This window comes from Conger conger, chromosome 9, assembly GCF_963514075.1.
Source record: "Conger conger chromosome 9, fConCon1.1, whole genome shotgun sequence".
NCBI lineage: Eukaryota > Metazoa > Chordata > Actinopteri > Anguilliformes > Congridae > Conger > Conger conger.
The window spans coordinates 59,815,727-60,104,084 of NC_083768.1; the positions used below are offsets into that span (position 1 = coordinate 59,815,727).

General features: G+C 44.9%; 5 protein-coding genes and 2 long non-coding RNA genes across 10 annotated transcripts; 6 read left to right on the forward strand and 1 right to left on the reverse strand.

Annotated features, from left to right (window-relative positions):
- Nucleotides 1-6,559: 6,559 nt before the first annotated feature.
- Nucleotides 6,560-13,256, reverse strand: LOC133136848 (nuclear receptor subfamily 1 group D member 2-like). The gene is made up of 8 exons (XM_061254641.1): nt 12,827-13,256; nt 10,808-11,008; nt 10,471-10,559; nt 9,818-9,962; nt 8,843-9,558; nt 8,388-8,573; nt 7,244-7,454; nt 6,560-6,946 (listed from the first exon to the last, which is right to left on the reverse strand). The coding sequence occupies exons 1-8, from the start codon at nt 12,843-12,845 to the stop codon at nt 6,750-6,752; spliced, it is 1,764 nt and encodes a 587-aa protein (XP_061110625.1). The 5' UTR covers nt 12,846-13,256; the 3' UTR covers nt 6,560-6,749.
- Nucleotides 12,438-37,381, forward strand: LOC133136846 (deleted in malignant brain tumors 1 protein-like). 4 transcript variants are annotated; one of them, XM_061254637.1, is made up of 12 exons: nt 12,438-12,585; nt 20,892-21,209; nt 21,726-22,046; nt 22,569-22,883; nt 24,581-24,901; nt 25,017-25,331; nt 25,507-25,806; nt 26,454-26,525; nt 27,092-27,400; nt 35,572-35,652; nt 36,075-36,152; nt 36,326-37,381. In XM_061254637.1, exons 2-11 carry the CDS (start codon nt 20,999-21,001, stop codon nt 36,128-36,130), a joined length of 2,301 nt encoding a protein of 766 aa, XP_061110621.1. In that variant the 5' UTR covers nt 12,438-12,585; nt 20,892-20,998; the 3' UTR covers nt 36,131-36,152; nt 36,326-37,381. The 4 variants fall into 4 exon arrangements, with proteins under 4 accessions (XP_061110621.1, XP_061110618.1, XP_061110619.1 ...); XM_061254634.1 differs by lacking the exon at nt 12,438-12,585 and adding an exon at nt 17,176-17,303; XM_061254635.1 differs by lacking the exon at nt 12,438-12,585 and adding an exon at nt 17,176-17,303 and having other exon boundaries at nt 21,732-22,046.
- A 27,449-nt stretch (nt 37,382-64,830) lies between these two features.
- On the forward strand, nt 64,831-70,552 carry LOC133136860 (scavenger receptor cysteine-rich type 1 protein M130-like). The gene is made up of 5 exons (XM_061254662.1): nt 64,831-64,877; nt 65,548-65,856; nt 68,926-69,006; nt 69,424-69,501; nt 69,676-70,552. The coding sequence occupies exons 2-5, from the start codon at nt 65,652-65,654 to the stop codon at nt 69,732-69,734; spliced, it is 423 nt and encodes a 140-aa protein (XP_061110646.1). The 5' UTR covers nt 64,831-64,877; nt 65,548-65,651; the 3' UTR covers nt 69,735-70,552.
- Nucleotides 70,553-92,209: 21,657 nt separating this feature from the next.
- On the forward strand, nt 92,210-149,143 carry LOC133137741 (scavenger receptor cysteine-rich type 1 protein M130-like). Its single transcript, XM_061256070.1, has 18 exons — nt 92,210-92,273; nt 94,863-95,204; nt 95,730-96,029; nt 100,519-100,833; nt 101,329-101,649; nt 110,949-110,955; nt 133,972-134,270; nt 135,037-135,105; nt 136,248-136,592; nt 136,682-136,996; nt 137,181-137,480; nt 137,836-137,907; nt 138,941-139,249; nt 140,504-140,653; nt 140,967-141,065; nt 141,157-141,228; nt 148,740-148,792; nt 148,904-149,143. Exons 1-18 carry the CDS (start codon nt 92,210-92,212, stop codon nt 149,141-149,143), a joined length of 3,672 nt encoding a protein of 1,223 aa, XP_061112054.1.
- Nucleotides 111,679-113,459, forward strand: LOC133136862 (uncharacterized). Its single transcript, XR_009709560.1, has 3 exons — nt 111,679-111,780; nt 112,190-112,267; nt 112,439-113,459. It is a non-coding gene; the product is annotated as an uncharacterized LOC133136862 (long non-coding RNA).
- Nucleotides 149,144-159,284: 10,141 nt separating the features above from the next.
- Nucleotides 159,285-233,842, forward strand: LOC133137742 (deleted in malignant brain tumors 1 protein-like). Its single transcript, XM_061256071.1, has 27 exons — nt 159,285-159,402; nt 160,028-160,333; nt 164,592-164,906; nt 165,427-165,747; nt 169,165-169,479; nt 195,926-196,231; nt 199,203-199,517; nt 202,370-202,690; nt 202,806-203,120; nt 203,788-204,087; nt 204,525-204,596; nt 206,137-206,445; nt 207,444-207,662; nt 207,975-208,073; nt 208,165-208,236; nt 210,092-210,172; nt 210,594-210,757; nt 226,729-227,026; nt 227,558-227,872; nt 228,695-229,009; nt 229,480-229,800; nt 229,916-230,230; nt 230,528-230,827; nt 231,277-231,348; nt 231,920-232,228; nt 233,194-233,406; nt 233,722-233,842. The coding sequence occupies exons 1-27, from the start codon at nt 159,291-159,293 to the stop codon at nt 233,826-233,828; spliced, it is 6,507 nt and encodes a 2,168-aa protein (XP_061112055.1). The 5' UTR covers nt 159,285-159,290; the 3' UTR covers nt 233,829-233,842.
- A 47-nt stretch (nt 233,843-233,889) lies between these two features.
- Nucleotides 233,890-234,791, forward strand: LOC133136863 (uncharacterized). The gene is made up of 3 exons (XR_009709561.1): nt 233,890-233,983; nt 234,243-234,323; nt 234,742-234,791. It is a non-coding gene; the product is annotated as an uncharacterized LOC133136863 (long non-coding RNA).
- Nucleotides 234,792-288,358: the final 53,567 nt, after the last annotated feature.

Genomic DNA, 288,358 nt, shown 5'->3' on the forward strand with positions numbered 1-288,358 from the left:
GCCCTCCGGTGGTAGCATACTACGCTAAGGGTTTCGCTTTTAAAGATGACGCCATTGACGTCAAACCGGGTCAATCGGGGATACAATGATATCAGATGAACCAGTTCGCTGTTTCACGTACATGATGTCCTGTATGTACCACTAGCAGTTTAGAGGGGGGATTATCTGACAATGTGACAAGACGTATTAACGACTGACGTTTTAAGTAGTGGTTACTTAAACGGCCGAAACGGCCATGTAATCTATATAAACATAACCCGCGAAATTTAGAGTGCAAGACAATGCTCAAAACGACATATTCTTTTTTAAATACCTATCGAAGGTATGAGTAACACAGCATATATACACAAACCTCTTTGATCGTTACCTCGGGCACATATACTGACGCGGACAGACGTCCCGTTCGTGAATCAGGCATCTTGCAGTCGGTACCAAGAACTCCACGGCGTTTCCATGGAGACTGCTAGGCGACTGGCACACCATCTTGAATGGTCTCTCTGCCAGCGAGGGTTTATTTCGAGATTTGCTTAGCTCGCGAATCGGTCTACTTTACTAGACTTGGCATTACGCAAAAATGATCATTATTCTGTTGGTGTAAGTACCCGAAATACGGACTCGACAAAGTAATGCTTACGTTCTGTTTTGGCAGTTTTAAAAATAACGAATAAATATTCAATTTAGATATTGTTTCCAATCTGCAGTTTAAAAATAACTTTACTCTCTCTATTAATTTATGAATATTGCAGAGATATGCAGGGGAATAATGTTTGCTCCTTTGTAACAATTCATTCAACCAACCAAAAAAATAGTCTTTCAGGTTTACTACTGTGAAATTAGCACCTTTGCCAATTGTTTAATAACATGAGGTTGGCATTGATTTGACACACATTCGAATGAACAGTACCGTACATAAGGATATTGGCATTTTACATGCTATATACACATGACTGAAACATTACTTGCCTGAATATTCTGACTTTGGATGGAAACCACTAACAGCAGATTCCATTTGATGGCAGGGCCTGGAAGTCAGGATGCAGATTGTGGGTCCCTGGGCCAGACCAGGGAGAGACAGGCACTCAAAAGGGCTGAGATCACTCACCCATCCGTCCAGTAAATATTCATAGAAAATGCAACCAATAGAAGCTACTGGGGAGTCAGCGTGTTGCCACAGATAGGCTGTGTAATCAACAGGGCATGTCCTGGGCTGTGTGTAATCAACAGGGCATGTTCTGGGCTGTGTGTAATCAACAGGGCATGTTCTGGGCTGTGTGTAATCAGCAGGGCATGTTCTGGGCTGTGTGTAATCAACAGGGCATGTTCTGGGCTGTGTGTAATCAGCAGGGCATGTTCTGGGCTGTGTGTAATCAGCAGGGCATGTTCTGGGCTGTGTGTAATCAACAGGGCATGTCCTGGGCTGTGTGTAATCAACAGGGCATGTTCTGGGCTGTGTGTAATCAGCAGGGCATGTTCTGGGCTGTGTAATCAACAGGGCATGTCCTGGGCTGTGTGTAATCAACAGGGCATGTCCTGGGCTGTGTGTAATCAGCAGGGCATGTTCTGGGCTGTGTGTAATCAGCAGGGCATGTTCTGGGCTGTGTGTAATCAACAGGGCATGTTCTGGGCTGTGTGTAATCAGCAGGGCATGTTCTGGGCTGTGTAATCAACAGGACATGTCCTGGGCTGTGTGTAATCAACAGGGCATGTCCTGGGCTGTGTGTAATCAACAGGGCATGTCCTGGGCTGTGTGTAATCAACAGGGCATGTCCTGGGCTGTGTGTAATCAACAGGGCATGTCCTGGGCTGTGTGTAATCAACAGGGCATGTTCTGGGCTGTGTGTAATCAACAGGGCATGTTCTGGGCTGTGTGTAATCAACAGGGCATGTCCTGGGCTGTGTGTAATCAACAGGGCATGTTCTGGGCTGTGTGTAATCAACAGGGCATGTTCTGGGCTGTGTGTAATCAACAGGGCATGTCCTGGGCTGTGTGTAATCAACAGGGCATGTTCTGGGCTGTGTGTAATCAACAGGGCATGTCCTGGGCTGTGTGTAATCAAGAGGGCATGTCCTGGGCTGTGTGTAATCAACAGGGCATGTTCTGGGCTGTGTGTAATCAGCAGGGCATGTTCTGGGCTGTGTGTAATCAGCAGGGCATGTCCTGGGCTGTGTGTAATCAGCAGGGCATGTTCTGGGCTGTGTGTAATCAACAGGGCATGTTCTGGGCTGTGTGTAATCAACAGGGCATGTTCTGGGCTGTGTGTAATCAGCAGGGCATGTCCTGGGCTGTGTGTAATCAACAGGGCATGTTCTGGGCTGTGTGTAATCAACAGGGCATGTTCTGGGCTGTGTGTAATCAGCAGGGCATGTTCTGGGCTGTGTGTAATCAGCAGGGCATGTTCTGGGCTGTGTGTAATCAACAGGGCATGTCCTAGGCTGTGTGTAATCAACAGGGCATGTTCTGGGCTGTGTGTAATCAACAGGGCATGTCCTGGGCTGTGTGTAATCAACAGGGCATGTCCTGGGCTGTGTGTAATCAACAGGGCATGTTCTGGGCTGCGTGTAATCAGCAGGGCATGTTCTGGGCTGCGTGTAATCAGCAGGGCATGTTCTGGGCTGTGTGTAATCAACAGGGCATGTTCTGGGCTGTGTGTAATCAACAGGGCATGTTCTGCGCTGTGTGTAATCAACAGGGCATGTTCTGGGCTGTGTGTAATCAGCAGGGCATGTTCTGGGCTGTGTGTAATCAACAGGGCATGTCCTGGGCTGTGTGTAATCAACAGGGCATGTTCTGGGCTGTGTGTAATCAACAGGGCATGTTCTGGGCTGTGTGTAATCAACAGGGCATGTTCTGGGCTGTGTGTAATCAGCAGGGCATGTTCTGGGCTGTGTGTAATCAGCAGGGCATGTTCTGGGCTGTGTGTAATCAACAGGGCATGTTCTGGGCTGTGTGTAATCAACAGGGCATGTTCTGGGCTGTGTGTAATCAACAGGGCATGTTCTGGGCTGTGTGTAATCAACAGGGCATGTTCTGGGCTGTGTGTAATCAACAGGGTATGTCCTGGGCTGTGTGTAATCAACAGGGCATGTTCTGGGCTGTGTGTAATCAACAGGGCATGTTCTGGGCTGTGTGTAATCAACAGGGCATGTCCTGGGCTGTGTGTAATCAACAGGGCATGTCCTGGGCTGTGTGTAATCAACAGGGCATGTCCTGGGCTGTGTGTAATCAACAGGGCATGTTCTGGGCTGTGTGTAATCAGCAGGGCATGTTCTGGGCTGTGTGTCAGGGGGCACCCAAACCCAAAACGGGCCAGTGTAGGTGCAGGGTTTTGTTTAAGCGCAGCACTAATACACTTGTTCCTATTTAGCAGGGTCTTGATTGATTGCCTAAAACAAAACTGCGCCCACATTGGCCCGTTTTGGATAAGATTGGACCGCCCTGAGCTCCTGTACATTTAGTTGAAATGCAACTTTGTTTAGGGCTAACAAGGACACATCTTATGTTCCAAGTTATCTGTTTTCACACATTCATGAATATAGGGGATAGTCTGTCAATAGATGTGAGCTTGGATCTAAGTCATTATGAGGCGCTGTATTCCCTACATGTGTAAAAGCTGGCTATAAACAATCGCTTCTCGGAATCAAATAAGGCCAAGTTAAACTGAAACTGGATTTTCTAGTTGAAGTACGACCCCTGACCAGCAGATGGTGCTGTTTGTGGTTGTTTTGAAGGAGAGCAAGGAGTTTGGTGTGGTTAGTTAGTCAGTGTGATTAGCTAGTGTTGCTAGGAAATGGCAAATGGAGATACTTTAATTCAAGTTTAAAATTAATCCAGCTTTTAAAACACCATCGTCTCATAAAAAGTGCATTCAAAAAGAAATAAAATGACACACCTTTATGTTTATACTCACTGCAGAGTCCTCTGAAACAGTCTTTGTTAATGAAGAAAATTACATCCTCATACAAAGTTCTGCATATACACATTTATTAATATTGGTGTATTTTTATGTATGTATATATTTATATGCCGTTTTTTAATGTAAATCTAAATCATGTTACGCGGCGTTCACAGGAAAAAAACGGGACATACCATAGCAAGAGAGCGCTGACCCAGGATCAGCTGTGCCCGGTTCTGAGCCTGGATCAGCTGTGCCCGGTTCTGAGCCTGGATCAGCTGTGCCCGGTTCTGACCCGGGATCAGCTGTGCCCGGTTCTGAGCCTGGATCAGCTGTGCCCGGTTCTGAGCCTGGATCAGCTGTGCCCGGTTCTGACCCGGGATCAGCTGTGCCCGGTTCTGAGCCTGGATCAGCTGTGCCCGGTTCTGAGCCTGGATCAGCTGTGCCCGGTTCTGACCAAGAGATCAGCTGTGCCCGGTTCTGACCCGGGATCAGCGGTGCCCGGTTCTGACCCGGGATCAGCTGTGCCCGGTTCTGAGCCTGGATCAGCTGTTCCCGGTTCTGACCCGGGATCAGCTGTGCCCGGTTCTGACCCTGGATCGGCTGCTCCCCGGTTCTGACCCTGGATTGGCTGCTCCCCGGTTCTGACAGACAACCATACCACCCTGCTCACCGCTTCTGGCAACAGGAACGCAACAAGAACGCAACAAAAACGCAACAAAAACGCAGTCACACTTCACTGGTGGGCCTACACAGGCGACAGAGCCCAAACTAGATTAGTTTGCGATTAAAATGCTCATTTCTGAAGTTATATACCTGACCACATCATATAATACATTGGACCAGCTTCCCACGCCTTCCAATAAAGACCTGGGTGTTATATTTATATTCATAAAATACAGTACTTGAGATTTGTTTTGTATATCGTCAGGTACACATTGAAAGGTGGTCCATGTGTTCAACTATAGGTTGCGCAACACAACAGTTTTCCACCAAGACATTACAATAGTCACAAAAGCGTGAACACTTATGATCTGGCTCGCCCTAGTTCTCGTAACACGCCCAGGAGCCAGTGAACTGAGACAGGGTGGGTGGTATGGACATTCCAAAATATAGATCCTTGCTCCCCCATTCCCACCTCAGATCAACAGCCTTATACCAGACACCCCCACAATCCCACAATCCCACAATCCCCATCACTTCGGTGACACCCCTTTCCCAAGCTCCAAATCTGCAACCTTACAATCATGCTGAGAAAAAAAGTACAATCATGTCAATTGAATTAAGAAACTACAATCTGTTCAGGTTAAAGTAGTACAGCAATAACATAACAATTGGAGGGGGGTTATGGGTAATGTAGTTTACACAAGGTAGGTTGGAGGTGCCCAGTCAATATATCCGTTTCTCAGTTTGAGTGTTTTGTGTGAGCGAGATGGGTCTCACACAACACAAACCTACATTTCACTCATTTTGAGGTTGATCACAAATTAAGTAAAATTCTACCAGGAATGAAGAAAAAGTAATAAAATAAAATAAATGTTACAATCTCAGGACCTTAAACCAGCAGAGACAATGCCTGAGTACGGAGACCACCTTTCTGTGACCCCTGACCCCCCACCCTTTCCCTGTCCGCTGTGCGCTGGTGTGGCGTGTGCGTGTTCACACAGACAGGAAGTAGCCTACAGCAGCCCCTTATAGGGGAATCACACCTGGCTGTAGTTTTAGTGCAGTCCCAGCAGGTGGCAGTACAGAGTGCCGTCCTCTGTTCAAACAACTCTGTACTCCCAGTTAAGAAAAAAAACTAAAAACACGCCACAATATTTTCTCACTACTTCCAAAAAAACCTAAAACAAAGTAAATTGTAGAGCAACAAAAACATTCAAAGGATCACTGACAAGAATAATGTTTTTAACAGAGATGTACAAACGGAGTCTTTTTTTCACCGGCCCAAAATCCAGCAAATATTTACATTCCTGTGAAGTCGCACAGGTGTGCCAGACAGGAAGGGGAGGAGCTACATTGCCACACTCCATTCTCATTTTTGGTTGGGAATTTATGTATTTTGGGGGGGGGGGTTAGTCGCCCCGCCCAACTCCACAGGAAACCCGAATCTGTTGTGAAACAGCTCCACCCACTGTAACTGACAGCTTTTAAAACTCGAGACCCAACAGGAAACAAACAACAAAATATTTCCATTTCAGAACAAACAACAAAATGTGAAAAATAAGGACAGAACGGGTCACATGTTGCTCTCACTACGCAATGACACCACGCTCACACCACACCTCAGCGCAATGACACCACGCTCACACCACACCTCAGCGCACCTCACCTAACGCTGAGGCTTTTACACTGTAAAAAAGGTGTGTATGCAGACCTCAGCGCATTCCATGTGGGTTTTTAAGGGTTTTGTGCGTGTGCATACCCACAATCAACAGGCCTTCACAAAAACTTTTTTTTTTTTTTTTTATACAGTACAATGATTTAACTGCCTTCCTGTTTATGTAAAGTTTTTTTTTTTTTTTTTTGCCCACTAAACTAGACATACAAGTGTAGGACACAGTCGAGTGTAGGACACGCAGTCGAGTGTAGGACACAGTCGAGTGTAGGACGCAGTCGAGTGTAGGACACGCAGTCGAGTGTAGGACACGCAGTCGAGTGTAGGACACGCAGTCGAGTGTAGGACACAGTCGAGTGTAGGCCACGCAGTCGAGTGTAGGACACACAGTCCAGTGTAGGACACGCAGTCCAGTGTAGGACACGCAGTCGAGTGAATGTTTATGAGAGGGGGCGGTGGGCGTGGTCCACAGGAAGCACCCGGCCCTGACCCGGGGGTCAGGGGTCAGGGTTCAGGGTTCAGGGGTGCACCTTGAAGGCCAGCAGCTGTTCGGAGTGCATGTTGTTGAGGGAGCGCAGGTCGGGCAGCTTCAGCAGCAGCTTGGTGAAGATGCCCGCCTCGTTGGGGTGGTTCTTCATGATCAGGCTCCTGAGAGCACGGATCAGCGTCTCCTGAAGGGCCTCCACGGAGTTCACGTTCTCAATCCCTGAGCGATCTGCAGGCACACACGCACGCACGCACGCACGCACGCACGCACGTACACACACACACACGCACACACACGCACACACACGCACACACACACACACACGCACGCACGCACGCACGCACGTACACACACGCATGCGCACACACACACACACGCACACACACACGCACACACACGCACACACGCACACACACAGATAACATCCGTTAATATCAGCACCCAAGTTACTCATCAAGCTACTTCACAGGAAGTGGACTATCTGCGCACAGGAAGTGGGGTGTGTGAGCAGGAAGCGGGTCTCACCGGCAGAGACGAGCACGACGGCAGTGAAGAGGCTCATCTCCTCCTCGCTCAGCCCGAGGGCGGTGAGCTTCTGGCCAAAGTCCAACATGGAGGTGAGCAGGTCTCCGGCGCCCATGGAGCGCAGAGCCTCCACGCTGTGCTTCTGACCGCTGAGGAAGGTGACCGTGCGGTCGGACGCATCGAACAGCGAGGAGAACCGCACCACCAGCACCTGCGCCGAGAGAGGAGAGGGCCGGGGCGTTAGGGCGTTAGGGCAGAGGGCCGGGGCGTTAGGGCGTTAGGGCGTTAGGGCAGAGGGCCGGGGCGTTAAGGCGTTAGGGCGTTAGGGCAGAGGGCCGGGGCGTTAAGGCGTTAGGGCGTTAGGGCAGAGGGCCGGGGCGTTAAGGCGTTAGGGCATTAGGGCAGAGGGCCGGGGCGTTAAGGCGTTAGGGCAGAGGGCCGGGGCGTTAAGGCGTTAGGGCATTAGGGCAGAGGGCCGGGGCGTTAAGGCGTTAGGGCATTAGGGCAGAGGGCCGGGGCGTTAAGGCGTTAGGGCAGAGGGCCGGGGCGTTAAGGCGTTAGGGCAGAGGGCCGGGGCGTTAAGGCGTTAGGGCAGAGGGCCGGGGCGTTAAGGCGTTAAGGCGTTAGGGCAGAGGGCCGGGGCGTTAGGGCGTTAGGGCAGAGGGCCGGGGCGTTAGGGCGTTAGGGCAGAGGGCCGGGGCGTTAGGGCGTTAGGGCAGAGGGCCGGGGCGTTAGGGCAGAGGGCCGGGGCGTTAGGGCGTTAGGGCAGAGGGCCGGGGCGTTAGGGCGTTAGGGCAGAGGGCCGGGGCGTTAGGGCAGAGGGCCGGGGCGTTAGGGCATTAGGGCAGAGGGCCGGGGCGTTAGGGCGTTAGGGCAGAGGGCCGGGGCGTTAAGGCGTTAGGGCATTAGGGCAGAGGGCCGGGGCGTTAAGGCGTTAGGGCAGAGGGCCGGGGCGTTAGGGCGTTAGGGCAGAGGGCCGGGGCGTTAGGGCGTTAAGGCGTTAGGGCAGAGGCCCGGGGCGTTAAGGCGTTAGGGCGTTAGGGCAGAGGGCCGGGGCGTTAGGAGTCAGGAGGAACGTGAGCAGATGGTCCCTGGGACAGGGTGTAAGAGGTCAGGGTGGAGCCTTTCTGGCGGGGTTTCCTACCTCGAACGTTCCCGCCTTCAGCAGGCTGACCTGGTCGGACTGGGACAGGTCTCGGAAGCCCGGGACACGCTTGGCGAACTCCACGACCTCGCGCACGGCCGGAGTGAAGCTGCGGGAGAACTGGGCCCACACGCCCTGGCCCGACGCGCACGGGTCCACCAACGGAGAGGTGTTCATGGGGCACACCTGCAGGGCACCAAACCTTACCTTCAGAAACGGCTTCAACAACATGCTTTACTGCATGTCTGTTTGCGTAAATACACTCTCACACACACACACTGACACACACACACATACACACACATTCACACACACACACACACACACACATTCACACACACACACACTGATACACACGTTCACACTCACTCACACACACACAGACACTCTCACACACACACACACACACACACACACACACTCACACACACACACACACACACACACACACTCACCAGGTGCATCCTGTTTCCTCCACTCCACACAGGCCCTCTGAAGGCACGGGTGTCAGCCATGTTGTGGTGGGGATTGTGGGAGTTGTAGTCTTTATACAGGCTGTGCACGAACGTGGGGCAGTGTCCAGAGGGGGCGCTGTAGGGCAGCCGGGCTGGGCAGTAGCTGTGGTTAGGGTCTTCATAGAGGTAGTGCCTGTTGGTGGCTGGGAACTGGCGGTGCCCTGTTTCCATGGTGACGAGGTTGTTCCTCTGGTTCCAGGCCTCCTGATTGGCCAGGCCTGGCGTGCGCATGGCTTGTGAGGGCGGGGTCTCCTCCTCCTCTTCCTGGTTGTACATGAAGGTCTCCTGGTGGGCCCTGGTTACCGTGCCTACGACCTCTTCCTCCCCGCTCTCCGACCCGCTGGAGGAGGTGGAGCTTGAGGTGGTGTCCATGGCGACAGGGGGCTCGGGGTGTGGGAGGGGCTCCCGGGGGCCACGGCCAGGCGAAGGGGCAGGCGAGCGGAGGGTGTGGGCGGGGCTGGAGCCACCAGGGGCGGGGTCTGAGGCAGACAGCGGGGTGTGGCCTCCAAGGGGCGGGGTCTGGCGTCCCAGGGGCGGGGCCTGTTCACCGAGGGGCAGGGCCTGGTTGGCGTTGTTCATCATGTGGTTCATGGCGCTCTGCATCTCCAGGAGCATGCGCTGCTTCTCCCGCTTGGGAATGCGCCCGAAACGCACGGCTGGAACACAGAGGACAGCCGTTAACACAAACACTAACCCGCAAACACGTGCTAACTTGCTAGCCCACACACGCTAACCCACAAACACGTGGTAACCTGCTAACCCACGCACGCTATCCCACAAACAAGTGCAAACCTTCTAACCCACGCACGCTACCCCGCAAACACGTGCTAACCTGCTAACCTGCACACGCTAACCCGCAAACACATGCTAACCTGCTAGCACCAACAAGAGGGCAGGTAAAGGGGCAGGGCTTACCGTCGCGGGACATGCCCACCAGCATACACTTCTTGAAGCGGCACTGCTGGCAGCGGTTGCGGTTCACCCTCATGATGGGGCAGCTCTCACTCTTAAGGCACTTCTTATACTGGATGTTCTGCTGGATGCTCCTCCGGAAGAATCCCTGCCCAGGGGGAAAGGTCAGGGGTCAAAGGCCGAGTCACACAGCTTGGCCTGGGTCACACATGGATTTTCAGCTCCTCAGAAGCATAATATCTTGCTACTGCGTTCTAAGAAATGTAGTCATATGGACAGATGATGGGCATTTTCCTGCTTGCGGTCATGCTCTTCATTCAGGCTGGCCTGAATGAAGTGCTAGGCTACAGGCTTAATGAGGCGCTAGGCTATAGACTGAATGAAGCGCTAGGCTACAGGCTTAATGAGGCGCTAGGCTATAGACTGAATGAAGCGCTAGGCTACAGGCTTAATGAGGCGCTAGGCTATAGACTGAATGAAGTGCTAGGCTACAGGCCGAATGAAGCGCAAGGCTACAGGCTGAATGAAGCGCTAGGCTACAGGCTGAATGAAGCGCTAGGCTACAGGCCGAATGAAGCGCAAGGCTACAGGCTGAATGAAGCGCTAGGCTACAGGCTGAATGAAGCGCTAGGCTACAGGCTGAATGAAGCTCTCACCTTGCAGCCCTCACAGGCGTGGACGCCGTAGTGGAACCCAGACGCCACGTCACCACACACCTTACACAGCAGCACCAGGCCACTGATCTCTGCAACACAAAACACAGTTACACACACAGTAACACACACGATAACAGTTACACACACAGTAACACACGATAACACAGTTACACACTCAGTAACACACGATAACACCGTTACACACTCAGTAACACACGATAACACAGTTACACACACAGTAACGCACACGATAACACATGACAACACACGATAACAGTAACACACAGTTACAAACGATAACACACACCGTGAAACAGCACACTGTAACAGGACTCACTCGTAATGCCGCGCTGGGCAGGAGAGGCGGGGTGTCCGGCCTTCGCCCGCGGCAGGTCGAGCGGCCGGGCGGAGTCAGCCAGCCGGCCACGCCCGCTGTGGGTCGGGGAGGATGATTGGCAGCTGCTGTTGGAGCAGTCGCTGTGGCAGGACTCTGGGCTGGGGGCGGAGCCGGAGGAGCTTATGTATGCTATTACACCTCCTGACAGATAGGGGGCGACAGAGAGACAACATCAGGGTAACCCAGCGGGCAGCAGCAGGCGTGTCTGCGCTTATCCAAAAAGGGCAGGTATATAGGGTTAGCAGGTGCAGGCTTTCGTTCTAGCCCAGCAATATGACACCATTCAACTAATTAACTAATTAACTAATCGTGGCCCTTAATTAAGAGCTTGATAAGTAGCATGAGGTGCTCGTTTTCCTTTTTTTTTTTTTTTTACACCTAGAAACGATAAGAAACGATAGAGGAAGTGGACCCCCCCCCCCCTCCCCCCCTCCCCCCCTCCGGACCGGCTGACCTGCTCTGGGTTCTCCTCAGTTAGATAACACAGTTACATAATGCCGGCTTTAAATGTATGTAGGCGGTCTTATACGTACACCGCTCCACAGCCAGAAAGTCTATTATTTATCAAATTACGTAAACAGGCTGACTAGGTTGAGGTTGGGTTGGCTACTTCAAAAGAATAAAATTTCAACTTCAACTAGGAACATTTGCTAACTCGTATCTTCCTTTGAATGAGGGGGGAAATATAATGACCTTAACTTTTACAGATATTGGTACCGTGAAAATGAGGGTCGATAAGGCACCATGAATATAAAAAGATTTGTTTTGTAAAAAGAGACGGGATCTACTTGAGTCCCTGAAAGTTCAGTGAAAGTTCATTCATTCATTTATAGTTTGCTCAGGAGTTGAATGCAAAAACCGAAATAATATAAATGGCTCCTCTCATTTAGGAGTAGGTGTCTTATATAATCTGCAAAGGGTGTGATTCAATGAAAACACACGTTAAATGCAATGGGGATCGCGTGGCATGTGTCCACGCACGCGACTCTGTGGACGCAAGAGTAAATTCTCATAGCTTGCTAGCGAACAAGCATCTATGATTAGTTTTGAAGTTCGTTTCCCATTAATGGCAGATAACTAGACATACGTCTTCTGACTATATAACATGCTTTTATATAAAACTTGCGTTTTTACCAATCGTTCAGATATGACAGTAGATGGATCTAGGACAACTAATAGGGTTATTAAATTCTGTGTAAATTGTTTCTAAGTAGTTCACAGACCATTGGAAGGGAAATCGAGCCATAGGCTACGCAACAGTATTTAATTAAAAAAAAAAAAAAACTTGTTGAAAAAACTGGCAAATGCGGATGGGCAAGCAAAACTGGTGATGATCCTTAAAACACGCCCCCACGTGTACCCGACATGTTTTCTTCGGGACGGGAGACGCAGAAAGTGGGTCACCTCACCTCACCGCACCGCACCGCAGTTCTCACGTGTATCCGCAACTCATCGCTGCACCGGCGAGCCGTGCACAATTATGCAACGGCTGCGTCACAGCCCCGCCGACCAATCAGAGGGGACGCAGGGGGAGCGTAAACACAGTCGCACATGGCTACGCTGACCGGTCCATGTGAGCCGGGGAGCCGCAGCGCTACTGCCGTGAAAACAACACACCGGCACTCCTAACCTAGATCTTTTTGGAGGTTCAGCCCGACCGGGTAAAAACAATGAACACTTTGTGAAGAATTGTTATACGCACACACGCCTTTCAAATGGTAAGATTAAACATTTTGACAGTTCTATTAAAACGATTTCATTTCATTTAAAACGAAATTAGCAGCCTAGCTCTTTGTGTCATATCCTCAATGTATCAATATAGGTGCCCATCGGATAACAGATTAACCATCTCCGACTGCGCTACGGATCGAATAAACATTCAATATCGACAGTTTTCTTGGCAAATTGGCAATCGGAGCTGACAATCACCCAAATGAGAACAAGTGACAGGTTTCTTACCTGCTTTCGTCGACTCCATGCTCCTCGACTTTCGCAGACGCTATCGACCTTAAACTTGAAGCCGTTTTATTTGCGTTCTTAGCAACTTTAGAAAAGTCGCCGTCAGACTGGAGGCTAGGCTGTTTGCCCCGGTAAATGCTAGCTATTAACGTTAGATACCGGCCACTTAACACTAGCAGGAGCTGGTGCCGTGTGGTAGGCTTCTGAATGAACGGATAAATCCAGATTTACTTCTTTCTAACAGCAACAGAAACGTAAAAGATAGCTTGGTAGCTAGTTGGCGCAGTGAATTACCTTTGATGTACGCCCTAGACCTATTTATTTAGCAGTCTCTGTCGTTCTTATCTCTCTGGAATGACTTGTTATAACTAAACTGGGTGGTGAGACTGAGGAAAGCGTTGCCGTTATAACTCCGCCCCGCTCTGTGCTCTGAGCTCCCGGTCTGTTGCGTTCGCCAGTCACGACCCACATCGCGATATCTCCCCCCGGATCCGCTAGCCAATGTAACCCACTGACACCGTTTCACAGGGCAGTTCAAAGGACTTTTTTTTTGGTGGGGGGACATAGGTCACTCCCCCAAAACCGCCCCCTAAAGAAATAAAATATGGGGGTGATTGGGAGCATGCTCAAAACTCACAGATTGAGACAGCCTTTAAACCAGTGCTGGTCATATAGTCTCAGATTGAGACCGCGTTTAAACCAGTGCTGGTCATATAGTCTCAGATTGAGACAGTGTTTAAACCAGAGCTGGTCATATAGTCGCAGATTGAGACAGTGTTTAAACCAGTGCTGGTCATATAGTCTCAGATTGAGACAGCGTTTAAACCAGTGCTGGTCATATAGTCTCACATTGAGACAGCGTTTAAACCAGTGCTGGTCATATAGTCTCAGATTGAGACAGTGTTTAAACCAGTGCTGGTCATATAGTCTCAGATTGAGACAGTGTTTAAACCAGTGCTGGTCATATAGTCTCAGATTGAGACAGCGTTTAAACCAGTGGCATTGTGAAAAATTGCAGTAGAAGATTTGTGCTGGGAGTTAAACAAGGCCCATTGCCCATTTCACCCTTTATTAGCCTGATCTTCCTGAACTGGTCCAAGAGTTGATGTGTGTGTACGTGTGTGTGTGTGTCTGTGCGTGTATGTGTGTGTGAGTATGTGTGGGTGTGTATGTGTATGTGTGTGCATTTGGGTTTGTGTGTGTGTATGAGTGTATGCGTGTGTACGTGTGTGTGAGTGTGTCTGTGCGTGTATGTGTGTGTGTGAGTATGTGTGGGTGTGTGTGTGTGTATGTGTGTGCATTTGGGTTTGTGTGTGTGTTTGTGTGTGTGAGTGTATGCGTGTGAGTTTGTGTGTACATGTGTGTGTGCTTGCGTGTACATGCGTGTCTGAGTGTCTGTGTCTGTATGTGTGTGTGTGTGCGTGCGTATGTGTGTGCATGTGGGTTTGTGTGTGTGTGTTTTGTGCATGTGTGTATGTACGTGTGTGTATGTGTGTCTGTATATACGTGTGTGTGTGTGTGTGTGTTATAAAGTTGTCAGCAGCACCTGTTCCAAGGGTCCTGACTGACAGGGGCCATATATTCAGGTGGTGGGGCCCAATCTGGGATCTACTCATGGGGGCCAAAATCCCTTGTGTGGCCCCTAAGGGTCGTTCAGTATGTAACACAGAAGGAAATGTTTACTCAAATTTCAATTTTTTTTTTTTTTTATATCCACATTGACAAATACAATGGCTACAGTTTTTGATTTGTGATACATTTGCAAAACCTTTCTAAAAACATGTTTTCACTTTGTCATTGTGGGTTAATGAGTGTAGATTGTTTGGAAAAAAATGGCAATTTTATCCATTTAAAATAAAATCTATGAAACAATAAAGTGTGCATATCGTGAAGGGGTCTGAATACGTTCTGAAGCCACTGTCTGGGAATATGCTACATAGGGCTTCAGACTGCTTTCATTGGCTCATTGGCTCAGGTGGTCAGAGCAGTTGTCTCATTGGCTCAGGTGGTCAGAGCAATTGTCTCATTGGCTCAGGCGGTCAGAGCAGTTGTCTCATTGGCTCAGGTGGTCAGAGCAGTTGTCTCATTGGCTCAGGTGGTCAGAGCAGTTGTCTCATTGGCTCAGGTGGTCAGAGCAGTTGTCTCATTGCCTCAGGTGGTCAGAGCAGTTGTCTCATTGGCTCAGGCGGTCAGAGCAGTTGTCTCATTGGCTCAGGTGGTCAGAGCAGTTGTCTCATTGGCTCAGGTGGTCAGAGCAGTTCTCTTATTGGCTCAGGTGGTCAGAGCAGTTGTCTCATTGGCTCAGGTGGTCAGAGCAGTTGTCTCATTGGCTCAGGTGGTCAGAGCAGTTCTCTTATTGGCTCAGGTGGTCAGAGCAGTTGTCTCATTGGCTCAGGTGGTCAGAGCAGTTGTCTCATTGGCTCAGGTGATCAGAGCAGTTGTCTCATTGGCTCAGGTGGTCAGAGCAGTTGTCTCATTGGCTCAGGTGGTCAGAGCAGTTGTCTCATTGGCTCAGGTGATCAGAGCAGTTGTCTCATTGGCTCAGGTGGTCAGAGCAGTTATCTCATTGGCTCAGGCGGTCAGAGCAGTTGTCTGGCAGTCGGAGGGTTGCCGCTTCGATCCCGTCCTGGGTGTGTCGAAGTGTCCCTGAGCAGGACACCTCAAATTGCTCCTGACGAGCTGGTTGGTGCCTTGCATGGCAGCCAATCGTCATGTGTATGACTGGGTGAATGAGAAGCATCAGTTGTACAGCGCTTTGGATAAAGGCGCTATGTAAATGCCAAATGTTTACCGTTTAACTACCTCAACTTGACGAGCTGCGGAGTGAAGCGTTTTACTGTGAGAAGCTCTCAAACCCACTTCCAGCCCCTGATCACAAGCCCAGCTCCAGCTGCTTCTCATGTGTCATATCAGCTTTATTCATCTACATTTTTCCACTAGAGCTAATCAGATGACATTTTATAGCGGTTTGTTTTTTCCTGTGCTTGGCACAGGGGTGTGAGTGTGAGTATGGGGTGCCAGTCGTTCAAAAGGGGCACACATTGTAACCCTGCTCAGTGTTCTCACATGTAGCATCACCAAGTGTTAAAAAAGAGAATAAATGCAGCACAATTCTCAAATGTCCTTGGTCACTCGTGGCTCTGGATTCTGGCCTTCCTGTCTCTAAAGGCATGACCGTGATCCTGACCGTTGTGGACCGTTTCTCCAAGTCTGTCCACCTCATGGCCCTTCCCACGCTTCCGTCATCCAGGGAAAGGGAGCTCCTGTTCCTGCATGTTTCTGCCTTTACACTCTCGTCTGGAAGCCATGTCCCACAGGGGACCTCGCTTTTCCTGCCCGGCATTCTGTGCCCTGATGGGAGCCAAGGCCCGATCATCCTCCGGCTTTCATCCCCAAACCAACGGTCAGACCGAACAGATGAATCAGGGGTTGGATAAAAGCCTGCATTGTCTCGTTGAGAAGTCTCCAGTAGGTGTCTGTCAGTCGGTTCTCTCTATGCATTCCTCTTATGGCGCCATGTTGATGGTGTGTTTGGCCAAAAAGTTGACCATAGCAATCTCTTCCAGTCATCATTCCAATCTAATCTCTAAACCATGATCTTTAAACTGTTAAACCATGATCTCTAAGCGTTTAAACCATGATCTTTATACGTTTAAGCCATGATCTTTAAGCATTTAAACCATGGTCTTTGAACTGATAAACCATGATCTTTAAACTGTTAAACCATGATCTTTATACGTTTAAGCCATGATCTTTAAACTGTTAAACCATGATCTTTAAACTGTTAAACCATGGTCTTTAAACTGATATACCATGATCTTTAAGCTGATAAACCAGGATCTTTAAACATTTAATCCAGGATCTTAGGGTTCTTTATGGCCGCCCACCATCTTCCCCCCGTCTGTGGGGACAACATACACTTTTATCATTTTTATTGTTTATCATTATCATTTATTAAAAAAATTTTGTGCCCATTACCAGACTTGTGAAGGTCAGTTGCCATCTATCGATATTGAATTTCACAGCTCTTAGGAAGCGATGGATTGACACTACCATAGGGCTTCAGACGGTACGAAAACTTTTATGAAATGAGCCGCTTTCTTCTTCCGTGTCTGACCGTGCAGTGAGTCACGGGGGCGGGGCCTCCTGCTGGTGGGAGGAGTCCTGGCTGACTGCAGTGACGCAGAGTTGGTATATATGGAGAAAATGTAAATGGCGGGTGCTGATTTGTCATTACGTGTGTTTGTGGTGCTGGTGCCGTGTTCTAATAAGGCAGTGGTGAATGTGATTGGTGGAGGAGAGAGTGTGCTGTCTCTGGGGGGCAGGGTCCATATGCACAGAGCTCAGTCTCACTCAGAGCTCAGAGGTGCAGGTGTGAGCACTCTGCTCTGTGGAAGGGTACGCTTGTCTGCGCTGAAGATGGAGAGATGTCTGCTGTTCCTCTCTCTCTCCTCCCTCCTCCTGCTCTCCACAGCCAGTGAGTACCAGCTTCATCCTCCTCTCCTGCTTCTCCACACCCAGTCAGGGTCAGAGACTGGGGGCCAGGGCCAAGGGGTCAGAGGGTCTACTGGTCAAAGGGCTCTCCAGTAAGAGCAGGGTTACAGGCAGCCTCTAAACACTACAGATTACTGGAGGGACATTTCTCTGCATGCTTCATTAAGATTTCATTAAACTAATGTTATTATGAAATTTTGATTATTTATTATGTTATAAATATATATTAGAAAATGTTTCTGTATTTTATTCACTGGTTGTAAAATAATTTGTTTGGTATTGTGTTCGTGTTTTAGTGTACGTATATAAAATCAAAATGGTGTTTCTGTCATTTTTCAGTTCTACATAAGTTGGCATCTGATTTTCCCTTAAAGTCTTGGGCCAGCTTGCTCTGCCAAACTGCTCAACCTGCAGTTTAGTGTAAGAATTGTAATAAGATGGTATTATGTTTCTTACTGTGTGTAGTTGCAAGCTGCTGTTTAGTGTTTTAAGTTTGTGAAAGTCTGAAGCCTCTGGCATGTTTGAACTGAACGGAAATGTGACGCACTCTCTTCACAGCGATACATTTGATTACACATTAATTATATTTATTAATGAATACACTTTATGTTTTATTTTATTTTATACAGTTATTGAAATGTAATCATCTCCTGCGTGCAGCGACTAATAAAAAAAAAGTCAGATTATTTGGCACATCAGTGGTAACACCTGTGGAAACGTGAACTTCAAAAGCACTGAAGCAGCGTTCACCCAAAGTCAGACTTCCTGTCTAATCTCATAAAATGACAGACTCGTATTAAAATTTAACATGGGAGTTGTGTGTCCCACACATCACGGCTGTATGCAGAAGATGCCTCTTCTATGGAAATCATTTTCACTTTTCCAGTCTTTACCCTGCTACATGTCATTAGGGCGTCTTCCACTTTACTGCCATTTGCAATAATTGCTGTAGTAATACTGTAGTGATGGTAGACTAATATACTGATTGAGGTCCAAGTTTTTGTCAACTACCCAACCCCCAACAAGTCAAACACATCCCACCATTTCACATGCCATTGACCTTACTGCCATTGACTTTAGTGCCATTGACTTTAGTGCCATTTGCAATAATTGCAGTAATAATACTGTAGTAATGGTAGACTAATATATCGATTGAAGTTTTTGTCAACTACCAAACCCCCAACAAGTTATTATTTATTATTCAAGGGCAGACCTGCTCCTTATTTATAAGCGTACAGAATAATAATCAGAGAGAGCGAAAGAGACAGAGGGGGAGAGGGGGAGTGAGGGAGAGAGAGAGACACGGAGAGAGAGAGGGGGGAGTGAGGGAGAGAGAGATAGAGAGAGGAGGGAGTGAGGGAGAGAGAGGGAGAGTGAGGGAGAGAGACAGAGAGAGAGGGAGGAGTGGGGGGAGAGAGAGGGAGAGAGAGAGAGGGGGGAGTAAGGGAGAACGAGGGGGTGAGAGAGAGAGTGCGTGTTTTTATCTTGGTTATGTTTATCAATTAGGGTGTGTTGGTGTGAATTTATCTCCACCTATAAAGATTGGGGTTGAGTCCTTGGCCCTCATTTATCAAACGTGAGCCAAACGCAGTTCACTGTGAATCCACAGAAATGCATTTCCATAAATAATTCATTAAACTTTTCAGTTTTTTCATTGGGCACTGAAATGAAAGAGTGCGGTTCTAAAGCATTTTACATTTTAGTCATTTGGCGCTATTAATCCAAAGCGACTTACAAGTGCATAGGTTCTTCCATAAGTTAAAGCAACACATCCATAACTAGTAAAATACACTTGAAGTGCTCTTCTAAACATACATTTTACCAAAAACATATATATGTCAGGGTTGGGAGGTAGTACTGGTTGTGGCCACCAGGGGCTTATTATTTTCACCTGGTCCTCATTAGTGCCAGGGGAGCCTACCTCCTGCGGGTATTTAAAGCACTCACTGGCAATCGGTCGGCGCTTTGGTGTCAACTGTTTGCTCTTGCACCAAGCTGGTAAGCACGCGGTAGACTCGGTGTGTATTTGAGTCAGGTATCATGCTGGTTTGGTTTTCTGTCACGTTCTTAAGAAAAGGTAAGGAAGGTGTTCAGTTTGCTCGTGCTGTGTGCACTGCTGACGCCTTCCTAAGGGTTCTTTGTTTTGTTTTGATTTTATTTCTAGCTTCTGTGAGCTTGTGGGTGAGGGACGTTGTCCCCCGTATTTGTATTTTGGTTTGTTTTTTCCTGAGCTGCATCTCAAGGTTCTTTATTTTATTGCCTAGTGTTTTTACTAGGGCGCAGTGCTCGCCTTTAGCACTCATTTTGGTTGGGTTGTTTGCCCTGGTTTTTAAGGGTTGCTTTATTTTTCTATAGCCGTTTTTGGCTGTTTCTCTTGGTCTTTGGTCGGAGTTGTCTCCAAGTTATTTTCTGTTTCCTTTACCTCCCAGGATTTTGTGGCGAACAGGTTTGCGTGTTCTCTTATAAGGGATTACCCTTAGTCGCTCCTGGCTCTCCGCCAGTCCCCGACACTACAATATATATATTTCTTGGGTAAGACAAAAGGGATAGGGATATGGGAAAGCACGGGGGAGGTAAATCAGGAGAGAGGACTAAGGTACAGTTTGAAGAGGTGTTTTTGTAGTCTGCGTCAAAATAGGGGGAGGGATTCTGCTGTCCTGACAGTGGTAGGCAAGTCACTCCACCACTGAGGAACCAGAACGGAAAACAGGCGTGAACGTGCAGCTCGACCGCCAGGTGCTCGTAGAGAGGGAACCATAAGGTGACCAGAGCTGGCAGACCGGAGTGGTCTAGCTGGGGAGTAGGGAGTGATCAAGGATTGTATGCAAGGCGGGGCAGTCCCCTTAGCAGCCTGAAATGCCAACACTAGAGCCTTGAAGTGGATGCGTGTGGCAATAGGAAGCCAGTGGAGGCCAATGAGGAGTGGGGTGACATGAGCCGACCTGGGCTGACTAGTGATCAGGTGGGCTGCAGCATTCTAGACCAGCTGGAGGGGCTTGGACTAGGGAGCGCCTGGACTAGGAGCTGGGTGGCTTGCTCCGTCAGGAGATGACGGAGACGGCGTATATTGCAGAGGAAGAACCTGCAGGTTCTGGCAGTGGAGGATACTTGTGGAGCCAGGGTGAGGCAGTTATCAAGAGTCACCCCAAGATTCTTGGCCGTATGGGAGGAGGAAACTACAAAGTCCTCAACAGTCAGTGAGAGGTCGATTGTCGGAGCGTGTTTTGTTGTTTTATAATTCCAGTCATTTATATTTTATTTCAAAATAAAAATTCTACAGATCCTGGAGCACTTGTTAAAATAAAAAAACTATCTCTTTAAAAAGCTGAAATTCCATGTTTTGTTATTTTGGGGCATCAGTTTATGATTCGTCACAAAAATTTTGTGCATGTGCCTTTGATTTACAATTACTTGGTATTTATTGACATACACACATGGATATGAAGAAAAGCTGTGTCAAGGCGTGTTTCATTAAGTGTATTAAAAGTTGTTTGTTTTCCGATCACATATATATTTGCACACAGATTTCCGAAAATCTCTCTCCCCCCTCCCCTCTCTCTCTCTCTCTCAGGCAGGGAGGATGTGAGGCTGGTGAATGGTAGCAGCCCCTGTGCTGGGAGAGTGGAGGTTTACCATGATGGAGAGTGGGGGACAGTGTGTGATCGTGGTTGGTGGGACATGAGTGATGCTGGGGTGGTGTGCAGACAGCTGGGCTGTGGAGATGCTGTAGATGCACTAGGAGGCGCTCACTTTGGACCAGGGTCTGGGAGAATATGGATGGCTTATGTGTACTGTAGAGGATCAGAATCCTCACTGAAGCAGTGTCTGTCACCAGGATGGGGTATACATAACTGTAATCATGGATTGGATGCTGGAGTGATCTGCTCAGGTAGGGCTCAGTGTTATTCAGCTCTTACCAATGTTCTTAACCCAACTCAGCCCTCTGTATTTACATGAGGATATATTGCTTTTTATGAATGCAGTCATAATAATACATAGACATGCTGCTCATGTTTGTTCAGAAAGGTAACTGAATGCTGTGCTGGTAAGTGTGTGCATTGTTACACTTCCTAAACCAATCCAGAATTTACAGTTACAGAATCTCATATTTATGTTTCTCATGATCTTTTTCCATAACTATTAGAATGTTTTTTAAAATCTGTAATTTACAGGTGATTGGCTCATCTCACATTGCAGTAAACATGTGATTGGCTCATCTCACATTGCAGTATACATGTGATTGGCTCATCTCACATTGCAGTATACATGTGATTGGCTCATCTCACACTGCTGTACTCCATGTTTAATAGCTGTGCAGGCCTGTGTTCAGACAGCTGTGCTGAATGTTGTCTCTGGAATAAGGTGCCGGTCATTGCTGATGATTCTCTCTTAATTCCTTCTTTAGCTCCAGCTCCTCAAATTGTCAGGCTGGTGGGCGGGACTGACCTGTGCTCTGGGAGAGTAGAGGTGCATCATGGGAGCTCCTGGGGCACGGTGTGTTATGCTGACTTTGACCAGCAGGACGCAGAGGTTGTGTGCAGGGAGCTGGGCTGTGGGGCTCCTAAAGAGCTGCGTGGGGCAGCTGCATTCGGCCAGGGCGAGGGCCAGGTGTGGGCAGAGGAGATTCAGTGTGGAGGCAACGAATCTCAGATTTACTTCTGCCCCACAGCACCCTCACAGAATCAACCCTGCTCCCATGGAAACGATGTGGGCCTGGTGTGTTCTGGTAAGAGTCCTCTCTGCAGTGCATTGTGATAGTTTCAGAGATCATTTTATTATTATTGACCTTTATTTATACAGGGTAGGTTGACTGAGAACACATGCTCTTTTGCAGCAACGCCCTGTTAATGCCCCCCAAGTAGCCTAACCTGCATGTCTTTGTGTGGGGGGAGGAACCCAGATACCCAGAGGAAACCCACACAGACACGAGGAGAACATGGACACTCATGGAAAAGGCTAACAGTGGGGTTAGCATCTGACCAACATATTAAATAAACTTCCCACAGATTGTATACACTTATATTTCATGAAATCTTTATCTTGATCTCTTAGAGTCTTCATGAGTTCAATCTGTGGGACATTTACTTCAAACATTGGTCAGATGCTAACCCCACTGTTAGCCTCTTCCATAAGTTTCCTTTAGTATCTCAGTGCTGGGCAGATGCTAATCCCACTGTTAGCCTCTTCCATCAGTTTCCTTTAGTATCTCAGTGCTGGGCAGATGCTAACCCCACTGTGCTGTGTGTAGGGTACACAGAGTCCAGGCTGGCTGGCGGCCATGACATCTGCTCTGGTCGAGTGGAGCTGAAGTACCAGGATACCTGGTGGACAGTGTGTGATGCATGCTGGGATAGCAGGGCCTCCAATGTCCTCTGCCGGCAGCTGGGGTGTGGGACTGCAGTGGCAGTGCCAGGACAGACCTGGTTTGGAAATGGGAGTGGGCCAATCAGCCACGATGTGTTTGATTGCCGTGGTAACGAGACACGGCTCTCACAGTGTGCGGTTTCCTCTTGGAGCCGAGCTGCGTGCTCACGTGAACAAGAGGCTGGAGTCATCTGCAATGGTGAGTCATGTTCTCTGTGCTGTGTGCATGTGCACTGCCCACTGCATACTGCATACCGCCCACTGCATACTGCCCACTGCATACTGCCCACTGCATACTGCTCACTGCATACTGCTCACTGCATACTGCAAACACAATGTACCACACATTTACACCTGACCCAGTTCACACTGTTTCTCTCTCAGTGCTCTCTCTCTCTGTTATGTTTCTGTATTTGCCCTGTATGTATTCATGTTTATTCTTGTTCATTATTCATTTTTCATAGATCATTGGTTAGTGTTTTCCATCACAGTTCACATTTGTCTTCCCCTGTTATGTCTGCGTCTGAATGTTTACCAGCCGAGTCACTCCCCTGTCTGCGTGTCCCACTATTCGGGTGTTTACGGTATTTTCGGGTTTTCAAGAAATTCCTTCCCAACTCGCGATTCTTACTTCCTGCTTTTTCTTGGTAGATAATGTTGTAAAGCACGATTCTTACTAACTACTAGTAATCTAGGTTTTGTACAGTACTAATCCAATGAATACACTAACTGTGTCTAACTAACAATCACTTTTATAGGGTAGTTTAGAAATATTCACGTAACTAACTCACGAATGCAATCTCTTAGTATTTCTGCACTGTTCTGTAACTCCGCCTCCCTATGCTATCCCCGATTACTCCACCTGTCTCTAACTATCACTACGTCTTCAAGCTATGCAAATGTCTACTCCCTAACCCGGAGCCGTTTGTTTTACATGTTGGTTACATGCATCCAGTCCGCGTTTTCGTCTCCCCTCTATGATTATGTTACTACCCCATTACGTTTCCCCACCTGTTGTCTATTTGTTTAGCCCACCTTTTCCCCAGCCCCGCCTAGATTGTTACCTTCCCTCATGTATTTAAACCTCAGTCTCTGCATTGTTCCTTGTCAGAACGTTGATCAGTCTAGGTGCCGAATACTTTGTAAGCCTACTTCTTGAGATTCTTGATAGACACCCCTTTGCCTTTTGATTTCCGAGCCTGCCTTGCCCTTTTGTTTTGTTTGCCTTTCTGCTTTTTTGACATTCTGTTTTGTTTTCTGATTTCGATTTTTGCCTTCGCCCTTCTGTACTTTAGCCTGTGCTCTCACTCAGTGCTCTCTCTCAGTGATCTCTCAGTGCTCAGTGCTCTCTCTGTGCTCTCTCTCAGAGATAATTGTGATGTAATACTGTACAGATGAATGTGAGTTACACACAGAGGTGCAGTCTGTAATCCTGTGCACATTAATGTAACACACAGAGGTGCAGTCTGTAATCCTGTGCACATTAGTGTAACACAAAGAGGTGCAGTCTGTAATCCTGTGCACATTAATGTAACACACAGAGGTGCAGTCTGTAATCCTGTGCACATTAATGTAACACACAGAGGTGCAGTCTGTAATCCTGTGCACATTAGTGTGAGTTACACACAGAGGTGCAGTCTGTAATCCTGTGCACATTAATGTAACACACAGAGGTGCAGTCTGTAATCCTGTGCACATTAGTGTAACACACAGAGGTGCAGTCTGTAATCCTGTGCACATTAGTGTAACACACAGAGGTGCAGTCTGTAATCCTGTGCACATTAGTGTAACACACAGAGGTGCAGTCTGTAATCCTGTGCACATTAGTGTAACACACAGAGGTGCAGTCTGTAATCTTGTGTACATTAGTGTGAGTAACACACTTGGGATCCTCAGGCTCTGTTCTCTCCACTCTGGACGGGACGGTTCGGCTGGCTGGAGAGAGTGAGTGTGGGGGCCCAGTGGAGGTGTACTACCAGGAGACCTGGAGCAGAGTGGGGGGGTCCTGGAGCTCCAGGGAGGCGTCGGTGGCCTGCAGACAGTTGGGCTGCGGCTCTGCGGTGCAGGTATACAGCTCCTCTCCGTCTGGGACGGGGGCCAGTGACGTGTGTCTGACGGGGTTTGAGTGCTCCGGGAGAGAGTCTCACCTGGTGAACTGCAGCACTCCACACAATCTCACCTGCAGCTCCAGGGAACGGGTGTCCATCGTCTGCTCCAGTGAGTACAGCTTGCTGATCAACTGTCTCTGCAGTTTAGAGTTTTCATCAGATAGGTTCAAACAAGCCTGCATTTCAATGAAATATCTCCCTCCCTCTCCAACCCCCTCTCTCAGACCGCCGGTCCCTCAGGCTGGTAGGGGGAGGGGGGCGCTGTGCGGGGCGGGTGGAGGTGCTCCACGACGGTTCTTGGGGGACGGTTTGCGATGACTCCTGGGACCTGGAGGATGCTCAGGTGGTGTGCAGGCAGCTCCAGTGTGGGACGGCCCTCAGTGCCCCGCTACCCTCCTTCTTTGGGCCAGGAAATGGACCCGTCTGGCTGGATGAGGTGGGCTGTGTGGGGAACGAGACGTCCCTGTGGGACTGTCCCACAGCCAGATGGGGACAGACTGACTGTGGACACAAGGAGGACGTGGGGGTCGTGTGTTCAGGTGTGTAACTCACCAGAGACTCTACATACTTTGCTCTTACACTGACACTAGATGTGTGTGAATACATGAAACCTGGTGGGAGAGGAAATTCAGGGGTTTCGACAAAAACTATTTCAAAGTCGTGTTTTTATTAAACCATTTAATCCCTAATTTATTTCTAATATTGTCCTTGTAGAATTCAAGGAGATGAGACTGAGTGAAGGCTGTTCTGGGAATTTGGAGGTTTTCTACAATGGCACCTGGGGCAATGTGTGCTGGAATGGGATGGAGGAAGACACAGCTACTCTCATATGTCAGGAGCTGAACTGTGGGAACACGAGTAAAGTGTCTAGAACAGGACCTAGAGAGGAATCTGCTCCAAACTGGCTGGATCATGTCCAATGTCGCCCACATGACTCCACTCTGTGGCAGTGCCCATCAGCCCCTTGGGGTGAAAATAAGTGTGATAAAACAGTGGCTGTGCTCAACTGTACAGGTAAACCCTCTCTCCACTGAAGACAGTATTACTCCCAGAGGGAACAGGAGAATAAACCTTTATCCTGCAAACACAGTATTACTCCCAGTGGGAACAGGAGAATAAACCTTAATCCTGCAAACACAGTATTACTCCCAGTGGGAACAGGAGAATAAACCTTAATCCTGCAAACACAGTATTACTCCCAGTGGGAACAGGAGAATAAATCTTAATCCTGCAAACACATTATTACTCCCAGTGGGAACAGGAGAATAAACCTTAATCCTGCAAACACATTATTACTCCCAGTGGGAACAGGAGAATAAACCTTAATCCTGCAAACAGTCTCACTCCCAGTGGGAACAGGAGAATAAACCTTAATCCTGCAAACACAGTATTACTCCCAGTGGGAACAGGAGAATTAAACTCTCCAGCATAACTGGCTCATTTTCAGATGTAGATGATGAAGAGGATTTTATTAATCACATCTTTTTACCTTAAACTGGTGTACTTGTAAGGTAGATTATTAGTCTGTAACATTTGTTTTTGCATAACCCCATGGATGAAATTGGATCTGGAGCTTTCAGGTGGCTGTTTGTTTATGGCATGGGCCTGTCTTTTTTAAATTTGTAGTTGATTTATATTAAATTATTGTCCCCACATCAAAGCGGAAGAGGATGAGAATGAGCCACGGAGCAAGTTGTCATGTTCCTCAGCGAAAAATCAGAGATCTTGCACAAGTAAGTTTTTATTGGCTGAATCCCATGATTTGTCAACATGCGATGAGGTATCAACAGGCCAGCATGAAACTGAGTAACCTGAGTCCCAAATCTACTCCTGTGGGAACTGTCATGCATGCATGATGGTCATTGACTGTGTTGACGGTATTTCATTAGAAATAATGTCATTGTCATTTAGGAGAACGGTCATCTACAATGAAGGAGGGGAGATTTGTATTCAATCACAAATGAAATATAAAAGTAAACTGAATAATTTGCTAATTTGAATGTATAAAATTGCACAATGAACATAAAGCCTGTGAAAATCAGAATGAATGCACTTTGATGTAATGACATCAGCCACAATATCAGTGGAGATGTGTCTGTAGATGTTAAACCTAATGAGATCAGCCATATTGTCAGTGGAGATGTGTCTGTACATGTTAAACCTAATGAGATCAGCCATAATGTCAGTGAAGATGTGTCTGCAGATGTTAAACCTAATGAGATCAGCCATAATGTCAGTGGAGATGTGTGTGGGAGATGTTAAGTGTATTGAGGCTGTTCATCTGTGGCTCCTGCTCTAGATCACTGGCCCCTCCGGGTGGTGGGGGGGGCAGGCGGGTGCTCTGGGAGGCTGGAGGTGTTCCATGGGGGCTCCTGGCGGTCGGTGTGTGGAGACTCCTGGGACATGATGGATGCCCGTGTGGTGTGCAGACAGCTGGGCTGTGTGTTAGGACAGGGGGCTCATGGTAATGCTACTTTTGGGACGGGGAATGGCACCCTCTGGCTGACTGAGGTGAACTGCAGGGGCACTGAGCTGCACCTGTGGGACTGCCCACACTCTGTGCACAGCAGCTGCCGATCGCAGAACCAGGCTGGGGTCACCTGCACAGGTGAGCCTGCACCTCCACATCGCACCTGGTCCAGTGGCAGCTTCTGTGAAGATGAATCACTGTGGCCCTGACAGAAACACACATCCACACGCCTAGGAGCGGCTTAAAGATCCACCCCGCATCACACCTCTACGATGACTTCACTTCCACAATCACTCAGAATGCAAGCAGAAATAATGCCTTGGAGCTACATTTAACTTCTTCACAAGCCCTTTATCAGGGGAGCTTACAGACGTGTTTGCGTACATGAAGGCAGAGAGAACACCATCAGGGTCACAACCCATACCAGTGCGCAGGAACAGTGGAATGAATAAATCATAAATCTGCTAATTTTCATTTGGCAGGTCTGGCCCACTGCAGGTAGACTCCTTTGGACGGTGTAGGAGAGATTTTTGGAGGGAGGAGGCAGAGACCTGTCCCAGGACTTATTCATCCAGTAAAAGATGGATCTAGTATCTTACTAACTAATTTCAGCGATTAAGATATTTTCCATTCATTTTTTGTGTTGCAATTCCACGACAGAAAGGCGATCGTAAGCTGCAGAAGACTAGTCTTTAGTGCCAACTACCACTCCATATCTGAGTGTTCACTCTCAATGGTTATTCCTCTGTATTAGGACAGAAACCTAGAGGATTACATTGTCTGGTGTGGCTGTCTAAAGTCTCTGAATACTCACATGAAGCTAGCAGTTTGCTCAAATGAAATAGGCAGTTTTTTGTACTGTAAAAAAACATCAACACCCATGAGCCAGCGCATTATGACCACATACATGAAGGGGAATTCGCACGGGGCGCCAAATAACGTAGGGATTTTACTCTCTATGAAACCGGGGTGCCAATTTATGTTATGAAGCAATATAACTGCAAAAAGTAATCAGTCTCTCAGTCACACACACCATTCACTCACACACTCATACCAATTTAGACTCTCCAATCAGCCTAACCTGCATGTCTTTGGACTGTGGGAGGAAACCGGAGTACCCGGAGGAAACCCACACAGACACGGGGAGAACATGCAAACTCCACACAGAGAGGCCCCGGCCGACGGGGATTCTAACCCAGGACCTCCTTGCTGTGAGGCGGCAGTGCTACCCACTGCACCATCCGTGCCGCCCTATCAGAAATATCTAACCTCAAATTTAGTATTTTAATTAATAATTAAAACCAATATTAATGAGTAAACATACCTATAACCTGAAGGTTGGAAGTTCTTCGAAAGACTGCTTTAACTCGGCTCTCATGTCTATGTGATTCCAAAACAGACACTGGGGTTTCATAAAATATATTTATTAAACAAACGTACAAACACGGAACAGATAAACTAACGGGAGGTTAGTAAGGTAAGTTAGTAGGGTGTGTGAGTGTGTGCGTGCACGCGGAAGCACGCATGTCCCTTGTCCAAAGTACAGGTAAATTGGGTGTGTCAGTGTTAGTGTTAGGGTTACCTGTGAGAAGAGACTACTTGCGTAGTTTACTCTATATATGCGCAAAAGACGGCAAATCAATTCACGTACATACAGTGGTGTGAAAAAGTGTTTGCCCCCTTCCTGATTTCTTTTTTTTTGCCTGTTTCTCACACTTAAATGTTTCAGATCAAACAAATTTTAATATTAGTCAAAGACAACACAAGTAAACACAAAATGCAGTTTTTAAATGAAGGTTTTCATTATTAAGGGAGAAAACAAATCCAAACCTACACGGCCCTGTGTGAAAAAGTGATTGCCCCCTAAACCTAATCACTGGTTGGGCCACCCTTAGCAGCAACAACTGCAATCAAGCGTTTGCGATAACTTGCAATGAGTCTCTTACAGCGCTGTGGAGGAATTTTGGCCCACTCATCTTTGTAGAATTGTTGTAATTCAGCCACATTGGAGGGTTTTCGAGCATGAACCGCCTTTTTAAGGTCATGCCACAGCATCTCAATAGGATTCAGGTCAGGACTTTGACTAGGCCACTCCAAAGTCTTCATTTTGTTTTTCTTCAGCCATTCAGAGGTGGACTTGCTGGTGTGTTTTGGATCATTGTCCTGCTGCAGAACCCAAGTTCGTTTCAGCTTGAGGTCACGAACAGATGGCCGGACATTCTCCTTCAGGATGTTTTGGTAGACAGCAGAATTCATGGTTCTATTTATCACAGCAAGTCTTCCAGGTCCATCCATCCATCCATCCATTATCCTAACCCGCTTATCCTGAACAGGGTCGCAGGGGGGCTGGAGCCTATCCCAGCATACATTGGGCGAAAGGCAGGAATACACCCTGGACAGGTCGCCAGTCCATCGCAGGGCACACACACCATTCACTCACACACTCATACCTATGGGCAATTTAGACTCTCCAATCAGCCTATCCTGCATGTCTTTGGACTGTGGGAGGAAACCGGAGTACCCGGAGGAAACCCACGCAGACACGGGGAGAACATGCAAACTCCGCACAGAGAGGCCCCGGCCGACGGGGATTCAAACCCAGGACCTCCTTGCTGTGAGGCGGCAGTGCTACCCACTGCACCTCTTCCAGGTCCTGAAGCAGCAAAACAGCCCCAGACCATCACACTACCACCACCATATTTTACTGTTGGTATGATGTTCTTTTTCTGAAATGCGGTGTTACTTTTACGCCAGATGTAATGGGACACACACCTTCCAAAAAGTTCAACTTTTGTCTCGTCAGACCACAGAGTATTTTCCCAAAAGTCTTGGGGAACATCAAGATGTTTTCTGGCAAAATTGAGACGAGCCTTAATGTTCTTTTTGCTCAGCAGTGGTTTTTGTCTTGGAACTCTGCCATGCAGGCCATTTTTGCCCAGTCTCTTTCTTATGGTGGAGTCATGAACACTGACCTTAACTGAGGCAAGTGAGGCCTGCAGTTCTTTGGATGTTGTTGTGGGGACTTTTGTGACCTCTTGGATGAGTCGTCGCTGCGCTCTTGGGGTAATTTTGATCGGCCAGCCACTCCTGGGAAGGTTCACCACTGTTCCATGTTTTCGCCATTTGTGGATAATGGCTCTCACTGTGGTTCGCTGGAGTCCCAAAGCTTTAGAAATGGCTTCATAACCTTTTCCAGACTGAGAGATCTCAATTACTTTCTTTCTCATTTGTTCCTGAATTTCTTTAGATCTCGGCATGATGTCTTGCTTTTGAGGATCATTTGGTCTACTTCACTTTGTCAGGCAGGTCCTATAAGTGATTTCTTGATTGAGAACAGGTGTGGTAGTAATCAGGCCTGGGTGTGGCTAGAGAAATTGAACTCAGGTTTGATAAACCACAGTTATGTTTTAACAGGGGGGGGCAATCACTTTTTCACACAGGGCCATGTAAGTTTGGATTTTTTTTCTCCCTTAATAATAAAAACCTTCATTTAAAAAACTGCATTTTGTGTTTACTTGTGTTGTCTTTGACAAAAAATTTAACATGAAACATTTAAGTGTGACAAACATGCAAAAAAACCAAAAAAAAAAAACATTTAAAACTAATTCTGGAAGGGGGCAAACACCTTTTTCACACCACTGTATATATATATAGCTAACAAAATACATTCCAATGATAAGACGGCAAATATAGAACACAGATTCACAATATCAGTCAAGACTAAACTAAACACTGGCTATGCCTGAATGTTTGTTAGTCTTACTGAGTCCATACGCATTGGATCCAAAAGACGTGCTGTCCTTGTAGGAGCCGCGATGGTGCTGTGAATGTGTGTCCTGGAGAGATGCGCAGGCTGGGGCGCGTTGTCGTCTGGTCCGCTCGGTTGCTGGAAGGATGTTCGTTGGTCCCTTTTCCGGGTGGAAAAGTTTGTTGCTGTTGTTCGATGGTGAGCTTTGCAGGAGTAAATTGATGTAGCGTTCCGCGTACACCAGTTTCCACTCGCTATAGGCCACTAAGTTACCGCGAGGTAACTAGGTGTGACCGTAGGCCTGGTAGTGTGCTGTGCTGCATTCAGCCTCCGTCGGAGTCTCAGAGCAGATGAGCTGAAGCGAATGGCCAAAAAGGGTGCATCGAAAATAAGTGGGAAGAAGAGAAGAGGAGGGGGATCCCGAGAACATGTCTTGCTCTTATGCGGGAAAGTTTATTGCTCCCGCCATTACGGGATTGGCTGAACTGAGCTAGACGTCATGCGAGGTGGATGTCGCGGAATTGTCCTGTGGGATTGTGGATCCTACACACAGATTAACCGAATAACATTGATTATCTCTGAACAATGGCGCATGTCATGGTCTGGGATACATCAGACAGTAAGTGAACAGTTGGTTCTCGTAGTCGACATGTTGGATGTGGGAGAAATAGGCAGGCGTAAGGACCTGAGCGACCGTGACAAGGGCCAAGTTGTCAAGGCCAGACGACTGGGTTGGAGCATCTCCGAAACGGCAAAGCTTTTAGACTGCTCCCGGTCAACAGTGGTCCAAGGAGGGTCAGACCATGAACCGACAACAGGGTGTTTGTGAGAGGGCAACGAAGGCTATCCCATCGGGTCCCAACCAACAGAAGCGCACAAGCACATCAAATTTTAATGATGGTTAAGGGAGGAATGTGTCACAACACAGGGCATCACACCCTGATGTGTATGGGGCTGTGTAGCTGCAGACCGTCAGAGTACCCGTGCTAACCCCTGTCCTCCATCGAAAGCTCCTACAATGGGCACGCAAGCATCAGAACTGGACCCTGAAGCCATGGAAGAAGGTCGCCTGGACGATGAGCCCCATTTTCTGTTACATCGTGTGGACGGTCAGGTACGTGTTCACTGTTTACCTGGGGGAGAGATGGCACCAGGATGCACTGTGGGAAGAAGCCGGTGGAGGGAGTGTGATGCTCTGGGCAATGTTCTGCTGGGAAACCCTGGGTCTGGGCGTTCATGAGGACATCAATTTGACACGTGCCGCCTGCCTACATCTTTGCGGACCAGGTACACTCCTTCATGGCAACGGTATTGCCCGATACCAGTGGCCTCTTTCAGCAGGATAATGCACCCTGCCCTACTGCACATATTGTTCGGGAAAGGTTTAAGGGTGTTGCCCTGGCCTCCAAGTTCCCCAGATCTCCGATCGAGCATCTGTGGGATGTGCTGGAACAACAAGTCCGATCCAGGGCAGCTACATCTTGCAACTTACTGACTACAAGGATCTGCTGCTAACGTCTTGGTGACAGATACCACAGGCCACCTTCAGAGGGCTCATAATGTTTTGGCTCATCGGTACAGTCTTGCATTACATTTGACATTTTAGTCATTTGGCAGACGCTTTTAATCCAAAGCGATTTACAAGTGCATAGGTTCTTCCACAAGTCAAAACATCACATCCATAACAAGGGAAAATACACACGAAGTGTTCTAAACATATAGTCATCATAAGTGCAGCCTGAAATGCCAACACTAGGGCCTTGACTCAGATGCGTGCGGCAATAGGAAGCCAGTGGAGGCCAATATGAAGCGGGGTGACATGAGCCGACCTGGGCTGACTGGTGATCAGGCAGGCTGCAGCATTCTGGACCAGCTGGAGGGGCTTGATGGCACACGCTGGGAGACCGGCTAGGAGGGAGTTGCAGTAATCCAGGCGGGAAATGACGAGCGCCTGGACTAGGAGCTGGGTGGCTTTCTCTGTTAGGAGATGACGGATACGACGTATATTGTAGAGGAAGAACCTGCAGGTTCTGGCAACGGAGGATACATGTGGGGCCAGGGTGAGGCTGTTATCAAGAGTCACCCCAAGATTCTTTGCCGTACGGGAGGAGGAAACTACAAAGTCCTCAACAGTCAGAGGTCGATTGACGGAGAGGACTTAGCAGGGATGTAGAGAAGCTCAGTTTTGGCAAGGTTAAGCTTCAGGTGGTGGGAAGTCATCCACGCAGAGATATCAGCCAAGCAGGCAGAGATCTGTGTGGTGACCTGGGTATCGGGGGGGAATGAAATAAAGAGTTGGGTGTCAGAGTGGTAACAGAAGCGATAACAGAACCAAGAGACATGGTGTATAGCGAGAAGTGGACCAAGAACTGAGCCCTGCGGGACTCCAGTTTGTAGGGGGTGAGGGACTGAGCCCCTCCAAGTCACCTGGTAGGAGTGACCAGAGAGGTAGGAGGAAAACCAAGCAAGTGCAGATCCTGTGACACCCATCCCAGACAGCGATGAGAGAAGAATCTCATGTTTGACTGTATCGAAGGCAGCCGACAGGTTGAGGAAGATGAGGACAGAGGAGAGGGATTTGGCTTTAGCAGAGTGGAGTGCCTCAGTGACCGCGAGCTGGGCGGTCTCAGTGGAGTGGCCAGTTGGGAGCAGACTGCCCGTTCCAGAGTCTTGGCAAGAAAGGGAAGAAGAGAGACAGGCCGGTAGTTGCTCAGAGCAGAGGGGTCAAGAGTAGGTTTTTTGAGCAGGGGAGTGACTCTGGCCCTCTTCAGGGAAGAGGGCATGGTGCCGGAAGAGAGGGAGGTGTTGATTAGAGAGGAGAGAAAAGGGGGAATGTCATTAGATATACAGTGGGACCAATAATTATTTGATCCCTTGCTGATTTTGTAAGTTTGTCCACTTGCAAAGAATGGAACTGTGTAGAATTTTAATCATAGATACACTTTAACATTGAGAGACAGAATATCATAAAATAATCCACAATAACATAATTTCATTTTAAAAATGTATTATCATATTTTTGCTTGAAATAACTATTTGATCCCCTGCCAATCAGCAATAATTCTGGCTCCCACAGACCAGTTAGTTTTCCATTAAGAAGCACTCCTAATCTCAACTCATAACCCAAAACACCTGTGTCAACTCCTTCCATTGTTATGTAGCCGTATAAAAGACACCTGTCCAAACAATCAATCAGATTCCAACGTTTCCACCATGGCCAAGACAAAGGAGCTGTCTAAGGACATCAGGGACAGAATTGTAGACCTGCACAAGGCTGGGATGGGTTACAAGAAAATAGGCAAGCAGCTTGGTGAGAAGTTAACAACTGTTGGAGCAATTATTAGAAAATGGAAGAAACACAAAGTCACCGTCAATCTCCCTCGGTCTGGGGCTCCACGCAAGATCTCACCTCGTGGGATATCAATGATCATTTGGATAGTTAATTTTGGTCACTTTTGCTTTGTTGTTTATTTGTTGAAAAAAAAAAAAAAATTGAAATTGTACCTCCCTCTAGGGTCTTTCAGCGCACTTACCCCTGGTTATAGGTATGCACTTTGTTGTACGTCGCTCTGGATAAGAGCATCTGCCAAATGCCAATAATGTAATCATGAGAAAGGTCAGGGATCACAGTCACGAAGAGAACCATCAGTAACACTCTACACCGTGAAGGATTAAAATCCTGCTGTGCACACAAGGTTCCTCTGCTGAAGAAGGCACATGTACAGGCCCGTCTGAAGTTTGCCAAAGAACACCTGGATGATCCAGAGGAGGCTTGGGAGAAGGTGATGTGGTCAGATGAGACCAAAATAGAGCTATTTGGCATCAACTTGACTCGCCGAGTTTGGAGGAAGAGAAATGCTGAGTACAATCCCAGGAACACCATCCCCACTGTGAAGCATGGAGGTGGAAACCTTATGCTTTGGGGGGGGTGTCTCAGCTAAGGGGAAAGGACGACTTCACCGAATCGAGGGGAGGATGAATGGGGCCCCCTTCCCTCAGTGAGAGCACTGAAAATGGGTCGTGGATGGGTCTTCCAACATGACAATGACCCAAAACATACGGCCAAGGCAACAAAGGAGTGGCTCAAAAAGAAGCATATTAAGGTCCTGGAGTGGCCTAGCCTAGCTAAGGAATTGCGAATGGCGTCAACCTTCCTTTCAAAGGAGACAAAGTCATCAGGTGGCAGCGAGGCTGCATCAGTACAGTAAATGACAGGGAGTGCTCAGCTGGTGGAAGCACAGCTAGGCGGTCCTTGTGTGTCCTGGCGTGCCCATTGTAGGTGTCTGCTGATGCCCAGCACCTCGTCTTCCTCCTTTACAGCTGTGACCACGCCCACGCCACCCGTGTCCAAGCATCACGTGTTTACATGATTTGAGACAACTTGCCCCACTCTGACGTGTGTGATAATTATTCTGCTGTGTGAGGGTCCTGAGATTACACCACAAGTCCCCACAAGTGCCCACAAGTGCCCACAAGTCCCCACAAGTCCCCACAAGTCCCCACAAGTCTCCACAAGTCTCCACAAGTCTCCACAAGTCTCCACAAGTCTCCTTGCTTTCAGGGGACCTGGTGATGGAGGACGCCGCAGAGAGCTACGATGATGTCATCACTGCTGTGGATGTGCACCCAGACAGTGTGGCAGGTGAGTGTTTTCATTGGCCGGGGCGATCATTCACCACTTTCTCCTCCTGAATACATCTGTTTGCATTCAGTGTTCTGTATCGTCCTAATGAGTGGCTTGTGTTCAGCCCGTGGAAATCTCTCAATCAAGTTTTTCACATTAATGAACGAGAACAGGCCTTTCAGCCCGGCAATGATTACCTTTTCCTACCACGAAAGTGTACCTAATGCTTTGTTTACCTACAAACTAGTCTGTTTTGATTTGATCACATAAAACATTCTTGAGTGTGGTGTAGTCCAGCCATAGACTTGGAAATAACTTTTAAAGTTGTTCCCCCAATGATTAATGTCACCACTACAACCAGCGAAGCCCATATGACCATTATAAGGGCTCTACAGTGTTCCCAGTTTAACCAGCTCGGCTGCTGCTTCTGTCTGTTTAAGGGGAGCTGGCCGAGGGAGACGCACCAGAGTACTATGATGACGTCATCACCACCTAGCAGAGCCCGGAGGCTTTTTCAGGTTGAGTTTCTCTGGTTGCAGATGAATGTCGGAGCGAAACACAACCTGTCACCAAACTCACCGCCTTCTGCTCAGGGGGTTGTGTGTCTGACTGCGGCCGTGTGATTTTCATTATTAATGTGACGTTTACATTCCATGTTTTGATGCTAAGTTCATTATTCCATTTCCTCCAGCTGCCAGTGAGATGGACTATGATGATGTGGGGGAGGAGCCACCTGAAACAGCATTCTGAGATTTTGTGGGAGGAAGTGCCTGCCCAGCAGTTTGGATCGCACAGCATACAGCATACACACAGCTAAAGGAAAATGTTTTAATATAAAACCGCATCCTCCTAGATCAGCCATTCATCAATGAGTAATTCACCTGAAATGATTGACAGCAGGTTCCTTAGCTTGCTCATGAATCCGGACATTGAAAGTGTTGGTACTTTTACACATTGGATATAGCAGCTTGCCAGATGATCATGTGATTAAATATGAGACAATGGATTGCATTTTTAGGTATGCAAGAATGAAAACAATTATCTTTAGCCTGTGTAGGCCTTTGCTTTAGATGTGTGTGTATTTCCATCAAACCCTTTCAGTTGAGGCTGCTGTGTGCATCATGTGTGGGTCAGAGCTGTCCGTGTTGGCTCTCTGATCGACACATGGATGTGTTATCAGCCAGACAGCAGTGATCCAGCATCCCAACTCTCCTTGCTCCTCTGCAAGATCACATTTTTAAACTCTCCTTGCTCCTCTGCAAGATCACATTTTAAAAGATGATTTTATTGTATATAGCTGGTGAGTTCCTTGCACTGGCTGCCTTGTTACTATTCAAAACTATTTCATACTACTGTCATTACTATTATTTCATACGACGTTAGAACAGAACTTCTTTTCCCAATGATACAAATATTTTCAATAGTTTTAGTTTCTATATTTCTTGAAGACTTACTACTATTTCGTTATAACAGAACTTTCTCCTGTGTGAATTTACAAATCTTTTCCCAGTGATAAAAATATTTTCAATAATAGAAATATATATTTTTACTACCTTTTTATAAAATAGTTTTAGACATTTAGATTCTATATTTCTTGAAGACTTATACAGCTTTTGATTGACAGCATTCCATGAAAATTCAATAGTTTCACTAAAATGCTCAATGTATTTCTGTGCCTTAAGCAATACCAGTCTTTTAACAGCTGCACCTCAATATGATATGTTCAAATAAAGGCTTATAGAACGATTGATCTTTTTCTCCTGTGCATTTATTATAGCTCACTATATGACACTTACATTCAAAAGAGCAAATTCTGACCCTCAATATCTCACACGTTTCAAAACCAATCTCAATGCCACCTGGGGCATTAGGACTCTTCTTGTCCTGGAGCTCTGCCATCCTGAAGGTTTTCCATGAGATATGTCTTAAATTGGAGACATAGTTACACAAAAAACTATCAGTGCTTACAGCCACACTTTTGACATGATCTCATCAAGTTGCCATGGCGACCCTGCCCTGCTGGACTGCATGCCTTCAGCCCTGCTTGCAGGTTTAATTAACTTAACCAACTCTGTCTTTATATTTTAGAGTTAGGCATTGTATGTAAAGAAGGAATGAGCTAACTAGATGAGATTTCATATTGAAGTGATCTGTATATTTGAAATCTAATTCCCAAGTTCATTTTTCTGGCAGCTTGATCTAAAATAAGAGAAGTTGCCCTGCTACTAATTTGCACTGTGTCGTCACAGTGGACTCTTCAGGGGGAACGAAGCTACAAACACTAGGCAGCACTAAATGTTCTCCAGCAATTTGCAGTGAATGTAGACATGCCACCATATATCATGTACAATCTTCACAAGATAACCATTCACTTTTTTTTTTGCTAAACGTGAGGTGGTGGTTTGACTGCGTCTGTTGTCATGGATACTCACTTCTGATTGACAGCCCACAGGTCAGACACACTGCCGATTGGCAAGAATGTAAAATGACCATGATGCGGTTTAAACATCTGGGTTTATACAATACCCCATATTCCTGCTGTGATCAGTGTTAACAGCTTCAATGATGAGCAGAATTATACTAACAGGCAAAATATATAGGTTGGGGTCTTTTCCATTCATTAAATTGTGATTTTGTGACCTTTTTTTATAACCAAAATAAATGTATTTGAAACAGCAGGGCAGTGCAGTGCAGAGGTTGGACATCATAATTCAACATCTTATAAATACACTGGATTCATGCCACAACGCAGTTTAATTGGTGTATTAACAGTAGACTACTTTTTCCACTTCCTCTGCGCTTGTGAGCCGTCTGAATGCATGTGGCTTTGTAAGTGACTCTGGGTGAGTGTCGGAGTGGGAAGGGGATGTGGTTTAACAGCGCCCTGCGGGCAAACAGCCACGTTTCGCTCGATATTACGAGCAAACTCCACGTTGCAGCTGCTGCAGAGGGCATATTTCAGATTAAGACTGCCGTTCCCCAACCCCCCAGGACTGAGCTGAAAAATATCAGTGTATGTTTTTATTTATTTTTTCATGGTTTAAACTGACAGCTAGCTCAACAAGGCAGTGTTCACTTGATCAGTTGCAGCGTGAAAAATTGCAGGAGAAGATTTGTGCTGGGAGTTAAACAAGGACTTGCACATTTCACCCTTTGTTAGCCTGATCTTCCTGAACTGGTCCAAGAGTTGGTGTGTGTGTGTGAGAGTGTGAGTGTGAGTGTGAGTGTGAGTGTGAGTGTGAGTGTGAGTGTGAGTGTGAGTGTGAGTGTGAGTGTGAGTGTGAGTGTGTGAGTGTGTGAGTGTGTGAGTGTGTGAGCGTGTGAGTGAGTGAGTGAGTGAGTGAGTGAGTGTGTGTGCGTGTGTGTGTGTGTGTGTGTGTGCGCGCGCTCTGGTTATCATATGTTTGTGGGGACAAAAATCTGTATACAGTCACGTCATGGGGACCAGTTGCGGTATGGGGACAAAAAAGCAGGTCCCCATGAGGGAAACAGTTAAAAAGCAATGCAGGAGCTGCTCAAAATGTGCTTGTGAAGTTTTTAGCATTGGCCCATAAGACACGTTTTTTGATCATTGTGTGTGTGTAAAATGGTGGTTTTAGCTGGTATTGCACTCCACACACACATTTCCTATTTGAATGCCCCACCCACATCCGGGTCCCCATAAGGAAGGATTTTCACACCAAGAGAGTGTAACAGGTGCCAAACCTGTTAAGGAAGACTCATCCGAAATTGCCAGCAAGACCTAGCAAAGATGCCTGCAAAAGTAGCAGATAGAACCAAAGTAAAACACAAGGTAAGCCAATTTGTATGAATGAACAATTAATTTAGCTTTAGTTAATAAGATAGCTCATTAGCACTAATTTGGCTGAGTGCTAAGTGCTAAGGGCTAAGTGTAGCCTTGTATTTTGCTGGGTTTTCACAATATAGTTGCATGTAACTCAGTATAAGGGGGTTTATTAGCTCTGATTGAGCAGGATAGCTAGTTAGCTAAAAAATGAATTGAGACTACATGTCAACAATATTTTTCTTTCATATATTTTATTATAACCGTATTTGAATTTATTTCAGATGAAAGACATCATTTTTGAAAATTCAGATGAACTTTTTGATTCTACGCCATCGGGTGGAGATGAATTCATCCTCGATTCCACCTCCAAAAGTGATACTGACAGTGAGGATCTCCTCAACCTCAACCCAACCTCAATGACAAAACATCCTTATTTTGATGATAAATCTGCCATGTGTTCCCCTATCTGTGACTCTACAACACCAGACAACATGGGATTTGACAGGAAGAGCCATACATCTAAAGTCAGAGCAGAAGAGGAACCCTGCTCTAGTGAAGCAGAAGAACCAGACATGGGATTTGACAGGCAGAGCCATACATCTACATACAACTGTCCCAGTGAAGCAGAAGAACCCTGTTCCAGTAGAGCAGATGAAGAACCCTGTTCAAGTCAAAGCAAAGGCGCCGTAGTTGTTGGTCCACGCAGAATAAAGGGTGGGAAAAGAGTGTATGATTAGACATTATTGCCTGTATTGTTCTAAGCCTTATGCAAAGATGGCAAGGCATTTAGAACATGCACATAATGGTAAATCTGCTGTGGCTCACGCTCTAAGCTTTACAAAGGGCTCGAAGGAAAGAAAAAGACAGTTAGATTATATTCGGAACAAAGGAAACTATGCTCACAATGCTTCTGTTATGCGGTCAGGAAAGGGAGAATTAGTGCCATTTAAACGTCCTCCTAAAGAGGCACAGGGAGATGACTTTATGCACTGTGCATACTGTCAAGGACTTTACTTACGCAAAGTCCTGTGGCGACACTTGCGGAACTGTCGACTCAAACCTGGATCAGTCACCCCCAAGCCAGGAAAGAACCGTGTTCAGTCCATGTGTTCATACACAGGGCCCGTGCCAACAAACACGAGCAAACAATTGTGGGGAGTAATTACTTCCATGAATCTCACACATAATAAAAAATGACCAAGTTATTATTGATTTCGGGCAACACTTGTGAAATAAAAGAGGGACATCAGCAAAGAATAAACAGCAAGTGCGAGAGAAGATGTGAGAATTGGGAAGATTGATTCAAGGTGCCAGGAGAGTGACCACCTTGAAAAATATGGAAGATCTCATTAATCCAAAAAAGAACATGGAGACTATTAAAGCTGTCAAGTTTACATGTGGGTATGAGATTGAATCAAACAGGTTCTTGATTCCATCACTAGCAAACAAACTTGGGAATTCCTTAGTTAAAATAAGCAAACTCTTAAAAGCTATGGGTTTAATCTCAAACAATGAAAAGCTTGTTAAGAATGCGAGCAACTTTGAAGTGGTCCATCAGGAAAAGTGGCATGAGTTGATCTCAGCTACAGCATTGAGGAACATCAGGGAAGCAAAGTGGAATATGCCCAGTGTCATGCCCTTCAGCAAAAATGTCCAAAAACTGCATGCATATCTCACTCAAGAGCAAGCTAAATGGTACAAATTCCTCTCTGAAAGTCCCTCTGCAAAAGTCTGGAAGGAGCTGACAAAGGTGTGTCTCATCCAGCTCATCCTCTTTAACCGGCGCAGGGAGGGAGAGGTGGCAAGCATGCCCCTATCTGCATTTCTATCAAGAGACACTTCTGATCCACACGATGATCTGGACTGGGCACTCTCCGAAGTGGAGAAAAAACTCTGCAGACACTTCACTAGGATTGTTGTCAGAGGAAAGCGTAATCGCCCAGTCCCAATTCTTCTCACTCCTAAAATGCTGAATGCCACTGAACTCCTTGTGTCACAGAGAGAAGCTTGTGGGGTTCTGAAAGACAACGGACACATGTTTGCAAGGCCAGGGGCCATGACGCACTTCCGAGGGTCAGACTGCTTCCGTGCCTTTGCAAAGCAATGTGGTGCTAAGCGTCCCAGGGCACTGACATCGACCAAGCTGCGAAAGCATGCAGCAACCTTGTCAACTGTGCTAAACATGACAAACACAGAGATGGACCAGTTGGCCAACTTTCTCGGCCATGACATTACAGTCCACAGAGTTTTACCGGCTGCCTGAGAAGACCTTGCTGCAAACTCCTGATGACTCTCGAGCAGGGAAGAGTCGCTGAGTTTCATGGGAAAACTTTGGATGAAGTAGAGATAGACCCAGATGGTATGTCATTTTGTTTTTCTGTATTTGCCATCTATTCCTTTTTGTTTGATTAAAAGGGTAAACTGCACTTTGTATGACTTCTACAGAAAAACTTCTGGACAGTGACGAAGATGACGAGAACATGCACGAGGGAAACTCTCCAGCTACTGATGAAGGTATGTACCGTGTTGTCAGAAGGTTACATACTTTTCTTCTTATATTTTAATAAACTCGCTATGTGGCTTGTGTTGAAGTCCCAGCGTGTAAAAGTACATAAATGAGTTTCAGCACTGGGAATTTAGCTGGAAAATATCTGTTTTTGTTTGTTTTTTTCACATACAGTAATGGGTGGGGGGTTGTTGTTAGTGCAGTGTGTTTTCTTCAAATGTGCTATCAATAAATGATGTAAAAGAAACCCACATAACTGTAATTCAATGTGTTCTGAAATCAAACATACTGTAACTCCTGGGTTTTTTCTTGTCAAGAAGAGATCTAACGATATTAAAATGTCATATCACCATTATTGTGACCAAAATGATCACGTGAATATTGATATATTGTTGCAATGTGCTCAAAATGTTCATGAGGCATTATACACACACTGATATGATTTTGCCAATCCCGTACTTCTGTTGGCATAAACATTTATATGATAACATACATGATGAAATGGCATTCAAAGATATGATTCATAAATGCACAGGACAAGATGTTACTATCCCTTGTGCCAAAATCCAAGGTAAAACGCATTAGAAGCCAATCCAGATTAAAAGAAACACGTGATATAACCACCATCAGATGCAACACCATAGGAGACATCAGGCTACACTGTCATAGATCTAGAGTCATTCCTCAGATGGACAAATCACCAGTTATCTACACTAGCCAACAGCAGTATGCAGCATGTCATTGGGGTTCTCAAATCGGTGTTGATGAAAATCAAGACCATTACAGAATTGCAACAATTAGATTTACTAAACAGCTGAATACTTTTATGTTTCTCTATTACATAGGGTTATTGTAAAATGTAAAAACATGTTACAATCGTTTACTGTCAAGATGCTATGAGACTCTGAAAAGGTTACTTTCCCAATGACCACCAACAGAAGAGACACTTCCCCCTCCTGAGAGGAATGAAACGGCACTAGTACCACAAGAGGGACGCACACCTCCTTCATCAGATGATGATACCATCAAGAGTCAGAGCTAAGAACTCATTCATCCAAAGGTTGGTTGTTTTTACCCACTTCACAAGCCACAGCTACCTGTTCTTCTCTGCTACGCCCGGGTCAGTTTGTTCTGGGTTTACCGTTCATATCACTGCTTCCCTCTGAAATAAATACTTTATACTTTACATCTCTCTATCCGAATGCATTTTTCTGCACTTTATTTTGATGATACAAGTCTGATATTCACACAGGAGCTGCTCAAAACGTGCAGCATAACATTGCAATTAAAAAGCGCCTAAGACGAGTTCACGTCTTTGGCAGCCTGCGTAAGTTTTTTTTATAACGCGTGTTTTCACGTCCTTGGCAGTGAAAGGGTTAATAATTAAATGTAAGACTGTAAAATTCACTTTATTTGACTGGAACACAGAAATGCATTTAGAAATGTATTATAATTATGTATTATATCATGTGCATGAACTTAACACTTTCCACAAATTGGTATAAAAAAAAAAGAGAGCCTGAGATAAAAATGATAATAAAGCTTCAGTTCTCTTTGAGTGTAACCACAATTTTTAAAAATCATTTTCCATAGGAGCACACCTGGAAGAAACAGAGAGGGATGACATGCCCCCATTACCACACAAGAGACGCAAACCACCATCATCAGATGAGATGCCATGAGGAGTCGGTGCTAAGAAGCCTTCCTCCAAAGGTTGGTTGTTTTTAAAATGCACGTTGTGTTTGAATTTGGACTTAAATCAATAACTATTCTGATGATATAAACATTAGGAATAATTGGCTCCTATACCAACCACCTGTCCCTTGTTCATAAAGGCTGGGGCAGTTTAACAGTTAAATCCATAGCAGAATTTTGTAGTGAAACGCATTTGGCAGAAGCTATTCAACTACATGTAGCTTTAATATCAATTGAAATAAAAAGCTGAATTGGCTAAAACCATCACTCTTGCCGTGCTTAATAGTGATTACAATAAATATAGTGAAATTATATGGGTGGGCCGAGACACCCAGCTAACGAGATGAGACATGATTTGGGTGATTGGGTTTGATTGGGTTCACGAGATCCAGACGAGATTTTAACATTACTTTTAATAAAACTTTAATAATGAAATGTAAGACTGTAAAAATCACTTTAATTGATTGGAACGCAGAAATGCATTTAGAAATGTATTATAACTGTGCATGAGCTTCGAACTTTTTAACACTTTCCACAAATTGATTGAAAAATAAAAAGGCCTAAAATAAAAATGATAATAAAGCTTCAGTTCTCTTTGAGTGAAAACACAATTTTTAAAAAATAATTTGGAAGAAACAGAGGGATGACATGCCCCTATTACCACACAAGAGACGCAAACCACCATCATCAGATGATGAGATGCCATCAGGAGTCGGTGCTAAGAGGTCCTCCTCAAAAGGTAAACTCTTAAAAATTGTAGGTTCCGAAGGGTAATATCGTATTTAGTAATCAGTCTCATTTAATTATTAAATTTAGCTACGTTATTAATAACGAACTCAATGGTAATGATTTAATAAATCATTCAACAGTCATACCGTTGAATTAATACTATGAATTCAACAACCACTTATATGAGTTCGAATTTTATAAGTAGCCTTATAAGTAGTTCTTAAATAGCTAGTTGGCTTGATTTAGTGTTGGAAAAACATTGACGGACAACCGGTTACAATAAAGGGGTATTTATTGAACACAAGAAACATATAAACACAGCTAAATAAGAAGGGCGTGACGGAAAAGTAACGCATTGAAGTGGGAAGAAAGATGGATGACAAAGGAATGCGCGTACACGTATGCCCGCGTCGAGAAAGCGAGGGAAGGAGACAAAGGAAGAGGGAAAGAGCGCGTGCACGTGAGTACACGTAGCGGGCGAAGAGGATGGGGGAAGGAATTGGTGGAGAATGTAGGTAGGGCCTTATAATGGTGGACCTATGGTTCTAGCGCGTAATGGCGCGTACACCTAGCTAAAATTTGGGTGGTCAGGAGACAAATTAATGAAATCACCGCAACAAGAGTACTTGCGCTTTGGGAAGCGTTTCCGCGAGTTTGCGGTGCTTGATTAAATTCATTTATAAACTTACAATCCACTGACTATAAGCCCGGAGGGTACGGAGGGGAGAGAGAGAGAGAGAGAGAGAGAGAGAGAGAGAGAGAGAGAGAGAGAGAGAGAGAGAGAGAGAGAGAGAGAGAGAGAGAGAGAGAGAGAGAGAGAGAGAGAGAGAGAGAGAGAGAGAGAGAGAGAGAGAGAGAGAGAGAGAGAGAGAGAGAGAGAGAGAGAGAGAGAGAGAGAGAGAGAGAGCAATGTAATTGGATGATCATGCGGAAGTTGTAAACGAGAAAAACAATTTAACAAAGTTACATAAAGTTAATCTAACGATACAATGTATATAACATTAACAAAACTAATGCCCAGATGCGCAGCCTTACTTGGGGGCGAATATCTGATGATATTCGACCAGTCTTAAACAGCTGACCGTCGTCAGCAGGCCAAGTTTCTTGCTTGGAGAATCTGTGATGCTCCAGGGAATTAACGCTGTCCAGGTACCGTTGTCCCGGGGGAAGGGCGTCTCTGGCGGGACCAGGGAAATCCGTCTCTGGCCTGACCAGGGGAAGGCGTCGTCGTCTCACGCGTGGTTGGAGGAGGAAGAGAAGCCGGTCGTCTTCTAGCTCCAAAGTTGATTAAAACCGCACAATGTATGTGCGATCTCCGATAAAATATCGGGTCCTTGCAAGTATTCGGATGTGTATAATTTCAGAACTAGCAGGCCCAATGAATAGAACCGTGATCAAGGGTTCAGACACAAAGGGAGTGTTCTTAAAATTATTTAGATGGGAGTCTCTTTTGGAACGAACAGCATGGGATAGCCGTAGGTTAGAAAGAGGCCGTGAAATTCGCGCCTGAGGATTTTGTGAGGTCCAGCAGTTGCGTATTTCCGGCTGTTACTGTATTGGCTAAATTTCCATTAAATTACAGTGGGAGGCGGCGTTGATTGCGTCAATGGCGTGGACAAAGGCGTTTCCCCGTTTCAAAAAGTTCTTACGTTGGCCCCAACAAAATCATGCTGCTTTTTAGAGAATGTATTGTCACTGTACAAGTTAAAATATAGATTATAATCAAAGTATTGTAATAGTGGGCATTAATAACACAATTCATTTATTTTTTCTTAACTTTATATGCCATTTATTTCTTTCAATGTTTCTGCCAACAAAAAGTACATAGTACTGCCAATTGTATTCATGTTTTTGAGATAAGACTTAGCAAAGTTATATTTTAACAATATTGTGTTAATACTGATAACTGTCACAATAGTGATGTGAACTTTTCATATTGTTGTTTTTTTAAACACATTATGTATCTTATTGGAAAAAAAAAATAATTCAAAACATCTGCTGCTTTTCCCTTGTGATTATGTTAGTGCAGATTGATGTTCGACTGACAATGTAAGTCAATATAAAGGGCAAATATTTTCACTGGTCCATTACTGAAAGGGTTAAGACATTTTAGATTGGAATTCAATCACATACGCTCCTTTACTGTTTCAATCACAAAACTCCTTTTTTTCCCACCACTTCAAGGCAAAGCCACACTGAGGAAGAAAAGGCCCTGGCAGAAGATGGAAGTGCAGGCGGTGGAAAAACACATGAAAAAGTTCATAACATCCTTTCAGTTTAAGGGCTGAACCGGAAGCCCTTAAAAACCGGGACTGGCAGACCCTCAAATTTTTCATTTACAACCGCATTTCAGCTTCCAAAAAGAAATTGCAGTGTAACTAACTCCCTGGTAAGGCAGTTATTTTTTTTTGGAAAAATGTTTTTTGAGATAAGGTTACAGTTTTTTTTGATAAATTACGTTACATACAATCTTCAGCCGATCCCAGCTGCTGGGCGATCTGAAGCCATATACTGTCCTTGATTTTGGTGTTGATCGTCTTGGTGTTTGTCATACAAAATTGCATGTTGAGAAACCAAATTGATCAGCCGGGGTTCCCATAGCAGCTACCTGGCAAGGCTAGAGGGATGACATCAGATGTCAAGTCCCGCCCGGAAAAATAAAACGCTGCACGAATGTTCCCCCGCGGTGTGCATGCTTAAGTTCCAAGCATAGACTGAATGAAAATGTTTTTTTGCAACTCTCCGTGCCGATTATTTGCACAGAAATCCGCACCAGTGTGAAACGGCCTGATGTCATCACTGTGGGAAGATTTCTTTGTCAATTTGTTCAGTTGCACTGAATAAAAATTGTTGTCATACAATTTATGCGAGTGTGCAATATCTGTGTTTACACTCCATTTAGCAAACAAAAAAATATGTAAAATTAGATAGTTTCATCTACATTTATATTACATTTCGACATTTGGCAGACGCTTTTATCCAAAGCGACTTACAATATCAGTTTTTGTCACAACAAAAGAAGTCAACTATGCAACACAATCTTTGACAACTACAACTTTTGAAGGAATAAAGTAGCATTAGTAGATTTTTTTTTTGAGAGAGATTTAGTTAGAGAGAGAGATGCTATTCAAGAAGGGCCCAGGTGGAGCCTGAAAAGGTGTTTTTAGTCGTTGTCGAAAGATGGGCAATGTTTCTGCCTTCATGACTGAAGGGGGGAGTGGTGCCAGGGATGAGAAGAGTCGCGACCTGGAGGAGCGACTTTTGAGCCCACGTAGCGGTGGAGGAGCGAGGCGAGGCATCTATCAATATTCACATTCATTGACGGTTTAATTTATACAGATGCTTGCCATTTCTCATTAGTAATACATTTAATTACAAAACCTTTCTAAAAACATGTTTTCACTTTGTCATTGTGGATTGTTGGGCAAAAATGGCAATTTTATCCATTTAAAATTAAATCTATCAAACAATGAAGTGTGCATATCGTGAAGGGGTCTGAATACTTTCTGAAGCCACTGTCTGGGAATATGCTGCTGTCTTGCTGAGTAAAAATGTATTAAAACGTATTGTGTCCTTGTCACAGGCTCTTCACAAGCTTTCCTTCAGGAGTTTGGGCGTTGGATCTGATGGGATAGAGTACAGCAGGGTGATGATGACTTACTAACGTACAGGGCAAGAGGAGGGCGAAAGCAAATTCAACGCAAAAAAAGATAGAATTCTGCACTGTGGGCAACAAAAACGATGGGTCACAGGATTATTTTATGGATGGTGCTGAATTTGAGTGCATTAAATAAGGTATAATCATTGACCCAGATCTCTCTGTCTGGGAATTGTGCCAAAACAGCTGCTTGTGTGTATAGGGGCTGGGTGTGTGTGTATAGGCGCTGGGTGTGTGTATAGGGGCTGGGTGTGTGTGTACAGGCGCTGGGTGTGTGTATAGGGGCTGGGTGTGTGTGTATAGGAGGGGCAGGGAAACTATATGCTGAACCAAAGGTTATACGTCATTCATACGAAACCTGTCATACATTATATTCTCTGTGTCATTATTCTCTGTGTTACTGTGTACAAACAGCACTGTGTCATTCTCTGTGTTACTGTGTACAAACAGCACGGTGTCATTCTCTGTGTTACGGTGTACAAACAGCACCGTGTCATTAGTCTGTGTTACTGTACAAAAAGAAGTACTATAGAAGATGTATAAGAAGATACAGCTCTCATATAAGATAAGTTTGAACTTCCGGCTAATTTATATATATAACAGTTAGTAGTAGACATACGCAAAAATTGGTACCAAATCACAAATTTCATGCACACACAGATTTCTGCATGGAAATCACTTGAAACTATCCAACATAAAACCAAAGTTTATGTTATGAGCATTTCTCCCAATGTCACCTCACTTGAGTTAAACCTGTTTGGTTCAAGCGGAAATCTTAGATTCCTTTACATTGTTATTTGCTTCTCATTTCTCTTTGAGCTGACTCAGACTCTAGTTCCCGCTTTATCTCAGTTAGGCCCGTTTTAGACCTTAGTTCTACTTTCTCATTTGTTTACTTAACCAGTACATAAGCTAAGTTTAGAATGTACAGAAACACAACCCCTTTTTTGCATTACCAATCCGGCACAAAATAAATGGGAAAATGAAATACAAACTCCACGGATCTAATATGTAGGTTCAATAAACTCAATTTTCAAACCGCGTGTAATCAGTCCTTTTGTTGAATCCTTTACAAGATTAAATTCCACTGCGGTTTGATACAAAATACGGAAGGTTCCGTCCTACCACGATCCAGGTGCATGAGTCAATGTCCTTATCTTCGGAGTGTAGTTCGGTCTAAACAGACGTCTATCCAACGCAATTCCTCCTATGGGTGGCTCGCCATCTTGTTTTTCCAGCTTCGGTGTGCAAACACCAAGCAATCCTCAGCACTGGCCAAACCTGGCCTGTTGTACAACAGTCAAATATACATACAAACATTTTAGTCTTACATATTTCGTAACAGAACTGAAGTACTCGAGGAAGACAAGCAACTAAATACAGGTTAATTGTTAAATTAATCGAAACCGCACTTTAAAATAGCGGCGCCATTCACGTCACTTTACTTACCATGCCGGTTAAGTTAGCAAAATAACTTGCAAAATAAAAATAGCATGCTGATTTACACGGGGAGAAATAGTTTTAATTCACCAAATCGTTGTTCAAACTCAAATAAAAATAACATAAACCAGCAAGGTAGATAGAAGGTGAACACCAAATTGGGAAAATAAGGGTATATATTCTACTTGCTTCTTTTTCTCACTCGCTGTAACTTGCCTGCTGCTCGTCTTATCAGCTACTAATCAATCTTTCTAGAAAACGGTGCTATAGTTACGCTGATTGGCTATTACCGCTGCACTTTTTAAAGGAACAGTACACAAAGTAACATGGCACTTTTATTACTTGCTTAAGGTGATATTAACCTAGGTTACATATGTCTACCTGGACGATATCTCTCAGTCCCACGAGGAACATGTTCACCACGTCCGTCAGGTCCTACACTGGCTCCTGGAGAACAGATTATTGGTGAAGGCAGAGAAAAGTGAATTTCACCGGTCAGGCGTCCAGTTCTTAGGTCTGCTGATCTCCGAAGGGGAGCCGGAGGTGAAAGTGGTATGGAGTGGCTGGAACCTGACTGCCGTAAACGGCTGAAGCCAGCTTTTATTGAAGATTGATAAGAAGCTACAGCTCTGTGACCGTACCCCTCCCCTCACTTACCTCCAGGAAGAGTCCCTTCCTCTGGAGCTCTACGGCCAGTTCTGCATTCCGTGCCTCAAAGACCGATTCCCTGCTGCTCGCCGCCTCGCCAGGCCCCAACAAACGCTCCCTTGTGAGGGTGGATGCCTCTGTCAGAGCGGATGGCAGGACCCCCCCGTGTGCCTGGCGGTGGCTGAGAGGAGCTGCAGCATCGGGGGGGGGGAGCTGCCCGCCGTCAGGCCGCCGTTTGAGAGGTGGAGCCACTGAAATACTGCTGACTGAAATATTTACTCAGAACTGAGTATGTTACCTGAGGTGTAGTCTCTGACGTCATTTATACCACACGTGTCAAACTCCAGTCCTGGAGGGCCGCAGTGTCTGCGGGTTTAACTCCAGTCCTGGAGGGCCGCAGTGTCTACGGGTTTAACTCCAGTCCTGGAGGGCCGCAGTGTCTGCGGGTTTAACTCCGGGCCTGGAGGGCCGCAGTGTCTACGGGTTTAACTCCAGTCCTGGAGGGCCGCAGTGTCTGCGGGTTTAACTCCAGTCCTGGAGGGCCGCAGTGTCTGCGGGTTTAACTCCAGTCCTGGAGGACCGCAGTGCCTGCAGGTTTAACTCCAGTCCTGGAGGGCCGCAGTGTCTGCAGGTTTAACTCCAGTCCTGGAGGGCCGCAGTGTCTGCGGGTTTAACTCCAGTCCTGGAGGGCCGCAGTGTCTGCGGGTTTAACTCCAGTCCTGGAGGGCCGCAGTGTCTGCGGGTTTAACTCCAGTCCTGGAGGACCGCAGTGCCTGCAGGTTTAACTCCAGTCCTGGAGGGCCGCAGTGTCTGCGGGTTTAACTCCAGTCCTGGAGGGCCGCAGTGTCTGCGGGTTTAACTCCAGTCCTGGAGGGCCGCAGTGTCTGCGGGTTTAACTCCAGTCCTGGAGGGCCGCAGTGTCTGCGGGTTTAACTCCAGTCCTGGAGGGCCGCAGTGTCTGCGGGTTTAACTCCAGTCCTGGAGGGCCGCAGGGTGCTGGTTTTGGGCTTGTTCTATAATTCAGCTTTTAGATGAACTACGGAGCAACTTGAAACATGACTAAATGTACTGAAATAAAAGTATATCGTTTTCCCATTTTTATATATACAGTATTAAAGTATACATATACAGTATAACAGAATAAAGATCATCTGTGCTCATTATAATAGTCTTCATATAATATAATAGTCTTTTTCTTCATTTAAATTCTCATTACTGCATTGCTGACTATTTCATCTCCTATTATATGTAAGCTGAAATTAGTTTTTTTCTAATCATGAAAAAATGACCGTTTTGTCTGAAATAAACAATAAGTTAATGTTTTTGTTATTGAAGATTTTAGTTTTATATTAGATATCAAGATTTTGCTGCATAGGCCTTCAGACTGCTTTCATTGGCTCATTGGCTCAGGTGGTCAGAGCAGTTGTCTCATTGGCTCAGGTAGTCAGAGCAGTTGTCTCAACAGCTCAGGTGGTCAGAGCAGTTGTCTCATTGGCTCAGGTGGTCAGAGCAGTTGTCTCATTGGCTCAGGTGGTCAGAGCAGTTGTCTCCTTGGCTCAGGTGATCAGAGCAGTTGTCTCATTGGCTCAGGTGGTCAGAGCAGTTGTCTCCTTGGCTCAGGTGGTCAAAGCAGTTGTCTCATTGGCTCAGGTGATCAGAGCAGTTGTCTCATTGGCTCAGGTGGTCAGAGCAGTTGTCTCATTGGCTCAGGTGGTAAGAGCAGTTGTCTGGCAGTCGGAGGGTTGCCACTTCGATCCCGTCCTGGGTGTGTCAAATTGTCCCTGAGCTAGACACCTAACCCTCAAATTGCTCCTGACGAGCTGGTTGGTGCCTTGCATGGCAGCCAATCATCATGTGTATGACTGGGTGAATGAGAAGCATCAGTTGTACAGCGCTTTGGATAAAGGCGCCATGTGAATGCCAAATGTTTACCGTTTAACTACCTCAACTTGAAGAGCTTCAGAGTGAAGCGTTTTACTGTGAGAAGCTCTCAAACCCACTTCCAGCCCCTGATCACAAGCCCAGCTGCAGGGCAGGAAGCTGCTTCTCATGTGTCATATCAGCTTTATTCATCTACATTTTTCCACTAGAGCTAATCAGATGACATTTTATAGCGGTTTGTTTTTTCCTGTGCCTGGCACAGGGGTGTGAGTGTGAGTATGGGGTGCCAGTCGTTCAAAAGGGGCACACATTGTACACATTGCTCAATGTTCTCGCATGTAGCATCACCAAGTGTTAAAAAAGAGAATAAATGCAGCACAATTCTCAAATGTCCTTGGTCACTCGTGGCTCTGGATTCCGGCCTTCCTGTCTCTAAAGGCATGACCGTGATCCTGACCGTTGTGGACCGTTTCTCCAAGTCCTCCACCTCATGGCCCTTCCCACGCTTCCGTCATCCAGGGAAAGGGAGCTCCTGTTCCTGCATGTTTCTGCCTCCACGGCCTCCATCTGGAAGCCATGTCTCACAGGGGACCTCGCTTTTCCTGCCCGGCATTCTGTGCCCTGATGGGAGCCAAGGCCCGGTCATCCTCCGGCTTTCATCCCCAAACCAACGGTCAGACCGAACAGATGAATCAGGGGTTGGATAAAATAATAATAATAATAATACATTTTATTTAAAGCGCCTTTCACGTCACCCAAGGACACTGTACAGTAGTGGCAAGTGGCAGTCATAAAACAACATATAGGGACAGACACTGTACACTTATTAAAAGACACTATACAAAAATGTAGACAAACAACAATAGGATGGTACATGGCGAGAGTGAGATGGAGGGGTCAGTTAGGAGTAGGGAGGAAAAGCAAGAGTGGAAAGGTGAGTTTTGAGCTTGGATTTGAAGGTGGACAGTGAGGTGATTTTCCGTAGTGCAAGTGGGAGGGAGCCTCCATTGTCTCGTTGAGAAGTCTCCAGTAGGTATCTGACAGTCGGTTCTCTCTATGCATTCCTCTTATGGCGCCATGTTGATGGTGTGTTTGGCCAAAAAGTTGACCATAGCACTCTCTTCCAGTCATCATTCCAATCCAATCTCTGCAACTGTTAAACCATGATCTTTAAACTGTTAAACCCTGATCTTTAAGCATTTAAACCATGATCTTTAAGCGTTTAAGCCATGATCTTTAAGCGTTTAATCCATGATCTTTAAACATTTAATCCATGATCCTAGGGTTCTTTATGGCCGCCCACCATCTTCCCCCCCGTCTGTGGGGACAACATGCACTTGCATCCTGTTCCTGGCAAATCTGTAATAAAACCGTTTATCATGTTTATTGTTTCTCATTGTCATTTATTTACATTTTTTTGTGCCCATTACCAGACTTGTGAAGGTCAGTTGCCATCTATCGATACTGAATTTCACAGCTCTTAGGAAGCGATGGATTGACACTACCATAGGGCTTCAGACGGTACGAAAACTTTTAGGAAATGATCCGCTTTCTTCTTCCGTGTCTGACCGTGCAGTGAGTCACGGGGGCGGGGCCTCCTGCTGGTGGGAGGAGTCCTGGCTGACTGCAGTGACGCAGAGTTGGTATATATGGAGAAAATGTAAATGACGGGTGCTGATTTGTCATTACGTGTGTTTGTGGTGCTGGTGCCGTGTTCTAATAAGGCAGTGGTGAATGTGATTGGTGGAGGAGAGAGTGTGCTGTCTCTGGGGGGCAGGGTCCATATGCACAGAGCTCAGTCTCACTCAGAGCTCAGAGGTGCAGGTGTGAGCACTCTGCTCTGTGGAAGGGTACGCTTGTCTGCGCTGAAGATGGAGAGATGTCTGCTGTTCCTCTCTCTCTCCTCCCTCCTCCTGCTCTCCACAGCCAGTGAGTACCAGCTTCATCCTCCTCTCCTGCTTCTCCACACCCAGTCAGGGTCAGAGACTGGGGGCCAGGGCCAAGGGGTCAGAGGGTCTCCTGGTCAAAGGGCTCTCCAGTAAGAGCAGGGTTACAGGCAGCCTCTAAACACCACAGATTACTGGAGGGACATTTCTCTGCATGCTTCATTAAGATTTCATTATTATTCATAAATATTATGTTATAAATATATATTCTAAACTGTTTTTGTATTTTATTCACCGGTTATAAATGTATAAATTGAAAAAATTGTGCCAGGAGAAAGCAATTTGTTTGGTATTGGTATTGTGTTTGTGTTTTAGTGTACGTATATAAAGTCAAAATGGTGTTTCTATAATTTTTCAGGTCTACATAAGTTGGTATCTGATTTTCCCTTAAAGTCTAGGGCCAGCTTGCTCTCTGAAAAATACAACCTGCAGTTTAGTGTAAGAATTGTCATGAGATGCTTTTATTTTTCTTACTGTGTGTAGTTGCAAGCTGCTGTTTAGTGTTTTAAGTTTGTGAAAGTCTGAAGCCTCTGACATGTTTGATCTGAACGGAAATGTGACGCACTCTCTTCACAGCGATACATTTGATTACACATTAATTATATTTATTCATGAATACACTTTATTTAATTTCATAAACTTATTGAAATGTACTCATCTCCTGCGTACAGCGACTAATAAAAAAAAAAAGTCTGATTATTTGGCACATCAGTGGTAACACCTGTGGAAACATGAACTTCAAAAGCACTGAAGCAACGTTCACCCAAAGTCAGACTTCCTGTCTGATCTCATAAAATGACAGACTCGTATTAAAATTTAACATTTGTGTGACACAGTTGTGTGTCTTTAGAGGAACTGTCCTTCCCCATCTGCTGGGGATCACGGCTGTATGCAGAAGATGCCTCTTCTCTGGAAATCATTTTCACTTTTCCAGTCTTTACCCTGCTACATGTCATTAGGGCATCTTCCACTGCCATTTGCAATAATTGCAGTAGTAATACTGTAGGGATGGTAGACTAATATATTGATTGCGGTCCATTGATTGAAGTTTTTGCACACAGGGAGTTCCCCACAGCCTGAGAATCAGAAAAAAAATATTCCAGATTGACATTCCAATCAGAATCTGGTAAAAAATATTTGACAGTGTAATCCTGCCAATTGCTTTGTATGGAAGTGAAGTATGGGGTCCACTCAGTCAACATGACTACATTAGATGGGAGAAGCATGCAATTGAAGACCTACATCCAGAATTCTGCAGAACAATTCTGAACATGCAACAAAAAACACCAAACAATGCAGGCAGGGCTGAATTAGCACGATTCCCATTGGTTATACACATACAAAAAAGGTCACTCAAATTTTGGATGCATCTGAAATCAAGTCCCAAAACAACATTGCAGTTCCATGCATTTCAAACCCGAGAGCCAAACCCTGAAAAGAGTCCACTAATTCAGCTGGTACTGAGACTAACTAATCATCTCATCTAACAAGAACATCCCTCAGACCAGCACTGCTTCACAAACACAAATCGGAATGAACCAAATTGCTAAACAAAATAAAACTATTTATCTGGAACATTGGAACAACCAAACCAAAACACAAGACAAGCTTACTTGCTACCTGGCCCTAAAACGAGAATACAAATTGGGTGAATATCTTCTGACTGTCTGAAGCAGACATGACTCCTTACCAAGTACAGACTCAGTGACCACAACCTAGCCATTGAAAAAGGTCGGCATAAAAAGTCCTGGCTACCAAAAGAACAGAGGATATGTGGTCAGTGTAAGACAGGTGAGGTTGAAACGGAGGTGCGCTTCCCTTGAAATCGCCAAAAATATAATAAAATTAGGGAAAAATATTTTAAGAAATTTAAAAAAACATATCCCCAACTTTCTCCATCTAGAAGAGAGAAACCAACTGCCGATAGTCTTGGGGGAGGGAACAACTGCACATATTGCAGTAAAATATGTGTCTGAATGTCACATACTCAGAGACAGTGAGTGACAAAACAAACATCAGACAATACTACAATTCACATACACACACACACACACACACACACACACACACACACACAGACACATATAATTCATACACTCACACATGCCTGTTATGTAAGCTGTTATTTTTCGATTATTACCTTGTTATTAGTATGTTAGAAGAATTTGTATGTAATATGTGTGTATGTGCATGTGCACATACAGTACTGTGCAGAAGTCTTAGGCACCTTAGACTTTATGTTTATTTTGTTGTGTTTGTTAGTGTAACCCTGTTGAAATTTATTCACAAGAATATAAAGGAATAAATGAGTTCATAGTTTAATAAATAGCATTTAAGGTTAAAAATGTTAAGATTCATTGATTCAATGTTAAAACCAGCAATTAAGTTATGATTTTGCTCATTGAGAACAATGAATACCGTGTAATGTTCATGGTTTACTGAATACAGCATTTAAAAGGTTCATTATTTGTTGTGTTAAAAATATGGGGAAATGCTTATGCCTGTAAGAATAAGGAATAAAGGAGTTTTGTGGATCTGTTTTATTTCTGGAACTTTTGTGAATGAGCCAATCATATTCGAGGTCAGAGCACAAGGAAGCGAGTGGAATGGAAAAACGTGAGGAAAAACGGCGGAGTTGGAGAGAGCGACGAACAAGGAAGACGTGTGAAGCGTGTTGTCTGCTGTAAAGTGAAACACGAACTGTTAAGTTAATGTCAACACCATTTTTAGTGAAAGAGTTCGACCAGGACTCTTACAGAAACTTTAATGGTGATATCTCTGTCCGTTTTGAGTGAACTGCTCAGCACAAGAAGACAAGGAAATTTAGTCTAGCCGCTGACTTAGTGGCTAGTGCATTTGTATGGACTTTGCTAACAAACTAGCGACCAGCGAACTCGACTAGTAAAGCCTGTGTGGAACAACGACGACGACGAACACAAAGACCCGACGGAGCCGGATAGCGTTGCCGAATGGTGGACTTTGCCGAGATCGTCAGCTGTGTGCGTTTTCTCTTCGGCCCTGTGAATATTCTCCTCATCCACGTGCTTCTTCTCGTCATCTCTCCTCCTACTCCTGCCGCCTTGCAACCTGCGCGTGAGCCCACATTCCATTGAGTAAAGGTACCGTTCTTTTGTTTTTGCCCGCGTGGTGAAGCAGCCAGTTTGTTTTAGGCTACAACGTACACGAGCTACATTCAGGCCTGCATCATGTGAACTGGGTATTATGTATTTCAAGCTAGGTTCTTTTATTGCCGGCTATTTTATTTCTTTGGGCCCGTAGGTTTTGCTGTTCATTTGAATGCATTTGACGTGACATTTGATATTTGAAAAGCGTTAAACACTGAGTTCTATTTTCTAAGTAAATATTTTATACTTTTTTATAAAACAGTTGTGGTTAATGACCACTCTTGATGTTTTAAGTTAATTAAGACAAGTAGTAATTTTGTTTAAGCTAATAAGAGTGTTTAAAGGCTAAAAGTGTTTATTTAGAAGGAAAGTAATTCTAAAGACATTTTAGTTAATAGTAACATGTAAGAAGTCATGCTTAAACACTGATTTAAAGGGAAAAGAGCATTAAATTTAAAAAGTGAGTAGTCATACACACATTAGGTTAATACTAATAAGTTAATAAGTGAAACCCCAAGCTATATATATTTTAAAGAACACAGGTTAGCCACCTCCCACATTAGTCAAACGCGCTAGAGAGGCGCTACATTAGTATAAAAGAACACATTTGAGATTTCCAAATATTCATTTTCCAAAAGAAGACTTTTGCACAGTACGGTGTATATATATATATATATATATATATATATATATATATATATATATATATATATATATAAATATATATATATATAAATATATATATATATAAATCATTATTATCCTGTGTTTATTACTGTGTTATTTTGTTTAAGATGTTACAAATGCAAATTTTGTCATGCCTATGAAGGAACTTGAATTTCAGAGAGAGTGAGCGGGAGAGAGAGGGAGAAGAAAGTGAAAGAGAGAGGGGGAGAGAAAGAGAGACAGGGAGAGAGAGGGGGGGAGAGAGACAGAGCGAAAGAGACAGAGAGAGTGAGGGACAGAGGGAGAGGGAGAGAGGAGAGAGAGGGGGAGAGAGACAGAGGGAGAGAGAGACAGAGAGAGACGGGGAGAGAGGGAGAGAGGGAGAGAGAGAAAGTTGTTCGTTTGTTTCTGATCACATAAATATTTGCACACGAATTTCCGAAAATCTCTCCCTCTCCCTCCCCTCTTTCTCTCCCTCTCTCTCTCTCACTCTCCCCCCCCTCTCTCTCTCTCTCTCAGGCAGGGAGGATGTGAGGCTGGTGAATGGTGGCAGCCTCTGTGCTGGGAGAGTGGAGGTTTACCATCAGGGAGAGTGGGGGACAGTGTGTCATGATTACTGGGACATGAGGGATGCTGGGGTGGTGTGCAGACAGCTGCTCTGTGGAGATGCTGCAGCTGCACGAGGACGTGCTCACTTTGGACGAGGGTCTGGGAGAATATGGATGGATAATGTGTCCTGCAGAGGATCAGAATCCTCACTGAAGCAGTGTGGGTCACGAGGATGGGGTACACATGACTGTAATCATGGACATGATGCTGGAGTGATCTGCTCAGGTAGGACTCAGTGTTATTCAGCTCTTACCAATGTTCTTAACCCAACTCAGCCCTCTGTATTTACATGAGGATATAATGTTTTTTATGAATGCACAGTCATAATAATACATAGACATGCTGCTCAGAATGGTGGGCTGGTAAGTGTGTGCATTGTTACACTTACTGAACCAATCCAGATTTTACACAGTTACAGAATCTCATATTTATGTTTCTCATGGTCTTTTTCCATAACTATGAGGATGTTTTTTTAAGTCTGTCTGTAATTTACATGTGATTGGCTCATCTCACATTGCAGTATACATGTGATTGGCTCATCTCACACTGCTGTACTCCATGTATAATAGCTGTGCAGGCCTGTGTTCAGACAGCTGTGCTGAATGTTGTCTCTGAAATAAGGTGCCGGTCATTTCTGATGATTCTCTATTTATTCCTTCTTTAGCTCCAGCTCCTCAAATTGTCAGGCTGGTGGGCGGGACTGACCTGTGCTCTGGGAGAGTAGAGGTGCATCATGGGAGCTCCTGGGGCACGGTGTGTGATGCTGACTTTGACCAGCAGGACGCAGAGGTTGTGTGCAGGGAGCTGGGCTGTGGGGCTCTTAAAGAGCTGCGTGGGGCAGCTGCATTCGGCCAGGGCGAGGGCCAGGTGTGGGCAGAGGAGATTCAGTGTAGAGGCAACGAATCTCTGATTTACTTCTGCCCCACTGCACCCTCACAGAATCAACCCTGCTCCCATGGAAACGATGTGGGCCTGGTGTGTTCTGGTAAGAGGCCTCTCTGCAGTGCATTGTGATAGTTTCAGAGATCATTTTATTATTATTGACCTTTATTTATACAGGGTAGGTTGACTGAGAACACATGCTCTTTTGCAGCAACGCCCTGTTAATGCCCCCCAAGTAGCCTAACCTGCATGTCTTTGTATGGGGGGAGGAACCCAGATACCCAGAGGAAACCCACACAGACACGAGGAGAACATGGACACTTATGGAAGAGGCTAACAGTGGGGTTAGCATCTGACCAACATATGAAATATACTTCCCACAGGTTGTATACACTTATATTTAAGGAAATCTTTATCTTGATCTCTCATAGTCTTTATGAGTTCAATCTGTGGGACATTTATTTCAAACATTGATCAGATGCTAACCCCACTGTTAGCCTCTTCCATAAGTTTCCTTTAGTATCTCAGTGCTGGGCAGATGCTAACCCCACTGTTAGCCTCTTCCATAATTTTCCTTTAGTATCTCAGTGCTGGGCAGATGCTAACCCCACTGTTAGCCTCTTCCATAATTTTCCTTTAGTATCTCAGTGCTGGGCAGATGCTAACCCCACTGTTAGCCTCTTCCATAAGTTTCCTTTATTATCTCAGTGCTGGGCAGATGCTAACCCCACTGTTAGCCTCTTCCATAAGTTTCCTTTAGTATCTCAGTGCTGGGCAGATGCTAACCCCACTGTTAGCCTCTTCCATAAGTTTCCTTTAGTATCTCAGTGCTGGGCAGATGCTAACCCCACTGTTAGCCTCTTCCATAAGTTTCCTTTATTATCTCAGTGCTGGGCAGATGCTAACCCCACTGTTAGCCTCTTCCATAAGTTTCCTTTAGTATCTCAGTGCTGGGCAGATGCTAACCACACTGTTAGCCTCTTCCATAAGTTTCCTTTAGTATCTCAGTGCTGGGCAGATGCTAACCCCACTGTTAGCCTCTTCCATAAGTTTCCTTTAGTATCTCAGTGCTGGGCAGATGCTAACCCCACTGTTAGCCTCTTCCATAAGTTCCTTTTTGTATCTCAGTGCTGGTCAGATGCTAACCCCACTGTTAGCCTCTTCCATAAGTTTCCTTTAGTATCTGAGTGCTGGGCAGATGCTAACCCCCCTGTTAGCCTCTTCCCTAAGTTTTCTTTAGTATCTCAGTGCTGGGCAGATGCTAACCCCACTGTTAGCCTCTTCCATAAGTGTCCTTTAGTATCTCAGTGCTGAGCAGATGCTAACCCCACTGTGCTGTGTGTAGGGTACACAGAGTCCAGGCTGGCTGGCGGCCCTGACATCTGCTCTGGTCGAGTGGAGCTGAAGTACCAGGGTACCTGGGGGACAGTGTGTGATGCATGCTGGGATAGCAGGGCCTCCAATGTCCTCTGCCGGCAGCTGGGGTGTGGGACTGCAGTGGCAGTGCCAGGACAGACCTGGTTTGGAAATGGGAGTGGGCCAATCAGCCACGATGTGTTTGATTGCCGTGGTAACGAGACACGGCTCTCACAGTGTGCGGTTTCCTCTTGGAGCCGAGCTGCGTGCTCACGTGAACAAGAGGCTGGAGTCATCTGCAATGGTGAGTCATGTTCTCTGTGCTGTGTGCATGTGCACTGCCCACTGCATACTGCTCACTGCCCACTGCATACTGCCTACTGCATACTGCTCACTGCATACTGCCCACTGCATACTGCATACTGCCCACTGCATACTGCTCACTGCATACTGCTCACTGCATACTGCCCACTGCATACTGCCCACTGCATACTGCATATTGCCCACTGCATACTGCATACACAATTTACCACACATTTACACCAGACCAAGTTCACACTGTTTCTCAGTGGTCAGTGCTCTCTCTCAGTGCTCAGTGCTCTCTCTCAGAGATAATTTGTTATGTTCCTGTGTTCTGTGTGTTAGTGTATCATTGTTTAGTATTATTTATTCTTGTAATTTATTATTTTTCATATTTCATGTCTGGTTCTGTTTATATTCATTAGTCTTTGCACTCGTCTTCCCCTGTGATGTCTGAGTCTGAATGTTTACGAGCCCAGTCACTCCCTTGTCTGCGTGCCCCACTATTCGGGTGTTTACGGTAGTTCCAGGGTTCAGTCTTCCTTCCAATCTTACATTACTTACTTCCTGCTTTCTCTCCATTTCTTGTTTGTACATAGCACTAATATACTAATCCCAACTAACATAGAATTTGTACAGTACTAATTATACTAACACACTCATATGTTTGTTAAACTAACAAACTAACATTCACTAGTTTTGGGTATTTCTAATTTAAATCACTTAACTAACTTACTAACGCATCTCCAGTTTCAATTCTGTTCTGTAACTCCGCCTCCCTATTCTATCACTGAATCAGCGAAGTATTCGCACCTGTCTCTCTCTATCTCTGCATCTCCTGATTCTCTGCAATTCTCTACTCTCTAGTCCGGAGCCGTTTGTATTACATGTGTGTCATTGTGAATCCAGTCCGCGTTTTCGTTTCCCCCTCGTTATTGTCCTATTACCCTTTCATGTGTCTCACCTGATGTTCATTTGTTAGACCGCCCTCACTCCCACGCCCCGCCTAGTTTGTCTCATTCCCCTGTGTATTTATACCTGTCCTTTTCAGTTGCACGCTGCGTCTTGTCCTGTTTCTGTTCCCGAGCCCTTGTTTTCGTCCCCCAGTTCTAGCCTCCTTGTTTTCCTTGCCCTTGCCCTTGCCCTTGCCCTTGCCCTTGCCCTTGCCCTTGCCCTTGCCCTTGCCCTTGCCCTTGTTCCGGAGTCCTTGCCCTTGCCCTTGCCCTTGCCCTTGCCCTTGGTTTTCTGGTTTTCTGGTTTTCTGTTGAACTTGGTTTTCTGGTTTGGACCCCTGCCTGCTTCCCCGGACTCTTCTTCGTTTGTTGGATTTTGTACTTCTGCATTTTTGGACGGACCTCCTGGTTTTGACCCTGGCATGTTTTTCGACTCTGCTCTGTCTGCCCCATGCTGCATTTTTCTGCACCCCCGTCTGCTTCTGGTTCCTCTGTTCCACCCAGCATAACATAATTGCGATGTAATCCTGTGCAGATTAATGTGAGTTACACACAGAGGTGCAGTCTGTAATCCTGTGCACATTAGTGTAACACACAGAGGTGCAGTCTGTAATCCTGTGCACATTAGTGTAACACACAGAGGTGCAGTCTGTAACCCTGTGCACATTAGTGTAACACACAAAGGTGCAGTCTGTAATCCTGTGCACATTAGTGTGAGTAACACACAGAGGTGCAGTCTGTAACCCTGTGCACATTAGTGTGAGTAACACACAGAGGTGCGGTCTGTAATCCTGTGCACATTAGTGTAACACACAGAGGTGCCGTCTGTAATCCTGTGCACATTAGTGTGAGTAACACACAGAGGTGCAGTCTGTAATCCTGTGCACATTAGTGTCACTAACACACAGAGGTGCACTCTGTAGTCCTGTGCACATTAGTGTAACACACAGAGGTGCAGTCTGTAACCCTGTGCACATTAGTGTAACACACAGAGGTGCAGTCTGTAACCCTGTGCACATTAGTGTGAGTAACACACAGAGGTGCAGTCTGTAACCCTGTGCACATTAGTGTCAGTAACACACTTGGGATCCTCAGGCTCTGTTCTCTCCACTCTGGACGGGACGGTTCGGCTGGCTGGAGAGAGTGAGTGTGGGGGCCCAGTGGAGGTGTACTACCAGGAGACCTGGAGCAGAGTGGGGGGGTCCTGGAGCTCCAGGGAGGCGTCGGTGGCCTGCAGGCAGTTGGGCTGCGGCTCTGCGGTGCAGGTCTACAGCTCCTCTCCGTCTGGGACGGGGGCCAGTGACGTGTGTCTGACGGGGTTTGAGTGCTCCGGGAGAGAGTCTCACCTAGGGAACTGCAGCACTCCACACAATCTCACCTGCAGCTCCAGGGAACGGGTGTCCATCGTCTGCTCCAGTGAGTACAGCTTGCTGATCAACTGTCTCTGCAGTTTAGAGTTTTCATCAGATAGGTTCAAACAAGCCTGCATTTCAATGAAATATCTCCCTCCCTCTCCAACCCCCTCTCTCAGACCGCCGGTCCCTCAGGCTGGTAGGGGGAGGGGGGCGCTGTGCGGGGCGGGTGGAGGTGCTCCACGGCGGTTCTTGGGGGACGGTTTGCGATGACTCCTGGGACCTGGAGGATGCTCAGGTGGTGTGCAGGCAGCTCCAGTGTGGGACGGCCCTCAGTGCCCCGCTACCCTCCTTCTTTGGGCCAGGAAATGGACCCGTCTGGCTGGATGAGGTGGGCTGTGTGGGGAACGAGACGTCCCTGTGGGACTGTCCCACAGCCGGATGGGGACAGACTGACTGTGGACACAAGGAGGACGTGGGGGTAGTGTGTTCAGGTGTGTAACTCACCAGAGACTCTCAATACTTTGCTCTTACACTGACACTAGATGTGTGTGAATACATGAAATCTTAGTCAAGTGATGAGACCCATCGCTGGAGGGCAGTGACGAATGGAACACACAGCTTTTCATCCTGACGTATTCCTGCATTTGACTCTTTTAAGTTTGTATCCTCTGTCATTTATGCCAAGCTATTTCAAAGTCGTGTTTTTATTAAACCATTTCATCCCTAATTTATTTCTAATATTGTCCTTGTAGAATTCAAGGAGATGAGACTGAGTGAAGGCTGTTCTGGGAATTTGGAGGTTTTCTACAATGGCACCTGGGGCAATGTGTGCTGGAATGGGATGGAGGAAGACACAGCTACTCTCATATGTCAGGAGCTGAACTGTGGGAACACGAGTAAAGTGTCTCAAACAGGACCGAGAGTGGAATCTGCTCCAAACTGGCTGGATCATGTCCAATGTCGCCCACATGACTCCACTCTGTGGCAGTGCCCATCAGCCCCTTGGGGTGAAAATAAGTGTGATAAAACAGTGGCTGTGCTCAACTGTGCAGGTAAACCCTCTCTCCACTGAAGACAGTATTACTCCCAGTGGGAACAGGAGAATAAACCTTAATCCTGCAAACACAGTATTACTCCCAGTGGGAACAGGAGAACAAACCTTAATCCTGCAAGAACAGTATTACTCCCACTGGGAACAGGAGAATAAACCTTAATCCTGCAAACACAGTATTACTCCCAGTGGGAACAGGAGAATAAACCTTAATCCTGCACAGTATTACTCCCAGTGGGAACAGGAGAATAAACCTTAATCCTGCAACCACATTATTACTCCCAGTGGGAACAGGAGAATAAATCTTAATCCTGCAAACACAGTATTACTCCCAGTGGGAACAGTAGAATTAAACTCTCAAGCAGAACTGGCTCATTTTCAGATGACGAACAGGATATCATTTTTATTGATCACATCGTTTTAGCTTAAACTGGTGTATATGTAAGGCAGATTATTAGTCAGGAACATTTGTTTTTGCATAACCCCATGGATGAAATTGGATCTGAAGCTTTCAGGGGACTCTTTATGATATCCTTTTTTAATTTATAGTTGATTTATATTAAATTATTTTCCCCACATCAAAGCGGAAGAGGATGAGAATAAGCCACGGAGCAAGTTGTCATGTTCCTCAGTGAAAAATCAGAGATCTTGCACAAGTAAGTTTTTATAGACTGAATCCCATGATCTATCAACATGCGATGAGGTATCAACAGGCCAGCATGCAACTGAGTATCCTGAGTCCCAAATCTACTCCTGTGGGAACTGTCATGCATGCATGATGGTCATTGACTGTGTTGACGGTATTTCATTAAAAATAATGTCATTGTCATTGAGAACATTCTTCTACAATGAAGGAGGGGAGATTTGTATTCCATCAAAAATGAAATATCAAAGTAAACTGAATCATTTGCTAATTTGAATGTATAAAATTGCACAATGAACATAATGCATGTGAAACTCTGAATATATTCACTTCGGTGTCATGAGATCAGCCGTAATGTCAGTGGAGATGTGTCTGTGGATGACAAACCTAATGAGATCAGCCATAATGTCAGTGGAGATGTGTCTGTAGATGTGAAACCTCATGAGATCAGCCATAATGTCAGTGGAGATGTGTCTGTACATATTAAACCTAATGAGATCAGCCGTAATGTCAGTGGAGATGTGTCTGTAGATGTTAAACCGAATGAGATCAGCCATAATGTCAGTGGAGATGTGTCTGTAGATGTTAAACCTAATGAGATCAGCCATAATGTCAGTGGAGATGTGTGTAGGAGATGTTAAGCGTATTGAGGCTGCGCAGTTCATCTGTGGATCCTGCTCTAGATCACTGGCCCCTCCGGGTGGTGGGGGGGGCAGGCGGGTGCTCTGGGAGGCTGGAGGTGTTCCATGGGGGCTCCTGGCGGTCGGTGTGTGGAGACTCCTGGGACATGATGGATGCCCGTGTGGTGTGCAGACAGCTGGGCTGTGTGTTAGCACAGGGGGCTCATGGTAATGCTACTTTTGGGACGGGGAATGGCGCCCTCTGGCTGACTGAGGTGAACTGCAGGGGCACTGAGCTGCACCTGTGGGACTGCCCACACTCTGTGCACAGCAGCTGCCGATCGCAGAACCAGGCTGTGGTCACCTGCACAGGTGAGCCTGCACCTCCACATCGCACCTGGTCCAGTGGCAGCTTCTGTGAAGATGAATCACTGTGGCCCTGACAGAAACACACATCCACACGCCTAGGAGCGGCTTAAAGATCCACCGCATCACACCTCTACGATGACTTCACTTCCACAATCACGCAGAATGCAAGCAGAAATAATGCCTTGGAGCTTCTTCAGAAGCCCTTTATCAGGGGAGCTTACAGACGTGTTTGCGTACATAAAGGCAGAGAGAACACCATCGGGGTCACAACCCATACCAGTGCGCAGGAACAGTCTTTAGTGCTAACTACCACTCCATATCTGAGTGTTCACTCTCAATGGTTATTCCTCTGTATTAGGACAGACACCTAGAGGATTACATTCTGTCTGGTGTGGCTGTCTGAAGTCTCTTAATACTCACATAAAGCTAGCAGTTTGCTAAAATGAAATAGGCAGTTTTTTGTACGGTAAAAAAAACATCCACACCGATGAGCCAACGCATTATGACCACATAAGGACCTGAGCGACCGTGACAAGGGCCAAGTTGTCAAGGCCAGATGACTGGGTTGGAGCATCTCTGAAACGGCAAAGCTTTTAGTCCGATCCAGGGCAGCTACACCTTGCACCTTACTGACTGCAAGGATCTGCTGCTAACATCTTGGTGACAGACACCACAGCCCACCTTCAGAGGGCTCAATGTTTTGGCTCATCGGTACAGTCCTGTACAGAAAGCACAACTTCAGCCAACATATGTATCTACGTTAGGCGCTAAACTTAGTCTTGCATCTGTTTTCTGTTATTGCACTGGGTATCTTGGGGAATGACTAATGGCAGATCGGGGCTTTGCTTTGAGGGGCAGCGAGGCTGCATCAGTAAAGTAAATGACAGGGAGTGCTCAGCTGGTGGAAGCACAGCTAGGTGGTCCTTGTGTGTCCTGGCGTGCCCATTGTAGGTGCCTGCTGATGCCCAGCACCTCGTCTTCCTCCTTTACAGCTGTGACCGTGCATACGCCACCCACGCCCATGCTGCCCGTGTCCAAGAGTCCCGTGTCCAAGAGTCCCGTGTCTAAGCGTAACGTGCCCAAACCTCCCCCGCCCCCTCCTTCCGGCCTGTCTATCCCAGCAGTGGCCTTCCTGGTGATGGGGGCGCTGTCCTTCCTGCTGCTGGTGCTGCTGGGGGTTCTGCTGCTCCAGAACAGAGATCTGAGGAGAGGTAGGGGCTGGACGGACCCTGGGCGAGCCGGCTTAATTATCCCACCATGGGGACATTAATTTGTCTCAAAGACGCAACACAGAACAAAACCGAACACATCAACATACAGTACACACAGGGGAAATGTAGGACTGAGTTGTGCTTCATAACTCAGCTTTCAGTCGCTCACCAGACAGCCAGTCGCTCCCCAGTCTGGCCGGATAAGCTGTGCATGATGTGACCTCAGATGAGCGGTCCTACAGGGCCCTGGTTGATCCCACAGAGCTCCCTGAGAGGACACCCTGACTCTGTGCTTCTCTGTCTCTGTTCACACAGCCCTGTCTCAGTGGGACCACGCCCGTCTCCTCGAGCCCATCTACGAGGAGATCAAGTACAACCTGGAGAGCGGGGGAACGGACAGCGCCCCCCGGTGGGGTGAGTGACCCTAACCTGTCCTCAGGCTTAAACTCACTGTGGAACGTGCGTGGTGTGGGCGGGGCCAGGACTCACCCTGTCCTGTTCACAGGGAGGAGCCTATCTGAGGACCCGCCCTCCGGGTATGAAGACGTGGGGGACGGCAAGGGACACTCCCTCTCAGGTAGGAGGTGGTACTGCAGCTGTGTAGGAGGTGCTGCTGTGGTCCAGGGAGAGTAGTGGAGGTCTGTGTAGGAGGTGCTGCTGTGGTCCAGGTAAAGTAGTGGAGGTCTGTATAGGAGGTGCTGCTGTGGTCCAGGGAAAGTAGTGGAGGTCTGTGTAGGAGGTGCTGCTGTGTTCCAGGTAAAGTAGTGGAGGTCTGTGTAGGAGGTGCTGCTGTGGTCCAGGTAAAGTAGTGGAGGTCTGTGTAGGAGGTGCTGCTGTGGTCCAGGGAAAGTACTGGAGGTCTGTGTAGGAGGTGCTGCTGTGGTCCAGGTAAAGTAGTGGAGGTCTGTGTAGGAGGTGCTGCTGTGGTCCAGGGAAAGTACTGGAGGTCTGTGTAGGAGGTGCTGCTGTGGTCCAGGTAAAGTAGTGGAGGTCTGTGTAGGAGGTGCTGCTGTGGTCCAGGGAAAGTAGTGGAGGTCTGTGTAGGAGGTGCTGCTGTGTGATTTTGGGAGGGGTGGAACTCCTGAGTGCTGCTCGGAGCTTCACTGGGTTACGTAGCAAAGGTTATGGGCCACTCTGATGTGTGTGATAACTTGGGTGACTTGAGACAACTTGCCCCACATGGATGTGTTATCAGCCAGACAGCAGTGATTCAGCATCCCAACTCTCCTTGCTCCTCTGCAAGATCACATTTTTAAACTCTCACATGAGCGATAACTTGGGTGATTTGAGACAACTTGTCCCACTCTCACGAGTGACAACGAGGGTGATTTGAGACAACTTTCCCCACTCTGATGTGTGTGATCATGAGGGCAATTTGAGACTACTTGCCCCACTCTCACGAGTGATAACGAGGGTGATTTGAGACAACTTTCCCCACTCTGATGTGTGTGATCATGAGGGCAATTTGAGACTACTTGCCCCACTCTGACGTGTGTGATAATTAGGGTGATTTGAGACAACTTTCCCCACTCTCACGAGTGATAACAAGGGTGATTTGGGCCAACTTGCCTCACTCTGATGTGTGTGATTATTAGGGAGATTTGAGACAACTTGCCCCACTCTGTCATGAGAAATAACTAGGGTGATTTGAGACAACTTGCCCCACTCTGACGTGTGTGATAATTAATTGTCCTGCTGTGTGAGGGTCCCCACAAGTCTCTGCAGGTCCCCACAAGTCTCCACAAATCCCCACAGGTCCCCACAAGTCCCCACAAGTCCCCACAAGTCCCCACAAGTCCCCACAAGTCCCCACAAGTCCCCACAAGTCCCCACAAGTCCCCACAAGTCTCCTTGCTTTCAGGGGACCTGGTGATGGAGGACGCCGCAGAGAGCTACGATGATGTCATCACTGCTGTGGATGCGCACCCAGACAGTGTGGCAGGTGAGTGTTTTCATTGGCCGGGGCGATCATTCACCACTTTCTCCTCCTGAATACATCTGTTTGCATTCAGTCTTCTGTATCGTCCTAATGAGTGGCTTGTGTTCAGCCCGTGGAAATCTCTCAATAAAGTTTTTCACATTAATTAACGAGAACAGGCCTTTCAGCCCGGCAATGATCGCCTTTTCCTACCACTAAAGTGCACCTAATGCTTTGTCTACCTACAAACTAGTCTGTTTTGATTTGATCACATAAAACAGTTCTTGATTGTAGTCCAGCCATAGACTTGGAAATAACTTTTAAAGTTGTTCCCCCAATGATTAATGTCACCACTACAACCAGCGAAGCCCATATGACCATTATAAGGCTCTACAGTGTTCCCAGTTTAACCAGCTCGGCTGCTGCTTCTGTCTGGTTAAGGGGAGCTGGCCGAGGGAGACGCACCAGAGTACTATGATGATGTCATCACCACCCAGCAGAGCCCGGAGGCTTTTTCAGGTTTAGTTTCTCTGGTTGCAGATGAATGTCGGAGCGAAACACAACCTGTCACCAAACTCACCGTCTTCTGCTCAGGGGGGTTGTGTGTCTGACTGCGGCCGTGTGATTTTCATTATTAATGTTACGTTTACATTCCGCGTTTTGATGCTAAGTTCATTATTCCATTTCCTCCAGCTGCCAGTGAGATGGACTATGATGATGTGGGGGAGGAGCCACCTGAAACAGCATTCTGAGATTTTGTGGGAGGAAGTGCCCGCCCAGCAGTTTGGATCGCACAGCTTACAGCATACACACAGCTAATGGAAAATGTTTTAATATAAGACCACATCCTCCTAGATCAGCCATTCATCAATGAGTAATTCACCTGAAATGATTGACAGCAGGTTCCTTAGCTTGCTCATGAATCAGGACATTGAAAGTGTTGGTACTTTTACACATTGGATATAGCAGCTGGCCAGATGATCATGTGATTACATATGGGACAATGGATTGCATTTTTAGGTATGTAAGAATGAAAACAATTATCTTTAGCCTGTGTAGGCCTTTGCTTTAGATGTGTGTGTATCTCCATCAAACCCTTTCAGTTGTGGGTACTGTGTGCATCATGTGTGGGTCAGAGCTGTCCGTGTTGGCTCTCTGATCGACACATGGATGTGTTATCAGCCAGACAGCAGTGATCCAGCATCCCAACTCTCCTTGCTCCTCTGCAAGATCACATTTTTAAACTCTCCTTGCTCCTCTGCAAGATCACATTTTAAAAGATGATTTTATTGTACATAGCTGGTGAGTTCCTTGCACTGGCTGCCTTGTTACTATTCAAAACTATTTCATACTACTGTCATTACTATTATTTCATACGACGTTAGAACAGAACTTCAATAATAGAAATATATATTTTTACTACCTTTTTATAAAATAGTTTTAGACATTTAGATTCTATATTTCTTGAAGACTTATACAGCTTTTGATTGACAGCATTCCATGAAAATTCAATAGTTTCACTAAAACGCTCAATGTATTTCTGTGCCTTAAGCAATACCAGTCTTTTAACAGCAGCACCTCAATATCATATGTTCAAATAAAGGCTTATAGAACGATTGATCTTTTTCTCCTGTGTATTTATTATAGCTCACTATATGACACTTACATTCAAAAGAGCAAATTCTGACCCTCAATATCTCACACGTTTCAAAAGCAATCTCAATGCCACCTGGGGCATTAGGACTCTTGTCCTGGAGCTCTGCCATCCTGAAGGTTTTCCATGAGATATGTCTTAAATTGGAGACATAGTTACACAAAAAACTATCAGTGCTTACAGCCACACTTTTGACATGATCTCATCAAGTTGCCATGGCGACCCTGCCCTGCTGGACTGCATGCCTTCAGCCGTGCTTGCAGGTTTAATTAACTTAACCAACTCTGTCTTTATATTTTAGAGTTAGGCATTGTATGTAAAGAAGGAATGAGCTAACTAGATGAGATTTCATATTGAAGTGATCTGTATATTTGAAATCTAATTCCCAAGTTCATTTTTCTGGCAGCTTGATCTAAAATAAGAGAAGTTACCCTGCTACTAATTTGCACTGTGTCGTCACAGTGGATTCTGTTCAGGGGAAACGAAGCTACAAACACTAGGCAGCACTAAATGTTCTCCAGCAATCTGCAGTGAACGTAGACATGCCACCATATATCATGTACAATCTTCACAAGATAACCATTCACTTTTTTTTTGCTAAACGTGAGGTGGTGGTTTGACTGCGTCTGTTGTCATGGATACTCACTTCTGATTGACAGCCCACAGGTCAGACACACTGCCGATTGGCAAGAATGTAAATGACCATGATGCGGTTTAAACATCTGGGTTTATACAATACCCCATATTCCTGCTGTGATCAGTGTTAACAGCTTCAATGATGAGCAGAATTATGAATACAACAGGCAAAATATATGTTTGGGTTCTTTTCAATTCATTAAATTGTGATTTTGTGACCTTTTTTTATAACCAAAATAAATGTATTTGAAACAGCAGGGATAGCAGTGCAGAGGTTGGACATCACAATTCAACATCTTATAAATACACTGGATTCATGCCACAACGCAGTTTAATAGGTGTATTAACAGTAGACTACTTTTTCCACTTCCTCTGCGCTTGTGAGCCGTCTGAATGCATGTGGCTTTGTAAGTAACTCTGGGTGAGTGTCGGAGTGGGAAGGGCATGTGGTTTAACAGCGCCCTGCGGGCAAACAGCCATGTTTCGCTCGATATTACGAGCGACTCAGCATTGCACCTGCTCCAGAGGGCATGTTCCAGATTAAGACTGCCGTTCCCCAACCCCCCTGGACTGAGCTGAAAAATATCAGTGTATGCTTTTATTTATTTTTTCATGGTTTAAACTGAGAGCTAGCTCAACAAGGCAGTGTTCACTTGATCAGTTGCAGCGTGAAAAATTGCAGGAGAAGATTTGTGCTGGGAGTTAAACAAGGACTTGCACATTTCACCCTTTGTTAGCCTGATCTTCCTGAACTGGTCCAAGAGTTGATGTGTGTGTGTGTGTGTGTGTGTGTGTGTGTGCGCGCTCTGGTTAGCATATGTTTGTGGGGACAAAATCTGTACACAGTCACGTCATGGGGACCAGTATGGGGATAAAAAAGCAGGTCCCCATGAGGGAAACCGTTAAAAAGCAATGCAGGAGCTGCTCAGAATGTGCCTGTGAAGTTTTTAGCATTGGCCCATAAGACACGTTTTTTGATCAGTGTGTGTGTGTAAAATGGTGGTTTTAACTGGTATTGCACTCCACACACACATTTCCTATTTGAATGCCCCACCCACATCCGGGTCCCCATAAGGAAGGATTTTCACACCAAGAGAGTGTAACAGGTGCCAAAGGAAGACTCATCTGAAATTGCCAACAAGACCTAGCAAAGATGCCTGCAAAAGTAGCAGATAGAACCAAAGTAAAACACAAGGTAAGCCAATTTGTATGAACGAACAATTAATTTAGCTTTAGTTAATAAGATAGCTCATTAGCACTAATTGGGCTGAGTCCTAAGTGCTAAGGGCTAAGTGTAGCCTTGTATTTTGCTGGGTTTTCACAATATAGTTGCATGTAACTCAGTATAAGGGGGTTTATTAGCTCTGATTGAGCAGGATAGCTAGTTAGCTCAATTTGCTCACATTTCTTCTCACAATTTGCAGGGCATGGATACTGTGTTTGTAAAACAGTGATATTTCTAATAGTGTTAAAGACTAAGAATTCTGACTGAATATAATGCACTCTTTTTTTTCTCTCTAAGTTTGAAATGCCACGAAGAATCAGCCCCCTTCAGGATGCCAATAGACATGTCATTTCAAGTACATAAATGCAGTGAAAGGTGTCTGATGTGATTTGTTGGGTAATAATTACATGATACACAATATACTGTGCATAAAACAGGTACAATTATTACCAGATGAGCATCAAATGCAAAACCTGAGGTTACATTAGATACTAGTAGGGCTGCAATGATTATTCAACATTATTGAAGTCAACAACAATTTGTTGACACAGAATTTAATGCTTGATGTGTTATTTAAAGACCTAAAATCAAAGAGCCAGCAATGCAATTAAAACCACAGGAGATAATTTGTTGTAGCAATACACTACAGGAAGTAAGGGGTGCAGTATTGCTCCCATTGTCTACCATGACTGTATTCTGCACTGCAAACATGGGGAGAAAGGAGAGAAAATTTCTATGGGAGAGAGTAAGAGCAATTTTCAAACAAGCCAAATTAGTTAGTGAAGTGTAGCATGTAAAGCGGACTTGGCTCTCTAAAGCAGCACTGCAGCAATGTAGGAGTGTTTACTGCTCAGTTACTTTGAATCGGGTGTGTTTTTGAGGAGTAGAGTATTAACTACATTGGTTAAGCTAAGATAGCTTAGTTAGCCTGGCCCAGCCAGCGACTCCTAGGAACAGACTACGTGACAACCAGGAATAGTTTGGTGACCATTGGAGAGACAATTGACAGCCGGAATGAAGACGGCACCCGGGAGCAGTATGGGTTAGCGCTCCAGCCTGTGTCTTCCGTGAGGAAGAAGCCCAACAAACCCACGAGAGGCCTTTAGGAGGAGCCGAAGGTGGAGCAGCGGATTGAGTGGCCCTGTCTTTCACTAAGGGCTGACCGTGGGTAGCTACTGGGACGTAAGTTGTGGCTTGATCAACCCCGGCTGAGTCACCTTGGCGAGGGTGTATCATGTAGACCCAAAACATCCTATGACCTCAGGGTACATCACTGATGATACGTCCCAGTTGCATCCTTGTGATGTTTTTTCATTACAGTAGATCTAATGCTACTGTTCACTGTATATCTGGTGCCCATGGACTCTTGGCCTTTTCCAGCTGAAAAAGTTGACTATGGCTTAAGTGCAAGGAAGACTACAGAGACGGAACGTCAGCACTAATCACCTTTAAGCAGCTGTTTTTGTATAGAACATTTTAGATGGTGAGCCTCATGAAATAACAGTTAAGGTGTAACATCAATGCAAAGGTGATGAAAGGATGGAAATGGGGGGAAACGTTTAGATAAGGTTGAAAATAGAATGAGATACAAAACACCACATACAAACAAAAATCTTGAGTCTGACACAACACTGCGTTAATGTTGGAACATAATAATAATAATAATAATAATAATAATAATAATAATAATGATGATGATGATGATGATGGCGGCACGGATGGTGCAGTGGGTAGCGACCTGTCCAGGGTGTATTCCTGCCTTTCACCCAATGTATGCTGGGATAGGCTCCAGCCCCCCTGCGACCCTGTTCAGGATAAGCGGGTTAAGATAATGGATGGATGGATAATAATGATTGGAGGGTGTGACAGAAATAACGTTATCATTAAAAAATGATCTGCTCAACACCAGATTGAAGCCTCTAAGTCAGATAAAAAATATTTTTCGTAATTGTCATCTTTATTCTGCAAGTTGTGTTTTAAACATTACCATGGACCTAACGATAATGGTAGAATGGATGGCTTTACCTGTTTTGTTGAAAATATTGTTGCTTTCTTTTACAGGACGTGGTGTATTTGCAAAGGGTACAATCAGCAGAGGACAATTTGTTGCCGAGTATAGGGGGGACATGAAAAATGATGCAGAATGAGCGCAGAAGAAGAGTTTACCACGCATCATGTGCTGCGTTTATGTTTGTATTGAGGCGGAGAGGGAAAACATGGTGGTAAGACTTCATTTTCCACCTATTCTACACCACACTATACCATATTCGAATATTGTGAATGGGACTCTGATCTGGTGTTTTTCTTTTTGTCATGTTCCCATCTTGTTTAAGCATTGATGCCTCAAGAGAAGATGGGTCATTGGCCAAATTGTAAGATGAAAAGGATTGATGTGAATGGAAAGCCACACCTCTCCTCCACACCCTGTTTGTTTGCCTTGAATGATATTCAAGAAGAAGAAATTACGTATGATTATGGAAGCGAAGACTGCCCATGGAGAACACAAGTATGTGATACAGTACACATTTTACAGAATGGCTCTGTATCATATTGGAAATATATTATAAATCTAATTTATCACCAAATCTTTCTTCATTATTGCATATTATTGAAAAAAATGCTATGACATTTGATGTTTTGAGTATGTTGGTATGCATCTCATTTAATTGATTTTTGTCTAAAACTTGAACCCTGAGCAAGTGTTAATTTTCTAAAAAGTTAGTGCAGATTGATCAATGGTTTATCGTCATCTCTCATTCTAAAATAGTCATGTTCAATGTGTTCATAGATGACCAGCATTACAGCTAAAGACGTGGCTTCAGATGACTCGCATCCCTCTTCCCCGTCTCTGAGTCAGATGGATGATGCTGCTGGTCCAAGCAACACTCAACAGGGATATTCATATCCATCACTTTTTCCAAGTTATTTTTTTCTCTATATATCTGAGCATTTATGATGATGGACAATAATTTTCATGATAATGTATTGTGCATAAGCACAGCAGGCAATTTCACATAATGCATTCAGAATGTTGGTGTTAGAGTATTTCAGGCAGATTTAATTTATCACAGGGATTATTCTCTTGTTTAGTTATCACTCTATTCTGGACACTCACGATGTCCCCACACCACACTTTAACCAAGTACCTGAGCAAAAACTGTGTAAAATGGTTTAATATGGTCCCCATAAGGAACTGAAATTTTGTTTACAGAAATGTCCCCACAAAGCCTGTTTGATTCAAGATGCGTGAAAGCACTAAGTATGAGTAAAAACAGTTTGAAAAATGTTTTAATACGGTCCCCATAAGGAAATGAAATTCTGTTTACAGAAATGTCCCCACAAAGCCCGTTTTATTCAAGATGTGTGAAAGCATCCAGAGCTTGGCTGGGTAGGAAGGAATGTGTACTATGATATTTGAAGTTCTCTCTCTGAAATCAATGTCATGCGTTTCATTCGAGAGAGATTCTGTCCGGACAATTGATCACTTCTTTTTTCCTTATTGTGTTGTACAGAGCTTACATCAGATTCACCATTGGTCTCTTGATAGATCATATTCTGAAACTGTATCATTATTCAATGTGTTTATAGATGACCAGCATTACAGCTAAAGACGTGGCTTCAGATGACTCTCATCCCTCTTCCCCGTCTCTGAGTCAGATGGATGATGCCGCTGGTCCAAGCAACACTCAACAGGTATATTCATATCCATCACTTTTTCCAAGTTATTTTTGTTCTCTATATATGTGAGCATTTGTGTTGTGCATAAGCACAGTAGGCAAACTTTTTTGAGATTACACTGCCTCCCGATGCCGCATATGGCTCAAATTTGGTGCCCATGATCAGAATGCACACGCGATCCACTGTGCCGAATTTGGGCCCTGTCTGAAAGCAGCCAGAGCTTGGCTGGGGAGGGGATTTCTAACTCCTTTTACATTACCTTTTAAATATCGTTTGATGGTAAATATTTATATTTTCACTTTTTATTTGCAGGCTATGACAGTGACACACAGTGACAGTGACACATTTGAGGATTTCGTACCAAGACTGAGACGGACTAAAAGTGTCAATGTAAGTTTATCCATCATGGGGGGAAAAACAAAATGGATTAAAAAGGAGTTTGTTTTTTACTTACTGGAAATGTATTTGGACCCTCAATCATCTATTATTATGGATGGATTATATCACCAAATGAATTCCCTAAATCATTTTTTTTCTTAAAACAGTCAAAATTAAAATTTGAGCAATTGTTACCAGCGAGAGGACCTAATTCCCAAACTTTGCAAAATTTTCAAAAGGAAAAAAAACCTTTTTTCAATGATTGTCAGCTTACCATTAAAGGGAGTCCATGATGAAATAGCATACAAAAGAAGCTACTGTTGCACTCAAAATCTAAACAAAAACACTTTCGACTGTCAGTCTTTTTCATGATAGTATGTGGATTGCCAATTGGTGTGTCGTTTAAGGTGTGAGGTTTCATGTTGTAGTCATAGCTCAAATGATCACATGACAAATACATGTTAACCCGTATATGTTTTAGACAACTCACACCTTAAATGACACACCTGTTAGCAATCCACAGAATATACACGAGGAAGGCTGGCTGACAGTTGAAATGTGTTTGCGCTGCATCCCTGCTACAAACTGAGTCATTAAGATCTATCTTTTGCAATGACATTTGCTGATGAGCACTTAAATTGTTGACATGAGTTTTTTCACTTTGATCTATGCAGCACTTCGATTTTTTTCTTCATTAAAAAAAATGAATTGAGACTACATGTCAACAATATTTTTCTTTCATATATTTTATTATAACCGTATTTGAATTTATTTCAGATGAGACATCATTTTTGAAAATTCAGATGAACTTTTTGATTCTACGCCATCGGGTGGAGATGAATTCATCCCCGATTCCACCTCCAAAAGTGATACTGACAGTGAGGATCTCCTCAACCCAACCTCAATGACAAAACATCCTTATTTTGATGATAAATCTGCCATGTGTTCCCCTATCTGTGACTCTACAACACCAGACAACATGGGATTTGACAGGAAGAGCCATACATCTAAAGTCAGAGCAGAAGAGGAACCCTGCTCTAGTGAAGCAGAAGAACCAGACATGGGATTTGACAGGCAGAGCCATACATCTACATACAACTGTCCCAGTGAAGCAAAAGAACCCTGTTCCAGTAGAGCAGATGAAGAACCCTGTTCAAGTCAAAGCAAAGGTATAGTTGTTGGTCCACGCAGAATAAAGGGTGGGAAAAGAGTGTATGATTAGACATTATTGCCTGTATTGTTCTAAGCCTTATGCAAAGATGGCAAGGCATTTAGAACATGCACATAATGGTAAATCTGCTGTGGCTCACGCTCTAAGCTTTACAAAGGGCTCGAAGGAAAGAAAAAGACAGTTAGATTATATTCGGAACAAAGGAAACTATGCTCACAATGCTTCTGTTATGCGGTCAGGAAAGGGAGAATTAGTGCCATTTAAACGTCCTCCTAAAGAGGCACAGGGAGATGACTTTATGCACTGTGCATACTGTCAAGGACTTTACTTACGCAAAGTCCTGTGGCGACACTTGCGGAACTGTCGACTCAAACCTGGATCAGTCGCCCCCAAGCCAGGAAAGAACCGTGTTCAGTCCATGTGTTCATACACAGGGCCCGTGCCGACAAACACGAGCGAACAATTGTGGGGAGTAATTACTTCCATGAATCCTGACCCGATCTCACACACAATACAAAATGACCAAGTCATTATTGATTTCGGGCAACACTTGTTAAATAAAAGAGGGACATCAGCAAAGAATAAACAGCAAGTGCGAGAGAAGATGTGAGAATTGGGAAGATTGATTCAAGGTGCCAGGAGAGTGACCACCTTGAAAAATATGGAAGATCTCATTAATCCAAAAAGTACATGGAGACTGTTAAAGCTGTTAAGTTTACATGTGGGTATGAGATTGAATCAAACAGGTTCTTGATTCCATCACTAGCAAACAAACTTGGGAATTCCTTAGTTAAAATAAGCAAACTCTTAAAAGCTCAGGGTTTAATCTCAAACAATGAAAAGCTTGTTAAGAATGCCAGCAACTTTGAAGTGGTCCATCAGGAAAAGTGGCATGAGTTGATCTCAGCTACAGCATTGAGGAACATCAGGGAAGCAAAGTGGAATATGCCCAGTGTCATGCCCTTCAGCAAAAATGTCCAAAAACTGCATGCATATCTCACTCAAGAGCAAGATAAATGGTACAAATTCCTCTCTGAAAGTCCCTCTGCAAAAGTCTGGAAGGAGCTGACAAAGGTGTCTCATCCAGCTCATCCTCTTTAACCGGCGCAGGGAGGGAGAGGTGGCAAGCATGCCCCTATCTGCATTTCTATCAAGAGACACTTCTGATCCACACGATGATCTGGACTGGGCACTCTCCGAAGTGGAGAAAAAACTCTGCAGACACTTCACTAGGATTGTTGTCAGAGGAAAGCGTAATCGCCCAGTCCCAATTCTTCTCACTCCTAAAATGCTGAATGCCATTGAACTCCTTGTGTCACAGAGAGAAGCTTGTGGGGTTCTGAAAGACAACGGACACATGTTTGCAAGGCCAGGGGCCATGACGCACTTCTGAGGGTCAGACTGCTTCCGTGCCTTAGCAAAGCAATGTGGCGCTAAGTGTCCCAGGGCACTGACATCGACCAAGCTGCGAAAGCATGCAGCAACCTTGTCAACTGTGCTAAACATGACAAACACAGAGATGGACCAGTTGGCCAACTTTCTCAGCCATGACATTACAGTCCACAGAGAGTTTTACCGGCTGCCTGAGAAGACCTTGCAGCAAACTCCTGATGGCTCTCGAGCAGGGAAGAGTCGCTGACTTTCATGGGAAAACTTTGGATGAAGTAGAGATAGACCCAGATGGTATGTCATTTTGTTTTTCTGTATTTGCCATCTATTCCTTTTTGTTTGATTAAAAGGGTAAACTGCACTTTGTGTGACTTCTACAGAAAAACTTCTGGACAGTGACGAAGATGACGAGAACATGCACGAGGGAAACTCTCCAGCTACTGATGAAGGTATGTACCGTGTTGTCAGAAGGTTACATACTTTTCTTCTTATATTTTAATAAACTCGCTATGTGGCTTGTGTTGAAGTCCCAGCGTGTAAAAGTACATAAATGAGTTTCAGCACTGGGAATTTAGCTGGAAAATATCTGTTTTTGTTTGTTTTTTTCACATACAGTAATGGGTGGGGGGGTTGTTGTTAGTGCAGTGTGTTTTCTTCAAATGTGCTATCAATAAATGATGTAAAAGAAACCCACATAACTGTAATTCAATGTGTTCTGAAATCAAACATACTGTAACTCCTGGGTTTTTTCTTGTCAAGAAGAGATCTAACGATATTAAAATGTCATATCACCATTATTGTGACCAAAATGATCACGTTATCAGTATTATTGATATATTGTTGCAATGTGCTCAAAATGTTCATGAGGCATTATACACACACTGATATGATTTTGCCAATCCCGTACTTCTGTTGGCATAAACATTTATATGATAACATACATGATGAAATGGCATTCAAAGATATGATTCATAAATACACAGGACAAGATGTTACTATCCCTTGTGCCAAATTCCAAGGTAAAACACATTAGAAGCCAATCCAGATTAAAAGAAACACGTGATATAACCACCATCAGATGCAACACCATAGGAGACATCAGGCTACACTGTCATAGATCTAGAGTCATTCCTCAGATGGACAAATCACCAGTTATCTACACTAGCCAACAGCAGTATGCAGCATGTCATTGGGGTTCTCAAATCGGTGTTGATGAAAATCAAGACCATTACAGAATTGCAACAATTAGATTTACTAAACAGCGGAATACTTTTATGTTTCTCTATTACATAGGGTTATTGTAAAATGTAAAAACATGTTACAATCGTTTACTGTCAAGATGCTATGAGACTCTGAAAAGGTTACTTTCCCAATGACCACCAACAGAAGAGACACTTCCCCCTCCTGAGAGGAATGAAACGGCACTAGTACCACAAGAGGGACGCACACCTCCTTCATCAGATGATGATACCATCAAGAGTCAGAGCTAAGAACTCATTCATCCAAAGGTTGGTTGTTTTTACCCACTTCACAAGCCACAGCTACCTGTTCTTCTCTGCTACGCCCGGGTCAGTTTGTTCTGGGTTTACCGTTCATATCACTGCTTCCCTCTGAAATAAATACTTTATACTTTACATCTCTCTATCCGAATGCATTTTTCTGCACTTTATTTTGATGATACAAGTCTGATATTCACACAGGAGCTGCTCAAAACGTGCAGCATAACATTGCAATTAAAAAGCGCCTAAGACGAGTTCACGTCTTTGGCAGCCTGCGTAAGTTTTTTTTATAACGCGTGTTTTCACGTCCTTGGCAGTGAAAGGGTTAATAATTAAATGTAAGACTGTAAAATTCACTTTATTTGACTGGAACACAGAAATGCATTTAGAAATGTATTATAATTATGTATTATATCATGTGCATGAACTTAACACTTTCCACTAATTGGTATAAAAAAAAAAGAGAGCCTGAGATAAAAATGATAATAAAGCTTCAGTTCTCTTTGAGTGTAAACACAATTTTTAAAAATCATTTGCCATAGGAGCACACCTGGAAGAAACAGAGAGGGATGACATGCCCCTATTACCACACAAGAGACGCAAACCACCATCATCAGATGATGAGATGCCATCAGGAGTCGGTGCTAAGAAGCCTTCCTCCAAAGGTTGGTTGTTTTTAAAATGCACGTTGTGTTTGAATTTGGACTGAAATCAATAACTATTCTGATGATATAAACATTAGGAATAATTGGCTCCTATACCAACCACCTGTCCCTTGTTCATAAAGGCTGGGGCAGTTTAACAGTTAAATCCATAGCAGAATTTTGTAGTGAAATGCATTTGGCAGAAGCTATTCAACTACATGTAGCTTTAATATCAATTGAAATAAAAAGCTGAATTGGCTAAAACCATCACTCTTGCCGTGCTTATATAGTGGTTACAATAAATATAGTGAAATTATATGGGTGGGCCGAGACACCCAGCTAACGAGATGAGACATGATTTGGGTGATTGGGTTTGATTGGGTTCACGAGATCCAGACGAGATTTTAACATTACTTTTAATAAAACTTTAATAATGAAATGGACACGGATATGACTGTCCAGCTGATTTCTCCAGGACTCTCGATGTTTTATGCCAGGAGTGTATCTATTTGACCTAGAACATTAATTATAGCTGAGCTTATGAAAACGCAAGAAACCACAGTGAAAACTGTTGAAATGAGAGCAAAGAATGCTACGTACATTTATTCCCTTAGAAGAGAATAATTAATCAAATGTTTAGTATGTCTGTATATTAGAAAAGTATATTAGAAGTGAATATTAATGAAATGTTTAGTTTGTCTGTATATTTTCAATGATTACTGCTGCTTAGTTTGTCTTATAAAAGCGAAAGATACAGAGTGACGTGTATGGATGACGTGTTAGAGGGAGGGCATCCAGAACTTTATGAGGTCTGGTAGTTTGCCAAGAGCAGGTGCGGGGTGAAGTGAGGACACGTAGTTGGCAGAATGCCCTGAACTTTGTACAGAGTTGGCAGAGCATAAGGACCATTGGCAATTTGCCACAATGACGTTGTGGGAGGAGCGTTGGGAGGAGTTACGATAAGAAAAGTGTGGGTGATTTGCCAGAATGCGGTTTGAGGAGGAGTTGTAGGTGGAGTAACTGTGTATAAAATGGGTGTACAAATGCCAGTCGGGGTTCAGTTCTGGAGAGCTGATCCGGCTTTATGCACGTGTGCTAATAAAGTCTGATTTTCCTGAAGATCTTGCTGCCTGGTGTCGTCTTTTCCCTCGCGAAAATGTTTTTCGACAAATTGAAGATTTGGACTCTGTTGTTTCCTAGACACGACACTACGACCAGTTCTGCATTCCATGCCTCAAAGACCGATTCCCTGCTGCTCGCCGCCTCGCCAGGCCCCAACAAACGCTCCCTTGTGAGGGTGGATGCCTCTGTCAGAGCGGATGGCAGGACCCCCCCGTGTGCCTGGCGGTGGCTGAGAGGAGCTGCAGCATCGGGAGGGGGGGGGGGGGGGGAGCTGCCCGCTGTCAGGCCGCCGTTTGAGAGGTGGAGCCACTGAAATACTGCTGACTGAAATATTTACTCAGAACTGAGTATGTTACCTGAGGTGTAGTCTCTGATGTCATTTATAGCACACATGTCAAACTTCAGTCCTGGAGGGCCGCAGTGTCTGCAGGTTTAACTCCAGTCCTGGAGGGCCGCAGTGTCTGCGGGTTTAACTCCAGTCCTGGAGGGCCGCAGTGTCTGCGGGTTTAACTCCAGTCCTGGAGGGCCGCAGTGTCTGCGGGTTTAACTCCAGTCCTGGAGGGCCGCAGTGTCTGCGGGTTTAACTCCAGTCCTGGAGGGCCGCAGTGTCTGCAGGTTTAACTCCAGTCCTGGAGGGCCGCAGTGCCTGCAGGTTTAACTCCAGTCCTGGAGGGCCACAGTGTCTGCAGGTTTAACTCCAGTCCTGGAGGGCCGCAGTGTCTGCAGGTTTAACTCCAGTCCTGGAGGGCCACAGTGTCTGCAGGTTTAGCTCCAGTCCTGGAGGTCCGCAGTGTCTGCAGGTTTAACTCCAGTCCTGGAGGGCCGCAGTGCCTGCAGGTTTAACTCCAGTCCTGGAGGGCCACAGTGTCTGCAGGTTTAACTCCAGTCCTGGAGGGCCGCAGTGTCTGCAGGTTTAACTCCAGTCCTGGAGGGCCACAGTGTCTGCGGGTTTAACTCCAGTCCTGGAGGGCCGCAGTGTCTGCGGGTTTAACTCCAGTCCTGGAGGGCCGCAGTGTCTGTGGGTTTAACTCCAGTCCAGGAGGGCCGCAGTGTGCTGTTTTTGGGCTTGTTCTCGGCACCTGTGGTTTATTCAAGTTAAAGTTCATAATTCAGTTTGACACCCCTCATTTAGATGAACTACGGAGCAACTTGAAACATGACTAAATGTACTGAAATAAAAGTATATAGTTTTCCCATTTTTATATATACAGTATTAAAGTATACATATACAGTATAACAGAATAAAGATCATCTGTGCTCATTATAATAGTCTTTTTTCTTCATTTAAATTCTCATTACTGCTTTGCTGACTATTTCATCTCCTTTTATATGTAAGCTGAAATGGGTTTTTTTTTTTATCATGAAAAAATGACCATTTTGTCTGAAATAAACAATAAGTTAATGTTTTTGTTATTGAAGATTTTAGTTTTATATTAGATATCAAGATTTTGCTGCATTCAGACTGCTTTCATTGGCTCATTAGCTCAGGTGGTCAGAGCAGTTGTCTCATTGGTTCAGGTGGTCAGAGCTGTTGTCTCATTGGCTCAGGTGATCAGAGCAGTTGTCTCCTTGGCTCAGGTGGTCAGAGCAGTTGTCTCATTGGCTCAGGTGGTCAGAGCAGTTGTCTCATTGGCTCAGGTGGTCAGAGCAGTTGTCTCATTGGCTCAGGTGGTCAGAGCAGTTGTCTCATTGGCTCAGGTGGTCAGAGCAGTTGTCTCATTGGCTCAGGTGGTAAGAGCAGTTGTCTGGCAGTCGGAGGGTTGCTGCTTTGATCCCGTCCTGGGTGTGTCAATGTGTCCCTGAGCTAGACACCTAACCCCCAAATTGCTCCTGACGAGCTGGTTGGTGCCTTGCATGGCAGCCAATCGTCATGTGTATGACTGGGTGAATGAGAAGCATCAGTTGTACAGCGCTTTGGATAAATGCCAAATGTTTACCGTTTAACTACCCCAACTTGAAGAGCTGTGGAGTGAAGCGTTTTACTATGAGAAGCTCTCGAACCCACTTCCAGCCCCTGATCACAAACCCAGCTGCAGGGCAGGAAGCTGCTTCTCATGTGTCATATCAGCTTTATTCATCTACATTTTTCCACTAGAGCTAATCAGATGACATTTTATAGCGGTTTGTTTTTTCCTGTGCTTGGCACAGGGGTGTGAGTGTGAGTATGGGGTGCCAGTCGTTCAAAGGGGGCACACATTATAACCCTGCTCAATGTTCTCACATGTAGCATCACCAAGTGTTAAAAAAGAGAATAAATGCAGCACAATTCTCAAATGTCCTTGGTCACTCGTGGCTCTGGATTCCAGCCTTCCTGTCTCTAAAGGCATGACCGTGATCCTGACCGTTGTGGACCGTTTCTCCAAGTCCTCCACCTCATGGCCCTTCCCACGCTTCTGTCATCCAGGGAAAGGGAGCTCCTGTTCCTGCATGTTTCTGCCTCCACTGCCTCCCTCTGGAAGCCATGTCCCACAGGGGACCTCGCTTTTCCTGCCCGGCATTCTGTGCCCTGATGGGAGCCAAGGCCCGGTCATCCTCCGGCTTTCATCCCCAAACTAACGGTCAGACCGAACAGATGAATCAGGGGTTGGATAAAAGCCTCCATTGTCTCGTTGAGAAGTCTCCAGTAGGTATCTGACAGTCGGTTCTCTCTATGCATTCCTCTAATGGCGCCATGTTGATGGTGTGTTTGGCCAAAAAGTTGACCATAGCACTCTCTTCCAGTCATCATTCCAATCCAATCTCTGCAACTGTTAAACCATGATCTTTAAGCTGTTAAACCATGATCTTTAAGCGTTTAAGCCATGATCTTTAAGCGTTTAATCCATGATCTTTAAGCGTTTAAGCCATGATCTTTAAACTGTTAAACCATGATCTTTAAGCGTTTAATCCATGATCTTTAAGCGTTTAAGCCATGATCTTTAAACATTTAATCCATGATCTTTAAACGTTTAATCCATGATCTTTAAGCGTTTAATCCATGATCTTTAAGCGTTTAATCCATGATCTTTAAGCGTTTAATCCATGATCTTTAAGCGTTTAATCCATGATCTTTAAGCGTTTAATCCATGATCTTTAAGTGTTTAATCCATGATCTTTAAGCGTTTAATCCATGATCTTTAAGTGTTTAATCCATGATCTTTAAGTGTTTAATCCATGATCTTTAAGCGTTTAATCCATGATCTTTAAGCTGTTAATCCATGATCTTTAAGCGTTTAAGCCATGATCTTTAAACATTTAATCCATGATCCTAGGGTTCTTTATGGCCGCCCACCATCTTCCCCCCCCCGTCTGTGGGGACAACATGCACTTGCATCCTGTTCCTGGCAAATCTGTAATAAAACCGTTAATCATTTTTATTGTTTGTTATAATAATTTATTTTTATATTTTTCTGGCCATTACCAGACTTGTGAAGGTCAGTTGCCTTCTATCGATATTGAATTTCACAGCTCTTAGGAAGCGATGGATTGACACTACCAGAGGGCTTCAGACGGTACGAAAACTTTTAGGAAATGATCCGCTTTCTTCTTCCGTGTCTGACCGTGCAGTGAGTCACGGGGGCGGGGCCTCCTGCTGGTGGGAGGAGTCCTGGCTGACTGCAGTGACGCAGAGTTGGTATATATGGAGAAAATGTAAATGGCGGGTGCTGATTTGTCATTACGTGTGTTTGTGGTGCTGGTGCCGTGTTCTAATAAGGCAGTGGTGAATGTGATTGGTGGAGGAGAGAGTGTGCTGTCTCTGGGGGGCAGGGTCCATATGCACAGAGCTCAGTCTCACTCAGAGCTCAGAGGTGCAGGTGTGAGCACTCTGCTCTGTGGAAGGGTACGCTTGTCTGCGCTGAAGATGGAGAGATGTCTGCTGTTCCTCTCTCTCTCCTCCCTCCTCCTGCTCTCCACAGCCAGTGAGTACCAGCTTCATCCTCCTCTCCTGCTTCTCCACACCCAGTCAGGGTCAGAGACTGGGGGCCAGGGCCAAGGGGTCAGAGGGTCTACTGGTCAAAGGGCTTTCCAGTAAGAGCAGGGTTACAGGCAGCCTCTAAACACTACAGATTACTGGAGGGACATTTCTCTGAATGCTTCATTAAGATTTCATTATTATTTATAAATATTATGTTATAAATATATATTCTAAACTGTTTCTGTATTTTATTCACTGGTTGTAAATGTATAAATTGAAAAAATTGAGGCAGGAGAAAGCAATTTGTTTGGTATTGGTATTGTGTTCGTGTTTTAGTCTACGTATATAAAGTCAAAATGGTGTTTCTATAATTTTTCAGGTCTACATAAGTTGGCATCTGATTTTCCCTTAAAGTATAGGGCCAGCTTGCTTTCTGAAAAATACAACCTGCAGTTTAGTGTAAGAATTGTACTGAGATTATTATTTTTCTTACTGTGTGTAGTTGCAAGCTGCTGTTTAGTGTTTTAAGTTTGTGAAAGTCTGAAGCCTCTGGCATGTTTGAACTGAACGGAAATGTGACGCACTCTCTTCACAGCGATACATTTGATTACACATTAATTACATTTATTAATTAATACACTTTATTTAATTTTATACAGTTATTGAAATGTACTCATCTCCTGCGGACAGCGACTCATTAAAAAATTGATTATTTTATTAAATTTATTAATCTTATGAAAAGATTATTTGGCACATCAGTGGTAACACCTGTGGAAACGTTAACTTCAAAAGCACTGAAGCAACGTTCACCCAAAGTCAGACTTCCTGTCTAATCTCATAAAATGACAGACTCTTATTAAAATTTAACATGGGAGTTGTGTGTCTTTAGAGGAACTGTCCTTCCCCATCTGCTGGGGATCACGGCTGTATGCAGAAGATGCCTCTTCTGTGGAAATCATTTTCACTTTTCCAGTCTTTACCCTGCTACATGTCATTAGGGCATCTTCCACTTTACTGCCATTTGCAATAATTGCAGTAGTAATACTGTAGTGAGCTTGTGTTTTTATCTTGGTTATGTTTATCAATTAAGGTATGTAGATACCTGAAATGAAAATGAAAAAGCGCCATTCTAAAGTGTGTTTTGTTATTTTATTATTCCAGTAATTAATATTTTATTACAAAATATAAATTCCCATTTTATTTTATTTTACGTGGGTTTACTCTGATTGTATACCTGGTGTTATGTTTGCACACAAAGTGTTGCCATGGCTAGTCCATTTTGTGCAGCCAATTCTACTTTGTTTCTTTGAGATTTTTTAATTCAGTTTGTGTTTATGGACTCCTCTATTAATGTCAGTTGCTTGTGTGTGTGTTGTGAATTTATGGTTCTGAGCATATGTTTATAGTATTTGAGAGTCTCACAGGAATCAAGGCGTAAATCAATATTTTTTGTGTCTCTATGTTTTTGATTTGATAATTTCCCCAGTTCTTTCCTTATTGTGGTATATTAAGGGTTAAAACTGAATATGTTTAAATGATCTTCTTACAATGTCATTGGTTTCCGCCATGACCTTTATGTGCAATGGTCAAATAAATATCAGGTGAGACTGTCCTCATGAAGAGGGCATGTGCATCCAGAGAAGTGCCTGTTAAACTTGCACTTGCACTTGCGTTTAACTCAAACTATTTAAATCCTCCATGATTAATCTAGTGACTAATGAAATGGCCATACATTTTTGAATTCTGAGTGAAGTTCTCCATTATTTATACTTTCTCTGTTGGGTATACAAAAGAACTGACAACGAGGATGGGATTTCTTAAATAATGCGAGCACAAGATGGCTGGCTAACTTAGTGAGTAAAATGGCGACTTCCGGAAAGTCTGACGATTTTCACTTTGAGGAAAGGAAATAAACCTTTGGAGCTGATGAGGACAGGCTGGAACAGTGTTTTCAGGCAAATGGTCTGACGCAAGACGATGAAAAGAAATGGGTTTTTCTGACTGTTGTGGGGCAGTTCTCATGGACTTGTGTGCACCTGATAAGCCAAGCGGGAAAACTGTAAAGAAGTAATGGGTTTTTATGTTCCCAAAACAAATTTTATTGTGAAACGGTGCAAATTTCATACTGAAAACCAAATGGAAGGTGAGAGTACCAGTGAATACATGGCCCATTTTAAAAAGTGGAAAGACTGTTAAATGCAGCACCGCCCCCCCTCAGGACCCCAGCCCGACAGAGCTACACCCAGCACCTACCCCCCCTGCTCACAGCCTACTGCAGGGAACCAGCCCCCACCACTGCCCCCAAAAACCGCCATACTCATTGGGTCTCATTCATGAAACGGGAGCAGAACAAATTTATGTGTAAAATGTGAGTAGAGGGAAATTTACGGGTTTTTGGCATTCATCAATATTTTAGTAGCTCCGATCTTTTCGTAGCTACTAACAAAATCTACACCTGCTTTAACCACGCGTAGTGCTTGTGCAAATTGAAGAATGCACATAAATAATGCTTGTCACTAATGGAAATGGAAATTTACATTTTACTTCATATTGCGCTCTGTTATGTAAACAATATGCAGATGCCTTTGAAACACGTGATATGAACATGACAAACAATTAAAAATATAACACATTTAGTTAAATTAGTTGGCAATTAGCAGGTTTAAGATCCAGATTAGGTTCATGATTGTGAATTATCTATGTAAATCGACTCAATAGATTACACAATCTTTCTACATGTTGAATGATAATTAAAAATTAAAAATAAAAATATATATATATTTTTTATTATCATTCAACATGTAGAAATCTGTGCTTGTATCTGTGCTTGGTTTTCTAGCCACAGGGACCTTCCAGCGCGAGATAGGTGACAGGTCCGGCATTTCGCAACCAACTATGAGCCGCATCCTCCCTGCTGTGCTCAATGGTATTTTAAAACTAGTGCCAGAGTACATCAAATTTCCCTATGACGCACAACGGCAGGTAGAAGTGATGCAGGGATTCAGTGCAATTGCAAACATGCCAGGTGTCATCGGTGCCATAGACTGCACACACGTACGCATCAAGGCTCCATCTGGTGATGCATTTGCTTACATAAACCGGAAAAACTTTCATTCCGTTAATGTGCAACTGATCTGTGCTGCAAAGTGTGTGCTGTTAAACGTTGTGGCACGGTGGCCTGGTGGGACGCATGATGCATTTATCCTGCATAACAGCGCAGTTGGCACGCGTTTGGAGGATGGAGCTGTGAGGAACGGCTGGCTCATTGGTAAGAATATAGCCTGCCTATACAATTGCACTCGCCAGCTAGAAATATGAAACAACGTTTTTTTTTTTCGTTTTATGTGTGGCTCTTTTTTCATTTGAAAGAAACCTTTAATAAATTACATTTACATTTTAGTCATTTGGCAGACGCTTTTAATCCAAAGCGACTTACAAGTGCATAGGTTCTACCACAAGTCAAAGCATCACATCCAGAACTAGAAAAATACACCTGGACTGCTGTTCTAAACATATAGTCGTCATCATAAGTGCAATTTTTTTAAAAATCTTATTTGAAAAATGTTTGATTTACGTTGGCTGCAGACTGACTTATTTGGAACTGTACAGTATAAAACAGAGCTTTAGGCTATTAAGATTCAAATAATTTGAAGACGATGCATACAAAACTGCAGTGGGATATATGTTATCCATATTCTTTCTTGAAATGAATGTTAAATAGCTCTACATTCCGACACTGATATCCATTACGCACCATTACGCACAATATAACATTACTGGTTTCCCGTTTCCACTTCATTCAATCCGAAGAGAAACCCCCACAAATGTTCTGTTTGTTTGGTGGGACTGTACGACCTAGGTTAAACTATACTAACCACTAAGCTATCAGTGATGGTTTTCAGAATGTATTATGATACAACAATTATCACCTTACCATCTGGGTTTGATGTTGTCTCCAGTGGAGGCATGTCGGTGTCTCCGTCAGGTATAATTCCTGACAGAGAGGTCTCCCCAATAATGCCAGCGATGCGCTCGTCAGCAGGTGGTATTTGTGCCTGTGAGCCTCCTCCTCCTGTGGCTGATGCATGTTTTTTGTGTGCGCTTATACGTTTATTTGCCTCCAGTTTCATGTCAAACCATTTACGTTTCACCTCGGATATGGCTCTATTGTCTACAGAGGCAACATTAACAGCATCTGTCACTTCCTTCCAGGCCTTCGCTTTGCCTGTCCCTGTCACAACACCACTACTGATAGAAGAAAAGAAACGATTTTTTCTTGACTCCACTTCACCCAAAATGATTTCGATCTCCGCTTCGGAAAAGTTTTTTTTCTTTCTCTTTCTTTGTTTGCGCCATGATGACTGACAGGTCGACTGGATGCGTCTTCACCTCCTTATATGGTAATCATTGTCTATTCATGGGCGGGGATTTATGCTAATTGCTGATTACCGGGAGCGCGCTTTCACTTTACGATGGATTGGCATTCATGATCATACGCACGAGTTTACGATGAGATCTGAGTTTCCCGCGGCGTTCATGAATCCGGAGTAGGTTTTTAGTAGCGTGGACATTTATGTGCAAATCTGAACATAGATTTACTAACGTTTCATGAATGAGACCCATTGACTCTAATGGCAAGTTCCTGCAGCACAGACAGATGTTCCCCACACACAGGGTAGGACAATTCTGGTGTCCCACTACTGACACGGCACACAAACTCCTTTGTCGTTCCGAACTAGGCGAACCAGATAACATTATCACACACACAGGTACAAATAACCTGTGTTCTCAGGGAGAAAGGGTTCCACAGGCAGTGACAAAGGTGGCCCAAAAAGCACGCAGGGAGTTCCCCACAGCCAAAATCACCATCTCCACTTTACTGCCTCGAAAGGATGTCCCTTCTGAAATAATCAATAACATAAACCAAGCCATCACCACAGACTGCGCTACACTGACGGGAGTTAAAGTCACACATCACCCCACTCTGACCCCGGAGCACCTATATGACCATGTGCACCTGGACCGGAGCAGCGTCTGGATGTTTGCAGAGGACCTGAGAGGAGCAGCACCCAGCCCTCACGCCATCAGAGGACCACCACGCCACCACCAGGGAACAGGACGCCGCAGTACTTCCACAACTGGGCCCTGACAGTAAACCACAAAAAATCTAAAATACTGATATTCCAAATAAGCCAAGATCTCAGGAAAGCAGACACATGTTCAGTCTAGGAAACACTGCCTTAGAACAAACCCTGTTCTATAATTACCTGGGGCTGAAAATTAGTGCCTCAGGAAACTTTGGTCTGGCAGGGAATTCACTGAATGAAAAGGAGCCTTCTATGCAATCAGAAACAAATTCTTCCAGATTGACATTCCAATCAGAATCTGGTCAAACATATTTCACAGTGTCATCCTGCCAATTACTTTGTCTGGAAGTGAAGTATGGGGTCCACTCAGCCAACATGACTACATTAGATGGGAGAAGCATCCAATTGAAGCCCTACATGCAGAATTCTGCAGAACAATTTTGAACATCCAGCCAAAAACACCAAACAATACATGCAGCGCTGAATTAGGATGATTCCCATTCATTATTAATACACAAAAAAGGTCACTCAAATTCAGGATGCACCTGAAATCAAGTCCCAAAACAACACAACAGTTCCATGCATTTCAAATCCAAGAGCTGAACCCTGAAAAGAGTCCACTAAGTCAGCTGGTACTGAGACAAACTAATCATCTCATCTAACAAGAACATCTCTCAGACCAGCACTGCTTCACAAACACAAATCAGAATAAACCAAATTGCTAAACAAAATAAAACCATTTATCGGGAGCATTGGAACAAGCAAACCAAAACACAAAACAAGCTTACTTGCTACCTGGCCCTAAAACGAGAATACAAATTGGCTGAATATCTTGTGATTGTCTGAGATATGAAGCAGAGACGACTCCTTACCAAGTACAGACTCAGTGACCACAACCAAGCCATAGACAAAGGTAGGCATAAAAAATATGTGGTCAGTGTCAGACAGGTGAGGTTGAAACGGAGATGAACTTCCTTCTAAAATGTCAAAAATATTATAATATTAGAGAAAAATATTTTTATACATTTAAAAACATATCCCCAACTTTCTCCATCTAAAAGAGAGAAACCAGCTGCCGATAGTCTCAAATTTTGTGCACACGCCTTTGATTTACGATTACTTGGCATTTATCGACATACACATGTGGATACAAACAAAAGCTGTGTCTAGCCATGTTTCATGAAGTGTATTGAAAATTGTTAGTTTGTTTCCGATCACGTATATATTTGCACACGGATTTCTGAAAATCTCTCTCTCTCTCTCTCTTTCTCTCTCTCTGTCTCTCTCTCACTCCCCCTCCCCTCTATATCTCTCTCTCTCTCTCAGGCAGGGAGGATGTGAGGCTGGTGAATGGTGGCAGCCCCTGTGCTGGGAGAGTGGAGGTTTACCATGAAGGAGAGTGGGGGACAGTGTGTCATGCTTACTGGGGTATGAGTGATGCTGGGGTGGTGTGCAGACAGCTGGGCTGTGGAGATGCTGCAGCTGCACTAGGAGATGCTCACTTTGGACCAGGGTCTGGGAGAATATGGATGGATGCTGTGTCCTGCAGTGGATCAGAATCCTCACTGAAGCAGTGTGGGTCACGAGGATGGGGTGAACATAACTGTAATCATGGAGAGGACGCTGGAGTGATCTGCTCAGGTAGGACTCAGTGTTATTCAGCTCTTAACAATGTTCTTAACCCAACTCAGCCCTCTGTATTTACATGAGGATATACTGCTTTTTATGAATGCACAATCATAATACATAGACATGCTGCTCATGTTTGTTCAGAATGGTAACTGAATGCTGGGCTGGTAAGTGTGTGCATTGTTACACTAACTGAACCAATCCAGAATTTACACAGTTACAGAATCTCATATTTATGTTTCTCATGGTCTTTTTCCATAACTATTAGAATGTTTTTTTATCTCACACTGCAGTATATATGTGATTGGCTCATCTCACACTGCAGTATACATGAGATTGGCTCATCTTACATTGCAGTGTACATGTGATTGGCTCATCTCACACTGCAGTATACATGTGATTGGCTCATCTCACATTGCAGTATACATGTGATTGGCTCATCTCACACTGCAGTATACATGAGATTGGCTCATCTTACATTGCAGTGTACATGTGATTGGCTCATCTCACACTGCAGTATACATGTGATTGGCTCATCTCACATGGCAGTATACATATGATTGGTTCATCTCACACTGCTGTACTCCATGTATAATAGCTGTGCAGGCCTGTGTTAAGACAGCTGTGCTGAATGTTGTCTCTGGAATAAGGTGCCAGTCATTGCTGATGATTCTCTCTTTATTCTCTGTTCAACTGCAGAGGTCAGGCTGGTGGGCGGGACTGACCTGTGCTCTGGGAGAGTAGAGGTGCATCATGGGAGCTCCTGGGGCACAGTGTGTGATGCTGACTTTGACCAGCAGGACGCAGAGGTTGTGTGCAGGGAGCTGGGCTGTGGGGCTCCTAAAGAGCTGCGTGGGGCAGCTGCATTCGGCCAGGGCGAGGGCCAGGTGTGGGCAGAGGAGATTCAGTGTAGAGGCAACGAATCTCTGATTTACTTCTGCCCCACAGCACCCTCACAGAATCAATCCTGCTCCCATGGAAACGATGTGGGCCTGGTGTGTTCTGGTAAGAGTCCTCTCTGCAGTGCATTGTGATAGTTTCAGAGATCATTTTATCATTATTGACCTTTATTTATACAGGGTAGGTTGACTGAGAAATCATGCTCTTTTGCAGCAACGCCCTGTTAATGCCCCCCAAGTAGCCTAACCTGCATGTCTTTGTATGGGGGGAAGAACCCAGATACCCAGAGGAAACCCACACAGATTCAAAAGTTTCATTGGAAGTCTTGTAAGCTCATTGGGAGAGAGAGAGAGGGGGGTTCATTGTTTAGTTAGTTTAATATCTTGGTACGTACTGGTGTTCACAATGACATCTATCTTAACAGAGGCTCCAGGACCTGTAGAATTTTTCATATTTAACAAGAAATAAAGATGACCCGCCATATTTAAAAATGAGTTCAGACAAACTGTCAAACTGTCTTCTGACTCTCTGAGATATGAAGCAGAGATGACTCCTTACCAAGTACAGACTTAGTGACCACAACCTAGCCATAGAAAAGGGTAGGCATAAAACGTCCTGGCTACCAAATAATCAGAGAATATGTGGTCAGTGTAATACAGATGAGGTTGAAACGGAGATGCACTTCCTTCTAAAATGTCAAAAATATCATAATATTAGAGAAAAATATTTTAATACATTTCAAAAACATATCCTCAACTTTCTCCGTCTAGAAGAGAGAAACCAACTGTCGATAGTCTGAGGGGTGTCAATTTATGCTAATCACAAATTTTGTGCACACGCCTTTGATTTACGATTACTTGGTATTTATCGACATACATATGTGGATACGAACAAAAGCTGTGTCTAGCCGTGTTTCATGAAGTGTATTGAAAATTGTTCGTTTGTTTCCGATCACATATATATTTGCACACAGATTTCCGAAAGTCTCTCTCTCTCTCTCTCTCAGACAGTGTGAGGCTGGTGAATGGTGGCAGCCCCTGTGCTGGGAGAGTGGAGGTTGGCCATGATGGAGAGTGGGGGACAGTGTGTGATGAATGGTGGGACATGAGTGATGCTGGGGTGGTGTGCAGACAGCTGGGCTGTGGAGATGCTGTAGATGCACTAGGAGAGGCTCACTTTGGACCAGGGTCTGGAAGAATATGGATGGATGATGTGTCCTGCAGTGGATCAGAATCCTCACTGAAGCAGTGTAGGTCACGAGGATGGGGTGAACATAACTGTGATCATGGAATGGATGCTGGAGTGATCTGCTCAGGTAGGACTCAGTGTTATTCAGCTCTTACCAATGTTCTTAATCCAACTCAGCCCTCTGTATTTACATGAGGATATACTGCTTTTTATGAATGCACAGTCATAATAATACAGAGACATGCTGCTCATGGTTCAGAATGGTAACTGAATGCTGGGCTGTTAAGTGTGTGCATTGTTACACTTACTGAACCAATCCAGAATTTACGCAGTTACAGAATCTCATATTTATGTTTCTCAGGGTCTTTTTGCATAACTATTAGAATGTTTATTTAAGTCTGTCTTTAATTTACAGGTGATTGGCTCATCTCACATTGCAGTATACATGTGATTGGCTCATCTCACATTGCAGTATACATGTGATTGGCTCATCTCACATTGCAGTATACATGTGATTGGCTCATCTCACACTGCTGTACTCCATGTATAATAGCTGTGAAGGCCTGTGTTCATACAGCTGTGCTGAATATTGTCTCTCGAATAAGGTGCCGGTCATTGCTGATGATTCTCTTTATTCTCTGTTCAACTGCAGAGGTCAGGCTGGTGGGCGGGACTGACCCGTGCTCTGGGAGAGTAGAGGTGCATCATGGGAGCTCCTGGGGCACGGTGTGTGATGCTGACTTTGACCAGCAGGACGCAGAGGTTGTGTGCAGGGAGCTGGGCTGTGGGGCTCCTAAAGAGCTGCGTGGGGCAGCTGCATTCGGCCAGGGCGAGGGCCAGGTGTGGGCAGAGGAGATTCAATGTAGAGGCAACGAATCTCAGATTTACTTCTGCCCAAGAAAACCCTCACAGAATCAATCCTGCTCCCATGGAAACAATGTGGGCCTTGAGTGTTCTGGTAAGAGTCCTCTCTGCAGTGCATTGTGATAGTTTCAGAGATCATTTTATTATTATTGACCTTCATTTATACAGGGTAGGTTGACTGAGAACACATGCTCTTTTGCAGCAACACCCTGTCAATGCCCCCCAAGTAGCCTAACCCGCATGTCTTTGTATGGGGGGAGGAAACCCACACAGATTAAAAAGTTTTAATGGAAGTCTTGTAAGCTCATTGGGAGAGAGAGGGGGGGGGGGGGTTCATTGTTTAGTTATTTTAATATCTTGGAGCGTACTGGTGTTCACAATGCCATCTATCTTAACAGAGGCTCCAGGACCTGCAGAATTTTTCTTGTGTAACAAGAAGTAAAGATGACCCGCCATATTTAAAAATGAGTTCAGACAAAATGCAAAACAAGCTTAATAAGTTTGATAATCTGAAAAAAGAGAGAAAGAGGGAGATAGAGCGAGGGAGAGAGAGAGCCAGAGAGAGAGAGAGAGAGAGAGAGAGAGAGTACATGTTTTTATCTTGGTTATGTTTATCAATTAAGATTTCAACTCTAAATTAGCCGTCCATGGGGTATCTATCAGAGAGTTGTTTTGCTGTATTGCTTTAACAGCCATTGTGTAAAGCACCTTCCCTTGATCCCCCTCTAGGACCACCCTATCCCTCCTATTTCTCTATTAAAGGACCTGAAAATCAGGCCCTGTGAGCTTGGGAGAAACCAATAGTCCAGGGAATGGATCCTCTATGATGTGAAGGACTGTGTTTGCAGGAGAGTTTCTTCAAAGTAGTTTTTCTTCTTCAGCCAATGCTTTCCTCCATCCCTTCAGGACTGTGGTGGCATACCTTGCTGACCTGATTCTCAGGCATGCTCCAATGCTCTCTACTTTGTCCAATTCTAGTCCGGCTCAATCTCTTACCTGTCGCAACTTGGTGGTCTTTGATGCGCAGAGTAACTCTATCAGCCGTGGGACAGCCGCACAGCTCACGTCTAGTCGGGATCCAAACACCACCGGTTGTTCTAGGAGCCAGAAAGCGGATGTAACTGGCCCCATCCTTTGGTGCATCAGAAGTCCCCATGCACGCGATAATCCATTGTAAAATTTGGGTAGTCCATTCAGCTTAAGCCCATTGCAGTTCATGAGGAAGACCATGCCCAACCCCCATGCCTTCCTCAGTATGGTACAGGCTTAGGGTCTCCAGACTATGTTGTCCGGGCCATAGAGTCTCTGGATGAACTGTACCCTGAAAGCAGCCCCCCTGCTGCCCAGGTGCACTAGGCCTTGCCCCCCCTCCTCCTTTGGCAGGTACAGGACACTCTGGGGGATCCAGTGTAACTTGTCCCAAAATAATTCCAGGATCACTGCCCGTACCTTGCTAGGAACCCAGGAGGAGGGTCCAAGCAAGCCAGCCGGTGCCCTAGTGCTGCCGCCACCAGGTTGTTGATTATCAGCGTCCGTCCTGTGGCATCTGTGGCAGCGACCATCTCCACTTCTTAAGACGGGCCTCTACCGTTTCCAGCACACCTTCCCAGTTCTGTTTAGTGAAGGCATCATCGCCCAAGAAGGTGCCCAGGTATTTCAGCCCAGCACGTTCCACTGGAGGCCCCCTGGCACAGTAGGCGGCCCTCCTCTCCATTCCCCCACTAGCACCGCTTCACTCTTTCCACAATTTATTTTGGCAAATGAGATTACCTTGAAGCTGTTAACAGTTCTGTCCAGCACATCAACATCTCTCTGATTTGTTACAATGACAGCCACATCATCTGCATATGGGCTGTGCAAAGTGGAATATTAAAACCTTTAACCTGCGGCCTTATCTTGTTCAGCAGGGGTTCAATCACCCAAACTCAATGTTCTGATACAGCACCTTAATCTTGTCAATAAAATCATGATTAAAACCAAAGGCTTTAAGGGTGCTCCATGAATAGGTTTAACTCTATCAAATGCCTTCTCCTGGTCTAAAGAAATAAGACCACTGTCAATTTTTGACTGTCCACAGGTTGTAAAAAAATCTCTAATTAAAATGACATTATCTGTAATTGTCCTGCCAGGCACGCAATATGTCTGGTCTGCCCCAAAACCTGCCCCAATAACTTCTCTCAACCTGTTAGCTAAGGTCTTAGAGAGGAGGTTGTAATCTGTGCAGAGTAATGCCACAGGTTTTTACTTCTTTTGGGTTTCCTTTTTTGGGAAGTAGTGTTATAACTGCTCTCCTACAACTCAGTGGTAGCAGTCCCTTATTTAGGCTGTCATTAAGCACAACTTCCAAATCCTGCTTGTACGCTTATGCTTCCGTTTCATGGCGGTACTTTAAAACTGACATTATCGATTATAGCCCCGCCATCATCCACTTGATTTATAACAGTATTATCTGTCAACAAGCCCCCAGTATGTGCCTGTTCATTCACCGCCTCTTCCTCCATCTCGTCTTCTTAGACGCATTATTGTTAGACTGTTTGCTACCCCCCTTCCCAATTTCCAATACTTGTCCAATTTCCCCCACTATTCCCCGCAGTGCCTGATGTCGAGGCTTCTAAGTCTGTGGGCCCAGGCGTTTCCGTAGTCGATTCTATATTACTTGTTTGTTCCTTATTCGGACAGGCCGGCCTATTTGACCTTCCTCTTTACAGATAAAACACTTTAAACTGTCAGAGGTGGCATACACAGTATAATCGCAATTGTCTATTCTAAAATTAAAATACATGGCCAAATGATCTGTGTCATTGTTTAGAATCATGTACACCTGTCTTCTCAAAGACATGACATGTCTTAAGAGAGGGGATTGAAACCCACCAAACAATGTTTTAATCGGCGTAACTATTTTTCCATGCCGCAACAAAGCTTGTGTTAACATTTCCTTTGTTACCATAGGCGGCATGTTCGATAATGTGACCCTTCTCGCTGGGTTAACGAGAGGGAGTACCACAGTGAAAGTTTATTGAATTACTATTCCATGTTCTAGCACGGCATTTACTTTATCAATGCTGTTAGATAACAGCACAATGCCTTTATGCATCTTTGATGAGGATTTGATGCAATCATGTCCAACCACCTCCGCCACAGCCAGCACACACTCTTCCACTGAGCAAGGTACGGTCGGGCGGCTGTAAGGCCATGCAGCAGCGTAAACTGCCCACCCCCCAGCGCCACTGCCTGTCAGCCAGCTAAACTGGCCCACGGCCTTGTTAAAACATCCCTATTGCTTTTAAGAGTGATTGAACAGCAGTACAGCAGAGAAATATAAGAGTGCAATGGTTTTATTGTTTTTAAATTCCACAAGTGCAGAATATAGGAAAAGGTTTAGCAAAGTCGTGGTCAGGCCACTCACTCAGGCATACACTCTCCACACCCAACTCCCAGCATGCACCACACCCAACTCCCAGCATGCAGCACACCCAACTCCCAGCAGGCAGCACACCCAACTCCCAGCATGCAGCACACCCAACTCCCAGCATGCAGCACACCCAACTCCCAGCATGCAGAGAGACAAAGAGAGAGAGAGAGGGAGGGGGAGAGAGGGAGGGAGAGAGGGGGAGAGAGAGAGGGAGAGAGAGAGAGACAGAGAGAGAGGGGGGGGGAGAGGGAGATAGTAAATGGCAGGCATTTATATAGCGCCTTTATCCAAAGCGCTGTACAATTGATTGTACGTGTTGATGAGTGATGAGTACGTGTTTTTATCTTGGTTATGTTTATCAATTAGGGTGTTTCGGTGTGAATTTATCTCAACCTTTAAGGATTGAGGTTATGAGTCTTGGGCCTCATTTGTCAGACGTGAGCCGAACGAAATTCACCGTAAATCCATCAGAAATGCATTTCCACAAATCATTGATCAAAGTTTTCAGATGTCAGTTTTTTCATAGGAGTCGAAAACTTTGAGTCTCAACTGTTCGTATTGGGAAATGAAATGAAAGTGTGAAAACTGTGTTTTGTTATTTTATTATTCCAGTAATTAATATTTTATTACAAAATAAAAATTCTACAGATCCTGGAGCACTTGTTAAGATAGACGGGATCATGAACACCAGTACCTACCAAGATCTTTAAATAACAAAAACAAATGCACAATTAAGTGTTTACAGACAAGTTTATACAGTTTAAAGCATTTTTAATTGTGATTTAATAAAAGCAGGTGACTTTAATGTCCGGTGATTAGTGTATGTTTTTGGCTTGTTGTACTTCCATTAACAGAACTTCAATCTCTGCTACAGAGAAGCTTTTTTCGTTTTTCAACTATCTCTTTAAAAAGCCAAAATTCCATATATGGTGTTTTAGGGGTGTCAATTTATGCTAATTTTGAGCATGCGCCATTGATTTACGATAACTTGGTATTTATCGTCATACACAGGTGGATACAAACAAAAGGTGTGTCTAGGCGTGTTTCAAGAAGTGTATTGAAAGTTAGTTCGTTTCCGATCACATATATATTTGCACACGGATTTCTGAAAATCTCTTCCCCCTCTCTTTCTCTCTCCCCGCCCCCCCCTCTCTCTCTCTCTCAGGCAGGGAGGATGTGAGGCTGGTGAATGGTGGCAGCCCCTGTGCTGGGAGAGTGGAGGTTTACCATCGGGGAGAGTGGGGGACAGTGTGTGATTATGACTGGGACATGAGTGATGCTGGGGTGGTGTGCAGACAGCTGGGCTGTGGAGATGCTGTAGATGCACTAGGACGTGCTCACTTTGGACCAGGGTCTGGGAGAATATGGATGGATGATGTGTCCTGCAGTGGATCAGAATCCTCACTAAAGCAGTGTGGGTCACTAGGATGGGGTAAACATAACTGTAATCATAGAAAGGATGCTGGAGTGATCTGCTCAGGTAGGACTCAGTGTTATTCAGCTCTTACCAATGTTCTTAACCCAACTCAGACCTCTGTATTTACATGAGGATATATTGCTTTTTATGAATGCACAGTCATAATAATACATAGACATGCTGCTCATGTTTTTTCAGAATGGTAACTGAATGCTGGGCTGGTAAGTGTGTGCATTGTTACACATACTGAACCAATCCAGAATTTACAGTTACAGAATCTCATATTTATATTTCTCATGGACTTTTTCCATAACTATTAGAATGTTTTTTTTTTAAGTCTGTAATTTACAGGTGATTGGCTCATCTCACATAGCAGTATACATGTGATTGGCTCATCTCATATTGCAGTATACATGTGATTGGCTCATCTCACACTGCTGTACTCCATGTATAATAGCTGTGCAGGCCTGTGTTCAGACAGCTGTGCTGGATGTTGTCTCTGGAATAAGGTGCCAGTCACTGCTGATGATTCTCTCTTTATTCCTTCTTTAGCTTCAGCTCCTCAAATTGTCAGGCTGGTGGGCGGGACTGACCTGTGCTCTGGGAGAGTAGAGGTGCATCATGGGAGCTCCTGGGGCACGGTGTGTGATGCTGACTTTGACCAGCGGGACGCAGAGGTTGTGTGCAGGGAGCTGGGCTGTGGGGCTCTTAAAGAGCTGCGTGGGGCAGCTGCATTCGGCCAGGGCGAGGGCCAGGTGTGGGCAGAGGAGATTCAGTGTAGAGGCAACGAATCTCAGATTAACTTCTGCCCGAGAAAACCCTCACAGAATCAATCCTGCTCCCATGGAAACGATGTGGGCCTGGTGTGTTCTGGTAAGAGTCCTCTTTGCAGTGCATTTTGATAGTTTCAGAGATCATTTTTATTACTTTTGATCTTTATTTATACAGGGTAGGTTGACTGAGAACACATGCTCTTTTGCAGCAACACCCTGTTAATGCCCCCCAAGTAGCCTAACCTGCATGTCTTTGTGTGGGGGGAGGAACCCAGATACCCAGAGGAAACCCACACAGACACAAGGAGAACATGGACACTTAAGGAAGAGGCTAACAGTGGGGTTAGCATCTGACCAACATGTGAAATAAACTTCCCACAGACTGTATACACTTATATTTAATGAAATCTTTATCTTGAACTCTTAGAGTCTTTATGAGTTCAATCTGTGGGACATTTATTTCAAATGTTGGTCAGATGCTAACCCCACTGTTAGCCTCTTCCATAAGTTTCCTTTAGTATCTCAGTGCTGGGCAGATGCTAACCCCACTGGTAGCCTCTTCCATAAGTTTCCTTTAGTATCTCAGTGCTGGGCAGATGCTAACCCCACCGTTAGCCTCTTCCATAGGTTTCCTTTAGTATCTCAGTGCTGGGCAGATGCTAACCACACTGTTAGCCTCTTCCATAAGTTTCCTTTAGTATCTCAGTGCTGGGCAGATGCTAATCCCACTGTTAGCCTCTTCCATAAGTTTCCTTGAGTATCTCAGTGCTGGGCAGATGCTAACCCCACTGTTAGCCTCTTCCATAAGTTTCCTTTATTATCTCAGTGCTGGGCAGATGCTAACCCCACTGTTAGCCTCTTCCATAAGTTTCCTTTAGTATGTCAGTGCTGGGCAGATGCTAACCCCACTGTGCTGTGTGTAGGGTACACAGAGTTCAGGCTGGCTGGCGGCCATGACATCTGCTCTGGTCGAGTGGAGCTGAAGTACCAGGGTACCTGGGGGACAGTGTGTGATGCATGCTGGGATAGCAGGGCCTCCAATGTCCTCTGCCAGCAGCTGGGGTGTGGGACTGCAGTGGCAGTGCCAGGACAGACCTGGTTTGGAAATGGGAGTGGGCCAATCAGCCACGATGTGTTTGATTGCCGTGGGAACGAGACACGGCTCTCACAGTGTGCGGTTTCCTCTTGGAGCCGAGCTGCGTGCTCACGTGAACAAGAGGCTGGAGTCATCTGCAGTGGTGAGTCATGTTCTCTGTGCTGTGTGCATGTGCACTGCCCACTGCGTACTGCATACTGCTCACTGCATACTGCATACTGCATACTGCCCACTGCATACTGCCTACTGCATACTGCACACTGCATACTGCCCACTGCATACTGCCTACTGCATACTGCACACTGCCCACTGCATACTGCACACTGCCCACTGCACACTGCATACTGCCCACTGCATACTGCCTACTGCATACACAATTTACCACACATTTACACCATACCCAGTTCACACTGTTTCTCTCTCAGTGCTGTCTCTCAGTGCTCAGTGCTCTCGCGTTCTGTCTCTGGCAAACTAGAAAGAAAAACATTATAGTTGTTCAAAAAATGTTTTCAGTTGAATGCCCTTTGAGTGAACAAATCCTGCAGAGGTGCAGTCTGTAACCCTGTGCACATTAGTGTGAGTAACACACAGAGGTGCAGTCTGTAATCCTGTGCACATTAGTGTGAGTAACAGAGGTGCAGTCTGTAACCCTGTGCACATTAGTGTAACACACAGAGGTGCAGTCTGTAACCCTGTGCACATTAGTGTAACACACAGAGGTGCAGTCTGTAACCCTGTTCACATTAGTGTGAGTAACACACAGAGGTGCAGTCTGTAATCCTGTGCATATTAGTGTGAGTAACAGAGGTGCAGTCTGTAATCCTGTGCACATTAGTGTAACACACAGAGGTGCAGTCTGTAATCCTGTGCACATTAATGTAACACACAGAGGTGCAGTCTGTAATCCTGTGCACATTATTGTGAGTAACAGAGGTGCAGTCTGTAATCCTGTGCACATTAGTGTGAGTAACAGAGGTGCAGTCTGTAATCCTGTGCACATTAGTGTGAGTAACAGAGGTGCAGTCTGTAATCCTGTGCACATTAATGTAACACACAGAGGTGCAGTCTGTAACCCTGTGCACAATAGTGTGAGTAACACACAGAGGTGCAGTCTGTAATCCTGTGCACATTAGTGTGAGTAACAGAGGTGCAGTCTGTAATCCTGTGCACATTAGTGTGAGTAACACACAGAGGTGCAGTCTGTAACCCTGTGCACATTAGTGTGAGTAACACACAGAGGTGCAGTCTGTAATCCTGTGCACATTAGTGTGAGTAACAGAGGTGCAGTCTGTAATCCTGTGCACATTAGTGTGAGTAACACACAGAGGTGCAGTCTGTAACCCTGTGCACATTGGTGTAACACACAGGTGCAGTCTGTAATCCTGTGCACATTAGTGTAACACACAGAGGTGTAGTCTGTAATCCTGTGCACATTAGTGTGAGTAACACACAGAGGTGCAGTCTGTAATCCTGTGCACATTAGTGTGAGTAACACACAGAGGTGCAGTCTGTAATCCTGTGCACATTAGTGTAACACACAGAGGTGCAGTCTGTAATCCTGTGCACATTAGTGTGAGTAACACACAGAGGTGCAGTCTGTAATCCTGTGCACATTAGTGTGAGTAACACACAGAGGGGCAGTCTGTAATCCTGTGCACATTAGTGTGAGTAACACACAGAGGTGCAGTCTGTAATCCTGTGCACATTAGTGTGAGTAACACACAGAGGTGCAGTCTAGTCCTGTGCACATTAGTGTGAGTAACACACAGAGGTGCAGTCTGTAACCCTGTGCACATTAGTGTGAGTAACACACAGAGGTGCAGTCTGTAATCCTGTGCATATTAGTGTGAGTAACAGAGGTGCAGTCTGTAATCCTGTGCACATTAGTGTAACACACAGAGGTGCAGTCTGTAATCCTGTGCACATTAATGTAACACACAGAGGTGCAGTCTGTAATCCTGTGCACATTATTGTGAGTAACAGAGGTGCAGTCTGTAATCCTGTGCACATTAGTGTGAGTAACAGAGGTGCAGTCTGTAATCCTGTGCACATTAGTGTGAGTAACAGAGGTGCAGTCTGTAATCCTGTGCACATTAATGTAACACACAGAGGTGCAGTCTGTAACCCTGTGCACAATAGTGTGAGTAACACACAGAGGTGCAGTCTGTAATCCTGTGCACATTAGTGTGAGTAACAGAGGTGCAGTCTGTAATCCTGTGCACATTAGTGTGAGTAACACACAGAGGTGCAGTCTGTAACCCTGTGCACATTAGTGTGAGTAACACACAGAGGTGCAGTCTGTAATCCTGTGCACATTAGTGTGAGTAACAGAGGTGCAGTCTGTAATCCTGTGCACATTAGTGTGAGTAACACACAGAGGTGCAGTCTGTAACCCTGTGCACATTGGTGTAACACACAGGTGCAGTCTGTAATCCTGTGCACATTAGTGTAACACACAGAGGTGTAGTCTGTAATCCTGTGCACATTAGTGTGAGTAACACACAGAGGTGCAGTCTGTAATCCTGTGCACATTAGTGTGAGTAACACACAGAGGTGCAGTCTGTAATCCTGTGCACATTAGTGTAACACACAGAGGTGCAGTCTGTAATCCTGTGCACATTAGTGTGAGTAACACACAGAGGTGCAGTCTGTAATCCTGTGCACATTAGTGTGAGTAACACACAGAGGGGCAGTCTGTAATCCTGTGCACATTAGTGTGAGTAACACACAGAGGTGCAGTCTGTAATCCTGTGCACATTAGTGTGAGTAACACACAGAGGTGCAGTCTAATCCTGTGCACATTAGTGTGAGTAACACACAGAGGTGCAGTCTGTAATCCTGTGCACATTAGTGTGAGTAACACACAGAGGGGCAGTCTGTAATCCTGTGCACATTGGTGTGAGTAACACACAGAGGTGCAGTCTGTAATCCTGTGCACATTGGTGTGAGTAACACACAGAGGTGCAGTCTGTAATCCTGTGCACATTAGTGTAACACACAGAGGTGCAGTCTGTAATCCTGTGCACATTAGTGTAACACACAGAGGTGCAGTCTGTAATCCTGTGCACATTAGTGTGAGTAACACACAGAGGTGCAGTCTGTAATCCTGTGCACATTAGTGTGAGTAACAGAGGTGCAGTCTGTAATCCTGTGCACATTAGTGTGAGTAACACACAGAGGTGCAGTCTGTAATCCTGTGCACATTAGTGTAACACACAGAGGTGCAGTCTGTAACCCTGTGCACATTAGTGTGAGTAACACACTTGGGATCCTCAGGCTCTGTTCTCTCCACTCTGGACGGGACGGTTCGGCTGCCTGGAGAGAGTGAGTGTGGGGGCCCAGTGGAGGTGTACTACCAGGAGACCTGGAGCAGAGTGGGGGGGTCCTGGAGCTCCAGGGAGGCGTCGGTGGCCTGCAGGCAGTTGGGCTGCGGCTCTGCGGTGCAGGTCTACAGCTCCTCTCCGTCTGGGACGGGGGCCAGCGACGTGTGTCTGACGGGGTTTGAGTGCTCCGGGAGAGAGTCTCACCTGGGGAACTGCAGCACTCCACACAATCTCACCTGCAGCTCCAGGGAACGGGTGTCCATCGTCTGCTCCAGTGAGTACAGCTTGCTGATCAACTGTCTCTGCAGTTTAGAGTTTTCATCAGATAGGTTCCCACAAGCCTGCATTTCAATGAAATATCTCCCTCCCTCTCCAACCCCCTCTCTCAGACCGCCGGTCCCTCAGGCTGGTAGGGGGAGGGGGGCGCTGTGCGGGGCGGGTGGAGGTGCTCCACGACGGTTCTTGGGGGACGGTTTGCGATGACTCCTGGGACCTGGAGGATGCTCAGGTGGTGTGCAGGCAGCTCCAGTGTGGGACGGCCCTCAGTGCCCCGCTACCCTCCTTCTTTGGGCCAGGAAATGGACGCGTCTGGCTGGATGAGGTGGGCTGTGTGGGGAACGAGACGTCCCTGTGGGACTGTCCCACAGCCGGATGGGGACAGACTGACTGTGGACACAAGGAGGACGTGGGGGTTGTGTGTTCAGGTGTGTAACTCACCAGAGACTCTACATACTTTGCTCTTACACTGACACTAGATGTGTGTGTTTACATGAAACCTGGTTTGAGAGGAAATTCAGGGGTTTCGACAAAGTCTTAGAAAAGTGATGAGACCCATCGCAGGAGGGCAGTGACGAATGTAACACACAGCTTTTCATCCTGATGTATTCCTGCATTTCACTCTTTTAAGTATTTATCCTCTGTCGTTTATGCCAAGCTATTTCAAAGTCATGTTTTTATGAAACCATTTCATCCCTAATTTATTTCTAATATTGTCCTTGTAGAATTCAAGGAGATGAGACTGAGTGAAGGCTGTTCTGGGAATTTGGAAGTTTTCTACAATGGCACCTGGGGCAATGTGTGCTGGAATGGGATGGAGGAAGACACAGCTACTCTCATATGTCAGGAGCTGAACTGTGGGAACACAAGTAAAGTGTCTCAAACAGGACCGAGAGTGGAATCTGCTCCAAACTGGCTGGATCATGTCCAATGTCGCCCACATGACTCCACTCTGAGGCAGTGCCCATCAGCCCCTTGGGGTGAAAATAAGTGTGATAAAACAGTGGCTCTGCTCAACTGTAAAGGTAAACTCTCTCTCCACTGAAGACAGTCTTACTCCCAGTGGGAACAGGAGAATAAACCTGAATCCTGCAAAAACAGTATTACTCCCAGTGGGAACAGGAGAACAAACCTTAATCCTGCAACCACATTATTACTCCCAGTGCGAACAGGAGAATAAACCTTAATCCTGCAAACACAGTATTACTCCCAGTGGGAAGGAGAATAAACCTTAATCCTGCAAACACAGTATTACTCCCAGTGGGAAGGAGAATAAACCTGAATCCTGCAAACACAGTATTACTCCCAGTGGGAACAGGAGAATAAACCTTAATCCTGCAAACACAGTATTACTCCCAGTGGGAACAGTAGAATTCAACTCTCCAGCATAACTGGCTCATTTTCTGTTGTAGATGATGAAGAGGATATGATTTTATTAATCACATATTTTTAGCTTAATTAAACTGGTGTATATGTAAGGCAGATTATAAGTCTAACATTTGTTTTTGCATCACCCCATGGATGAAATTGGATCTGAAGCATTCAGGTGGCTGTTTGTTTATGATGTGGCATGTCTTTTTTAAATTTATAGTTGATTTATATTAAATTATTTTCCCCACATCAAAGCGGAAGTGGATGAGAATGTGCCAAGGAGCAAGTTGTCATGTTCCTCAACAAAAAATCAGAGACCTTGTACAAGTAAGTTTATATAGACTGTAACCCATGAACTGTCAACATGCGATGAGGTATCAGCAGGCCAGCATGCAACTGAGCATCCTGAGTCCCAAATCTACTCCTGTGGGAACTGTCATGCATGCATGATGGTCATTGACTGTGTTGACGGTATTTCATTAAAAATAATGTCATTGTCATTTAGGAGAACGGTCTTCTTCAATGAAGGAGGGGAGATTTGCATTCGATCACAAATTAAATATCAAAGTAAACTGAATTATTTGCTCATTTGAATGTATAAAATTGCATAAAGAACATAATGCATGTGAAAATCAGAATGAATTCACTTTGATGTAATGACATCAGCCACAATGTCAGTGGAGATGTGTCTGTAGATGTTAAACCTAATGAGATCAGCCATAATATCAGTGGAGATGTGTCTGTAGATGTTAAACCTAATGAGATCAGCCCTAATGTCAGTGGAGATGTGTCTGTGGATGTTAAACCTAATGTGATAAGCCCTAATGTCAGAGATGTGTCTGTACATGTTAAACCGAATGAGATCAGCCCTAATGTCAGTGGAGATGTGTCTGTGGATGTTAAATCAAATGTGATAAGCCATGTCAGAGATGTATCTGTAGATGTTAAACCTAATGAGATCAGCCATAATGTCAGTGGAGATGTGTCTGTACATGTTAAGCCTAATGAGATCACCATAATGTCAGTGGAGATGTGTGTCTGTAGATGTTAAACCTAATGAGATCAGCCATAATGTCAGTGGAGATGTGTCTGTAGATGTTAAACCTAATGAGATCAGCCATAATGTCAGTGGAGATGTGTCTGTAGATGTTAAACCTAATGAGATCAGCCATAATGTCAGTGGAGATGTGTGTGGGAGATGTTCAGCGTATTGAGGCTGCTCATCTGTGGCTCCTGCTCTAGATCACTGGCCCCTCCGGGTGGTGGGGGGGGCAGGCGGGTGCTCTGGGAGGCTGGAGGTGTTCCATGGGGGCTCCTGGCGGTCGGTGTGTGGAGACTCCTGGGACATGATGGATGCCCGTGTGGTGTGCAGACAGCTGGGCTGTGTGTTAGCACAGGGGGCTCATGGTAATGCTACTTTTGGGACGGGGAATGGCACCCTCTGGCTGACTGAGGTGAACTGCAGGGGCACTGAGCTGCAGCTGTGGGACTGCCCACACTCTGTGCACAGCAGCTGCCGATCGCAGAACCAGGCTGGGGTCACCTGCACAGGTGAGCCTGCACCTCCACATCGCACCTGGTCCAGTGGCAGCTTCTGTGAAGATGAATCACTGTGGCCCTGACAGAAACACACATCCACACGCCTGGGAGCGGCTTAAAGATCCACCCCGCATCACACCTCTACGATTACTTTACTTCCACAATCACTCAGAATGCCAGCAGAAATAATGCCTTGGAGCTACATTTAACTTCTTCACAAGCCCTTTATCAGGGGAGCTTACAGACGTGTTTGCGTACATAAAGGCAGAGAGAACACCATCGGGGTCACAACCCGTACCAGTGTGCAGGAACAGTCTTTAGTGCTAACTACCACTCCATATCTGAGTGTTCACTCTCAATGGTTATTCCTCTGTATTAGGACAGACACCTAGAGGATTACATTCTTTCTGGTGTGGCTGTCTGAAGTCTCTGAATACTCACATCAAGCTAGCAGTTTGTTAAAATGAAATAGGCAGTTTTTTGTACGGTAAAAAAACATCCACACCGATGAGCCAACGCATTATGACCACATAAGGACCTGAACAACCGTGACAAGGGCCAAGTTGTCAAGGCCAGATGACTGGGTTGGAGCATCTCTGAAACGGCAAAGCTTTTAGTCCGATCCAGGGCAGCTACACCTTGCACCTTACTGACTGCAAGGATCTGCTGCTAACATCTTGGTGACAGACACCACAGCCCACCTTCAGAGGGCTCATAATGTTTTGGCTCATCGGTAGTCTTGTACAGAAAGCACAACTTCAGCTAACATTTGTGTCTACGTTAACGCTAAAATTAGTCTTGCATCTGTTTTCTGTGATTGCACTGGGTATCTTGGGGAATGACTAATGGCAGATCGGGGCTTTGCTTTGAGGGGCAGCGAGGCTGCATCAGTAAAGTAAATGACAGGGAGTGCTCAGCTGGTGGAAGCACAGCTAGGCGGTCCTTGTGTGTCCTGGCGTGCCCATTGTAGGTGCCTGCTGATGCCCAGCACCTCGTCTTCCTCCTTTACAGCTGTGACCACGCCCACGCCGCCCACGCCCACACCGCCCGTGCCCAAGAGTCCCATGTCCACGCCGCCCAAACCTCACATGCCCAGGCCTCCCCCGACCCTTCCTTCCGGCCTGTCTATCCCAACAGTGGCCTTCCTGGTGATGGGGGCGCTGTCCTTCCTGCTGCTGGTGCTGCTGGGGGTTCTGCTGCTCCAGAACAGAGATCTGAGGAGAGGTAGGGGCTGGACGGACCCTGGGCGAGCCGGCTTAATTATCCCACCATGGGGACATTCATTTGTCTCAGAGACACCAACACAGAACAAAACTGAACACATCAACATACAGTACACACAGGGGAAATGTAGGACTGAGTTGTGCTTCATAACTCAGCTTTCAGTCGCTCACCAGACAGCCAGTCGCTCCCCAGTCTGGCCGGATAAGCTGTGCATGATGTGACCTCAGATGAGCGGTCCTACAGGGCCCTGGTTGATCCCACAGAGCTCCCTGAGAGGACACCCTGACTCTGTGCTTCTGTCTCTGTTCACACAGCCCTGTCTCAGTGGGACCACGCCCGTCTCCTCGAGCCCATCTACGAGGAGATCAAGTACAACCTGGAGAGTGAGGGAATGGACAGCGCCCCCCGGTGGGGTGAGTGACCCTCACCTGTCCTCAGGCTTAAACACACTGTGGAACGTGTGTGGTGTGGGCGGGGCCAGGACTCACCCTGTCCTGTTCACAGGGAGGAGCCGATCTGAGGACCCGCCCTCCGGGTATGAAGACGTGGGGGGCGGCAAGGGGCACTCCCTCTCAGGAAGGAGGTGGTACTGCAGCTGTGTAGGAGGTGCTGCTGTGGTCCAGGTAAAGTAGTGGAGGTCTGTGTAGGAGGTGCTGCTGTGGTCCAGGGAGAGTAGTTGAGGTCTGTGTAGGAGGTGCTGCTGTGGTCCAGGTAAAGTAGTGGAGGTCTGTGTAGGAGGTGCTGCTGTGGTCCAGGGAAAGTAGTGGAGGTCTGTAGGAGGTGCTGCTGTGGTCCAGCTAAAGTAGTGGAGGTCTGTGTAGGAGGTGCTGCTGTGGTCCAGGTAAAGTAGTGGAGGTCTGTGTAGGAGGTGCTGCTGTGGTCCAGGTAAAGTAGTGGAGGTCTGTGTAGGAGGTGCTGCTGTGGTCCAGGTAAAGTAGTGGAGGTCTGTGTAGGAGGTGCTGCTGTGGTCCAGGTAAAGTAGTGGAGGTCTGTGTAGGAGGTGCTGCTGTGGTCCAGGTAAAGTAGTGGAGGTCTGTGTAGGAGGTGCTGCTGTGTGATTTTGGGAGGGGTGGAACTCCTGAGTGCTGCTCGGAGCTTCACTGGGTTACACAGCAAAGGTTATGGGCCACTCTGACGTGTGTGATAATTAGGGTGATTTGGGACAACTTGAACCCACTCTGCCATTTGTGATCATTAGGGAAATTTGAGACTACTTGCCCCACTCTCACATGAGTGATAACTTGGGAGATTTGAGACAACTTGCCCCACTCTGACGTGTGTGATACCACAAGTCCCCACAAGTCCCCACAAGTCTCCTTGCTTTCAGGGGACCTGGTGATGGAGGACGCCGCAGAGAGCTACGATGATGTCATCACTGCTGTGGATGCGCACCCAGACAGTGTGGCAGGTGAGTGTTTTCATTGGCCGGGGCGATCATTCACCACTTTCTCCTCCTGAATACATCTGTTTGCATTCAGTGTTCTGTATCGTCCTAATGAGTGGCTTGTGTTTAGCCAATCAAGTTTTTCACATTAATTAACGAGAACAGGCCTTTCAGCCTGGCAATGATTGCCTTTTCCTCCCACTAAAGTGCACCTAATGCTTTGTCTACCTACAAACTAGTCTGTTTTGATTTGATCACATAACACAGTTCTTGAGTGTGGTGTAGTCCAGCCATGGACTTGGAAATAACTTTTAAAGTTGTTCCCCCAATGATTAATGTCACCACCACAACCAGCGAAGCCCATATGACCATTATAAGGGCTCTACAGTGTTCCCAGTTTAACCAGCTCGGCTGCTGCTTCTGTCTGTTTAAGGGGAGCTGGCCGAGGGAGACGCACCAGAGTACTATGATGATGTCATCACCACCCAGCAGAGCCCGGAGGCTTTTTCAGGTGGAGTTTCTCTGGTTGCAGATGAATGTCGGAGCGAAACACAACCTGTCACCAAACTCACCTTCTGCTCAGGGGGGTTGTGTGTCTGACTGCGGCCGTGTGATTTTCATTATTAATGTGACGTTTACATTCCACGTTTTGATGCTAAGTTCATTGTTCCATTTCCTCCAGCTGCCAGTGGGATGGACTATGATGATGTGGGGGAGGAGCCACCTGAAACAGCATTCTGAGACTTTGTGGGAGGAAGTGCCTGCCCAGCAGTTCGGATCGCACAGCATACAGCAAACACACAGCTAAAGGAAAATGTTTTAATATAAAACCACATCCTCCTAGATCAGCCATTCATCAATGAGTAATTCACCTGAAATGATTGACAGCAGGTCCCTTAGCTTGCTCATGAATCAGGACATTGAAAGTGTTGGTACTTTTACACATTGGATATAGCAGCTTGCCAGATGATCATGTGATTAAATATGGGACAATGGATTGCATTTTTAGGTATGCAAGAATGAAAACAATTATCTTTAGCCTGTGTAGGCCTTTGTTTTAGATGTGTGTGTATTTCCATCAAACCCTTTCAGTTGTGGGTACTGTGTGCATCATGTGTGGGTCAGAGCTGTCCGTGTTGGCTCTCTGATCGACACATGGATGTGTTATCAGCCAGACAGCAGTGATCCAGCATCCCAACTCTCCTTGCTCCTCTGCAAGATCACATTTTTAAACTCTCCTTGCTCCTCTGCAAGATCACATTTTTAAAGATGATTTTATTGTACATAGCTGGTGAGTTCCTTGCACTGGCTGCCTTGTTACTATACAAAACTATTTCATACTACGTTAGAACAGACTTTTACTTCCTTTTTATAAAATTGTTTTTGTTTCGATATTTCTTGAAGACTTACTACTATTTTGTTAGAACAGAACTTTCTCCTGTGTGAATTTACAAATCTTTTCCCAGTGATGAAAATATTTTCAATAACAGAAATATATATTTTTACTACCTTTTTATGAAATAGTTTTAGATATTTTGATTCTATATTTCTTGAAGACTTATACAGCTTTTTATTGACAGCATTTCATGAAAATTAAATATTGTTTTACTAAAATGCTCAATGTATTTCTTTGCCTTAAGCAATACCAGTCTTTTAACAGCAGCACCTCAATATATTTTCAAATAAAGGCTTATAGAACGATTGATCTTTTTCTCCTGTGTATTTATTATAGCTCACTATATGACACTAAATAGCGAATTCTGACCCTCAATATCTCACGCGTTTCAAAAACAATCTTCAAAACCGATTGGCAAGAATGTAAATCACCACATCTGGGTTTAACATATTCCTGCTGTGATCAGTGTTAACAACTTCCATGATGAGCAGAAATATGAATATAACAGGCAAAATATATATGTTTGGGTTCTTTTCCATTTCATAAAATTGACTACTGGGATTTTTTTTACATTTTTTATAACTAAAAAAAATGTATTTGAAACAGCAGGGATAGCAGTGCAGAGGTTGGACATCACAATTCAACATCTTATAAATACACTGGATTCATGCCACAACGCAGTTTAATAGGTGTATTAACAGTCGACTACTTTTTCCACTTCCTCTGCGCTTGTGAGCCGTCTGAATGCATGTGGCTTTGTAAGTGACTCTGGGTGAGTGTCGGAGTGGGAAGGGGAAGTGGTTTAACAGCGCCCTGCGGGTAAACAGCCATGTTTCGCTCGATATTACGAGCGACTCAGCATTGCACCTGCTCCAGTGGGCATGTTCCAGATTAAGATTGCCATTCCCCAACCCCCCTGGACTGAGCAGAAAAACAAATAAGAACATACACTCATATTTATTTCATTTTTCCTTTTTTCTCCCAATTTGGGAGCCAATTTCTACCCCATCTAATCCAATCAGAGCGAGTGTTAGATACACCGGCCACACCCCGTCCCTCAGCGGCCCGAAGGAGAGCGACACGCCTTCTTCAAGCCGTCTCATCTCATGCTCCTGACCGTGATTCCGAGGCGCCCGGGGTGCTGTTGTGTGGCAATCAGCTGACCCTGCCAAGCCCCTCCCTCTGGAGCAGCGAGCCAATCATGCCGCTCCACGAGAGCCAGCCAGACTTGGCAATTGTTTTTTGTTTTGTTTTTTTGAAAGTGAGTAAAACGGCTAAAATAAAAGGAACAGAACAGCCTTGGACCCTGGCCTCCTGCATGAGACAATCACACCAAACACAAGAGCAAATCTGCTGGGAGCCAGAGCTGCCTTTTCAGCATGAACCTGCTTTCCAAATGCCTTCCCTGACCCATTAACGAACACGCAGGCGCGGGATTACCCTGACACAACCGTCCCCAGGGTACTGCTGAGGGCACGTTGTTCAAATGTCCCACGAGTGGACCAGGGATGGGCTTCCCTGCTTACCCTCGATCAGCCAGATGCACCATGAACAATGAACCTGCTAATTACACCCTAATACAGCACCATGACCAATTAACCTGCTAATTACACCCTAATACAGCACCATGACCAATTAACCTGCTAATTACACCCTAATACAGCACCATGACCAATTTACCTGCTAATTACATCCTAATACAATGATACAAGACAAGAATATTTAACAGCAGCCGTTTACATCAGGGACTGCGGCTGTAAATGACAGGTCATGTAAATGATTGGGCTAATTCATTCATTAAGGGCAGAAGTTGGTCTGAAATCCAGAAACCAATGTGGCCCGCCTCACCCATCCCTGTGGGGGAGAAACCCCAGCAGTACCACCTGTGAGCTGCTGATTCCCACAAACACCCCCCCCTGAACTCTGAGCTGCTGATTCCCACAAACACCCCCCCTGAACTCTGAGCTGCTGATTCCCACAAACACCCCCCCTGAACTCTGAGCTGCTGATTCCCACAAACACCCCCCCCTGAACTCTGAGCTGCTGATTCCCACAAACACCCCCCCCTGAACTCTGAGCTGCGGATTGCCACAAACACCCCCCCTGAACTCTGAGCTGCTGATTCCCACAAACACCCTCCCTGAACTCTGAGCTGCTGATTCCCACAAACACCCCCCCCTGAACTCTGAGCTGCTGATTCCCACAAACACCCCCCCCTGAACTCTGAGCTGCGGATTCCCACAAACACCCCCCCTGAACTCTGAGCTGCTGATTCCCACAAACACCCCCCCTGAACTCTGAGCTGCTGATTCCCACAAACACCCCCCCTGAACTCTGAGCTGCTGATTCCCACAAACACCCCCCCCTGAACTCTGAGCTGCGGATTCCCACAAACACCCCCCCTGAACTCTGAGCTGCTGATTCCCACAAACACCCCCCCCTGAACTCTGAGCTGCTGATTCCCACAAACACCCCCCCTGAACTCTGAGCTGCTGATTCCCACAAACACCTCCCCTGAACTCTGAGCTGCTGATTCCCACAAACACCCCCCCTGAACTCTGAGCTGCTGATTCCCACAAACACCCCCCCTGAACTCTGAGCTGCTGATTCCCACAAACACCCCCCCTCCCTCCCTGAACTCTATGAGCTGCTGATTCCCACAATATGTAACAGTGCTGCGTGTTTATATATCACAGTGCTGTGTGTTTATATATAACAGTGCTGTGTGTTTATATATAACAGTGGTTATTTAGGTCCGTTTACTTTTATCAACCTTATCAATAATAATGAAGAATGAGTACCTGCAATGAATTGTTAATTTTTTCAATAAGTTGAAGATGAAACAAAAGCAAAGAAAATAAATGATTTTCATATATTAATTCATATTTTATATTTATTGTAAAAAAAGGCATTCAGTGGATTAGGCATAAGAGCACAGTGAACAATACATTCAGTGAATTTATTGAGTTGTGATTTTCCTCTGATACTGACACAAGAGTAGCATAGACCTAAGCTTTAGTTATGTAAACATCCAAACTATCGTTCGTTTATTTGTTGACTCGTTGATTTGATTCTGTGACCATCCATGTTGGTCCATGGTTCTGACTTGATTAATACAAATGTTCTAAAGTATCGCAAAACGATGTAGCCTGTGTCCCACTAACCAAAGTTACTCATGAGCCAAATAAAATCCAAAGTATTATCTGTAAAATATCTGTCTAATGTTGCTGTGTGTGTGTGTGTGTGTGTGTGTGTGTGAGAGTGTGTGTGTGTGTGTGTGTGTGTGTGTGAGTGTGAGAGTGTATGTGTGTGATGGTGTGTGTGTGTGTGAGTGCATGTGCGTGTGCGTGTGTGAGTGTGTGTGTGTGCGTGTGCGTGTGTGTGTGGGGGAAGGTTATATGCATTTGCGAGCGTGTGCCTGATCCCTAAAATCACAGGATTTTATGGATGTTGCTCAATTTGAGTGGATTAAATAAGGTATAATCATTGACCCAGATCTCTCTGTCTGGGTGTGTGTGTGTGTATAGGGGCTGGGTGTGTATATAGGGGCTGGGTGTGTGTGTGTGTATAGGGGCTGGGTGTGTGTGTGTATAGGGGCTGGGTGTGTGTGTGTACAGGGGCTGGGTGTGTGTGTGTATAGGGGCTGGGTGTGTGTGTGTATAGGGGCTGGGTGTGTGTGTGTATAGGTGCTGGGTGTGTGTGTGTATAGGGGCTGGGTGTGCGTAACAGGGCTGGGTGTGTGTGTATAGGGGCTGGGTGTGTGTATAGGAGGGGCAGGGACATTATGTGCTGAACCAAACATTACATTTCATTCATACGAAACCTGTCACAGTTCCAGCATACAGTACAGTACTGTGTCCAGTTCTGGGTGGTACACAGCTATGAGAAAATGTATTTGCCCCCTTCCTGATCAAAAACTTTCCATCATTTGACCACTGGTGGGCACTGCAATAAGCAAAAATATGATGATCTTCGGACCATTATATTCTCTGTGTTACTGTGTACAAACAGCACTGTGTCATTATTCTGTGATACTGTGTACAAAGAGCACTGTGTCATTAGTCTCTGTGTTACTGTGTACAAACAGCACTGTGTCATTCTCTCTGTGTTACTGTGTACAAACAGCACTGTGTCATTCTCTTGTGTTACTGTGTACAAACAGCACTGTGTCATTCTCTCTGTGTTACTGTGTACAAACAGCACCAATCATCCAATTTCACTATCACTGGTAAACAATCTGTAATTTTAACTTAAGCTAGGAATGTTTTCTGTTCCTTTGTTCTCTTAACCAAAACTAAACTATTTCCTTTTCCAAAAGAAAACGCATTTCACTGTTAAACTCGATGACAAATAACGTTACATTGCCACCGTGCACATACGCCTTCACAAAATAACATATACACGCGGTCCAGCTACGGGTAGAAACCTTTCTAGCAAAGCGGGAGTTTTACTCACATAAAAAATGTCACTTTAACGTTACCGTTGTTCTAGCAGCACGCTCTAGTCGTTGCTTGGCTAGATGGGTTACTGCAGATTCTTTTACCAAAAAAGTTAAAGCTATATAATAAAAACGGAAACATTCGGAAACGTTACCTAAAACCCTGTATTTTCCATGTACTGAACAGTCTGTGAAATAAGTCAACCTAGCCAGCATGTGTAGGCAATTAAACATTACAACGATATAAACCCAGCTAATTTCAGTGGGCATCTTGTTTAGCTAACAAGCTAAATTAGCTAGCGAAGCTAGACACTCGTTACCATACTTTGCCAAACTTTCCTTTACTTACTGAATTCGTACATAAACACTCAAAAACATTCTCAACGCGTTAGAATAATTATCATGACACAGTTAACAGTGAAATATCATCAACACACCTGAATAAGGGGAGAAATAAGAGTGGTGTTTCCTTCAGTAATGTTTTACTGCAATGAAGAAAATACCGCGAATCCCCTAGTATATAGGTGGAGGCTAGAGTAATCCCGTCTCAAACTAACGGATCAAGACCACATTGTCGATCACTGATAATACGGTTACATCTTAACTTTTTAACCATGAAGAATGAAATAAACAATGGATTAAATAAAAAATGTTTTAACCCATTTTAAAACATATCTTGTGAATTGTTTCCCATAACCATATGACCTTTTCTTAAACCTCGTAACACCATTCTAATCTTAGTACAGACCATGACATTACAATCTTTTCACACTTGTCTGACCATAAGTATATCATCATTTTAACCTGTCACATAATCAGTCCCTTTGTTGAATCCTTTACAAGTCCGATTAAATTCCACTGCGGTTTGCAACAAAATACGGAAGGTTCTGTCCTACCACGATCGAGGTGCATGAGTCAATGTCCTTATCTTTGGAGTGTACCGTAATTTCCGGACTATTGAGCGCACCTGAATATAAGCCGCACCAACTAAATTTAGAAAAAATGCTTACATATATAGGCCGCACTTGTCTATAAGCCGCAGGTGTCCACGTTGTAACATGAGATATTTACCGGTACACAGAAAGATGAAACACAGAATTTTTAATTACCGTAAATAAATGCACTTTTCCAAAAAGTGCCTGTAACACGGCAGTAACACAGCAGTAACACGGCGGTAAAACGACAATGAAACTGCAATAACACGGCTGGTTAAAAAAATAACCAGCCTACCAGAAAAGTCATTGATCGCTATCTTCATCTAAGATACTAAAACCACTGAAGTCGTCTTCTTCAGTGTCGGAATTGAACAGCCCCAGAATGACTTCGTCAGACACTTTCACAGTCTCTCTTTCATTGTCGCTCTCAATGTCACTTTCGTCTCGAGGCAAATTTGTGCTTGTGCCGTTCTCTTCATCACGCAGCAGTCCAGCCTTTCGAAACCCGTTGGTGATCGTGGATTTTTTCACACTGCTCCACGCTGTCAGGATCCACTGGCAGACTTGAGCAAAAGTTGCTCTTCGCATGCGGCCAGCTTTGGTGAATGATTTCTCACCGCTGGTCATCCAAGCCTCCCTCTCAACTCGGAGTGCCACTTTAAATGCACGATTCACACTGATGTCGAGTGGCTGCAAATACTTCGTTGTGCCCCCAGGAATCACAGCTGGAATTGAATTTGTCCTCTTGATGGCTGCTTTCACAGAATCTGTTATATGGGCCCTCATGCTGTCCAAAACGAGCAATGCTTTCTTTCTATGAATAAATCCTCCTGGTCGCTTGCCGTAGCACTCCGTCAGCCATTCCTTCATTAGGCTTTCTATCATCCACCCTTTCGTGTTGACTTTCACGACGATGTCTTTCGGGAGGTTTTCTTTTGGCATAGTCATCCGCTTAAAAATCACCATTGGTGGAAGCTTTTGTCCGGATGCTGTGCAGCTCAGAACACGAGTGAAATGCGTTCTCTCATGGCCAGTTGTTTTCAGCGTGACGGACGATTCACCTTTCTTGTTAACAGTCCTAGTGAGAGGCAGGTCAAACGTCAAAGGTACTTCATCCATATTTATGATCTCGTCTGGTCCGATGGAATTCTCGGCTATCTTTGTTTGTGTGAATTTGCGGAAGTTTGTAACTCTTTCCTCGTTGTCGGGAGGGAGTTGCTGACACAGAGTCGTCCATGCCCTGATGGACAGGCCTTTTCGTCTCATAAATCTGAGACACCACGATGGTCCACCTCTAAAATCTTCAATCATCCTTTCGGTGGCGATTGCTTTGGCTTTCAGTCGGATCTGCACGGTGGAAACACCTCGGCCGTCTGCTCTCTGTGTGTTCACCCAGTCTTCAAAAAGTTTTCAAGTTCGGGCCATCTGCTTTTATTACCTCTGAAAGCTTTTGCCGTTTTTTTGCATTGAGTCAGCTCTTCACGCTGCCGTCTCCAACGTCTCACCATTGATGCCAAGCTTACGTGCAGCAGCTCTATTTCCTTCTTCGACAGCCAGATTGATTGCCTTTAACTTAAAAGCTGCATCATATGCATTTCTTCGTGTGTTTTCCATGATGAGGGTGTGTGCATGATGCGCAAAATGGCTGTTCAAAATACAATCAAACTAGCGTCTTCCTCTGCGCATTATCTCTTCCACCTGTCCATCTCGCTCTTGCGCTTGCTGCTAGAGCGCCCCCTGGAGGCCGTTAGCCCGTAAAAATCTATAGATTAGTCGCATCGTTGTTTAGGCCGCAGGGTTCAAAGCGTGTGAAAAAAGTAGCGGCTTATAGTCCGGAAATTACGGTAGTTCGGTCTTGCAGAAACAGACGTCCATCCAACGCAATTCCTCCTATGGGTGGCTCGCCATCTTGTTTTTCTAGCTTCGGTGTGCAAACACCAAGCGATCCTCAGCACTGGCCAAACCTGGCCTGTTGTACAACAGTCAAATATACGTACAAACATTTTAGTCTGACATATTTCGTAACAGAACTGAAGTACTCGAGGAAGACTAGCAACTAAATACAGGTTAATTGTTAAATTAATCGAAACCGCACTTTAAAATGGCGGCGCCATTCACGTCACTTTACTAACAAGGCTAACTCAACCATGCCGGTTAAAATAACTTACAAAATAAAGATAGCATGCTAATTTACGCTAATTTAATAGTTTTAATTCACCAAATCCTTGTTCAAATTCAAATAAAAATAACATAAACCAGCAAGGTAGATAGAAGCTGAACACCAAATTGGGAAAATAAGGGTATATATTCTACTTGCTTATTTTTCTCACTCGCTGCAACTTTCCGGCTGCTGGTCTTATCAGCTACTAATCAATCTTTCTAGAAAACGGTGCTATAGTTACGCTGATTGGCTATTACCGCTCCACTTTTTAAAGGAACAGTACACAAAGTAAAATGGCACTTTTATTACTTGCTTAAGGTGCTATTAACCTAGGTTACATATGTCTACCTGGACGATGTCCTGGTGTGTCTACCTGGACGATATCTCTCAGTCCCACTAGGAACATGTTCACCACGTCCGCCAGGTCCTACACTGGCCCCTGGAGAACAGATTATTGGTGAAGGCAGAGAAAAGTGAATTTCACCGGTCAAGCGTCCAGTTCTTAGGTCTGCTGATCTCCGAAGGGGAGCCGGAGGTGAAAGTGGTATGGAGTGGCTGGAACCTGCCTGCCGTAAACGGCTGAAGCCAGCTTTTATTGAAGATTGATAAGAAGCTACAGCTCTGTGACCGTACCCCTCCCCTCAATTACCTCCAGCAAGAGTCCCTTCCTCTGGAGCTCTACGGCCAGTTCTGCATTCCGTGCCTCAAAGACCGATTCCCTGCTGCTCGCCGCCTCGCCAGGCCCCAACAAACGCTCCCTTGTGAGGGTGGATGCCTCTGTCAGAGCGGATGGCAGGACCCCCCCCGTGTGCCTGGCGGTGGCTGAGAGGAGCTGCAGCATCGGGGGGGGGGGGGGGAGCTGCCCGCCGTCAGGCCGCCGTTTGAGAGGTGGAGCCACTGACATACTGCTGACTGAAATATTTACTCAGAACTGAATATGTTACCTGAGGTGTAGTCTCTGATGTCATTTATAGCACACATGTCAAACTCCAGTCCTGGAGGGCCACAGTGTCTGCAGGTTTAACTCCAGTCCTGGAGGGCCTCAGTGTCTGCAGGTTTAACTCTGGTCCTGGAGGGCCGCAGTGTCTGCGGGTTTAACTCCAGTCCTGGAGGGCCTCAGTGTCTGTAGGTTTAACTCCAGTCCTGGAGGGCCGCAGTGTCTGCAGGTTTAACTCCAGTCCTGGAGGGCCGCAGTGTCTGCGGGTTTAACTCCAGTCCTGGAGGGCCGCAGTGTGCTACTTGAAACATGACTACTGAAATAAAAGTATATAGTTTTCCCATTTTTATATATACAGTATTAAAGTATACATATACAGTATAACAGAATAAAGATCATCTGTGCTCATTATAATAGTCTTTTTTCTTCATTTAAATTACTATTTCATCTCCTATTATATGTAAGCTGAAATGGGTTTTTTTTAAATCATGAACAAATGACCATTTTGTCTGAAATAAACAATAAGTTAATGTTTTTGTTATTGAAGATTTTAGTTTTATATTAGATATCAAGATTTTGCTGCATTCAGACTGCTTTCATTGGCTCATTAGCTCAGGTGGTCAGAGCAGTTGTCTCATTGGCTCAGGTGGTCAGAGCAGTTGTCTCATTGGCTCAGGTGGTCAGAGCAGTTGTCTTATTGACTCAGGTGGTCAGAGCAGTTGTCTCATTGGCTCAGGTGGTCAGAGCAGTTGTCTCCTTGGCTCAGGTGGTCAGAGCAGTTGTCTCATTGGTTCAGGTGGTCAGAGCTGTTGTCTCATTGGCTCAGGTGGTCAGAGCAGTTGTCTCCTTGGCTCAGGTGGTCAGAGCAGTTGTCTCATTGGTTCAGGTGGTCAGAGCTGTTGTCTCATTGGCTCAGGTGGTCAGAGCAGTTGTCTCCTTGGCTCAGGTGGTCAGAGCAGTTGTCTCATTGGCTCAGGTGGTCAGAGCAGTTGTCTCATTGGCTCAGGTGGTCAGAGCAGTTGTCTCCTTGGCTCAGGTGGTTAGAGCAGTTGTCTCATTGGTTCAGGTGGTCAGAGCTGTTGTCTCATTGGCTCAGGTGGTCAGAGCAGTTGTCTCCTTGGCTCAGGTGGTCAGAGCAGTTGTCTCATTGGCTCAGGTGGTCAGAGCAGTTGTCTCATTGGCTCAGGTGGTCAGAGCAGTTGTCTCCTTGGCTCAGGTGGTTAGAGCAGTTGTCTCATTGACTCAGGTGGTCAGAGCAGTTGTCTCGCAGTCAGAGGGTTGCTGCTTTGATCCCGTCCTGGGTGTGTCAAAGTGTCCCTGAGCTAGACACCTAACCCCCAAATTGCTCCTGACGAGCTGGTTGGTGCCTTGCATGGCAGCCAATCGTCATGTTTATGACTGGGTGAATGAGAAGCATCAGTTGTACAGCGCTTTGGATAAATGCCAAATGTTTACCGTTTAACTACCCCAACTTGAAGAGCTGCGGAGTGAAGCGTTTTACTGTGAGAAGCTCTCAAACCCACTTCCAGCCCCTGATCACAAGCCCAGCTGCAGGGCAGGAAGCTGCTTCTCATGTGTCATATCAGCTTTATTCATCTACATTTTTCCACTAGAGCTAATCAGATGACATTTTATAGCGGTTTGTTTTTTCCTGTGCTTGGCACAGGGGTGTGAGCGTGAGTATGGGGTGCCAGTCGTTCAAAAGGGGCACACATTGTAACCCTGCTCAGTGTTCTCACATGTAGCATCACCAAGTGTAAAAAAGAGAATAAATTCAGCACAATTCTCAAATGTCCTTGGTCACTCGTGGCTCTGGATTCTGGCCTTCCTGTCTCTAAAGGCATGACCGTGATCCTGACCGTTGTGGACCGTTTCTCCAAGTCCGTCCACCTCATGGCCCTTCCCACGCTTCCGTCATCCAGGGAAAGGGAGCTCCTGTTCCTGCATGTTTCTGCCTCCACTGCCTCCCTCTGGAAGCCATGTCCCACAGGGGACCTCGCTTTTCCTGCCCGGCATTCTGTGACCTGATGGCAGCCAATGCCCGATCATCCTCCGGCTTTCATCCCCAAACCAACGGTCAGACCGAACAGATGAATCAGGGGTTGAATAAAAGCCTCCATTGTCTCGTTGAGAAGTCTCCAGTAGGTGTCTGACAGTCGGTTCTCTCTATGCATTCCTCTTATGGCGCCATGTTGATGGTGTGTTTGGCCAAAAAGTTGACCATAGCACTCTCTTCCAGTCATCATTCCAATCCAATCTCTGCAATTGTTAAACCATGATCTTTAAACTGTTAAACCATAATCTTTAAACTGTTAAACCATGATCTTTAAGCGTTTAAGCCATGATCTTTAAGCGTTTAAACCATGATCTTTAAACGTTTAATCCATGATCTTTAAGTGTTTAAACCATGATCTTTAAACGTTTAATCCATGATCTTTAAGCGTTTAAACCATGATCCTCGGGTTCTTTATGGCCGCCCACCATCTTCCCCCCCGTCTGTGGGGACAACCTGCACTTGTATCCTGTTCCTGGCAAATCTGTAATAAAACCGTTTATCATGTTCATTGTTTATCATTGTCACTTATTTACATTTTTTTGTGCCCATTACCAGACTTGTGAAGGTCAGTTGCCATCTATTTTGTATTTCACAGCTCTTAGGAAGCGATGGATTGACACTACCATAGGGCTTCAGACGGTACGAAAACTTTTAGGAAATGATCCGCTTTCTTCTTCCGTGTCTGACCGTGCAGTGAGTCACGGGGGCGGGGCCTCCTGCTGGTGGGAGGAGTCCTGGCTGACTGCAGTGACGCAGAGTTGGTATATATGGAGAAAATGTAAATGGCGGGTGCTGATTTGTCATTACGTGTGTTTGTGGTGCTGGTGCCGTGTTCTAATAAGGCAGTGGTGAATGTGATTGGTGGAGGAGAGAGTGTGCTGTCTCTGGGGGGCAGGGTCCATATGCACAGAGCTCAGTCTCACTCAGAGCTCAGAGGTGCAGGTGTGAGCACTCTGCTCTGTGGAAGGGTACGCTTGTCTGCGCTGAAGATGGAGAGATGTCTGCTGTTCCTCTCTCTCTCCTCCCTCCTCCTGCTCTCCACAGCCAGTGAGTACCAGCTTCATCCTCCTCTCCTGCTTCTCCACACCCAGTCAGGGTCAGAGACTGGGGGTCAGGGCCAAGGGGTCAGAGGGTCTCCTGGTCAAAGGGCTCTCCAGTAAGAGCAGGGTTACAGGCAGCCTCTAAACACCACAGATTACTGGAGGGACATTTCTCTGCATGCTTCATTAAGATTTCATTATTATTTATAAATATATATTCTAAACTGTTTCTGTATTTTCTTCACTGGTTGTAAATGTATAAATTGAAAAATTTGTGCCAGGAGAAAGCAATTTGTTTGGTATTGGTATTGTGTTCGTGTTTTAGTGTACGTATATAAAGTCAAAATGGTGTTTCTATAATTTTTCAGGTCTACATAAGTTGGCATCTGATTTTCCCTTAAAGTCTAGGGCCAGCTTACTCTCTGAAAAATACAACCTGCAGTTTAGTGTGAGAATTGTAATAAGATGGTATTATTTTTCTTACTGGCTACTGTTTAGTGTTTTAAGTTCGTGAAAGTCTGAAGCCTCTGACATGTTTGAACTGAACGGAAATGTGACGCACTCTCTTCACAGCGATACATTTGATTCCATATTAATTATATTTATTAATGAATACACTTTATTTAATTTAATACACTTATTGAAATGTACTCATCTCCTGCGTACAGGGACTAATAAAAAAAATTCAAAGATTATTTGGCACATCAGTGGTAACACCTGTGGAAACATGAACTTCAAAAGCACTGAAGCAACGTTCACCCAAAGTCAGACTTCCTGTCTTATCTCATAAAATGACAGACTTTTATTAAAATGTAACATTTGTGTGACACAGTTGTGTGTCTTTAGAGGAACTGTCCTTCCCCATCTGCTGGGGATCACGGCTGTATGCAGAAGATGCCTCTTCTGTGGAAATCATTTTTACTTTTCCAGTCTTTACCCTGCTACATGTCATTAGGGCATCTTCCACTTTACTGCCATTTGCAATAATTGCAGTAGTAATACTGTAGTGATGGTAGACTAATATATTGATTGAGGTCCATTGATTGAAGTTTTTGTCAACTACCCAACCCCCAACAAGTCAAACACATCCCACCATTTCACATGCCATTGATCAAGTTATTATTATTTATTATTCAAGAGCAGACCTGCTCCTTATTTATAAGAGTACGGAATAGTAATATGAGAGAGAGAGAGAAAGAGACAGAGGGGGAGAGAGAGAGAGAGAGAGAGAGAGAGAGGGGGGAGTGAGGGAGAGAGCCAAACGAAATGAACCGTAAATCCATCAGAAATGCACTTCCACAAATAATTCAAGTTTTCAGATGTCAGTTTTTTCATAGGAGCCGAACAAACTTCACGAGTCTCAGCTGTTTGTATGTGTTGAAAATGAAAGAGTGTGTGTTTTGTTATTTTATTTTTCCAGTAATTCATATTTTATTTTAAAATTCTACAGATCCTTGAGCACTTGTGAAGATAGACGTGATCATGCACACCATTACCTACCAAGATATTTAAATAACAAAAACAAATGCACTATTAAGTGTTTATATACAAGTTTATGCAGTTTAAAGCGTTTATAATTGTGAAAAAAACTGCTTTAAGCAGGTGGTTTTAACGTTCGGTGATCTGTGTATGTTTTTGGCTTGTTGTACTTCCTTTAACAAAACTTCAATCTCCGCTTCAGACAAGCTTTTTTTTTTTTATCTCTTCAAAAAGCCAAAATTCTACATATGGAGCGTCCATAGCGCAATGCAAATCACAAATTTTGTCCTGTGTCTAGGTGTGTTTAATGAATCTGCTGAAAGTTGTTAGTTTGTTTCTGATCACACATTTCCGAAAATATTGATAAATGAGGCCCACTGACTCCAGATGTCAGGGAAGAAAGCTACCCTCAGAACCAAATTAAATAATTTAAGAACGGCCAAATGAAATTTTGTGCCTCTGTATTTCAGCATCTCATTTAAAATACCATCAGGACCACTTCCTATGTGTTTCAGCATCTCATTTAAAACACCATCAGGACCACTTCCTCTGTGTTTCAGCATCTCATTTAAAACACCATCAGGACCACTTCCTCTGTGTTTCAGCATCTCATTTAAAAAACCATCAGGACCACTTCCTCTGTGTTTCAGCATCTCATTTAAAACACCATCAGGACCACTTCCTCTGTGTTTCAGCATCTCATTTAAAACACCATCAGGACCACATCCTCTGTGTTTCAGCATCTCATTTAAAATACAATCAGGACCACTTCCTATGTGTTTCAGCATCTCATTTAAAACACCATCAGGACCACTTCCTCTGTGTTTCAGCATCTCATTTAAAACACTATCAGGACCACTTCCTCTGTGTTTCAGCATCTCATTTAAAACACCATCAGGACCACTTCCTCTGTGTTTCAGCATCTCATTTAAAACACCATCAGGACCACTTCCTCTGTGTTTCAGCATCTCATTTAAAACACCATCAGGACCACTTCCTCTGTGTTTCAGCCTCTCATTTAAAACACCATCAGGCCCACTTCCTATGTGTTTCAGCCTCTCATTTAAAACACCATCAGGACCACTTCCTCTGTGTTTCAGCATCTCATTTAAAACACCATCAGGACCACTTCCTATGTGTTTCAGCATCTCATTTAAAACACGATCAGGACCACTTCCTCTGTTTCAACATCTCATTTAAAACACCATCAGGGCCACTTCTTCTGTGTTTCAGCATCTCATTTAAAACACCATCAGGCCCACTTCCTCTGTGTTTCAGCATCTCATTTAAAACACCATCAGGACCACTTCCTCTGTGTTTCAGCATCTCATTTAAAACACTATCAGGACCACTTCCTCTGTGTTTCAGCCTCTCATTTAAAATACCATCAGGACCACTTCCTCTGTGTTTCAGCCTCTCATTTAAAACACCATCAGGACCACTTCCTCTGTGTTTCAGCATCTCATTTAAAACACCATCAGGCCCACTTCCTCTGTGTTTCAGCATCTCATTTAAAACACCATCAGGACCACTTCCTCTGTGTTTCAGCATCTCATTTAAAACACCATCAGGACCACTTCCTCTGTGTTTCAGCATCTCATTTAAAACACTATCAGGACCACTTCCTCTGTGTTTCAGCATCTCATTTAAAATACCATCAGGACCACTTCCTCTGTGTTTCAGCATCTCATTTAAAACACCATCAGGACCACTTCCTCTGTGTTTCAGCATCTCATTTAAAACACCATCAGGCCCACTTCCTATGTGTTTCAGCCTCTCATTTAAAACACCATCAGGACCACTTCCTCTGTGTTTCAGCATCTCATTTAAAACACCATCAGGCCCACTTCCTCTGTGTTTCAGCATCTCATTTAAAACACCATCAGGACCACTTCCTCTGTGTTTCAGCATCTCATTTAAAACACCATCAGGACCACTTCCTCTGTGTTTCAGCATCTCATTTAAAACACCATCAGGACCACTTCCTATGTGTTTCAGCATCTCATTTAAAACACCATCAGGACCACTTCCTCTGTGTTTCAGCATCTCATTTAAAACACCATCAGGACCACTTCCTCTGTGTTTCAGCATCTAATTTAAAACACCATCAGGACCACTTCCTCTGTGTTTCAGCATCTCATTTAAAACACCATCAGGACCACTTCCTATGTGTTTCAGCATCTCATTTAAAACACCATCAGGACCACTTCCTCTGTGTCTCAGCATCTCATTTAAAACACTATCAGGACCACTTGCTGTTTTAGATTTCAGGACCTGAAGTTTCTCTCTGAGCTCATGCTCAGTAATGGGGGTTCTGCTTGTCTTATGGAATTGCAAATTCCAATTTAATTTTCTCTGATTGTATGCCTGGTGTTATGTTTGCATACAAAGTGTTGCCATGGCTAGTCCATTTTGTATAGCCAATTCTACTTTGTTTCTTTGAGATTCTTAAATTCAGTTTGTGTTCATGGACTCCTCAATTCTCAGTTGCTTGTGAGTGTGTTGTGAATTTTTGGTTCTGAGCGTATGTTTATAGTATTTGAGAGTCTCATAGGAATCAGAGAATAAATCAATAGTTTTTGTGTCTCTGTTTTGATTTGAAAATTTCCCCAGTTCTTTCCTTATTGTGGTATATTAAGGGTTAAAACTGAATATGTTTAAATCATCTTCTTACAATGTCATTGGTTTCCGCCATGACCTTTATGTTCAATGGTCAAATAAATATCAATGAGATTCTCCTTATGTGCATCCAGAGAACTACCTGTTAAACTTGCACTATCAAACTCAAACTATTTAAATCCTCCATGATTAATCTAGTGATTAATGAAATGGCCATACGTTTTTGAATTATGAGTGAAGCCTCTGTTCTCCATTATTTATACTTTCTCTGTTGGATATACAACAGAACTGACAACGAGGATGGGATTTCTTAAATCATGCGAGAACAAGATGGCTGGCTATCTTAGTGAGTAAAAAGAAAGACAAAATGGCGACTTTCGGAAAGTCTGACGATTTTCACTTTGAGGAAGGGGAAGAAACCTTTGGAGCTGATGAGGACAGGCTGGAACAGTGTTTTCAGCCAAATGGTCTGACGGAAGATGACAAAAAGAAGTGTTTTTTTCTCTTGTGGAGCGGTTCTCATGGACTTGTGTGCACCTGATAAGCCAAGTGGGAAAACTGCAAATAAGTAATGGGGTTTTATGTTCCCGAAACAAATTTTATTGCGGAACGGTGCAAATTTCATACTGAAAACCAAATGGAAGATGAGAGTATCAGTGAAGACATGGCCCATTTAAAAAAGTGGAAAGACTGTTAAATGCAGATTTAACACTCGCGTTTGCGTTTGAAATGAGAGAGAATAAACTGTCAGAGACAGAGAACAGCATTCAGAGACTCACAACTGACTCAAAAAGCATGCAGGGAGTTCCCCACAGCCTGAGAATCAGAAAAAAATTATTCCAGATTGACATTCCAATCAGAATCTGGTAAAAAATATTTGACAGTGTAATCCTGCCAATTGCTTTGTATGGAAGTGAAGTATGGGGTCCACTCAGTCAACATGACTACATTAGATGGGAGAAGCATCCAACTGAAGACCTACATCAAGAATTCTGCAGAACAATTCTGAACATGCAACAAAAAACACCAAACAATGCAGGCAGGGCTGAATTAGGACGATTCCCATTGGTTCTCAAATTCTGGATGCATCTGAAATCAAGTCCCAAAACAACACTGCAGTTCCACGCATTTCAAACCCGAGAGCCGAACCCTGAAAAGAGTCCACTAAGTCAGCTGGTACTGAGACTAACTAATCATCTCACACCTAACAAGAACATCCCTCAGACCAGCACTGCTTCACAAACACAAATCGGAATAAACCAAATTGCTAAACAAAATAAAACTATTTATCTGGAACATTGGAACAACCAAACCAAAACACAAGACAAGCTTACTTGCTACCTGGCCCTAAAACGAGAATACAAATTGGCTGAATATCTTCTGACTGTCTGAAGCAGACATGACTCCTTACCAAGTATAGACTCAGTGACCACAACCTAGCCATTGAAAAAGGTAGGCCTGGTTGTCCTGGCTACCAAAAGAACAGAGGATATGTGGTCAGTGTAAGACAGGTGAGGTTGAAACGGAGGTGCGCTTCCTTCGAAATCGCCAAAAATATAATAAAATTCGGGAAAAATATTTTAAGAAATTAAAAAAAACATATCCCCAACTTTCTCCATCTAGAAGAGAGAAACCAACTGCCGATAGTCTTGGGGGAGGGAACAACTGCACATATTGCAGTAAAATATGTGTCTGAATGTCACATACTCAGAGACAGTGAGTGAGAAAACAAACATCATACAATACTACAATTCACAAACACACACAAACACAAACACACATATTGACATAGAATTCATACACTCACACATGCCTGTTATGTAAGCTGTTATTTTTCGATTATTACCTATATACCTTAGTATGTTAGAACAATTTGTATGTAATATGTGTGTGTATGTGCATGTGCACATACAGTACTGTGCAGAAGTCTTAGGCACCCTAGACTTTATGTTTATTTTGTTGTGTTTGTTAGTGTAACCCTGTTGAAATGTATTCATAAGAATATAAAGGAATAAATGAGTTCATAGTTTAATAAATAGCATTTAAGGTTAAAAATGTTAAGATTAATTGATTCAATGTTAAAACCAGCAATGAAGTTATGATTTTGCTCATTGAGAACAATGAATATCGTGTAATGTTCATGGTTTACTGAATATAGCATTTAAAAGGTTCATTATTTGTTGTGTTAAAAATATGTGAAAATGCTTTAAATATGCCTGTAAGAATAAGGAAGAGTTTTGTGGATCTGTTTTATTTCTGGAACTTTTGTGAATGAGCCAATCATATTCGAGGTCAGAGCACAAGGAAGCGAGTGGAATGGAAAAACGTGAGGAAAAACGGCGGAGTTGGAGAGAGCGACGAACAAGGAAGACGTGTGAAGCGTGTTGTCTGCTGTAAAGTGAAACACGAACTGTTAAGTTAATGTCAACACCATTTTTAGTGAAAGAGTTCGACCAGGACTCTTACAGAAACTTTAATGGTGATATCTCTGTCCGTTTTGAGTGAACTGCTCAGCACAAGAAGACAAGGAAATTTAGTCTAGCCGCTGACTTAGTGGCTAGTGCATTTGTATGGACTTTGCTAACAAGCTAGCGACCAGCGAACTCGACTAGTAAAGCCTGTGTGGAACAACGACGACGACGAACACAAAGACCCGACGGAGCCGGATAGCGTTGCCGAATGGTGGACTTTGCCGAGATCGTCAGCTGTGTGCGTTTTCTCTTCGGCCCTGTGAATATTCTCCTCATCCACGTGCTTCTTCTCGTCATCTCTCCTCCTACTCCTGCCGCCTTGCAACCTGCGCGTGAGCCCACATTCCATTGAGTAAAGGTACCGTTCTTTTGTTTTTGCCCGCGTGGTGAAGCAGCCAGTTTGTTTTAGGCTACAACGTACACGAGCTACATTCAGGCCTGCATCACGTGAACTGGGTATTATGTATTTCAAGCTAGGTTCTTTTATTGCCGGCTATTTTATTTCTTTGGGCCCGTAGGTTTTGCTGTTCATTTGAATGCATTTGACGTGACATTTGATATTTGAAAAGCGTTAAACACTGAGTTCTATTTTCTAAGTAAATATTTTATACTTTTTTATAAAACAGTTGTGGTTAATGACCACTCTTGATGTTTTAAGTTAATTAAGACAAGTAGTAATTTTGTTTAAGCTAATAAGAGTGTTTAAAGGCTAAAAGTGTTTATTTAGAAGGAAAGTAATTCTAAAGACATTTTAGTTAATAGTAACATGTAAGAAGTCATGCTTAAACACTGATTTAAAGGGAAAAGAGCATTAAATTTAAAAAGTGAGTAGTCATACACACATTAGGTTAATACTAATAAGTTAATAAGTGAAACCCCAAGCTATATATATTTTAAAGAACACAGGTTAGCCACCTCTCACATTAGTCAAACGCGCTAGAGAGGCGCTACATTAGTATAAAAGAACACATTTGAGATTTCCAAATATTCATTTTCCAAAAGAAGACTTTTGCACAGTACGGTGTATGTATATATATATATATATATATATATATATATATAAATATATATATATAAATATATATATATATATATATATATAAAAATAATTATTATCCTGTGTTTATTACTGTGTTATTTTGTTTAAGATGTTACAAATGCAAATTTTGTCATGCCTATGAAGGAACTTGAATTTCAGAGAGAGTGAGCGGGAGAGAGAGGGAGAAGAAAGTGAAAGAGAGAGGGGGAAAGAGAGGGGGAGAGAAAGAGAGACAGGGAGAGAGAGGGGGGGAGAGAGACAGAGCGAAAGAGACAGAGAGGGTGGAGAGAGAGGGGGAGTAAGGGACAGAGGGAGAGAGAAAGAGACAGAGAGGGAGGGAGAGAGGAGAGAGAGAGAGACAGAGAGGGGGAGAGAGACAGAGAGAGATGGGGAGAGAGGGAGAGAGAGAAAGTTGTTTGTTTGTTTCTGATCACATAAATATTTGCACACGAATTTCCGAAAATCTCTCCCTCTCCCTCCCCTCTTTCTCTCCCTCTCTCTCTCTCACTCTCCCCCCCTCTCTCTCTCTCTCTCTCTCTCAGACATTGTGAGGCTGGTGAATGGTAGCAGCCCCTGTGCTGGGAGAGTGGAGGTTTACCATCGGGGAGAGTGGGGGACAGTGTGTCATGCTGGCTGGGGTATGAGTGATGCTGGGGTGGTGTGCAGACAGCTGCTCTGTGGAGATGCTGCAGCTGCACTAGGAGAGGCTCACTTTGGACCAGGGTCTGGGAGAATATGGATGGGTTATGTGGCCTGCAGAGGATCAGAATCCTCACTGAAGCAGTGTTGGTCACCAGGATGGGGTAAACATAACTGTGATCATGAAAAGGACGCTGGAGTGATCTGCTCAGGTAGGACTCAGTGTTATTCAGCTCTTACCAATGTTCTTAACCCAACTCAGCCCTCTGTATTTACATGAGGATATAATGCTTTTTATGTCATAATAATACAGAGACATGCTGCTCATGTTTGTTCAGAATGGTAACTGAATGCTGGGCTGGTAAGTGTGTGCATTGTTACACTTACTGAACCAATCCAGAATTTACACAGTTACAGAATCTCATATTTATGTTTCTCATGGTCTTTTTCCATAACTATTAGAATGTTTTTTTAAGTCTGTCTGTAATTTACAGGTGATTGGCTCATCTCACATTGCAGTGTACATGTGATTGGCTCATCTCACATTGCAGAATACATGTGATTGGCTCATCTCACATTGCAGTATACATGTGACTGGCTCATCTCACATTGCAGAATACATGTGATTGGCTCATCTCACATTGCAGAATACATGTGATTGGCTCATCTCACACTGCTGGATACATGTGATTGGCTCATCTCACATTGCAGTATACATGTGATTGGCTCATCTCACACTGCTGGATACATGTGATTGGCTCATCTCACATTGCAGTATACATGTGATTGGCTCATCTCACATTGCACGATACATGTGATTGGTTCATCTCACATTGCAGTATACATGTGATTGGCTCATCTCACACTGCTGTACTCCATGTATAATACCTGTGCAGGCCTGTGTTCAGACAGCTGTGCTGAATGTTGTCTCTGGAATAAGGTGCCGGTCATTGCTGATGATTCTCTCTTTATTCTTTCTTTAGCTCCAGCTCCTCAAATTGTCAGGCTGGTGGGCGGCACTGACCTGTGCTCTGGGAGAGTAGAGGTGCATCATGGGAGCTCCTGGGGCACGGTGTGTCATGCTGACTTTGACCAGCAGGACGCAGAGGTTGTGTGCAGGGAGCTGGGCTGTGGGGCTCCTAAAGAGCTGCGCGGGGCAGCTGCATTCGGCCAGGGCGAGGGCCAGGTGTGGGCAGAGGAGATTCAGTGTAGAGGCAGCGAATCTCACATTTACTTCTGCCCCACAGCACCCTCACAGAATCAACCCTGCTCCCATGGAAACGATGTGGGCCTGGTGTGTTCTGGTAAGAGTGCTCTCTGCAGTGCATTGTGATAGTTTCAGAGATCATTTTATTATAATTGACCTTTATTTATACAGGGTAGGTTGACTGAGAACACATGCTCTTTTGCAGCAACACCCTGTTAATGCCCCCCAAGTAGCCTAAACTGCATGTCTTTGTATGGGGGGAGGAACCCAGATACCCAGAGGAAACCCACACAGACACGAGGAGAACATGGACACTTATGGAAGAGGCTAACAGTGGGGTTAGCTTCTGACCAACATATGAAATAAACTTCCCACAGACTGTATACACTTATATTTAATGAAATCTTTATCTTGAACTCTTAGAGTCAACTCTTATGAGTTCAATCTGTGGGACATTTATTTCAAATGTTGGTCAGATGCTAACCCCACTGTTAGCCTCTAACATAAGTTTCCTTTATTATCTCAGCGCTGGGCAGATGCTAACCCCACTGTTAGCCTCTTCCATAAGTTTCCTTTATTATCTCAGTGCTGGGCAGATGCTAACCCCACTGCTAGCCTCTTCCATAAGTTTCCTTTATTATCTCAGTGCTGGGCCGATGCAAACCCCACTGTTAGCCTCTTCCATAAGTTTCCTTTATTATCTCAGTGCTGGGCCGATGCTAACCCCACTGTTAGCCTCTTCCATAAGTTTCCTTTAGTATCTCAGTGCTGGGCAGATGCTAACCCCACTGTTAGCCTCTTCCATAAGTTTCCTTTAGTATCTCAGTGCTGGGCAGATGCTAACCCCACTGTTCTGTGTGTAGGGTACACAGAGTCCAGGCTGGCTGGCGGCCATGACATCTGCTCTGGTCGAGTGGAGCTGAAGTACCAGGGTACCTGGTGGACAGTGTGTGATGCATGCTGGGATAGCAGGGCCTCCAATGTCCTCTGCCGGCAGCTGGGGTGTGGGACTGCAGTGGCAGTGCCAGGACAGACCTGGTTTGGAATTGGGAGTGGGCCAATCAGCCACGATGTGTTTGATTGCCGTGGTAACGAGACACGGCTCTCACAGTGTGCGGTTTCCTCTTGGAGCCGAGCTGCGTGCTCACGTGAACAAGAGGCTGGAGTCATCTGCAATGGTGAGTCATGTTCTCTGTGCTGTGTGCATGTGCACTGCCCACTGCATACTGCCTACTGCATACTGCATACTGCCCACTGCATACTGCCTACTGCATACTGCTCACTGCATACTGCCCACTGCATACACAATTTACCACACATTTACACCATACCCAGTTCACACTGTTTCTCTCTCAGTGCTCTCTCTCAGTGCTCAGTGCTCTCGCGTTCCGTCTCTGGCAAACTAGAAAGAAAAACTTTAAAGTTGTTAGAAAAATGTTTTCAGTTGAATGCCCTTTGAGTGAACAAATCCTGCAGAGGTGCATTAGTGTGAGTAACAGAGGTGCAGTCTGTAATCCTGTGCACATTAGTGTAACACACAGAGGTGCAGTCTGTAATCCTGTGCACATTAGTGTAACACACAGAGGTGCAGTCTGTAATCCTGTGCACATTAATGTAACACACAGAGGTGCAGTCTGTAATCCTGTCTACATTAGTGTAACACACAGAGGTGCAGTCTGTAATCCTGTGCACATTAGTGTGAGTAACACACAGAGGTGCAGTCTGTAATCCTGTGCACATTAATGTAACACACAGAGGTGCAGTCTGTAACCCTGTGCACATTAGTGGGAGTAACACACAGAGGTGCAGTCTGTAACCCTGTGCACATTAGTGTGAGTAACACACAGAGGTGCAGTCTGTAATCCTGTGCACATTAGTGGGAGTAACACACAGAGGTGCAGTCTGTAATCCTGTCCACATTAGTGTAACACAGAGGTGCAGTCTGTAATCCTGTGCACATTAGTGTAACACACAGAGGTGCAGTCTGTAATCCTGTGCACATTAGTGTAACACACAGAGGTGCAGTCTGTAATCCTGTGCACATTAGTGTCAGTAACACACTTGGGATCCTCAGGCTCTGTTCTCTCCACTCTGGACGGGACGGTTCGGCTGGCTGGAGAGAGTGAATGTGGGGGCCCAGTGGAGGTGTACGACCAGGAGACCTGGAGCAGAGTGGGGGGGTCCTGGAGCTCCAGGGAGGCGTCGGTGGCCTGCAGGCAGTTGGGCTGCGGCTCTGCGGTGCAGGTCTACAGCTCCTCTCCGTCTGGGACGGGGGCCAGTGACGTGTGTCTGACGGGGTTTGAGTGCTCCGGGAGAGAGTCTCACCTGAGGAACTGCAGAACTCCACACAATCTCACCTGCAGCTCCAGGGAACGGGTGTCCATCGTCTGCTCCAGTGAGTACAGCTTGCTGATCAACTGTCTCTGCAGTTGAGTTTTCATCAGATAGGTTCACACAAGCCTGCATTTCAATGAAATATCTCCCTCCCTCTCCAACCCCCTCTCTCAGACCGCCGGTCCCTCAGGCTGGTAGGGGGAGGGGGGCGCTGTGCGGGGCGGGTGGAGGTGCTCCACGACGGTTCTTGGGGGACGGTTTGCGATGACTCCTGGGACCTGGAGGATGCTCAGGTGGTGTGCAGGCAGCTCCAGTGTGGGACGGCCCTCAGTGCCCCGCTACCCTCCTTCTTTGGGCCAGGAAATGGACCCGTCTGGCTGGATGAGGTGGGCTGTGTGGGGAACGAGACGTCCCTTTGGGACTGTCCCACATCCGGATGGGGACAGACTGACTGCGGACATGAGGAGGACGTGGGGGTCGTGTGTTCAGGTGTGTAACTCACCAGAGACTCTACATACTTGGACAAATGGAACACACAGCTTTTCATCCTGACGTATTCCTGCATTTGACTCTTTTAAGTTTGTATCCTCTCTCATTTATGCCAAGCTATTTTAAAGTCATGTTTTTATGAAACCATTTCATCCCTAATTTATTTCTAATATTGTCCTTGTAGAATTCAAGGAGATGAGGCTGAGTGAAGGCTGTTCTGGGAATTTGGAGGTTTTCTACAATGGCACCTGGGGCAATGTGTGCTGGAATGGGATGGAGGAAGACACAGCTACTCTCATATGTCAGGAGCTGAACTGTGGGAACACGGGTAAAGTGTCTCAAACAGGACCGAGAGTGGAATCTGCTCCAAACTGGCTGGATCATGTCCAATGTCGCCCACATGACTCCACTCTGTGGCAGTGCCCATCAGCCCCTTGGGGTGAAAATAAGTGTGATAAAACAGTGGCTGTGCTCAACTGTGCAGGTAAACCCTCTCTCCACTGAAGACAGTATTACTCCCAGTGGGAACAGGAGAATAAACCTTAATCCTGCAAACACAGTAGTACTCCCAGTGGGAACAGGATAATTAAACTCTCCAGCATAACTGGCTCATTTTCAGATGTAGATGAAGAGGATATGATTTTATTAATCACATTGTTTTATCTTAAAGTGGTGTATATGTAAAGCAGATTATGTCTGTAACATTTGTTTTTGCATCACCCCATGGATGAAATTGGATCTGAAGCTTTCAGGGGGCTTGTTAATGATGTGGCATGGGCCTGTCTGTCTTTTTAAAATTTATAGTTGATTTATATTAAATTATTTTCCCCACATCAAAGCGGAAGAGGATGAGAATGTCCCACGGAGCAAGTTGTCATGTTGCTCAGTGAAAAATCAGAGACCTTGTACAAGTAAGTTTTTATAGACTGAATCCCATGATCTATCAACATGCGATGAGGTATCAGCAGGCCAGCATGCAACTGAGTATCCTTTCAAAATCTACTCCTGTGTGGGAACTGCCATGTATGTATGGCGGTCATTGACTGTTGACGGTATTTCATGAAAAATAATGTCATTGTCATTTAGGAGAACGGTCTTCTTCAATGAAGGAGGGGAGATTTGTTTTCGATCACAAATGAAATATCAAAGTAAACTGAATAATTTGCTAATTTGAATGTATAAAATTGCACAATGAACATAAAGCATGTGAAACTCTGAATATATTCACTTCGGTGTAATGAGATCAGCCATAATGTCAGTGGAGATGTGTCTGTACATGTTAAAACTAATGAGATCAGTCATAATGTCAGTGGAGATGTGTCTGTAGATGTTAAGCCTAATGAGATCAGCCATAATGTCAGTGGAGATGTGTCTGTAGATGTTAAGCCTAATGAGATCAGCCATAATGTCAGTGGAGATGTGTCTGTAGATGTTAAGCCTAATGAGATCAGCCATAATGTCAGTGGAGATGTGTCTGTAGATGTTAAACCTAATGAGATAAACCATAATGTCAGTGGAGATGTCTGTAGATGTTAAACCTAATGAGATCAGCCATAATGTCAGTGGAGATGTGTCTGTAGATGTTAAGCCTAATGAGATCAGCCATAATGTCAGTGGAGATGTGTCTGTAGATGTTAAACCTAATGAGATCAACCATAATGTCAGTGGAGATGTGTGTAGGAGATGTTAAACCTAATGAGATCAGCCATGATGTCAGTGGAGATGTGTCTGTACATGTTAAACCTAATGAGATCAGCCATAATGTCAGTGGAGAGTGGAGATGTGTCTGTAGATGTTAAGCCTAATGAGATCAGCCATAATGTCAGTGGAGATGTGTCTGTAGATGTTAAACCTAATGAGATCAGCCATAATGTCAGTGGAGATGTGTGTAGGAGATGTTAAGCGTATTGAGGCTGCTCAGTTCATCTGTGGCTCCTGCTCTAGATCACTGGCCCCTCCGGGTGGTGGGGGGGGCAGGCGGGTGCTCTGGGAGGCTGGAGGTGTTCCTTGGGGGCTCCTGGCGGTCGGTGTGTGGAGACTCCTGGGACACGATGGATGCCTGTGTGGTGTGCAGACAGCTGGGCTGTGTGTTAGCACAGGGGGCTCATGGTAATGCTACTTGTGGGACGGGGAATGGCACCCTCTGGCTGACTGAGGTGAACTGCAGGGGCACTGAGCTGCACCTGTGGGACTGCCCACACTCTGTGCACAGCAGCTGCCGATCGCAGAACCAGGCTCTGGTCACCTGCACAGGTGAGCCTGCACCTCCACATCGCACCTGGTCCAGTGGCAGCTTCTGTGAAGATGAATCACTGTGGCCCTGACAGAAACACACATCCACAAGCCTAGGAGCGGCTTAAAGATCCACCCCGCATCACACCTCTACGATTACTTTACTTCCACAGTCACTCAGAATGCAAGCAGAAATAATGCCTTGGAGCTACATTTAACTTCTTCAGAAGCCCTTTATCAGGGGAGCTTACAGATGTGTTTGCGTACATAAAGGCAGAGAGAACACCATCGGGGTCACAACCCGTACCAGTGCCCAGGAACAGTGGAGTGAATAAATAATAAATCATTTTCATTTGGCAGGTCTGTCATCTCGCTCCTGGCCCACTGCAGGTACAGACTCTTTTGGACAGTGTAGGAGAGATTTTGGGAGGGTGGAGCTCAGAGCCCTGTCCCAGGACTTATTCATCCAGTAAAAGATGGACCTAGAATCTCACAAACTAATTTCAGCCATTAAGATATTTTCCATTCATTTTTTGTGTTGCAATTCCACGACAGAAATGCGATCGTAAGTCTTTAGTGCCAACTACCACTCCATATCTGAGTGTTCACTCTCAATGGTTATTCCTCTGTATTAGGACAGAAACCTAGAGGATTACATTCTGTCTGGTGTGGCTGTCTGAAGTCTCTTAATACTCACATCAAGCTAGCAGTTTGCTAAAATGAAATAGGCAGTTTTTTGTACAGTAATAAAATATCTACACCGATGAGCCAACGCATTATGACCACATAAGGACCTGAGCGACCGTGACAAGGGCCAAGTTGTCAAGGCCAGATGACTGGGTTGGAGCATCTCTGAAACGGCAAAGCTTTTAGTCTGATCCAGGGCAGCTACACCTTGCACCTTACTGACTACAAGGATCTGCTGCTGACGTCTCGGTGACAGATACCACAGGCCACCTTCAGAGGGCTCAGGTGGTCATAATGTTTTGGCGCCTCGGTAGTCTTGTACAGAAAGCACAACTTCAGCTAACATATGTATCTACGTTAACGCTAAACTTACTCTTGCATCTGTTTTCTGTTATTGCACTGGGTATCTTGGGGAATGACTAATGGCAGATCGGGGTTTTGCTTTGAGGGGCAGCGAGGCTGCATCAGTGAAGTAAATGACAGGGAGTGCTCAGCTGGTGGAAGCACAGCTAGGCGGTCCTTGTGTGTCCTGGCGTGCCCATTGTAGGTGCCTGCTGATGCCTAGCACCTCGTCTTCCTCCTTTACAGCTGTGACCACGCCCACGTCCAAACCTCCCCCGGCCTCTCCTTCCGGCCTGTCTATCCCAGCAGTGGCCTTCCTGGTGATGGGGGTGCTGATCTTCCTGCTGCTGGTGCTGCTGGGGGTTCTGCTGCTCCAGAACAGAGATCTGAGGAGAGGTAGGGGCCGGACGGACCCTGGGCGAGCCGGCTTAATTATCCCACCATGGGGACATTCATTTGTCTCAAAGACGCAACACAGAACAAAACTGAACACATCAACATACAGTACAGACAGGGGAAATGTAGGACTGAGTTGTGCTTCATAACTCAGCTTTCAGTCGCTCACCAGACAGCCAGTCGCTCCCCAGTCTGGCCGGATAAGCTGTGCATGATGTGACCTCAGATGAGCGGTCCTACAGGGCCCTGGTTGATCCCACAGAGCTCCCTGAGAGGACACCCTGACTCTGTGCTTCTGTCTCTGTTCACACAGCCCTGTCTCAGTGGGACCACGCCCGTCTCCTCGAGCCCATCTACGAGGAGATCAAGTACAACCTGGAGAGCGGGGAAACGGACAGCGCCCCCCGGTGGGGTGAGTGACCCTCACCTGTCCTCAGGCTTAAACACACTGTGGAACGTGCGTGGTGTGGGCGGGGCCAGGACTCACCCTGTCCTGTTCACAGGGAGGAGCCTATCTGAGGACCCGCCCTCCGGGTATGAAGACGTGGGGGACAGCAAGGGACACTCCCTCTCAGGTAGGAGGTGGTACTGCAGCTGTGTAGGAGGTGCTGCTGTGGTCCAGGTAAAGTAGTGGAGGTCTGTGTAGGAGGTGCTGCTGTGGTCCAGGTAAAGTAGTGGAGGTCTGTGTAGGAGGTGCTGCTGTGGTCCAGGTAAAGTAGTGGAGGTCTGTGTAGGAGGTGCTGCTGTGTGATTTTGGGAGGGGTGGAACTCCTGAGTGCTGCTCGGAGCTTCGTTGGGTTACGTAGCAAAGGTTATGGGCCACTCTGACGTGTGTGATAATTGGGGTGATTTGAGACAACTTGCCCCACTCTGCCATGTGTGATCATTAGGGCGATTTGAGACAACTTGCCCCACTCTGACATGTGTGATAATTAATTGTCATAATTAAAAAGTCCCCACAAGTCACCACAAGTCTCCTTGCTTTCAGGGGACCTGGTGACCACCTGTCACCAAACTCACCGTCTTCTGCTCAGGGGGGTTGTGTGTCTGACTGTGGCCGTGTGATTTTCATTATTAATGTGACGTTTACATTCCGCGTTTTGATGCTAAGTTCATTATTCCATTTCCTCCAGCTGCCAGTGGGATGGACTATGATGATGTGGGGGAGGAGCCACCTGAAACAACATTTTGAGATTTTGTGGGAGGAAGTGCCCGCCCAGCAGTTTGGATCGCACAGCTTACAGCATACACACAGCTAAAGGAAAATGTTTTAATATAAAACCTCATCCTCCTAGATCAGCCATTCATCAATGAGTAATTCACCTGAAATGATTGACAGCAGGTTCCTTAGCTTGCTCATGAATCCGGACATTGAAAGTGTTGGTACTTTTACACATTGGATATAGCAGCTTGCCAGATGATCATGTGATTAAATATGGGACAATGGATTGCATTTTTAGGTATGTAAGAATGAAAACAATTATCTTTAGCCTGTGTAGGCCTTTGCTTTAGATGTGTGTGTATTTCCATCAAACCCTTTCAGTTGTGGCTGCTGTGTGCATCATGTGTGGGTCAGAGCTGTCCGTGTTGGCTCTCTGATCGACACAGGGATGTGTTATCAGCCAGACAGCAGTGATCCAGCATCCCAACTCTCCTTGCTCCTCTGCAAGATCACATTTTTAAACTCTCCTTGCTCCTCTGCAAGATCACATTTTTAAAGATGATTTTATTGTACATAGCTGGTGAGTTCCTTGCACTGGCTGCCTTGTTACTTTTCAAAACTATTTCATACTACTGTCATTACTATTATGTTAGAACAGAACTTCTTTTCCCAATGATAAAAATATTTTCAATAACATATTTTTACTGCCTTTTTATAAAAGTTTTAGTTTCTATATTTCTTGAAGACTTACTACTATTTTGTTAGAACAGAACTTTCTCCTGTGTGAATTTACAAATCTTTTTCCAATGATAAAAATATTTTCAAAAACAGAAATATATATTTTTACTACCTTTTTATAAAATAGTTTTAGATATATTAGATAGATTCTATATTTCTTGAAGACTTGTACAGCTTTTGATTGACAGCATTTCATGAAAATTAAATATTGTTTTACTAAAATGCTCAATGTATTTCTTTGCCTTAAGCAATACCAGTCTTTTAACAGCTGCACCTCAATGTGATATGTTCAAATAAAGGCTTATAGAACGATTGATCAATTTCTCCTGTGTATTTATTATAGCTCACGATATGACACTTACATTCAAAATAACAAATTCTGACCCTCAATATCTCACGCGTTTCAAAACCAATCTCAATGCCACCTGGGGCATTAGGACTCTTCTTGTCCTGGAGCTCTGCCATCCTGAAGGTTTTCCATGAGATATGTCTTAAATTGGAGACACGGCTACACCCAATCTTTGGTCAATTGACAAAAAACTATCAGTGCTTACAGCCACACTTTTAACATGATCTGATCAAGTTGCCATGGCGACCCTGCCCTGCTGGACTGCTTGGCCGCCTTCAGCCCTGCTTGCAGGTTTAATTAACTTAATTAACTCTGTCTTTATATTTCAGAGTTAGGCATTGTAGGCAAGAAGGAATGCGCTAACTAGATGAGATTTCATATTGAAATGATCTGTATGTTTGAAATATAAGTCCCAAGTTCATTTTCCTGCCCTCTTGATGTAAAATAAGAGAAGTTACCCTGCTACTCATTTCCAGTGGATTCTGTTCAGGGGGAATGAAGCTGCAAACACTAGGCAACACTAAATGTTCTCCAGCAATCTGCAGAGAACATAGACATGCCACCATATATCATGTACAATCTTCACAAGATAACCATTCACTTTTTTTCCAGAATCTAAGCGGCATTGCTAAACCTGAGGTGGTGGTTTGACTGCGTCTGTTGTCATGGATACTCACTTCTGATTGACAGCCCGCAGGTCAGACACACTGCTGATTGGCAAGAATGTAAATGACCACAACGCTGTTTAAACATCTGGGTTTATACAATACCCCATATTCCTGCTGTGATCAGTGTTAACAGCTTCCATGATGAGCAGAATTATGAATACAACAGGCAAAATATATGTTTGGGGCCTTTCCATGAATTAAAATTGTGATTTTGACTGTACTGGGATTTTGTGACCTTTTTTTATAACCAAAATAAATGTATTTGAAACAGCAGGGATAGCAGTGCAGAGGTTGGACATCACAATTCAACATCTTATAAATACACTGGATTCATGCCACAACGCAGTTTAATAGGTGTATTAACAGTCGACTACTTTTTCCACTTCCTCTGCGCTTGTGAGCCGTCTGAATGCATGTGGCTTTGTAAGCGACTCTGGGTGAGTGTCGGAGTGGGAAGGGGATGTGGTTTAACAGCACCCTGCGGGCAAACAGCCACGTTTCGCTCGATATTACGGGCGACTCAGCGTTGCACCTGCTCCAGAGGGCCTGTTCCAGATTAAGATTGCCGTTCCCCAACCCCCCTGGACTGAGCAGAAAAATTAATAAAAACATACACTCATATTTATTTCATTTTTCCTTTTTTCTCCCAATTTGGGAGCCAATTTGTACCCCATCTAATCCAATCAGAGCGAGTGTTAGATACACCGGCCACACCCCGTCCCTCAGCGGCCCGAAGGAGAGCGACACGCCTTCTTCAAGCCGTCTCGTCTCATGCTCCTGACCGTGATTCCGAGGTGCCCGGGGTGCTGTTGTGTGGCGATCAGCTGACCCTGCCAAGCCCCTCCCTCTGGAGCAGCGAGCCAATCATGCCGCTCCACGAGAGCCAGCCAGACTTGGCATTTGTTTTTTGTTTTGTTTTTTTGAAAGTGAGTAAAACGGCTAAAATAAAAGGAACAGAACAGCCTTGGACCCTGGCCTCCTGCATGAGACAATCACACCAAACACAAGAGCAAATCTGCTGGGAGCCAGAGCTGCCTTTTCAGCATGAGCCTGCTTTCCAAATGCCTTCCCTGACCGATTAACGAACACGCAGGCGCGGGATTACCCTGACACAACCGTCCCCAGGGTGCTGCTGAGGGCACGTTGTTCAAATGTCCCACGCGTGGACCAGGGATGGGCTGCCCTGCTTACCCTCGATCAGCCAGATGCACCATGACCAATTAACCTGCTAATTACAACCTAATACAGCACCATGACCAATTAACCTGCTAATTACACCCTAATACAGCACCATGACCAATTAACCTGCTAATTACACCCTAATACAATGATACAAGACAAGAATATTTAACAGCAGCCGTTTACATCAGGGACTGCGGCTGTAAATGACAGGTCATGTAAATGATTGGGCTAATTCATTCATTCAGGGCAGAAGTTGGTCTGAAATCCAGAAACCAATGTGGCCCGCCTCACCCATCCCTGTGGGGGAGAAATCCCAGCAGTACCACCTGTGAGCTGCTGATTCCCAAACACCCCCCCTGAACTCTGAGCTGCTGATTCCCACAAACACCCCCCCTGAACTCTGAGCTGCTGATTCCCACAAACACCCCCCCTGAACTCTGAGCTGCCGATTCCCACAAACACCCCCCCTGAACTCTGAGCTGCTGATTCCCACAAACACCCCCCCTGAACTCTGAGCTGCTGATTCCCACAAACACCCCCCCTGAACTCTGAGCTGCTGATTCCCACAAACACCCCCCCTGAACTCTGAGCTGCTGATTCCCACAAACACCCCCCCTGAACTCTGAGCTGCTGATTCCCACAAACACCCCCCCTGAACTCTGAGCTGCTGATTCCCACAAACACCCCCCCCTGAACTCTGAGCTGCTGATTCCCACAAACACCCCCCCTGAACTCTGAGCTGCTGATTCCCACAAACACCCCCCCTGAACTCTGAGCTGCTGATTCCCACAAACACCCCCCCCTGAACTCTGAGCTGCTGATTCCCACAAACACCCCCCCCTGAACTCTGAGCTGCTGATTCCCACAAACACCCCCCCTGAACTCTGAGCTGCTGATTCCCACAAACACCCCCCCCCCCCCAAACTCTGAGCTGCTGATTCCCACAAACACCCCCCCCCCGAACTCTGAGCTGCTGATTCCCACAAACACCCCCCCCTGAACTCTGAGATGCTGATTCCCACAAACACCCCCCCTGAACTCTGAGCTGCTGATTCCCACAAACACCCCCCCCCCCAAACTCTGAGCTGCTGATTCCCACAAACACCCCCCCCTGAACTCTGAGATGCTGATTCCCACAAACACCCCCCCCCCCCCCCCCCCCCAAACTCTGTGAGCTGCTCCCCCCCCCCCCCCTGAACTTTGAGCTGCGAGTGTGAGTGTGTGTCTGTGTGTGTAAGTTTGTGTGTACATGTGGGTGTGCGAGTGTGTGTGTGTGTGTGTGGCTGCATGCGTGTGTGCATGTGGGTTTGTGTGTGTGAGTATGTGTGTGTACATGTGGGTGTGCGAGTGTGTGCGAGTATGTGTGTGTGTGCGGCTGTATGTGTGTGTGCGTTTGTGTGTGGTGGCACAATCCGGGATCTGGGATCGGTGCACCACTGGAGTGGAACGGACAGTAATTTTCTCAGATTTTTCAGAAAACACAAAGAACTTTGAATATATGATATTAATTCATAATTTAAACTGGGGAAAATCACATGATCTGTTCAATTGAGGATGTAGGCGATTTTACCAGAGGTGTCCAGCATCATAAGCAGAAGATTTAGGCAAAAAAAAATCTTCTACTTTCTCATTTGTTCACTTAACCAGTACATAAGCTAAGTTAAGAATGTACAGAGACACAACCCCTTTTTTTACATTACCAATTTGGTACAAAATAAATGGGAAAATAAATTACACAAACTCAAAATTCCATATATATTTATACATGTTCAATAAACTCAATTTTCAAACCGAGTGTAATTGTTACGCCCCTGAATAAGGGGATAAATAATCACGAGTGATAACAGTGGTGTTTCCTTCAGTAATGTTTTACTGTAATCACAGACATGTATACATTCAATTACAAAATAACATTTACATTTCAATTCAGATGCGGTTGCATACAATACATATTCTCTTAATCACAACAAAAATATATTTCTTAGAGACATAACTCATCCAATTTCACTATCACTGGTAAACAATCTGTCATTTGAACTCAAGCTAGGAATGTTTTCTGTTCCGTTGTTCTTTTAACCAAAAATAAACATTTCCTTTTCCAAAAGAAAACGCATTTCACTGTTAAACTCGATTACAAATAACGTTACATTGCTACCGTGCACATACGTGTTCACAAAATAACATATACATGCGGTCCAGCTACGGGTTGAAACTTTTCTAACAAAGTGGGAGTTTTACTCACATAAAAAAGGTCACTTTAACGTTACTGTTGTTATAGCAGCACGCGCTAGTCGTTGCTTGGCTAGATGGGTTACTGCAGATTCTTTTACCAAACAGCTTGCTCGACTGGCATAAAAGCGGAAACATTCGGAAATGTTACCTAAAACCCTGTATTTTCCATGTACTGAACAGTCTGTGAAATAAGTCAACCTAGCCAGCATGTGTAGGCAATTTAACATTACAACGATATAAACGTAGCTAATTTCAGTGGGCATCTTGTTTAGCTAACTAGCTAAATTAGCGAGCGAAGCTAGACACTCGTTACCATACTTTGCCAAACTTTCCTTTACTTACTCAGAATTCGTACATAAACACTCAAAAACATTCTCAACGCGTTAGAATAATTATCATGACACAGTTAACAGTGAAATATCATCAACACACCTGAATAAGGGGAGAAATAAGAGTGGTGTTTCCTTCAGTAATGTTTTACTGTAATGAAGAAAATACCGCGAATCCCCTAGTATGTAGGTGGAGGCTAGAGTAATCCGGTCTCAAACTAACGGATCAAGACCACATTGTCGATCACTGATAATACGGTTACATCTTAACTTTTTAACCATGAAGAATGAAATAAACAATGGATTAAAGAGACTTTTTAGTGTTTTAACCCTTTGTAATCATACCATGAGTTTTTACTGTTTTTAACCCATTTTAAAACACATCTTATGAATTATTTCCCATGACCATATGATCTTTTCTTAAACCTCATAACAGCATTCTAATCTTAGTACAGACCATGACATTACAATCTTTTCACACTTATCAGACCATAAGTATATCATCATTTTAACCTATCACATAATCAATCCCTTTGTTGAATCCTTTACAAGTCCGATTAAATTCCACTGCGGTTTGAAACAAAATACGGAAGGTTCCGTCCTACCACGATCCAGGTGCATGAGTCAATGTCCTTATCTTCGGAGTGTAGGTCGGTCTGCAGAAACAGGCGTCTATCCAACGCAATTCCTCCTATGGGTGGCTCGCCATCTTGTTTTTCCAGCTTCGGTGTGCAAACACCAAGCGATCCTCAGCACTGGCCAAACCTGGCCTGTTGTACAACAGTCAAATCTACGTACAAACATTTTAGTCTGACATATTTCGTAACAGAACTGAAGTACTCGAGGAAGACTAGCAACTAAATACAGGTTAATTGTTAAACTAATCGAAACCGCACTTTAAAATGGCGGCGCCATTCACGTCACTTTACTAACAAGGCTAACTCAACCATGCCGGTTAAAATAACTTACAAAATAAAGGTAGCATGCTAATTTACGCTAATTTAATCGTTTTAATTCACCAAATCCTTGTTCAAACTCAAATAAAAATAACATAAACCAGCAAGGTAAATAGAAGGTGAACACCAAATTGGGAAAATAAGGGTATATATTCTACTTGCTTCTTTTTCTCACTCGCTGTAACTTTCCGGCTGCTGGTCTTATCATCTATTAATCAATCTTTCTAGAAAACGGTGCTATAGTTACGCTGATTGGCTATTACCGCTGCACTTTTTAAAGGAACAGTACACAAAGTAAAATGGCACTTTTATTACTTGCTTAAGGTGATATTAACCTAGGTTACATATGTCTACCTGGACGATATCTCTCAGTCCCACGAGGAACATTTTCACCACGTCCGTCAGGTCCTACACTGGCTCCTGGAGAACAGATTATTGGTGAATAAGTAAAAGTGAATTTCACCGGTCAGGCGTCCAGTTCTTAGGTCTGCTGATCCCCGAAGGGGAGCCGGAGGTGAAAGTGGTATGGAGTGGCTGGAACCTGACTGCCGTAAACGGCTGAAGCCAGCTTTTATTGAAGATTGATAAGAAGCTACAGCTCTGTGACCGTACCCCTCCCCTCACTTACCTCCAGCAAGAGTCCCTTCCTCTGGAGCTCTACGGCCAGTTCTGCATTCCGTGCCTCAAAGACCGATTCCCTGCTGCTCGCCGCCTCGCCAGGCCCCAACAAACGCTCCCTTGTGAGGGTGGATGCCTCTGTCAGAGCGGATGGCAGGACCCCCCCGTGTGCCTGGCGGTGGCTGAGAGGAGCTGCAGCATCGGGGGGGGGGAGCTGCCCGCCGTCAGGCCGCCGTTTGAGAGGTGGAGCCACTGAAATACTGCTGACTGAAATATTTACTCAGAACTGAGTATGTTACCTGAGGTGTAGTCTCTGATGTCATTTATAGCACCCATGTCAAACTCCAGTCCTGGAGGGCCGCAGTGTCTGTGGGTTTAACTCCAGTCTTGGAGGGCCGCAGTGTCTGCAGGTTTAACTCCAGTCCTGGAGGGCCGCAGTGTCTGCAGGATTAACTCCAGTCCTGGAGGGCCGCAGTGTCTGCGGGTTTAACTCCAGTCCTGGAGGGCCGCAGTGTCTGCGGGTTTAACTCCAGTCCTGGAGGGCCGCAGTGTCTGCGGGTTTAACTCCAGTCCTGGAGGGCCGCAGTGTGCTGTTTTTGGGCTTGTTCTCGGCACCTGTGGTTTATTCAAGTTAAAGCTCATAATTCAGCTTGACACCCCTCATTTAGATGAACTACGGAGCAACTTGAAACATGACTAAATGTACTGAAATAAAAGTATATAGTTTTCCCATTTTTATATATACATTATTAAAGTATACATATACAGTATAACAGAATAAAGATCATCTGTGCTCATTATAATAGTCTTTTTTCTTCATTTAAATTCTCATTACTGCTTTGCTGACTATTTCATCTCCTATTATATGTAAGCTGAAATTAGTTTTTTTTTAATCATGAAAAAATGACCATTTTGTCTGAAATAAACAATAAGTTAATGTTTTTGTTATTGAAGATTTTAGTTTTATATTAGATATCAAGATTTTGCTGCATAGGCCTTCAGACTGCTTTCATTGGCTCATTGGCTCAGGTGATCAGAGCAGTTGTCTCATTGGCTCAGGTGGTCAGAGCAGTTGTCTCATTGGCCCAGGTGGTCAGAGCAGTTGTCTCATTGACTCAGGTGGTCAGAGCAGTTGTCTCCTTGGCTCAGGTGGTCAGAGCAGTTGTCTCATTGGCTCAGGTGGTCAGAGCAGTTGTCTCATTGGCTCAGGTGGTCAGAGCAGTTGTCTCATTGGCTCAGGTGGTAAGCGCAGTTGTGTGGCAGTCGGAGGGTTGCCGCTTTGATCCCGTCCTGGGTGTGTCAAAGTGTCCCTGAGCAGGACACCTAACCCCCAAATTGCTCCTGACAAGCTGGTTGGTGCCTTGCACGGCAGCCAATTGTCATGTGTATGACTGGGTGAATGAAAAGCATCAGTTGTCCAGCGCTTTGGATAAAGGCGCTATGTAAATGCCAAATGTTTACCGTTTAAGTACTCCAACTTGAAGAGCTGCGGAGTGAAGCGTTTTACTGTGTGAAGCTCTCAAACCCACTTCCAGCCCCTGACCACAAGCCCAGCTGCAGCTTCTCTGGTGTCATATCAGGTTTATTCATCTACGTTTTTCCTCTCGAGCTAATCAGATGGCATTTTATAGCAGTTTGTTTTTTCCTGTGCTTGGCACAGGGGTGTGAGTGTGAGTATGGGGTGCCAGTCGTTCAAAAGGGGCACACATTGTACACATTGCTCAATGTTCTCACATGTAGCATCACCAAGTGTTAAAAAAGAGAATAAATGTAGCACAATTCTCAAATGTCCTTGGTCACTCATGGCTCTGGATTCTGGCCTTCCTGTCTCTAAAGGCATGACCGTGATCCTGACCGTTGTGGACCGTTTCTCCAAGTCCTCCACCTCATGGCCCTTCCCATGCTTCCGTCATCCAGGGAAAGGGAGCTCCTGTTCCTGCATGTTTCTGCCTCCACGCCCTCCTCTGGAAGCCATGTCCCACAGGGGACCTCGCTTTTCCTGCCCGGCATTCTGTGCCCTGATGGGAGCCAAGGCCCGGTCATCCTCCGGCTTTCATCCCCAAACCAACGGTCAGACCGAACAGATGAATCAGGGGTTGGATAAAATAATAATAATAATAATACATTTTATTTAAAGCGCCTTTCACGTCACCCAAGGACACTGTATAGTAGTGGCAAGTGGCAGTCATAAAACAACATATAGGGACAGACACTGTACACTTAAAAGACACTATACAAAAATGTAGACAATAAAATAAAGTATATAAAACAACAAACAACAATAGGATGGTACATGGCGAGAGTGAGATGGAGGGGTCAGTTAGGAGTAGGGAGGAAAAGCAAGAGTGAAAAGGTGAGTTTTGAGCTTGGATTTGAAGGTGGACAGTGAGGTGATTTTCCGTAGTGCAAGTGGGAGGGAGCCTCAGACGGTCAGACCGAACAGATGAATCAGGGGTTGAATAAAAGCCTCCATTGACTCGTTGAGAAGTCTCCAGTAGGTGTCTGTCAGTTGGTTCTCTCTATGCATTCCTCTTATGGCACCATGTTGATGGAGTGTTTGGCCAAAAGGTTGACCATAGCACTCTCTTCCAGTCATAATTCCAATCCAATCTCTGCAACTGTTAATCCATGATCTTTAAACATTTAATCCATGATCCTAGGTTTCTTTATGGCCGCCCACCATCTTCCCCCCCCCCCGTCTGTGGGGACAACATGCACTTGCATCCTGTTCCTGGCAAATCTGTAATAAAACCGTTTATCATTTTTATTGTTTATCATTATCATTTATTTTAATTTTTTTGTGCCCATTACCTGAAGGTCAGTTGCCATCTATCTATGTTGAATTTCACAGCTCTTAGGAAGCGATGGATTGACACTACCATAGGGCTTCAGACGGTACGAAAACTTTTTGGAAATGATCCGCTTTCTTCTTCCGTGTCTGACCGTGCAGTGAGTCACAGGGGCGGGGCCTCCTGCTGGTGGGAGGAGTCCTGGCTGACTGCAGTGACGCAGAGTTGGTATATATGGAGAAAATGTAAATGGCGGGTGCTGATTTGTCATTACGTGTGTTTGTGGTGCTGGTGCCGTGTTCTAATAAGGCAGTGGTGAATGTGATTGGTGGAGGAGAGAGTGTGCTGTCTCTGGGGGGCAGGGTCCATATGCACAGAGCTCAGTCTCACTCAGAGCTCAGAGGTGCAGGTGTGAGCACTCTGCTCTGTGGAAGGGTACGCTTGTCTGCGCTGAAGATGGAGAGATGTCTGCTGTTCCTCTCTCTCTCCTCCCTCCTCCTGCTCTCCACAGCCAGTGAGTACCAGCTTCATCCTCCTCTCCTGCTTCTCCACACCCAGTCAGGGTCAGAGACTGGGGGCCAGGGCCAAATGGTCAGAGGGTCTCCTGGTCAAAGGGCTCTCCAGTAAGAGCAGGGTTACAGGCAGCCTCTAAACACCACAGATTACTGGAGGGACATTTCTCTGCATGCTTCATTAAGATTTCATTATTATTTATAAATATTATGTTATAAATATATATTCTAAACTGTTTCTGTATTTTATTCACTGGTTGTAAATGTATAAATTGAAAAAATTGTGCCAGGAGAAAGCTATTTGTTTGGTATTGGTATTGTGTTCGTGTTTTAGTGTACGTATATAAAGTCAAAATGGTGTTTCTATAATTCTTCAGGTCTACTTAAGTTGGCATCTGATTTTCCCTTAAAGTCTAGGGCCAGCTTGCTCTCTGAAAAATACAACCTGCAGTTTAGTGTAAGAATTGTAATAAGATGGTATTATTTTCTTACTGTGTGTAGTTGCAAGCTGCTGTTTAGTGTTTTAAGTTTGTGAAAGTCTGAAGCCTCTGGCATGTTTGAACTGAACGGAAATGTGACCCACTCTCTTCACAGCGATACATTTGATTACACATTAATTACATTTATTAATTAATACACTTTATTTAATTTTATACACTTATTGAAATGTACTCATCTCCTGCGGACAGCGATTAAAAATGTATTAATCTTATGAAAAGATTATTTGGCACATCAGTGGTAACACCTGTGGAAATGTTAACTTCAAAAGCACTGAAGCAACGTTCACCCAAAGTCAGACTTCCTGTCTAATCTCATAAAATGACAGTCTCGTATTAAAATTTAACATGGGAGTTGTGTGTCTCTAGAGGAACTGTCCTTCCCCATCTGCTGGGGATCACGGCTGTGTGCAGAAGATGCCTCTTCTGTGGAAATCATCACTTTTCCAGTCTTTACCCTGCTACATGTCATTAGGGCATCTTCCACTTTCCTGCCATTTGCAATAATTGCAGTAGTAATACTGTAGTGAGTTTGTGTTTTTATCTTGGTTATGTTTATCAATTAAGGTATGTAGATACCTGAAATGAAAATGAAAAAGCGCCATTCTAAAGTGTGTTTTGTTATTTTATTATTCCAGTAATTAATATTTTATTACAAAATATAAATTCCCATTTCATTTTATTTTGCGTGGGTTTTCTCTGATTGTATACCTGGTGTTATGTTTGCACACAAAGTGTTGCCATGGCTAGTCCATTTTGTATAGCCAATTCTACTTTGTTTCTTTGAGATTTTTAAATTCAGTTTGTGTTTATGGACTCCTCTATTAATGTCAGTTGCATGTGAGTGTGTTGTGAATTTATGGTTCTGAGCATACGTTTATAGTATTTGAGAGTCTCACAGGAATCAAGGCGTGAATCAATATTTTTTGTGTCTCTTTGTTTTTGATTTGATAATTTCCCCAGTTCTTTCCTTATTGTGGTATATTAAGGGTTAAAACTGAATATGTTGAAATGATCTTCTTACAATGTCATTGGTTTCCACCATGACCTTTATGTTCAATGGTCAAATAAATATCAGTGAGATTGTCCTTATGTACATCCAGAGAACTGCCTGTTAAACTTGCACTATCAAACTCAAACTATTTAAATCCTCCATGATTAATCTAGGGATTAATGAAATGGCCATATGTTTTTGAACTTCTAAGCGAAGCCTCTGTTCTCCATTATTTATACTTTCTCTGTTGGGTAGACAAAAGAACTGACAACGAGGATGGGATTTCTTAAATAATACGAGCACAAGATGGCTGGCTAACTTAGTGAGTAAAAAGAAAGACAAAATGGCGACTTTCGGAAAGTCTGACGATTTTCACTTTGAGGAAGGGGAAGAAACCTTTGGAGCTGATGAGGACAGGCTGGAACAGTGTTTTCAGGCAAATGGTCTGACGGAAGACGACAAAAATAAATGTGTTTTTCTGACTCTTGTGGGGCAGTTCTCATGGACTTGTGTGTACCTGTTAAGCCAAGCGGGAAAACTATAAAGAAGTAATGGGGTTTTATGTTCCTGAAACAAATTTTATTGTGAAAGGGTGCAAATTTCATACTGAAAACCAAATGGAAGGTGAGAGTACCAGTGAATACAGGGCCCATTTAAAAAAGTGGAAAGACTGTTAACTGCAGATTTAACCCTCGCGCTTGCGTCTGAAATGAGAGAGAATAAACTGTCAGAGACCAACAGCATTCAGACTCACAACTGACTCAAGCCCAGCACCACCCCCCTCAGGACCCCAGCCCGACAGAGCTACACCCAGCACCTACCCCCCCTGCTCACAGCCTACTGCAGGGAACCAGCCCCCACCACTGCCCCCGAAAACCACCAAACTCATCGACTCTAATGGCAAGTTCCTGCAGCACAGACAGATGTTCCCCACACACAGGGTAGGACAATTCTGGTGTCCCACTACTGACACGGCACACAAACTCCTTTGTCGTTCCGAACTAGGCGAACCAGATAACATCATCATACACACGGGTACAAATGACTTGTGTACTCAGGGAGAGAGGGTTCCACAGGCAGTGACAAAGGTGGCCCAAAAAGCACGCAGGGAGTTCCCCAGAGCCAAAATCACCATCTCCACTTTACTGCCTCGAAAGGACGTCCCTTCTGAACTAATCAATAACATAAACCGAGCCATCAACACAGACTGCGCTACACTGACGGGAGTTAAAGTCACACATCACCCCACTCTGACCCCGGAGCACCTATATGACCATGTGCACCTGGACCGGAGCAGCGTCTGGATGTTTGCAGAGGACCTGAGAGGAGCAGCACCCAGCCCTCACGCCATCAGAGGACCACCACGCCACCACCAGGGAACAGGACGCCGCAGTACTTCCACAACTGGGTCCTGACAGTAAACCATAAAAAATCTAAAATAATGATTTTCCAAAAAAAGGCTAGATCTCAGGGAAGCAGACACACGTTCAGTCTAGAAAACACTGCCCTAGAACACTAAAATGACCTGGGGCTGAAAATGAGTGCCTCTGAAACTTTGGTCTGGCAGTGAATTTATTGAAAGAAAAGGCCTGCAGAGCCTTCTATGCAATCACAAAAACATTATTGCAAATTGACATTCCAATCTGAATCTTGTAATCCTGCCAATTGCTTTGTATGGAAGTGAAGTATGGGGTCAACATGACTACATTAGATGGGAAAAGCATCCAATTGAAGACCTACATGCAGAATTCAGCAAAACAATTCTGAACATCCAACAAAAAACACCAAACAATGCATGAAGGGCTGAAAAAATGGTCACTCAAATTCTGGATGCATCTGAAGTCCCAAAACAACACTGCAGTTGCATTGCATTTCAAAGCCAAGAGCTGAACCCTGAAAAGAGTCACTAAGTCAGCTGGTACTGAGACTAACTAATCATCTCATCTAACAAGAACATCTCTCAGACCAGCACTGCTTCACAAACACAAATCAGAATTAACCAAATTGCTAAACAAAATAAAACCATTTATCTGGAGCATTGGAACAACCAGACCAAAACACAAGACAAGCTTATTTGCTACCTGGCCCTAAAACGAGAATACAAATTGGCTGGATATCTTCTGACTGTCTGAGATATGAAGCAGAGATGACTCCTTACCAAGTACAGACTCAGTGACCACAACCTAGCCATAGAAAAGGGTAGGTGAGGTTGAAACGGAGATGCACTTCCTTCCTTCTCAAATGTCAAAAATATAATAATATTAGAGAAAAATATTTTAATACATTTAAAAAACATATCCCCAACTTTCTCCATCTAGAAGAGAGAAACCAACTGCCGATAGTCTGAGGGATGTCAATTTATGCTTATCACAAATTTTGTGCACACGCCTTTGATTTACGATTACTTGGTATTTATTGACATACACACGTGGATACAAACAAATGCTGTGTCTAGCCGTGTTTCATGAAGTGTATTGAAAGTTGTTAGTTTGTTTCCGATCACGTATATATTTGCACACGGATTTCGGAAAATCTCTCCCTCTCTCTCTGTCTCTCTCTTTCTCTCTCTCTCTCTCTCTCTCTCTCTCTCTCTCAGGCAGGGAGGATGTGAGGCTGGTGAATGGTGGCAGCCCCTGTGCTGGGAGAGTGGAGGTTTACCATGATGGAGAGTGGGGGACAGTGTGTGATGCTTACTGGTACAGGAGTGATGCTGGGGTGGTGTGCAGACAGCTGGGCTGTGGAGATGCTGTAGATGCACTAGGAGGGGCTCACTTTGGACCAGGGTCTGGGAGAATATGGATGGATCGTGTGACCTGCAGTGGATCAGAATCCTCACTGAAGCAGTGTGGGTCACGAGGATGGGGTAAACATTACTGTAATCATGGAAAGGACGCTGGAGTGATCTGCTCAGGTAGGACTCAGTGTTATTCAGCTCTTACCAATGTTCTTAACCCAACTCAGCCCTCTGTATTTACATGAGGATATAATGTTTTTTATGAATGCACAGTCATAATAATACATAGACATGCTGCTCATGTTTGTTCAGAATGGTAACTGAATGCTGGGCTGGTGAGTGTGTGCATTGTTACACTTACTCCGGTCTCCCAGCTTGTGCCATCAAGTCCCTCCAGCTGGTCCAGAATGCTGCAGCCTGCCTGATCACCAGTCAGCCCAGGTCGCCTCATGTCACCCCGCTTCTCATTGGCCTCCACTGTCTTCCTATTGCCGCACGCATCGGTTTCAAGGCCCTAGCGTTGGCATTTCAGGCTGCAAAGGGGACTGCCCCACCTTACATACAATCCTTGATCACTCCCTACACCCCAGCTAGACCACTCTGGTCTGCCAGCTCTGGTCGCCTTATGGTTCCCTCTCTACGAGCACCTGGCTGTCGAGCCGCACGTTCACGCCTGTTTTCCGTTCTGGTTCCTCAGTGGTGGAATGACTTGCCTACCACTGTCAGAACAGCAGAATGCCTCCCCCTATTTCGACGCAGACTCACAACCCACCTTATCAAACTCTACCTTAGTCCTCCCTCCTGATTTCCCCTGCCCCTCCTTTCTGGTATCCCTATCCCCCCCCCCCCCCCCCCCCAAAAAAAACAAAAAAAAACATTTGCACTTATGATGACGACTGTTTAGAACAGCATTTCATGTGCATTTTGCTAGTTCTGGATGTGATGCTTTGATTTATGGTAGAACCTATGCACTTGTAAGTCGCTTTGGGTTAAAAGCGTCTGCCAAATGACAAAAATGTAAATGTAAATGTACTGAACCAATCCAGAATTTACACTGTTACAGAATCTCATATTTATGTTTCTCATGGTCTTTTTCCAAAACTATTAGAATGTTTTTTAAGTCTGTCTGTAATTTACAAGCAAGTGATTGGCTCATCTCACATTGCAGTATACATGTGATTGGCTCATGTCACATTGCAGTATACATGTGATTGGCTCATCTCACATTGCAGTATACATGTGATTGGCTCATCTCACACTGCAGTATACATGTGATTGGCTCATCTCACATTGCAGTATACATGTGATTGGCTCATCTCACACTGCTGTACTCCATGCATAATAGCTGTGCAGGCCTGTGTTCAGACAGCTGTGCTGAATGTTGTCTCTGGAATAAGGTGCCGGTCATTGCTGATGATTCTCTCTTTATTCTCTGTTCAACTGCAGAGGTCAGACTGGTGGGCGGGACTGACCTGTGCTCTGGGAGGGTAGAGGTGCATCATGGGAGCTCCTGGGGCACGGTGTGTGATGCTGACTTTGACCAGCAGGACGCAAGGTTGTGTGCAGGGAGCTGGGCTGTGGGGCTCCTAAAGAGCTGCACGGGGCAGCTGCATTCGGCCAGGGCGAGGGCCAGGTGTGGGCAGAGGAGATTCAGTGTAGAGGCAACGAATCTCAGATTAACTTCTGCCCCACAGCACCCTCACAGAATCAACCCTGCTCCCATGGAAACGATGTGGGCCTGGTGTGTTCTGGTAAGAGACCTCTCTTCAGTGCATTGTGATAGTTTCAGTGATCATTTTATTATTATTGACCTTTATTTATACAGGGTAGGTTGACTGAGAACACATGCTCTTTTGCAGCAACGCCCTGTTAATGCCATCGAGTAGCCTAACCTGCATGTCTTTGTGTGGGGGGAGGAACCCAGATACCCAGAGGAAACCCACACAGATTCAAAAGTTTCATTGGAAGTCTTGTAAGCTCATTGGGAGAGAGAGAGGGGGGGGGGGCTCATTGTTTATTTATTTTAATATCTTGGTACGTACTGGTGTTCACAATGACATCTATCTTAACAGAGGCTCCAGGACCTGCAGAATTTTTCATATTTAACAAGAAATAAAAATGACCCACCATATTTAAAAATGAGTTCAGACAAACTGTCAAACTGACAAACTGTCTTCTGACTGTCTGAGATATGAAGCAGAGATGACTCCTGACCAAGTACAGACTCAGTGACCACATCCTAGCCATAGAAAAGGGTAGGCATAAAACGTCCTGGCTACCAAATAATCAGAGAATATGTGGTCAGTGTAAGACAGGTGAGGTTGAAACGGAGATGCACTTCCTTCTAAAATGTCAAAAATATAATAATATTAGAGAAAAATATTTTAATACATTTAACAAACATATCCCCAACTTTCTCCATCTAGAAGAGAGAAACCAACTGCCGATAGTCTGAGGGATGTCAATTTATGCTAATCACAAATTTTGTGCATACGCCTTTGATTTACAATTACTTGGTATTTATCGACATACACACGTGGATACAAACAAAAGCTGTGTCTAGCCGTGTTTCATGAAGTGTATTGAAAGTTGTTAGTTTATTTCCGATCACGTATATATTTGCACACGGATTTCCGAAAATCTCTCTCTCTCTCTCTCTCTCTCTCTCTCTCAGGCAGGGAGGAAGTGAGGCTGGTGAATGGTGGCAGCCCCTGTGCTGGGAGAGTGGAGGTTTACCATGAAGGAGAGTGGGGGACAGTGTGTGATGCTTACTGGGACAGGAGTGATGCTGGGGTGGTGTGCAGACAGCTGGGCTGTGGAGTTGCTGTAGATGCACTAGGAGGTGCTCACTTTGGACCAGGGTCTGGGACAATATGGATGGATGATGTGTCCTGCAGTGGATCAGAATCCTCACTGAAGCAGTGTAGGTCAGCAGGATGGGGTGAACATAACTGTTATCCTGAAGAGGACGCTGGAGTGATCTGCTCAGGTAGGACTCCGTGTAATTCAGCTCTTACCAATGTTCTTAACCCAACTCAGCCCTCTGTATTTACATGAGGATATACTGCTTTTTATGAATGCACAGTCATAATAATACATAGACATGCTGCTCATGTTTGTTCAGAATGGTAACTGAATGCTGGGCTGGTAAGTGTGTGCATTGTTACACATACTGAACCAAACCAGAATTTACACAGTTACAGAATCTCATATGTATGTTTCTCATGGTCTTTTTCCATAACTATTAGAATGTTTTTTTAAGTCTGTCAGTAAATTACAGGTGATTGGCTCATCCCACACTGCAGTATACATGTGATTGGCTCATCTCACATTGCAGTATACATGTGATTGGCTCATCTCACATTGCAGTATTCATGTGATTGGCTCATGTCACATTGCAGTATACATGTGATTGGCTCATCTCACATTGCAGTATACATGTGATTGGCTCATCTCACATTGCAGTATACATGTGATTGGCTCATCTCGCACTGCTGTACTCCATGTATAATAGCTGTGCAGGCCTGTGTTCAGATAGCTGTGCTGAATATTGGCTCTGGAATAAGGTGCCAGTCATTCTGATGATTCTCTCTTTATTCCCTGTTCAACTGCAGAGGTCAGGCTGGTGGGCGGGACTGACCTGTGCTCTGGGAGAGTAGAGGTGCATCATGGGAGCTCCTGGGGCACGGTGTGTGATGCTGACTTTGACCAGCGGGACGCAGAGGTTGTGTGCAGGGAGCTGGGCTGTGGGGCTCCTAAAGAGCTGCGTGGGGCAGCTGCATTCGGCCAGGGCGAGGGCCAGGTGTGGGCAGAGGAGATTCAGTGTAGAGGCAACGAATCTCACATTTACTTCTGCCCCACAACACCCTCACAGAATCAACCCTGCTCCCATGGAAACGATGTGGGCCTGGTGTGTTCTGGTAAGAGTCCTCTCTGGAGTGCATTGTGATAGTTTCAGTGATCATTTTATTATTATTGACCTTTATTTATACAGGGTAGGTTGACTGAGAACACATGCTCTTTTGCAGCAACCGTCATATTTAAAAATGAGTTCAGACAAACTGTCTTCCGACTGCCTGAGATATGAAGCAGAGATGACTCCTTACCAAGTACAGACTCAATGACCACAACCTTGCCATAGAAAAGGGTAGGCATAAAACGTCCTGGCTACCAAATAATCAGAGAATATGTGGTCAGTGTAAGACAGGTTGAAACGGAGAGACACTTCCTTCGAAAATGTCAAAAATATAATAATATTACAGAAAAATATTTTATTACTAAATGCTAAACAAGCTTAGTAAGCTTGATAATCTGAAAAAAGAGAGAAAGAGGGAGAGAGAGACAGAAAGAGAGAGAGAGAGAGAGAGAGAGAGAGGGAGAGAGTGCATGTTTTTATCTTGGTTATGTTTATCAATTAAGATTTCAACCCTAAATTAGCCCTCCGTGGGGTATCTATCAGAGAGTTGTTTTGCTGTATTGCTTTAACAGCCATTGTGTAAAGCACCTTCCCTTGATCCCCCTCTAGGACCACCCTATCCCTCCTATTTCTCTATTAAAGGACCTGAAAATCAGGCCCTGTGAGCTTGGGAGAAACGAATAGTCCAGGAATGGATCCCCTATAACGTGAAGGGCTGTGTTTGCAGGAGAGTTTCTTCAAAGTAGTTTTTCTTCTTCAGCCAATGCTTTCCTCCATCCCTTCAGGACTGTGGTGGCATACCTTGCTGACCTGATTCTCAGGCAAGCTCCAATGCTCTCTACTTTGTCCAATTCTAGTCCGGCTCAATCTCTTACCTGTCGAACCTTGGTGGTCTTTGATGCGCAGAGTAACTCTATCAGCCTAGTCGGGATCCAAACACCACCGGTTCTTCCAGGAACCAGAAAGCGGATGTAACTGGCCCCATCCTTTGGTGCATCAGAAGTCCCCATGCACGCGATAATCCATTGTAAAATTTGGGTAGTCCATTCAGCTTAAGCCCATTGCAGTTCATGAGCATGCCCAACCCCAATGCCTTCCTCAGTATGGTACAGGCTTAGGGTCTCCTGACTATGTCGTCCGGGCCATAAAGCAGTCTCTGGATGAACTGTACCCTGAAAGCAGCCCCCCTGCTGCCCAGGTGCACTAGGCCTTGCCCCCCCTCCTCCTTTGGCAGGTACAGGACACTCTGGGGGATCCAGTGTAAGTTGTCCCAAAAGAAATCCACGATCACTGCCCATACCTTGCTATGAACCCAGGAGGAGGGTCCAAGCAAGCCAGCCGGTGCCCTAGTGCTGCCGCCACCAGGTTGTTGATTATCAGCGTCCGTCCTGTGGCATCTGTGGCAGCGACCATCTCCACTTCTTAAGACGGGCCTCTACCGTTTCCAGCACACCTTCCCAGTTCTGTTTAGTGAAGGCATCATCGCCCAAGAAGGTGCCCAGGTATTTCAGCCCAGCACGTTTCCACTGGAGGCCCCCTGGCACAGTAGGCGGCCCTCCTCTCCATTCCCCCACTAGCACCGCTTCACTCTTTCCACAATTTGTTTTGGCTAATTAGATTATCTTGAAGCTGTTAACAGTTCTGTCCAGCACATCAACATCTCTCTGATTTGTTACAATGACAGCCACATCATCTGCATATGGGCTGTGCAAAGTGGAATATTAAAACCTTTAACCTGCGGCCTTATCTTGTTCAGCAGGGGTTCAATCACCCCAACTCAATGTTCTGATACAGCACCTTAATCTTGTCAATAAAATCATGATTAAAACCAAAGGCTTTAAGGGTGCTCCATGAATAGGTTTAACTCTATCAAATGCCTTCTCCTGGTCTAAAGAAATAAGACCACTGTCAATTTTTGACTGTCCACAGGTTGTAAAAAAATCTCTAATTAAAATGACATTATCTGTAATTGTCCTGCCAGGCACGCAATATGTCTGGTCTGCCCCAAAACCTGCCCCAATAACCTGCCTCATCACTTCTCTCAACCTGTTAGCTAAGGTCTTAGAGAGGAGGTTGTAATCTGTGCAGAGTAATGCCACAGGTTTTGACTTCTTTTGGGTTTCCTTTTTTGGGAAGTAGTGTTATAACTGCTCTCCTACAACTCAGTGGTAGTAGTCCCTTATTTAGGCTGTCATTAAGCACAACTTCCAAATCCTGCTTGTACGCTTATGCTTCCGTTTCATGGCGGTACTTTAAAACTGACATTATCCATTATAGCCCCGCCATCATCCACTTGATTTATAACAGTATTATCTGTCAACAAGCCCCCAGTATGTGCCTGTTCATTCACCGCCTCTTCCTCCATCTCATCTTCTTAGACGCATTATCGTTAGACTGTTCGCTACTCCCCTTCCCAATTTCCAAAACTTGTCCAATTTCCCCCACTATTCCCCACAGCGCCTGATGTCGAGACTTCTAAGTCTGTGGGCCCAGGCGTTTCCGTAGTCGATTCTATATTACTTGTTCGTTCCTTATTGGGACAGGCCGGCCTATTTGACCTTCCTCTTTACATATAAAACACTTTAAACTGTCAGAGGTGGCGTACACAGAATAATCACAATGTCTATTCTAAAATTCTGGCCAAATGATGTGTCATTGTTTAGAATCATGTACACCCGTCTTCTCAAAGATATGACAAGTCTTAAGAGAGGGGATTGAAACCCACCAAACAATGTTTTAATCGGCATAACTATTTTTCCATGCCGCAACAAAGCTTGTGTTAACATTTCCTTTGTTACCATAGGCGGCATGTTCGATAATGTGATCCTTCTCGCTGGGTTAACGAGAGGGAGTACCACAGTGAAAGTTTATTTAATTAATATTCCATGTTCTACCACGGCATTTACTTTATCAATGCTGTAAAAGAACAGCACAATGCCTTTATGCGTCTTTGATGAGGATTTAATGCAATCATGTCCAACCACCTCCACCACAGCTAGCATACACTCTTCCACTGAGCAAGGTACGGTCGGGCGGCTGTAAGGCCATGCAGCAGCGTAAACTGCCCACCCCCCAGCGCCACTGCCTGTCAGCCAGCTAAACTGGCCCACGGCCTTGTTAAAACATCCCTATTGCTTTTAAGAGTGATTGAACAGCAGTACAGCAGAGAAATATAAGAGTGCAATGGTTTTATTATTTTTAAATTCCACAAGTGCAGAATATAGGAAAAGGTTTAGCAGCTGCTTAGCAAGTCATGGTCAGGCCACTCACTCAGGCATACACTCACCACACCCAACTCCCAGCATGCAGCACACCCAACTCCCAGCATGCAGCACACCCAACTCCCAGCATGCAGCACACCCAACTCCCAGCATGCAGCACACCCAACTCCCAGCATGCAGAGAGACAAAGACAAAGAGAGAGAGAGAGAGAGAGGGGGGGAGAGGGAGAGAGTACGTGTTTTTATCTGGGTTATGTTTATCAATTAGGGTGTGTAGGTATGAATTTATCTCCACCTTTAAAGATTGGGGTTATGAGTCCTTGAATCCATCAGAAATGCATTTCCACAAATCATTTATCTAAGTTTTCAGATGTCAGTTTTATCGTAGGAGGAACGAACTTCATGAGTCTCAGCTGTTCGTATTGGGCACTGAAATGAAAGAGCACCTTTCTAAAGTATGTTTTGTTATTTTATTATTCCAGTAATTAATATTTTATTACAAAATAAAAATTCTACGGATCCTGGAGCACTTGTTAAGACAGACGGGATCATGAACACCAGTACCAACCAAGATCTTTAAATAACAAAAACAAATGCATTATTAATATAATTAAATTAAAACTATTATGTTTATAGACAAGTTTATACAGTTTAAAGCATTTTTAATTGTGATTCAATTAAAGCAGGTGACTTTAATGTTCGGTGATTGGTGTATGTTTTTGGCTTGTTGTACTTGTTGGCTTGTACCATTAACAGAACTTCAATCTCCGCTTCAGAGAAGCTTTTTTCTTTTTTCGACCATCTCTTTAAAAAGCCGAAATTCCATATATGGTGTTTTAGGGGTGTCAATTTATGCTAATCCCAAATTTTGTGCATGCGCCTGATTTACGATTACTTGGTATTTATCGACACACATGGATACAAACAAAAGCTGTGTCTAGCCGTGTTTCATGAAGTGTATTGAAAGTTGTTAGTTTGTTTTCGATCACATATATATTTGAACAGGAATTTCTGAAAATCTCTCCCTCTCTCTCTCTCTCAGGCAGGGAGGATGTGAGGCTGGTGAATGGTGGCAGCCCCTGTGCTGGGAGAGTGGAGGTTTACCATCGGGGAGAGTGGGGGACAGTGTGTGGTCATGACTGGGACATGAGTGATGCTGGGGTGGTGTGCAGACAGCTGGGCTGTGGAGATGCTCTAGATGCACTAAGAGAGGGTCACTTTGGACCAGGGTCTGGGCGAATATGGATGGCTTATGTGTCCTGCAGTGGATCAGAATCCTCACTGAAGCAGTGTGGGTCACTAGGATGGGGTATACATGACTGTGATCATGGAAAGGATGCTGGAGTGAACTGCTCAGGTAGGACCCAGTGTTATTCAGCTCTTACCAATGTTCTTAACCCAACTCAGCCCTCTGTATTTACATGAGGTTATATTGCTTTTTATGAATGCACAGTCATAATAATACATAGACATGCTGCTCATGTTTGTTTAGAATGGTAACTGAATGCTGGGCTGGTAAGTGTGTGCATTGTTACACTTACTGAACCAATCCAGAATTTACAGTTACAGAATCTCATATTTATGTTTCTCATGGTCTTTTTCCATAACTATTATGTTTTTTTTAAGTCTATCTGTAATTTACAGGTGATTGGCTCATCTCACATTGCAGTATACATGTGATTGGCTCATCTCACATTGCAGTATACATGTGATTGGCTCATCTCACAGTGCAGTATACATGTGATTGGCTCATCTCACACTGCTGTACTCCATGTATAATAGCTGTGCATGCCTGTGTTCAGACAGTTGTGCTGAATGTTGTCTCTGGAATAAGGTGCCGGTCATTGCTGATGATTCTCTCTTTATTCCTTCTTTAGCTCCAGCTCCTCAAATTGTCAGGCTGGTGGGCGGGACTGACCTGTGCTCTGGGAGAGTAGAGGTGCATCATGGGAGCTCCTGGGGCACGGTGTGTGATGCTGACTTTGACCAGCAGGACGCAGAGGTTGTGTGCAGGGAGCTGGGCTGTGGGGCTCCTAAAGAGCTGCGTGGGGCAGCTGCATTCGGCCAGGGCGAGGGCCAGGTGTGGGCAGAGGAGATTCAGTGTAGAGGCAACGAATCTCAGATTTACTTCTGCCCAAGAAAACCCTCACAGAATCAATCCTGCTCCCATGGAAACAATGTGGGCCTTGAGTGTTCTGGTAAGAGTCCTCTCTGCAGTGAATTGTGATAGTTTCAGAGATCATTTGTCTTTGTATGGGGGGAGGAAACCCACACAGATTCAAAAGTTTTATTGGAAGTCTAGTCAGCTCATTGGGAGAGAGGGGGGGTGGGTTCATTGTTTAGTTATTTTAATATCTTGGTACGTACTGGTTTTCACAATGACATCTATCTTAACAGAGGCTCCAGGACCTGCAGAATTTTTCTTGTGTAACAAGAAGTAAAGATGACCCACCATATTTAAAAATGAGTTCAGACAAAATGCAAAACAAGCTTAATAAGTTTGATAATCTGAAAAAAGAGAGAAAGAGGGAGATAGAGGGAGGGAGAGAGAGAGAGAGAGAGAGAGAGAGATCTATCAGAGAGTTGTTTTGCTGTATTGCTTTAACAGCCATTGTGTAAAGCACCTTCCCTTGAGCCTCCTCTAGGACCACCCTATCCCTCCTATTTCTCTCTTAAAGGACCTGAAAATCAGGCCCTGTGAGCTTAGGAGAAACAAATAGTCCAGGGAATGGATCCTCTATGATGTGAAGGACTGTGTTTGCAGGAGTTTCTTCAAAGTAGTTTTTTTTTCTTCAGCCAATGCTTTCCTCCATCCCTTCAGGACTGTGGTGGCATACCTTGCTGACCTGATTCTCAGGCATGCTCCAATGCTCTCTACTTTGTCCAATTCTAGTCCGGCTCAATCTCTTACCTGTCGCAACTTGGTGGTCTTTGATGCGCAGAGTAACTCTATCAGCCGTGGGACAGCCGCACAGCTCACGTCTAGTCGGGATCCAAACACCACCGGTTCTTCTAGGAGCCAGAAAGCGGATGTAACTGGCCCCATCCTTTGGTGCATCAGAAGTCCCCATGCACGCTATAATCCATTGTAAAATTTGGGTAGTCCATTCAGTTTAAGTCCATTGCAGTTCATGAGGAAGAACATGCCCAACCCCCATGCCTTCCTCAGTATGGTACAGGCTAAGGGTCTCCAGACTATGTTGTCCGGGCCCTAGAGTCTCTGGATGAACTGTACCCTGAAAGCAGCCCCCCTGCTTCCCAGGTGCACTAGGCCTTGCCCCCCCTCCTCTTTGGCAGGTACAGGACACTCTGGGGGATCCAGTGTAAGTTGTCCCAAAAGAAATCCAGGATCACTGCCCGTACCTTGCTAGGAACCCAGGAGGAAGGTCCAAGCAAGCCAGCCGGTGCCCTCGTGCTGCCGCCACCAGGTTGTTGATTATCAGCGTCCGTCCTGTGGCATCTGTGGCAGCGACCATCTCCACTTCTTAAGACGGGCCTCTACCCTTACATTTACATTTTTGTCATTTGGCAGACACTTTTAATCCAAAGCGACTTACAAGTGCATAGGTTCTACCATAAGTCAAAGCATCACATCCAGAACTGGCAAAATACACATGAAATGCTGTTCTAAACAGCATTTCATGTGTATTTTGCTATATTATTTTTATTATTATTTGTTCGTTCCTTAATGGGACAGGCCGGCCTATTTGACCTTCCTCTTTACATATAAAACACTTTAAACTGTCAGAGGTGGCATACACAGTATAATCACAATTGCCGATTCTAAAATTAAAATACATGACCAAATGATCTGTGTCACTGTTTAGAATCACGTACACCTGTCTTCTCAAAGACATGACATGTCTTAAGAGAGGGGATTGAAACCCACCAAACAATGTTTTAATCGGCATAACTATTTTTCCATGCCGCAACAAAGCTTGTGTTAACATTTCCTTTGTTACCATAGGCGGCATGTTCGATAATGTGATCCTTCTCGCTGGGTTAACGAGAGGGAGTACCACAGTGAAAGTTTATTTAATTACTATTCCATGTTCTACCATGGCATTTACTTGATCAATGCTGTAAAAGAACAGCACAATGCCTTTATGCGTCTTTGATGAGGATTTGATGCAATCATGTCCAACCACCTCCGCCACAGCCAGCACACACTCTTCCACTGAGCAAGGTACGGTCGGGCGGCTGTAAGGCCATGCAGCAGCGTGAACTGCCCACCCCCCAGCGCCACTGCCTGTCAGCCAGCTAAACTGGCCCACGGCCTTGTTAAAACATCCCTATTGCTTTTAAGAGTGATTGAACAGCAGTACAGCAGAGAAATATAAGAGTGCAATGGTTTTATTATTTTTAAATTCCACAAGTGCAGAATATAGGAAAAGGTTTAGCAAAGCTGCTTACCAAGTCGTGGTCAGGCCACTCACTCAGGCATACACTCACCACACCCAACTCCCAGCATGCAGCACACCCAACTCCCAGCATGCACCACACCCAACTCCCAGCATGCAGCACACCCAACTCCCAGCATGCACCACACCCAACTCCCAGCATGCAGCACACCCAACTCCCAGCATGCAGCACACCCAACTCCCTGCACCACACCCAACTCCCAGCATGCAGAGAGACAGAGACAGAGAGAGACGGAGGGAGAGAGGGAGAGAGAGGGAGAGAGAGGGGGGAGAGAGAGAGAGAGAGGGAGAGAGAGAGACAGAGAGAGGGGGGGGGGGGGAGAGGGAGAGAGTGCGTGTTTTTATCTTGGTTATGTTAATCAATTAGGGTGTGTAGGTGTGAATTTATCTACACCTTTAAAGATTGGGGTTCTGAGTCCTTGGGCCTCATTTGTCAGACGTGAGCCGAACAAAATTCACCGTAAATCCATCAGAAATGCATTTCTGCAAGTTTTCAGATGTCAGTTTTTTCATAGGAGCCGAAAACTTCATGAGTCTCAACTGTTCGTATTGGGCAATGAAATGAAAGAGCGCCGTTTTAAAGTGTTTTGTTATTTTATTATTCCAGTAATTTATATTTTATTACAAAATAAAAATTCTACAGATCCTGGAGCACTTGTTAAGATAGACGGGATCATGGACACCAGTACCTACCAAGATCTTTAAATAACAAAAACAAATGCTCTATTAAGTGTTTACAGACAAGTTTATACAGTTTAAAGCATTTTTAATTGTGATTTAATAAAAGCAGGTGACTTTAATGTTCGGTGATTGGTGTATGTTTTTGGCTTGTTGTACTTCCATTAACAGAACTTCAATCTCCGCTTCAAAGAAGCTTTTTTCTTTTTTCGACCATCTCTTTAAAAAGCCAAAATTCCATATGTGGTGTTTTAGTGGTGTCAATTCATGCTAATCCCAAATTTTGTGCATGCGCCATTGATTTCCGATAACTTATTTATCATCATACACAGGTGGATACAAACAAAAGCTGCGTCTAGATGTGTTTCATGAAGTGTATTGAAAGTTGTTAGTTTGTTTCCGATCACATATACATTTGCACACAGTTTTCTGAAAATCTCTCCCTCTCTCTCCCCCTCTTTCTCACTCCCTCTCCCTCTCTCTCTCTCTCCCTCTCTCTCTCTTTCTCTCTCTCAGGCAGGGAGGATGTGAGGCTGGTGAATGGTGGCAGCCCCTGTGCTGGGAGAGTGGAGGTTTACCATCGGGGAGAGTGGGGGACAGTGTGTGGTTATGACTGGGACATGAGTGATGCTGGAGTGGTGTGCAGACAGCTGGGCTGTGGAGATGCTGTAGATGCACGTGGAGGCGCTCACTTTGGACCAGGGTCTGGGAGAATATGGATGGATGATGTGTCCTGCAGTGGATCAGAATCCTCACTGAAGCAGTGTGGGTCAGCAGGATGGGGTAAACATAACTGTAATCATGGAATGGATGCTGGAGTGATCTGCTCAGGTAGGACTCAGTGTTATTCAGCTCTTACCAATGTTCTTAGCCCAACTCAGTGCTCTGTATTTACATGAGGATTTATTGCTTTTTATGAATGAACAGTCATAATAATACATAGACATGCTGCTCATGCCCTCACTGTGCCCTTCCCCCCCTCTAGGCCCATCCCTTCCTTTTCCACTTTCTCCCCCCTTACAGACTCTGATGTTTCTCAACTCCTGCTCTGCCACCGCCCTACAACCTGTGCCCTTGACCCTATCCCCCCTTCTCTTCTCCAAACTATCACACCTGACATTCTCCCATTTGTCACCTCCCTTGTCAACTCCTCCCTGTCTTCCGGCTGTTTTCCGGCATCCTCCAAGAGGGCCCACATCACTCCGCTGCTAAAAAAGCCTACTCTGGATCCCTCCATCATCCTGAACTACCGCCCGGTATCTCTTCTTCCATTCCTTTCTAAAACTATAGAACGAGCCGCTTCTACTCAACTTTCTTCTTTCTTTTCTAACAACAACCTGCTAGACCCCCATCAGTCTGGCTTCAGATCGGGCCACTCGACAGAGACTGCGCTCCTCTCCGTCAGTGAGTCACTCCATGCCGCACGAGCAGCCTCCCTCTCCTCTGTCCTCATTCTCCTAGATCTCTCTGCTGCCTTCGACACTGTGGATCACTCCATCCTCCTGTCTGCCCTGTCAGCAACGGGCATCTGTGGCACAGCCCTGGACTGGATTGAGTCCTACCTCTCTGGTCGCTCCTTCCAGGTTGCCTGGGCTGGTTCGGTATCGACACCTCGGCCCCTCGCCACAGGAGTTCCCCAGGGCTCAGTCCTAGGCCCGCTTCTTTTTTCTCTTTACACTCGCTCCCTTGGCCCCGTGATCACTGCACATGGGCTATCCTACCACTGCTACGCGGACGATACCCAACTCTTGGTCTCGTTCCCGCTGTCTGATACGCAGGTTTCAGCCCGTATCTCTGCTTGCCTGAGGGAAATCCAGAGCTGGATGAACAACCACAATCTAAAGCTCAACCCAGGCAAGACTGAAATGATACTCATCCCTGCTCATACCTCTCCTCATCTGGATCTCTCCATTTCCCTCGGGGATACCACACTCACGCCGTCACCCAGTGCAAGAAACCTCGGCGTGGTGATGGACAGCAGACTTTCCCTTTCCGATAACATTGCGGCGGTGACCCGGTCTTGCAGGTTCTTCCTATACAACATACGGAGAATCTGCCCCTTTCTCACCCCCTACTCGACCCAGCTCCTGGTCCAAGCGATGGTTCTATCCCACCTGGACTACTGCAATTCCCTCATTGGTGCTAGCCTTCCAAGCAGTTAAGGGGTCTTCCCCAGCTTATCTACAAACAATCATCAGACCCTACACCCCTGCCAGACCTCTTCGTTCAGCCTCCACAGGCCGCTTGGCACCTCCCCCTCTCTGAACCTCCACCTCACGCTCACGACTACTGTCTGTTCTGGCTCCACGGTGGTGGAACGAACTCCCCGTTGAGGTCAGAACTGAAGAGTCTCTCCCCACCTTCAAGCGCAAGCTGAAGACACACCTCTTCAAGCAGCACCTCTCCCCATCCCTCCCTACCTCCCTGTGAACCTTAATTGTTGTCTCTGTGACTTGCTTTGTGTATTGGTATTTTTAGTTAGCTAGGTAAGCAGTGTTTAGATAGTGAACTTTGGTCACTTTTGCTCTGTTTGTTTCTTTGTTAAAAAAAAAAATATATATATATATTGGTCCTCATCCTTATCTTTGTTGTACAGGTAGCAGTTGAAATTGTACTTCCCTCTAGGGTCTTTCAGCGAACTTATCCCTGGTTATGGGTATGCACTTTGTTGTACGTCACTCTGGATAAGAGCGTCTGCCAAATGCCAATAATGTAATGTAATGTAATGTAATGTTTGTTCAGAATGGTAACTGAATGCTGGGTTGGTAAGTGGGTGCATTGTTACACTTACTGAACCAATCCAGAATTTACAGTTACAGAATCTCATATTTAGATATTTATATATTACATATATATTGCTTCTCATGGTCTTTTTCCATAACTATTAGAATGTTTTTTTAAGTCTGTCTGTAATTTACAGGTGATTGGCACATTGCAGTATACATGTGATTGGCTCATCTCACATTGCAGTATACATGTGATTGGCTCATCTCACATTGCAGTATACATGTGATTGGCTCATCTCACATTACAGTATACATGTGATTGGCTCATCTCACACGCCGGCCCTATAAAAGGTGCCGGCTGACGTCACTCCAGGTGGTTGGCTCACTTTGGGGGGGAACTTCGTTTCTGGTTCGTGGCTTCGTCGCAGCTGACACGCCACGCTTCGCGCTCGCCCACGCTCTCCTGCCTCTCTCAGAGTGAGAGGCTCGGAGCGAGGCCTGGAAAATTGGGTGGCTTCATTGCGGCCTTCTGGCTTCTTTTTGATCTTTCGTTTTGAATACTTATGTTTTTTTGTAATTATAATAAATTGATTATTTTTGAAAGTTATCCTCCGTTGTCTGCCGTTTTCTTGCCCTTGCTTTATTTAGTAATTTGTTATAGTTTCCTGTCCCTAGCAGGGAAGGCTTAGTTATTTGAGGCTTAGTTTAATTTTTGGGGTAGGTAAGTAGGGTCCAGGGTTTCACCCAGTCTGGGTTAAGGTTACGGCGCTGTTCTTTCCAGTTTTTGTGTTTTTGAACGATGGCACTGTTTTTTCGTTTGGCCAAGTTATTTGTGTTTTTTTTTTGGACTGAGCATCGGCAGACTTATTGGATTTAATTGTAGGGGTTTTTGTCGGCTAGACGAAGGACGTTGTTTTCGTGGCGTCGGCGGTAAATGTGTAAAACCCATCTTTTGTGGGTTATTTCTGAAAATTTCCCTCTGCATTTCGTTTGTATCCCTTTGATTTAATGTAGCTTGCATTATAGTAGCCTATTAGTTAAAATGTCAGTGGTAGAGCAGTTTATTCAGAGTCCTTCCGACGTTCTGTTGCAAAGTTGCACTAAGGACCAGTTAGTCCAAATTGCAGAACAGTACTCAATTAGCCTTACATCAGATGATAAAAAGCTTAAGGAAACACTGTTGAAGGCAGTATTTGACGGTCTGATGGCTAAAGACATTTTCTCCATTAGAGAGGAAGTTCCAAGTTCTCCACCTGTTTCAGCTTTGTCAGCTGCCAGCAATATTTCTGAGCAGGAACCAAAGCTTCGGGAATATACTTTAGAGGAGCGTAAATTACAGTTTGAGGCAGCTAAACTACGTGCTGAGTGAGAAAATCGACTAGTCAAGGAAAAAGAAATCGATAAAGAAATTGAACAAGAAATTAGAGGTTCAGCTTGACTTAAGAAAACTCGAGCTCGATGCGCAGGAAAAAGAGAGGCAGAAAGAACATCTTCGTGAGTGTGAAGAGCGTAATTTCGCATTACGCAAGCTTGAATTCGAATTGGCTGAAAAGAGACTCACCATCACTCCACCAGTTCCTTCAGCTCATCCTTCGCAAGACTTGCGGCCTCCTGTTTCTCTTGTTCGCCCTCCTGTGCGTGCTTCTTCTGCTCCTTCGAGTGCCTTTGTGGGTCTGTTTGTTTCATCTGCTTTAGGTGGCGATTCTGTCACCGCGCCTCCGCTGAATGTTCTACCAGGAGCGTTAAATACAAATGCTCCGTTGGGTGACAATGATGTTTCGCTTGATCCTGTTCTGCCTGTGCCACTGCAACCAGGCCAGCCTTTTGATGTTAGCCGTAACATTCGTATGGTTCCACCTTTTAATGAACGTGAGATTGAAGTATATTTCACTCATTTCGAGAGGGTTGCGGTTACGCTGCAATGGCCAGTTGAGGTCTGGACTTTGCTTCTGCAGACTGTACTGGGTGGCAAAGTACAAGCGGTTTATTCGGCCCTCAGTCTTCAGCAAAGTTTAGATTATAATGCTGTGAAAACAGCGATATTGCATGCATACGAGTTGGTGCCTGAAGCCTACAGACAAAAGTTTAGAAGTCTTAGAAAAACTGACAAGCTCACGTTTGTAGAGTTCGCGAGGGAAAAGGAAAATGCATTCGATAGGTGGTGTAATTCACAACGTGCGCAAACCAGAGAGCAATTTCGAGAGATGATTTTGCTAGAGGAGTTTAAAAATTGCATGCCAGACACAGTAGCGATGTATTTAAACGACCAAAAAGTAACAACACTGGCCCACGCTGCTGTATGTGCTGATGAGTTTGTGCTTACTCACAAAAACACCTTTTCTTCGTCCTCTTTTCCTCGTCGTGAGACTACTCATGCTTCTGCTTCGCGGCAGACTTACCGGAATGCAAAGTCCGATAAGCCTCCACCTCCGTCATCTAATAGTGAGTCTCGTGAATGCTACTATTGCCACGAAATTGGCCATCTCATTTCTGCATGTCCTGCTTTAAAAAAGAAGAACGCGGCTTTGAAACAAAAAGGTGCAAAAGGTTCTGGTTGCGTGAGCAACTCCGTTCACTCACATAGTGAAATAGATCAAGGTTATGAACCGTTCAGTTTCGAAGGAATGGTCTCACTCACAGGGCGTGAGGAAGACAACATTCATGTTAAAATGTTACGAGACACAGGTTCGGTTCAGAGCTTTATTCTTTCTTCTGCTTTGCCATTTTCAGAGGAAACATATTGTGGTTCGGATGTACTCGTTCAAGGCATTGAACTAGGACATTTAAAAGTTCCTTTGCACTCTGTGTATCTTAAGAGTGATTTCGTTTCTGGGTGTTTTAAAGTGGCTGTTCGTCCGCAGCTGCCCATGGAAGGGTTCAGCCTTCTAATTGGGAATGATGTAGCTGGCGGAAAAGTTCTTCCTCTTCCTGAAGTTGTCTCAAAGCCTTTGACATGCACTGATGTGGACTCTAGCTTGTCTGGAGCCTTTCCAGTGTGTGTAGTAACTAGAGCAAGCCCGCAAGTCTAACACCGACTTGGATACGTTTATGTCACTGGAGAATCCATTCACGCCTTCTCGTCCCAGATCTTCAGCACATCGGTCACTGTCTACGTCCGGTGGTGCTGAAGTTCCGAATTCGGCCCGGTCGCTGTCCACGCACCGCGGTGCTGAAATTTCAACCTCTGCCCTGTCATTGCCTATTGACAGAGACTTGATAATTCGTGAACAGAAAAAAGATCCGTCTTTAGCCAAGTGCCGTGATTCTGCTGCTGGGAAGGGAGATGTAGTGAATAAATCCGTGGCATATTACTGGGAGAATGGCTTGTTGATGCGAAAGTGGACTCCATCTCAGAGTCAAGACTTGGGCTGGAATACAGCTTGTCAACTGGTGGTCCCTGCTATATTTAGGCTACATGTTTTGATGTTGGGGCATGATCATGACTTTGCTGGTCATCTAGGCGTTAAGAAAAGTTACCATCGTATCCTACGTTATTTATTTTGGCCTGGCCTCAAATCTGATGTGGCAAAACACTGCCGTTCGTGCCATCGCTGCCAAATGGCAGGGAAACCTAACCAAGTTATTCCACCTGCTCCACTTTGTCCAATTCCGGTTATGGGAGAACCATTTGAACGTATCATTTTGGATTGTGTAGGGCCTTTGCCAAAAACAAAATCTGGGCATAGGTTCCTGTTGACAATCATGTGTGCCGCTACACGCTACCCAGAAGCTGTTCCGCTGCGCTCACTAAAGGCAAAGCCAGTAGTAAAGGCGCTAGTTCGTTTCTTCTCGACTTTCGGACTGCCTAAGGTCATACAAACTCATCAGGGATCCAACTTCCTGTCTCGCTTGTTTAAACAGGTGTTACAGCAGCTGTCCATCAAGCACCAAACCTCCAGTGCTTATCATCCAGAGTCTCAAGGGGCTCTGGAAAGATTCCATCAGACTCTGAAGTCCATGTTCCGCACTTACTGTTTTGATTCCGTTCGAGAGTGGGATGAGGGCCTCCCACTGCTTTTGTTTGCAGTGCGTGAGACGACTCAGGAGTCACTGGGGTTCAGTCCAGCTGACCTGATCTTTGGCCATTCAGTCCGTGGTCCGCTGAAGTTGTTGCGTGAGCGGTGGGACACAGAGACCACTGACCAGCAACACAATGTGTTAGATTATGTCTGTGCGTTCCGTGAGCGCCTGCGCAAGGCCTGTGCTTGCGCTCAGGAAGCTTTGTCTTCAGCCCAGTTGAAGATGAAGACTCGATATGACCACAAGTCTGTTCACCGTCATTTCCAGGCCGGTGACAGAGTTTTAGTGCTGTTGCCTGTGCTTGGGTCTGCCCTACAGGCAAAGTTTTTGGGACCTTATGAAATTGAGTCTAAGATCAGTGACACCGACTATGTCCTTCGTACGCCAGACAGGCGGCGTAAAACCCGAGTGTGTCACATCAACATGTTAAAGTCGTCTGTCTCCAGGGAGCCTGAACCTGAGACTGAGAGTGTGTGTCCTGTGCCTGTTGCTTCTGCAGCTCCTGTGGTCTCCTCCTATTCCCCAGAGGAGGATGGCCTGAGTTTCCGTGATGTGCCTGTTTCGTGTCCCCGCCTTCCGAATTCAGGGATTTTGGAAGAGTTGCCTCGTTTTCTCTCTCATTAGTCAGATTCTTGTGCTAAGGATGTCCAGAGGTTGATAGAATCCTGTCCTGGTTTGTTCTCAGATGTTCCCTCGCGGACTAATGTCCTTAGTCACGACATCAATGTGGGTGACCATCCACCCATTAAACAACATGCGTATCGTCTGAATCCGACAAAGAGAGCAATTATGAGTTCTGAAGTGCAGTATTTTGTGGATCACGGGTTGGCTGAACAGAGTTCCAGTGCTTGGAGCTCCCCGTGTATTTTGGTTCCGAAGCCTGATAGAACAGTTCATTTCTGCACAGATTACAGGAAGGTGAATGCTGTGACTAAACCAGACTCTTTTCCACTTCCACGCATGGAAGACTGTGTGGACAGAGTCGGTTCAGCGCGGTTTGTCAGTAAGCTCGACTTGTTGAAGGGCTACTGGCAGGTCCCGCTGACACCTCATGCAGCTGAAATCTCAGCATTTGTTACTCCCGACTGCTTTATGCAGTATTCAGTCATGGCGTTTGGGCTGCGCAATGCGCCGGCCAGCTTCCAACGTCTGATGTGCAAAGTTTTAGCTGCACACAGAATTGTGAGGTGTACTTAGACGACATCGTTCTTCACTCGTCATCTTGGTCTAATCACCTTGAATTACTCGACACCGTGTTCCATCAGCTCTGTGATGCCTCCTTGACCTTGAACTTGGCCAAATGTGAATTTGGTAAAGCCACTGTTACCTACCTGGGTAAACAGGTTGGTCAAGGTGAGGTTCGGCCTGTGGAGGCCAAGATTCTTGCCATCGTTGAGTTCCCGACTCCAAAAACCAAGCGTGAGCTACGCCGGTTTTTGGGGATGGCTGGCTACTATCGTAGTTTCTGCCGGAACTTCTCTGATGTTGTGTTGCCCCTTACAAATTTACTTCGTAATTCTTGTGATTTTGTGTGGTCTGGTGATTGTGAGGCTGCGTTTCAAAACGCCAAGGCGTTGCTCTGCAGTTCTCCGGTGCTTGCGGCGCCGAACTTCGACCTGCCTTTTAAGCTTGAGGTTGATGCAAGCGCAACTGGCGCTGGTGCTGTCCTTCTTCAGGAGGGTCCAGATGGACTTGATCACCCCGTCTGTTACTTTTCGAAAAAGTTCTTAAAACATCAGTTGAACTATAGTACTATCGAAAAGGAAGCACTAGCCCTGTTGTTAGCTCTGCAACATTTTGAAGTATATATTGGTTCCACCGCAGCACCTGTATGTGTGTACACCGACCATAACCCCCTTGTGTTTTTCTCCAGGATGAAGAATGCCAATCAGCGCATTATGCGTTGGTCACTATACCTGCAAGGCTTCAACCTGGAGATCCGTTACAAGAAGGGGTGTAATAACATTCTGGCGGACACATTATCTCGCTCTTATCAATAAGAGGATTTTAGTGTTGATTTGTGATCAACATTATATGTTGATTTTTGGTGATGGGGGTGTTACATCCCTAAGCATTTATGTATTCTTGCTGTGCTGTCATTTTGTCTTCCTGTGTTTTTCAGACAGTCCAGCAGGAGGCTTAATTGCTGTTTGAGCCTGATTGGGGGGCCGGCCCTATAAAAGGTGCCGGCTGACGTCACTCCAGGTGGTTGGCTCACTTTGGGGGGGAACTTCGTTTCTGGTTCGTGGCTTCGTCGCAGCTGACACGCCACGCTTCGCGCTCGCCCACGCTCTCCTGCCTCTCTCAGAGTGAGAGGCTCGGAGCGAGGCCTGGAAAATTGGGTGGCTTCGTTGCGGCCTTCTGGCTTCTTTTTGATCTTTCGTTTTGAATACTTATGTTTTTTTGTAATTATAATAAATTGATTATTTTTGAAAGTTATCCTCCGTTGTCTGCCGTTTTCTTGCCCTTGCTTTATTTAGTAATTTGTTATAGTTTCCTGTCCCTAGCAGGGAACATAACGTGTGAAAGCATCCAGAGCTTGGCTGGGTAGGAAGGAATGTGTACTATGATATTTGAAGTTCTCTCTCAGAAATCAATGTCATGCGTTTCATTCGAGAGAGATTCTGTCCGGACAATTGATCACTTGTTTTTTCCTTATTGTGTTGTACAGAGCTTACATCAGATTCACCACTGGTCTCTTGATAGATCATATTCTGAAACTGTATCATTATTCAATGTGTTTATAGATGACCAGCATTACAGCTAAAGACGTGGCTTCAGATGACTCTCATCCCTCTTCCCCGTCTCTGAGTCAGATGGATGATGCCGCTGGTCCAAGCAACACTCAACAGGTATATTCATATCCATCACTAAGTTATTTTTGTTCTCTATATATGTGAGCATTTGTGTTGTGCATAAGCACAGCAGGCAAACTTTTTTGAGATTACACTGCCTCCCGATGCCGCATATGGCTCAAATTTGGTGCCCATGATCAGAATGCACACGCGATCCACTGTGCCGAATTTGGGCCCTGTCTGAAAGCAGCCAGAGCTTGGCTGGGGAGGGGATTTCTAACTCCTTTTACATTACCTTTTAAATATCGTTTGATGGTAAATATTTATATTTTCACTTTTTATTTGCAGGCTATGACAGTGACACACAGTGACAGTGACACATTTGAGGATTTCGTACCAAGACTGAGACGGACTAAAAGTGTCAATGTAAGTTTATCCATCATGGGGGGAAAAACAAAATAGATTAAAAAGGAGTTTGTTTTTTACTTACTAGAAATGTATTTGGACCCTCAATCATCTATTATTATGGATGGATTATATCACCAAATGAATTCCCTAAATCATTTTTTTTCTTAAAACAGTCAAAATTAAAATTTGAGCAATTGTTACCAGCGAGAGGACCTAATTCCCAAACTTTGCAAAATTTTCAAAAGGAAAAAAAAACTTCTTTCAATGATTGTCAGCTTACCATTAAAGGGAGTCCATGATGAAATAGCATACAAAAGAAGCTACTGTTGCACTCAAAATCTAAACAAAAACACTTTCGACTGTCAGTCTTTTTCATGATAGTATGTGGATTGCCAATTGGTGTGTCGTTTAAGGTGTGAGGTTTCATGTTGCAGTCATAGCTCAAATGATCACATGACAAATACATGTTAACCCGTATATGTTTTAGACAACTCACACCTTAAATGACACACCTGTTAGCAATCCACAGAATATACACGAGGAAGGCTGGCTGACAGTTGAAATGTGTTTGCGCTGCATCCCTGCTACAAACTGAGTCATTAAGATCTATCTTTTGCAATGACATTTGCTGATGAGCACTTAAATTGTTGACATGAGTTTTTTCACTTTGATCTATGCAGCACTTCGATTTTTTTCTTCATTAAAAAAAAAGAATTGAGACTACATGTCAACAATATTTTTCTTTCATATATTTTATTATAACCGTATTTGAATTTATTTCAGATGAGACATCATTTTTGAAAATTCAATGAACTTTTTGATTCTACGCCATCGGGTGGAGATGAATTCATCCCCGATTCCACCTCCAAAAGTGATACTGACAGTGAGGATCTCCTCAACCCATCCTCAATGACAAAACATCCTTATTTTGATGATAAATCTGCCATGTGTTCCCCTATCTGTGACTCTACAACACCAGACAACATGGGATTTGACAGGAAGAGCCATACATCTAAAGTCAGAGCAGAAGAGGAACCCTGCTCTAGTGAAGCAGAAGAACCAGACATGGGATTTGACAGGCAGAGCCATACATCTACATACAACTGTCCCAGTGAAGCAGAAGAACCCTGTTCCAGTAGAGCAGATGAAGAACCCTGTTCAAGTCAAAGCAAAGGCACCGTAGTTGTTGGTCCACGCAGAATAAAGGGTGGGAAAAGAGTGTATGATTAGACATTATTGCCTGTATTGTTCTAAGCCTTATGCAAAGATGGCAAGGCATTTAGAACATGCACATAATGGTAAATCTGCTGTGGCCCACGCTCTAAGCTTTACAAAGGGCTCGAAGGAAAGAAAAAGACAGTTAGATTATATTCGGAACAAAGGAAACTATGCTCACAATGCTTCTGTTATGCGGTCAGGAAAGGGAGAATTAGTGCCATTTAAACGTCCTCCTAAAGAGGCACAGGGAGATGACTTTATGCACTGTGCATACTGTCAAGGACTTTACTTACCCAAAGTCCTGTGGCGACACTTGCGGAACTGTCGACTCAAACCTGGATCAGTCGCCCCCAAGCCAGGAAAGAACCGTGTTCAGTCCATGTGTTCATACACAGGGCCCGTGCCGACAAACACGAGCAAACAATTGTGGGGAGTAATTACTTCCATGAATCCTGACCCGATCTCACACACAATACAAAATGACCAAGTCATTATTGATTTCGGGCAACACTTGTTAAATAAAAGAGGGACATCAGCAAAGAATAAACAGCAAGTGCGAGAGAAGATGTGAGAATTGGGAAGATTGATTCAAGGTGCCAGGAGAGTGACCACCTTGAAAAATATGGAAGATCTCATTAATCCAAAAAAGTACATGGAGACTGTTAAAGCTGTCAAGTTTACATGTGGGTATGAGAGTGAATCAAACAGGTTCTTGATTCCATCACTAGCAAACAAACTTGGGAATTCCTTAGTTAAAATAAGCAAACTCTTAAAAGCTAAGGGTTTAATCTCAAACAATGAAAAGCTTGTTAAGAATGCCAGCAACTTTGAAGTGGTCCATCAGGAAAAGTGGCATGAGTTGATCTCAGCTACAGCATTGAGGAACATCAGGGAAGCAAAGTGGAATATGCCCAGTGTCATGCCCTTCAGCAAAAATGTCCAAAAACTGCATGCATATCTCACTCAAGAGCAAGATAAATGGTACAAATTCCTCTCTGAAAGTCCCTCTGCAAAAGTCTGGAAGGAGCTGACAAAGGTGTCTCATCCAGCTCATCCTCTTTAACCGGCGCAGGGAGGGAGAGGTGGCAAGCATGCCCCTATCTGCATTTCTATCAAGAGACACTTCTGATCCACACGATGATCTGGACTGGGCACTCTCCGAAGTGGAGAAAAAACTCTGCAGACACTTCACTAGGATTGTTGTCAGAGGAAAGCGTAATCGCCCAGTCCCAATTCTTCACTCCTAAAATGCTGAATGCCATTGAACTCCTTGTGTCACAGAGAGAAGCTTGTGGGGTTCTGAAAGACAACGGGCACATGTTTGCAAGGCCAGGGGCCATGACGCACTTCTGAGGGTCAGACTGCTTCCGTGCCTTAGCAAAGCAATGTGGCGCTAAGTGTCCCAGGGCACTGACATCGACCAAGCTGCGAAAGCATGCAGCAACCTTGTCAACTGTGGTAAAAACATGACAAACACAGAGATGGACCAGCTTTCTCGGCCATGACATTAGAGTCCACAGTTTTACCGGCTGCCTGAGAAGACCTTGCAGCAAACTCCTGATGGCTCTCGAGCAGGGAAGAGTCGCTGAGTTTCATGGGAAAACTTTGGATGAAGTAGAGATAGACCCAGATGGTATGTCATTTTGTTTTTCTGTATTTGCCATCTATTCCTTTTTGTTTGATTAAAAGGGTAAACTGCACTTTGTATGACTTCTACAGAAAAACTTCTGGACAGTGACGAAGATGACGAGAACATGCACGAGGGAAACTCTCCAGCTACTGATGAAGGTATGTACCGTGTTGTCAGAAGGTTACATACTTTTCTTCTTATATTTTAATAAACTCGCTATGTGGCTTGTGTTGAAGTCCCAGCGTGTAAAAGTACATAAATGAGTTTCAGCACTGGGAATTTAGCTGGAAAATATGTGTTTTTGTTTGTTTTTTTCACATACAGTAATGGGTGGGGGGGTTGTTGTTAGTGCAGTGTGTTTTCTTCAAATGTGCTATCAATAAATGATGTAAAAGAAACCCACATAACTGTAATTCAATGTGTTCTGAAATCAAACATACTGTAACTCCTGGGTTTTTTCTTGTCAAGAAGAGATCTAACGATATTAAAATGTCATATCACCATTATTGTGACCAAAATGATCACGTTATCAGTATTATTGATATATTGTTGCAATGTGCTCAAAATGTTCATGAGGCATTATACACGCACTGATATGATTTTGCCAATCCCGTACTTCTGTTGGCATAAACATTTATATGATAACATACATGATGAAATGGCATTCAAAGATATGATTCGTAAATACACAGGACAAGATGTTACTACCCCTTGTGCCAAAATCCAAGGTAAAACACATTAGAAGCCAATCCAGATTAAAAGAAACACGTGATATAACCACCATCAGATGCAACACCATAGGAGACATCAGGCTACACTGTCATAGATCTAGAGTCATTCCTCAGATGGACAAATCACCAGTTATCTACACTAGCCAACAGCAGTATGCAGCATGTCATTGGGGTTCTCAAATCGGTGTTGATGAAAATCAAGACCATTACAGAATTGCAACAATTAGATTTACTAAACAGCTGAATACTTTTGTTTCTCTATTACATAGGGTTATTGTAAAATGTAAAAACATTTTACAATCGTTTACTGTCAAGATGCTATGAGACTCTGAAAAGGTTACTTTCCCAATGACCACCAACAGAAGAGACACTTCCCCCTCCTGAGAGGAATGAAACGGCACTAGTACCACAAGAGGGACGCACACCTCCTTCATCAGATGATGAGATACCATCAAGAGTCAGAGCTAAGAAGCATTCATCCAAAGGTTGGTTGTTTTTACCCACTTCACAAGCCACACCTACCTGTTCTTCTCTGCTACGCCCGGGTCAGTTTGTTCTGGGTTTACCGTTCATATCACTGCTTCCCTCTGAAATAAATACTTTATACTTTACATCTCTCTATCCGAATGCATTTTTCTGCACTTTATTTTGATGATACAAGTCTGATATTCACACAGGAGCTGCTCAAAACGTGCAGCATAACATTGCAATTAAAAAGCGCCTAAGACGAGTTCACGTCTTTGGCAGCCTGCGTAAGTTTTTTTATAACACGTGTTTTCACATCCTTGGCAATGAAAGGGTTAATAATGAAATATAAGACTGTAAAATTCACTTTATTTGACTGGAACTGGAACAGAAATGCATTTAGAAATGTATTATAATTATGTATTATATCATGTGCATGAACTTAACACTTTCCACAAATTGGTATAAAAAAAAAGAGAGCCTGAGATAAAAATGATAATAAAGCTTCAGTTCTCTTTGAGTGTAAACACAATTTTTAAAAATAATTTACCATAGGAGCACACCTGGAAGAAACAGAGAGGGATGACATGCCCCTATTACCACACAAGAGACGCAAACCACCATCATCAGATGATGAGATGCCATCAGGAGTCGGTGCTAAGAGGTCCTCCTCAAAAGGTAAACTCTTAAAAATCATGCTGCTTTTTAGAGAATGTATCGTCACTGTACAAGTTAAAATATAGATTATAATCAAAGTATTGTAATAGTGGGCATTAATAACACAATTCATTTATTTTTTCTTAACTTTATATGCCATTTATTTCTTTCAATGTTTCTGCCAACAAAAAGTACATAGTACTGCCAATTGTATTCATGTTTTTGAGATAAGACTTAGAAAAGTTATATTTTAACAATATTGTGTTAATACTGATAACTGTCACAATAGTGATGTGAACTTTTCATATTGTTGTTTTTTTAAACACATTATGTATCTTATTGGAAAAAAGAAATAATTCAAAACATGTTCTGCTTTTCCCTTGTGATTATGTCAGTGCAGATTGATGTTCGACTGACAATTTAAATCGATGTAAAGGGCAAATATTTTCACTTTGATTGAGGAACCTGGTCCATTACTGAGACATTTTAGATTGGAATTCAATCACATACTCTCCTTTACTGTTTCAATCACAAAACTCCTTTTTTTCTCACCACTTCAAGGCAAAGCCACGCTGAGGAAGAAAAGGCCCTGGCAGAAGATGGAAGTGCAGGCGCTGGAAAAACACATGAAAAAGTTCTTAACATCCTTTCAGTTTAAGGGCTGAACCGGAAGCCAGTCTGTGATCTACTCATGGGGGCCAAAATCCCTTGTGTGGCCCCTCAGGGTCATTCAGTATGGAACAAAGCAGGTCATTTTTACTCAAATTTCAACTTAAATGTTTTTTTATATCCACATTGACATATACAATGGCTACAGTTTTTGATTTGTAATACATTTGCAAAACCTTTCTAAAAACATGTTTTCACTTTGTCATTGTGGGTTATTGAGCGTAGATTGTTGGGCAAAAATGGCAATTTTATCCATTTAAAATTAAATCTATCAAACAATGAAGTGTGCATATCGTGAAGGGGTCTGAATACTTTCTGAAGCCACTGTCTGGGAATATGCTGCTGTCTTGCTGAGTAAAAATGTATTAAAACGTATTGTGTCCTTGTCACAGGCTCTTCACAAGCTTTCCTTCAGGAGTTTGGGCGTTGGGCCTGATCAGATAGAGTACAGCAGGGTGATGATGACTTATGAACGTACAGAGCAAGAGGAGGGCGAAAGCAAATTCAACGCAAAAAAAAAAAGAATTCTGCACTGTGGGCAACAAAAACGATGGGTCACAGGATTATTTTATGGATGGTGCTAAATTTGAGTGCATTAAATAAGGTATAATCATTGACCCAGATCTCTCTGTGTCTGGGAATTGTGCCAAAACAGGGCTGGTTGTGTGTATAGGGGCTGGGTGTGTGTGTATAGGAGGGGCAGGGAAACTATATGCTGAACCAAAGGTTATACGTCATTCATACGAAACCTGTCACAGTTCCAGCATACATTATATTCTCTGTGTCAGTATTCTCTGTGTTACTGTGTAATAACAGCACTGTGTCATTCTCTGTGTTACTGTGTACAAACAGCACTGTGTCATTCTCTGTGTTACTGTGTACAAACAGCACTGTGTCATTATTCTCTGTGTTACTGTGTACAAACAGCACCGTGTCATTAGTCTGTGTTACTGTACAAAAATAAATACTATAGAAGATGTATAAGAAGCTACAGCTCTTATATAAGATAAGTTTGAACTTCCGGCTAATTTATATATATAACAGTTAGTAGTAGACATACGCAAAAATTGGTACCAAATCACATATTTCATGCACACACAGATTTCTGCATGGAAATCACTTGAAACTATCCAACATAAAACCAAAGTTTATGTTATGAGCATTTCTCCCAATGTCACCTCACTTGAGTTTTACCTGTTTGGTTCAAGCGGAAATCTTAGATTCCTTTACATTGTTATTTGCTTCTCATTTCTCTTTGAGCTGACTCAGACTCTAGTTCCCGCTTTATCTCAGGTAGGCCCGTTTTAGACTTTAGTTCTACTTTCTCATTTGTTTACTTAACCAGTACATAAGCTAAGTTTAGAATGTACAGAAACACAACCCCTTTTTTGCATTACCAATCCGGCACAAAATAAATGGGAAAATGAAATACACGGATCAAATATGTAGGTTCAATAAACTCAATTTTCAAACCGCGTGTAATCAGTCCCTTTGTTGAATCCTTTACAAGATTAAATTCCACTGCGGTTTGATACAAAATAGGGAAGGTTCCGTCCTACCACGATCCAGGTGCATGAGTCAATGTCCTTATCTTCGGAGTGTAGGTCGGTCTTGCAGAAACAGACGTCTATCCAACGCAATTCCTCCTATGGGTGGCTCGCCATCTTGTTTTTCCAGCTTCGGTGTGCCACCAAGCGATCCTCAGCACTGGCCAAACCTAGCCTGTTGTACAACAGTCAAATATACATACAAACATTTTAGTCTTACATATTTCGGAACAGAACTGAAGTACTCGAGGAAGACAAGCAACTAAATACAGGATAATTGTTAAATTAATCGAAACCGCACTTAAAATAGCGGCGCCATTCACGTCACTTTACTTACCATGACGGTTAAGATAGCAAAATAACTTGCAAAATAAAAATAGCATGCTAATTTACACGGGGAGAAATAGTTTTAATTCACCAAATCCTTGTTCAAACTCAAATAAAAATAACATAAACCAGCAAGGTAGATAGAAGGTGAACACCAAATTGGGAAAATAAGGGTATATATTCTACTTGCTTCTTTTTCTAACTCGCTGCAACTTGCCTGCTGCTCGTCTTATCAGCTACTAATCAATCTTTCTAGAAAACGGTGCTATAGTTACGCTGATTGGCTATTACCGCTGCACTTTTTAAAGGAACAGTACACAAAGTAAAATGGCACTTTTATTACTTGCTTAAGGTGCTATTAACCTAGGTTACATATGTCTACCTGGACGATGTCCTGATGTGTCTACCTGGACGATATCTCTCAGTCCCACGAGGAACATGTTCACCACGTCCATCAGGTCCTACACTGGCTCCTGGAGAGCAGATTATTGGTGAAAGCAGAGAAAAGTGAATTTCACCGGTCAAGCATCCAGTTCTTAGGTCTGATAATCTCCGAAGGGGAGCCGGAGGTGAAAGTGGTATGGAGTGGCTGGAACCTGACTGCCGTAAACGGCTGAAGCCAGCTTTTATTGAAGATTGATAAGAAGCTACAGCTCTGTGACCGTACCCCTCCCCTCACTTACCTCCAGCAAGAGTCCCTTCCTCTGGAGCTCTACGGCCAGTTCTGCATTCCGTGCCTCAAAGACCGATTCCCTGCTGCTCGCCGCCTCGCCAGGCCCCAACAAACGCTCCCTTGTGAGGGTGGATGCCTCTGTCAGAGCGGATGGCAGGAGCTGCCCGCCGTCAGGCCGCCGTTTGAGAGCCACTGACATACTGCAGACCGCAGTGTCTGCAGGTTTAACTCCAGACCTGGAGGGCCGCAGTGTCTGCAGGTTTAACTCCAGTCCTGGAGGGCCGCAGTGTCTGCAGGTTTAACTCCAGTCCTGGAGGGCCGCAGTGTCTGCGGGTTTAACTCCAGTCCTGGAGGGCCGCAGTGTCTGCGGGTTTAACTCCAGTCCTGGAGGACCGCAGTGTCTGCGGGTTTAACTCCAGACCTGGAGGGCCGCAGTGTCTGCGGGTTTAACTCCAGTCCTGGAGGGCCGCAGTGTCTGCAGGTTTAACTCCAGCCCTGGAGGGCCCCAGTGTCTGCGGGTTTAACTCCAGTCCTGGAGGGCCACAGTGTGCTGGTTTTGGGCTTGTTCTCGGCACCTGTGGTTTATTCAAGTTAAAGTTCATAATTCAATTTGACACCCCTCATTTTGATTAACTGGGGAGCAACTTGAAACATGACTAAATGTACTGAAATAAAAGTATATAGTTTTCCAATTTGTATATACACAGAACTTTTTAACAGAATAAAGATCATCTGTGTTGATTATTATAGTCTTTTTTCTTCATTTAAATCATCATTACTGACTTGCTGACTATTTCATCTCCGATTATATGTAAGCTGAAACGGGTTTTTTTAAATCATGAAAAAATGACCATTTTGTCTGAAATGAACAATAAGTGAATGTTTTTGTCATTGAACCTGTCAAGAATTTGCTGCATAGGCCTTCAGACTGCTTTTATTGTCTCATTGGCTCTGGTGGTCAGAGCAGTTGTCTCATTGGCTCAGGTGGTAAGAGCAGTTGTCTCAGTGGCTCAGGTGGTCAGAGCAGTTGTCTCATTGGCTCAGGTGGTCAGAGCAGTTGTCTCATTGGCTCAGGTGGTCAGAGCAGTTGTCTCATTGGCTCAGGTGGTCAGAGCAGTTGTCTCATTGGCTCAGGTGGTAAGAGCAGTTGTCTCATTGGCTCAGGTGGTAAGAGCAGTTGTGTGGCAGTCGGAGGGTTGCTGCTTCGATCCCGTCCTGGGTGTGTCAAATTGTCCCTGAGCTAGATACCTAACCCTTAAATTGCTCCTGACGAGCTGGTTGGTGCCTTGCATGGCAGCCAATCGTCATGTGTATAACTGGGTGAATGAGAAGCATCAGTTGTACAGTGCTTTGGATAAATGCCAAATGTTTACCGTTTAACTACCTCAACTTGAAGAGCTGCGGAGTGAAGCGTTTTACTGTGAGAAGCTCTCAAACCCACTTCCAGCCCCTGATCACAAGCCCAGCTGCAGGGCAGGAAGCTGCTTCTCATGTGTCATATCAGCTTTATTCATCTACATTTTTCCACTAGAGCTAATCAGATGACATTTTATAGCGGTTTGTTTTTTCCTGTGCTTGGCACAGGGGTGTGAGTGTGAGTATGGGGTGCCAGTCGTTCAAAAGGGGCACACATTGTAACCCTGCTCAATGTTCATGTAGCATCACCAAGTGTAAAAAAAGAGAATAAATGCAGCACAATTCTCAAATGTCCTTGGTCACTTGTGGCTCTGGATTCCAGCCTTCCTGTCTCTAAAGGCATGACCGTGATCCTGACCGTTGTGGACCGTTTCTCCAAGTCCGTCCACCTCATGGCCCTTCCCACGCTTCCGTCATCCAGGGAAAGGGAGCTCCTGTTCCTGCATGTTTCTGCCTCCACTGCCTCCCTCTGGAAGCCATGTCCCACAGGGGACCTCGCTTTTCCTGCCCGGCATTCTGTGCCCTGATGGGAGCCAAGGCCCGATCATCCTCCGGCTTTCATCCCCAAACCAACGGTCAGACCGAACAGATGAATCAGGGGTTGGATAAAAGCCTCCATTGTCTCGTTGAGAAGTCTCCAGTAGGTATCTGACAGTCGGTTCTCTCTATGCATTCCTCTTATGGCGCCATGTTGATGGTGTGTTTGGCCAAAAAGTTGACCATAGCACTCTCTTCCAGTCATCATTCCAATCCAATCTCTGCAACTATTAAACCATGATCTTTAAACGGTTAAACCATGATCTTTAAGCGTTTAATCCATGATCTTTAAGCGTTTAATCCATGATCTTTAAGCGTTTAATCCATGATCTTTAAGCGTTTAAACCATGATCTTTAAGCGTTTAATCCATGATCTTTAAGCGTTTAATCCATGATCTTTAAGCGTTTAATCCATGATCTTTAAGCGTTTAAGCCATGATCTTTAAGCGTTTAATCCATGATCTTTATGCGTTTAATCCATGATCTTTAAACATTTAATCCATGATCCTCGGGTTCCTTATGGCCGCCCACCATCTTCCCCCCCGTCTGTGGGGACAACATGCACTTGCATCCTGTTCCTGGCAAATCTGTAATAAAACCGTTTATCATGTTTATTGTTATTGTTTTATAGTATTGTTCATCATTATCATTTATTTTTATATTTTTGTGCCCATTACCAGACTTGTGAAGGTCAGTTGCCATCTATCGATATTGAATTTCACAGCTCTTAGGAAGCGATGGATTGACACTACCATAGGGCTTCAGACGGTACGAAAACTTTTATGAAATGATCCGCTTTCTTCTTCCGTGTCTGACCGTGCAGTGAGTCACGGGGGCGGGGCCTCCTGCTGGTGGGAGGAGTCCTGGCTGACTGCAGTGACGCAGAGTTGGTATATATGGAGAAAATGTAAATGGCGGGTGCTGATTTGTCATTACGTGTGTTTGTGGTGCTGGTGCCGTGTTCTAATAAGGCAGTGGTGAATGTGATTGGTGGAGGAGAGAGTGTGCTGTCTCTGGGGGGCAGGGTCCATATGCACAGAGCTCAGTCTCACTCAGAGCTCAGAGGTGCAGGTGTGAGCACTCTGCTCTGTGGAAGGGTACGCTTGTCTGTGCTGAAGATGGAGAGATGTCTGCTGTTCCTCTCTCTCTCCTCCCTCCTCCTGCTCTCCACAGCCAGTGAGTACCAGCTTCATCCTCCTCTCCTGCTTCTCCACACCCAGTCAGGGTCAGACACTGGGGGTCAGGGCCAAGGGGTCAGAGGGTCTACTGGTCAAAGGGCTCTCCAGTAAGAGCAGGGTTACAGGCAGCCTCTAAACACCACAGATTACTGGAGGGACATTTTTCTGCATGCTTCATTAAGATTTCATTATTATTCATAAATATTATGTTATAAATATATATTCTAAACTGTTTCTGTATTTTATTCACTGGTTATAAATTGAAAAAATTGTGCCAGGAGAAAGCAATTTGTTTGGTATTGGTATTGTGTTCGTGTTTTAGTGTACGTATATAAAGTCAAAATGGTGTTTCTATAATTTTTCAGGTCTACATAAGTTGGCATCTGATTTTCCCTTAAAGTCTAGGGCCAGCTTACTCTCTGAAAAATACAACCTGCAGTTTAGTGTAAGAATTGTAATAAGATGGTATTATTTTCTTACTGTGTGTAGTTGCAAGCTGCTGTTTAGTGTTTTAAGTTTGTGAAAGTCTGAAGCCTCTGGCATGTTTGAACTGAACGGAAATGTGACGCATTCTCTTCACTGCGATACATTTGATTACATATTAATTACATTTATTAATTAATACACTTTATTTAATTTTATACACTTATTGAAATGTACTCATCTCCTGCGTACAGGGACTAATAAAAAGAATTCAAAGATTATTTGGCACATCAGTGGTAACACCTGTGGAAACATGAACTTCAAAAGCACTGAAGCAACGTTCACCCAAAGTCAGACTTCCTGTCTTATCTCAGAAAATGACAGACTCTTATTAAAATTTAACATTTGTGTGACACAGTTGTGTGTCTCTAGAGGAACTGTCCTTCCCCATCTGCTGGGGATCACGGCTGTATGCAGAAGATGCCTCTTCTGTGGAAATCATTTTCACTTTTCCAGTCTTTACCCTGCTACATGTCATTAGGGAATCTTCCACTTTACTGCCATTTGCAATAATTGCAGTAGTAATACTGTAGTGATGGTAGACTAATATATTGATTGAGGTCCATTGATTGAAGTTTTTGTCAACTACCCAACCCCCAACAAGTCAAACACATCCCATCATTTCACATGCCATTGATCAAATTATTATTATTTATTATTCAAGAGCCAACCTGCTCCTTATTTATAAGAGTATGGAATAGTAATAAGAGAGAGAGAGAGAAAGAGACAGGGGGGGGAGTGAGGGAGAGAGAGAGGGAGGAGTGAGGGAGAGAGCCAAACGAAATGAACCGTAAATCCATCAGAAATGCATTTCCACAAATAATTCATCAAAGTTTTCAGATGTCAGTTTTTTCATAGGAGCCGAACAAACTTCACGAGTCTCAGCTGTTTGTATGTGTTGAAAATGAAAGAGTGCGTGTTTTGTTATTTTATTATTCCAGTAATTCATATTTTATTTTAAAATTCTACAGATCCTTGAGCACTTGTGAAGATAGACGAGATCATGCACACCATTACCTACCAAGATATTTAAATAACAAAGACAAATGCACTATTAAGTGTATATATACAAGTTTATGCAGTTTAAAGCGTTTATAGTTGTGAAAAAGAACTGCTTGAAGCAGGTGGTTTTAACGTTCGGTGATCTGTTCAGAGAAGCTTTTTTTTTTTTATCTCTTCAAAAAGCCTAAATTCTATATATGGAGCGTCCATAGCGCAATGCAAATCACAAATTTTGTCCTGTGTCTAGGTGTGTTTAATGAATCTGCTGAAAGTTGTTAGTTTGTTTCTGATCACACATTTCCGAAAATATTGATAAATGAGGCCCACTGACTCCAGATGTCAGGGAAGAAAGCTACCCTCAGAACCAAATTAAATAATTTAAGAATGGCCAAATGAAATTTTATGCCTCTGTGTTTCAGCATCTTATTTAAAATACTATCAGGACCACTTCCTATGTGTTTCAGCATCTCATTTAAAACACCATCAGGACCACTTCCTCTGTGTTTCAGCATCTCATTTAAAACACCATCAGGACCACTTCCTCTGTGTTTCAGCATCTCATTTAAAACACCATCAGGACCACTTCCTCTGTGTTTCAGCATCTCATTTAAAACACCATCAGGACCACTTCCTCTGTGTTTCAGCATCTCATTTAAAATACCATCAGGACCACTTCCTCTGTGTTTCAGCATCTCATTTAAAACACCATCAGGACCACTTCCTCTGTGTTTCAGCATCTCATTTAAAATACCATCAGGACCACTTCCTATGTGTTTCAGCATCTCATTTAAAACACCATCAGGACCACTTCCTCTGTGTTACAGCATCTCATTTACAACACCATCAGGACCACTTCCTCTGTGTTTCAGCATCTCATTTAAAACACCATCAGGACCACTTCCTCTGTGTTTCAGCATCTCATTTAAAACACCATCAGGACCACTTCCTCTGTGTTTCAGCATCTCATTTAAAACACCATCAGGACTACTTCCTCTGTGTTCCAGCATCTCATTTAAAACACCATCAGGACCACTTCCTCTGTGTTTCAGCATCTCATTTAAAATACCATCAGGACCACTTCCTCTGTGTTTCAGCATCTCATTTAAAATACCATCAGGACCACTTCCTCTGTGTTTCAGCATCTCATTTAAAATACCATCAGGACCACTTCCTCTGTGTTTCAGCATCTCATTTAAAACACCATCAGGACCACTTCCTCTGTGTTTCAGCATCTCATTTAAAACACCATCAGGACCACTTGCTTTTTTGGATTTCAGGACCTTAAGTTTCTCTCTGAGCTCATGCTCAGTAATGGGGGTTCTGCTTGTCTTATGGAATTGCAAATTCCAATTTAATTTTCTCTGATTGTATGCCTGGTGTTATGTTTGCATACAAAGTGTTGCCATGGCTAGTCCATTTTGTATAGCCAATTCTACTTTGTTTCTTTGAGATTTTTAAATTCAGTTTGTGTTCATGGACTCCTCAATTCTCAGTTGCTTGTGAGTGTGTTGTGAATTTTTGGTTCTGAGCATATGTTTATAGTATTTGAGAGTCTCACAGGAATCAGAGAATAAATCAATAGTTTTTGTGTCTGTTTTTGATTAGAAAATTTCCCCAGTTCTTTCCTTATTGTGGTATATTAAGGGTTAAAACTGAATATGTTTAAATCATCTTCTTACAATGTCATTGGTTTCCGCCATGACCTTTATGTTCAATGGTCAAATAAATATCAGTGAGATTATCCTTATGTGCATCCAGAGAATTGCCTGTTAAACTTGCACTATCAAACTCAAACTATTTAAATCCTCCATGATTAATCTAGTGATTCATGAAATGGCCATACGTTTTTGAATTCTGAGTGAAGCTTCTGTTCTCCATTATTTATACTTTCTCTGTTGGGTATACAACAGAACTGACAACGAGGATGGGATTTCTTAAATCATGCGAGAACAAGATAGCTGGCTATCTTAGTGAGTAAAAAGAAAGACAAAATGGCGACTTTCGGAAAGTCCGACGATTTTTCAAATGGTCTGACGGAAGATGACAAAAAGAAGTGGGTTTTTCTGACTGTTGTGGGGCAGTTCTCATGCACCTGATAAGCCAAGTGGGAAAAGTATAAATAAGTAATGGGGTTTTATGTTCCCGAAACAAATTTTATTGCGGAACGGTGCAAATTTCATACTGAAAACCAAAAGGAAGATGAGAGTATCAGTGAAGACATGGCCTGTTTAAAAAATAGTTTTGTGGATCTGTTTTATTTATGGAACGTTTGTGAATGAGCCAATCATATTCGAGGTCAGAGCACAAGGAAGGGAGTGGAATGGAAAAACGTGAGTAAAAACGGCGGAGTTGGAGAGAGCGACGAACAAGGAAGACGTGTGAAGCGTGTTGTCTGCTGTAAAGTGAAACACGAACTGTTAAGTTAATGTCAACACCATTTTTAGTGAAAGAGTTCGACCAGGACTCTTACAGAAACTTTAATTGTGATAGTTCTGTCAGTTTTGAGTGAACTGCTCAGCACAAGAAGACAGAAGGAAGTTTAGTCTAGCCGCTGACTTAGTGGCTAGTGCATTTGTATGGACTTTGCGAACAAGCTCGCGACCAGCGAACTCAACTAGTAAAGACTGTGTGGAACAACGACGAACACAAAGACCCGACGGAGCCGGATAGCGTTGCCGAATGGTGGACTTTGCCGAGATCGTCAGCTGCGTGAGTTTTCTCTTCGGCCCTGTGAATATTCTCCTCATCCACGTGCTTCTTCTCGTCATCTCTCCTCCTACTCCTGCCGCCTTGCGACCTGCGCGTGTGAGCCCACATTCCATTGAGTAAAGGTACCGTTCTTTTGTTTTTGCCCGCGTGGTGAAGCAGCCAGTTTGTTTTAGGCTACAACGTACACGAGCTACATTCAGGCCTGCATCATGTGAACTGGGTATTATATATTTCAAGCTAGGTTCTTTTATTGCCGGCTATTTTATTTATTTGGGCCCATAGGTTTTGCTGATCATTTGAATGCATTTTACGTGACATTTCATATTTGAAAAGAAAGCGTTCTAAGTATAAGTAAATATTTTATACTTTTTTATAAAACAGTTGTGGTTAATGACTACTCTTGATGTTTTAAGTTAATTAAGACAAGTAGTAATTTTGTTTAAGCTAATAAGAGTGTTTAAAGGCTGAAAGTGTTTATTTAGAAGGATAGAAATTCTAAAGACATTTTAGTTAATGGTAACATGTATGAAGTCATGCTTAAACACTGATTTAAAGGGAAAAGAGCATTTTAATTTAAAAAGTGCGAAGTCCTACACACATTTGGTTAATACTAATAAGTTAAGTGAAACCCCAAGCTTTATATATTTTAAAGAAGACAGGTTAGCCACCTCTCACATTAGTCAAACACGCTAGAGAGGCGCTACATTAGTATAAAAGAACACATTTGAGATTTTCAAATATTCATTTTCCAAAAGATTCAATTTTACAGAAACATTTTTGTATTTAATTTTGAAAAGTAAAAAAAAGTGGTCAACAAAAAATATTGATTTGATTCAGTTTTTAACTATTCTGCCAAATTACTAAAAATTTAATTCTGCACAGAATTTTATACAGGTGTCAAAGCCTTTTGCACAGTACTATATATATATATCTATATATATATAGATATATAGATATATATATATATATAATCATTATCCTGTGTTTATTACTGTGTTATTTTGTTTAACATGTTCCTTGCTATGCTTTGGCAGTACAAATGCAAATTTTCTCATGCCTATGAAGGAATTTGAATTTCAGAGAGAGAGAGAGAGAGAGAGAGAGAGAGAAAGTGAGAGAGAGACAGACAGAGAGAGAGAGGGAGAAAGTGAAAGAGGGAGAGAGGGGGGGAGAGAGAGGGGGAGTGAGGGACAGAGGGAGAGAGAGAAAGTTGTTCATTTGTTTCACATATATATTTCCCCCTCCCCCCCCCCCCCCCTCTCTCTCTCTCAGGCAGGGAGGATGTGAGGCTGGTGAATGGTGGCAGCCCCTGTGCTGGGAGAGTGGAGGTTGACCATGATGGAGAGTGGGGGACAGTGTGTGATTTTCAGTGGGACATGAGTGATGCTGGGGTGGTGTGCAGACAGCTGGGCTGTGGAGATGCTGTAGATGCACTAAGAGAGGGTCACTTTGGACCAGGGTCTGGGACAATATGGATGGCTTATGTGTCCTGCAGGGGATCAGAATCCTCACTGAAGCAGTGTGGGTCACAAGAATGGATTATAAATTTCTGTGATCATGGAAAGGATGCTGGAGTGATCTGCTCAGGTAGGACTTAACCCAACTCAGCACTCTATATTTACATGAGGATATATTGCTTTTTATGAATGCACAGTCATAATAATACATAGACATGCTGCTCATGTTTGTTCAGAATGGTAACTGAATGCTGGGTTGGTAAGTGTGTGCATTGTTACACTTACTGAACCAATCCAGAATTTACAGTTACAGAATCTCATATTTAAGTTTCTCATGGTCTTTTTCCCTAATGAGTAGAATGTTTTTTTAAGTCTGTCTGTAATTTACAGGTGATTGGCTCATCTCACATTGCAGTATACATGTGATTGGCTCATCTCACATTGCAGTATACATGTGATTGGCTCATCTCACATTGCAGTATACATGTGATTGGCTCATCTCACACTGCTGTACTCCATGTATAATAGCTGTGCAGGCCTGTGTTCAGACAGCTGTGCTGAATGTTGTCTCTGGAATAAGGTGCCGGTCATTGGTGATGATTCTCTCTTCATTCTCTGTTCAACTGCAGAGGTCAGGCTGGTGGGCGGGACTGACCTGTGCTCTGGGAGAGTAGAGGTGCATCATGGGAGCTCCTGGGGCACGGTGTGTGATGCTGACTTTGACCAGCAGGACGCAGAGGTTGTGTGCAGGGAGCTGGGCTGTGGGGCTCCTAAAGAGCTGCGTGGGGCAGCTGCATTCGGCCAGGGCGAGGGCCAGGTGTGGGCAGAGGAGATTCAGTGTAGAGGCAACGAATCTCAGATTAACTTCTGCCCCACAGCACCTTCACAGAATCAACCCTGCTCCCATGGAAAAGATGTGGGCCTGGTGTGTTCTGGTAAGAGTCCTCTCTGCAGTGCATTGTGATAGTTTCAGAGATCATTTTATGATTATTGACCTTTATTTATACAGGGTAGGTTGACTGAGAACACATGCTCTTTTGCAGCAACGCCCTGTTAATGCCCCCCAAGTAGCCTAACCTGCATGTCTTTGTATGGGGGGAGGAACCCAGATACCCAGAGGAAACTCACACAGATTCAAACGTTTCATTGGAAGTCTTGTAAGCTCATTGGGAGAGAGAGGGAGGGTAGTTCATTGTTTAGTTATTTTAATATCTTGGTACGCACTGGTGTTCAGGATGACATCTATCTTAACAGAGGCTCCAGGACCTGTAGAATTTTTCATATTTAACAAGAAATAAAGATGACCCGCCATATTTAAATCCGACATCAGTTTAGACAAAATACAAAACAAGCTCAATAAGCTTGATAATATGAAAAAAGAGAGAGAGAGTGGGGGAGAGAGAGCGTGGGAGAGAGGGAGAGGGAGAGGGAGAGGGGGGAGAGAAAGATGGAGACAAAGAGAGAGAGAGGGGTGAAAGGGAAACAGAAAGAGAGGGAGAGACAGAAAGAGAGAGGGAGAGTTAGAGGGAGAGGGGGGAGGGAAAGATGGAGACAGAGAGAGAGAGGGGTGAAAGGGAAACCGAAACAGAGGGAGAGAAAGAGAGAGAGGGAGAGAGAGAGGGGGAGAGTCAGAGGGAGACATAGAGAGAGAGGGGGGGAGAGAGAGATTGCATGTTTTTATCTAGGTTAGGAGACGAACAAACTTCACAAGTCTCAGCTGTTCGTATTGGGCACTGAAATGAAAGAGCGCCCTTCTAAAGTGTGTTTTGTTATTTTATTATTCCAGTAATTAATATTTCATTTAAAAATAATCTACAGATCCTGGAGCACTTGTTAAGGTAGACATGATCATGAACACCATTACCTACCAAGATATTTAAATAACACAAACAAATACACTATTAAGTGTTTATATACAAGTTTATGCTGTTTAAAGCATTTATAATTGTGAAAAAACTGGTTTAAGCAGGTGGTTTTAATGTTCGGTGATCGGTGTATGTTTTTGGCTTATTATACCTCCATTAACAGAACTTCAGTCTCAGCTTCAGAGAAGCTTTTTTCTTTTTTCAACTATCTCTTTAAAAAGCAGAAATTCCATATACGGTGTTTAGGGGTGTCAATTTAGGCTAATCACAAATTTTGTGCACGTGCCTTTGATTAGCGATTACTTGGTATTTATCGACATACACACGTTGATACAAACTAAAGCTGTGTCTAGGCGTGTTTCATGAAGTGTTTTGAAAGTTGTTAGTTTGTTTACGATCACATATATATTTGCAAACGGATTTCCGAAAATCTCTCTCTCCCTCCCCCCTTTCTGTCTCTCCCTCCCCCCTCTCTGTCTCTCTCCCTCCCCCCTCTCCCTCTCTCTCTCCCCCTCTTTCTCTCTCTCTCTCTCTCTCAGGCAGGGAGGATGTGAGGCTGGTGAATGGTGGCAGCCCCTGTGCCGGGAGAGTGGAGGTTTACCTTCGGGGAGAGTGGGGGACAGTGTGTGATGTTGGCTGGGGTATGAGTGATGCTGGGGTGGTGTGCAGACAGCTGGGCTGTGGAGATGCTGTAGATGCACCAGGAGATGCTCACTTTGGACCAGGGTCTGGGAGAATATGGATGGATAATGTGTTCTGCAGTGGATCAGAATCCTCACTGAAGCAGTGTGGGTCAACAGGGTGGGGTAAACATAACTGTGATCATGGAAAGGATGCTGGAGTGACCTGCTCAGGTAGGACTCAGTGTTATGCAGCTCTTACCAATGTTCTTAACCCAACTCTGCACTCTGTATTTACATGAGGATATATTGCTTTTTATGAATGTACAGTCATAATAATACAGAGACATGCTGCTCATATTTGTTCAGAATGGTAACTGATTGGCTCATCTCACATTGCAGTATACATGTGATTGGCTCATCTCACATTGCAGTATACATGTGATTGGCTCATCTCACACTGCTGTACTCCATGCATAATAGCTGTGCAGGCCTGTGTTCAGACAGCTGTGCTGAATGTTGTCTCTGGAATAAGGTGCCGGCCAATGCTGATGATTCTCTCTTTATTCCTTCTTAAGCTCCAGCTCCTCAAATTGTCAGGCTGGTGGGCGGGACTGACCTGTGCTCTGGGAGAGTAGAGGTGCATCATGGGAGCTCCTGGGGCACGGTGTGTGATGCTGACTTTGACCAGCAGGACGCAGAGGTTGTGTGCAGGGAGCTGGGCTGTTGGGCTCTTAAAGAGCTGCGTGGGGCAGCTGCATTCGGCCAGGGCGAGGGCCAGGTGTGGGCAGAGGAGATTCAGTGTAGAGGCAACGAATCTCAGATTTACTTCTGCCCCAGAAAACCCTCACAGAATCAACCCTGCTCCCATGGAAACGATGTGGGCCTGGTGTGTTCTGGTAAGAGGCCTCTCTGCAGTGCATTGTGATAGTTTCAGAGATCATTTTATTATTATTGACCTTTATTTATACAGGGTAGGTTGACTGAGAACACATGCTCTTTTGCAGCAACGCCCTGTTAATGCCCCCCAAGTAGCCTAACCTGCATGTCTTTGTATGGGGGGAGGAACCCAGATACCCAGAAGAAACCCACACAGACACGAGGAGAACATGGAAACTTATGGAAGAGGCTAGCAGTGGGGTTAGCATCTGACCAACATGTGACATAAACTTCCCACAGGTTGTATACACTTATAGTTAAGGAAATCTTTATCTTGATCTCTCAGAGTCTTTATGAGTTCAATCTGTGGGACATTTATTTCAAACATTGGTCAGATGCTAACCCCACTGTTAGCCTCTTCCATAATTTTCCTTTAGTATCTCAGTGCTGGGCAGATGCTAACCCCACTGTTAGCCTCTTCCATAAGTTTCCTTTAGTATCTCAGTGCTGGGCAGATGCTAACCCCACTGTTCTGTGTGTAGGGTACACAGAGTCCAGGCTGGCTGGTGGCCATGACAACTGCTCTGGTCGAGTGGAGCTGAAGTACCAGGATACCTGGGGGACAGTGTGTGATGCATGCTGGGATAGCAGGGCCTCCAATGTCCTCTGCCGGCAGCTGGGGTGTGGGACTGCAGTGGCAGTGCCAGGACAGACCTGGTTTGGAAATGGGAGTGGGCCAATCAGCCACGATGTGTTTGATTGCCATGGTAACGAGACACGGCTCTCACAGTGTGCGGTTTCCTCTTGGAGCCGAGCTGCGTGCTCACATGAACAAGAGGCTGCAGTCATCTGCAATGGTGAGTCATGTTCTCTGTGCTGTGTGCATGTGCAGTGCCCACTGCATACTGCATACTGCCCACTGCATACTGCCTACTGCATACTGCACACTGCCCACTGCATACTGCTCACTGCATACTGCATGCACAATTTACCACACATTTACACCATACCCAGTTCACAGTTTCTCTCTCAGTGCTCTCTCTCAGTGCTCAGTGCTCTCTCTCAGTGCTCTCTCTGTGCTTTGCATTACATTACATTACATTAATGGCATTTGGCAGACGCTCTTATCCAGAGCGACATACAACAAAGTGCATACCCATAACCAGAGATAAGTGCGATTATTTATTTATTTTATTTGTATGAACATACCCCTTAACTAGCCAAACACTGCTTACCTAGCCAAACTAAGACGTCCTGATACACAGAAAGTAAATCACAGAAAGAAAACAATTAAGGTTTACAGGGAGGTATGGAGGGACAGGGAGAGGTGCTGCTTGAAGAGGTGCATCTTCAGTTTGCGCTTGAAGATGGAAGGCTATTATACAGTTCTGACCTCAACAGGGAGTTAGAACAGTTTCCGAGGGTTTGAAGTGGAGTTTGTGTTTGTGAATTTGTGTTTGATAGTATTTTACTTTGGCGGCAGTGACAGCGGAAGAGAATGCCGCCAGGAGAGACTGGTAAGTCGTGAGGTCTGAAGGGTCTCTGGATTTCCCCACTTCCTCTCCGCTGCGCGGAGGCTGGCCCTGGAGGTACGGAGGGTGTCAGATATCCAAGAGGACGGGGGGGGTGTGCGAGGTGGCTTTGAGACAGGGGGACAGAGAGAGTCAAAGGCGGAGGAGAGAGATGAAAGGAGGGTGGCAGATGCAGAGTCAGTGGGGAGTTTGGAGAAGGATTCAAGAGGGGGGAGTGAGGCGGTGACGGTGCTGGCAAAGGAAGAGGGTGAGAGGGAGTGGAGGTTACGGCGGGCTGAGGAAGTGTGGGTGGGAGGAGGGGGAGGAGGATGGGGAGGAAGAGGGAGGGAGAATGAGATGAAGTGGTGATCAGATGTATGCAGAGGGGTAACCGTGAAATCGGAGCATGAGCAGTTCCTCACAAAGACAAGGTCTAGGACATTGCCTGCCTTGTGGGTTGGAGGAGAGTGTTGCAGGGAGAGGCCGAAGGAGAGGAGTAGCGGTAGGAAGGCAGCAGCCTGGGAGGCTTCAAGGTGGATGTTGAAGTCTCCAAGGAGAATCAGTGGGGTGCCATCCTCAGGGAAGGAGCTGAGAAGGGTGTCTAGCTCATCAAGGAAGCTTCCCAGGGGCCCTGGAGGACGATAGATAACTGCAATAAAAAGGTTAGTAGGGTAGGATACTGCAACAGAATGGAATTCAAAAGTGGATATGGACAGGTCAGAGAGGGGGAGAACAGAGAATGTCCATGAGGGGGAAATTAAATAGCAAATGGTAAATGGCAGGCATTTATATAGCGCCTTTTATCCAAAGCGCTGTACAATTGATGCTTCTCCATTCACCCATTCATACACACACTCACACACTGACGGCGATTGGCTGCCATGCAAGGCCCCGACCAGCTCGTCAGGAGCATTTGGGGGTTAGGTGTCTTGCTCAGGGACACTTCAACACAGCCCGGGCGGGGGATCGAACCGGCAACCCTCCGACTGCCAGACAACTGCTCTTACTGCCTGAGCCATGTTGAGTGTGAGAGAAGGAGAAGGAGGATGAGAGGGCAGCGGGAGTGGTGGTGTTGTCAGGTGTGATCCAGGTCTCAGTTAGGGCAAGGAATTGTAGGGACTGGAGGGAGGCATATGCAGGGATGAAGTCAGCCTTCCGAGTGGCAGACTGGCAGTTCCATAGTACCCCTGTGACCACAAAATCCTCACAGGGGGTCAGCGGGGGGTAGCTGAGGTTGGAGGGGTTCCGACGCCGTGGAGGCCCACATCGCAGGGGGTGTCTTCGAGGGAGAGAGCAGACTGGGATGGGGTGAAACATAACATCACAAACTGGGACGGAGTGACGCAAGTGTCACTCTGAGCACACCTATTTCAATTGCCTACAATTGCTTCCAAGGAATATCAAATCAAGGCTAATCTACTGACAAATTCCAGTGCTATTTAAAACAAACATTCAGTCACTTAACAGGTATGCAACCAGTTTCAGTGATTATCACAGTGATAAACACAAACAAGCTCCAGCCCTAACCTCCGCTGTTCAAAATAGCAATTTCAAATCTACTTTACCGCGTCTAGTGAACGGCCCGCAACGATACCAACACACCTGGTTAAAATTATGCACTTACTGTGCTCTCTCTCTGTGCTCTCTCTGTCTCACTCACTGCTCTCTCTGTGCTCTCTCTGTCTCACTCACTGCTCTCTCTGTGCTCTGTGCTCAGTGCTCTCTCTCAGTGCTCTCTGCACTCTCTCAGTGCTCTCTCTCTGTGCTCGCTCAGTGCTCTCTCTCACTAACTGCTCTCGCACTCTCTCTGGAAAGAAGAAAGCTAAAGTTGTTTATAAAATGTTTTAAGTTGAATGCCCTTTGAGTGAACAAATCCTGCAAATGTGCAGTCTGTAATCCTGTGCACATTAGTGTAACACACAGAGGTGCAGTCTGTAACCCTGTGCACATTAGTGTAACACACAGAGGTGCAGTCTGTAATCCTGTGCACATTAGTGTGAGTAACACACAGAGGTGCAGTCTGTAATCCTGTGCACATTAGTGTAACACACAGAGGTGCAGTCTGTAATCCTGTGCACATTAGTGTGACACACAGAGGTGCAGTCTGTAACCCTGTGCACATTAGTGTGAGTAACACACAGAGGTGCAGTCTGTAACCCTGTGCACATTAGTGTGAGTAACACACTTGGGATCCTCAGGCTCTGTTCTCTCCACTCTGGACGGGACGGTTCGGCTGGCTGGAGAGAGTGAGTGTGGGGGCCCAGTGGAGGTGTACTACCAGGAGACCTGGAGCAGAGTGGGGGGGTCCTGGAGCTCCAGGGAGGCGTCGGTGGCCTGCAGGCAGTTGGGCTGCGGCTCTGCGGTGCAGGTCTACAGCTCCTCTCCGTCTGGGACGGGGGCCAGTGACGTGTGTCTGACGGGGTTTGAGTGCTCCGGGAGAGAGTCTCACCTGGTGAACTGCAGCACTCCACACAATCTCACCTGCAGCTCCAGGGAACGGGTGTCCATCGTCTGCTCCAGTGAGTACAGCTTGCTGATCAACCGTCTCTGCAGTTTCGAGTTTTCATCAGATAGGTTCCCACAAGCCTGCATTTCAATGAAATATCTCCCTCCCTCTCCAACCCCCTCTCTCAGACCGCCGGTCCCTCAGGCTGGTAGGGGGAGGGGGGCGCTGTGCGGGGCGGGTGGAGGTGCTCCACGACGGTTCTTGGGGGACGGTTTGCGATGACTCCTGGGACCTGGAGGATGCTCAGGTGGTGTGCAGGCAGCTCCAGTGTGGGACGGCCCTCAGTGCCCCGCTACCCTCCTTCTTTGGGCCAGGAAATGGACCCGTCTGGCTGGATGAGGTGGGCTGTGTGGGGAACGAGACGTCCCTGTGGGACTGTCCCACAGCCAGATGGGGACAGACTGACTGCGGACACAAGGAGGACGTGGGGGTTGTGTGTTCAGGTGTGTAACTCACCAGAGACTCTCAATACTTTGCTCTTACACTGACACTAGATGTGTGTGAATACATGAAACCTGGTTGGAGAGGAAATTCAGGGGTTTCAACAAAGTCTAAGTAAAGTGATGAGACCCATCGCAGGAGGGCAGTGACGAATGTAACACACAGCTTTTCATCCTGACGTATTCCTGCATTTCACTCTTTTAAGTTTGTATCTGCTGCACGGATGGTGCAGTGGGTAGCACTGCTGCCTCACAGCAAGGAGGTCCTGGGTTCGAATCCCCGTCGGCCGGGGCCTCTCTGTGCGGAGTTTGCATGTTCTCCCCATGTCTGCGTGGGTTTCCTCCGGGTACTCCGGTTTCCTCCCACAGTCCAAAGACATGCAGGTTAGGCCGATTGGAGAGTCTAAATTGCCCGTAGGCATGAGTGTGTGAGTGAATGGTGCGTGTGCCCTGCGATGGACTGGCGACCTGTCCAGGGTGTATTCCTGCCTTTCGCCCAATGTATGCTGGGATAGGCTCCAGCCCCCCTGCGACCTTGATCAGGATAAGCGGGTTCAGATAATGGATGGATGGAAGTTTGTATCCTCTGTCATTTAAGCCAAGCTATTTCAAAGTTGTGTTTTCATTAAACCATTTCATCCCTAATTTATTTCTAATATTGTCATTGTAGAATTCAAGGAGATGAGACTGAGTGAAGGCTGTTCTGGGAATTTGGAGGTTTTCTACAATGGCACCTGGGGCAATGTGTGCTGGAATGGGATGGAGGAAGACACAGCTACTCTCATATGTCAGGAGCTGAACTGTGGGAACACGAGTGAAGTGTCTCAAACAGGACCGAGAGTGGAATCTGCTCCAAACTGGCTGGATCATGTCCAATGTCGCCCACATGACTCCACTCTGTGGCAGTGCCCCTCAGCCCCTTGGGGTGAAAATAAGTGTGATAAAACAGTGGCTCTGCTCAACTGTACAGGTAAACCCTCTCTCCACTGAAGATAGTATTACTCCCAGTGGGAACAGGAGAATAAACCTTTATCCTGCAAACACAGTATTACTCCCAGTGGGAGCAGGAGAATAAACCTGAATCCTGCAAACACAGTATTACTCCCAGTGGGAACAGGAGAATAAACCTTAATCCTGCAAAAACATTATTACTCCCAGTGGGAACAGCAGAATTAAACTCTCAAGCAGAACTGGCTCATTTTCAGATGATGAACAGGATATGATTTTTATTTATCACATCGTTTTAGCTTAAACTGGTTTATATGTAAGGCAGATTATTAGTCAGTAACATTTGTTTTTGCATAACCCCATGGATGAAATTGGATCTGAAGCTTTCAGGGGGCTCTTTATGATATCCTTTTTTAATTTATAGTTGATTTATATTAAATTATTTTCCCCACATCAAAGCGGAAGTGGATAAGAAAGTGCCACGGAGCAAGTTGTCATGTTCCTCAGTGAAAAATCAGAGATCTTGCACAAGTAAGTTTTTATAGACTGAATCCCATGATTTGTCAACATGCGAAGAGGTATCAGCAGGCCAGCATGCAACTGAGCATCCTGAGTCCCAAATCTCCTCCTGTGGGAACGGTCATGCATGCATGACGGTCATTGACTGTGTTGACGGTATTTCATTAAAAATAATGTCATTGTCATTGAGGAAAACAATCTTCTACAATGAAGGAGGGGAGATTTGTATTCGATCACAAATGAAAAATCAAAGTAAACTGAATCATTTGCTAATTTGAATGTATAAAATTGCACAATGAACATAATGCATGTGAAAATCAGAATGAATTCACTTTGATGTAATGACATCAGCCACAATGTCAGTGGAGATGTGTCTGTAGATGTTAAACCTAATGAGATCACCATAATGTCAGTGGAGATGTGTCTGTACATATTAAACCTAATGAGATCAGCCCTAATGTCAGTGGAGATGTGTGTAGAAGATGTTAAGCCTAATGAGATCAGCCATAATGTCAGTGAAGATGTCTGTAGATGTTAAACCTAATGAGATCAGCCATAATGTCAGTGGAGATGTGTCTGTACATGTTAAACCTAATGAGATCAGCCATAATGTCAGTGAAGATGTGTCTGTAGATGTTAAACCTAATGAGATCAGCCATAATGTCAGTGGAGATGTGTCTGTAGATGTTAAACCTAATGAGATCAGCCATAATGTCAGTGGAGATGTGTCTGTAGATGTGAAACCTAATGAGATCAGCCATAATGTCAGTGGAGATGTGTCTGTAGATGTTAAACCTCAGGGGATCAGCCATAATGTCAGTGGAGATGTGTCTGTAGATGATAAACCTCATGAGATCAGCCATAATGTCAGTGGAGATGTGTCTGTACATATTAAACCTAATGAGATCAGCCCTAATGTCAGTGGAGATGTGTGTAGAAGATGTTAAACCGAATGAGATCAGCCATAATGTCAGTGGAGATGTGTCTGTAGATGTTAAACCTAATGAGATCAGCCATAATGTCAGTGGAGATGTGTCTGTACATGTTAAACCTAATGAGATCAGCCATAATGTCAGTGAAGATGTGTCTGTAGATGTTAAACCTAATGAGATCAGCCATAATGTCAGTGGAGATGTGTCTGTAGATGTTAAACCTAATGAGATCAGCCATAATGTCAGTGGAGATGTGTCTGTAGATGTGAAACCTAATGAGATCAGCCATAATGTCAGTGGAGATGTGTCTGTAGATGTTAAACCTCAGGAGATCAGCCATAATGTCAGTGGAGATGTGTCTGTAGATGATAAACCTCATGAGATCAGCCATAATGTCAGTGGAGATGTGTCTGTACATATTAAACCTAATGAGATCAGCCCTAATGTCAGTGGAGATGTGTGTAGAAGATGTTAAACCGAATGAGATCAGCCATAATGTCAGTGGAGATGTGTCTGTAGATGTTAAACCTAATGAGATCAGCCATAATGTCAGTGGAGATGTGTGTGGGAGATGTTCAGCGGATTGAGGCTGCTCAGTTCATCTGTGGCTCCTGCTCTAGATCACTGGCCCCTCCGGGTGGTGGGGGGGGCAGGCGGGTGCTCTGGGAGGCTGGAGGTGTTCCATGGGGGCTCCTGGCGGTCGGTGTGTGGAGACTCCTGGGACATGATGGATGCCCGTGTGGTGTGCAGACAGCTGGGCTGTGTGTTAGCACAGGGGGCTCATGGTAATGCTACTTTTGGGACGGGGAATGGCACCCTCTGGCTGACTGAGGTGAACTGCAGGGGCACTGAGCTGCACCTGTGGGACTGCCCACACTCTGTGCACAGCAGCTGCCGATCGCAGAACCAGGCTGGGGTCACCTGCACAGGTGAGCCTGCACCTCCACATCGCACCTGATCCAGTGGCAGCTTCTGTGAAGATGAATCACTGTGGCCCTGACAGAAACACACATCCACACGCCTAGGAGCGGCTTAAAGATCCACCGCATCACACCTCTACGATTACTTTACTTCCACAATCACTCAGAATGCAAGCAGAAATAATGCCTTGGAGCTACATTTAACTTCTTCAGAAGCCCTTTATCAGGGGAGCTTACAGACGTGTTTGCATACATAAAGGCAGAGAGAACACCATCAGGGTCACAACCCATACCAGTGCGCAGGAACAGTCTTTAGTGCTAACTACCACTCCCTATCTGAGTGTTCACTCTCAATGGTTATTCCTCTGTATTAGGACAGAAACCTAGAGGATTACATTCTGTCTGGTGTGGCTGTCTGAAGTCTCTTAATACTCACATCAAGCTAGCAGTTTGCTAAAATGAAATAGGCAGTTTTTTGTACAGTAATAAAATATCTACACCGATGAGCCAACGCATTATGACCACATAAGGACCTGAGCGACCGTGACAAGGGCCAAGTTGTCAAGGCCAGATGACTGGGTTGGAGCATCTCTGAAACGGCAAAGCTTTTAGTCTGATCCAGGGCAGCTACACCTTGCACCTTACTGACTACAAGGATCTGCTGCTAACGTCTTGGTGACAGATACCACAGCCCACCTTCAGAGGGCTCAATGTTTTGGCTTATCGGTAGAGTCTTGTACAGAAAGCACAACTTCAGCCAACATATGTATCTACGTTAGGCGCTAAACTTACTCTTGCATCTGTTTTCTGTTATTGCACTGGGTGTCTTGGGGAATGACTAATGGCAGATCGGGGCTTTGCTTTGAGGGGCAGCGAGGCTGCATCAGTAAAGTAAATGACAGGGAGTGCTCAGCTGGTGGAAGCACAGCTAGGCGGTCCTTGTGTGTCCTGGCGTGCCCATTGTAGGTGCCTGCTGATGCCCAGCACCTCGTCTTCCTCCTTTACAGCTGTGACCACGCCCACGCCGCCCAAACCTCCGCCCCCCGTGTCCAAGAGTCCCGTGTCCAAGAGTCCCGTGTCTAAGCGTAACGTGCCCAAGCCTCCCCCGCCCCCTCCTTCCGGCCTGTCTATCCCAGCAGTGGCCTTCCTGGTGATGGGGGCGCTGTCCTTCCTGCTGCTGGTGCTGCTGGGGGTTCTGCTGCTCCAGAACAGAGATCTGAGGAGAGGTAGGGGTCGGACGGACCCTGGGCGAGCCGGCTTAATTATCCCACCATGGGGACATTCATTTGTCTCAAAGACGCAACACAGAACAAAACCGAACACATCAACATACAGTACAGACAGGGGAAATGTAGGACTGAGTTGTGCTTCATAACTCAGCTTTCAGTCGCTCACCAGACAGCCAGTCGCTCCCCAGTCTGGCCGGATAAGCTGGGCATGATGTGACCTCAGATGAGCGATCCTACAGGGCCCTGGTTCCCACAGAGCTCCCTGAGAGGACACCCTGACTCTGTGCTTCTCTGTCTCTGTTCACACAGCCCTGTCTCAGTGGGACCACGCCCGTCTCCTCGAGCCCATCTACGAGGAGATCAAGTACAACCTGGAGAGCGGGGAAACGGACAGCGCCCCCCGGTGGGGTGAGTGAGCCTCACCTGTCCTCAGGCTTAAACACACTGTGGAACGTGTGTGGTGTGGGCGGGGCCAGGACTCACCCTGTCCTGTTCACAGGGAGGAGCCTATCTGAGGACCCGCCCTCCGGGTATGAAGACGTGGGGGACGGCAAGGGACACTCCCTCTCAGGTAGGAGGTGGTACTGCAGCTGTGTAGGAGGTGCTGCTGTGGTCCAGGTAAAGTAGCGGAGGTCTGTGTAGGAGGTGCTGCTGTGGGCCAGGTAAAGTAGTGGAGGTCTGTGTAGGAGGTGCTGCTGTGGGCCAGGTAAAGTAGTGGAGGTCTGTGTAGGAGGTGCTGCTGTAGTCCAGGTAAAGTAGTGGAGGTCTTTGTAGGAGGTGCTGCTGTGGTCCAGGTAAAGTAGTGGAGGTCTGTGTAGGAGGTGCTGCTGTGTGATTTTGGGAGGGGTGGAACTCCTGAGTGCTGCTCGGAGCTTCACTGGGTTATGTAGCGAAGGTTATGGGCCACTCTGACGTGTGTGATAATTAGGGTGATTTGAGACAACTTGCCCCTCTCTGATGTGTGTTATAACTAGGGTGATTAGAGACAACTTGACCCACTCTGATGTGTGTGATCATTAGGGCGGTTTGAGATGACTTGCCCCACTCTGACATGTGTGATAACTAGGGAGATTTCAGACAACTTGCCCCAATCTGACGTATGAGATTATGAGGGTGATTTGAGACAACTTGCCCCATTCACCATGTGTGATAATCAGGGTGATTTGAGACAACTTTCCCCACTCTGACGTCTGATAATTCGAGAGATTTGAGACAACTTGCCCCACTCTCATATGTGTGATTACTCAGGTGATTTGAGACAACTGGCCCCACTCTGACGTATGAGATCATTAGGGTGATTTGAGACAACTTGCCCCACTCTGACGTGTGTGATTATAAGGGTGTTGAGACAATTTGCCCCACTCTGACGTATGAGATCATTACATTACATTACATTATTGGCATTTGGCAGACGCTCTTATCCAGAGCGACGTACAACAAAGTGCATACCCATAACCAGGGATAAGTTCGCTGAAAGACCCGAGAGGGAAGTACAATTTCAACTGCTACCCGTACAACAAAGATAAGGACAAGGACCTATTTTTTATTTTTTTGTTTTAAATCAACAAATAAACAAACAACAAAGCAAAAGTGACCAAACTTAACTGTCCAAATACTGCTTACCAAGCCAACATACCAAAATACCGAAACACTACGCAAATCACAAAGACAACAATTAAGGTTCACAGGGAGGTAGGGAGGGATGGGGAGAGGTGCTGCTTGAAGAGGTGCGTCTTCAGTTTGCGCTTGAAGGTGGGGAGAGACAGTTCTGACCTCAACGGGGAGTTCGTTCCACCACCGTGGAGCCAGAACAGACAGTAGTCGTGAGCGTGAGGTGGAGGTTCGGAGAGGGGGAGGTGCCAAGCGGCCTGTGGAGGCTGAACAAAGAGGTCTGGCAGGGGTGTAGGGTCTGATGATTTTTGAATTTGATGCGAGCCATGACAGGCAGCCAGTGGAGGGAAGTAAGCAGGGGGGTGACGTGTGAGTATTTGGGAAGGTTGAAGACCAGACGAGCTGCTGCATTCTGGATAAGTTGGAGGCAATTTATCCAGATAACTAGGGTGATTTGAGACAATTTGCCCCACTCTGACGTGTGATAATTAGGGTGATTTGAGCCAACTTGCCCCACTCTGAGGTGTGTGATTATTAAGGCGATTTGAGTCAACTTGCCCCACTCTGACATGAGTGATAACTAGGGTGAGACAACTTGCCCCACTCTGACGTTTGCTATAACTTGGGTGATTTGAGACAAATTGACCCACTCTGACGTAAGAGATCATTAGGGTGATTTGAGACAACTTGCCCGACTTGCTGTGTGAGGGTCCTGAGATTACAACACAAGTCCCCTTAACTCCCCACAAGTCCCCACAAGTCCCCACAAGTCCCCACAAGTCTCCACAAGTCTCCACAAGTCTCCACGCTTTCAGGGGACCTGGTGATGGAGGACGCCGCAGAGAGCTACGATGATGTCATCACTGCTGTGGATGCGCACCCAGACAGTGTGGCAGGTGAGTGTTTTCATTGGCCGGGGCGATCGTTCACCACTTTCTCCTCCTGAATACATCTGTTTGCATTCAGTGTTCTGTATCGTCCTAATGAGTGGCTTGTGTTAAGCCCGTGGAAATCTATCAATCAAGTTTTTCACATTAATTAACGAGAACAGGCCTTTCAGCCCGGCAATGATCGCCTTTTCCTACCACTAAAGTGTACCTAATGCTTTGTCTACCTACAAACTAGTCTGTTTTGATTTGATCACATAAAACATTCTTGAGTGTGGTGTAGTCCAGCCATGGACTTGGAAATAACTTTTAAAGTCGTTCCCCCAATGATTAATGTCACCACTACAACCAGCGAAGCCCATATGACCATTATAAGGCTCTACAGTGTTCCCAGTTTAACCAGCTCGGCTGCTGCTTCTGTCTGTTTAAGGGGAGCTGGCCGAGGGAGACGCACCAGAGTACTATGATGACGTCATCACCACCCAGCAGAGCCCGGAGGCTTTTTCAGGTGGAGTTTCTCTGGTTGCAGATGAATGTCGGAGCGAAACACAACCTGTCACCAAACTCACCGTCTTCTGCTCAGGGGGTTTGTGTGTCTGACTGCGGCCGTGTGATTTTCATTATTAATGTGACGTTTACATTCAGCGTTTTGATGCTAAGTTCATTATTCCATTTCCTCCAGCTGCCAGTGGGATGGACTATGATGATGTGGGGGAGGAGCCACCTGAAACCGCATTCTGAGATTTTGTGGGAGGAAGTGCCTGCCCAGCAGTTTGGATCGCACAGCATACAGCAAACACACAGCTAAAGGAAAATGTTTTAATATAAAACCACATCCTCCTAGATCAGCCATTCATCAATGAGTAATTCACCTGAAATGATTGACAGCAGGTTCCTTAGCTTGCTCATGAATCCGGACATTGAAAGTGTTGGTACTTTTACACATTGGATATAGATAATGGATTGCATTTTTAGGTATGTAAGAATGAAAACAATTATCTTTAGCCTGTGTAGGCCTTTGCTTTAGATGTGTGTGTATTTCCATCAAACCCTTTCAGTTGTGGGTGCTGTGTGCATCATGTGTGGGTCAGAGCTGTCCGTGTTGGCTCTCTGATCGACACATGGATGTGTTATCAGCCAGACAGCAGTGATCCAGCATCCCAACTCTCCTTGCTCCTCTGCAAGATCACATTTTTAAAGATGATTTTATTGTACATAGCTGGTGAGTTCCTTGCACTGGCTGCCTTTTTACTATTCAAAACTATTTCATACTACGTTAGAACAGACTTTTACTTCCTTTTTATAAAATTGTTCTTGTTTCGATATTTCTTGAAGACTTACTACTATTTTGTTAGAACAGAACTTTCTCCTGTGTGAATTTACAAATCTTTTCCCAGTGATGAAAATATTTTCAATAACAGAAATATATATTTTTACTACCTTTTCATAAAATAGTTTTAGATATTTTGATTCTATATTTCTTGAAGACTTATACAGCTTTTTATTGACAGCATTTCATGAAAATTAAATATTGTTTTACTAAAATGCTCAATGTATTTCTTTGCCTTAAGCAATACCAGTCTTTTTAACAGCTGCACCTCAATATGATATGTTCAAATAAAGGCTTATAGAACGATTGATCTTTTTCTCCTGTGTATTTATTATAGCTCACTATATGACACTAAATAGCAAATTCTGACCCTCAATATCTCACGCGTTTCAAAAACAATCTTCAAAACCGATTGGCAAGAATGTAAATCACCACATCTGGGTTTAACATATTCCTGCTGTGATCAGTGTTAACAACTTCCATGATGAGCAGAATTATGAATACAACAGGCTATAATATATATGTTTGGGTTCTTTTCCATTTCATAAAATTGACTGTCCTGGGATTTTTTGACCTTTTTTATAACTAAAAAAAATGTATTTAAAACAGCAGGGATAGCAGTGCAGAGTTTGGACATCACAGTTCAACGTCTTATAAATACACTGGATTCATGCCACAACGCAGTTTAATAGGTGTATTAACAGTAGACTACTTTTTCCACTTCCTCTGCGCTTGTGAGCCGTCTGAATGCATGTGGCTTTGTAAGTGACTCTGGGTGAGTGTCGGAGTGGGAAGGGCATGTGGTTTAACAGCGCCCTGCGGGCAAACAGCCATGTTTCGCTCGATATTACGGGCGACTCAGCGTTGCACCTGCTCCAGTGGGCATGTTCCAGATTAAGATTGCCGTTCCCCAACCTCCCTGGACTGAGCTGAAAAATATTAGTGTTTTTATTTATTAATTAAATTTTTCCCTTTTTCTCCCAATTTTGGAGCCAATTTGTACTCCATCTAATCCAATCAGAGCGAGTGTTAGATACACCGGCCACACCCCGTCCCTCAGCGGCCCGAAGGAGAGCGACACGCCTTCTTCAAGCCGTCTCATCTCATGCTCCTGACCGTGATTCCGAGGCGCCCGGGGTGCTGTTGTGTGGCGATCAGCTGACCCTGCCAAGCCCCTCACAAGGGAGCCAGAGCTGCCTTTTCAGCATGAGCCTGCTTTCCAAATGCCTTCCCTGACCCATTAACGAACACGCAGGCGCGGGATTACCCTGACACAACCGTCCCCAGGGTACTGCTGAGGGCACGTTGTTCAAATGTCCCACACGTGGACCAGGGATGGGCTGCCCTGCTTACCCTCAATCAGCCAGACACACCATGACCAATTAACCTGCTAATTACACCCTAATACAGCACCATGACCAATTAACCTGCTAATTACACCCTAATACAATGATACAAGACAAGAATATTCAACAGCAGCCGTTTACATCAGGGACTGCAGCTGTAAATGACAGGTCATGTAAATGATTGGGCTAATTCATTCATTAAGGGCAGAAGTTGGTCTGAAATCCAGAAACCAATGTGGCCCACCTCACCCATCCCTGTGGGGGAGAAACCCCAGCAGTACCACCTGTGAGCTGCTGATTCCCACAAACACCCCCCCTGAACTCTGAGCTGCTGATTCCCACAAACACCCCCCCTGAACTCTGAGCTGCTGATTCCCACAAACACACCCCCCCTGAACTCTGAGCTGCTGATTCCCACAAACACCCCCCCTGAACTCTGAGCTGCTGATTCCCACAAACACCCCCCCTGAACTCTGAGCTGCTGATTCCCACAAACACCCCCCCTGAACTCTGAGCTGCTGATTCCCACAAACACCCCCCCCCCCCCCTGAACTCTGAGCTGCTGATTCCCACAAACACCCCCCCTGAACTCTGAGCTGCTGATTCCCACAAACACCCCCCCTCCCTCCCTGAACTCTATGAGCTGCTGATTCCAACAATATGTAACAGTGCTGTGTGTTTATATATCACAGTGCTGTGTGTTTATATATCACAGTGCTGTGTGTTTATATATCACAGTGCTGTGTGTTTATATATCACAGTGCTGTGTGTTTATATATCACAGTGCTGTGTGTTTATATATCACAGTGCTGTGTGTTTATATATAACAGTGCTGTGTGTTCATATATAACAGTGCTGTATGTTTATATATAACAGTGCTGTGTGTTTATATATAACAGTGCTGCGTTTATATATAACAGTGCTGTGTGTTTATATATAACAGTGCTGTGTGTTTATATATAACAGTGCTGTGTGTTTATATATAACAGTGCTGTGTGTTTATATATAACAGTGCTGTGTGTTCATATATAACAGTGCTGTATGTTTATATATAACAGTGCTGTGTGTTTATATATAACAGTGCTGTGTTTATATATAACAGTGCAGTGTGTTTATATATAACCGTGCTGTGTGTTTATATATAACAGTGGTTATTTAGGTCCGTTTACTTTTATCAACTGGAGGAGGAGTTACATCAATAATAATGAAGAATGAGTACCTGCAATGAATGTAAATATATTGTTAATTTTTTCAGTAATAAGTTGAAGATAAAACAAAAGCAAAGAAAATAAATGATTTTCATATATTAATTCATATTTTATATTTATTGTAAAAAAAGGCATTCAGTGGATTAGGCATAAGAGCACAGTGAACAATACATTCAGTGAATTTATTGTGTTGTGATTTTCCTCTGGTACTGACACAAGAGTAGCATAGACCTAAGCTTTAGTTATGTCAACATCCAAACTATCGTTCGTTTATTTGTTGACTCGTTGATTTTATTCTGTGACCATCCATGTTGGTCCATGGTTCTGACTTGATTAATACAAATGTTCTAAAGTATCGCAAAACGATGTAGCCTGTGTCCCACTAACCAAAGTTACTCATGAGCCAAATAAAATCCAATGTATTATCTGTAAAATATCTGTCTAATGTTGCTGTGTGTGTGTGTGTGTGTGTGTGTGTGTGTGTGTGCGTGTGCGTGTGCGTGTGCGTGAGTGCATGTGCGTGTGTGTGTGAAGGTTATATGCGTTTGCGAGCGTGTGCCTGATCCCTAAAATCAATAAGCAAAAATATGATGATCTTCGGACCATTACATTCTCTGTGTTCCTTATTCTCTGTGTTACTGTGTACAAACAGCACTGTGTCATTATTCTCTGCGTTACTGTGTAGAAAAAGCACTGTGTCATTATTCTCTGCGTTAGTGTGTACAAACAGCACTGTGTCATTAGTCTCTGTGTTACTGTGTACAAACAGCACCAATCATCCAATTTCACTATCACTGGTAAAATATCTGTCATTTTAACTCAAGCTTTTCTGTTCCTTTGTTCTCTTAACCAAAACTAAAAATGTCCTTTTCCAAAAGAAAACGCATTTCACTGTTAAACTCGATAACAAATAACGTTACATTGCCACCGTGCACATACGCCTTCACAAAATAACATACAAGCGGTCCAGCTACGGGTAGAAACTTTTCTAACAAAGTGGGAGTTTTACTCACATAAAAAATGTCACTTTAACGTTACCGTTGTTATAGCAGCACGCGCTAGTCGTTGCTTGGCTAGATGGGTTACTGCAGATTCAAAGTCAAAGCTATATAACGAAAAAGGAAACATTCGGAAACGTTACCTAAAACCCTGTATTTTCCATGTACTGAACAGTGAAATAAGTCAACCTAGCCAGCATGTGTAGGCAATTAAACATTACAACAATATAAACCTAGCTAATTTCAGTGGGCATCTTGTTTAGCTAACAAGCTAAATTAGCTAGCGAAGCAAGACACTCGTTACCATACTTTGCCAAACTTTCCTTTACTTACTCAGAATTCGTATATAAACACTCAAAAACATTCTCAACACGTTAGAATAATTATCATGACACAGTTAACAGTGAAATATCATCAACACACCTGAATAAGGGGGGAAATAATGACGAGTGATAAGAGTGGCGTTTCCTTCAGTAATGTTTTACTGTAATGAAGAAAATACCGCGAATCCCCTAGTATATAGGTGGAGGCTAGAGTAAATCCGGTCTCAAACTAACGGATCAAGACCACATTGTCGATCACTGATAATACTGTTACATCTTAACTTTTAACCATCCATCCATCCATTATCTTAACCTGCTTATCCTGAACAGGGTCGCAGGGACTTTTTAACCATGAAAAATGAAATAAACAATGGATTAAAGAGACTTTTTAGTGTGTTAACCCTTTGTAAACATACCATGAGTTTTTACTGTTTTTAACCCATTTTAAAACACATTCTATGAATTATTTCCCATGACCATATGATCTTTTCTTAAACCTCATAACAGCATTCTAATCTTAGTACAGACCATGACATTACAATCTTTTCACACTTGTCAGACCATAAGTATATCATCATTTTAACCTGTCACATAATCAGTCCCTTTGTTGAATCCTTTACAAGTCCGATTAAATTCCACTGCGGTTTGAAACAAAATACGGAAGGTTCCGTCCTACCACGATCCAGGTGCATGAGTCAATGTCCTTATCTTCGGAGTGTAGGTCGGTCTTGCAGAAACAGGCGTCTATCCAACGCAATTCCTCCTATGGGTGGCTCGCCATCTTGTTTTTCCAGCTTCGGTGTGCAAACACCAAGCGATCCTCAGCACTGGCCAAACCTGGCCTGTTGTACAACAGTCAAATATACATACAAACATACAAGTACTCGAGGAAGACTAGCAACTAAATACAGGTTAATTGTTTAATTAATCGAAACCGCCATTCACGTCACTTTACTAACAAGGCTAACTCAACCGTGCCGGTTAAAATAACTTACAAAATAAAGATAGCATGCTAATTTACGCTAATTTAATAGTTTTAATTCACCAAATCCTTGTTCAAACTCAAATAAAAATAACATAAACCAGCAAGGTAGATAGAAGCTGAACACCAAATTGGGAAAATAAGGGTATATATTCTACTTGCTTCTTTTTCTCACTCGCTGCAACTTTCCGGCTGCTGGTCTTATCAGCTACTAATCAATCTTTCTAGAAAACGGTGCTATAGTTACGCTGATTGGCTATTACCGCTCCACTTTTTAAAGGAACAGTACACAATGTAAAATGGCACTTTTATTACTTGCTTAAGGTGCTATTAACCTAGGTTACATATGTCTACCTGGACGATGTCCTGGTGTGTCTACCTGGACGATATCTCTCAGTCCCACGAGGAACATGTTCACCACGTCCATCAGGTCCTACACTGGCTCCTGGAGAACAGATTATTGGTGAAGGCAGAGAGAAGTGAATTTCACCGGTCAAGCATCCAGTTCTTAGGTCTGATAATCTCCGAAGGGGAGCCGGAGGTGAAAGTGGTATGGAGTGGCTGGAACCTGACTGCCGTAAACGGCTGAAGCCAGCTTTTATTGAAGATTGATAAGAAGCTACAGCTCTGTGACCGTACCCCTCTCCTCACTCACCTCCAGCAAGAGTCCCTTCCTCTGGAGCTCTACGGCCAGTTCTGCACTCTGTGCCTCAAAGACCGATTCCCTGCTGCTCGCCGCCTCTCCAGGCCCCAACAAACGCTCCCTTGTGAGGGTGGATGCCTCTGTCAGAGCGGATGGCAGGACCCCCCCGTGTGCCTGGCGGTGGCTGAGAGGAGCTGCAGCATCGGGGGGGGGGGGGAGCTGCCCGCCGTCAGGCCGCCGTTTGAGAGGTGGAGCCACTGAAATACTGCTGACTGAAATATTTACTCAGAACTGAGTATGTTACCTGAGGTGTAGTCTCTGATATCATTTATATCACACGTGTCAAACTCCAGTCCTGGAGGGCCGCAGTGTCTGTGGGTTTAACTCCAGTCTTGGAGGGCCGCAGTGTCTGCAGGTTTAACTCCAGTCCTGGAGGGCCGCAGTGTCTGCAGGATTAACTCCAGTCCTGGAGGGCCGCAGTGTCTGCGGGTTTAACTCCAGTCCTGGAGGGCCGCAGTGTCTGCGGGTTTAACTCCAGTCCTGGAGGGCCGCAGTGTCTGCGGGTTTAACTCCAGTCCTGGAGGGCCACAGTGTGCTGTTTTTGGGCTTGTTCTCGGCACCTGTGGTTCATTCAAGTTAAAGTTCATAATTCAGTTTGACACCCCTCATTTTGATGAACAGAGCAACTTGAAATATGACTAAATGTTCTGAAATAAAAGAATATCGTTTTCCAATTTTTATATATACAGTACTTTTTTACAAAATAAAGATCATCTGTGTTTATTACTATTGTCTTTTTTCTTCATTTAAATTCTCATTACTGACTTCCTGACTATTTCATCTTCTATTATATGTAAGCTGAAATGTTTGTTTGTTTTTATCATGAAAAAATTACCATTTTGTCTGAAATAAATAATAAGTTAATGTTTTTGTAATTGAAGATTTTAGTTTTATCTTAGATGTCAAGATTTTGCTGCATACGGCTTCAGACTGCTTTCATTGGCTCATTGGCTCAGGTGGTCAGAGCAGTTGTCTCATTGGCTCAGGTGGTCAGAGCAGTTGTCTCATTGGCTCAGGTGGTCAGAGCAGTTGTCTCATTGGCTCAGGTGGTCAGAGCAGTTGTCTCATTGGCTCAGGAGGTAAGCGCAGTTGTCTGGCAGTTGGAGGCTTGCCGCTTCGATCCCGTCCTGGGTGTGTCAAATTGTCCCTGAGCCGGACACCTAACCCTCAAATTGCTCCTGGCGAGCTGGTTGGTGCCTTGCATGGCAGCCAATCGTCATGTGTATGACTGGGTGAATGAGAAGAATCAGTTGTACAGCGCTTCGGATAAATGCGCCATGTAAATGCCAAATGTTTACCTTTTAACTACCCCAACTTGAAGAGCTGCGGAGTGAAGCGTTTTACTGTGAGAAGCTCTCAAACCCCAAACCCACTTCCAGCCCCTGATCACAAGCCCAGCTGCAGGGCAGGAAGCTGCTTCTCATGTGTCATATCAGCTTTATTCATCTACATTTTTCTTCTAGAGCTAATCAGATGACATTTTACAGCGGTTTGTTTTTTCCTGTGCTTGGCACAGGGGTGTGAGTGTGTGTATTGGGTGCCAGTCGTTCAAAAAGGGCACACATTGTAACCCTGCTCAATGTTCTCACATGTAGCATCACCAAGTGTTAAAAAAGAGAATAAATGCAGCACAATTCTCAAATGTCCTTGGTCACTCGTGGCTCTGGATTCCAGCCTTCCTGTCTCTAAAGGCATGACCGTGATCCTGACCGTTGTGGACCGTTTCTCCAAGTCCGTCCACCTCATGGCCCTTCCCACGCTTCCGTCATCCAGGGAAAGGGAGCTCCTGTTCCTGCATGTTTCTGCCTCCACGGCCTCCCTCTGGAAGCCATGTCCCACAGGGGACCTCGCTTTTCCTGCCCGGCATTCTGTGCCCTGATGGGAGCCAAGGCCCGATCATCCTCCGGCTTTCATCCCCAAACCAACAGTCAGACCGAACAGATGAATCAGGGGTTGGATAAAAGCCTCTTTTGTCTCATTGAGAAGTCTCCAGTAGGTATCTGACAGTTGGTTCTCTCTATGCATTCCTCTTATGGCGCCATGTTGATGGTGTGTTTGGCCAAAAAGTACTCTCTTCCAGTCATCATTCCAATCCAATCTCTGCAACTGTTAAACCATGATCTTTAAACGTTTAAACCATGATCTTTAAACTGTTAAACCATGATCTTTAAGCGTTTAAGCCATGATCTTTAAACTGTTAAACCATGATCTTTAAACTGTTAAACCATGATCTTTAAACTGTTAAACCATGATCTTTGAGCTGTTAAACCTTGATCTTTGAGCTGTTACACCTTAATCTTTGAGCTGTTAAACCATGATCTTTAAACTGTTAAGCCATGATCTTTAAACTGTTAAACCATGATTCTTAAACTGTTAAACCATGATCTTTAAACTGTTAAACCATGATCTTTAAACTGTTAAACCATGATCTTTGAGCTGTTAAACCATGATCTTTAAGCTGCTAAACCATGATCTTTAAGCGTTTAAGCCATGATCTTTAAGCTGTTAAACCATGATCTTTAAACTGTTAAACCATGATCTTTAAACTGTTAAGCCATGATCTTTAAACTGTTAAACCATGATTCTTAAACTGTTAAACCATGATCTTTAAACTGTTAAACCATGATCTTTAAACTGTTAAACCATGATCTTTGAGCTGTTAAACCATGATCTTTAAGCTGCTAAACCATGATCTTTAAGCGTTTAAGCCATGATCTTTAAGCTGTTAAACCATGATCTTTAAACTGTTAAACCATGATCTTTAAACTGTTAAACCATGATCTTTAAACATTTAATCCATGATCTTTAAGCTGTTAAACCATGATCTTTAAACATTTAAACCATGATCTTTAAACATTTAAACCATGATCTTTAAACATTTAATCCATGATCTTTAAGCGTTTAATCCATGATCTTTAAACTGTTAAACCATGATCTTTAAGCGTTTAAGCCATGATCTTTAAGCGTTTAATCCATGATCTTTAAGCGTTTAATCCATGATCCTAGGGTTCTTTATGGCCGCCCTCCATCTTCCCCCCCGTCTGTGGGGACAACATGCACTTGCATCCTGTTCCTGGCAAATCTGTAATAAAACCGTTTATCATGTTTACTGTTTATCATTATCATTTATTTAAATTTTTTTGTGCCCATTACCAGACTTGTGTAAGTCAGTTGCCATCTATCGATATTGAATTTCACAGCGCTTAGGAAGCGATGGATTGGCACTACCATAGGGCTTCAGACGGTACGAAAACTTTTAGGAAATGATGCGCTTTCTTCTTCCGTGTCTGACCGTGCAGTGAGTCACGGGGGCGGGGCCTCCTGCTGGTGGGAGGAGTCCTGACTGACTGCAGTGACGCAGAGTTGGTATATGTGGAGAAAATGTAAATGGCGGGTGCTGATTTGTCATTACGTGTGTTTGTGGTGCTGGTGCCGTGTTCTAATAAGGCAGTGGTGAATGTGATTGGTGGAGGAGAGAGTGTGCTGTCTCTGGGGGGCAGGGTCCATATGCACAGAGCTCAGTCTCACTCAGAGCTCAGAGGTGCAGGTGTGAGCACTCTGCTCTGTGGAAGGGTACGCTTGTCTGCGCTGAAGATGGAGAGATGTCTGCTGTTCTTCTCTCTCTCCTCCCTCCTCCTGCTCTCCACAGCCAGTGAGTACCAGGTTCATCCTCCTCTCCTGCTTCTCCACACCCAGTCAGGGTCAGAGACTGGGGGCCAGGGCCAAGGGGTCAGAGGGTCTACTGGTCAAAGGGCTCTCCAGTAAGAGCAGGGTTACAGGCAGCCTCTAAACACCACAGATTACTGGAGGGACATTTCTCTGAATGCTTCATTAAGATTTCAATATTATTCATAAATATTATGTTATAAATATATATTCTAAACTGTTTCTGTATTTTATTCACTGGTTGTAAATGTATAAATTGAAAAAATTGTGCCAGGAGAAAGCAATTTGTTTGGTATTGGTATTGTGTTCGTGTTTCAGTGTACGTGTATAAAGTCAAAATGGTGTTTCTATAATTTTTCAGCTCTACAAAAGTTGGCATCTGATTTTCCCTTAAAGTCTAGGGCCAGCTTGCTCTCTGAAAAATACAACGTGCAGTTTAGTGTAAGAATTGTAATGAGATGGTTTTATTTTTCTTACTGTGTGTAGTTGCAAGCTGCTGTTTAATGTTTTAAGTTTGTGAAAGTCTGAAGCCTCTGACATGTTTGATCTGAACGGAAATGTGACGCACTCTCTTCACAGCGATACATTTGATTACATATTAATTATATTTATTAATTAATACACTTTATTTAATTTCATACACTTATTGAAATGTACTCATCTCCTGCGTACAGCGACTAATAAAAAAAAATCAAAGATTATTTGGCACATCAGTGGTAACACCTGTGGAAACGTTAACTTCAAAAGCACTGAAGCAACGTTCACCCAAAGTCAGACTTCCTGTCTTATCTCATAAAATGACAGACTTTTATTAAAATTTAACATTTGTGTGACACAGTTGTGTGTCTTTAGAGGAACTGTCCTTCCCCATCTGCTGGGGATCATGGCTGTATGCAGAAGATGCCTCTTTTCTGGAAATCATTTTCACTTTTCCAGTCTTTACCCTGCTACTTGTCATTAGGGCATCTTCCACTTTACTGCCATTTGCAATAATTGCAGTAGTAATACTGTAGTGATGGAAGACTAATATATTGATTGAGGTCCATTGATTGAAGTTTTTGTCAACTACCCAACCCCCACCAAGTCAAACACATCCCATCATTTCACATGCCATTGATCAAATTATTATTATTTATTATTCAAGAGCCGACCTGCTCCTTATTTATAAGAGTACGGAATAGTAATAAGAGAGAGAGAGAAAGAGACAGAGGGGGAGAGAGGGGGGGAGTGAGGGAGAGAGAGAGAGGGAGGAGTGAGGGTGAGAGCCAAACGAAATGAACCGTAAATCTATCAGAAATGCATTTCCACAAATAATTCATCAATGTTTTCAGATGTCAGTTTTTCCATAGGAGCCGAACAAACTTCACGAGTCTCAGCTGTTTGTATGTGTTGAAAATGATGTTATTTTATTATTCCAGTAATTCATATTTTATTTTAAAATTCTACAGATCCTTGAGCACTTGTGAAGATAGACATGATCATGCACACCATTACCTACCAAGATATTTAAATAACAAAGACAAATGCACTATTAAGTGTTTATATACAAGTTTATGCAGTTTAAAGCGTTTATAATTGTGAAAAAACTGCTTTAAGCAGGTGGTTTTAACGTTCGGTGATCTGTGTATGTTTTTGGCTTGTTGTACTTCTTTTAACAAAACTTCAATCTCCGCTTCAGAGAAGCTTTTTTTTTTTTATCTCTTCAAAAAGCCAAAATTCTACATATGGAGCGTCCATAGCGCAATGCAAATCACAAATTTTGTCCTGTGTCTAGGTGTGTTTAATGAATCTGCTGAAAGTTGTTAGTTTGTTTATGATCACACATTTCCGAAAATATTGATAAATGAGGCCCACTGACTCCAGATGTCAGGGAAGAAAGCTACCCTCAGAACCAAATTAAATTATTTAAGAACGGCCAAATGAAATTTTGTGCCTCTGTATTTCAGCATCTCATTTAAAACACCATCAGGACCACTTCCTATGTGTTTCAGCATCTCGTTTAAGACACCATCAGGACCACTTCCTCTGTGTTTCAGCATCTCATTTAAAACACCATCAGGACCACTTCCTCTGTGTTTCAGCATCTCATTTAAAACACCATCAGGACCACTTCCTCTGTGTTTCAGCATCTCATTTAAAACACCATCAGGACCACTTCCTCTGTGTCTCAGCATCTCATTTAAAACACCATCAGGACCACTTGCTGTTTTAGATTTCAGGACCTGAAGTTTCTCTCTGAGCTCATGCTCAGTAATGGGGGTTCTGCTTGTCTTATGGAATTGCAAATTCCAATTTAATTTTCTCTGATTGTATGCCTGGTGTTATGTTTGCATACAAAGTGTTGCCATGGCTAGTCCATTTTGTATAGCCAATTCTACTTTGTTTCTTTGAGATTCTTAAATTCAGTTTGTGTTCATGGACTCCTCGATTCTCAGTTGCTTGTGAGTGTGTTGTGAATTTTTGGTTCTGAGCGTATGTTTATAGTATTTGATAGTCTCATAGGAATCAGAGAATAAATCAATAGTTCCCCAGTTCTTTCCTTATTGTGGTATATTAAGGGTTAAAACTGAATATGCTGAAATGATCTTCTTACAATGTCATTGGTTTCCGCCATGACCTTTTTGTTCAATGGTCAAATAAATATCAGTGAGATTATCCTTATGTGCATCCAGAGAATTGCCTGTTAAACTTGCACTATCAAACTCAAACTATTTAAATCCTCCATGATTAATCTAGTGATTAATGAAATGGCCATACGTTTTTGAATTCTGAGTGAAGCCTCTGTTCTCCATTATTTATACTTTCTCTGTTGGGTATACAACAGAACTGACAACGAGGATGGGATTTCTTAAATCATGCGAGAACAAGATAGCTGGCTATCTTAGTGAGTAAAAAGAAAGACAAAATGGCGACTTTCGGAAAGTCCGACGATTTTCACTTTGAGGAAGGTGACGAAACCTTTGAAGCTGATGAGGACAGGCTGGAACAGTGTTTTCAGCCAAATGGTCTGACGGAAGACGACAAAAAGAAGTGGGTTTTTCTGATTGTTGTGGGGCAGTTCTCATGGACTTGTGTGCACCTGATAAGCCAAGTGGGAAAACTATAAATAAGTAATGGGTTTTATGTTCCCGAAACAAATTTTATTGCGGAACGGTGCAAATTTCATACTGAAAACCAAATGGAAGATGAGAGTATCAGTGAAGACATGGCCCATTTAAAAAAGTGGAAAGACTGTTAAATGCAGATTTAACACTCGCGCTTGCGTTTTAAATGAGAGAGAATAAACTGTCAGAGACCAACAGCATTCAGAGACTCACAACTGGCTCAAAAAGCACACAGGGAGTTCCCCACAGCCTGAGAATCAGAAAAAAATTATTCCAGATTGACATTCCAATCAGATTCTGGTAAAAAAATATTTGACAGTGTAATCCTGCCAATTGCTTTGTATGGAAGTGAAGTATGGGGTCCACTCAGTCAACATGACTACATTAGATGGGAGAAGCATCCAACTGAAGACCTACATCCAGAATTCTGCAGAACAATTCTGAACATGCAACAAAAAACACCAAACAATGCAGGCAGGGCTGAATTAGGATGATTCCCATTGGTTATACACATACAAAAAAGGTCACTCAAATTCTGGATGCATCTGAAATCAAGTCCCAAAACAACACTGCAGTTCCATGCATTTCAAACCCGAGAGCTGAACCCTGAAAAGAGTCCACTAAATCAGGTGGTACTGAGACTAACTAATCATCTCATCTAACAAGAACATCCCTTAGACCAGCACTGCTTCACAAACACAAATCAGAATAAACCAAATTGCTAAACAAAATAAAACTATTTATCTGGAACATTGGAACAACCAAACCAAAACACAAGACAAGCTTACTTGCTACCTGGCCCTAAAACGAGAATACAAATTGGGTGAATATCTTCTCACTGTCTGAAGCAGACATGACTCCTTACCAAGTACAGACTCAGTGACAACAACCTAGCCATTGAAAAAGGTAGACATAAAAAGTCCTGGCTACCAAAAGAACAGAGGATATGTGGTCAGTGTAAGACAGGTGAGGTTGAAACAGAGGTGCACTTCCTTCGAAATTGCCAAAAATAGAATAAAATTAGGGAAAAATATTTTAAGAAATTAAAAAAAACATATCCCCAACTTTCTCCATCAAGAAGAGAGAAACCAACTGCCGATAGTCTTGGGGGAGGGAACAACTGCACATATTGCAGTAAAATATGTGTCTGAATGTCACATACTCAGAGACAGTGAGTGACAAAACAAACATCATACAATACTACAATTCACAAACACACACACACACACACACACACATATTGACATGGAATTCATACACTCACACATGCCTGTTATGTAAGCTGTTATTTTTCGATTATTACCTTGTTATTAGTATGTTAGAACAATTTGTATGTAATATGTGTGTGTATGTGCACATACAGGACTGTGCAGAAGTCTTAGGCACCCTAGACTTTATGTTTATTTTGTTGTGTATGTTAGTGTGACCCTGTTGAAATTTATTCATAAGAATATAAAGGAATAAATAAGTTCATAGTTTAATAAATAGTATTTAAGGTAAAAAAAATGTTAAGATTAATTGACCAGCAATTAAGTTATGATTTCGCTCATTGAGAACAATGAATATCGTGTAATGTTCATGGTTTACTGAATACAGCATTTAAAAGGTTCATTATTTGTTGTGTTAAAAATATGTGAAAATGCTTTAAATATGCCTGTAAGAAAAAGGAATAAAGGAGTTTTGTGGATCTGTTTTATTTCTGGAACTTTTGTGAATGAGCCAATCATATTCGAGGTCAGAGGACAAGGAGGCGAGTGGAAAAACGTGAGGAAAAACGGCGGAGTTGAGAGAGAGGGACGAACAAGGAAGACGTGTGAAGCGTGTTGTCTGGTGTAAAGTGAAACACGAACTGTTAAGTTAATGTCAACACCATTTTCAGTGAAAGAGTTTGAGTGTGAGGCTACATTCCATTGAGTAAAGGTACCGTTCTTTTGTTTTTGCCTGCGTGGTGAAGCAGCCAGTTTGTTTTAGGCTACAACGTACACGAGCTACATTCAGGCCTGCATCATGTGAACTGGGTATTACATATTTCAAGCTAGGTTCTTTTATTGCCGGCAATTTTATTTATTTGGGCCCACAGGTTTTGCTGTTCATTTGAATGCATTTGACGTGACATTTGATATTTGAAGTAAATATTGAATACTTTTTTGTGGTAAATGACTACTCTTGATATTTTAAGTTAATTAAGACAAGTAGTAATTTTGTTTAAGCTAATAAGAGTGTTTAAAGGCTAAAAGTGTTTATTTAGAAGGAAAGTAATTCTAAAGACATTTTAGTTAATGTAACATGTAAGAAGTCATGCTTAAACACTGATTTAAAGGGGAAAGAGCATTTAATTTAAAAAGTGAGTAGTCACACACACATTAGGTTAATACTAATAAGTTAATAAATGAAACCCCAAGCTATATATATTTTAAAGAACACAGGTTAGCCACCTCTCGCATTCGTCAAACACGCTAGAGAGGCGCTACATTAGTATAAAAGAACACATTTGAGATCCAAATATTCATTTTCCAAAAGATTTAATTTTAGAGACATTTTTGTATTTAATTTTAAAAAGTGGTCAACAAAAAATATTGATTTGATTCAGTTTTTAACTATTTTGCCAAATTACTAAAAATTAAATTTTTTGTATTCTTATCTGCACAGAATTTTATACAGGTGCCTAAGACTTTTGCACAGTACTGTATATATATATATATATATATATATATATATATATAATTATTATCCTGTGTTTATGACTCTGTTATTTTGTTTAGTTGTTAGTTGTTAGTTTGTTTCCGATCACATATATATTTGCACATGAATTTCCGAAAATTTCTCCCTCTCCCTCTCTCTCTCTCTTTCCCTCTCTCCCCCTCTCTCTCCCCCTCTCTCTCTCTCAGGCAGGGAGGATGTGAGGCTGGTGAATGGTGGCAGCCCCTGTGCTGGGAGAGTGGAGGTTTACCATGATGGAGAGTGGGGGACAGTGTGTGATGAATACTGGGACATGAGTGATGCTGGAGTGGTGTGCAGACACCTGGGCTGTGGAGATGCTGCAGCTGCACCAGGAGAGGCTCACTTTGGACCAGGGTCTGGGACAATATGGATGGCTTTTGTGGAGTGCAGTGGATCAGAATCCTCACTGAAGCAGTGTGGGTCAGAAGGAGGGCCTATAAGTTACTGTAATCATGGAGAGGATGCTGGAGTGACCTGCTCAGGTAGGACTCAGTGTTATTCAGCTCTTACCAATATTCTTAACCAAACTCAGCCCTCTGTATTTACATGAGGATATATTGCTTTTTATGAATGCACAGTCATAATAATACATAGCCATGCTGCTCATGTTTGTTCAGAATGGTAACTGAATGCTGGGCTGGTAAGTGTGTACATTGTTACACTTACTGAACCAATCCAGAATTTACACGGTTACAGAATCTCATATTTATGTTTGTCATGGTCTTTTTCCATAACTATTAGAATGTTTTTTTTAAGTCTGTCTGTAAATTACAGGTGATTGGCTCATCTTACATTGCAGTATACATGTGATTGGCTCATGTCACATTGCAGTATACATGTGATTGGCTCATCTCACATTGCAGTAAACATGTGATTGGCTCATCTCACACTGCTGTACTCCATGTATAATAGCTGTGCAGGCCTGTGTTCAGACAGCTGTGCTGAATGTTGTCTCTGGAATAAGGTGCCGGTCATTGCTGATGATTCTCTCTTTATTCTCTGTTTCCCTGCAGCCCATCGAAAGGTCAGGCTGGTGGGCGGGACTGACCTGTGCTCTGGGAGAGTAGAGGTGCATCATGGGAGCTCCTGGGGCACGGTGTGTGATGCTGACTTTGACCAGCAGGACGCAGAGGTTGTGTGCAGGGAGCTGGGCTGTGGGGCTCCTAAGGAGCTGCGTGGGGCAGCTGCATTCGGCCAGGGCGAGGGCCAGGTGTGGGCAGAGGAGATTCAGTGTGGAGGCAACGAATCTCAGATTTACTTCTGCCCCACTGCACCCTCACAGAATCAACCCTGCTCCCATGGAAACGATGTGGGCCTGGTGTGTTCTGGTAAGAGTCCTCTCTGCAGTGCATTGTGATAGTTTCAGAGATCATTTTATTATTATTGACCTTTATTTATACAGGGTAGGTTGACTGAGAACACATGCTCTTTTGCAGCAACGCCCTGTTCATGCCCCCCAAGTAGCCTAACCTGCATGTCTTTGTGTGGGGGGAGGAACCCAGATACCCAGAGGAAACCCACACAGACACGAGGAGAACATGGAAACTTATGGAAGAGGCTAACAGTGGGGTTAGCATCTGATCAACATATGAAATATACTTCCCACAGATTGTATACACTGATATTTAATGAAGTCTTTACCTTGATCTCTTAGAGTCTTTATGAGTTCAATCTGTGGGACGTTTATTTCAAATGTTGTTCAGATGCTAACCCCACTGTTAGCCTCTTTCGTAAGTTTCCTTTATTATCTCAGTGTTGGTTAGATGCTAACCCCACTGTTAGCCTCTTCCATAAGTTTCCTTTAGTATCTCAGTGCTGGGCAGATGCTAACCCCACTGTTAGCCTCTTCCGTAAGTTTCCTTTATTATCTCAGTGTTGGTTAGATGCTAACCCCACTGTTAGCCTCTTCCATAAGTTTCCTTTAGTATCTCAGTGCTGGGCAGATGCTAAGACCACTGTTAGCCTCTTCCATATGTTTCCTTTAGTATCTCAGTGCCGGGCAGATGCTAACCCCACTGTTAGCCTCTTCCATAAGTTTCCTTTAGTATCTCAGTGCTGGGCAGATGCTAACCCCACTGTTAGCCTCTTCCATAAGTTTCCTTTAGTATCTCAGTGCTGAGCAGATGCTAACCCCACTGTGCTGTGTGTAGGGTACACAGAGTCCAGGCTGGCTGGCGGCCATGACATCTGCTCTGGTCAAGTGGAGCTGAAGTACCAGGATACCTGGTGGACACTGTGTGATGCATGCTGGGATAGCAGGGCCTCCAATGTCCTCTGCCGGCAGCTGGGGTGTGGGACTGCAGTGGCAGTGCCAGGACAGACCTGGTTTGGAAATGGGAGTGGGCCAATCAGCCACGATGTGTTTGATTGCCATGGGAACGAGACACGGCTCTCACAGTGTGCGGTTTCCTCTTGGAGCCGAGCTGCGTGCTCACGTGAACAAGAGGCTGGAGTCATCTGCAATGGTGAGTCATGTTCTCTGTGCTGTGTGCATGTGCACTGCCCACTGCATACTGGCCACTGCTCACTGCATACTGCCCACTGCATACTGCCCACTGCATACTGCCTACTGCATACACAATTTACCACACATTTACACCATACCCCGTTCACACTTTCTCTCTCAGTGCTCAGTGCTCTCTCTCAGTGCTCAGTAACACACAGAGGTGCAGTCTGTAATCCTGTGCACATTAGTGTAACACACAGAGGGGCAGTCTGTAACCCTGTGCACATTAGTGTAACACACAGAGCTGCAGTCTGTAATCCTGTGCACATTAGTGTAACACACAGAGGTGCAGTCTGTAATCCTGTGCACATTAGTGTGAGTAACACACAGAGGTGCAGTCTGTAACCCTGTGCACATTAGTGTAACACACAGAGGTGCAGTCTGTAACCCTGTGCACATTAGTGCGAGTAACACACTTGGGATCCTCAGGCTCTGTTCTCTCCACTCTGGACGGGACGGTTCGGCTGGCTGGAGAGAGTGAGTGTGGGGGCCCAGTGGAGGTGTACTACCAGGAGACCTGGAGCAGAGTGGGGGGGTCCTGGAGCTCCAGGGAGGCGTCGGTGGCCTGCAGGCAGTTGGGCTGCGGCTCTGCGGTGCAGGTCTACAGCTCCTCTCCGTCTGGGACGGGGGCCAGTGACGTGTGTCTGACGGGGTTTGAGTGCTCCGGGAGAGAGTCTCACCTGGTGAACTGCAGCACTCCACACAATCTCACCTGCAGCTCCAGGGAACGGGTGTCCATCGTCTGCTCCAGTGAGTACAGCTTGCTGATCAACCGTCTCTGCAGTTTAGAGTTTTCATCAGATAGGTTCACACAAGCCTGCATTTCAATGAAATATCTCCCTCCCTCTCCAACCCCCTCTCTCAGACCGCTGGTCCCTCAGGCTGGTAGGGGGAAGGGGGCGCTGTGCGGGGCGGGTGGAGGTGCTCCACGACGGTTCTTGGGGGACGGTTTGCGATGACTCCTGGGACCTGGAGGATGCTCAGGTGGTGTGCAGGCAGCTCCAGTGTGGGACGGCCCTCAGTGCCCCGCTACCCTCCTTCTTTGGGCCAGGAAATGGACCCGTCTGGCTGGATGAGGTGGGCTGTGTGGGGAACGAGACGTCCCTGTGGGACTGTCCCACAGCCAGATGGGGACAGACTGACTGTGGACACAAGGAGGACGTGGGGGTCGTGTGTTCAGGTGTGTAACTCACCACAGACTCTACATACTTTGCTCTTACACTGACACTAGATGTGTGTGAATACATGAAACCTGGTTGGAGAGGAAATTCAGGGGTTTCGACAAAGTCTTAGTCAAGTGATGAGACCCATCGCAGGAGGGCAGTGACGAATGTAACACACAGCTTTTCATCCTGACGTATTCCTGCATTTCACTCTTTTAAGTTTGTATCCTCTGTCATTTATGCCAAGCTATTTCAAAGTCATGTTTTTATGAAACCATTTCATCCCTAATTTATTTCTAATATTGTCCTTGTAGAATTCAAAGAGATGAGACTGAGTGAAGGCTGTTCTGGGAATTTGGAGGTGTTCTACAATGGCACCTGGGGCAATGTGTGCTGGAATGGGATGGAGGAAGACACAGCTGCTCTCATATGTCAGGAGCTGAACTGTGGGAACACGAGTGAAGTGTCTAGAACAGGACCGAGAGTGGAATCTGCTCCAAACTGGCTGGATCATGTCCAATGTCGCCCACATGACTCCACTCTGTGGCAGTGCCCATCAGCCCCTTGGGGTGAAAATAAGTGTGATAAAACAGTGGCTCTGCTCAACTGTGCAGGTAAACCCTCTCTCCACTGAAGACAGTATTACTCCCAGTGGGAACAGGAGAATAAACCTTAATCCTGCAAACACAGTATTACTCCCAGTGGGAAGGAGAATAAACCTGAATCGTGCAAACACAGTATTACTCCCAGTGGGAACAGGAGAATAAACCTTAATCCTGCAAACACAGTATTACTCCCAGTGGGAACAGTAGAATTAAACTCTCCAGCATAACTGGCTCATTTTCTGTTGTAGATGATGAAGAGGATATGATTTTATGAATCACATATTTTTAGCTTAAACTGGTGTATATGTAAGGCAGATTATAAGTCTAACATTTGTTTTTGCATCACCCCATGGATGAAATTGGATCTGAAGCATTCAGGTGGCTGTTTGTTTATGATGTGGCATGTCTTTTTTAAATTTATAGTTGATTTATATTAAATTATTTTCCCCACATCAAAGCGGAAGTGGATGAGAATGAGCCAAGGAGCAAGTTGTCATGTTCCTCAGTGAAAAATCAGAGACCTTGCACAAGTAAGTTTTTATAGACTGAATCCCATGATCTGTCAACATACGATGAGGTATCAGCAGGCCAGCATGCAACTGAGCATCCTGAGTCCCAAATCTACTCCTGTGGGAACTGTCATGCATGCATGATGGTCTTTGACTGTATTGACGGTATTTCATTAAAAATAATGTCATTGTCATTTAGGAGAACGGTCTTCTTCAATGAAGGAGGGGAGATTTGCATTCGATCACAAATTAAATATCAAAGTAAACTGAATAATTTGCTCAATTGAATGTATAAAATTGCATAAAGAACATAAAACATGTGAAAATCAGAATGAATTCACTTTGATGTAATGACATCAGCCACAATGTCAGTGGAGATGTGTCTGTAGATGTTAAACCTAATGAGATCAGTCATAATGTCAGTGGAGATGTGTCTGTAGATGTTAAACCTAATGAGATCAGCCATAATGTCAGTGGAGATGTGTCTGTAGATATTAAACCTAATGAGACCAGCCATAACGTCAGTGGAGATGTGTGTAGGAGATGTTCAGCGTATTGAGGCTGCTCAGTTCATCTGTGGCTCCTGCTCTAGATCACTGGCCCCTCCGGGTGGTGGGGGGGGCAGGCGGGTGCTCTGGGAGGCTGGAGGTGTTCCATGGGGGCTCCTGGCGGTCGGTGTGTGGAGACTCCTGGGACATGATGGATGCCCGTGTGGTGTGCAGACAGCTGGGCTGTGTGTTAGCACAGGGGGCTCATGGTAATGCTACTTTTGGGACGGGGAATGGCGCCCTCTGGCTGACTGAGGTGAACTGCAGGGGCACTGAGCTGCACCTGTGGGACTGCCCACACTCTGTGCACAGCAGCTGCCGATCGCAGAACCAGGCTGGGGTCACCTGCACAGGTGAGCCTGCACCTCCACATCGCACCTGGCCCTGACAGAAACACACATCCACACGCCTAGGAGCGGCTTAAAGATCCACCCCGCATCACACCTCTACGATTACTTTACTTCCACAGTCACTCAGAATGCCAGCAGAAATAATGCCTTGGAGCCACATTTAACTTCTTCACAAGCCCTTTATCAGGGGAGCCTACAGACGTGTTTGTGCACATAAAGGCAGAGAGAACACCATCGGGGTCACACCCCATACCAGTGCGCAGGAACAGTCTTTAGTGCCAACTACCACTCCATATCTGAGTGTTCACTCTCAATGGTTATTCCTCTGTATTAGGACAGACACCTAGAGGATTACATTCTGTCTGGTGTGGCTGTCTGAAGTCTCTGAATACTCACATCAAGCTAGCAGTTTGCTAAAATGAAATAGGCAGTTTTTTGTACAGTAAAAAAACATCCACACCGATGAGCCAATGCATTATGACCACATAAGGACCTGAGCGACCGTGACAAGGGCCAAGTTGTCAAAGCCAGATGACTGGGTTGGAGCATCTCTGAAACGGCAAAGCTTTTAGTCTGATCCAGGGCAGCTACACCTTGCACCTTACTGACTGCAAGGATCTGCTGCTAACATCTTGGTGACAGATACCACAGCCCACCTTCAGAGGGCTCATAATGTTTTGGCTCATCGGTACAGTCTTGTACAGAAAGCACAACTTCAGCTAACAAATGTATCTACGTTAAGGCAAAACTTAGTCTCACATCTGTTTTATGTTATTGCACTGGGTATCTTGGGGAATGACTAATAGCAGATCGGGGCTTTGCTTTGAGGGGCAGCGAGGCTGCATCAGTAAAGTAAATGACAGGGAGTGCTCAGCTGGTGGAAGCACAGCTAGGCGGTCCTTGGGTGTCCTGGCGTGCCCATTGTAGGTGCCTGCTGATGCCCAGCACCTCGTCTTCCTCCTTTACAGCTGTGACCACGCCCACGCCGCCCACGCCCACGCCGCCCGTGTCCAAGAGTCCCGTGTCCACGCCGCCCAAACCTCCCGTGTCCAAGCGTCCCCCGCCCCCTCCTTCCGGCCTGTCTATCCCAGCAGTGCCCTTCCTGGTGATGGGGGCGCTGATCTTCCTGCTGCTGGTGCTGCTGGGGGTTCTGCTGCTCCAGAACAGAGATCTGAGGAGAGGTAGGGGCCGGACGGACCCTGGGCGAGCCGGCTTAATTATCCCACCATGGGGACATTCATTTGTCTCAAAGACGCTACACAGAACAAAACCGAACACATCAACATACAGTACAGACAGGGGAAATGTAGGACTGAGTTGTGCTTCATAACTCAGCTTTCAGTCGCTCACCAGACAGCCAGTCGCTCCCCAGTCTGGCCGGATAAGCTGTGCATGATGTGACCTCAGATGAGCGGTCCTACAGGGCCCTGGTTGATCCCACAGAGCTCCCTGAGAGGACACCCTGACTCTGTGCTTCTTGGTCTCTGTTTACACAGCCCTGTCTCAGTGGGACCACGCCCGTCTCCTCGAGCCCATCTACGAGGAGATCAAGTACAACCTGGAGAGCGGGGGAACGGACAGCGCCCCCCGGTGGGGTGAGTGACCCTCACCTGTCCTCAGGCTTAAACACACTGTGGAACGTGCGTGGTGTGGGCGGGGCCAGGACTCACCCTGTCCTGTTCACAGGGAGGAGCCTATCTGAGGACCCGCCCTCCGGGTATGAAGACGTGGGGGACGGCAAGGGACACTCCCTCTCAGGTAGGAGGTGGTACTGCAGCTGTGTAGGAGGTGCTGCTGTGGTCCAGGTAAAGTAGTGGAGGTCTGTGTAGGAGGTGCTGCTGCACAACTTGCCCCACTCTGCCATGTGTGATAATTATTCTGCTGTGTGAGGGTCCTGAGATTACACCACAAGTCCCCACAAGTCCCCACAAGTCCCCACAAGTCTCCACATGTCTCCATATGTCTCCACAAGTCTCCACAAGTCCCCACAAGTCTCCACAAGTCTCCTTGCTTTCAGGGGACCTGGTGATGGAGGACGCCGCAGAGAGCTACGATGATGTCATCACTGCTGTGGATGCGCACCCAGACAGTGTGGCAGGTGAGTGTTTTCATTGGCCGGGGCGATCATTCACCACTTTCTCCTCCTGAATACATCTGTTTGCATTCAGTGTTCTGTATCGTCCTAATGAGTGGCTTGTGTTTAGCCCGTGGAAATCTCTCAATCAAGTTTTTCACATTAATTAACGAGAACAGGCCTTTCAGCCCGGCAATGATTGCCTTTTCCTCCCACTAAAGTGCACCTAATGCTTTGTCTACCTACAAACTAGTCTGTTTTGATTTGATCACATAAAACAGTTCTTGAGTGTAGTCCAGCCATAGACTTGGAAATAACTTTTAAAGTTGTTCCCCCAATGATTAATGTAACCACTACAACCAGCGAAGCCCATATGACCATTATAAGGGCTCTACAGTGTTCCCAGTTTAACCAGCTCGGCTGCTGCTTCTGTCTGTTTAAGGGGAGCTGGCCGAGGGAGACGCACCAGAGTACTATGATGATGTCATCACCACCCAGCAGAGCCTGGAGGCTTTTTCAGGTGGAGTTTCTCTGGTTGCAGATGAATGTCGGAGCGAAACACAACCTGTCACCAAACTCACAGTCTTCTGCTCAGGGGGATTGTGTGTCTGACTGCGGCCGTGTGATTTTCATTATTAATGTGACGTTTACATTCCACGTTTTGATGCTAAGTTCATTATTCCATTTCCTCCAGCTGCCAGTGGGATGGACTATGATGATGTGGGGGAGGAGCCACCTGAAACAGCATTCTGAGATTTTGTGGGAGGAAGTGCCTGCCCAGCAGTTTGGATCGCACAGCATACAGCAAACACACAGCTAAAGGAAAATGTTTTAATATAAAACCACATCCTCGTAGATCAGCCATTCATCAATGAGTAATTCACCTGAAACGACTGACAGCAGGTTCCTTAGCTTGCTCATGAATCAGGACATTGACATTGTTGGTACTTATACACATTATACACATCCCAACTCTCCTTGCTCCTCTGCAAGATCACATTTTTAAAGATGATTTTATTGTACATAGCTGGTGAGTTCCTTGCACTGGCCGCCTTGTTACTATTCAAAACTATTTCATACTACTGTCATTACTATTATGTTAGAACAGAACTTCTTTTCCCAATGATAAAAATATTTTCAATAACATATTTTTACTGCCTTTTTATAAAATAGTTTTAGTTTCTATATTTCTTGAAGACTTACTACTATTTCGTTAGAACAGAACTTTCTCCAGTGTGAATTTACAAATCTTTTTCCAATGATAAAAATATTTTCAAAAACAGAAATATATATTTTTACTACCTTTTTATAAAAGTTTTAGATATATTAGATAGATTCTATATTTCTTGAAGACTTGTACAGCTTTTGATTGACAGCATTTCATGAAAATTAAATATTGTTTTACTAAAAATGCTCAATGTATTTCTTTGCCTTAAGCAATACCAGTCTTTTAACAGCTGCACCTCAATATGATATGTTCAAATAAAGGCTTATAGAACGATTGATCTTTTTCTCCTGTGTATTTATTATAGCTCACTATATGACACTTACATTCAAAATAGCAAATTCTGACCCTCAATATCTCACGCGTTTCCAAACCAATCTCAATGCCACCTGGGGCATTATGACTCTTCTTGTCCTGGAGCTCTGCCATCCTGAAGGTTTTCCATGAGATATGTCTTAAATTGGAGACATAGTTACACAAAAAACTATCAGTGCTTACAGCCACACTTTTAACATGATCTGATCAAGTTGCCATGGCGACCCTGCCCTGCTGGACTGCTTGGCCGCCTTCAGCCCTGCTTGCAGGTTTAATTAACTTAATTAACTCTGTCTTTATATTTCAGAGTTAGGCATTGTAGGCAAGAAGGAATGAGCTAACTAGATGAGATTTCATATTGAAATGATCTGTATGTTTGAAATATAAGTCCCAAGTTCATTTTCCTGGCCGCTTGATGTAAAATAAGAGAAGTTACCCTGCTACTCATTTCCACAGTGGATTCTGTTCAGGGGGAATGAAGCTGCAAACACTAGGCAACACTAAATGTTCTCCAGCAATCTGCAGTGAACATAGACATGCCACCATATATCATGTACAATCTGCAGTGAACATAGACATGCCACCATATATCATGTACAATCTGCAGTGAACACAGACATGCCACCATATATCATGTACAATCTTCACAAGATAACCATTCACTCTTTTCCCAGAATCTAAGCGGCATTGCTAAACCTGAGGTGGTGGTTTGACTGTGTCTGTTGTCATGGATACTCACTTCTGATTGACAGCCCGCACGTCAGACACACACTGCTGATTGGCAAGAACGTAAATGACCATGATGCGGTTTAAACATCTGGGTTTATACAATACCCCATATTCCTGCTGTGATCAGTGTTAACAGCTTCAATGATGAGCAGAATTATGAATACAACAGGCTATAGTATATATGTTTGGGGCCTTTCCATGAATTAAAATTGTGATTTTGACTGTACTGGGATTTTGTGACCTTTTTTTATAACCAAAATAAATGTATTTGAAACAGCAGGGATAGCAGTGCAGAGGTTGGACGTCACAATTCAACATCTTATAAATACACTGGATTCATGCCACAACGCAGTTTAATAGGTGTATTAACAGTAGACTACTTTTTCCACTTCCTCTGCGCTTGTGAGCCGTCTGAATGCATGTGGCTTTGTAAGTAACTCTGGGTGAGTGTCGGAGTGGGAAGGGGATGTGGTTTAACAGCGCCCTGCGGGTAAACAGCCACGTTTCGCTCGATATTACGAGCGACTCGGCGTTGCACCTGCTCCAGTGGGCATGTTCCAGATTAAGATTGCCGTTCCCCAACCCCCCTAGACTGAGCAGAAAAATAAATAAAAACATACACTCATATTTATTTCATTTTTCCTTTTTTCTCCCAATTTGGGTGCCAATTTGTACCCCATCTAATCCAATCAGAGCGAGTGTTAGATACACCGGCCACACCCCGTCCCTCAGCGGCCCGAAGGAGAGCGACACGCCTTCTTCAAGCCGTCTCGTCTCATGCTCCTGACCGTGATTCCGAGGCGCCCGGGGTGCTGTTGTGTGGCGAGCAGCTGACCCTGCCAAGCCCCTCCCTCTGGAGCAGCGAGCCAATCATGCCGCTCCCTGAGAGCCAGCCAGACTTGGCATTTGTTTTTTGTTTTGTTTTTTTGAAAGTGAGTAAAATGGCTAAAATAAAAGGAACAGAACAGCCTTGGACCCTGGCCTCCTGCATGAGACAATCACACCAAACACAAGAGCAAATCTGCTGGGAGCCAGAGCTGCCTTTTCAGCATGAGCCTGCTTTCCAAATGCCTTCCCTGACCCATTAACGAACACACAGGAGCAGGATTACCCTGACACAACCGTCCCCAGGGTGCTGCTGAGGGCACGTTGTTCAAATGTCCCACGTGTGGACCAGGGATGGGCTGCCCTGCTTACCCTCAATCAGCCAGATGCACCATGACCAATTAACCTGCTAATTACACCCTAATACAGCACCATGACCAATTAACCTGCTAATTACACCCTAATACAGCACCATGACCAATTAACCTGCTAATTACACCCTAATACAGCACCATGACCAATTAACCTGCTAATTACACCCTAATACAGCACCATGACCAATTAACCTGCTAATTACACCCTAATACAGCACCATGACCAATTAACCTGCTAATTACACCCTAATACAATGATACAAGACAAGAATATTCAACAGCAGCTGTTTACATCAGGGACTGCGGCTGTAAATGACAGGTCATGTAAATGATTGGGCTAATTCATTCATTAAGGGCAGAAGTTGGTCTGAAATCCAGAAACCAATGTGGCCCGCCTCACCCATCCCTGTGGAGGAGAAACCCCAGCAGTACCACCTGTGAGCTGCTGATTCCCACAAACACCCCCCCTGAACTCTGAGCTGCTGATTCCCACAAACACCCCCCCCTGAACTCTGAGCTGCTGATTCCCACAAACACCCCCCCTGAACTCTGAGCTGCTGATTCCCACAAACACCCCCCCTGAACTCTGAGCTGCTGATTCCCACAAACACCCCCCCCTGAACTCTGAGCTGCTGATTCCCACAAACACCCCCCCCCTGAACTCTGAGCTGCTGATTCCCACAAACACCCCCCCCTGAACTCTGAGCTGCTGATTCCCACAAACACCCCCCCCTCCCTCCCTGAACTCTATGAGCTGCTGATTCCCACAAACACCCCCCCCCTGAACTCTGAGCTGCTGATTCCCACAAACACCCCCCCTGAACTCTGAGCTGCTGATTCCCACAAACACCCCCCCCTGAACTCTGAGCTGCTGATTCCCACAAACACCCCCCCTGAACTCTGAGCTGCAGTGCTTCAGGAGGTCCCATGTCTCTACGTGCCTCATATCAGCACATCCCTTCATTTTACAGGCCTATTTTAACCACAAAATAACACGACTACGCATGCCTTAACAGTGCTGTGTGTTTATATATAACACGACTACGTATGCCTTAACAGTGCTGTGTGTTTATATATAACAGTGCTATGTGTTTATATAGAACAGGACTTCGTATGCCTTAACAGTGCTGTGTGTTTATATATAACACGACTACGTATGCCTTAACAGTGCTGTGTGTTTATATATAACAGTGCTATGTGTTTATATTACATTACATTACATTACATTATTGGCATTTGGCAGACGCTCTTATCCAGACCGACATACAGTTGATTAGACTAAGCAGGAGACAATCCTCCCCTGGAGCAATGCAGGGTTAAGGGCCTTGCTCAAGGGCCCAACGGCTGTGCAGATCTTACATTTACTTTTATCAACTGGAGGAGGAGTTACAGCAATAATAATGCAGAATGAGTCCCTGCAATACATATAAATATATTGTAAATTTTTTCAGTAATAATGACAAGTTGAAGATAAAACAAAAGCTAAGAAAATAAATTATTTTCTTATATTAATTCATATTTTATTGTAAAGAAAGGCATTCAGTGGATTTGGTTGTGTGTATGTGTGAGTGTGTGTGTGTTTGTGTGTGTGAGTGGATGTGTGTGAGTTTGTGTGTGTATGTGTGTGCGTGCTTGTGTGTATGTGCGTGTGTGAGTGTGTGTCTATGTGCGTATGTGTGTGTGAGTGCATGTGTGTGAGTTTGTGTGTGTCTGTGTGCGTACGTGTGTGCATGTGGGTTTGTGTGTGTGCTGTGGTAACCTGCTGGTTGAGAGAGAGAGGGAAAAATGGTGAACAAAAAATAATATTTATTTATTTTTCTATTAGTGCCTTCAGGCCACGCCTCAGTAGTCCAGTACAAAAAATTGATTCCTTTCTCAAAAAAAAAGAAATTACGAAGCGACCGAAAAATTAGGAACAGCAAAATTAAAAAAACAAAAACAAAAAGAGCCGGAATCCCCGCGGTTGCGTTGGTCCGTCTTGGTCATTGGTGGGGCCGTCCACTCCTCGAGTTTCCCTGGCCTTGGGAGTCCTCCTTCTCCACCTAGCCAGTCAGTCCGTCTACAGTTGGAGAGGGAGAGGTTAGCTGGGGTATTTTTAGAACAACACACCCATGTCAATCCGGGCTTTTTAGTCTTCCGCAAAGTCTCTTCCGATAGCCCTCCACGGCTCTCTTGAGTAGGGGCTTTGAATATTCACTCACTGGCTCCGCGTCTCTCCTCCTCTATCCTGAGCCCCGTTATGTTCTTGAGCGCGTCCTTTTGCTCCCTCCCTTGAACTCGGCTCAGCTGCGCCTGTTTAATTAAAAGTTTATTAGAGGCGTGTGGTCACATTCCACACGCGCCTCACACCGGGTGGTGCTGGCCTTGGTGCTGATCCCCCCTCCCGGGCTCTTTCCAAGGTGCCGCTCTGTTAAGTAGGAGATCGGGAAAGAGACGTGGTTAATTATCTTCCCCAGCGCTGGCGTACTGGCCGTTTCCCTCCAGTGGAACCGATCCCCGATTGGGCCACCACAGTGCGCTTGTGTGTGCGTGTGTGTGTACATGCGTGTGTGAATGTATGTGTATGTGTGTCTGTATGTACGTGTGTGTGCGTGTGTGTGTGTGTGTGTGTGTGTGTCTGTATGTACGTGTGTGTGCGTGTGTGTGTGTGTGTGTGTGTGTGTACATGCGTGTGTGAATGCATGTGTATGTGTGTCTGTATGTGTGTGTATGTACGTGTGTGTGCGTGTGTGAATGTATGTGTATGTGCGTGTGTGTGTGTGTGTGTGTGTGTGTTGTAGGGTTGTCAGCAACACCTGTTCCAAGGGTCCTGACTGTCAGGGGCCCTTGCATATATTCAGGTGGTGGGGCCCAAACAGGGATCTACTCATGGGCCCAATGGGCCCAATCTGGGATCTAGTCTTGGGCCCAATCTGGGATCTACTCTTGGGCCCAATATGGGATCTACTCATGGGGCCCAATATGGGATCTACTCATGGGCCCAGTCTGGGATCTACTCATGGGGGCAAAAATCCCTTGGATGGCCCCTAAGGGTCGTTCAGAATGGAACACAGCAGGTTTGATCTGATGGGATAGAGTACAGTGTCTGCAGGTTTAACTCCAGTCCTGGAGGGCCGCAGTGTCTGCAGGTTTAACTCCAGTCCTGGAGGGCCGCAGTGTCTGCGGGTTTAACTCCAGTCCTTATTCAAGTTAAAGTTCAAAATTCAGTTTGACACCCCTCATTTTGATGAACTATGGAGCAACATGAAACATGACGAAATGTTCTGAAATGAAAGTATATCGTTTTCCAATTTTTATAAATACAGAACTTTTTAACATAATAAAGATCATCTGTGTTTATTACTATTGTCTTTTTTCTTCATTTAAATTCTCATTACTGACTTCCTGACTATTTCATCTTCTGTTATATGTAAGCTGAAATGTTTGTTTGTTTTTATCATGAAAAAATTACCATTTTGTCTGAAATAAATAATAAGTTAATGTTTTTGTAATTGAAGATTTTAGTTTTATCTTAGATGTTAAAATTTTGCTGCATACGGCTTCAGACTGCTTTCACCGGCTCATTGGCTCAGGTGGTCAGAGCAGTTGTCTCATTGGCTCAGGTGGTCAGAGCAGTTGTCTCATTGGCTCAGGTGATCAGAGCAGTTGTCTCATTGGCTCAGGTGGTAAGCGCAGTTGTCTCATTGGCTCAGGTGGTCAGAGCAGTTGTCTCATTGGCTCAGGTGGTCAGAGCAGTTGTCTCATTGGCTCAGGTGGTCAGAGCAGTTGTCTCATTGGCTCAGGTGGTAAGCGCATTTGTCTGGCAGTTGGAGGCTTGCCGCTTCGATCCCGTCCTGGGTGTGTCAAATTGTCCCTGAGCTAGACACCTAACCCCCAAATTGCTCCTGACGAGCTGTTTGGTGCTTTGCATGGCAGCCAATCGTCATGTGTATGACTGGGTGAATGAGAAGCATCAGTTGTACAGCGCTTTGGATAAAGGCGCCATGTAAATGCCAAATGTTTACCGTTTAACTACCTCAACTTGAAGAGCTGCGGAGTGAAGCGTTTTACTGTGAGAAGCTCTCAAACCCCAAACCCACTTCCAGCCCCTGATCACAAGCCCAGCTGCAGGGCAGGAAGCTGCTTCTCATGTGTCATATCAGCTTTATTCATCTACATTTTTCCACTAGAGCTAATCACATGACATTTTATAGCGGTTTCTTTTTTCCTGTGCTTGGCACAGGGGTGTGAGTGTGAGTATGGGGTACCAGTCGTTCAAAAGGGGCACACATTGCAACCCTGCTCAATGTTCATGTAGCATCACCAAGCGTTAAAAAAAGAGAATAAATGCAGCACAATTCTCAAATGTCCTTGGTCACTCATGGCTCTGGATTCTGGCCTTCCTGTCTCTAAAGGCATGACCGTGATCCTGACCGTTGTGGACCGTTTCTCCAAGTCCTCCACCTCATGGCCCTTCTCATGACGCTTCCGTCATCCAGGGAAAGGGAGCTCCTGTTCCTGCATGTTTCTGCCTCCACTGCCTCCCTCTGGAAGCCATGTCCCACAGGGGACCTCGCTTTTCCTGCCCGGCATTCTGTGCCCTGATGGGAGCCAAGGCCCGATCATCCTCCGGCTTTCATCCCCAAACCAACGGTCAGACCGAACAGATGAATCAGGGGTTGGATAAAATAATACTAATAATAACACATTTTATTTAAAGCGCCTTTCATGTCACCCAAGGACACTGTACAGTAGTGGCAAGTGGCAGTCATAAAACAACATATAGGGACAGACACTGTACACTTAAAAGACACTATACAAAAATGTAGACAATAAAATAAAGTATATAAAACAACAAACAACAATAGGATGGTACATGGCGAGAGTGAGATGGAGGGGTCAGTTAGGAGTAGGGAGGAAAAGCAAGAGTGAAAAGGTGAGTTTTGAGCTTGGATTGAAAGGTGGACAGTGAGGTGATTTTCCGTAGTGCAAGTGGGAGGGAGCCTCAGACGGTCAGACCGAACAGATGAATCAGGGGTTGGATAAAAGCCTCCATTGTCTCGTTGAGAAGTCTCCAGTAGGTATCTGACAGTCGGTTCTCTCTATGCATTCCTCTTATGGCGCCATGTCGATGGTGTGTTTGGCCAAAAAGTTGACCATAGCACTCTTCCAGTCATAATTCCAATCCAATCTCTGCAACTGTTAAACCATGATCTTTAAACTGTTAAACCATGATCTTTAAGCGTTTAATCCATGATCTTTAAACGTTTAATCCATGATCTTTAAGCGTTTAAGCCATGATCTTTAAGCGTTTAATCCATGATCTTTAAGCGTTTAATCCATGATCTTTAAGCGTTTAATCCATGATCTTTAAACGTTTAATCCATGATCTTTAAGCGTTTAATCCATGATCTTTAAGCGTTTAAACCATGATCTTTAAACGTTTAATCCATGATCTTTAAACGTTTAATCCATGATCTTTAAGCGTTTAATCCATGATCTTTAAACGTTTAATCCATGATCTTTAAACATTTAATCCATGATCCTAGGGTTCTTTATGGCCGCCCTCCATCTTCCCCCCCGTCTGTGGGGACAACATGCACTTGCATTCTGTTCCTGGCAAATCTGTAATAAAACCGTTTATCATTTTTATTGTTCATGATTATCATTTATTTTAATTTACCAGACTTGTGAAGGTCAGTTGCCATCTATCGATATTGAATTTCACAGCTCTTAGGAAGCGATGGATTGACACTACCATAGGGCTTCAGACGGTACGAAAACTTTTAGGAAATGATCCGCTTTCTTCTTCCGTGTCTGACCGTGCAGTGAGTCACGGGGGCGGGGCCTCCTGCTGGTGGGAGGAGTCCTGGCTGACTGCAGTGACGCAGAGTTGGTATATATGGAGAAAATGTAAATGGCGGGTGCTGATTTGTCATTACGTGTGTTTGTGGTGCTGGTGCCGTGTTCTAATAAGGCAGTGGTGAATGTGATTGGTGGAGGAGAGAGTGTGCTGTCTCTGGGGGGCAGGGTCCATATGCACAGAGCTCAGTCTCACTCAGAGCTCAGAGGTGCAGGTGTGAGCACTCTGCTCTGTGGAAGGGTACGCTTGTCTGCGCTGAAGATGGAGAGATGTCTGCTGTTCCTCTCTCTCTCCTCCCTCCTCCTGCTCTCCACAGCCAGTGAGTACCAGCTTCATCCTCCTCTCCTGCTTCTCCACACCCAGTCAGGGTCAGAGACTGGGGGCCAGGGCCAAGGGGTCAGAGGGTCTACTGGTCAAAGGGCTCTCCAGTAAGAGCAGAGTTACAGGCAGCCTCTAAACACCACAGATTACTGGAGGGACATTTCTCTGCATGCTTCATTAAGATTTCATTTTTATTCATAAATATTATGTTATAAATATATATTCTAAACTGTTTCTGTATTTTATTCACTGGTTGTAAATGTATAAATTGAAAAAATTGAGGCAGGAGAAAGCAATTTGTTTGGTATTGGTATTGTGTTCGTGTTTTAGTCTACGTATATAAAGTCAAAATGGTGTTTCTATAATTTTTCAGGTCTACATAAGTTGGCATCTGATTTTCCCTTAAAGTCTAGGGCCAGCTTGCTCTCTGAAAAATACAACCTGCAGTTTAGTGTAAGAATTGTAATAAGATGGTATTATTTTTCTTACTGTGTGTAGTTGCAAGCTGCTGTTTAGTGTTTTAAGTTTGTGAAAGTCTGAAGCCTCTGGCATGTTTGAACTGAACGGAAATGTGACGCACTCTCTTCGCAGCGATACATTTGATTACACATTAATTACATTTATTAATTAATACACTTTATTTAATTTTATACAGTTATTGAAATGTACTCATCTCCTGCGTACAGGGACTAATAAAAAAAATTCAAAGATTATTTGGCACATCAGTGGTAACACCTGTGGAAACATGAACTTTTAAAAGCACTGAAGCAACGTTCACCCAAATTCAGACTTCCTGTCTTATCTCATAAAATGACAGACTCTTATTAAAATGTAACATTTGTGTGACACAGTTGTGTGTCTCTAGAGGAACTGTCCTTCCCCATCTGCTGGGGATCACGGCTGTGTGCAGAAGATGCCTCTTCTGTGGAAATCATTTTCACTTTTCCAGTCTTTACCCTGCTACATGTCATTAGGGCGTCTTCCACTTCCACTTGCAATAATTGCAGTAGTAATGCTGTAGTGAGTTTGTGTTTTTATCTTGGTTATGTTTATCAATTAAGGTATGTAGATACCTGAAATGAAAATGAAAAAGCGCCATTCTAAAGTGTGTTTTGTTATTTTATTATTCCAGTAATTAATATTTTATTACAAAATATAAATTCCCATTTTATTTTATTTTGCGTGGGTTTTCTCTGATTGTATACCTGGTGTTATGTTTGCACACAAAGTGTTGCCATGGCTAGTCCATTTTGTTTAGCCAATTCTACTTTGTTTCTTTGAGATTTTTAAATTCAGTTTGTGTTTATGGACTCCTCTATTAATGTCAGTTGCATGTGAGCGTGTTCTGAATTTATGGTTCTGAGCATACGTTAATAGTATTTGAGAGTCTCACAGGAATCAAGGCGTAAATCAATATTTTTTGTGTCTCTATGTTTTTGATTTGATAATTTCCCCAGTTCTTTCCTTATTGTGGTATATTAAGGGTTAAAACTGAATATGTTTAAATGACCTTCTTACATTGGTTTCCGCCATGACCTTTATGTGCAATGGTCAAATAAATATCAGGTGAGACTGTCCTCATGAAGAGGGCATGTGCATCCAGAGAAGTGCCTGTTAAACTTGCACTGTAACTCAAACTATTTAAATCCTCCATGATTAATCTAGTGACTAATGAAATGGCCATATGTTTTTGAATTCTGAGTGAAGCCTCTGTTCTCCATTATTTATACTTTCTCTGTTGGGTATACAACAGAACTGACAACGAGGATGGGATTTCTTAAATAATGCGAGAACAAGATAGCCAGCTATCTTAGTGAGTAAAAAGAAAGACAAAATGGCGACTTTTGGAAAGTCTGACGATTTTCACTTTGAGGAAGGGGAAGAAACCTTTGGAGCTGATGAGGACAGGCTGGAACAGTGTTTTCAGGCAAATGGTCTGACGCAAGACGTTGAAAAGAAATGGGTTTTTCTGACTCTTGTGGGGCAGTTCTCATGGACTTGTGTGTACCTGTTAAGCCAAGCGGGAAAACTATAAAGAAGTAATGGGGTTTTATGTTCCTGAAACAAATTTTATTGTGGAACGGTGCAAATTTCATACTGAAAACCCAATGGAAGGTGAGAGTCTCAGTGAAGACATGGCCCATTTAAAAAAGTGGAAAGACTGTTAAATGCAGATTTAACCCTTGCGCTTGCGTCTGAAATGAGAGAGAATAAACTGTCAGAGACCAACAGCATTCAGAGACTCACAACTGACTCAAGCCCAGCACCGCCCCCCCTCAGGACCCCAGCCCGACAGAGCTACACCCAGCACCTACCCCCCCTGCTCACAGCCTACTGCAGGGAACCAGCCCCCACCACAGCCCCCGAAAACCGCCATACTCATCGACTCTAATGCCAAGTTCCTGCAGCACAGACAGATGTTCCCCACACTTTGAGGTTCCCCACTACTGACACGGCACACAAACTCCTTTGTCGTTCCCGACTAGGCGAGCCAGATAACATTATCATGCACACAGGTACAAATGACCTGTGTTCTCAGGGAGAGAGGGTTTCAAAGGCAGTGACAAAGGTGGCCCAAAAAGCACGCAGGGAGTTCCCCACAGCCAACATCACCATCTCCACTTTACTGCCTCGAAAGGACGTCCCTTCTGAACTAATCAATAACATAAGCCGAGCCATCAGCACAGACTGCGCTACACTGACGGGAGTTAAAGTCACACATCACCCCACTCTGACCCCGGAGCACCTATATGACCATGTGCACCTGGACCGGAGCAGCGTCTGGATGTTTGCAGAGGACCTGAGAGGAGCAGCACCCAGCCCTCACGCCATCAGAGGACCACCACGCCACCACCAGGGAACAGGACGCCGCAGTACTTCCAGAACTGGGTCCTGACAGTAAACCATAAAAAATCTAAAATAATGATATTCCAAAAAAAGGCAAGATCTCAGGGAAGCAGACACACGTTCAGTCTAGAAAACACTGCCCTAGAACACTAAAATGACCTGGGGCTGAAAATCAGTGCCTCTGAAACTTTGGTCTGGCAGTGAATGTATTCACTGCAGAGCCTTCTATGCAATCAGAAAAAAATTATTGCAAATTGACATTCCAATCTGAATCTTGTCAAAAATATTTGACAGTGTAATCCTGCCAATTGCTTTGTATGGAAGTGAAGTATGGGGTCCACTCAGTCAACATGACTACATTAGATGGGAAAAGCATCCAATTGAAGACCTACATGCAGAATTCAGCAAAACAATTCTGAACATCCAACAAAAAACACCAAACAATGCATGCAGGGCTGAAAAAATGGTCACTCAAATTCTGGATGCATCTGAAGTCCCAAAACAACACTGCAGTTGCATGCATTTCAAACCCAAGAGCTGAACCCTGAAAAGAAAAAAACGAAATTGCTAAACAAAATAAAACCATTCATCTGGAACATTGGAACAAACAAACCAAAACACAAGACAAGCTTATTTGCTACCTGGCCCTAAAACGAGAATACAAATTGGCTGGATATCTTCTGACTGTCTGAGATATGAAGCAGAGATGACTCCTTACCAAGTACAGACTCAGTGACCACAACCTAGCCATAGAAAAGGGTAGGTGAGGTTGAAACGGAGATGCACTTCCTTCTAAAATGTCAAAAATATAATAATATTAGAGAAAAATATTTTAATACATTTAAAAAACATATCCCCAACTTTCTCCATCTAGAAGAGAGAAACCAACTGTCGATAGTCTGAGGGATGTCAATTTATGCTAATCACAAATTTTGTGCACACGCCTTTGATTTACGATTACTTAGTATTTATCGACATACATACATGGATACAAACAAAAGCTGTGTCTAGCCGTGTTTCATGAAGTGTATTGAAAGTTGTTAGTTTGTTTCCGATCACGTATATATTTGCACACGGATTTCCGAAAATCTCTCCCTCTCTCTCTCTCTTTCTCTCTCTCTCTCTCAGGCAGGGAGGATGTGAGGCTGGTGAATGGTGGCAGCCCCTGTGCTGGGAGAGTGGAGGTTTACCATCGGGGAGAGTGGGGGACAGTGTGTCATGCTTACTGGGACATGAGGGATGCTGGGGTGGTGTGCAGACAGCTGGGCTGTGGAGATGCTGTAGATGCACTAAGAGAGGCTCACTTTGGACCAGGGTCTGGGAGAATATGGATGGATCGTGTGTCCTGCAGTGGATCAGAATCCTCACTGAAGCAGTGTGGGTCACGAGGATGGGGTAAACATCGCTGTAATCATGGAATGGATGCTGGAGTGATCTGCTCAGGTAGGACTCAGTGTTATTCAGCTCTTACCAATGTTCTTAACTCAACTCAGCCCTCTGTATTTACATGAGGATATATCCCTTTTTATGAATGCACAGTCATAATAATACATAGACATGCTGCTCATGTTTGTTCAGAATGGTAACTGAATGCTGGGCAGGTAAGTGTGTGCATTGTTACACTTACTGAACCAATCCAGAATTTACACAGTCTTTCTCATGGTCTTTTTCCATAACTATTAGAATGTTTATTTTTAAGTCTGTCTTTAATTTACAGGTGATTGGCTCATCTCACATTGCAGTATACATGTGATTGGCTCATCTCACACTACTGTATGCATGTGATTGGCTCATCTCACATTGCAGTATACATGTGATTGGCTCATCTCACACTGCTGTACTCCATGTATAATACCTGTGCAGTCTTGTGTTCAGACAGGTGTGCTGAATGTTGTCTCTGGAATCAGGTGCCGGTCATTCTGATGATTCTCTCTTTATTCTCTGTTTCAATGCAGCCCATCGAAAGGTCAGGCTGGTGGGCGGGACTGACCTGTGCTCTGGGAGAGTAGAGGTGCATCATGGGAGCTCCTGGGGCACGGTGTGTGATGCTGACTTTGACCAGCGGGACGCAGAGGTTGTGTGCAGGGAGCTGGGCTGTTGGGCTCTTAAAGAGCTGCGTGGGGCAGCTGCATTCAGCCAGGGAGAGGGCCAGGTGTGGGCAGAGGAGATTCAGTGTAGAGGCAACGAATCTCAGGTTAACTTCTGCCCCACAAAACCCTCACAGAATCAAGCCTGCTCCCATGGAAACGATGTGGGCCTGGTGTGTTCTGGTAAGAGTCCTCTCTGCAGTGCATTCTGATAATTTCAGCGATCATTTTATTATTATTGACCTTTATTTATACAGGGTAGGTTGACTGAGAACACATACTCTTCTGCAGCAACGCCCTGTTAATGCCCCCCAAGTAGCCTAACCTGCATGTCTTTGTATGGGGGGAGGAACCCACATACCCAGAGGAAACCCAGACATATTCAAAAGTTTCATTGGAAGTCTTGTAAGCTCATTGGGAGAGAGAGAAATGAGAGAACATCAGTTCAGACAAAATGCAAAACAAGTTTAATAAACTTGATAATCTGAAAAGAGAGAGAGAGAACGGAAAGAGAAGGAGACAACGAGAGAGAGAAAGAAAGGGGGAGAGAGAGAGAGAGAGGGAGAGAGAGACTGCTTGTTTTTATCTTGGTTATGTTTATCAATTAGGGTGTGTAAGAGTGAATTTATCTCCACCTTTAAAGATTGGGGTTATGAGTCTTGGGCCTCATTTGTCAGACGTGAGCCGAACGAAATTCACCGTAAATCCATCAGAAATGCGTTTCCACAAATCATTTATCTAAGTTTTCAGATGTCAGTTTTTTCATAGGAGCCGAATGAACTTCATGAGTCTCAGCTGTTCGGATTGGGCACTGAAATGAAAGAGCGCCGTTCTAAAGTGTGTTTTGTTATTTTATTATTCCTGTCATTCATATTTTATTTCAAAATAAAAATTCTACAGATCCGGGAGCACTTGTTAAGATAGACGTGATCATGAACACCAGTACCTACCAAGATATTTAAATAACAAAAACAAATGCACTTTTAAGTGTATAGACAAGTTTATACAGTTTAAAGCATTTTTAATTGTGATTTAATAAAAGCAGGTGACTTTAATGTTCGGTGATCGGTGCATGTTTTTGGCTTGTTGTACTTCCATTAACAGAACTTCAATCTCAGCTTCAGAGAAGCCTTTTTTCTTTTTTCAACTATCTCTTTAAAAAGCAGAAATTCCATATATGGTGTTTTAGGGGTGTCAATTTAGGCTAATCACAAATTTTGTGCACGTGCCTTTCATCTGCGATTACTTGGTATCTATCGACATACATACGTGGATACAAACAAAAGCTGTGTCTAGGCGTGTTTCATGAAGTGTTTTGAAAGTTGTTAGTTTGTTTCCGATCACATATATATTTGCACACGGATTTCCGAAAATATCTCTCCCCCTCCCCTCTTTCTCTCTCTCCCTCCCCCCTCTCTGTCTCTCTCCCCCCCCTCTCTCTCTCCCTCTCTCTCTCCCCCTCTTTCTCTCTCTCTCTCTCTCTCTCTCTCTCTCAGACAATGTGAGGCTGGTGAATGGTGGCAGCCCCTGTACTGGGAGAGTGGAGGTTTACCATCGGGGAGAGTGGGGGACAGTGTGTGATGATCGCTGGGGTATGAGTGATGCTGGGGTGGTGTGCAGACAGCTGGGCTGTGGAGGTGCTGTAGATGCACTAGGAGGTGCTCACTTTGGACCAGGGTCTGGGACAATATGGATGGATGATGTGTTCTGCAGTGGATCAGAATCCTCACTGAAGCAGTGTGGGTCACGAGGATGGGGTGAACATGACTGTGATCATGGAAAGGACGCTGGAGTGATCTGCTCAGGTAGGACTCAGTGTTATTCAGCTCTTACCAATGTTCTTAACCCAACTCAGAGGATATATTGCTTTTTATGAATGCACAGTCAAGTCAACATGCTGCTCATGTTTGTTCAGAATGGTAACTGAATGCTGGGCTGGTAAGTGTGTGCATTGTTACACTTACTGAACCAATCCAGAATTTACACAGTTACAGAATCTCATATTTAAGTTTCTCCTGGTCTTTTTCCCTAATGACTAGAATGTTTTTTTAAGTCTGTCTGTAATTTACAGGTGATTGGCTCATCTCACATTGCAGTATACATGTGATTGGCTCATCTCACATTGCAGTATACATGTGATTGGCTCATCTCACATTGCAGTATACATGTGATTGGCTCATCTCACATTGCAGTATACATGTGATTGGCTCATCTCACATTGCAGTATACATGTGATTGGCTCATCTCACATTGCAGTATACATGTGATTGGCTCATCTCACATTGCAGTATACATGTGATTGGCTCATCTCACACTGCAGTATACATGTGATTGGCTCATCTCACATTGCAGTATACATGTGATTGGCTCATCTCACATTGCAGTATACATGTGATTGGCTCATCTCACATTGCAGTATACATGTGATTGGCTCATCTCACACTGCTGTACTCCATGTATAATAGCTGTGCAGGCCTGTGTTCAGACAGCTGTGCTGAATGTTGTCTCTGGAATAAGGTGCCGGTCATTGCTGATGATTCTCTCTTTATTCTCTGTTCAACTGCAGAGGTCAAGCTGGTGGGCGGGACTGACCTGTGCTCTGGGAGAGTAGAGGTGCATCATGGGAGCTCCTGGGACACGGTGTGTGATGCTGACTTTGACCAGCAGGACGCAGAGGTTGTGTGCAGGGAGCTGGGCTGTGGGGCTCCTAAAGAGCTGCGTGGGGCAGCTGCATTTGGCCAGGGCGAGGGCCAGGTGTGGGCAGAGGAGATTCAGTGTAGAGGCAACGAATCTCAGATTTACTTCTGCCCCACAGAACCCTCACAGAATCAATCCTGCTCCCATGGAAACGATGTGGGCCTGGTGTGTTCTGGTAAGAGTCCTCTCTGCAGTGCATTGTGATAGTTTAAGAGATCATTTTATTATTATTGACCTTTATTTATACAGGGTAGGTTGACTGAGAACACATGCTCTTTTGCAGCAACGCCCTGTTAATGCCCCCCAAGTAGCCTAACCTGCATGTCTTTGTGTGGGGGGAGGAACCCAGATACCCAGAGGAAACTCACACAGATTCAAAAGTTTCATTGGAAGTCTTGTAAGCTCATTGGGAGAGAGAGGGAGGGTAGTTCATTGTTTAGTTATTTTAATATCTTGGTACGCACTGGTGTTCAGGATGACATCTATCTTAACAGAGGCTCCAGGACCTGTAGAATTTTTCATATTTAACAAGAAATAAAGATGACCTGCCATATTTAAATCCGACATCAGTTTAGACAAAATACAAAACAAGCTCAATAAGCTTGATAATATGAAAAAAGAGAGAGAGAGTGGGGGAGAGAGAGGGTGGGAGAGAGGGAGAATGAGAGGGAGAGGGGGGAGAGAAAGATGGAGACAAAGAGAGAGAGAGGGGTGAAAGGGAAACAGAAAGAGAGGGAGAGACAGAAAGAGAGAGGGAGAGTTCGAGGGAGAGGGGGGAGAGAAAGATGGGGACAGAGAGAGAGGGGTGAAAGGGAAACAGAAAGAGAGGGAGAGACAGAAAGAGAGGGGGAGGGGGGAGAGAAAGATGGAGATAGAGAGAGGGGTGAAAGGGAAACAGAAACAGAGGGAGAGAAAGAGAGAGAGGGAGAGAGAGTGAGGGGGAGAGTCAGAGGGAGACATAGAGAGGGGGGAGAGAGAGAGATGGCATGTTTTTATCTAGGTTAGGAGACGAACAAACTTCACGAGTCTCAGCTGTTCGTATTGGGCACTGAAATGAAAGAGCGCCGTTCTAAAGCGTGTTTTGTTATTTTATTATTCCTGTAATTAATATTTTATTTTAAAATAAAAATTCTACAGATCCTGGAGCACTTGTTAAGGTAGACATGATCATGAACACCAGTACCTACCAAGATATTTAAATAACACAAACAAATGCACTATTAAGTGTTTATATACAAGTTTATGCTGTTTAAAGCATTTATAATTGTGAAAAAACTGGTTTAAGCAGGTGGTTTTAATGTTCGGTGATCGGTGTATGTTTTTGGCTTGTTGTACCTCCATTAACAGAACTTCAATCTCAGCTTCAGAGAAGCTTTTTTCTTTTTTCAACTATCTCTTTAAAAAGCAGAAATTCCATATACGGTGTTTTAGGGGTGTCAATTTAGGCTAATCACAAATTTTGTGCACGTGCCTTTGATTAGCGATTACTTGGTATTTATCGACATACACACGTGGATACAAACAAAAGCTGTGTCTAGGCGTGTTTCATGAAGTGTTTTGAAAGTTGTTAGTTTGTTTCCGATCACATATATATTTGCAAACGGATTTCCGAAAATCTCTCTCCCCCTCCCCTCTTTCTCTCTCTCCCTCCCCCCTCTCTGTCTCTCCCCCCCTCTCTCTCTCTCCCTCTCTCTCTCCCCCTCTTTCTCTCTCTCTCTCTCTCAGACAATGTGAGGCTGGTGAGTGGTGGCAGCCCCTGTGCTGGGAGAGTGGAGGTTTACCATCGGGGAGAGTGGGGGACAGTGTGTGGTGATGACTGGGACATGAGGGATGCTGGGGTGGTGTGCAGACAGCTGGGCTGTGGAGATGCTGTAGATGCACTAGGAGGGGCTCACTTTGGACCAGGGTCTGGGAGAATATGGATGGATCGTGTAACCTGCAGTGGATCAGAATCCTCACTGAAGCAGTGTGGGTCACGAGGATGGGATGTACATAACTGTAATCATGGGGAGGATGCTGGAGTGATCTGCTCAGGTAAGACTCAGTGTTATTCAGCTTGAACCAATGTTCTTAACCCAACTCAGCCCTCTGTATTTACATGAGAATATATTGCTTTTTATGAATGCACAGTCATAATAATACAGAGACATGCTGCTCATGTTTGTTCAGAATGGTAACTGAATGCTGGGCTGGTAAATTTGTGCATTGTTACACTTACTGAACCAATCCAGAATTTACACGGTTACAGAATCGCATATTTATGTTTGTCATGGTCTTTTTCCATAACTATTAGAATGTTTTTTTTAAGTCTGTCTGTAAATTACAGGTGATTGGCTCATCTCACATTGCAGTATACATGTGATTGGCTCATCTCACACTGCAGTATACATGTGATTGGCTCATCTCACACTGCTGTACTCCATGTATAATAGCTGTGCAGGCCTGTGTTCAGACAGCTGTGCTGAATGTTGTCTCTGGAATAAGGTGTCAGTCATTCTGATGATTCTCTCTTTATTCTCTGTTTCCCTGCAGCCCATCGAAATGTCAGTCTGGTGGGCGGGACTGACCTGTGCTCTGGGAGAGTAGAGGTGCATCATGGGAGCTCCTGGGGCACGGTGTGTGATGCTGACTTTGACCAGCGGGACGCAGAGGTTGTGTGCAGGGAGCTGGGCTGTGGGGCTCTTAAAGAGCTGCGTGGGGCAGCTGCATTCGGCCAGGGCGAGGGCCAGGTGTGGGCAGAGGAGATTCAGTGTAGAGGCAACGAATCTCAGATTTACTTCTGCCCCACAGAACCCTCACAGAATCAACCCTGCTCCCATGGAAACGATGTGGGCCTGGTGTGTTCTGGTAAGACTCCTCTCTGCAGTGCATTGTGATAGTTTCAGAGATCATTTTATTATTATTGACCTTTATTTATACAGGGTAGGTTGACTGAGAACACATGCTCTTTTGCAGCAATGCCCTGTTAATGCCCCCCAAGTAGCCTAACCTGCATGTCTTTGTATGGGGGGAGGAACCCAGATACCTAGAGGAAACCCACACAGACACGAGGAGAACATGGACACTTATGGAAGAGGCTAACAGCCTCGCAGGCTAACAACTTTATCTTGAACTCTTAAGAGTCTTTATGAGTTCAATCTGTGGGACATTTATTTAAAATGTTGGGCAGATGCTAACCCCACTGTTAGCCTCTTTCATAAGTTTCCTTTAGTATCTCAGTGCTGGGCAGATGCTAAACCCACTGTTAGCCTCTTCCATAAGTTTCCTTTAGTATCTCAGTGCTGGGCAGATGCTAACCCCACTGTTAGCCTCTTCCATAAGTTTCCTTTAGTATTTCAGTGCTGGGCAGATGCTAACCCCACTGTTAGCCTCTTCCATAAGTTTCCTTTAGTATCTCAGTGCTGGGCAGATGCTAACCCCACTGTTAGCCTCTTCCATAAGTTTCCTTTAGTATCTCAGTGCTGGGCAGATGCTAACCCCACTGTTAGCCTCTTCCATGAGTTCCTTTAGTATCTCAGTGCTGGGCAGATGCTAACCCCACTGTGCTGTGTGTAGGGTACACAGAGTCCAGGCTGGCTGGTGGCCATGACATCTGCTCTGGTCGAGTGGAGCTGAAGTACCAGGGTACCTGGTGGACAGTGTGTGATGCATGCTGGGATAGCAGGGCCTCCAATGTCCTCTGCTGGCAGCTGGGGTGTGGGACTGCAGTGGCAGTGCCAGGACAGACCTGGTTTGGAAAAGGGAGTGGGCCAATCAGCCACGATGTGTTTGATTGCCATGGGAACGAGACACGGCTCTCACAGTGTGCGGTTTCCTCTTGGAGCCGAGCTGCGTGCTCACGTGAACAAGAGGCTGGAGTCATCTGCAATGGTGAGTCATGTTCTCTGTGCTGTGTTCATGTGCACTGCCCACTGCATACTGCCCACTGCTCACTGCATACTGCTCACTGCACACTGCCCACTGCATACTGCCTAATGCCTACTGCCTACACAATTTACCACACATTTTCACCATACCCAGTTCACACTGTTTCTCTTTCAGTGCTCTCTCTCAGTGCTCAGTGCTCTCGCGTTCTGTCTCTGGCAAACTAGAAAGAAAAACATTAAAGTTGTTAAAAAAATGTTTTCAGTTGAATGCCCTTTGAGTGAACAAATCCTGCAGAGGTGCATTAGTGTAACACACAGAGGTGCAGTCTGTAACCCTGTGCACATTAGTGTGAGTAACAGAGGTGCAGTCTGTAATCCTGTGCACATTAGTGTGAGTAACAGAGGTGCAGTCTGTAATCCTGTGCACATTAGTGTAACACACAGGGGTGCAGTCTGTAATCCTGTGCACATTAGTGTAACACACAGAGGTGCAGTCTGTAATCCTGTGCACATTAGTGTGAGTAACACACAGAGGTGCAGTCTGTAATCCTGTGCACATTAGTGTGAGTAACACACAGAGGTGCAGTCTGTAATCCTGTGCACATTAGTGTGAGTAACACACAGAGGTGCAGTCTGTAATCCTGTGCACATTAGTGTAACACACAGGGGTGCAGTCTGTAATCCTGTGCACATTAGTGTAACACACAGGGGTGCAGTCTGTAATCCTGTGCACATTAGTGTAACACACAGAGGTGCAGTCTGTAATCCTGTGCACATTAGTGTAACACAAAGAGGTGCAGTCTGTAATCCTGTGCACATTAGTGTGAGTAACACACAGAGGTGCAGTCTGTAATCCTGTGCACATTAGTGTAACACACAGAGGTGCAGTCTGTAATCCTGTGCACATTAGTGTAACACACAGGGGTGCAGTCTGTAATCCTGTGCACATTAGTGTAACACACAGAGGTGCAGTCTGTAATCCTGTGCACATTAGTGTGAGTAACACACAGAGGTGCAGTCTGTAATCCTGTGCACATTAGTGTGAGTAACACACAGAGGTGCAGTCTGTAATCCTGTGCACATTAGTGTAACACAAAGGGGTGCAGTCTGTAATCCTGTGCACATTAGTGTAACACACAGGGGTGCAGTCTGTAATCCTGTGCACATTAGTGTAACACACAGAGGTGCAGTCTGTAATCCTGTGCACATTAGTGTAACACAAAGAGGTGCAGTCTGTAATCCTGTGCACATTAGTGTAACACACAGAGGTGCAGTCTGTAATCCTGTGCACATTAGTGTAACACACAGAGGTGCAGTCTGTAATCCTGTGCACATTAGTGTAACACACAGAGGTGCAGTCTGTAATCCTGTGCACATTAGTGTGAGTAACACACAGAGGTGCAGTCTGTAATCCTGTGCACATTAGTGTAACACACAGAGGTGCAGTCTGTAATCCAGTGCACATTAGTGTGAGTAACACACAGAGGTGCAGTCTGTAACCCTGTGCACATTAGTGTAACACACAGAGGTGCAGTCTGTAACCCTGTGCACATTAGTGTAACACACAGAGGTGCAGTCTGTAACCCTGTGCACATTAGTGTGAGTAACACAGAGGTGCAGTCTGTAACCCTGTGCACATTCGTGTGAGTAACACACTTGGGATCCTCAGGCTCTGTTCTCTCCACTCTGGACGGGACGGTTCGGCTGGCTGGAGAGAGTGAGTGTGGGGGCCCAGTGGAGGTGTACTACCAGGAGACCTGGAGCAGAGTGGGGGGGTCCTGGAGCTCCAGCGAGGCGTCGGTGGCCTGCAGGCAGTTGGGCTGCGGCTCTGCGGTGCAGGTCTACAGCTCCTCTCCGTCTGGGACGGGGGCCAGTGACGTGTGTCTGACGGGGTTTGAGTGCTCCGGGAGAGAGTCTCACCTGGTGAACTGCAGCACCCCACACAATCTCACCTGCAGCTCCAGGGAACGGGTGTCCATCGTCTGCTCCAGTGAGTACAGCTTGCTGATCAACCGTCTCTGCAGTTTAGAGTTTTCATCAGATAGGTTCAAACAAGCCTGCATTTCAATGAAATATCTCCCTCCCTCTCCAACCCCCTCTCTCAGACCACCGGTCCCTCAGGCTGGTAGGGGGAGGGGGGCGCTGTGCGGGGCGGGTCGAGGTGCTCCACGACGGTTCTTGGGGGACAATTTGCGATGACTCCTGGGACCTGGAGGATGCTCAGGTGGTGTGCAGGCAGCTCCAGTGTGGGACGGCCCTCAGTGCCCCGCTACCCTCCTTCTTTGGGCCAGGAAATGGACCCGTCTGGCTGGATGAGGTGGGCTGTGTGGGGAACGAGACGTCCCTGTGGGACTGTCCCACAGCCGGATGGGGACAGACTGACTGTGGACACAAGGAGGACGTGGGGGTCGTGTGTTCAGGTGTGTAACTCACCAGAGACTCTACATACTTTGCTATTACACTGACACTAGATGTGTGTGAATACATGAAACCTGGTTGGAGGGGAAATTCAGGGGTTTCGACAAAGTCTTAGTAAAGTGATGAGACCCATCGCAGGAGGGCAGTGACGAATGGAACACACAGCTTTTCATCCTGACGTATTCCTGCATTTCACTCTTTTAAGTATTTATCCCTGTCGTTTCAAAGTCATGTTTTTATGAAACCATTTCATCCCTAATTTATTTCTAATATTGTCCTTGTAGAATTCAAGGAGATGAGACTGAGTGAAGGCTGTTCTGGGAATTTGGAGGTGTTCTACAATGGCACCTGGGGCAATGTGTGCTGGAATGGGATGGAGGAAGACACAGCTACTCTCATATGTCAGGAGCTGAACTGTGGGAACACGAGTAAAGTGTCTCAAACAGGACCGAGAGTGGAATCTGCTCCAAACTGGCTGGATCATGTCCAATGTCGCCCACATGACTCCACTCTGTGGCAGTGCCCATCAGCCCCTTGGGGTGAAAATAAGTGTGATAAAACAGTGGCTCTGCTCAACTGTGCAGGTAAACCCTCTCTCCATTGAAGACAGTATTACTCCCAGTGGGAACAGGAGAATAAACCTTAATCCTGCAAACACAGTGTTACTCCCAGTGGGAACAGGAGAATAAACCTTAATCCTGCAAACACAGTATTACTCCCAGTGGGAACAGGAGAATAAACCTTAATCCTGCAAACACAGTATTACTCCCAGTGGGAACAGGAGAATAAACCTTAATCCTGCAAACACAGTATTACTCCCAGTGGGAACAGGAGAATAAACCTTAATCCTGCAAACACAGTATTACTCCCAGTGGGAGCAGGAGAATAAACCTGAATCCTGCAAACATAGTATTACTCCCAGTGGGAACAGGAGAATTAAACTCTCCAGCATAACTGGCTCATTTTCAGATGTAGATGATGAAGAGGATATGATTTTATTAATCACATCGTTTTAGCTTAAACTGGTTCATATGTAAGGCAGATTATTAGTCTGTAACATTTGTTTTTGCATCACCCCATGGATGAAATTGGATCTGAAGCTTTCAGGTGCCTGTTTGTTTATGATGTGGCATGGGCCTGTCTGTCTTTTTTTAATTTATAGTTGATTTATATTAAATTATTTTTGGGGTGGCCTGTAGCGTAATGGTTAAGGGAAATGACTAATCCCGGTGTAGCCACAATAAAATCCGCACAGCCGTTGGGCCCTTGAGCAAGGCCCTTAACCCTGCATTGCTTCAGGTGAGGATTGTCTCCTGCTTAGTCTAATCAACTGTACGTCACTCTGGATCAGAGCGTCTGCCAAATGCCAATAATGTCATGTAATTTTCCCCACATCAAAGCGGAAGTGGATGAGAAAGAGCCACGGAGCAAGTTGTCATGTTCCTCAGAGAAAAATCAGAGACCTTGCACAAGTAAGTTTTTATAGACTGAATCCCATGATTTGTCAACATGCGATGAGGTATCAGCAGGCCAGCATGCAACTGAGTATCCTGAGTCCCAAATCTACTCCTGTGGGAACTGTCATGCATGCATGATGGTCATTGACTGTGTTGACGGTATTTCATTAGAAATAATGTCATTGTCATTTAGGAGAACGGTCTTCTTCAATGAAGGAGGGGCGATTTCTATTCGTATCACAAATGAAATATAAAAGTAAACTGAATCATTTGCTTATTTGAATGTATAGAATTGCACAAAGAACATAAAGCGAACATGTGAAAATCTGAATTGACTTCGATGCAATGGCATCAGCCACAATGTCAGTGGATATGTGTCTGTAGATGTTAAACCTAATGAGATCAGCCATAATTTCAGTGGAGATGTGTCTGTAGATGTTAAACCTAATGAGATCAGCCATAATGTCAGTGTAGATGTGTCTGTACATGTTAAACCTAATGAGATCAGCCATCATGTCAGTGGAGATGTGTCTGTACATGTTAAACCTAATGAGATCAGCCATAATGTCAGTGGAGATGTGTCTGTAGATGTTAAACCTAATGAGATCAGCCATGATGTCAGTGGAGATGTGTGTAGGAGACGTTCAGCGTATTGAGGCTGCTCAGCTCATCTGTGGCTCCTGCTCTAGATCACTGGCCCCTCCGGGTGGTGGGGGGGGCAGGCGGGTGCTCTGGGAGGCTGGAGGTGTTCCATGGGGGCTCCTGGCGGTCGGTGTGTGGAGACTCCTGGGACATGATGGATGCCCGTGTGGTGTGCAGACAGCTGGGCTGTGTGTTAGCACAGGGGGCTCATGGTAATGCTACTTTTGGGACGGAGAATGGCGCCCTCTGGCTGACTGAGGTGAACTGCAGGGGCACTGAGCTGCACCTGTGGGACTGCCCACACTCTGTGCACAGCAGCTGCCGATCGCAGAACCAGGCTGGGGTCACCTGCACAGGTGAGCCTGCACCTCCACATCGCACCTGGTCCAGTGGCAGCTTCTGTGAAGATGAATCACTGTGGCCCTGACAGAAACACACATCCACACGCCTAGGAGCGGCTTAAAGATCCACCGCATCACACCTCTACGATTACTTTACTTCCACAGTCACTCAGAATGCAAGCAGAAATAATGCCTTGGAGCTACATTTAACTTCTTCACAAGCCCTTTATCAGGGGAGCTTACAGACGTGTTTGCGTACATGAAGGCAGAGAGAACACCATCGGGGTCACAACCCATACCAGTGCGCAGGAACAGTCTTTAGTGCTAACTACCACTCCATATCTGAGTGTTCACTCTCAATGGTTATTCCTCTGTATTAGGACAGAAGCCTAGAGGATTACATTCTGTCTGGTGTGGCTGTCTGAAGTCTCTGAATACTCACATCAAGCTAGCAGTGTGCTAAAATGAAATAGGCAGTTTTTTGTACAGTAAAAAAAACATCCACACCGATGAGCCAACGCATTTTGACCACATAAGGACCTGAGCGACCGTGACAAGGGCCAAGTTGTCAAGGCCAGATGACTGGGTTGGAGCATCTCTGAAACGGAAAAGCTTTTAGTCTGATCCAGGGCAGCTACACCTTGCACCTTACTGACTGCAAGGATCTGCTGCTAACGTCTTGGTGACAGACACCACAGCCCACCTTCAGAGGGCTCATAATGTTTTGGCTCATCGGTAGTCTTGTACAGAAAGCACAACTTCAGCTAACATTTGTGTCTACGTTAACGCTAAAATTAGTCTTGCATCTGTTTTCTGTGATTGCACTGGGTATCTTGGGGAATGACTCATGGCAGATCGGGGCTTTGCTTTGAGGGGCAGCGAGGCTGCATCAGTAAAGTAAATGACAGGGAGTGCTCAGCTGGTGGAAGCACAGCTAGGCGGTCCTTGTGTGTCCTGGCGTGCCCATTGTAGGTGCCTGCTGATGCCCAGCACCTCGTCTTCCTCCTTTACAGCTGTGACCACGCCCACGCCACCCACGCCCACGCCGCCCGTGTCCAAGAGTCCCGTGTCCACGCCGCCCAAACCTCACATGCCCAGGCCTCCCCCGACCCTTCCTTCCGGCCTGTCTATCCCAACAGTGGCCTTCCTGGTGATGGGGGCGCTGTCCTTCCTGCTGCTGGTGCTGTTGGGGGTTCTGCTGCTCCAGAACAGAGATCTGAGGAGAGGTAGGGGCCGGACGGACCCTGGGCGAGCCGGCTTAATTATCCCACCTTGGGGACATTCATTTGTCTCAGACGCAACAGAACAAAACTGAACACATCAACATACAGTACACACAGGGGAAATGTAGGACTGAGTTGTGCTTCATAACATAAGCTGTGCATGATGTGACCTCAGATGAGCGGTCCTACAGGGCCCTGGTTGATCCCACAGAGCTCCCTGAGAGGACACCCTGACTCTGTGCTTCTCTGTCTCTGTTCACACAGCCCTGTCTCAGTGGGACCACGCCCGTCTCCTCGAGCCCATCTACGAGGAGATCAAGTACAACCTGGAGAGCGGGGAAACGGACAGCGCCCCCCGGTGGGGTGAGTGACCCTAACCTGTCCTCAGGCTTAAACACACTGTGGAACGTGCGTGGTGTGGGCGGGGCCAGGACTCACCCTGTCCTGTTCACAGGGAGGAGCCTATCTGAGGACCCGCCCTCCGGGTATGAAGACGTGGGGGACGGCAAGGGACACTCAGGTAGGAGGTGGTACTGCAGCTGTGTAGGAGGTGCTGCTGTGGTCCAGGGAAAGTAGTGGAGGTCTGTGTAGGAGGTGCTGCTGTGGTCCAGGGAGAGTAGTGGAGGTCTGTGTAGGAGGTGCTGCTATGGTCCAGGGAGAGTAGTGGAGGTCTGTGTAGGAGGTGCTGCTGTGGTCCAGGTAAAGTAGTGGAGGTCTGTGTAGGAGGTGCTGCTATGGTCCAGGTAAAGTAGTGGAGGTCTGTGTAGGAGGTGCTGCTGTGGTCCAGGGAAAGTAGTGGAGGTCTGTGTAGGAGGTGCTGCTGTGGTCCAGGTAAAGTAGTGGAGGTCTGTGTAGGAGGTGCCGCTGTGTGATTTTGGGAGGGGTGGAACTCCTGAGTGCTGCTCGGAGCATCACTGGGTTACACAGCAAAGGTTATGGGCCACTCTGACGTGTGTGATAATTAGGGTGATTTGAGACAACTTGCCCCACTCTGATGTGTGTGACCATTAGGGTGATTTGGGACAACTTGAACCCACTCTGCCATTTGTGATCATTAGGGCAATTTGAGACTACTTGCCCCACTCTGACGTGTGTGATACCACAAGTCCCCACAAGTCCCCACAAGTCTCCACAAGTCCCCACAAGTCCCCACAAGTCTCCACAAGTCTCCACAAGTCTCCTTGCTTTCAGGGGACCTGGTGATGGAGGACGCCGCAGAGAGCTACGATGATGTCATCACTGCTGTGGATGCGCACCCAGACAGTGTGGCAGGTGAGTGTTTTCATTGGCCGGGGCGATCATTCACCACTTTCTCCTCCTGAATACATCTGTTTGCATTCAGTGTTCTGTATCGTCCTAATGAGTGGCTTGTGTTTAGCCCGTGGAAATCTCTCAATCAAGTTTTTCACATTAATTAACGAGAACAGGCCTTTCAGCCCGGCAATGATCGCCTTTTCCTACCACTAAAGTGCACCTAATGCTTTGTCTACCTACAAACTAGTCTGTTTTGATTTGATCACATAAAACAGTTGTGGTGTAGTCCAGTGTGTGGTGTGGTGTAGTCCAGCCTTGGACTTGGAAATAACTTTTTAAGTTGTTCCCCCAATGATTAATGTCACCACTACAACCAGCGAAGCCCATATGACCATTATAAGGCTCTACAGTGTTCCCAGTTTAACCAGCTCGGCTGCTGCTTCTGTCTGTTTAAGGGGAGCTGGCCGAGGGAGACGCACCAGAGTACTATGATGATGTCATCACCACCCAGCAGAGCCCGGAGGCTTTTTCAGGTGGAGTTTCTCTGGTTGCAGATGAATGTCGGAGCGAAACACAACCTGTCACCAAACTCACCGTCTTCTGCTCAGGGGGGTTGTGTGTCTGACTGCGGCCGTGTGATTTTCATTATTAATGTGACGTTTACATTCAGCGTTTTGATGCTAAGTTCATTATTCCATTTCCTCCAGCTGCCAGTGGGATGGACTATGATGATGTGGGGGAGGAGCCACCTGAAACAGCATTCTGAGATTTTGTGGGAGGAAGTGCCTGCCCAGCAGTTTGGATCGCACAGCTTACAGCATACACACAGCTAAAGGAAAATGTTTTAATATAAAACCGCATCCTCTTGATCAGCCATTCATCAATGAGTAATTCACCTGAAATGATTGACAGCAGGTTCCTTAGCTTGCTCATGAATCAGGACATTGAAAGTGTTGGTACTTTTACACATTGGATATAGCAGCTTGCCAGATGATCTTTAGCCTGTGTAGGCCTTTGCTTTAGATGTGTGTGTATTTCCATCAAACCCTTTCAGTTGTGGGTACTGTGTGCATCATGTGTGGGTCAGAGCTGTCCGTGTTGGCTCTCTGATCGACACATGGATGTGTTATCAGCCAGACAGCAGTGATCCAGCATCCCAACTCTCCTTGCTCCTCTGCAAGATCACATTTTTAAACTCTCCTTGCTCCTCTGCAAGATCACATTTTTAAAGATGATTTTATTGTACATAGCTGGTGAGTTCCTTGCACTGGCTGCCTTCTTACTATTCAAAACTATTTCATACTACGTTAGAACAGACTTTTACTTCCTTTTTATAAAATTGTTTTTGTTTCGATATTTCTTGAAGACTTACTACTATTTTGTTAGAACAGAACTTTCTCCTGTGTGAATTTACAAATCTTTTCCCAGTGATGAAAATATTTTCAATAACAGAAATATATATTTTTACTACCTTTTTATGAAATAGTTTTAGATATTTTGATTCTATATTTCTTGAAGACTTATACAGCTTTTTATTGACAGCATTTCATGAAAATTAAATATTGTTTTACTAAAATGCTCAATGTATTTCTTTGCCTTAAGCAATACCAGTCTTTTAACAGCAGCACCTCAATATGATATGTTCAAATAAAGGCTTGTAGAACGATTGATCTTTTTCTCCTGTGTATTTATTATAGCTCACTATATGACACTAAATAGCAAATTCTGACCCTCAATATCTCACGCGTTTCAAAAACAATCTTCAAAACCGATTGGCAAGAATGTAAATCACCACATCTGGGTTTAACATATTCCTGCTGTGATCAGTGTTAACAACTTCCATGATGAGCAGAATTATGAATACAACAGGCTGTAATATATATGTTTGGGTTCTTTTCCATTTCATAAAATTGACTGTACTGGGATTTTTTGACCTTTTTTATAACTAAAATAAATGTATTTGAAACAGCAGGGATAGCAGTGCAGAGTTTGGACATCACAATTCAACATCTTATACACTGGATTCATGCCACAACGCAGTTTAATAGGTGTATTAACAGTAGACTACTTTTTCCACTTCCTATGCGCTTGTGAGCCGTCTGAATGCATGTGGCTTTGTAAGTGACTCTGGGTGAGTGTCGGAGTGGGAAGGGGATGTGGTTTAACAGCGCCCTGCGGGCAAACAGCCATGTTTCGCTCGATATTACGAGCGAACTCCGCGTTGCACCTGCTCCAGTGGGCATGCTCCAGATTAAGATTGCCGTTCCCCAACCCCCCTGGACTGAGCAGAAAAATATTAGTGTATGTTTTTATTCATTTATTTCATTTTTCCTTTTTTCTCCCAATTTGGGAGCCAATTTGTAGCCCATCTAATCCAATTAGAGAGAGTGTTAGATCCACCGGCCACACCCCGTCCCTCAGCGGCCTGAAGGAGAGCGACACGCCTTCTTCAAGCCGTCTCGTCTCATGCTCCTGACCGTGATTCCGAGGCGCCCGGGGTGCTGTTGTGTGGCGATCAGCTGACCCTGCCAGGCCCCTCCCTCTGGAGCAGCGAGCCAATCATGCCGCTCCACGAGAGCCAGCCAGACTTGGTATTTGTTTTTTGTTTTGTTTTTTTGAAAGGGAGTAAAACGGCTAAAATAAAAGGAACAGAACAGCCTTGGACCCTGGCCTCCTGCATGAGACAATCACACCAAACACAAGAGCAAATCTGCTGGGAGTCAGAGCTGCCTTTTCAGCATGAGCCTGCTTTCCAAATGCCTTCCCTGACCGATTAACGAACACGCAGGCACCGGATTACCCTGACACAACCGTCCCCAGGGTGCTGCTGAGGGCACGTTGTTCAAATGTCCCACGCGTGGACCAGGGATGGGCTGCCCTGCTTACCCTCGATCAGCCAGATGCACCATGACCAATTAACCTGCTAATTACACCCTAATACAGCACCATGACCAATTAACCTGCTAATTACACCCTAATACAGCACCATGACCAATTAACCTGCTAATTACACCCTAATACAATGATACAACACAAGAATATTTAACAGCAGCCGTTTACATCAGGGACTGCAGCTGTAAATGACAGGTCATGTAAATGATTGGGCTAATTCATTCATTAAGGGCAGAAGTTGGTCTGAAATCCAGAAACCAATGTGGCCCGCCTCACCCATCCCTGTGGGGGAGAAATCCCAGCAGTACCACCTGTGAGCTGCTGATTCCCACAAACACCCCCCCTGAACTCTGAGCTGCTGATTCCCACAAACACCCCCCCTGAACTCTGAGCTGCAGATTCCCACAAACACACCCCCCGAACTCTGAGCTGCTGATTCCCACAAACACCCCCCCTGAACTCTGAGCTGCTGATTCCCACAAACACACCCCCCCTGAACTCTGAGCTGCTGATTCCCACAAACACCCCCCCTCCCTCCCTGAACTCTATGAGCTGCTGATTCCCACAATATGTAACAGTGCTGCGTGTTTATATATAACAGTGCTGTGTGTTTATATATAACAGTGCTGTGTGTTTATATATAACAGTGGTTATTTAGGGCCGTTTACTTTTATCAACCTTATCAATAATAATGAAGAATGAGTACCTGCAATGAATTGTTAATTTTTTCAATGATAAGTTGAAGATGAAACAAAAGCAAAGAAAATAAATGATTTTCATATATTAATTCATATTTTATATTTATTGTAAAAAAAGGCATTCAGTGGATTAGGCATAAGAGCACAGTGAACAATACATTCAGTGAATTTATTGAGTTGTGATTTTCCTCTGATACTGACACAAGAGTAGCATAGACCTAAGCTTTAGTTATGTAAACATCCAAACTATCGTTCGTTTATTTGTTGACTCGTTGATTTTATTCTGTGACCATCCATGTTGGTCCATGGTTCTGACTTGATTAATACAAATGTTCTAAAGTATCGCAAAACGATGTAGCCTGTGTCCCACTAACCAAAGTTACTCATGAGCCAAATAAAATCCAAAGTATTATCTGTAAAATATCTGTCTAATGTTGCTGTGTGTGTGTGTGTGAGTGTGAGAGTGTATGTGTGGGATGGTGTGTGTGTGTGTGTGTGTGTGTGAGTGCATGTGCGTGTGTGAGTGTGTGTGTGTGCGTGTGTGTGTGGGGGAAGGTTATATGCATTTGCGAGCGTGTGCCTGATCCCTAAAATCACAGGATTTTATGGATGGTGCTCAATTTGAGTGGATTAAATAAGGTATAATCATTGACCCAGATCTCTCTGTCTGGGTGTGTGTGTGTAACAGGGTTGGGTGTGTGTGTATAGGGGCTGGGTGTGTGTGTGTATTGGGGCTGGGTGTGTGTGTGTATAGGGGCTGGGTGTGTATATAGGGGCTGGGTGTGTGTGTGTGTGTATAGGGGCTGGGTGTGTGTGTAACAGGGTTGGGTGTGTGTGTATAGGGGCTGGGTGTGTGTGTGTATAGGGGCTGGGTGTGTGTGTGTGTATAGGGGCTGGGTGTGTGTGTGTGTATAGGGGCTGGGTGTGTGTGTGTGTATAGGGGCTGGGTGTGTGTGTGTATAGGGGCTGGGTGTGTGTGTGTACAGGGGCTGAGTGTGTGTGTATAGGGGCTGGGTGTGTGTGTACAGGGGCTGGGTGTGTGTGTATAGGGGCTGGGTGTGTGTATAGGGGCTGGGTGTGTGTGTATAGGGGCTGGGTGAGTGTGTACAGGGGCTGGGTGTGTGTGTATAGGGGCTGTGTGTGTGTGTATAGGGCCTGGGTGTGTGTGTATAGGGGCTGTGTGTGTGTGTATAGAGGCTGGGTGAGTGTATAGGGGCTGGGTGTGTGTGTACAGGGGCTGGGTGTGTGTGTGTGTATAGGGGCTGAGTGTGTGTGTATAGGGGCTGGGTGAGTGTGTACAGGGGCTGTGTGTGTGTGTATAGGGGCTGTGTGTGTGTGTATAGGGCCTGGGTGTGTGTGTATAGGGGCTGTGTGTGTGTGTATAGAGGCTGGGTGAGTGTATAGGGGCTGGGTGTGTGTGTACAGGGGCTGGGTGTGTGAATGTATAGGGGCTGTGTGAGTGTGTACAGGGGCTGTGTGTGTGTGTATAGGGGCTGTGTGTGTGTGTATAGAGGCTGGGTGTGTGTATAGGGGCTGGGTGTGTGTGTATAGGGCCTGGGTGTGTGTGTATAGGGGCTGTGTGTGTGTGTATAGAGGCTGGGTGTGTGTATAGGGGCTGGGTGTGTGTGTATAGGGGCTGGGTGTGTGTGTATAGGGCCTGGGTGTGTGTGTGTGTGTGTGTGTGTGTGTGTGTATAGAGGCTGGGTGTGTGTGTGTGTATAGGGGCTGGGTGTGTGTGTGTGTATAGGGGCTGGGTGTTTGTGTATAGGGGCTGGGTGTGCGTATAGTAGGGGCAGGGACATTATGTGCTGAACCAAACATTAAATTTCATTCACACGAAACCTGTCACAGTTCCAGCATACAGTACAGTCCTGTGTCCAGTTCTGGGTGGTTCACTGCAATGAAAAAATGTATTTGCCCCCTTCCTGATCAAAAACTTTCCATCATTTGACCACTGGTGGGCACTGCAATAAGCAAAAATATGATGATCTTCGGACCATTATATTCTCTGTGTTCCTTATTCTCTGTGTTACTGTGTAGCGTGTCACTATTCTCTGTGTTCTGTGTACAAACAGCACTGTGTCATTATTCTGTGTTACTGTGTACCAACAGCATCCAATTTCACTATCACTGGTAAACAATGTGTCATTTTAACTCAAGCTAGGAATGTTTTCTGTTCCTTTGTTCTCTTAACCAAAACTAAACATTTCCTTTTCCAAAAGAAAACGCATTTCACTGTTAAACTCGATGACAAATAACGTTACATTGCCACCGTGCACATACGCCTTAACAAAATAACATATACAAGCGGTCCAGCTACGGGTAGAAACTTTTTTAACAAAGCGGGAGTTTTACTCACATAAAAAATGTCACTTTAACGTTACCGTTGTTATAGCAGCAAGCTCTAGTCGTTGCTTGGCTAGATGGGTTACTGCATTCTTTTACAAAAAAAGTCAAAGCTATATAATAAAAAAGGAAACATTCGGAAACGTTACCTAAAACCCTGTATTTTCCATGTACTGAACAGTCTGTGAAATAAGTCAACCTAGCCATCATGTGTAGGCAATTAAACATTACAACGATATAAACCTAGCTAATTTCAGTGGGCATCTTGTTTAGCTAACAAGCTAAATTAGCTAGCGAAGCAAGACACTCGTTACCATACTTTGCCAAACTTTCCTTTACTTACTCAGAATTCGTATATAAACACTCAAAAACATTCTCAACACGTTAGAATAATTATCATGACACAGTTAACAGTGAAATATCATCAACACACCTGAATAAGGGTAGAAATAATCACGAGAGTGACAAGAGTGGCGTTTCCTTCAGTAATGTTTTACTGTAATGAAGAAAATACCGCGAATCCCCTAGTATATAGGTGGAGGCTAGAGTAATCCGCTCTCAAACTAACGGATCAAGACCACATTGTCGATCACTGATAATACGGTTACATGTTAACTTTTTAACCATGAAGAATGAAATAAACAATGGATTAAATAAACTTTTTAGTGTTTTAACCCTTTGTAAACATACCATGAGTTTTAACTGTTTTTAATCCATTTTAAAACACATCTTATGAATTGTTTCCCATTACCAAATTCCATTACCATTCTAATCTTAGTACAGACCATGACATTACAATCTTTTCAAACTTGTCTGACCATAAGTATATCATCATTTTAACCTGTCACATAATCAGTCCCTTTGTTGAATCCTTTACAAGTCCGATAAAATTCCACTGCGGTTTGCAACAAAATACGGAAGGTTCCGTCCTACCACGATCGAGGTGCATGAGTCAATGTCCTTATCTTTGGAGTGTACCGTAATTTCCGGACTATTGAGCGCACCTGAATATAAGCCGCACCAACTAAATTTAGAAAAAAAAAAAAATGCTTACCTATATAGGCCGCACTTGTCTATAAGCCGCAGGTGTCCATGTTGTAACATGAGATATTTACCGGTACACAGAAAGATGATACACAGAATTTTTAATTACCGTAAATAAATGCACTTTTCCAAAAAGTGCCTGTAACACGGCAGTAACACAGCAGTAACATGGCGGTAAAACGACAATGAAACTGCAATAACACGGCTGGTTAAAAAAATAACCAGCCTACCAGAAAAGTCATTGATCGCTATCTTCATCTAAGATACTAAAACCACTGAAGTCGTCTTCTTCAGTGTCGGAATTGAACAGCCCCAGAATGACTTCGTCAGACACTTTCACAGTCTCTCTTTCATTGTCGCTCTCAATGTCACTTTCGTCTCGAGGCAAATTTGTGCTTGTGCCGTTCTCTTCATCACGCAGCAGTCCAGCCTTTCGAAACCCGTTGGTGATCGGGGATTTTTTCACACTGCTCCACGCTGTCAGGATCCACTGGCAGACTTGAGCAAAAGTTGCTCTTCGCATGCGGCCAGCTTTGGTGAATGATTTCTCACCGCTGGTCATCCAAGCCTCCCTCTCAACTCGGAGCGCCACTTTAAATGCACGATTCACACTGATGTGGAGTGGCTGCAAATACTTCGTTGTGCCCCCAGGAATCACAGCTGGAATGAATTTTTCCTCTTGATGGCTGCTTTCACAGAATCTGTTATATGGGGATCTCATGCTGTCCAAAACGAGCAATGCTTTCTTTCTATGAATAAATCCTCCTGGTGGCTTGCCGTAGCACTCCGTCAGCCATTCCTTCATTAGGCTTTCTATCATCCACCCTTTCGTGTTGACTTTCACGACGATGTCTTTCGGGAGGTTTTCTTTTGGCATAGTCATCCGCCTAAAAATCACCATTGGTGGAAGCTTTTGTCCGGATGCTGTGCAGCTCAGAACACAAGTGAAATGCGTTCTCTCATGGCCAGTTGTTTTCAGCGTGACGGACGATTCACCTTAACAGTCCTAGTGAGAGGCAGGTCAAACGTCAAAGGTACTTCATCCATATTTATGATCTCTTCTGGTCAGATGGAATTCTCAGCTATCTTTGTTTGTGTGAATTTGCGGAAGTTTGTAACTCTTTCCTCGTTGTCGGGAGGGAGTTGCTGACACAGAGTCGTCCGTGCTCTGATGGACAGACCTTTTCATCTCATAAATCTGAGACACCACGATGGTCCACCTCTAAAATCTTTAATCATCTTTTCGGTGGCGATTGCTTTGGCTTTCAGTCGGATCTGCACAACACCTCGGCCGTCTGCTCTCTGTGTGTTCACCCAGTCTTTCCACCCAGAACGTTTTCAAGTTCGGGCCATCTGCTTTTATTACCTCTGAAAGCTTTTGCCGTCTTTTTGCATTGAGTCAGCTCTTCACGCTGCTGTCTCCAACGTCTCACCATCGATTCATTGATGCCAAGCTTACGTGCAGCAGCTCTATTTCCTTCTTCGACAGCCAGATCGATTGCCTTTAAATTAAAAGCTGCATCATATGCATTTCTTCGTGTGTTTTCCATGATGAGGGTGTGTGCATGATGCGCAAACTGGCTATTCAAAATACATAGATTAGCCGCATCGTTGTTTAGGCCGCAGGGTTCAAAGCGTGTGAAAAAAGTAGCTTATAGTCCGGAAATTACGGTAGTTCGGTCTTGCAGAAACAGACGTCTATCCAACGCAATTCCTCCTATGGGTGGCTCGCCATCTTGTTTTTCCAGCTTCGGTGTGCAAACACCAAGCGATCCTCAGCACTGGCCAAACCTGGCCTGTTGTACAACAGTCGAATATACATACAAACATACAAGTACTTGAGGAAGACTAGCAACTAAATACAGGTTAATTCTTTAATTAATCGAAACCGCACTTTAAAATAGCGGCGCCATTCACGTCACTTTACTAACAAGGCTAACTCAACCATGCCGGTTAAAATAACTTACAAAATAAAGATAGCATGCCAATTTACGCTGGGAGAAATAGTTTTAATTCACCAAATCCTTGTTCAAACTCAAATAAAAATAACATAAACCAGCAAGGTAGATAGAAGGTGAACACCAAATTGGGAAAATAAGGGTATATATTCTACTTGCTTCTTTTTCTCACTCGCTGCAACTTGCCTGCTGCTCGTCTTATCAGCTACTAATCAATCTTTCTAGAAAACGGTGCTATAGTTACGCTGATTGGCTATTACCGCTGCACTTTTTAAAGGAACAGTACACAAAGCAAAATGGCACTTTTATTACTTGCTTAAGGTGATATTAACCTAGGTTACATATGTCTACCTGGACGATGTCCTGGTGTGTTTACCTGGACGATATCTCTCAGTCCCACGAGGAACATGTTCACCACGTCCGTCAGGTCCTACACTGGCTCCTGGAGAGCAGATTATTGGTGAAGGCAAGGAAAAGTGAATTTCACCGGTCAAGCGTCCAGTTCTTAGGTCTGCTGATCTCCGAAGGGGAGCCGGAGGTGAAAGTGGTATGGAGTGGCTGGAACCTGCCTGCCGTAAACGGCTGAAGCCAGCTTTTATTGAAGATTGATAAGAAGCTGCAGCTCTGTGACCGTACCCCTCCCCCCACTTACCTCCAGCAAGAGTCCCTTCCTCTGGAGCTCTACAGCCAGTTCTGCATTCCGTGCCTCAAAGACCGATTCCCTGCTGCTCGCCGCCTCGCCAGGCCCCAACAAACGCTCCCTTGTGAGGGTGGATGCCTCTGTCAGAGTGGATGGCAGGACCCCCCCGTGTGCCTGGCGGTGGCTGAGAGGAGCTGCAGCATCGGGGGGGGGGGGGGAGCTGCCCGCTGTCAAACTCCAGTCCTGGAGGGCCGCAGTGTCTGCAGGTTTAACTCCAGTCCTGGAGGGCCGTAGTGTCTGCAGGTTTAACTCCGGTCCTGGAGGGCCGCAGTGTCTGCGAGTTTAACTTCGGTCCTGGAGGGCCGCAGTGTCTGCGGGTTTAAGTCCAGTCCTGGAGGGGCGCAGTGTCTGCAGGTTTACGTCCAGTCCTGGAGGGCCGCAGTGTCTGCAGGTTTAACTCCACAGTGTGCTGTTTTTGGGCTTGTTCTCGGCACCTGTGGTTTATTCAAGTTAAAGCTCATAATTCAGTTTGACACCCCTTCATTAAGATGAACTACGGAGCAACTTGAAATATGACTAAATGTACTGAAATAAAAGTATATAGTTTTCCCATTTTTATATATACAGCATTAAAGTATACATATACAGTATAACAGAATAAAGATCAACTGTGCCCATTATAATAGTCTTTTTTCTTCATTTAAATTCTCATTACTGCTTTGCTGACTATTTCATCTCCTATTATATGTAAGCTGAAATGGGGTTTGTTTAAATCATGAAAAAATGACCATTTTGTCTGAAATAAACAATAAGTTAATGTTTTTGTTATTGAAGATTTTATTTTTATATTAGATGTCAAGAATTTGCTGCATAGGCCTTCAGACTGCTTTTATTGTCTCATTGGCTCAGGTGATCAGAGCAGTTGTCTCATTGGCTCAGGTTGTCAGAGCAGTTGTTTCATTGGCTCAGGTGGTCAGAGCAGTTGTTTCATGTGTCATGTGTATGACTGGGTGAATGAGAAGCATCAGTTGTACAGCGCTTTGGATAAAGGCGCCATGTAAATACCAAATGTTTACCGTTTAACTACCTCAACTTGAAGAGCTGTGGAGTGAAGCGTTTTACTGTGAGAAGCTCTCAAACCCACTTCCAGCCCCTGATCACAAGCCCAGCTGCAGGGCAGGAAGCTGCTTCTCATGTGTCATATCAGTTTTATTCATCTACATTTTTCCTCTCAAGCTAATCAGATGACATTTTATAGCGGTTTGTTTTTTCCTGTGCTTGGCACAGGGGTGTGAGTGTGAGTATGGGGTGCCAGTCGCTCAAAAGGGGCACACATTGCAACCCTGCTCAATGTTCATGTAGCATCACCAAGTGTTAAAAAAGAGAATAAATGCAGCACAATTCTCAAATGTCCTTGGTCACTCATGGCTCTGGATTCTGGCCTTCCTGTCTCTAAAGGCATGACCGTGATCCTGACCGTTGTGGACCGTTTCTCCAAGTCCGTCCACCTCATGGCCCTTCCCACGCTTCCGTCATCCAGGGAAAGGGAGCTCCTGTTCCTGCATGTTTCTGCCTCCACTGCCTCCCTCTGGAAGCCATGTCCCACAGGGGACCTCGCTTTTCCTGCCCGGCATTCTGTGCCCTGATGGGAGCCAAGGCCCGGTCATCCTCCGGCTTTCATCCCCAAACCAACGGTCAGACCGAACGGATGAATCAGGGGTTGGATAAAAGCCTCCATTGTCTCGTTGAGAAGTCTCCAGTAGGTGTCTGACAGTCGGTTCTCTCTATGCATTCCTCTTATGGCGCCATGTTGATGGTGTGTTTGGCCAAAAAGTTGACCATAGCACTCTCTTCCAGTCATCATTCCAATCTCTGCAACTGTTAAACCATGATCTTTAAACTCTTAAACCATGGTCCTTACACTCTTAAACCATGATCTTTAAACTGTTAAACCATGATCTTTAAACTGTTAAACCATGGTCCTTACACTCTTAAACCATGATCTTTAAGCGTTTAAGCCATGATCCTAGGGTTCCTTATGGCCGCCCAACATCTTTTCCCCCCCTTCTGTGGGGACAACATGCACTTGCATCCTGTTCCTGGCAAATCTGTAATAAAACCGTTTATCATGTTTATTGTTATTGTTTTATAGTATTGTTCATCATTACCATCATTTATTTTTATATTTTTCTGGCCATTACCAGACTTGTGAAGGTCAGTTGCCATCTATCGATATTGAATTTCACAGCTCTTAGGAAGCGATGGATTGACACTGCCATAGGGCTTCAGACGGTACGAAAACTTTTAGGAAATGATCCGCTTTCTTCTTCCGTGTCTGACCGTGCAGTGAGTCACGGGGGCGGGGCCTCCTGCTGGTGGGAGGAGTCCTGGCTGACTGCAGTGATGCAGAGTTGGTATATATGGAGAAAATGTAAATGGCGGGTGCTGATTTGTCATTACGTGTGTTTGTGGTGCTGGTGCCGTGTTCTAATAAGGCAGTGGTGAATGTGATTGGTGGAGGAGAGAGAGTGCTGTCTCTGGGGGGCAGGGTCCATATGCACAGAGCTCAGTCTCACTCAGAGCTCAGAGGTGCAGGTGTGAGCACTCTGCTCTGTGGAAGGGTACGCTTGTCTGCGCTGAAGATGGAGAGAAGTCTGCTGTTCCTCTCTCTCTCCTCCCTCCTCCTGCTCTCCACAGCCAGTGAGTACCAGCTTCATCCTCCTCTCCTGCTTCTCCACACCCAGTCAGGGTTAGAGACTGGGCGCCAGGGCCAAGGGGTCAGAGGGTCTCCTGGTCAAAGGGCTCTCCAGTAAGAGCAGGGTTACAGGCAGCCTCTAAACACCACAGATTACTGGAGGGACATTTCTCTGCATGCTTCATTAAGATTTCATTATTCATTATTCATAAATATTATGTTATAAATATATATTCTAAACTGTTTCTGTATTTTATTCACTGGTTATAAATTGAAAAAATTGTGCCAGGAGAAAGCAATTTGTTTGGTATTGGTATTGTGTTCGTGTTTTAGTGTACGTATATAAAGTCAAAATGGTGTTTCTATAATTTTTCAGGTCTACATAAGTTGGCATCTGATTTTCCCTTAAAGTCTAGGGCCAGCTTGCTCTCTGAAAAATACAACCTGCAGTTTAGTGTAAGAATTGTAATAAGATGGTATTATTTTCTTACTGTGTGTAGTTGCAAGCTGCTGTTTAGTGTTTTAAGTTTGTGAAAGTCTGAAGCCTCTGGCATGTTTGAACTGAACGGAAATGTGACGCACTCTCTTCACAGCGATACATTTGATTACATATTAATTATATTTATTAATGAATACACTTTATTTAATTTTATACAGTTATTGAAATGTACTCATCTCCTGCATACAGGGACTAATAAAAAAAATTCTAAGATTATTTGGCACATCAGTGGTAACACCTGTGGAAACATGAACTTCAAAAGCACTGAAGCAACGTTCACCCAAAGTCAGACTTCCTGTCTTATCTCATAAAATGACAGACTCTTATTAAAATTTAACATTTGTGTGACACAGTTGTGTGTCTCTAGAGGAACTGTCCTTCCCTATCTGCTGGGGATCACGGCTGTATGCAGAAGATGCCTCTTCTGTGGAAATCATTTTCACTTTTCCAGTCTTTACCCTGCTACATGTCATTAGGGCATCTTCCACTTTACTGCCATTTGCAATAATTGCAGTAGTAATACTGTAGTGATGGTAGACTAATATATTGATTGAGGTCCATTGATTGAAGTTTTTGTCAACTACCCAACCCCCAACAAGTCAAACACATCCCACCATTTCACATGCCATTGATCAAATTATTATTATTTATTATTCAAGAGCCAACCTGCTCCTTATTTATAAGAGTACGGAATAGTAATAAGAGAGAGAGAGAAAGAGACAGAGGGGGAGAGAGAGAGAGGGGGGAGTGAGGGAGAGAGCCAAACGAAATGAACCGTAAATCCATCAGAAATGCATTTCCACAAATAATTCATCAAAGTTTTCAGATGTCAGTTTTTTCATAGGAGCCGAACAAACTTCACGAGTCTCAGCTGTTTGTATGTGTTGAAAATGAAAGAGTGCGTGTTTTGTTATTTTATTATTCCAGTAATTCATATTTTATTTTAAAATTCTACAGATCCTTGAGCACTTGTGAAGATAGACGTGATCATGCACACCATTACCTACCAAGATATTTAAATAACAAAGACAAATGCACTATTAAGTTTTTATATACAAGTGTTATGCAGTTTAAAGCGTTTATAGTTGTGAAAAAAACTGCTTTAAGCAGGTGGTTTAAACATTCGGTGATCTGTGTATGTTTTTGGCTTGTTGTACTTCCTTTAACAAAACTTCAATCTCCGCTTCAGAGAAGCTTTTTTTTTTATCTCTTCAAAAAGCCTAAATTCTATATATGGAGCGTCCATAGCGCAATGCAAATCACAAATGTTATCCTGTGTCTAGGTGTGTTTAATGAATCTGCTGAAAGTTGGTAGTTTGTTTCTGATCACACATTTCCGAAAATATTGATAAATGAGGCCCACTGACTCCAGATGTCAGGGAAGAAAGCTACCCTCAGAACCAAATTAAATCATTTAAGAACGGCCAAATGAAATTTTATGCCTCTGTGTTTCAGCATCTCATTTAAAATACTATCAGGACCACTTCCTATGTGTTTCAGCATCTCATTTAAAACACCATCAGGACCACTTCCTATGTGTTTCAGCATCTCATTTAAAACACTATCAGGACCTCTTCCTCTGTGTTTCAGCATCTCATTTAAAACACCATCAGGACCACTTCCTCTGTGTTTCAGCATCTCATTTAAAACACCATCAGGACCACTTCCTCTGTGTTTCAGCATCTCATTTAAAACACCATCAGGACCACTTCCTCTGTGTTTCAGCATCTCATTTAAAACACCATCAGGGCCACTTCCTCTGTGTTTCAGCATCTCATTTAAAACACCATCAGGACCACTTGCTTTTTTAGATTTCAGGACCTTAAGTTTCTCTCTGAGCTCATGCTCAGTAATGGGGGTTCTGCTTGTCTTATGGAATTGCAAATTCCAATTTAATTTTCTCTGATTGTATGCCTGGTGTTATGTTTGCATACAAAGTGTTGCCATGGCTAGTCCATTTTGTATAGCCAATTCTACTTTGTTTCTTTGAGATTTTTAAATTCAGTTTGTGTTCATGGACTCCTCAATTCTCAGTTGCTTGTGAGTGTGTTGTGAATTTTTGGTTCTGAGCGTATGTTTATAGTATTTGAGAGTCTCACAGGAATCAGAGAATAAATCAATAGTTTTTGTGTCTGTTTTTGATTTGAAAATTTCCCCAGTTCTTTCCTTATTGTGGTATATTAAGGGTTAAAACTGAATATGTTTAAATCATCTTCTTACAATGTCATTGGTTTCCGCCATGACCTTTATGTTCAATGGTCAAATAAATATCAGTGAGATTATCCTTATGTGCATCCAGAGAATTGCCTGTTAAACTTGCACTATCAAACTCAAACTATTTAAATCCTCCATGATCCATCCTCCACACATTAGGTTAATACTAATAAGTTAATAAGTGAAACCCCAAGCTATATATATTTTCAAGAACACAGGTTAGCCACCTCTCACATTAGTCAAACACGTTTGAGATTTCCAAATATTCATTTTCCAAAAGGTTTAATTTTAGAGACATTTTTGTATTTAATTTAAAAAAGTAAAAAAAGTGGTCAACAAAAAATATCGATTTGATTCAGTTTTTAACTATTCTGCCAAAGGACTAAAAATTAAATTTTTTTGTATTCTTATTTGCACAGAATTTTATACAGGTGCCTAAGACTTTTGCACAGTACTGTGTGTGTATATATATATATATATATATATATATATATATATAATTATTATCCTGTGTTTATGACTGTTACTTTGTTTAACATGTTCCTTGTCATGCTTTGGCAGTACAAAGAGACAGAGAGAGAGAGAGAGAGAGAGAGAGGGAGAGAGGGAGAGAGTGAGAGGGAGAGAGAGAGAGAGAGAGAGGGAGAGAGTGAGAGAGAGGGAGAGAGTGAGAGGGAGAGAGGGAGAGAGTGAGAGGGAGAGAGAGAGACAGAGGGAGAGAGAGGTGGGGGGAGGGAGGGAGGGAGGAAGGGAGAGACAGAGCGAAAGAGACAGAGAGAGAAAGTGACAGAGAGAGGGGGAAAGAGAGAGAGAGAGGGAGAGGGGAGGGAGACAGAGCGAAAGAGAGACAGAGAGGGGGGAGAGAGAGAGAAAGTTGTTCGTTTGTTTCCGATCACATATATATTTGCATACAAATTTCCGAAAATCTCTCCCTCTCCCTCTCTCTCCCCCTCCCCTCTTTCTCTCTCTCCCTCCCCCCCCCCCCCCCCCCCTCTCTCTCAGGCAGGGAGGATGTGAGGCTGGTGAATGGTGGCAGCCCCTGTGCTGGGAGAGTGGAGGTTTACCATGAAGGAGAGTGGGGGACAGTGTGTGATGATGACTGGGACATGAATGATGCTGGGGTGGTGTGCAGACAGCTGGGCTGTGGAGATGCTGCAGCTGCACCAGTACGTGCTCACTTTGGACCAGGGTCTGGGACAATATGGATGGCTGATATGTCCTGCAGAGGATCAGAATCCTCACTGAAGCAGTGTAGGTCACGAGGAGGGCCTATACGTAACTGTGATCATGTAGAGGATGCTGGAGTGACCTGCTCAGGTAGGACTCAGTGTTATTCAGCTCTTACCAATATTCTTAACCCAACTCAGCACCCTGTATTTACATGAGGATATATTGCTTTTCATGAATGCGCAGTCATAATAATACATAGACATGCTGCTCATGTTTGTTCAGAATGGGAACTGAATGCTGGGCTGGTAAGTGTGTGCATTGTTACACTTACAGAACCAATCCAGACTTTACACAGTTACAGAATCTCATATTTAAGTTTCTCATGGTCTTTTTCCATCACTGTTAGAATGTTTTTTAAGTCTGTCTGTAATTTACAGGTGATTGGCTCATCTCACATTGCAGTATACATGTGATTGGCTCATCTCACATTGCAGTATACCTGTGATTGGCTCATCTCACATTGCAGTATACATGTGATTGGCTCATCTCACATTGCAGTATACATGTGATTGGCTCATCTCACACCGCAGTATACATGTGATTGGCTCATCTCACATTGCAGTATACATGTGATTGGCTCATCTCACACCGCAGTATACATGTGATTGGCTCATCTCACATTGCAGTATACATGTGATTGGCTCATCTCACACTGCTGTACTCCATGTATAATAGCTGTGCAGGCCTGTGTTCAGACAGCTGTGCTGAATGTTGTCTCTGGAATAAGATGCCGGTCATTGCTGATGATTCTCTCTTTATTCTCTGTTCAACTGCAGAGGTCAGGCTGGTGGGCGGGACTGACCTGTGCTCTGGGAGAGTAGAGGTGCATAATGGGACCTCCTGGGGCACGGTGTGTGATGCTAACTTTGACCAGCGGGACGCAGAGGTTGTGTGCAGGGAGCTGGGCTGTGGGGCTCTTAAAGAGCTGCGTGGGGCAGCTGCATTCGGCCAGGGCGAGGGCCAGGTGTGGGCAGAGGAGATTCAGTGTGGAGGCAACGAATCTCTGATTTACTTCTGCCCCAGAAAACCCTCACAGAATCAACCCTGCTCCCATGCAAATGATGTGGGCCTGGTGTGTTCTGGTAAGAGTCCTCTCTGCAGTGCATTGTGATAGTTTCAGAGATCATTTTATGATTATTGACCTTTATTTACACAGGGTAGGTTGACTGAGAACACATGCTCTTTTGCAGCAACGCCCTGTTAATGCCCCCCAAGTAGCCTAACCTGCATGTCATTGTACGGGGGGAGGAACCCAGATACCCAGAGGAAACCCACACAGACACGAGGAGAACATGGACACTTATGGAAGAGGCTAACAGTGGGGTTAGCATCTGACCAACATATGAAATAAACTTCCCACAGATTGTATACACTTATATTTAATGAAATCTTTATCTTGATCTCTTAGAGTCTGTGTGAGTTCAATCTGTGGGACATTTATTTCAAACATTGGTCAGATGCTAACCCCACTGTTAGCCTCTTCCATAAGTTTCCTTTAGTATCTCAGTGCTGGTCAGATGCTAACCCCACTGTTAGCCTCTTCCATAAGTTTCTTTTAGTATCTCAGTGCTGGTCAGATGCTAACCCCACTGTTAGCCTCTTCCATAAGTTTCATTTTGTATCTCAGTGCTGGGCAGATGCTAACCCCACTGTTAGCCTCTTCCATAAGTTTCCTTTAGTATCTCAGTGCTGGGCAGATGCTAACCCCACTGTTAGCCTCTTCCATAAGTTTCCTTTAGTATCTCAGTGCTGGGCAGATGCTAACCCCCCTGTTAGCCTCTTCCATAAGTGTCCTTTAGTATCTCAGTGCTGGGCAGATGCTAACCCCACTGTGCTGTGTGTAGGGTACACAGAGTCCAGGCTGGCTGGCGGCCATGACATCTGCTCTGGTCGAGTGGAGTTGAAGTACCAGGGTACCTGGTGGACAGTGTGTGATGCATGCTGGGATAGCAGGGCCTCCAATGTCCTCTGCCGGCAGCTGGGGTGTGGGACTGCAGTGGCAGTGCCAGGACAGACCTGGTTTGGAAATGGGAATGGGCCAATCAGCCACGATGTGTTTGATTGCCGTGGGAACGAGACACGGCTCTCACAGTGTGCGGTTTCCTCTTGGAGCCGAGCTGCGTGCTCACGTGAACAAGAGGCTGGAGTCATCTGCAATGGTGAGTCATGTTCTCTGTGCTGTGTGCATGTGCACTGCCCACTGCATACTGCCCACTGCCCACTGCCCACTGCATACTGCCCACTGCCCACTGCATACTGCATACTGCCCACTGCGTACTGCATACTGCCCACTGCATACTGCATACTGCTCACTGCATACTGCAAACACAATTTACCACACATTTCCACCATACCCAGTTCACAGTTTCTCTCTCAGTGCTCTCTCTCAGTGCTCAGTGCTCTCTCTCAGTGCTCAGTGCTCTCTATCAGTGCTCTCTCTGTGCTTTGCATTACATTAATGGCATTTGGCAGACACTCTTATCCAGAGCGACATACAACAAAGTGCATACCCATAACCAGGGATAAGTGCGCTTATTTATTTATTTATTTTATTTTATTTGTATGAACATACCCCTTAACTAGCCAAACACTGCTTACCTAGCCAAACAGACATCCTGATACACAGAAAGTAAATCACAGAAAGAAAACAATTAAGGTATACAGGGAGGTATGGAGGGACAGGGAGAGGTGCTGCTTGAAGAGGTGCGTCTTCAGTTTGCGCTTGAAGATGGAAAGCTATTATACAGTTCTGACCTCAACAGGGAGTTAGAACAGTTTCCGGAGGTTAGACGAGGAGTTCTGAATTTGCGTTTGATAGTATTTTGCTTTGGCGGCAGTGACAGCGGAAGAGAATGCCGCCAGGAGAGACTGGTAAGTTGTGAGGTCTGAAGCGTCTCTGGATTTCCCCACTTCCTCTCCGCTGCGCGGAGGCTGGCCCTGGAGGTACGGAGGGTGTCAGATATCCAAGGACTGGGGGGGGATGTGCGAGGCGGCTTTGAGACAGGGGGACAGAGAAAGTCAAAGGCAGAGGAGATAGATGAAAGGAGGGTGGCGGATGCAGAGTCAGCGAGGAGTTTGGAGAAGGATTCGAGAGGGGGGAGTGAGGCGGTGACAGTGCTGGCAAAGGAAGAGGGTGAGAGGGAGCGGAGGTTACGGCGGGCTGAGGAAGTGTGGGTGGGAGGAGAGGGAGGAGGATGGGGAGGAAGAGGGAGGGAGAATGAGATGAAGTGGTGATCAGATGTATGCAGAGGGGTAACCGTGAAATCGGAGCATGAGCAGTTCTTCACAAAGACAAGGTCTAGGACATTGCCTGCCTTGTGGGTTGGAGGAGAGTGTTGCAGGGAGAGGCCGAAGGAGTGGAGTAGCGGTAGGAAGGCAGCAGCCTGGGAGGCTTCAAGGTGGATGTTGAAGTCTCTGAGGAGAATCAGTGGGGTGCCATCCTCAGGGAAGGAGCTGAGAAGGGTGTCTAGCTCATCAAGGAAGCTTCCCAAGGGCCCTGGAGGACGATAGATAACTGCAATAAAAAGGTTAGTAGGGTAGGATACTGCAACAGAATGGAATTCAAAAGTGGATATGGACAGGTCAGAGAGGGGGAGAATGTCCATGAGGGGGAAATTAAATAGCAAATGGTAAATGGCAGGCAGTTATATAGCGCCTTTTATCCAAAGCGCTGTACAATTGATGCTTCTCCATTCTCCATGCAAGGCCCCGACCAGCTCATCAGGAGCATTTGGGGGTTAGGTGTCAGGGACACTTCAACACAGCCCGGGCGGGGGATCGAACCGGCAGCCCTCCGACTGCCAGACGACTGCTCTTACTGCCAGAGCCATGTTGAGTGTGAGAGAAGGAGAAGGAGGATGAGAGGGCAGCGGGAGTGGCGGTGTTGTCAGGTGTGATCCAGGTCTCAGTTAGGGCAAGGAATTGTAGGGACTGGAGGGAGGCATATGCAGGGATGAAGTCAGCCTTCCGAGTGGCAGACTGGCAGTTCCATATTCCCCCTGTGACCACAAAGTCCTCACAGGGGGTCAGCGGGGGGTAGCTGAGGTTGGACGGGTTCCGACGCCGTGGAGGCCCACATCGCAGGGGGGGTCTTTGAGGGAGAGAGCAGACTGGGATGGGGTGAAACATAACATCACAAACTGGGACGGAGTGACGCAAGTGTCGCTCTGAGCACCTATTTCAATTGCCTAAAATCGCTTACAAGGAATATCACATCAAGGCTAATCTACTGACAAATTCCAGTGCTATTTAAAACAAACGTTCAATCACTTAACAGGTATGCAACCAGTTTCAGTGATTATCACAGTGATAAAAACAAACGAGCTCCAGCCCTAACCTCCGCTGTTCAAAATAGCAATTTCAAATCTACTTTACCGCGTCTAGTGAACGGCGCGCAACGATACCAACACACCTGGTTAAAATTATGCACTTACTGTGCTCTCTCTCAGTGCTCTCTCTGTGTGCTCCCTGTCTCTCTCAGTGCTCTCTCTCAGTGCTCTCTGTCTCGCTAACTGCTCTCGCACTCTCTCTGGAAAGAAGAAAGCTAAAGTTGTTTATAAAATGTTTTAAGTTGAATGCCCTATGAGTGAACAAATCCTGCAGAGGTGCAGTCTGTAACCCTGTGCACATTAGTGTGAGTAACACACAGAGGTGCAGTCTGTAATCCTGTGCACATTAGTGTAACACACAGAGGTGCAGTCTGTAACCCTGTGCACATTAGTGTGAGTAACAGAGGTGCAGTCTGTAATCCTGTGCACATTAGTGTAACACACAGAGGTGCAGTCTGTAATCCTGTGCACATTAGTGTAACACACAGAGGTGCAGTCTGTAATCCTGTGCACATTAGTGTGAGTAACACACAGAGGTGCAGTCTGTAACCCTGTGCACATTAGTGTGAGTAACACACAGAGGTGCAGTCTGTAACCCTGTGCACATTAGTGTAACACACAGAGGTGCAGTCTGTAATCCTGTGCACATTAGTGTCAGTAACAGAGGTGCAGTCTGTAACCCTGTGCACATTAGTGTAACACACAGAGGTGCAGTCTGTAATCCTGTGCACATTAATGTAACACACAGAAGTGCAGTCTGTAATCCTGTGCACATTAGTGTGAGTAACACACAGAGGTGCAGTCTGTAATCCTGTGCACATTGGTGTGAGTAACACACAGAGGTGCAGTCTGTAACCCTGTGCACATTAGTGTGAGTAACACACAGAGGTGCAGTCTGTAACCCTGTGCACATTCGTGTGAGTAACACACTTGGGATCCTCAGGCTCTGTTCTCTCCACTCTGGACGGGACGGTTCGGCTGGCTGGAGAGAGTGAGTGTGGGGGCCCAGTGGAGGTGTACTACCAGGAGACCTGGAGCAGAGTGGGGGGGTCCTGGAGCTCCAGGGAGGCGTCGGTGGCCTGCAGGCAGTTGGGCTGCGGCTCTGCGGTGCAGGTCTACAGCTCCTCTCCGTCTGGGACGGGGGCCAGTGACGTGTGTCTGATGGGGTTTGAGTGCTCCGGGAGAGAGTCTCACCTGGGGAACTGCAGCACTCCACACAATCTCACCTGCAGCTCCAGGGAACGGGTGTCCATCGTCTGCTCCAGTGAGTACAGCTTGCTGATCAACCGTCTCTGCAGTTTAGAGTTTATCAGATAGGTTCACACAAGCCTGCATTTCAATGAAATATCTCCTTCCCTCTCCAACCCCCTCTCTCAGACCGCCGGTCCCTCAGGCTGGTAGGGGGAGGGGGGCGCTGTGCAGGGCGGGTGGAGGTGCTCCACGACGGTTCTTGGGGGACGGTTTGCGATGACTCTTGGGACCTGGAGGATGCTCAGGTGGTGTGCAGGCAGCTCCAGTGTGGGACGGCCCTCAGTGCCCCGCTACCCTCCTTCTTTGGGGCAGGAAATGGACCCGTCTGGCTGGATGAGGTGGGCTGTGTGGGGAACGAGACGTCCCTGTGGGACTGTCCCACAGCCGGATGGGGACAGACTGACTGTGGACACAAGGAGGACGTGGGGGTCGTGTGTTCAGGTGTGTAACTCACCAGAGACTCTACATACTTTGCTCTTACACTGACACTAGATGTGTGTGAATACATGAAACCTGGTGGGAGAGGAAATTCAGGGGTTTCGACAAAGTCTAAGTAAAGTGATGAGACCCATCGCAGGAGGGCAGTGACGAATGGAACACACAGCTTTTCATCCTGATGTATTCCTGCATTTGACTCTTTTAAGTTCGTATCCTCTGTCATTTATGCCAAGCTATTTAAAAGTCGTGTTTTTATTAAACCATTTCATCCCTAATTTATTTCTAATATTGTCCTTGTAGAATTCAAGGAGATGAGACTGAGTGAAGGCTGTTCTGGGAATTTGGAGGTTTTCTACAATGGCACCTGGGGCAATGTGTGCTGGAATGGGATGGAGGAAGACACAGCTACTCTCATATGTCAGGAGCTGAACTGTGGGAACACGAGTAAAGTGTCTCAAACAGGACCGAGAGTGGAATCTGCTCCAAACTGGCTGGATCATGTCCAATGTCGCCCACATGACTCCACTCTGAGGCAGTGCCCATCAGCCCCTTGGGGTGAAAATAAGTGCGATAAAACAGTGGCTTTGCTCAACTGTGCAGGTAAACCCTCTCTCCACTGAAGACAGTATTACTCCCAGTGGGAACAGGAGAATAAACCTTAATCCTGCAAACACAGTATTACTCCCAGTGGGAAGGAGAATAAACCTTAATCCTGCAAACACTGTATTACTCCCAGTGCGAAGGAGAATAAACCTGAATCCTGCAAACACAGTATTACTCCCAGTGGGAACAGGAGAATAAACCTTAATCCTGCAAACACAGTATTACTCCCAGTGGGAACAGTAGAATTAAACTCTCCAGCATAACTGGCTCATTTTCTGTTGTAGATGATGAAGAGGATATGATTTCATTAATCACATATTTTTAGCTTAAACTGGTGTATATGTAAGGCAGATTATAAGTCTAACATTTGTTTTTGCATCACCCCATGGATGAAATTGGATCTGAAGCATTCAGGTGGCTGTTTGTTTATGATGTGGCATGTCTTTTTTAAATTTATAGTTGATTTATATTAAATTATTTTCCCCACATCAAAGCGGAAGTGGATGAGAATGAGCCAAGGAGCAAGTTGTCATGTTCCTCAGTGAAAAATCTGAGACCTTGCACAAGTAAGTTTATATAGACTGAAACCCATGATCTGTCAACATGCGATGAGGTATCAGCAGGCCAGCATGCAACTGAGCATCCTGAGTCCCAAATCTACTCCTGTGGGAACTGTCATGCATGCATGATGGTCTTTGACTGTGTTGACGGTATTTCATTAAAAATAATGTCATTGTCATTTAGGAGAACGGTCTTCTTCAATGAAGGAGGGGAGATTTGCATTCGATCACAAATTAAATATCAAAGTAAACTGAATAATTTGCTCATTTGAATGTATAAAATTGCATAAAGAACATAATGCATGTGAAAATCAGAATGAATTCACTTTGATGTAATGACATCAGCCACAATGTCAGTGGAGATGTGTCTGTAGATGTTAAACCTAATGAGATCAGCCATAATGTCAGAGGAGATGTGTCTGTAGATGTTCAACCTAATGAGATCAGCCATAATGTCAGAGGAGATGTGTCTGTAGATGTTAAACCTAATGAGATCAGCCATAATGTCAGTGGAGATGTGTCTGTACATGTTAAACCTAATGAGATCAGCCATAATGTCAGTGGAGATGTGTCCGTAGATGTTAAACCTAATGAGATTAGCCATAATATCAGTGAAGATGTGTCTGTAGATGTTAAACCTAATGAGATCAGCCATAATGTCAGTGGAGATGTGTGTAGGAGATGTTCAGCATATTGAGGCTGCTCAGTTCATCTGTGGCTCCTGCTCTAGATCACTGGCCCCTCCGGGTGGTGGGGGGGGCAGGCGGGTGCTCTGGGAGGCTGGAGGTGTTCCATGGGGGCTCCTGGCGGTCGGTGTGTGGAGACTCCTGGGACATGATGGATGCCCGTGTGGTGTGCAGACAGCTGGGCTGTGTGTTAGCACAGGGGGCTCATGGTAATGCTACTTTTGGGACGGGGAATGGCACCCTCTGGCTGACTGAGGTGAACTGCAGGGGCACTGAGCTGCACCTGTGGGACTGCCCACACTCTGTGCACAGCAGCTGCCGATCGCAGAACCAGGCTGGGGTCACCTGCACAGGTGAGCCTGCACCTCCACATCGCACCTGGTCCAGTGGCAGCTTCTGTGGAGATGAATTACTGTGGCCCTGACAGAAACACACATCCACACGCCTAGGAGCGGCTTAAAGATCCACCGCATCACACCTCTACGGTTACTTTACTTCCACAATCACTCAGAATGTAAGCAGAAATAATGCCTTGGAGCTACATTTAACTTCTTCAGAAGCCCTTTATCAGGGGAGCTTACAGACGTGTTTGCGTACATGAAGGCAGAGAGAACACCATCGGGGTCACAACCCGTACCAGTGCGCAGGAACAGTCTTTAGTGCTAACTACCACTCCATATCTGAGTGTTCACTCTCAATGGTTATTCCTCTGTATTAGGACAGAAACCTAGAGGATTACATTCTGTCTGGTGTGGCTGTCTGAAGTCTCTGAATACTCACATCAAGCTAGCAGTTTGCTAAAATGAAATAGGCAGTTTTTTGTACAGTAAAAAAAACATCTACGCCGATGAGCCAACGCATTATGACCACATAACGACCTGAGCGACCGTGACAAGGGCCAAGTTGTCAAGGCCAGATGACTGGGTTGGAGCATCTCTGAAACAGCAAAGCTTTTAGTCTGATCCAGGGCAGCTACACCTTGCACCTTACTGACTGCAAGGATCTGCTGCTAACATCTTGGTGACAGATACCACAGCCCACCTTCAGAGGGCTCATAATGTTTTGGCTCATCGGTAGTCTTGTACAGAAAGCACAACTTCAGCTACGTTAACGCTAAAATTAGTCTTGCATCTGTTTTCTGTGATTGCACTGGGTATCTTGGGGAATGACTCATGGCAGATCGGGGCTTTGCTTTGAGGGGCAGCGAGGCTGCATCAGTAAAGTAAATGACAGGGAGTGCTCAGCTGGTGGAAGCACAGCTAGGCGGTCCTTGTGTGTCCTGGCGTGCCCATTGTAGGTGCCTGCTGATGCCCAGCACCTCGTCCTCCTCCTTTACAGCTGTGACCACGCCCACGCCCACGCCGCCCGTGTCCAAGAGTCCCGTGTCCACGCAGCCCAAACCTCACATGCCCAGGCCTCCCCCGACCCTTCCTTCCGGCCTGTCTATCCCAACAGTGGCCTTCCTGGTGATGGGGGCGCTGTCCTTCCTGCTGCTGGTGCTGCTGGGGGTTCTG

Excerpts from the sequence above, each read along its gene's own strand:
- LOC133136848 (XM_061254641.1), bottom strand. Across the intron at positions 9,963-10,470 it reads ACGCCTGTGAGGGCTGCAAG|GGATTCTTCCGGAGGAGCAT; the intron begins GTGAGAGCTTCA and ends CCCCCTGGGCAG. Across the intron at positions 7,455-8,387 it reads TGAAGGCGGGAACGTTCGAG|GTGCTGGTGGTGCGGTTCTC; the intron begins GTAGGAAACCCC and ends CTCTCGGCGCAG.
- LOC133136846 (XM_061254634.1), top strand. The coding sequence starts at position 17,246 with ATGGAGAGATGTCTGCTGTTCCTCTCTCTCTCCTCCCTCCTCCTGCTC. Across the intron at positions 26,526-27,091 it reads AAATCAGAGATCTTGCACAA|ATCACTGGCCCCTCCGGGTG; the intron begins GTAAGTTTTTAT and ends CTCCTGCTCTAG. Across the intron at positions 35,653-36,074 it reads GCACCCAGACAGTGTGGCAG|GGGAGCTGGCCGAGGGAGAC; the intron begins GTGAGTGTTTTC and ends TGTCTGTTTAAG.
- LOC133136860 (XM_061254662.1), top strand. The coding sequence starts at position 65,652 with ATGATGGATGCCCGTGTGGTGTGCAGACAGCTGGGCTGTGTGTTAGCA. Across the intron at positions 65,857-68,925 it reads GGCTGTGGTCACCTGCACAG|GGGACCTGGTGATGGAGGAC; the intron begins GTGAGCCTGCAC and ends CCTTGCTTTCAG. Across the intron at positions 69,007-69,423 it reads GCACCCAGACAGTGTGGCAG|GGGAGCTGGCCGAGGGAGAC; the intron begins GTGAGTGTTTTC and ends TGTCTGGTTAAG.
- LOC133137741 (XM_061256070.1), top strand. The coding sequence starts at position 92,210 with ATGAAGCAGAGACGACTCCTTACCAAGTACAGACTCAGTGACCACAAC. Across the intron at positions 136,997-137,180 it reads CGTGGGGGTCGTGTGTTCAG|AATTCAAGGAGATGAGGCTG; the intron begins GTGTGTAACTCA and ends TTGTCCTTGTAG. Across the intron at positions 137,481-137,835 it reads GGCTGTGCTCAACTGTGCAG|CGGAAGAGGATGAGAATGTC; the intron begins GTAAACCCTCTC and ends CCCACATCAAAG.
- LOC133137742 (XM_061256071.1), top strand. The coding sequence starts at position 159,291 with ATGGATGATGTGTCCTGCAGTGGATCAGAATCCTCACTGAAGCAGTGT. Across the intron at positions 204,088-204,524 it reads GGCTCTGCTCAACTGTACAG|CGGAAGTGGATAAGAAAGTG; the intron begins GTAAACCCTCTC and ends CCCACATCAAAG. Across the intron at positions 207,663-207,974 it reads GAACAGAGATCTGAGGAGAG|CCCTGTCTCAGTGGGACCAC; the intron begins GTAGGGGTCGGA and ends CTGTTCACACAG.